Consider the following 288,358-nt stretch of genomic DNA (forward strand, 5'->3'; position numbering starts at 1 on the left):
CAAACCCAAAGTCGAAGTTAAATATGTGTAGACTTCAAGGAAACGGCAGGGCTGTGAGTACAGGCAGTACAGCAACACTGAGGAGGTAACAAATGCGTTAAGAACATTCAGTATTTTTATTGTATTTTTATTTTGAAAAGCAAGACCTTCGAGTCACACATTGTTCAGTATCCATTTACAGATCTCAAATACTGATTGCATGTGGTGGAATACAGTTTAATCCTCCATTAATCCTTAAGGCTATCAGGAAAACAAGCTCATTTTCGGTGTCACATTGCCCCTGGCAATTGTTTATCTTGGGGAAGAGGAGAGATGGGAGGAGCAGCGAGCAGCGCTTTCCGTACGCTGAGGAGCGGCACCCGAGCCGGCCACCTCTGTGGCTGCTCCTTCTGCCGCCCGGGAAGCGCGGAAAGTGGGAATTTCATGTCGAGTGCTTCCAAATACTCAAGCAGAAAACAAATTAAAACTGGTATTATGGAACAGAACTAGGGGAAGCAGGAAACCCGGGAATTTCACAAGCCCCTAGGCGCACTGCCTCAAAGCAGTCAGCCTCAGCGGGGTAGCATTGCGCAGAGCTGGTGGCAGCTCGGTCATCCCGAGTCGCTGCCGCTGTTTGAGGGAGCTCTCCCGGTTCCTCCTCGCTACTTTCACCCTCGGGGCCGCGTTCCGGCGCCGGGCCCTATTGGGGCGCGGCCCCCTCCCAGTCCCGGTCCCGGTCCCGCCCGCGCCGCCGCGCCGCGCCCCGCCCCGCTCGGAAGCGCCGCCGTGACCCCCGCTGACGCGGGCGGCGGGCCCGGAAGCGGCGGGCGCGGGGCCGGACGGGGGGCAGCGGCGTTGGGCGGCCGAGCGGCCCCGGGAGCGCCCGGCGCCGCGCAGGTGCGACGGACAGGGCCGTGCCGGGGCAGCGCGGGGAACGGGACGGGAACGGGACAGGGGGCGGGGCGCGGCCATTTTAAGCGCCGCGGGACCTCCGCGTCCTCCGTGCCCCTGCGCTCGGTGCCGCTGGTCCTGCTCGGGCCGGCCCTGCCCTGCCCTGCACTGCCCTGCCCTCGGCGGGGGACAAAGGCAGCGACCCCGGGTCCCCGGGGCAGGGGCAGCGCGGCCGCTCGGCGGGGACAGGCGCGGCAGGGCCGGGCCGGGCGGTCCGGGGGGGTCCGGCCCGGCCTGGGGAGCAGCTGGGCCGGCTTTGCCGTGTTGCGGTGAAACGGAAAGAGAAGGAGCTTCGGTGTAGTAATAATAACAACAGTGCACGCCCGGCCCGGCGTGGGGCGCAGGCTAAATGCGGCTGGAGCCGAGCGAAGCCAGCCCGGCCGCCGCCTTAGAGCTAATAATAGGCAGCGTCTGCTCGCTGGCTCGCAGCAGGTTGTGCCGCGGTCTGCAACGCAAAGAGATTTTAGTGATTTAATTAAAACCTCAGTTACACAGATACATAAAACTAACAGTGAAATATAAAAAGGGTTATTAAAAGTTGAAGTAATGTTTAAGTGCTAAGAATAATTTTAATCATAATTCTTTTGGCAGAGTGTGAAATTACTGTTGCATTTTTTCTTAAGGTCCGGAGCAGAACCAGGTCTCACGGGAACTCTTTGGTAATCACCTATGAAGTTCCTGATCCTGAAGTTGCATTTTTGCAATGAAGAAAAGGAGACGGCTCGCTGCAAATCTAAATGAAAAGGTTCATCTTGGCCATGAGAAAGATACTTCAGAACAGATTCTTGTAGTGGACTGTGCGCAAGAAATTGTCTCCAAGTCTGCAGAAATAGCTCCTGCAGATCAGCTCGAATCTTCCCGAGAACTTTCACCATCACCAGAACAAAGAAAGCTCCTAAGCTCATTGCAATATAACAAAAATCTACTTAAATACTTAAATGATGATAGGCAGAAACATCCATCGTTTTGTGATTTACTCATAATTGTAGAAGGAAAAGAATTTAGTGCTCACAAAGTTGTTGTGGCTGTTGGGAGTAGTTATTTTCATGCCTGTTTGAGCAAAAATCCGAGCACCGACGTTGTCACATTAGATCATGTAACTCATTCTGTCTTTCAACATTTGCTTGAGTTTCTTTACACTTCGGAGTTTTTTGTGTATAAAAATGAAATTCCATTAGTGCTGGAAGCTGCAAAATTTTTAGATATCATAGATGCAGTGAAGTTACTAAATAATGAAAATGTTTCCAGTGTACAGACTGATGTGGTTACTGATGCACCTACACCAGTAGAAACACTCAGTGAACTGACAGGTAAACTATTAAATAGTCATCAGTGCACTTTTTGTGGTCGAAGTTTCTGTTACAAGAAGTCCTTGGAGAATCATTTGGCTAAAGCCCACCGCCCCCTTTCCCTGGAACAGAAGCATGGGTTAAAAATGGTTGAGAAGGCCAGCTTTTCCACTAGACGCTCCACGAGAAGCCGTAAGTGTCCAGCTAAGTTCGGTATCAGTGACAATGAAAGTGGTGATGCCTCTGACAGCAACTTGGAAAAAGTCAGTTCTGACAAGGAGACATCTGAGAGGAGTGAATTTGAAGACAGTGAAAGTGAGTCCAACGTGGATGAAGATGGGCAGGAAGAGGAAATGTCAGGTGAAGATTCTGAAGACTCAGAAGAACAAAGCGAAAAGGAACAGAATGATGCTGAAGAGGGTTCTGAGGCAGTTGACTCAATGGGGAATATTCCTGAAGGCTTAGCTCCAGTCATCATTCAAAGCAGTAGCAAAAAACTACTTCAGTGTCCCAAGTGTGACAAAAAGTTTGATCGAATAGGTAAGAGCGAGTTAGGTTCATCTTCTTCATGGTGGTGCTGTTTGTGTGGGAAATAAACCAAGTTTTTCCTCTGTCCTGGAGAGTGAATATAGGAATTTCTGGATCATCTCACTGATCCAGTGTGCTGCTATTTTCTTGAAGTGTATTAAGTTGTTATGTCTGTGGTGCTAAATAGTTTAAATAAATTATCTGAGCACATTATTTTAAAAATCTGCAAATACTACATTTATTTTTCTTCCACTGCTCTGGATTCTGGTTGTTAGCACAGTGTGTAAAAGCACACCTAGTGTGCAGAAACAAATGGCCTGTGAGTATTTAGGGTTGGAATGGTACATTTTGGTTCTGCACACATTGGAAGCCCGTTTCTCTTTGCACTTTCATAACTTAGAATTCTAGTTCTGTGCTCAAAAAATCCATGACAAGCATGCATTTAAACAAGTGATACAATAAAGTATTTTTTTATAAGCTTGTATTACAATGCACAATTGACTTACATGTTAAATTTATGAACTGCAGAAGCTCGTAAATTTACAGTACTATACAGCAGCATGCATGTATGTTCTACAGAGAAAAAAGGAAAATCTAGTACAAAGCAGAGAGGTTGCTATTGACTCGGGGTAGATTTATCCACAGGACAGAATTTTGTCCTCAGAAAAAAACATTGGCAAACAGAAGAGGGAATACAAGCCATGTGAAAGAAATGAGAGAGTAGCATTTTTGTTTCTGGTAGTTTGTTGGGTCCCAAATACAGATAATGTGCAAAGGCTTTTGTCTTTCATTCAGTGTTCTGCTATTTGAAATTACCTTAAGATTACCAGTTCTCTGTGAGGCTGTTCCCCGTTCTGCAAAGGTACTCATGATCAGTGTAGTGAAAGAATAGGACTGTAATTCGCAGTATTTAAGATCAGACTATGCTGAAGGTTTGAACAAGAGTGACTTGTAACCCTTGCACAAACTTATAGGAAGATGGAAGTTTTTGGAGAGGCCTTGGATCAAACACATAGGTGAGCACTGGGCAATTTTCAGTGGTGTAAGCCAGTAGGAATCTTTGGAGGGATGTGGAGGGTACTTAGAGCTTGACTGCATGTGAGAGAGATTATAGAATCAATCCCAGACATGGCTGTTGCAGGTGATACCTGTTACAGGTCACGCTAACGGATTTGACTTTGTTGTGCAGGTAAATATGAGAGCCACACCCGTGTCCACACAGGTGAGAAGCCTTTTGAATGTGATATTTGTCACCAGCGCTACTCCACCAAATCCAACCTGACAGTGCACAGAAAGAAACACTCCAGTGACACCGACTTCCATAAGAAGGAGCACAAGTGCCCCTACTGCAATAAGCTCCATGCAAGCAAGAAGACCTTAGCAAAACACGTGAAGAGGCAAGTATGACTTAATATGTCTGACATTTCTGAAGAAGCATTTTTTTCATTTAAAAAGTGAAGATAAGCATACATATAAACACAGCATGCTCTGCATTATTTTTATAACTATTTCTTCAAATAACTCCCTTTTCAAAGGGCGTGGGGGTTAGCAGTATCACCTAACCTGCTGTAAGAAATAGCAGTGGTGCTTCTATGGGGGTTCTGCCAAAAGGTTTTATTACAAATTTTAGAATCTTTCAGATGAGCTAGCACAGTCAGAACATATCAGACTTAAAAATTACGTGACTGCTTTTAATTTGAAGGTAGAGTAAAATACCTTCTTTAGTTTTAGATGTCAGTGCTTTACCGTTGATGATAATACCTGTCTAAACCATTTCTGAGCAGATTCTTTTAGATAAATAATTTATGGCAGGTCTAATTATAAGGTGTTATTATTTACATACTGCCTTTTTTCTTTTTTCTTTGTAAATATCCATAAGTTGAAACTGCCTTTTGTCTTATCAGATGTTGTATAAGGTTCTACATGAGTCCATAGTCAACACTGCTTTCCAGTTATTTGTGTCATTAGAATTGTTTCAGCATCAGTATTCTGTTCTGCCGGTGTGGTGATCAACTTCCATGACATATAAAGCTTAGAAATAGATATTTAGTATTTAGATTATCTTCATCTTGGAAAGTTATGACTACTTTCAGCCTCTTTCTCCTAGGTTTCACCCAGAGAATGTACAAGAATTTCTTTCTATCAAGAAGACAAAGAGTGAAGGTTGGAAATGTGATGTAAGTAATCCTTCAATACTTTTTTTTGCTCTGTACAGGGTTTACCTTCTGTGAATTTTAATGAAAATCTGGTATGTGTTTCTGTGAAATCTCAGCAAGCTTTCTTAGGGGATGGTTTTCCTCTAAGTGATACATTTCCTCTGTCTGCTGATTTAAGGGCAGCACTTTGTCTATATGTACAGCCTCTGGTCAGATAAATAATCCCAATTTGAATTCTAAAATAGTTAGAGGCAGTATTTTTTCAAATACATCAGTTTACAGATTATTAGACTTGAGTGTTATGAGTGCTTTAAAACCAGTATTTGCTCTCCTGTTAATTACACATAACACTGACCATAAGGTATACTGTTACAGGAAGGATCTCTCAATTGTGAGGAAGATACATGTTAAACATGAAACATTTTCTCATTTAGCTGCATATGCATGTCAACAGAATTGTGAATTTGTGCTAAATTTATCTCTAGTTGTAAAATTACAGAATACTTTGCTTGATTTTCCTGTGAGAGGTATATGTGTGAAACTACATCTGCTCTAAAAAAGAATTGTAGGAATTGTAGAATTTCCATTCTCTTTGTGTATGCTGCCAAATAATGTTTTAAGGTTTCAGATGTGGGGTTTTGTTGTGGCTATTTTTTTAAGGGAATTGGTTTTCTTTTTGTTTTTTAGGGCACCTGTTTTGTTTGTGCAGGCTGCTGCATGCTGCAGTATGTCTGTAATATTAGGGGCTGTAACATAATCATAAACCTTGCTTTATTTGGACCTTTCACTTGTAAACACACGGTAGGAAGCTGGGAGATATCAGCCGTAGGAATTTGTATTATTCGTTGTGCAGCTGGTGGGATGGTGGTTCAAGGTTATTACCTGGTTCATCAAAGGGTGTTATCTTCCGGGTGAAGCTGTAATGTGTGAATGTGTTACAGATTCTGTTTGTTACTAGATAAGAAACATTTTAATAGTGAGAATCAATTGTGCAACATTGTTGACATTTATTCCTGGGAAAGTGTGTTACCAGATGAGTGATTTGACAAACTCCACTTCCTGGTTTGTGGGTTTATTTTTTTAAATTGAACGTTGTAAGTAGAAATTTTTAAAGTGAGCTCCTGCTCCTGTACAGCTCATGTGCATTGAAAATGGACTTGAATTAAAAGCAGGTAGAATTCCAACTTTTGCAGCAGTTGGACATTGAACAGGACCCTTGGGTGCTGTGCTATAACTTTGTTTGTTCATGTGGTGTGTTCTGAGGGCAAAGGTGCCACAGATGTAAGCTGCAGGATTCACTAAGGTTATTGGTTTATGCTGTAATCTGTCTGTGAACAACAGGATTTGCTGACCATATTTTAATCCTTGAGGAATATGAGCGAATTTACACAAACAATAGATACAATCATAGGGAAAAGCAAGAGGGCTATTATACTTCATACAAATATGGATTTTCTTACACCTGTATTTAACATTAATAAGTTTTTAAGCAAATAGTGCTGCTGGTTTTGATTTCCTTATTCATGTGTGCTCTGTGAAGCTGATTGCAGGAGTTAATGTGTGGGAGTTGTAGTGCTCAGCTGAGCTGTCATAAACAACAGCAGGAGTCTCACAGGGAAACTTGAGCACTCTTTGTGTTGAAGCATAGGACCCTGATGATAAATTGTAATACCTGGTGTAAATGCCTGAATTTGAGCTGTGGATTCAATTCTGTATTTGTACTGTGTGCTTATTTAAGTCACTACTGATAATACTCTAACATTTTGGTTAATCTGAAAGCAGTACTGAAAAGCACACATAATGTTAGGCTTATGATGGTCCTGTAGCTCTAAAATGTATTTTGAGTTACATTTCCTTGTTGGTATTGGCATTTTCTCTTTAATACCTGTTGTTAGGAAATTTCCCAGAGGAAATAAAGGAACAGGTATGACTTTGGTTCTACAGTAGTTTATACTACAACATCTTTTACCATAGTCCAACTAAACTGTTTCAGCATCCAAAACCAAGCCAAAGCTATTTGCTTTTTTCCACTGGGTTATTTTTGGCTGAGTTACTGTGTTGAAACACCTTAGGAAGGGAGTCTGGGAAGTGCTGGAGTCAGTAGAAAGAAGGGCTGGGGAGGAACATATAACTGCATGCAGGAGTTTCCAGTAGTTGATTTAGGCTGCCATGGATCTGCCTCCTAATCTATACATTACAGGCCACTATGGTTTATGTAGAGCACAGGTTGGTTTTGATGTTGACTGCAAGGCTTTCCATACTGACATACAGGTCTTTGAAAAGATATGTGTTTAATCTTACATTGGTGCAGAGAGCAGATGAAATAAACTGTTATAAGCTTATGAATAGGAAAAGAATCTGGTTATAATGGATGTATCCTTGACAAAGTGTGGTATCATTTCAGATTTGTAAGAAATCTTTCACTCGAAGACCTCACTTAGAAGAGCATATGATCCTTCACTCTCAGGACAAACCCTTCAAATGTACCTACTGTGAAGAGCATTTTAAATCCCGGTTTGCAAGACTGAAACATCAGGAAAAATTCCATCTCGGTATAGAAACCTCCTTCTGACATGTAAACATTAGATTAAAGTAAAACATTCCCCCACCATTTTATGGTCAGTCTGGTTTTCACCCCACCTCCTTTTACAATACTCTGTTCCACTTTTGGGGGAGAGTTGTTGGAAGGTTTTTGTTGATTGGGTTTTTACTGTTGTGTTCAGCTGTCTTTTTGAGGCATTCTCTTGTACCCAAAAAAGTCAGAATTCTGGGGAGGAAGAAGAATCAAGATGAGTTTGGTTTGAAACTTTTTTGCACAAAATTGATTCTCAGCTAGGGAGTCAGATTCTTCCTGAAGTTTTCAAAAGACCTTTGTCCTTTCCTCCTGAAGTATTCTGCAGACTTTTTTTGTACTACTGATTATTTCTGCTGGATAGGAGCTAGATGGGTGATAAGAATTTTTTATTTCAAGTGGTCTAAGTGGGCTTAATTGCTTTTGACTATGAATTATGAATTTTTGCTTTACTGTAGTGAAATTTGCCAAAATGCTAGATCATAGAAGTAACTTAGCAGAAAACTCACAAAATCTAATTAAAGTATGCTGACTGTACTAAAGATGAATAATTTGTTAGACAAAAGTTTTGCTTTGTAAATTGATGAGGGTTTTCAAAAGTAACCAGTCTGGGCTTGTTGTTTATTTTAGCTGTCAGTCAATCCTGCTCTGTGTGTCTGTCTCCCTGTAGGGCCTTTTCCTTGTGATATTTGTGGCCGCCAGTTTAATGACACAGGGAATCTGAAACGCCACATAGAATGTACTCATGGGGGAAAGAGGAAATGGACATGTTTCATCTGCGGGAAATCCGTCAGGGAACGGTAAGGACTTGGCTGACTACTTGAGCTACTTGAACTTCAGCAGAGCACAGCAATATTTAGCATACTTTGGTTGCTGTTGAATATGCTTGGAGTTTTTAACATAAACGAGACCATTTCAGAGCATTAGTGTGTTAAAAGGTAGTGTGAGAGCCACAGCTAGCATGGGATTTTCTGATCACCTCTAAAATTAAGGGTGACAGCTGTAGGTAATTAATTATGAAGTGCAAATATATTAAGAAAGTTGTACTTCTTATTCGCTTCAGTTTCTTACTGTTAAGGAACTTAAGTTTCTCTGCTATGCAAAAACATCTTGCAAATTTTTTGGAAATATGTTTTATTTAATATATGTTTTCCAAATTTACATTGGGACAGTGTTTTATTTCTTATTATTTCTTTCCTGATACTGTTTCTAGACCCAGTTGGTTCAGTAAATAGGTTGCCAGACTGTCTTTGAATGCATGTGTTGGTGTGTAAATCTGAATTTATACAGCCACTCAGATCTATTGTGATCCATCACAGTAAGAGAAATTGAGAAAATGATAGTATGCTTCACTTTAAAGCGGCAGGGACATTGCTTAAAATTGAATTTTACTGGCTTTGTTAAACAGGACGACTTTGAAAGAACATCTGAGAATTCACAGTGGAGAGAAGCCTCATCTTTGCAGTATTTGTGGGCAGAGTTTTCGTCATGGAAGCTCTTACAGGTATAGGTTTTTATTAAGCAAGCTGCTAAACTGTTTTGCTTATTTGGTGATATATATGCATATGTTATTGACATAATTCCTTATAATGTATGTGTTTGATGTACTCCACCTCTGAAAGCATTAGTAAATGTTCTAAACATTTTTCAATTTAAAAAATACATTGCTAATGTGTCAGAATTAATTTAATTTGTAATACATTAGTGGTTTAAACACCAAAAAATGCCCTACAACTCTTTTCTCAAAGTTGAGTTTTTTGCACATATGAAACTTCTGTGGTTTGGTTGTTGAAACAGAAAATAAGCAGAGGACTAAAATATCCCACTAAATTAATTTCACATAAGAGAGCACAGGTCTGGTCTCTCTTGCTTTCCAAGAACAAATGCAGTGCACCTCAGCTGCAAGCTACTTCCTGATACTTATGTGAAGCATTAAAGCCTGTATTTTCTGCTATTTTGCATTGAATTAGCAGTACAGATTATGTTAACAAAATTGCATTTTATGGTCTTGTTTGTGACTCAATATGCAGACTTCATCTAAGAGTGCATCATGATGACAAGAGATATGAGTGTGAAGAATGTGGGAAAACGTTTATTCGGCATGACCATCTGACAAAACACAAAAAAATACATTCAGGTAGGTATTTTCTTTGGAAATTGCCTTCAAAATTACTATTTTGAAATAAAACCAAGTAAAAAGTTAATGATGGAAATTTTTTTCAGTGCATGCAATGTTTTAGGCCTGATAAAAGTTCCTGCCACTCTTTTTAAGGTCTGCTAAAGCAGAGTTAGTCTTACCTGTTTTAAAGGTTTAAAAGCCAAATGTTTCCTCCCTGATACCATAGAAAGCTGAGGGACAGTCAAAAACATGTAACAATGAATTGCTTTAACAATCATAAATACAAAAAGCAAAAGTTAAAAAGGAGGATTTTTTAATGATTCCAGATTTCTTTTTTTAATAGCAACTATGTGAAACATTATTGCCACAACACAGAAGAAGCTGTCAGAGTCTCTGTCAAAGTTTGTACACTGATCACTTCAATGTAAAGAACATCAGAGAGGTGTTTCTGAAATCTCTCTTGTGGGAAAGAGGGAAGGAAGGCTGAGGAATCAGCCCTATGAACAGATGGAGATGATCAGGAAAAAGAAAAATAAAATCATTGCTCTGAGAGCAGAAGGGTTATCAAATATATAGGAAGAGCAAAGATTCACCAGTGACTTTTTCACAACAGGATCCAGAGGAAATATGACCCTCTTGGAGGCAAAATACTTTCTAGGCAGCATGGAAGTGTGAAAGTGATCAGAGTCTAAATTTCCTGAGTCTTTATGTGCAAGACAGCTTCTTTCCTGGTGTTTGAAATAATCATAATGTCTGCTATGAAATAAAGAAATCTTTGAAAAGTCCAAGTACAAAAACCCAAACAACCAAAAAAAAGAAAAAAAACCCCAAAAAATCCTCTTTTCTGCTCTATTTGCTTTTCCCCCTCTAGAAAGTTACATTCTTTGACTGTCCACACCCCTATTTACATGAGAAGAAATATTCTGCCACTTTGTGGAAGATCTCAAGATGACTGAAAAGCATCATGATACTCTTAAACAGCAGCATAAAAGAAAAAGGTAACTATGTCCATCAGGATGATTAAAATGATAAATACTGAGGTGCAATTTTCAATTATACAAATTAATAGCTGAAAATAATTGGTATGTTTCAATAAGCTTCTCTTTAAAACAGCTGAATTATCAAAGGTACCCTGTTTCAGGTCATAATGAAGAGAGTACATTCCCAGCCATTCACTTGTACTCCCATGCAGTGAGTGTTTGGGGAAGTGTCTCCTGACTTGGAGCACAAAGTTCTTTGTAGGAATCACATGGACTAGTCCTGTATAGAAGTGGTAAGGTCATTACTCTGATAGAAGCACCATGCTTCCTAAATTTTCTTCTTTAATAAGAGAGAATCCTTCTCCAAGTGAGGTGTGGAGGAGCTTGATTGGCTGAACTTTGGGAACATGATTATAGGTCATAGACATTTAAAAAGTTCCAAAAAGATTTAACCAAAATGTATTGAATGTTGCCCTTCTAGGTGAAAAAGCACATCAGTGTGAGGAATGTGGAAAATGTTTTGGCCGTCGAGATCACCTCACTGTTCATTATAAAAGTGTTCATCTAGGAGAAAAAGTTTGGCAGAAGTAAGTATGGGGTTTGTACAACTGCATAAATGCTTCTGTACTATAACTGATTTTGTTGGGACTTGCATGTGTGAGCAGAATTCTGCTTATCTGCGTTTGTCATGCCTGTACCTCAGGCTTCATAGAAATGTTATTACAGTTTGAAGGGAATATCAGAGAAATACCTGCACAATTTAAGATAGGTATTTAATTTGTAGCACAATTAAGTAAATAAAAGCATTAAAAAGGATCAGATTTTAATTTGTCACATAGCTGTCTCAGTGTTGTTCTTAATTGATGGTTTGCTGTAATATTCTCATTGCAGACTAGTTAAAACTGAATTATTAGTCATCATGTAAGCACAGGGAGAATTATCTCACATTTAAGGTATTTTAGGAGCTGGCAGCAGATTAGTGGCTCTGAAAGGAGGTAAAAACTTTGAAAGGGTGTTTCTACGTTGAAAATGCAATAGGGTTTTAAAACTCTTGAGCTCTAAAAATAAACCTCTCAGAGATGTGAAATAAACAGCTCTGGTTGTTTGTCAAATGATGTGTTTTAGCTGTTAGTACTCATTAGTGTTGTGTAGAAACCAATAAAGATGTGTCTGACTTAAAAGTATAGTACATTGCTAATTCTGATTTTTTCCTTTTGTAGGCAGTAGCCTACTTAGAAATTCTGCCATTCCTAGAACCATATTTATGGCCTGATTCTATCAAAGTAAAAGCTTCTTGTGAGTCTTGGGCAAAAAAAAAAAAGCTGCATAACGAGATTCGTGGGGTTAAAAAAGAAGTTTTAGTGGCTTTTGTTCTTTGACTACTTAAGTGCCATCCCGACAGATAATAAAATTGAATATTGAAAAGAATCTAATTGACCATATTGGTAGGTGGATGCCAGGAAATAGGAACATAAGTGAGGAAATTTGGAAAGTTTGGTATTTAGCTATTTTGCAGTTTAAGATTTCAGAAAGGAGTGTGGACATTACTTCACTGTTATTTGTTTACAAAAAAAAAGTAACATGAAATGTCTTTTTTCTTTAAAGATATAAAGCAACGTTTCACCAGTGTGAAGTCTGTAAGAAAGTTTTTAAAGGGAAATCCAGTTTGGAAATGCATTTTAGGACACATTCAGGTAAAAAGAAAATAAACCCCAACTAAACCACAAAACACATAGGAATGTATTTTTATGCATCAATATTGATTCAATGATCTAATTCATTATAGTTGTTGAGCATTCAGGATGAGAGTAGGAGAAAGCAGCAAGGTTTTATTCATTCTCATATACTGGCCATTCCTGAATGCTGTTTTTTGATTGTTTAGCTGGAATACTGATAATCTCAGCTCAGGTTTGTGGGGCACTTTTTGCACCTCCTCCTTTAGTTCACTGGTATGTGTGTTCTTGCCAAATTTACCCACACCTTCTAAATGTTTCTGTGCTCCAGAGATTACTGCATTTCAGGTGCTAATCTAAACAAGGAGTGAACTCCCTTTGGAAAGGGCTGTGTCCTTTCTCTTTGACTTTGTTCTTCCTGCCTTTTGTTTAGGAAAATCATTGTCTTTTGAAATGTATATAGCTCATTTAATCCCAGTATCATAACTGTTAAAAGACTGTTCTTTTATATTTAGTTTGTAATCTAACATAAGTCCAGAGTAATGAGAATTGTGTGTAAGGAGAAGAGTACGCCAATATAACTTCTAAACAAATTCCTGATGACTCTCTTGATTCTGAAATTGATGCTGAATTTAAAGTTTGTCTTCAGTAAAATTGTTTCATTGTACGTCTTCATGTCATAATTCATAGAAGGTATTTCCATATTTATGTGTGATTTGATGTTACTCTGAATAACTGATGGTTACTTCTCTGTCTTTACAGGTGAGAAGCCCTACAAATGTCAGATCTGTAATCAGTCTTTCAGAATTAAGAAGACATTAACAAAACACATGGTTATTCATTCAGATGCTCGACCCTTTAACTGCCAGCACTGCAATGCAACATTTAAACGAAAAGACAAGCTGAAGTATCACATTGATCACGTTCATGGGTCTAAGGCTGCAGAGGAGGCATTGGCATCTTCTCCAGAGGAAAAGCTAGTGTCCTTACCAGTGCAGTACACCTCTGATGACAAAGTTTACCAAACTGAGGCTAAACAGTACGTGGAACAGTCCAAAGCATATCAATCAGAAGCCAAAACTTTGCTGCAGAATGTATCCCCAGAAGTGTGTGTGCCTGTGACTCTGGTCCCCGTGCCCATGGCAGAGCCCCAGGCAGAGCTGGTGCAGCACAGCGCTCAGTCCCACGGCATCCTGCCCCCGCAGCCCGAGCAGCCGGATTATCAGCGAGCCACGGAGCTCTCCTTCCTGGAGAAATACACCCTGACTCCACAGCCTGCAAACATTGTTCATCCTGTGAGGCCTGAGCAGATGCTGGATCCTAGAGACCAGTCATATCTTGGAACTTTACTGGGGCTAGATACAACTCCCACTGTACAGAATATTTCAAACAACGCACATTCGTGATCAGACCATAACATTCCACCGAATTTACTAAGCTGTCGGCCACCAGAAGGCTGATATGGCAACTGAGATTTATATTTTATATTTTATTTGGACTCATTAAGTCTCCTGCATAGTTTTGGGAAAACAATTTGTTTACATAATATTTGAACGTTTAGGCACAATTTGATGCATACGGAAGAGTGTTTCTTGTGATTTTAAGAGTTTTTAAAAATCTTATAGACGGTCTTTTAAAAATAATGCTCTGAAATATCTTTTAAGGATAGTGGCTGAAAGTGTAATTACATATCTGGCTATTAATTTATAAAAATTGCCTTTCTGCATCTCACTTTGAGTTAATGTTTTAAGTGGAATAGAAAGCATTCTAAAAGAATAAGGAGTATTTAAAATTCATAAAAGTTTCTAAGGGCAGGCAGGGCTATGAAACACAAACTTTGAATTATGTTTCACACAGAAATTAATATATAATTTTCTTGAACCTGAGGCATTTTTGGAGGGTTTTAAAGGTGGCTGGACTGTGGAACCTAGCCAGTGAATACAGGCACTAGGTTCTTCTGAAAAGTGATTTGTGATACTTTATGAAGACATTAAACAAGGTGTTCAATGATCCCCTGAGTACAATTAGGCTGCCTAAATTTGGCCTCTTAGTTCTTCTTTGATCTCTAATATTGAATAAAGTGGGAAGAGCTAGACAATGGTATTGTCAATTTTCTACACTTAGTTCTATATAATTTTAAGATGCATTTTTTCTTGCTTTTTCAGTCCTCTTTGTCTTCTAAAGTGTACCCCGCACTCTAACTTTGAAAGAAATGGCAGTATTTGCAAGGTCATTTTAAAACATGAACAGTCACAAAGGGTTGGCATAGTTGATCCTTGCTAAAGCAGAAATAATATCAGGGTCCCACATTAATGTGCCCATTTTCAGGTTATCTGTGATAGAGGAGAAATTTAAAGACTGTTCCAGAACAGTATTTAATTTCTATTTAAAAAAAAAGAAAATCAGTAATGCTAAATCTCTTGTGAGTTGCTAATTAAATTGTTTGGTTTCTCACTTTCTTGTACTGTGTTTATAAACCAAAGTTAAACTCTTGAGAGTATTTTATGTCTAATTATTTTTAGCTCTTTCTTTACTAGACATAAGGGGTTTTTTCCAAAAAAACCCATTTGGAACTACAAGTCTGGTGTCACCATGAAATCTAGTATAGTTTAACCTCATCAAGCTTTCTCTTTTAAGTGTACTTTAAAAATAATTACTCTGTGTTTGTTTGGTGAATATGATGCCAAAGAAAGTATCTGAAGTAACTTTATAATCTTCATAATTCCTCACAAGTATTGTATAATAAGATTTCCATCTTACTAAGATGAGAATTAAGATTGAAATTTTCCTCCAGTTTTCTGTATTCTTAAATTATTATCTGAAAGAATCTTTAAAATGGGAAACTGGATTTATGTGTATTGTTATAACTGTCAAATTTATTCAATGAGCTGAGCACAAGGGAGTTGTGGTGATAAGAAGGTTCTCTTATCACAGTTCTACAAACTCTCAAGTGGCACAGATCATTTGTGATTGTATTCAGATACTTTGGTGTTAGATTCTATTAATCATCGACTTCAGTGTTGAGCAGTTTGCAGGAGAGGGGCCAGAACTGCCTGAATGTTCATATTTTGAAGCTTGTACCCTAATGGATTCTTAACCTAAACACACCAAAGATTTCTGTTAGCTGTTAAATAGTGGCAGAGTTATAGAATTGTGTTACCAATATTTAAATAGGACTTAGCCAAAGAAGCACAATAGAAGTCCTAAACTTTAAAAGTTCAGTTTCTAAAACAGGACTACATATGTTTAACTGTTCTATGTTTGTATCTCTAAAGTAAAATTTAGAGCTGTGCTCTGGGAATGTTCAGACTGACATGCTGTAAATAGATCTGGGAAGAAGCTGAAGACTAGCAAATCTACAGCAATAACAAGGCCATTGAATGCCGCCTTCTGAAAGGACACTATCAAGTACTACCCTTTCTGCTTTCTAACTCCGCCTTTCATCTCCTTTCAAAATAAAACTGTTTCTGTCATCTTCACACTCCATGGCTTGAAAATGGCTGGTTTTTGTGTACTTTTCAAGTCTACGTGTATGTATCATAATTATACTATTCATGTGCACATGAAACATGATTTCTACTGCATTTGTAATTGTACTGTTGAAAGTAACCCAACATCAGTGGTGTCAGTGCAGTGCTCAGACTAAAAGCCTAATTCTTTGTTATTTCTTGTCTTTTCTGTCCTACAGTAGAAATAAGTATTGTGGGCTTTTGACAAAACAGTAGCTTCAAAGTGGTTGGTTAATAATTGTTTCTTTTAAAGTCCAGTCTGCTTGGAAGGCACTCTAGGAAAACACTGAAATGGAATTTGGAGCATATTTACTTGATAATGTCCTTTTAAAAATTCTTTCATGATTGTGCCTTTTATATCTATTCTAAAGAACGGCTTTTTTCTCTAGTTGAGTTGTTACTCAGAAAACATTAAGGTCAATAACTTTCAAAGGGCTCCATGTTTGTGCATGCCCAACAAGAAATGGACTATAAAAGGACTCGTTTTTGAGAAAAACGAGTGTGCTTTTTGCTGTTTGGGTGACCAGAATTACTAGTCATTCCTGGAAAAAATTACCTGCTAGTTCTTTGGTGTTCTTTTGTTTGCAGATAACCCTACTAGTTAATGTTTGTTCCTGCTGGTCAGGCTGGATCATTGCCAGTTGACAGTGAAAGACAATAGGAAAGCTTATGTGCTAGATACATAGTTTTTATTTTTATTTAATATCATGAGCTATAATTTGTATGGCTTTACATCTACTTAAAATTCATATATGGGCAAAGTAAATTTTCATGGGCTGGTACTTTGTTTGGTAGGTGAAAGTGTCTGGTTTCTGCTTGATAGAAGGTAGTCCCTGGTAGGAGGACTGGGGTGGAAGGGCAGAGGTCTGCACCTCTCAGCTCATGGGCTGGAACTCCTCAGTGTCCCCCATTCAGTATGTGCTCATCAGAGTGTGGGTGCAGTTGATGTGGAGGGGGCATTTACAATAAATGTTTTATCAGGCAGTCCCTAGATTAGTTAAGGGTTCATTGCTGAAGAAGGAAGAAGCAGGTGTCTCTTAAAAAGATCTGTAGAGTGGTTAGTGGCACATTGCAAAAAGTTGACCTTTTCCACATGCTGACCTTTGGGAAGAAAGTGGAGTCTGTGCTGGTTCTCCAGACTGCTGTGTGATTCTGAGAACTTAGTGCACTTGTTCTGTTCAAACATTAAATTCTGTATTTTTTTGCTATACAAATTTCTGGTTGTAGACTGGGTTACTGCCTGTAATTCTTCCAGTGGGTCTTATGTTCAGTTTATTTATTTGTATTGGAATTTCCTCTTTGAGCACTGACACTTTTCTTAGAGAGACGTATCCCTCATGCGTTCTTTTCATGCTGAACATCAGTCATTGTAATGGTGAAGATATTTTTCTGTAAGGCAGTGGTTTCCTTAAAAATATAGCGCTACTATTGTCTGGATTATAATTCCAGTAGTTGTTCCTAAAGATGGGTCATGCCAGACCACAATGACAAAAGATATATTTGGCGTCATCAAAGAGCTGAGCTTATTTCCCTGTAACAAATGTGGAAGAGCCTTCAGAACTGAAGAATGCTTCCAAGGAGTCACCTCGCAATGTGCTTGATCAAACAGGAAACGTGTTATGGACTGCTAAGGAATAAATGACCCCAAATTTTAAAATTTAAAATAACTTCTCTGTAGGAGTTCATGAATGTAGCATTATGAATGAAGTCTGTTGTAGATGAGTAGGTTTTTTTTTTCCCTGATAACAATAAAAAAGGTGTGTATTTTCTCTGTGTGGAACGCACAAGCATACCTGGTGCAGTCTGTGTGTTCCCCATGTGCCTGAGGCTAAAGGGAAGCAGAGTGCATTTATCTGTAGGTCCTTGTTGTCCTGGGGGATCTTGCTCTACAGCACAGTCTCACAACAATTTGGTTATTTCATCCTGTGCATCCAGCAATGTCACTGGCAGAATGTAATGCAGGGCTGTCACCTTGCTTAAGGCCAAAAGGGTCTTTTTCATGGCTCATTAGAAATGTTTTTGTTTAAAAGGTTTTGATGGATTAAAGGTAAAAATGACAACATTTTTTGAATCCCCCATAACCATTTTGATCATGTTAAATGTCAGTCCTTTTATATGAAAGAATAGGGTGAAAAGAACTCAATATTTTGTCACTCATATATTGAGATAATGTGTTTTAAATGTGATCTGTACAGGTTGGTATTTTAGATGGAAGTCTTTAAAGTTATGTTTTTAGGGGAAATCCTTTGCTGTAAGGAAAAGTTAGGAAGTGTACTGTAAATGTGGAAGTACTCAGTCCTATGTGTAATTTTGTTTGCTATGGAAAAGTAAAGTTCTTTTGTCTTAACATTGTGTGCTTCACAGGATTTCTTGCAGGGGTGCTTGTGTTAGCTTTAATTTCTGCCCCTTTTTGTTTTCCAGCAGCATGAAAATACAGTATTTGGGTGTTTTTCAACGTTCATGAAGGAGAAACAGATGAGGCTGATGTTCTCATCAGTATTGCGTGTGTCTCATTCAACTTCTGACTTTAAAGTATTTTGTAAACTAAATCTCTCTACAGCCCCCGTGGGTTTAGCCCGGCTGTGGGTTTGTTCAGGGCGCTGTCCCCTCAGGGCCGTTACTCTCGCCCTTGTTTTGTTTCCATTTCGATCCCTCGGAGCCCTCACGCCCTGCGCTCGCGGCCCCGCGAGCTCGTGCTGTTTAAATGAAGCGCCGGGCGCTGATTGGCGGACGGGCGAAGGGGCGGGTTGGAGCGGGCGCGAGCCGCGCTGGGATTGGCTGAGAAGCAAAGAGGCGGGGCTTTCTTGCGCGGTCCGCGCCGGGATTGGCGGAGCCGTGGGTTTGAACGCGCGAGCGGCGGTTGGCGCGGCGCTGCCGTGCGGAGCCGCTGCTCCGCGCCTGCCCGGCCATGGCCGCGGGCTCTGTCGCCGCAGCGCGGGGGGACCGCAGCCCCGCTAACAAGCCCGGCCGGCGGCGCTGGGCCCCACGGGGCGGCGAGGAGGAGGACGCGGATGAGGAGCCCGCCGTGCTGATCCTGAGCTACTTTTCCCGGCCGCCCTTCCTCAGCTTCGGCCGGCTGCGTGTGGGCGCCTCCCGCACGCGCCTGCTGAGCATCGACAACCCCAACGAGGATGATGCCGAGGTGGTCATCGAGCGCTTTCCGGCCGCTGCCCGCGGCTTCAGCATCGAGAGCCGCCGCTTCTTTGTGGAGGTACGGGGAGACCCGCCAGGGGACGGGCGGGAGCTCTGGCGGCCGCTGGGCCAGGGGCTCGGGAAGAGCTGCCCCGGGGCAGCCCGCAGCCACCCGGGATGTGGGGCGGTCGCGGGCCGAGAGCTGCGGAGGGCGGTGCGGCCCGAGGGGCGGCGGCAGCCGGGCATGGCCGGGTCGGGCCCCTCAGGCTGGAGGCTGTCAGCTGTGCAAGGGCGCTGCAACCTGCTCCAACAGAGAGGTGTTTGCAGTGAGGATAAAAAAATGAAATGAAATTAACTGCTCTTCGGGAATGTTGTTCTAAAGACAGAGACCTGTCAAAAAGTTTCAGTGCGTATGTTCAGGAAGAAGGCTGAGGGAAGAGGATGCCGGTTCACTGTTCTGCACGTTCATTAGCTGACACAACAGAGTGCAAGGCGTGCTTAAAATAGGATTAAGCGTTTACGATACTTAAGGAAATGCAAACTGTGACTAGTCCAATCAATGCCAGTTTTCAAAAGAACCGTTTAGAGGAACATATCTGTGCAATTATCTAGACTGTCCAGAGCGTTTGTGAGAGAGGAAGAAACGCTCTGGACATCTCTTGCACCAATGGGCTTATAAAACCAGGGTGAAGTCTCACTGCACGGTGCTTGAATGATACGTTCCTCTAGGAATTAATGAACAGAAAGCTTCACGACTTCCTTGATAATTTGCAGTGTCTTACTTTTTGTTGAAAGATTTGTATGTCAAATTTGACTAAAAACATTTACACTTATATTAGGGTCAGAGAAGGTCCTAAGTTAATCAAACTCTGATTATTTGTCCCACCATAATTCTCTCAAAGTTAGTCTGGAGGACTTATTTGGTTAATACGTGCAAAAATTATGTATTTTCTTCTACTCACCATTACTTGAACCTTCTCCTTCTACTATGTGTTACATTTATATTTATTCTTTCTTGTTTTCTACTGTATTTTGATTCAGAGGTATACAACCTTTCAGTAAGACAACATTTTTGATAGGGGTTGCTTAAATTTACATGCCAAGGAGGGAAAACTGACATTTAAACATTTAACATTTAAATTTAATTTTTTATCATTTCATGTTGTCATAATATATGTTCTATGTACTGCTCATTGTTTGGTTGATTACTTGATTTTCAGTGTTACCAAAGTGCACCTAAATGCTAAACATTCAATATTTATTTTTTTCCAATAGTCAGGACAAAGAATATTTGTTTCTATCACGTGGACACCATTAGAAGAAGGAAAAATCAGAGAACTGGTGACTTTTGTTGTTAATGATGTTGTAAAACATCAAGCTGTGCTCCTTGGTGCTGCTGAACAGCCCCCGAAGAAAAAGGTGAGTGTGTGTTTATTGTATCTTCTGTTACTTTGGCATTTCTGATGTAAATATTGTTTCTATTACTAGAAAATTTAGTGAAGGAGGACTATAAAGTGATAATGATGCTGTGCATTGTCCTCAACTTTTTTTAGCTAGGTTAGAACCTAGGTACTGATAAACTACAGCTTAAAGAATAAAATTGAAACCAAATAAATGGTTTTCAAGTCTGCAAATAAGGTATTGTGGATTTTTTATCAAGAGTTCTTTTTATAGTTTTTTTAAAACTAAAACTATGGGTATGCTAGTAATGTTTGCTTTTACATATAGAAGAATTTAGAAAGCCAGCACACTAACTTTTATGTATGGTTCTTTTTCAGAAGAGTCTTTGGGAAACATTAAAAAAGAACTCTTCAGGAACATCTGCAATAAAAGCTAAGAAGAGTACTGTAGAAATTAAAAATGTTAATAAAACGTTTCAGGTTTCTCAGAAGGTGGCTAGACTTAGAAGTCCCCTTCAGTCATGTGAGAATCAGAGCACGGAGCAGAATGGTGCATCCCAAGGAAATGGCTCTCTTGCTGGCTCTGAGAATCAGCTGCCTCCATCTCCCATTGCCCCAGGGCCAGAGGAGCACGGCAATACTGTTCACACACCACTTGCCCTGAGAAGGTCTACTGCATTTGGGGATATTGCTGCCTCTGGAAATAAGGAGTTGTTGCCTGAGACAGACATCTGTAACATCAATAAATGTGTTACTGAGCACAATCAATTGCAACCTGAAAGTGTCTCCAGTTCTGCTGGATTAGCACAATTGCCAATTTCAGATGATGGAGGGGTTCTTAATTTCACACTCTCGCCAGTTTCCACTCCAGAACACTCAGCCTCCATGCCTGTTTTAAGTACAAGGAGAATTTTAAGTCCAGATGCTTTTGTAAATGACAATTATCAAGTGGATATTGATGTGATAGAACAGCCTATTCCAATTCTGTCACCTGATCAATTTGTGAGGGACAATTTGTCAAATAAACCATCAAAGACTCCTAAACCTGAGGCAGCATTAATATCGTCCACCACAGAGACTTATGTTGTTAAGAGATTTCTACCTGCAAAATGGAAAAAAGATGGAGGTGTAGAGACAGAAACACTTGTTCACATAGAACACAGCTTAAATGAAGCCTCTGTGCTGCATAATGTAAAATCACAGGCATTGGATTGTGATAAACCCAAGGAAGATCAGTGTAGTTTTCCTTCTGCAGAGGAACTTCAGACTGACAATCCCTCTCAGAGAGAGGGAACAAAAAAGCGTCCAATTCTTTCTGCCACTGTCATAAAAAGTAAGCGTGGTGCTGCTAAAGAAACAAGAACAGAAACCCACCAGCCAAAATCTAAAAAATGCCTTAATAAAGCAATAACAGGATGTGCTAATGTGGTGCCTGGACATATGGAGGCAGAAAGATCTAAACACCTGCCAGATAGAGCTCCCATTTCATCTGAAAATAAGTGTCACAATGACAAGGTAAATTCATCTTCTACTGGATCAACTTCTTTGTGTCGTAAGAGGAAAAGTGAAGTATTTGTAGGAAATAGTAAAGTTACAGCTCCAGTGCATGTGGAAGAAGTGGAGAGAAAAAGAGCTCTTACCTCTAGCATGGACAATCAAACATGCACGGCCAGAGGACCATCAGCCTTCAAACCCACCAGTGGAGAGAGAGTAGGGCAGAGGAAGAAAGCTGGTGAGCAGTGTTTCCTTCTTTTACCATTTTCTGAAAGATGCCTTTGATTAGGAAATGTGTATAGCAAACTGAACTGTCTAGCAACAGTCAGCAATATTTTGTATCTCTGAAATGTGGGCTTTTGCAATTTTTTAGGTATCTGTGTTTTAAAAAACTGAAAACTAGGTTGGAGTTTTGGTTATGTAATTGGCTTCAAATTTACTGTATTCCCATGTAAATTTGTTAATGACAATAATAGATAAAATATTTAAAAGCTCTTGAGCAGAGACCTTGTTACATAAATCAAATTTTCTGGAAACTTACTGGACAAGATTTGTCACTTGTACATTTACCATTGTGAATCTTTACCTCCATTGCTATTGTCACATATTTTTAAAGTAGTATCATGAAGGCTGGAAAAGACCCCTTGAAACATTGAGTCCAACCATTAACTTGGCACTACTATGTTCAACACTAAACTTTTCAGCACTTAAGGAATGGTGATTCCACCCCTTTCCTGGGCAGCCTGTGATAATTCCTAACCACCCTTCCAGTGAAGAAGTTCCTCTGTCTTTTTCATTCTGCCTGCTTTTTACTGTCTGTGATTAGTCAGCCTTGTGTAGCTCTCTCTGCCTTGTTGTTTGCCAATACTTTATTGCTTGAAGATCAAAAAATGCTGACACTTGCATTTCAGTTTATTTTTGGTTTTCCAACTGTTCCAACCCCAAATATGCTCTGGAGTGTGAAAGGAATATCTTTTGAATGGTTCATGGGAATTACTCTAGTTTTGTACTTTTGAAGTGATATAAACTTTCATACATTAACTTTCACTGACATATTTGCTATTGATAATTGTGCGTTAATGCTTGTAGGTTCTTCACTTCAGAAGGCGCCTAAATCTACCAGGAGAATTAGTAAACCTGTCCCTGGATTGGCCCAGTCCCACCTGACATTTGTGAAACCACTGAAAACAGGTAGGCAGACTCCTGGTGTTTGGTAAAACACTGAACAGAGTGTCGCAATTGTACTGCTGGTGTCAGGTAAGACCTAACTGCTTAGAACTGAAATAGAAGATGGTATCTGAAATGAATCAATACCTAAGTGGAACAATGTATGTAACCTTTTGTGATCTGTTTTGGCTACTTTTAAGAAAATTGGTTGCAGCACATGGTCAGCTAAAAGTAAATGTTACTTTTTCCAGATTGGCCCGTAAGTGTAAAATCTGTATTACAGTTCTGCTCCCAGCTTTAATAGATTTAACTGATGGCTATCAGTTAAATGCCTCTTCCATATCTGATAACATTTTAAGGCAACAACAGAATACCTCAGAAGAGAAATTTTCTTCCCAACAAGATAAAAATTTTGGAGAGTTAACAATACTAAGTTGATCTGACCAGAAAAATGCATCTATAAAATGGTTCTTCCTGGATGTAATCCAGTTCAGTTTGAGTTTACCCCATTGCAAATGGCCTGGGTTCTAGGTATCTTGTCTTAGCTCTAGGGCTGTAACAACTCAAGCCATGTTTTGTGGCTGAAGTTTATTAATAATCCCTGATCTGCAAGTCACTGAAGATTTTAACAATTTGCCTTTTTGGCTGTAGTGCTAAATGGAGTGTCAAGCTTTAATCCTTTCCAGAATTAAATGCATATTTGTTATCTAACATTTCAAGAACTGCAAAAACTAAAGTTTTTTGTTGTTTTCCTTTTTAGTCATCCCTAGGCACCCAATGCCTTTTGCTGCTAAAAACATGTTTTATGATGAACGTTGGAAGGAGAAGCAGCAGCGAGGTTTTACTTGGTGGTTAAATTTTGTACTTACCCCTGATGACTTCAATGTAAAAACAAATACCTCACAAGGTAAGAGTACAATAGTTTTGTCTTCTCATTTTCTTACGCTTTATGTAATATACTTATTAACAGTAACAAGTAGTAGTACTCATTTCACACTAAACCTTTTCAGAGTCATGTTGTCCTATTTTCCCCCTTCTGATCAGTGTGGATGGCTCACCAGCTCCTGGCAGGCACAGCACACCACACCCCTGCATGGGGAGGGTGCTCTGCACCAAGAATACACTGGAATGTGTGGCACTTCTCAGTGGGTGGTGAGTGGGGAATCCCCACCTGCTGGAAAATATTATAGCAGGCACTTTACTAAAAGGATAACCTACTTTTTGCTCTATCTTTAGCTTCATTTGGAAAAACCAAAGATGGAACCATTAATCTTAAAACTGAATTCCTAGCACTGCTCATTTATTTCATGAGTGTTCTTATATTTAATAGTAGGCTAGTATTCTCATACTTGACAACATATGTATAGTGCAACAGCTGACAAGCTTCCTGAAGGATAAATCATCAGTCAGAATAAAAATAACAAAACTTCAGCTTCAAGAGGAGAAAAAATCAATGAGGTGTGCAAAGCTACCTTTATTTGAAATGTAAATGCTTGCTTTTTGTGCATGTTTAAACAGTAAATGCAGCTGCACTTATCCTGGGGGAAGAGAACCATCACAAAAGGAGCCTTCCTAAGGCACCCACGAAGGATGAGGCGTCGCTAAAAGCGTACACAGCCCGGCGCAAGCTGAACCGGCTGCGGCGCGAGGCCTGCCGCCTGTTCACCTGCGAAACCATGGTCAGGGCCATCCAGAGGCTCGAGGGGGAGATCGAGAGCAGGCGCCTGCTGGTCCGCAGGGACAGGCACCTCTGGAAAGACATAGGTAAGAGACTGAAACCTGGAGTGGGAAAAGGGCTATTCACGCACTGAGTTTGTTCAGTCTGAAATTGGTTAATAGAAATCTGAAATGTTTGCTGGATCTAATATTAAAAAATGCTTTCTTGCAGGAGAAAGGCAGAAAGTCCTTAATTGGCTTTTATCTTACAACCCTTTATGGCTGCGTATAGGTCTGGAGGTAAGTTCACTGTGTATAGTATATAATCTAAGTTTAAAGGCCATTTAGCAATTTTTTTAGTGGAGATTGTTTTGGGTTTCTTTATATTGTCTATCATACTAATTCAGGTAGGTTCAATTCAGTTACAGCATGATGCATATGTTTTAAATTGTTACAACATTGCTTTAAAAAGTGATTACCTTATTAAGAAGTAAAATATTTCATCAAGGATAGTGGAAGTTAATTCCATGCCAATAACACAAAAGCATTTCCTGTCAGTTTCACTTTACTAAACTGGAGAAAAATGTGGTCATCTTAAAGAAATTCCTGATTTGTTTCTCAGACATGGTCATATGTTTTGAAATGAGATTAGATCTTCTGAAATTTCCTTTGGCTTTACCTTTCAGGAACTCACTTGAAAAGTGTTTGATATTTAGAGATCAATTTCCTTTCATTATTTTAGAGATTCAATAATGTATATTTTTCACAAAATCACATAGTATTTAAGGTAACTTTTAACACTTCTGCTTTTTTCCCTTTCTTTCATATTAGACTATTTATGGAGAACTGATAGCTTTGGAGAGTAACAGTGATGTTATGGGTTTAGCAATATTTATCCTTAACCGCTTGCTGTGGAACCCTGACATTGCAGCTGAATACAGACATCCCGTCGTGCCCCACCTTTACCGGGAAGGTAACAACTGCTTCCAAAACAATTTATTTGCAGCACTCCTTTTTTAAACTATCGCTTATTGAGTTCTATCATTTCAGGTCATGAAGAAGCTTTGTCAAAGTTCACACTGAAGAAATTGCTGCTGTTGGTTTGCTTTCTGGATTGTGCCAAACGGTCTAGAATGATTGACCATGACCCCTGCCTCTTTTGTAAGGATGCAGAGTTCAAGGTGAGAGCTGGGATTTGATGTCTTCCTCCATTGTTGTCCTAAGACTCGGTGTATAATTTTTTTACTGTTTTTAATATGACAAAAGTTAAAGTTATGTGACTTGCTAAACATAATTTTTAAATATCCACATAATTTTAAGAATTATACAAGGAAATATGAAATGTTATTTGGGAGGTACAAGGGATGAAAATTGCATTTGGATTGACAAATATTGTAGTGTTAAGATTTCTTTTTCTTTTTTGTTTGTTTTAACTTTAGGCTAGCAAAGACCTTTTGCTTGCATTTTCCCGGGACTTCCTGAGTGGTGAAGGCGACCTTTCCCGCCATCTGGGTTTCTTAGGACTGCCTGTCAGTCATGTTCAAACTCCTCTGGATGAATTTGATTTTGCTGTAACAAACCTGGCTGTGGACTTACAATGTGGCATTCGTCTTGTGTGCGTTGATATGGAATTCTGTTGAAATATTTGTTTTCTTTTATATCATATTTAATGTGAGCTCATCAGAGGCATTAAACCATGCAATTACCTTTGTTAGGAGAACAGTGGAGCTTCTGACCAAAAACTGGAGTCTTTCAAAACAACTGAGAGTTCCTGCAATCAGTCGGCTACAGAAGATGCATAATGTGGATATTGTTCTCAATGTCCTTAAAGAGCGAGGAGTGCACTTGAAAGATGAAACTGGTAAGGCCTAGAAATCAGGGTTATTCTAAGTTCATCAGATAACTACTGCATGCTTTAATCCCTTGTTTTACTTGATAGGTGCTTCAATTGACTCCAGGGATATTGTGGATAGACACAGGGAACGAACATTAGCACTGCTGTGGAAAATTGTCTTTGCCTTCCAGGTACTATTCAATTGTTTATTTTGTTTGTTTTTTCTAGTTACAAAGGAGTAATAATGAAAACACCACTCTTTCAGGCATATCTGATGTCTGTGAAAGCTTCTACTAATCAAATTTTAGACTGAAATGATTTGCTTTGTGCATTCAAAGCTCCATGTAAACTTTACTAAACTGTTAATTGTTCCCTAACAATACAGCTTGGATGTTTTAACTGTGCTTTTTCTTATACATTGGTTCAAGTTTTTGGAAAAAAGTGAATTTATGCCATACAGTAGCAGAATTGATACTCAAAAGTAAAATAATGTTGATTGCAAACTGCAGGTAGACTCTTAATAACTGAAAAGGACATTTTGAGGTTACATTGCTAGGCAATATAATCTCTGAAGGTACAGCTCTTCTACTTTTCTTACTTTATCTGAAACAGTTGATGAAACGTCCTTGAAATAACAATGAAGATTTCTTAGGCATTACTGCAATGACATTTCAAAAGTTAGTAGAGGAAGTAAAAATAGTTTTCTTAAGATTGTTTTAAGAGTTAACTTGAGTCAGAGGACATTTTAAAAATAAGTGTCCAACTGACAAATCCAGTTGGAAGGAACATGATGTATTGTATGAAAGACAAAATAAGATAAAAGTTGAGGTGGAATGTCACCACTAAGTAGTCAGGAATGTAAGTGCAATTAAGTATATGTAAAGAAAGAATATTAAAGACTTCAGCTACGGAAGAATCACACGATAGAAAATAATTATATTTGGTTTTTATTGTATTGTCTTTCTTGAATACTGTTACACTATTAACTACTTAACTTCCTTCAGTTCGTTCTTCTGATGCATGTGTCACAGTTGCATTGCTTTTGATCAGAGAAATAACTTGAGTGAGTAGTGGCTTTATCCAAGCCCTGTGGCTATGCTGCTTGTTCTCCAACCAGCTCAAGTCCTTTTGGAATCCCTTAAAGGAGGAGGATTGGTACCTGGGCTCAGGGGAACTGCAGGCAGGACTCTGAAATTTTTGTTTCCTCTGAGAAGCACACTGAAATTACAGAGGGAATGGCCCTGCTTCTACTATTAACTAATGCAGTAACTCTTTTACACAGAACAGTGGAAAGGGTAGATTTAGGGTTTTTTACCTGCCATCTATGCTGGCAAATCCAGATTATCCACTACTGATTGTGAGGCAGGTGCTGCTAAGGGGTGCCTCTTCTGTGTAGATTCTCTTCAAAATGCCATGTCTAAAGCTCTGTATCCAACAGCTCTAATGCAGGACATGTCAGACTGTTAACATGTCCATTTTTTGGTTTTTTTCCTAACAGGTGGATGTTTTTCTGAATGTGGAACATTTAAAAGAAGAAATTGAGTTTTTGAAGAACACACACAAGACAAAAGCACTATTGGGTGCTATGAAGACTTCTCAAAATTCTTTTAGAGTACAGAAAGACAGTAGTAACTTCTCATCACAGACTTACAGTGAAAATGTGAAGCTGCTGATGGCATGGGTTAATGCTGTTTGTAGATTTTATAATATCAAGGTAAATAGTTTTGTGTACACTTCCACAAGCACACCCTGTGCTGTTGTAATCCTTTACAGAGCAGAGTTCTTCAAACCATCAAATATGTAGTAGAAGTCAATGGCAATTATTTGTTAATATTCTTCTGGAGTTTGTTTAATCTGGTTTGAAGTAACCATTGTTCTGTGAGTTTAGCTGCACCTCTCTTTTTAAACAAATCTGAGCAAAAAATTTTCCCTTCCAATTAGTCTTGTGCATACACATGCTTTTTTTAAAAATTGAACATTTTTTGCTGGAATGGGAGTTGTTTGTGGACTTTTAATGAGTCTTCATTTTAAAAGTATTTGTGCATAGAATTTCCAGTGTTTTTAAAAGCTATGAAAACTAAACTAATTTTTGGGATAAGGTCAATTCATCTCCTCAGATGTTTGTTTAGAAGAGAAATGTTTGCTCATTCCAAGAAGGGAACTCTGGTCAGAGACCTGGCTGGTCAGAATACAGTAGCAGCTGCTAGTCTTTCTAAAGAGTAAAACAGAGCTTTTAGGACTGATTCAAATTCAGAACTTATTTCTACATTGAAAGTATAATCCAATTACTAGTGTAAAGGTACCTGTAGAAGTTTATTTGGGATCCTGCTGTAGAAAGATTTGTTTCATAGTTATTTCCCTTGTAGATTCAGTGTATAATGACTCACATCTCTTTTGCTTCTGGGGTCTCACAGCTGTATGTCACTGTACAGTAAATGTTCAAAGGAAGCACTAGCTACTTAAATTTTTTTTTGTTAGAAGTAATTTGCACTTTTTCACATTTAAAGGTACAAGAGAAGAATTCTATATCCAGTTTATACTAATTGACTAGTACAAAAATGCAAGGAATTTGTATTTTATTTGACAGGTGGAAAACTTCACAGTGTGTTTCTCAGATGGCAGAGTATTATGTTATTTGATTCATCACTATCACCCCTGTTACATGCCTTTGGAAGCTGTGTGCCAAAGAACAACTCAAACTGTAGAATGTTCAAGAACTGTTACAGTGGGACTAAACTCCTCCTCCTCATCTGAGTCTGACACTTCTCTAAATGCTGTGGAAGAAACATTTGATGAAAGTGAGTTATTTGATGTACAGAAGTTCATATTAAATCTATTTCTTTGCACAATTTGATTTGACTAATGTTTTATCTTTACAAAGCTATGACTCCTTCAGTCCTATACAAGGAACTCCTGGACAATGAAAAGCAGAACTTCCAGCTGATCAATGCTGCAGTTTCTGACCTAGGTGGGATACCAGCAATGATTCATCATGCAGACATGTCAAATACAATTCCTGATGAGAAGGTAAAAATGCCTTTAGAGTTGGTATAAACATGTTCTGCCCTCGTGTCCTGCTCTTTTGTACAGCCTTACCCTGCTGTGTTGTGTGTTTCTGCAGGTTGTTATCACCTACCTGTCATTTCTGTGTTCGCGGCTCCTCGATCTTCGCCAAGAAACCCGAGCTGCACGTTTAATTCAGGCTGCTTGGAGGAAGTACAGGCTGAAAAGGGAACTGAAACTCTTTCAGGTACTCTTTGCTTGTGCAGTATTCATAGTTTCTACATTAAGAAAAAAAGAGAATATAAATTCAATGGAAAATACGGGTCTGTTGGACTTATATTGGCATTTAAACTAATGAGTGCCATTTCTATTATAAAAATATGTGGCCTTCTTGGTGGTGTAATCTACTAAACTCCACATTTCTTTTAGACTTCTGAAGTACCTACAGGTGTTTAGAGGCTACTGTTATTTTTTGTGTGTCACCCCTTAAGCTCTTCTCCCAGTATTTCAAATATAAAATAGTTGCACTGCTTCCTTAAAACTAAAGAAATAGTTAATTCCTATTAATGTCTATAAGATGAGAGGAGTAAATTAAACTTCTGCATGGATTTACTATTTTTGTTAAGGAGCCACGCTTCACCAGTCTTTTGAATTGAATTTCATGTGTTCTTATATTCTGTATCTTGATTTTCTGATGGTTATACCAGATTTAGTGAAGGCTTTAAAACCATGATACCTTAAGGTTGATAAATGCCACCACTGTGTCTTGCTGAGTTACATATTGATGTTGGAACAGTATTCAAGTGAAATATTCTGAGAATCTGTGGTGTAGCAAGGGACAGATGTTCTATTTAGGCTTTTTCATCTCCAGTTTCTTTACTGTATAAAATCTACACAACCTTAATAATGATGACAAAACTCTCCCTTTACAAGTCTTTTGAAATAACTAATAGTAAAGATGCTGGTGGGGAGAAGGAATCAAAACCAAAACCCTTTAAACATTGCAGGCATTATTTTTATAATTAATCTTATGTGTGCATATGTAGTATAATTTTATGAAATTGATGTAGATAGTTATTCAAATCAAAAATTTGAGTGAAAATTCCATAGCTGATGTTCAGTGGAAATTTACTATTTGTAGGAAAGAGACAGAGCTGCTCGGATAATTCAAAAATCTGCAATGAACTTCTTGGCTCGCCGGCGCATCCTGAGGAGAGAGAATGCAGCCATTTTCATCCAGAAGCACTGGAGAGGATACTTGGCCAGGAGGACTCTCTTCAATCTGAAAAAGGCAAAACTGGAGGAAGCCAGAAATAAATCTGCCACAGTCATTCAGGTAATACAATCTAAAGCAAGATTACACAGCAAGGAAACCCCTTGAAACCTCTAAGAAAGAGCCTCGCTAAGGTCCATTTGTGCTGCCTGCAGCAATTAATGCTTTCATGAAATGTAATTTTTTAAAATTATTTTTCTCCTCTTTGCTTTTGCAAGGTTGAGTAAGTTTTTCTCTCTAGGGAGGGATGGTAATGTGCTATTAAATTAACAATTGTTCCTTCTTGGTGAATATTTTGGAGTACCATAAGCATTAAAACACAGGACATTAAACATTAGTGTAAGGACTGATGAGATTGTGTTGGTTTGTTTTCTTCTTTGCAGCTGCTGAACATTACTTAAAATTAAAATTATTCTCGTAGTGTTATGTCACCTGCAGTGGGCACATTCAAAGTGGCAGACATGGCAATGGTAGTTTGGGGAGATAATTCAGTTTCTCAAGATACTTTCAGCATCATTACCCAAAGATAAATATTTCAGTCCTAAGAATTTTCAGACTGGATTTTAAAGAATTGCTGATTTATCAGATTGTGTAAAAGGGAATCTGCTGTTGCTAGAATTGAAAATGCTTAAAAAACATCTAGCTTTTCCTGTTTTTCTCTTTTTAAAATAGATTTCTGGATTTGACTTCCTAGGGATTAAGAGCCAGAGATGAGCTCGGTTAGAGCATGGCACCAATAACACCAAAGTCATGGGTTTGATCCTGGTCTGGGCCATTCAGTCAAGTCTAGGACTCAATCCTTGTTGAGATGGATGTGACTTGACACACCAAATTTCCAACAGCAATAGCCAATTTTCTTGAGTACATTTCCCTTTTATATGGCTTTCAACACCCTTGTGGTTGGTCCTAATTGGCTAAATTTGGTTACACCCAGCTCACTGGCCAATGGCTGCCTGTGTCTGTGCTCATCAGGGATTGGCTGGCGTCTGTTGTTTGAATTTGAATCTCCTGGTTCCCAGTGCCTTTTTTTAGGGATGTATACTTCTTTTCCCTAAGGGCAGGGACTGGTCCAGTTCTAATTACTGTTATCTATGACTGTGAGGCCTCCAGGGCAGCTGTTAGCTGTCACACCTTCCAACTCAGAATAGTCTGTGGTTCTGATAAGTATAGGAATAAGAAATCTTATAAAGTCTGAAGATAACTGTCCTCATTCATGCTTAAGTCAACATACTGTGAAGAAAATACTAATTTTTTTCTTTTTTACCTGCAGGCTTATTGGAGGAGATACTCTGCAAGGAGAAGATACTTACAGCTAAGACACTGCGTTATTTTTGTACAAGCGAGGATAAGGATGGTGAAGTCTGTTGCTGCATATAAACAAATTGTTTGGGCTACTGTTACAATTCAGAGACATCTGCGTGCAGCTAAGTTGGCAAGAATAGATCGACAAAGATACCAAATCCTAAAGTCTTCAGCACTTACTATTCAGTCTGCATTCAGAAGATGGAGAAAATACAAAATTCAGCAGAAAATTAAAGCAGCTTTGGTGATTCAGAGTTATTTCCAAAAATGGCAATCTTCAAAACTGGCTAAGAGAAGGAGGGCTGCCCTTGTCATACAGTCTTGGTACAGGATGCACAGAGACCTGAAGCAGTATCTACACGTTAAGCGAAATGTTATCAAGATTCAAGCTTGGTACAGGTGTCAGCTGGCCAGACGTGTTTACCAGGAGCACAGAGCAAAAATAGTGACAATTCAGCAGTATTACAGAGCTTATAAACTGGGCAAAGGTGAGAGAGAGTCTTATTTGCAAAAGCGTGCAGCAGCGATAGTTCTTCAAGCTGCTTTTAGAGGCATGAAGGCACGAGAGCTGTACAGACAAGCAAAAGCAGCGTGTGTTATTCAATCACTGTGGAGAATGAAACGAGAGAAACAAAGATTCCTGCAGTTAAAAAAATCTGTTACTACATTGCAGTCACACGTGAGAAAATACCAACAAGTAAAAAGATACAAAGAGATTAAAAATGCTGCTTCTGTAATTCAAACCCGGTATAGGGCACATGTGGCCACTAAAAAATCAGCTGCTGCTTTCCGGAGGGTGCGCCTGGCTGCCATTGTTCTCCAGTCTGCCTACAGAGGGATGCAAGCCAGGAGACAGGCTTGTATCCTGAGATCTGTGATAAAAATTCAGTCCAGTTTCCGTGCTTATGTTGCCCGGAAGAGATTTAAAACCTTGAGAGATGCCACGGTGAAGATTCAAGCTCTGGCAAAGATGAGGCAGGTCCGTAAGCGTTACTGTGCACTGAGGGAAGCAGTGCTTTATGTCCAGCGAAGGTATCGTTCTCAGAGATGTGCTCTTCAGTTTAAAGAAGATTATAGGAAATTGAAGAGAGGTTGCATAAGAATTCAGGCTCTAGTTCGAGGCTATCTTGTCAGGAAACAAATGCAAAGATGGAGGAAGGCTGCAATATTACTTCAGGCCTGCTACAGAATGAAAAGAGACCGGCAGCGGTACTTAAGCATCTATGGCGCTGCCACTGTCATTCAACAACGTTATCATGCCTGCAGAAAGACCCAGTGTCACAGGCAGGAGTTCTTGCGAGTTAGAAGAGCAGCTGTGTGCTTACAGGCAGCCTACAGGGGCTATAAAACCCGCAAAAAGCTCAAACTTGAATGCAGAGCTGCTATTAAAATTCAGGCTGCTTTTAGAGCTCATGCTGCACGAGTGAAACATAAGGCAATGGTTCAGGCCTCCATTGTGATTCAGAGGTGGTACAGAAATTGTAAGGGTGGTAAGAGGCAAAGACTGAACTTCTTAATGACAAGAGCAGCAGTGCTTTCTTTACAAGCAGCTTTTCGTGGCTGGAGGGTGCGAAAGCAGATTCAAAGACAGCATGTTGCTGCTACTAAGATACAGTCTACCTTCAGAAAATTCATGGCTGTGAAGAAATTCAGGCTTGTGAAGCACGCTGTGCTAACCATCCAAAGGCATTACAGAGCCAAGGTTCTTGGCCACAGACAACGGCGAGAATACGTTCAGCTGCGAAATGCTGCAGTGCGTCTTCAGGCACTGTGGAGGGGGAAAGCTGTGAGAAAAAACATTCAGAAGCAACATCATCTTGCAACAATTATTCAATCCTATTACAGAATGCACATAAATCAAATAAAATACAAGAAACTAAGACAAGCCACTTTGGTGATTCAGAAATACTACAGAGCCTACTGTATGAAAAAAACCCAACGTGCAGTTTATCTAAAAACTAAGGCAGCTGTCTTAGTCTTGCAGTCTGCTTACCGTGGGATGACTGCGAGGAGACAACTGAACAAACTAAACAAAGCTGCTACAACTATACAAGCTGCCTTCAAATCTTACCTGGTCAAGAAGGAATATGAAAGACTTAGATCTGCAGCTGTAGCCATTCAAAGGCGTTACCGTGCAGTTACTCATGCTAAATGTCAAAGGCAGAGGTATTTGTCTTTAAAAAGAGTCACAGTCCAAGTGCAGGCAATTTACAGAGGTGTAAGAGTGAGGCGACAGGTTCAGTGTATGCACCAAGCAGCTGTTTGCATCCAAGCCACATTCAAGATGTATTGCATGAGCAGAAAGTATCAGTCAATGCGAATGGCAGCAATAAGAATCCAAAGGCAATACAGAGCATTTTGTTTAGGTAAAGTACAACGCAAAAAGTACTTGGAACTAAAGAAGTCTGTTATTATTCTCCAGGCTGCTTGCAGAGGCACAAAAGTCCGACAAGGCTTAAAAACTATGCACCAGTCAGCAGCAATAATCCAGTCCTACTATCGGATGCACAAACAACAGAGGGATTTCAGAAAACTGTTGCTTGCAACGAGGCAGATTCAGCAGTGGTTCCGTGCTTGTAAGAAGAGAGATACAGAAGTTCACAACTACATGATTATGAAAAATGCTGTAGTGCACATCCAGGCTGCATTCCGTGGTATGAAAACAAGAAGGCTTATCAGAACCATGAATGAAGCGGCTGTGATTATTCAAAGAAGGTTTAGAACTGTCCTTGAAAGAAAACGTTTTCTTTCTATTAAGTCAGCTGCCATTGTAATTCAGAGAAAATACAGAGCAAGTAAACTAGCAAATATTCAGCGTCAAAAATATCTCTCTCTCCTTAATGCCACTGTTATCATACAGTCTGCTTATAGAGGATTTGTGGTAAGGAAAAAAATGCAGCAAATGCATCAAGCTGCTACAGTTATTCAAGCAATGGTAAGAATGCATAAAATTTACAGTTCTTATCAAGCACTCAGGCTTGCTTCAGTAATCATACAGCAACATTATCGAGCTTACAGAGAAGGGAAGCATGAGAGACAAAAGTACTTAAAACTGTACAATTCTGTTTTAGTTCTTCAAGCTGCCTACAGAGGAATGAAAACAAGATGCTTCCTGAAGAGACAACATGAGGCAGCACTTACAATACAGAGAAACTACCGAATGTATAGGCAGTACTGTCATTACAGAAGAGTTCAGTGGGCAGCCCAGCTCATACAGAGGAGGTACAGAGCCCACAGGCTCAGGAAAATTGCTGTAGAGCATTATGCTTCATTAAAGAAAGCAGCAGCTTGTATCCAGAGGGCTTTTCGAGAGATGCGAGTGAGGAAACAACAGCGAGAAATGCACTGTGCTGCAACTGTGCTTCAGAAAAACTTTAAAGCCTTCAGAGAACGTCAGAGATATCTCTCTCTTAAAGCAGCCACTCTTGTCTTTCAGAGAAGGTACCGAGCTTTAGTTCTGGCAAGGCAGCATGCTTTGGAATATCACTCTCTCCGCAGAGCAGCTATTCGCATCCAGGCTGTGTACAGAGGTGTCAGGGTGAGGAGGAGTCTCAAGCACATGCATTCAGCTGCCAGTAAAATACAGGCAGCCTACAGAATGCTCAGGGACAGAAGGGCCTATCAGAATATGAGAGTTGCAGCTGTGCTTATACAGAACTACTACCGATCCTATTTGAAAGGAAAGAACCAACGCAAGAAGTATCTGACAATGAAGAATTCTGTTCTTGTTATTCAAGCAGCATACAGGGGCATGAGAGCACGGCAGGAACTGAAACTCCTGCACGTTTCAGCAGTTGTAATACAGTCCAGCTATCGCATGTATGTACAGCGTAGGTGTTACAAACAGCTGTGCTGGGCTGCCACAGTCACGCAGCAGAGGTTCAGGGCCAAAATGGCAAGAGAAGCTGCCATGAGAAATTATGCAGAAATAAGAAAGGCTGTCATTTGCCTCCAAGCTGCTTTTCGTGCTAGGAAAGCCAGGCAGTTGTATAAAGCCAGTGTGGCTGCACGGCGCATTCAGTCGTTCCTACGAATGTGTGTGGAGAGGAGGCGCTTTCTTGCCCAGCAATCAGCAGCAGTGACGATCCAGTCCGCGTTCCGATGCTGGAGAGCCCGGACCCGCTATGCACTGCTCCGGAGCTCAGCAGTGGCTGTTCAGAGGTGGTACAGATCATGTCTCAGGGCTCGTGCACAGAAGGCACAGTACTTGGCTCAAAGACAAGCCATAGTGGTTATTCAGTCTGCCTTCCGAGCTATGAAAGCAAGAAAAACAGCAAAGCAGCTACGAGCCGCAAGAAAGATTCAGTCTTTTCTTCAGATGGCTCTGCAGCGTAGAAAATACATCCAGCTCAGAGCAGCAGCTGTTACATTGCAATCCTATTACTTAATGCATAAATGTAAGTCACAGTACATGAGCTATAGAAGAGCAGCAGTTGTCCTGCAGCGGCACTACCGATCCCACCTGACTGTGAAGCACCAGAGAATGGCTTACCTACAAACCCGCAGGAACATTGTCCTTGTGCAGGCCACAGTCAGAGGATACATCCAAAAGACGAGGTTTCACAAAATGAAAGAAAGCACCATTAAAATTCAGGTACTTCTGAATGAATAGTACTGGGATTTAGGTGTTTGTTTTTCATTTGTAGGTGTTTTAAGGATTTAGTGTTCTTGAAAACCGCAGTAGAATCAGTTTCTGAAGTGTACTACAGGGCAGATGTATAAAGCTTACTACCACAGTACACAGAAATAAGGTTCTTTAAGACAACTGAATTTCACCTCTAAATATTAGTGGCCTAATGAATGTTTTCTTTGATGGGAATATGAGTGAAATCTCTCTTCATGAGAAGGGCACTGGTAGTGGGAATAAAGTGACATGAATGGCAAAAACCATGATTGCTGCATTCTTAAGGACTCATGTTTAGGAATGTGTGAGTAAATCAATCATGTTAGTCTTCCTAGGTTTACTAATTGACCCTAGACTAATCAAAGTGCCTAACTGACATTTTGAAGAGGAATGTAAGGAGGGAAATTCCCCCAAATCAAGGAAGAAGGGGAAATAAATAATCTCTCACAATAATTTGTGGCCCTGAGAACCCTGATCTAATGGGTATCCCTGCCCATGTTGAGTGGGTTGGAACTAGAGCATCTTTAAAGGTCCCTTCCAACCCAAACCATTCTAGGATTCTATGTGAATGTCTTAGGTTGGCTTTACTCCAACCATGGAGACCACATGCTCCACTTAACTGATAGAAATCAGATGTGCTTTCCTTACCTCCATGTTTTGGGGGGATTGGTAGCTGCTTGGTTTTTTTCTGAATGTTTAACTTCTACATCCTGAACAATATAAGGATGGTTACTTTCCTTAAAAGGTAGAAAAAAAGAATTACTTTTGACATTGCAAATATGTTTATTTCATTGTTGTTTTTATAACAAGCCAGTGAGTACAGCTGTACATACATATATGCAAACATTCCCAGCTGATATGATGCAAATGGTGAAATATTCCTACTTTGTCTTTTTCTTTGAAGGCCTCTTTCCGTGGATTTATTCAGAGACAGAAATATCTTCTGTGCAAATTTTCTGCTGTGTTAATACAGCAGCACTACAGAGCCCATCGGATGCGAAATATTGATCAACACAGATTCCATCAAATGAAAAAAGCTGCCATTACAATTCAGGTAATCATTAAAGTGATTTTTACTGAGTGTTTCTTTGGGTTTTTTAATCTTTTGTATTTGTTTTTTCACAATAGTTATTTTTGCAGACTAATATTAAGGAGTGGCATTTGTAGTATTTCCCTGAATATGTTTCACTTGCTTTTGAAAACATCTTCTAGTTGTGAGAACTTAAATATTCTTAGTATTTTAGAGATATAAATCCCAAAAATTGTTCCTATTGATATGATATTTTTCTTTTTAATTTTGTTAATTCCATTAACAGTTCTGATTTTTTAATTTTTATTTTTCTGATAGGCAGCATACAGAGGTTATAAAGCCAGGCAGTGGGTGAGCAAAATGAGAGCAGCACGAGTCATCCAAGCCTGGTTCCGAGGTCACAAGGCACGGAAGGAATACATATCTGTGCTGAGAGCTACCCTGGTTATCCAGAGGCACTTCAGAGCCAGACAGCTGCAGACTCGGTAATACCCCATCTGAGATGCATCATTCCACTTCTCAAAGCTTTTGTTATGTGATTATTTAGTGCTGCACTGCACTCTGTAGAACTCTTCAGCTTCTCAGGCTCTGCCCCTGCAGCATCCTTGTAACATGTGTGGGTGTAACCCTATTTGTGCAGGTGGGGTTTCTCTTTTGCACAAGATTTTCATTACATTTAATTGTTTTCCTGGAATGGATGCTCCTTCACAAATTTAAATTATGTGTATTGGGGCTCTAGAAAGAGTAGGCCTTGATCTCTTTTTCACTTCTCTCTTTTGCAAGAAAAATGTTCTGGATATTGTTGAAATTCTAGCATATTACTTGTAGGTTGAAAAACTATTTCATTTTAATCCACAATGGAATAGTTAAACTGGTTTATGTTTATTTTGCTATGAGATCAGCCTGGTAGCTCATCTCATTCTGAACTGTCCCATGCCAGTAGCAGTAGGGGATGCTGTTCAGTGATACAAGGTCCTCCCTCAGCATCCGTGCTTTTTAAACATCCCTGCCTATTCCTGTTAATATCCTTTTATGGACCTGTTGCATGTTAGTCTGTCCAATGCCTTTCAAACTGCTGTGTCCCTCCCCAGCCTCCTTTGGCAGTAAGTTAGGGAAATACCTCCTGTGGGAAACCAGAAAGTGTCTTCTGTTTACAATCAGTCTTTGTGCCAGTGCTGCTGGCGATTCCCGTTTTCTTGTGTTCCAAGATCTGGTTGAGAAAAGCTGTGCTTTCCCAATATCTGTCTCAATGATTTCATAAACCATCACTGTTTTCTTACTTAAAAATGCATTTCCATGTTAGGTTTTTGCAAATGAAGTCCTGTGCCCTTACCATCCAAAGATTCTGGAGAGCGACCTGTGCCGCGCGAAGGCTCCGGCAGCAGTTTCTGGCAACCAGGAGTGCTGCAGTTAAGATCCAGCTGGCATACAGGCAGTACAGGGCCAGGAGACTTCTAAGAGAGGTATGTTTTCACTTGCACCATGATGTGTCATGGTTACTTGAAAAGTTTTCAATGTATTTGAGTGATTTTCGTCATCAAGGGGCAGAAGTGTAGAAAAGGTGGAAGCTGAGCAAAGATTGAACACCTTTGATTTGAACAAATCTCCAAAATATTAAATATTTTTTTGCTTTAAGCAACAGGGTTGATTCTTGATTTTGAACAGTTCCAATTGTTGAATTATCCCTCTATATACAGATACCAAAATAAAGTGCCAAATTTTCTGCTGGCTTTATTGCATGCAAAAGATTAAGCCCATATTTTGACCCCATTTAGGTAAATGAAAAGACCTTCCAGACTGTGAAAAGTGCATTTTATATAAACTGCTACTGTATGAGTTTATTTGTACCTCTCATTCCATTTTTGTTCTTATGATGGAAAAAAATCTCTAGAACTAAAAATAAATGTATATTGATCCTGACATGAATGAACAAATTTTAATTATCAGTGCATTCTTTAGTATCTTTTTCAGAAGCACCAGGCTGCATGTCTGATCCAAAATGCATATAGAGGTTTCAAGGCAAGAAGGAAATTTGTTCAACAAAAGGCTGCTGCTGTAATTATCCAAAAACATCTGCGGGCTTGGCAGGAAGGCAGGCTTCAATTTATGAAATACAATAAGACTAGAAGAGCTGTCATTAAACTGCAAGCATTTATCCGGGGTTATTTAGTCAGGAAAAAGGTTGGTATAATTCAAATTAAAACTTTGCTTTGGATGTAAAGTATCTCTAGAGCTGTTTTACCATTAATTCTGACTGGCAAGGAGAGGAAAACTTGATTTCTTGGTGTTGAAATTAAGTTCTTGTTGGCTGCTCTGAGTATTGGTTGGGGTCAGAATATATCAAACACAGTTTAAGCCTTTTCTTACAATTCTTTAGAACTAAAGTAGATTTTCACTGTTAGGTGTTGTTTTAGCTTCTGAGATCTTTGTGGCTTACCTATAATTGATAATTCATACACCTAGGCTTGCAGTGGAATTGTTCTCTGCCATGTATTGATGATGTTTCTTACAATCACTTCTCTGTGACTCTGAGACCTAGTACTGCAGTGGTAGCTTACTTTAGTTCTGAGGTGATTTTCAGTGTATTGCTGTGGACTGTGTTCTTTCTGTGGACATCCAGCTACCTCAGAGTATGAAAATTAATGATGTTTCCCATTTTGTTTTCCTTCTACAGATTTCAGAACAAAAACAAAAGAAAAGACTTCTTTATTTTACAGCAGCTGCATATCATCATATCTCTGCAATTAAAATTCAAAGGGCCTACAGGCTTCACCTCACCATAAAACTTGCACAAACCCAGATCTCATCTGTTCTTATAATACAGGTTGGTCTGATTAAGGCTGAATGATTTGTGTAACAGTCTAACTTGCTTTCTATGAGCTAAGCTGTAGCATTAAGACAATGTAGTTCCTTCACATGTGAAAATAAAGTTAAATTATGGAGACTGTGATTTATTAAATAATGCTGCTTATACACAGCTGAGCAAGCTCTGGAGGCTTAAGCATTTTAAAGCGGAGAATTGATAAGAAAGTTTGTTTCCTTGAGACCATCAAGCTTGCTAAAGAAATCTGAGTGCTGTCTTGGCCTATTTCTTTATGTCGTACTGGAAGTAGAAAAGATCAGACACAACAACCTGTAAGGTTTGTGAAATGTAGAGCATCTCCTTACACAAACAATCCCTTGGGATACTGGGATTTATTTGGTTGGATGCTTCTGATCTGCCAGTGGTATCAGAGCCTGTGTAGGTTGCAGCATTTTAATAAAACCAGGTTTTACTTACTTAAAAAAATATCAAAATCAGGTCTGTATTGCAACACTACGAAAGTGTAAAAATTATTCGCAGGTCTCCAAATTGACCATTAGCTTAGTTCCAGTATGGGAAGCCATCGCTGGATAAATGGAAAGGCTGAAATGGGAGCTCTGAAATAGCTGTTCTCTGGTCAAGGATGCCATGGCAAACTTTGCCCTACTAATTCTCCATTTATAAAAATCTGTTATTTCTCCCCATAAGTTAGGTTTTCCCTTTAAGGCAAGAGAAAATCGATGGAAAAGGGTTTTTTTGCTCTGATTTAGCACACCCTGTCTCCCTTCTTTGTTTATAGAAGGGAAGAAACAGAGCTGGAAAATGAGAAAAGTGGAATGGTCGTTCTCCTTGAAAGCCAACCAAGAGAGAACTCCTAGGGCATAGTAATGCTGGACACAAGTGTAAATTGGGAGAGTTACATATTTTGTCTTTTGGTCAGACAGTTGATCTGGATGATCATTGTAGGTCCCTTCTAACTGAAAGCCATTCTATCTATCCACTCCTCTACCCTTCTCTCCTCAGAACGCTTCCCTAGTGCATCAAGGGAAATAGAGGTTGGATATTAGGAAAAGGTTTTTTACAGAAAGGGTGATAAAGTTCTGGAATGGTCTGCCCAGGGAGGTGATGGAGTCACCATCCCTAGATGTGTTTAAAAAAAGACTGGATGTGGCACTTGGTGTCATGGTCTAGTTGAGGTGTTGGGGCATGGGTTGGACTTGATGATCTTGAAGGTCTCTTCCAACCTGGTCAATCTGTGAATTAATTCTGTAGATTAGTGGCTCCCAGTTAAGATTTCATTCTGCAGTCTTGCATTTCCAGCTACCCAAGGCCAATCAGAGCCATGGAGGTCATTTATGACTGGTGATGTTTATAGTGCCTGTATCTATCAAAGCTCATGTTAAAATGCTCACTTTTTATCAGTGCTTATTTAGGGTGTGAAAAGGGAACCTAGGGGAAGTGTTCTAAGTAACCAGAAGGGTGCTTTCATTTCGCACAGAGCTGGTTCCGAGCGCAGGCGCAGCGCCGGCGGTTTGTGCGGGACCGCGGCAGAGTGGTGCGGCTGCAGCGCGCCGTGCGAGCCTGGCTGAGCCGCAGGCACCGCGCCGCCGCCGTCATCCAGAGAAACGCCCGCGCCTTCCTCGCCCGCCGGCGCAGGAGGAGGCTGGCCGTGGGAATTGTTAAATTTCAGGTAAATGCCTCTTGTGAGGAAATAACAGCTTTGGGTTTGGTTATTTTTATTAGCTGTTTTTTTTCCTCATGGGTTTTTGGGGAGGGGAACGATCCTTGCTTTGATCGATGACTGTATCAGTGAAATTGCAAGCCAAGTCAGCTTTGGTTTAGCCATGAAAGCTGAAGGCAAATAGATCATGAGGGAATACTAAGCAGATAATGGTTGAGATGACTTAGGTGGTGGGAGTGTGTGTGGACTGAATATGCATGGATTTTTTTGCCTTTTATCTTGAAAGTCCAGAATTTGAAGATAAAGAGTATAAAGGGGCTTGACATCTGGCTTGCAAGCAAAGCTGAGTTAATAGGAAAAATAACAATTGATGATTTTCGAGTGTATCGATAGCAAAAAAGAAGACAAAGCGTGGAAAGCATAGAAACTGATTAGAAAAGATAACATGAAAATTTTTGAAAGCTAGACTACATGCATAAGTAGATGTTTATACATGTCTTATTAAATTTCTGTAAAACTTTTACCAATTATATTGACATTAATTGCTTTGCACCAATGAATATAATAAGTTATTGTGATGTAGTTAATAACTGAAGATCATGCTTTGTTAAGACTATATAAGCTAAAGAACACGCAGAATAAAAAACTTTTTTCTTCTTAGACCCTGATCATGTGTGTATGTCACGTCCAACCTAACAGTAACAAAAGATAAACAAGTAAACACTGAGTGTTAATGACTTAAAATTGAATGGCCAAGGTAATTCAATACTTAGTCAGACTTGTGTAAAATTGATTTGGAATGGTGATGGAAGTTCAGTTGTCTTGTCTGCCCTTTACAACTTTTTCTCTTTGTGGAATTCCTTTTCTATAGGCATTATGGAGGGGGTATTCTTGGAGAAAGATGACTGACACAGCAAAAACCAGAGCTTTAAGGCACAGTTTAGTAAAGGCCAATGAAAAGAGCAGAGAAGAAAATAAACTGGGCAACAGAACTGCAATTGCAATTGATCACCTTCTAAAATACAAACATCTCTCCTACATTCTTGCAGCACTAAAGCATCTTGGTCAGTATTTTGTTTTATTATAACTGATGGATTTTCAGAAGGATAAAAACTGGATTTTTTTTCAGCTGAGGAGCGTTCATAATGATATTTAGGTTTTCTGCATGATTATAAAATGTGAGTGTTAGAGGGTATAATGGAGGGTTTTCCAGACTAAAATTGGATTATTGATTTAAGAACAATATTTAATGGTTATGTAGAGAAAGGAAATCCTGAATGATTGCTCTAATTTTCTGTTAATCCTAGTAGTGCTATACCTGACATAAGTTTATTATCATTATTACTATCAGTATATGTTCTCTGTGGATCATTTTGTCTTCTTAATGTTTAGTCTAGAATATTAGAACTGTTGCTTTAAAAACACTTTCTTAAATCAATAATTGCAGTTTTTACTTTGCACTTTTACTTAAAAATAGAGAAAATCCTGGTTTGTAATTATTTTGCTTGAACTTCAGAGTTTTATTTTCTCTATTTGTTTTTCTTTAATTGTTTTAGAGGTGGCTACCAGGCTGTCCCCACTGTGTTGTGAAAATATGGCCCAGAGCAGAGCAATCTTCAGTGTTTTCCTTCTGATTCGAAGCTGCAACCGGAGTGTTCCATGCATGGATGTGATCAGATACTCAGTTCAGGTTCTACTCAATGTTTCAAAGGTAACTCAAACATTTTCTTTTGCAGGTTTATAAGCAGTAGGCTACTTATTGTAGTACTTGTTTATCCACAAAATTTCTCAATAAATCCAGAGCAACAAAAGTAGTAGTTTTGAATAAAAATAGGTTCTGATTTTCACTGATGTTATGAAACCAGTTATTTATTTCCTTTGTAATAGTTATATGAAGTTTTTTGGTGAAAAAACAATTTCATGGCCTTAAGGCATTGCAAGGTATCACAATTTTTTAGATTTATCTGAAATTATTCTAATTTATTTATTTATTATAACTATAGAATCAGATTCTATGGGTTTCTAAACAAGGGAGGAAGCACAAAAGGCACCTTTTTATAATCTGCTGCAATTGTGTAAATACAGAAGTGATTTGTATTGCTTGGATACCAGTTCAGCCACAAATTTATTCTAGGGGAGAATATGGGCTTTGCTTTTTCCTCTAACCTCTAAATAGTAACCTGTGAACTAAGGATGCTTTAAAGATCTGTCTGTAGAAGCTCTCTTGTCTCTTTCTTATTTAACAGTATGAAAGAACTACTCGAGCAGTTTATGAAGCTGAAAATTCTATAGATACTTTACTAGACCTACTGCAAATGTACAGAGGCAAAGCTGGGGACAAAGTTTCAGAGAAAGGAGGAAGCATTTTCACAAAGACCTGTTGTTTGCTGGCCATCCTTTCAAAGGACTCTAAAAGAGCTTTGGTAAGACCTAAATGTTTTGGGTTTAGTGGTTTAATTTAACATACTTTTCTTGCATGTTTTGGTGGTGTTTGTAATTTTTTTTTTCTCTCCCATACCTGTTATGGCTGTAATATTAATTTCAACTAAAATCTGGTTTAAAAAATGCATTTCCAAGATGATGAACACACTCATTTTCTTGATTTAGGCTGCTTTTGAACTTGCAGTATTGACTGTGTGCTGTTTTCCCCTTTCTTTCCTCAGGAAATCCGAGGAATGCCAAGAACCGTTCCTTGCATCCAGAGCCTCTATAAGCTCACGGCTCGGAAACACAGGATGGATGCAGAGAGAACACTTGTGAAGCAGAAAACAAACACTGCCTTAGCTGGGAGCTCCTCTGTTCCAGTAACTCCTCTAAGAATAAAAACAGTTTCAAGGTAAGTGCTTAAAAGTTGGTCTTCTATTTCTGCTGTGACATTGCAATATTTTAATGCAAGCCACTCATCTTTTCACAGGATTAAACCAGAGTGGGTCTTGAGGAAAGATAACATGCAAGAAGTTGTGGATCCTCTGCAAGCAATTGTGATGGTGATGGACACACTTGGTATTGCCTACTACTGAAATGTAAATGATGTATAGGAAGATGTATTTGTACAATATGTATGTAGTAAATGGATAAATGATTTTTTAAAAAAAGCAAATAAGTGTTAAACTACCGTTGGAAATGTTTTTTAAGATTTACATTAACATTTTGGTAACTTCTTGTATTGCATACAGTTTTGAAACCCTATTTTGTACTACTATCAAAAGCAATTGTACAATAAAATCAATTAACTGGATTTTACTGGAAATTTCACTGTGCAGTAATATGTTGTTGTCCCACAACTGTGAATATTAAAATAGCATTGGGTTCTTCACTCTGATTAGATATTGTAGAATTCTATTAAAAGCAGTTGTTTGTGGGGGACAGTAATATCTGATCTAGAGAGGTGTAGAAAGGGAGGCTTGGGCTGTGGATTTCAAAACTCGCTCGTTTTGGGGAGCTTGAGTCCATTTTAGTAATGGCTTGAGGGATCACGTATGGCAGCAAGAAAAGGTAATTTCTCTGTTTGGTAAACATTGCAAGATAGTGATGGAACAACAGGATATGTTGTAAGGGTGAATTTACAAATTCTGACCTGACATTTTAAGGGAGGTGATCTGTGAGTTTTTTTATTCCTATCAAGTGAGCAATACATACAAGCATGCATCTCTTCTGGCTGAAGAGATTGTGTTCATCCTAGCATCCCTGTTCATTCTGTTCTCTTCTGCATTCTCAGAATTGCATTTTCTCAGAGAAAGGCCAAGATAATGCAAACTGTAAAGTTATACCTTCCTATTCCCAAATTTAAATATTATATCTCTAATGATGCTAAATCAACTGATAGCTATTAGTCAGTGAGGTGACTGTAAATTAGGTTCTTTTGTTTTGTTTTGTTTAAAAAAAAAACTTGGAAGAGGCTTTCTGTATTCAACACAGCTCAGACAGATAATAATAGTGGCTATGTTGTTCATGTAAGAAACTTCAAAATTACGAATATCTATAGCATGCAACTGCCTGGTTTACTCAGGGGCTAGGCTGGAGGATGGGGGAATTGTCTATTTCCTCTGATTTCAGCCAAGGTAAATAATCTGATAACAGAATGCCCTTTAAACTTGGGACTCTGGAGGTTGTAAGGGGAGCAGTAATCAGCAAGCTTAAATTGTTCCATAAGCTCTTTGCCTGATTTCACTGTAAAATGATAAATTACAGGTGGCAAAGTGTGTCAAATGGAAGTAGAATCCTGCCAGTCTGGTGCTAAGTTATTTGGAGAACTAATACAAATGAAAATAGTTTTTCCAGTGAATTAACTTGTTACAAAATACCATGGACATTAAGGCATTTGTTCAATACCTTTGGAAATTCAGTTAATTATTTACAAAAGTAATACTTAGGGAGTTTTCACAGGTAGTGGAAACTGTAGATGGAGCCAGTAAAGAAGATGAGATTTAAAAGCTATTTTATCTTCCTAGTTATGGTGTGTTCAAGGAAACTCTTTGCAGAAGGTAAATACACTGAATTCTACTGTACATTGAATCTAGAATATGCAGTCTTGGTACTTAAGTGCAATGTCTTTCATCTCTTTACTGAGTAAACACTGATTTTTAAATTTAAATACAATTCTGTTGTGACATGGCTGATTCCTGTCTAAGCCTCAAAGCTGTGATATTGAAATGTTCAGCCTCTAGTACAGAAGAAAATTATTTAGGAATGTTCTACTATTACAATATGTACTATTTGAAATTTTGTACTATTAAAACATTTCATGTCTTGAAGTGTCTTGGGGATTGAAGTATTTTTCACTTTGTTATAAAGCAAAATAGTGGAAGTTAAATGGAACCTGCAGAAGTTAATGTGGGGTGGTCCTGCATTTTTCTATCCCTATTTTCAGCACTGATTTCTTCTTTTGGTTGTTTTTTTTTTTATTATTTTTTTGCTTGTTTTTGTTTTGTTACTTTGGGGTTTCTTTAAATAACCTAATGTCATATTCAGCACTACTCTTTAAAAGTGTTTTCTCCTATTGCTGAGGATTTTTTTAAAATTACCATTCTGCTTGTTATTTCTTTAATCTCCATTTCTTGTTTCTTTTCTGTTGACTGTTCTTAAATTCCCTTTCTTAAGCAAGCCTAACTCCTGTATTGCCTCCTAGCAGCTTATCCTACTTTTCTGGTAGCATTTTCTGAATGGAGCTGAGGCACTGCTAATCCTGACACTCGTCACTGCATTTTACAGTAGGCATTGTTATGTTTGTGCAGCAAAGGGTTCTCGTGCTTCTGGGCAAAATAGGGCAAAATTACAGTGTCCTGCATCAGTTTTCCCCAGTTCACATTAGGAGGTTTTATTCTACAGCTGATATTCTTGTGAAACCCTAAGAGCAAAAGCTGATAAAATTGTAGAATGTCTTCATTTCAGCAGGTCTCAAAAGGCCCTTCATGTTTGCAAGTATTCAGAATTTTGCTCTTGTTTGAAAGCCTGAATCAGCCAAGTTGATATTAGATAAATTAATGCAAAACCATTCATATCTGGGCTGAAATTTTTAGTAGGAAATATTGATCTTTTTACAGATACACCTTGTGATTTGCCACAGATAGAAAATGGAAACCTTCCCCAGTACTATTACAGTTTCAGAAGATACTATTTCCCTATGGATAAAGGAAAAAAGCTCTCCTATTCTTGTGTGGTTGGTTACACAACTGAAAGTGGGACTCAAGATGGAAGAATAACTTGTACAGCAAAAGGATGGTCTCCAGTGCCTCGATGCTACAGTGAGTTAGCTTTATTCACCATTGCTTCCAGCAGGAGCATTCCCTGGCTGGTTTTTCTGGGACACAGAGGAAAAGAAGCTGCATAACAGAAGGGATAAAATGTACAGGGTGCAATCAATTATTTATGTCGAGACTACATAGGTTTATATATGGAATATTTTTACAATAATACATATTTTAAGGGCATTTACCCATTTATATTTTTATATAAGAACATAAAGTTTTCCAGTTTTCTTAGTCTGGGAAAACTATTACTTTTCCCTTAGATGTATAACTTCTTGAGTCTCCCTAGCTCTAGATTCCTTGGCTGTATTCCATGTGGTTACCAGTGGTTTGCTGTATAGTTTGATGATTGAAGCAGAGTTTCTTCAATAAGTCAAGAAAATCAGATTATCAGTGTAGCTACAAACCCCTTCTTTTGCTTGCAGGAAAACAAAAATATTCCATTCTTTCTTTCTAACCAAGCTGTCTTCTATCCTTCAGGAAAATGCACCAAGCCTCTTTTGGAAAATGGCTCTTTTTACAGCACAGAAATGGACTTCAAAATCCATGAGAAACTGCAATACAAATGTAATCCAGGCTACCTCACCCCAAGTGGTGCTGCTGAAGATACAGTGCAGTGTCAGCCACAAGGATGGTCCTTCCAGCCAAGCTGTACTAAAACACTTGGTAGTGTTGTGCATTTTTCTCCTTTCTAATCTCTTGCAGAAGTCTGGAATTCCACTGTCCTTGCTGTAGGGCCAAGCTGCCTATGACAGGCTGTCATTTGAGTGCTCCTAAAGCATGTTCTCAGCTGTACCTCTGGGGAAGAACTTGTCACATTTCACGTGCTCCTGGTTTTGTGCATTTGTAAAGAATTGTAAAATGATACATGTAAAATGATAGACGTAAAATGATAGATTGTGGTGGTGTTTGCAGGGATTGCAGGATGAGGGAAGAGACAAGAATGTTGACTCCATGTTTCAGAAGGCTTGATTTATTATTTTATGATATATATTATATTAAAACTATACTAAAAGAATAGAAGAAAGGATTTCATCAGAAGGCTAGCTAAGAGTAGAACAGGAATGGAATGATAACAAAAGTTTGTGTCTCGGACAGAGTGTCCCAGCCAGCTGACTGTGATTGCCCATTAATTAGAAACAACCGACAGGGACCAATCACAGACCCAGCTGTTGCATTCCACAGCAGCAGATAATAAATGTTTACATGTTGTTCTTGAGGCCTCTCGGCTTCTCAGGAGAAAAAAATCCTAAGGAAAGGATTTTTCATAAAACATGTCTGTGACAATGGATGTAAATTGATAGATGTAAAATGAATCGGTAGAGATTAAATCACGCTGTTTCAAATAAATCCATTCCCAGACAAACTTTCTGTCCCAAATGACAAACAGAAAACTTGTGCCAACAGCTGCATTTGTAGTTATTCATCATTTTGCCTGGGATCTGGCCACTTTTAAGGTGTATCTAAGGGAAGCTTTGGAATACTCCCGCAAGAAGAGCATGCTGTGCTGATGGCTGTGCTTTATTTCCCCGAGGGTGGTGCCAGGTGCCGCGGCTGGAGCACGGCAGCGCGGCGGGCGCGGCGCGGGAGGTGCGGCGGAACGGGACGCTGCGGTACCGCTGCCAGCCGGGATTCCGCACCGCCGCCGGGAGCGCCGCCGCCACGGCGCTGTGCCTCCCCCACGGCTGGGATCTGCCCCCACGCTGCACCAGTACGTCCTCAGCCCTGGAAACTCATCCACTGACATGCAAAAATCACCTGCTGGTTTCTTCTGCTGGGTTCACTGCTGTGTTGTCTTCCCAGGGATAACTTGCTCCGCTTTGAGTGAAGTAGCTCATGGAGGTTTCTATCCTGTGAAGAAAACCTATGAAGAAGGAGATGTAGTTCACTTTTTCTGTGACAAACATTATTCTGTCACTGGTTCTGACTTAATTCAATGCTATAATTTTGGGTGGTATCCAGACCCTCCAGTTTGTGAAGGTACCCTGCTTTTATAGTTTTACTGTGTCAAATTCTTAGAGAGAAGCTCACACCTTCTTTCAAGAAATACTTTATGAATACAAAATAAAAATACGGTTTGTAGCCTAAATGTAAATCAAGTGTTAGTCAAAGAGCAGGCAGCCAAAGCAGAAAGAAGGGGAGCAATGGTAATTAGAACTACATTTCAGTGAACTCTAACAGCAGGACAGATACTGTCTCTTAGTGTTGCCTGTCCAAGTTGAATCCCAGAGAAGCAGGAATCAACAGTTTAGACCCTGAAGCTCAATAAACTGTTCAGAATACATGAAGGGTTAACCAGGCCTGCTTAATCCTGCCTTGTGGGATGGGGATGTCCCTCTTGAGAGGCATTAAAAATAAAATTTGTAGCAAGGCTCTCCTTAGCTTGTGGTACTTTTCAGAGTTGTACAACTTGCCCAAATTTTAGTTGCTTTGAACAGATTAAATAAAAGGTTGTCCTGAGGACAGAAACATACCTTTAGCAATTGCTATAACTTCCCCAGTCACTGGGGGATAATGGAGAGTCTCAGCAAAGAAAGTTCCGAAAGAATGAAAGGTGAAGCAGTTGAGATATAGAACAGAGCAGGAAGCAGCACAAAACAACCTTTACTACATCTTAGACTCCAGCCCTGTGTTTATTCTCATGACACAGCAGGAACTTTCCTTGAGTGAGTGCAGAGAAGGTGGAGATGCTCAAGAGGATGAAAACAAGGCTTAAATCTACTTTTGAGGATACAGTAATCACAAACTTAATTTGGAGATAGGAAATGGGCTATGCTTATTGCTTCTTCTGTAGCACTAGAATTAATACATAATCCGCTTTAAATAGTGTATGAATGGAGGGTATGGGAGATCTCTATTTCCTGGAGTCCTACAAAGGACATTTTATTAAGTCTCTGTGGAGAAATTACAAATTTGTTTATAGCAGTACAATGACATAGTACTTTTATTTTATATTTGTGGAATGCAAAATCACTTGTTTGTTTGGGTCTCCCATTGTATTAAGAAAATTAAGAAAATTTTATTAAGAAATTACTCCGGCTTAGCCAAAAAAAGCCTTTTGAGTGATAGGCTTGCATTGTGTATGGTGAGCTCAATTGTGTACATGGTTTTGGTAAGCCAGAAAACAATATGCAATTTTTTATTTTCAGATGTAAAAAATAAATGTCCTCCACCACCCCTCCCTCATGGCCATGTCAGCACAGCCAGAAGAACATATCATAATGGAGACAAAGTTCATGTACAGTGTACCTTGGGAAGGAGAGGATCTGAGGAAATCCAGTGTGAAGGAGGAAAATGGACATCACCCTCTATCTGTATTGGTGAGTTAGTTCTGTGGAGGCTGACAACTGAACTGAAATGATTCTTCAACCCATGCCTTAATTTTCTGGAGAGTCTCAGTTTCTCTATCTGCAAAACTGTTATCCTTCCTCTCTTAAAAGGCTTGAGAGACAAAGTGCTGCATATTTTACAGGCAATCCGTGGTTCCCAGATTAAAAAGGATGAGCCAAGTGAATTCAGCTGCCACCTGTGACATCTTCCCTGGAAAAATGGGATTATTACATTTGGGAGTGCATCATGCCTGCCTGTTTTAGTACTTTAGAATGAGCTGTTTTTGTGAAAACTGGTTCTGAGTCTCTGCTATGGTTACAGGAGCTGTGGATAACCAGGAATCTGGGACAGCACCACCACCACTCGAGGCAGATGCAGAAACAGGGGCAAACCAATCACATCACAATGAAGATATGAGTAGGTGAACATTGCTCTTCTATTTAAAAGGGACTCTCCAATCCAATTATAGGCCTTTTATGACTACTTTTATTCTTTTGCTATCAGACAGCTCCTTATTCTTGAAAATGCTTGCATGGGATGCAGATGTCAATGTAGCTAATAAATAAAAGCCATTGCTGGTTATTTCTAAATTACACCAATAAGCCTGCTCTGTATTTGTAATTTTATTTCATACAGAGCACTTACTTTCAGTCATTTTGTACCCTTTAGTATTATTTGGACATGCAGCTTCATGAGTATTTTGTTGTTCCTTTGATTAATACTTACAATGAGGATTTTTTTGAACCACACATAGATGAAACATCTAAAGTAACAAATAAGATGGTCTACATCACATGAAAAAAATTAATCTGTATTGAGTGTAAACTAGCAAGAGTCAAAAATAGGCATAGATGTAACGTGTGGAGGGAAATAAAATGCATATCTAAAATTCAGAAAGGCAAGTGTAGAGTTTCCAAAAATGAAACTTGGAAAAGGAATTGTATTGGTTTGGATTCTGTTTGTTTGCAAAATTTTTTGCTCAGTCTAGTATTGGTCTAATACTTTCTCCAGTGTTAACAATGTTGTAATCTAATCAAGATTTAATGCCTTTCTCTCTATCCCATATCAGAAGTGCAGCAAGACTGTGCCTCTCCACCTGTGGTTAAAAATGGTGCTGTCCTGGGCCCAGTACTGGCAAGTTACAAAAGTGGTTCCTGGGTAGAATATGTTTGTCAGCATTACCACTTTTTGGATGGGCCCAGCACTGTTTATTGTCACCAAGGAAACTGGACAGAACAACCAACCTGCTTAGGTGAGTCTTGGAAGGAAAATTACAAATCACATTGTCATATGTAATATAAAAAGGGAAAATTGGAAGGAACCTCTAAATAATCGTTTCATTACCATCTTTTCTCCTTTGTTGGAGTTAATAAAGGTTCCAGAAATATGAGGATGAACCAAAATTAAATTTTTAGCAGGCCTCTCCTGCTGGGTATCCTCTGGCCTGTTCTTAAATAGATTAAATAGATTCCTCTGGCAGCTTGAGTGAGCTATTCTAGTATATGGCTATTCCTGTTTCCCGGGAGGATTCTCCAATTTCTTTCCTCCATATTGTCCATTCAGTTAATTTCTTCCTGTCTTTCAGTAGATGATTAGAAGGAATGGTGTAGCCATTCCCAAAATGGCTTTTAGATACAATTAACAAAGAATTAACAATGGCTTCTTGGACTTCTGTTTTTAAACTTTCAGGCTTTTTTTTCTTAAATTATGTGTCTTTATATCTGTTGTTTCATGCTGGCATGGACTTCCAAATTTTTCTGTGCTGCTTTTATGTATGCTGCTCAAAACAATGTATAGAACTCCCACTAGAAAATTACCAGTGCTAGCAGGAATACAAACAAGAGTTGTTTGTTTATCTTTCCTTCCTTCCTCTAATAAAATAATTAAATTTTACTAACATCCTGTGTTAAATTGGCTCACCTTTCAGTTTGTAATCTACTGTGAAAATAAAAATACACAATCAGTTCAGTTTTAATTGCATATTTCTAAATGAACAAAAGTTACCTCATCTAGACTGAAAGGTCCAGGTCAGCATTTTTGGATCTGAGTATTCAAATTCAAGAAATCCTGTGAAATAATGAAATCTCACTTTCTGTGAGCATTATTTGTCTTGTTAGCATCCCAATAAGCCCATCATCCTTTGCATGTTTTTGAGATTTCTTTTATACACTCACCTAAACAGACCAGAGAGAGCCCATGCTGATGTTAGCTTCAGGAAAATGCCATGGGAATTTGGTGTTGCACTGAGCTTCAGGAAAATTGTATGTGAATTTGGTGTTACACCCCTGTCACCAGACTGCCAATAACTGAGTTCTCCTTGCCTTTCCCTCAGCAAAGCATCAGTAAGAGCCTTTATCAGCCAGTGATGCTCATGGAACTTGTAGAAATTTATTTTTGTAGGCTTTATTGATGGTGAACAGTGGTTTCAGAAGTTAATGAGGTTAATCATCTAATGGAAAGCTACACTCCCTGACGTGATCCTGGCACTGGGTTTTAAGAACCTGTCAGAAAGCAGCCATTCCTTTTGCATGTGTTTGTTTGGTTTTTGTTGTCACTTCAGACAACTTCTTTCCGTTTGCATTTTTTTATACATCTGTAGTTCTTTGTCTTGCAAAATTCAGAAGCATTTTAGAATTATTGACATGGGGTTCTCTTTCTTCACTCCTACATAAGGGAGCTAAGAAACCAGTTAAGGTGGCTCCTTATTAAAATACACTTTTATTTCCCAGAACCATGTACTCTGAATGTAACTGATATGGACAGCAACAACTTAACATTGAAATGGAGACGGGAAGAATTAGTTTTCCTTCATGGAGATCTCATAGAGTTTGAATGTAAACAGGGATATAGTTTTCTCCAGACTGCCATTCCATCTCCTGGGAGAACACAGTGTGACCAAGGCAGACTGAATTATCCAAAATGTGTTATTCAAGGTAAAGCAATAATTTTTTATTGCATTTTTAATTACTCAATCTTAGACCTACTTAGAAATTATTTGTTTTGCTTTTAGTGTGGGCCTGAAGCCTGTTGTAAATAATCAGTGTTTAGGCTTCAACAATACAGATGCACAAGGCAACTCTATTGTTGAATATAGCCAAGCTTGGAAAAGTGATACACCTGCCTTGGCTGTGCAAGGCTGTAGAAGGGAGGGGGAAGCTTTGCTCTGAGCCCAGGAAATGTAAAGCTCTGTAGAAAGAGGGCTGTAAAAAGAAAACCTTCATGTTCATTTAATTTATGATAAAGCAGTCAATTTGTTCATTTCTTATTCTTAAATGTTTTTATTATTGTTGCAGCTGCTACAGAAAAATGTGGCTCACCACCCTCTATTGCAAATGGAGCTCTGACTGTCCCAGCACTGCCCCACTATGACAGTGGCTCTTCAGTTCAGTATATTTGCTCTGACTATCATTTTTTGCAAGGCTCTGAGAAAATCTACTGCTCTGAAGGACAATGGACCTCACCTCCAGTTTGTATAGGTAGGTGTGATAAACAAGATAAAGAAGCACTTATTTCTCTATAGAATTCATAGCCTCAAGGAACAGCCTGGGAGTGACCTGGAAGGGCCATCAGGTCCAATCCCCTGCAATGAGCAGGGCTGTCCAGCCTGACCTTGGCCTTTCCCAGGAAAGGGGCAACCACTGTCTGTGGGAAAAGGGAAAATAGGGAAAACTGTTCCAGTGTTTTACCCCTCTCACTGCTGGTAATAACTTCCTTTTTACCCTGAATTTACCCTCTTGTAGTTTAAAACCACAACCACTTGTCCTATTGCTCCAGGCCCTACTGAAAACTCTGTCTTCTTCTTTCTTATAAGCCCCTTTTAGGCTCTGGAAGGGTGCAATGAGGTCTCCCTGGATTCTTCTTTTTGCCAGGCTGAACAACCCCAATTGTCTCTAAAATCAGATCCTTATAATTTGTAAATTGAGTATTGTCAGCTAGAACTTTTAAGTCTCAATTTCAGTGTCTTCAAATGACATATGAAAGTTTAAATAGAAGCAAGTTAAGCTCATCTGGTGTTTTTTATTTCCTTAACTATGATATGCCTGTAGTGTAATAATACAATAGGAAATAATTAGCAGCTTTAGTGTAGCCTGGTCAAAGTAGTCTGTTCCAAAAAGAATTGATTTATTAGCAGTGATCAAGTCTCTCTTTTTTAGAGCCGTGTACTTTGTCAAAAACTGAAATGGAGAAAAATAATGTGCTGCTGCAAGCATTCTATGCAGACCAAGTTTACTTTTACCATGGGGATTATGTTGGATTTTACTGCAAACAGAACCATTTTGGAGCAGAATCTGGCACAACTTTATTTCAAGTACAGTGTGATAGAGGACAGCTGGCATATCCAAGGTGTGTTGAAAGAGAAAAGCAAGTATGGACTTGAGGAAAGGCCATAGGAAAGGTATGTATGTGCTCTTTATCTCTTATTAGCAGGTGAATTAGGGTGGCCTCGTGTTCTCCAGGTTGCTCCACTCAGCTTTGGGAAATGAGTGTTGAGTCTGAGCTGGAGGGGGATGGAAGGGAAAGGCCTTTGTGGGGTGAAGATGAGCAGTGCAGCACAGGGATGCAATATTAGCATACACATTGGAAAAGCTGGAGGAAGGACTTGTACATCTTAACAGCACTCATTCTCCCTTCACAGGTAAGGAGCCTCTAAAGGACTGAACTTGAGGAACAATATAAAAGAGCAAATATAAAAAAAGTTTTTAAGGGATCTGTAAAACTACTTAAAACCTAAAAGTATACAAATTGGCTGAGAAGTTTTTTTTTTTTTAAAACTATTTTAAGAATATTAAAATCCGAGTACTTGGTATGAGTTCCTGTGACACTTAAATATTGATACTCTTAAGGGTCTGCCTGAGAACAAGTATGACTTACAGCTATGAAGAAAATCCAGGAATATGGACAAAGTTTGCCTTGCATCCATTTTAGTCTGGTTTAATAAAAAAGCCACTCGAAGGGTGTCTTCTGTCTTTCATGTCTAAACTCATCTGTCTGTGAAATCATAGCATGTATGGTGCTCTGTGTGGGTTTCCAAAGCTTTTGCAAGAGTTACATGAATGAATAAGACAGAAAAAGGAACAAAAGCATTCAGGAATAGACAAATTCTGCTTATTTAGTCAAAACCCAGCCAACCAATAGGTGGAAAAAAAGGTTGATAAAAATACTTTACACAGTGCATATAACAGCAATACCCTTCCTCTTACAGAGCAAACTGGAGCAAAAGGGATTAAAAGGCCCTCGCTGGAAGAGCTGCTGGAAGTAGAATTCATTCACCCTCATCACTTGCTCTGGATGTGCACACAGCACTGGCTGTGTGGCTGTAACCACAGGACAGGATGAGGGGCATTGCTGACATGAAGGCAGCATCTTGTTGATGAACTTTGAGGCAAAGAACACATCAAATACTCAAGCTTCATGTGGGGCTGCTGCCCCATCTACCTGTTTTAGTGACATGCCACATTTTCTTATTGATTGCTTTAATACTAGTGTAGCAAGAGAATACCTTCTTGTGACCCTTAATGTCCCTTGTAAGTGCCACTCTGAACTTCAGCTTTTCTAACATTATCTATACATGCCACATCAATGCCACAGACAGCTCACCTTGGAGCCTGTTTTTGCCTTAATCCCCTGTACATTGATTTTTTTTCTGCTTCAGAGAGCTCTCTGCAGTCTCTGATGAGATAAGTCAGTCTAGGTAGATGTGGTTTTCCTCCTGAAGATGAGAACTGAGTAATCCTGTGCTTGCAGGATTCTGTGCTCTAAGACCTATAAGCTTTTCTGGACTCCTGTTTTCCTAAATAAGTAGAAGTCTGCTCCCCTAAGGAGTAGGATTTGTACTCTGGTACTTGCTTTTTTCTCTCTTCTGAATCAAGGAGTGCATTAGCACATGGCTGCCACAGCCAGGCTGCCACTGATTTCCACAAGCCCCTTTCTCCTTGTTTGTGAAGGGCAGATGGGCTGGGGGTGGCACAGACTGGCCTATCCAGGAACTAGTCCCCACCTTCCCCTAGAAATCCCAATTACTTGCACCCCAACATCTTGCCTTTGCAGGCAAGTCCCCCAGAAAAACTGGTTCTGGCTAGAGACTGCCTCAAGCTGTTCAAAGGAGACTCCATTACTTGCTCTTTCTGCGCAGGCACTCAGGACACTCACCCCAGACTCATTTCCAAGCAAGTGCATGGAGAAGAACGTAGGACTAGACAAGGCCAAATACACTTTGTGTGCTGATAATCAAATTAACTGTCAGCTTTAATTCTTGTCTCAGTATGCCTCCAAAGCCAGCCTGTTTTCAGGCCACGATTGTTAATAAAATAACAGTGAGATCAGGATAGAATGGATAAAATGTAAGCACAACCCTTTGTCTGCATAAAATGTAAATACATTTACAAAACTAGATCTAATGTGGATAATATGCAAAGACAACCATCCAGTAATAAAAACAAGAACAAATTCCAAGACAGAACGTTGGCTAAGCTGCGAACAAAGCACAGCAAAATGGGAAACACCAGGAAAAGTTGAGCTCAAGTCAGTGGGTTGGTTGAGGGCTCTGTCATTGCCACAGCTGGGCTCTCTCATGTCATTTCCTTTTACCCAAACAATGACAATTCTGTGTAAAGAGAAAAAAAGGGGAAAAAGCATAAATTCCAATCCTGACAGACCCCAGGGGCTCCTCAGAGCAGTGAACAGGAAATTTCACCAGAACTGCCTCCTACAGCCCGTGCCCCATGTCTTTGGCAGCAAGCACTTACACTGACACACAGGATATGGAATCACTCCATCCAGGCACTGGGCGCTGAATCTCTCCCTCTGGGACACTGGCCAGAAGCCAGGCTTGCATTCAAACACAACAGGGTCCCCTGAGCTATAGCGAGGGCTTGACTGCCTGGGTGACTGCAACTGAATGTTGTTCTCTTCCATAGTGCTCCTATCCAGAAAACAGTTGCCTGCAGAAAAATAATTCTGTTATTTGCCTGTAAATCTCACACTGGACAACTGATGCTCTGTTGGCACCCCCTGTGAGTGCCCTGAGTGCCCTTTCCCCAGCTCAGGTGTGCTGGGCAATGACTTCCTGAGGGCACTGCCCTCTATTCCTGCAGCTTCCAGGAGGCTCCCACAGACAGAAAAGCCAAGGGCTTTCTGCTTCCCTTCAGCACTAAAAATGCAGCAACAGAGCAGCAAAGGCAAGAGGGGATGACTTACTTCCCAGTGTGCACCATGGGTAGTTCAATGTCCCCTCCACACACTGGACTCTGAAGTTGGGACTATTTGGATGTTTCAAATATCCCTGTTTACAGCGGAACTCGATAAAGTCACCCGATGTGGAGTACAGCTTGGCTTGGCCAACCCATTTCAGCTCAATATTGTTTCTGGCCATATCTTCCTCTGATGCCGTACAGGCCACTTGAAAAAGTCAAGAGAAGAGTGTCAGTACTTCATACAGACACACCACATGCTTTGCCCCTAGAGCCTACAGAAGTCCTTCACATCAAAAACGCTTCCAAGTGTGCTCTGACCCTCTGTTACTTGCAACAGAAAAGACATTCACATCCAAGCTAAAGGGAAAAAAAAAGCCTTGGGAGAAGCCTTGTCACCCTGTCAGTCACACAGGGCAAGAATGAAGCACAGGTGGGGAAGACACCAAACACCAATGAACTTCCCCACATATATTTTTGAGAGATCCCTCCTTCCCTTCTGCTCTGTACTTCTCTAAAATTGTTCTCTCATCACGGAGGCACCCCTGGCTTTCTCCAGCACTGCCACTCACTCAGACCCATCCTCCTGGCTCACAGCCTGCTGGGTGGAGCCGTGATCCCAACCCACAAGCTGAATTTGAGCAGAAGCGCCTTTGAGACAAAAGGAGGACGCACTGCCATTCTGGCCTGCCAGCACTTTGGCCCCAGCACCAGTGCTGCCCTCAGGGTCTCAGAAGAAGACAAGAGGAGCAGTCACACAGCCTTTGGCCACCCAGCACATGCTTCAACCTACCCAGGCAAACTGGGGGGTCTGTCCACTGCCCATTGCGACAGGTGATTGTTGGAGATCCTTCCAGGATATAGAAATTTGGGCATTTGTACTCCACACTATCACCTTCTTGATATTCTTGCAAGGGGAAGAGAAGAAGCTCTCCACTTTGAATAGCTGGAGGTGTGCCACATCTCCCAGCTTGTCCTGAAAGAAATTTCCCAATCAGAGAGGAAGTTCAAATGCAGAGAAGGTCTGGTCAATAATACCACCCACACTATGTTGGGTGCAGAAGCGGAGTAAAGCAGAGAGAGAACCAAACAGCTGGCAGGAAGGAGCAAGAGTTTCTCATTTCTCCAAAGTTCAGGCTCACAACTGCCAGCTCACCCCCTCTGAGCACAGCTTAAGTGCTTGCAGCTGTCTGCAGGATTTCATCTTGTCCTGCATAAGGTGTGGCTCTTGGCCCTCTTGAGTGAAGCCACCCGAGTCCCTCGGCTTGGTAAATCCACCCCATCTGAACAGAGGCCTGGGAAATGGCCTGCCTTGTCCTGAGTGTGCCAGAGCCATGGCAGCTGTGCACCATGAGGGCACTGAGATGCTAAATGACAATGAGGCAGCTTTATGATGCTATCACTGACAGGAGGCTGGACGGAGAGAGAGAGACAGAGAGAAGTTACCTTTGCATGTTGGCAGCTCTGTCCAGGTCCCATTTTTGCACATTACAGTAGAAGGCCCAGTCATCTTAAAATTTTTCCAGCACTGATACTTTGCACTCTCTCCAGGCATATACTTGGACTTTCTAATACCTTCAATGGTACCACCAGCAATTTCTAGAGGAGGATCACATCTCACATCTGAAAAGAGACACTGCTGCAGTCACCTTTCCAGTTATTAAGATGTTCATCTATACAACCACAAGTGAAAGGAATTAGCCTTGTTACAATTTCTGTACAGATTTTCTGCCTCAGGTGGGTCAGAGGAGTTCACCATGGGGAAAGCAATGAGGTGTGGCAGTGGCAGCAGAGCACTGTTTGGGACTCTCAGGAGATGGCAGGGTCAATAAGAGTTTCTAGAGAAAGCCAGTGTTTCTGTACTTATGCACAAGAGCCACATCAGCCTTGTCTTTCCCTGGGGAGCCCTGGCCTTCCTGGAAACCACAGGGGTAGCAGCCAAACTGATTCCCTGCTGAAGTGCAGAGCTCTGGAGAGCTGGCTGTGCTGCAGGAGCTTGTCAGCCTGTGCTGCTCAGGGCTGGGTAAGCACAGCCAGCTCCATGGAGCTGTGCTCACCCTGCAGCCATAGATTGGACTGGCAGACTCTGGAGCATTCCTGAGTGTTCCTTGTCACAGGAATGATCTTTCTGCTCCCATGGCCCTAGCAGATCTTACATGGTTTAGATCTGGGCTCTGCTAGGCTCAGCATTGGCCAGAGTGGAGCACTGCAGAAGAAGAGCTGCTTTTCTGTCCTACTGCTGCTTCCACTCAGCTTCGAACACAAGAGAGAAGCCCTTAGGTGTCTGTCCACTGAAAGTCACTGAAGTGGTGGGCACTGGGGAAATACCAACAGCATACAGGAGAATGACAGAGCAACAGGTCTTGGGCCCTGCTGCTTCAGGAACATTTTTGCTATTGATGAAAATATTCTCAGTATCTCTAGAAGCATCAAGTTTAATTAAATTTCTGTGCAAGGAAGCAATAGCAAGTTCAAAGTTGGGGTAGCCAAAGAAAACAAGCAAAAAAGGCAAAGTCTTCAGAGTATTTCAATAGAGAACTGGTTGCCTCTATGCTAACAGGCAAGGTGAAAGTACAGATTCCTACCTCTGCAAACTGGGGCTTCTGACCATTGACCATTTGAACAAAGGATGTAATTTGCTCCCGTCATCTGGAAGTTCCTTTCACACTGATAGTGCACCCTGGCCCCGGGCAGGTACCTCTCCTCAGGAGCATCTGCCATGCGCGCGTCGGGGATCTCCGGCGCAGCTCCACAGCTGACATCTGCAGAGAGAGGATTTGTAGTGAGCGACACAAAGCTCACGCAGCACGGCATTCCAGAGCTCCTGATGGGCAACACAAAACTCACACAGCACGGCATTCCAGAGCTCCTGGTGAGCAAAAAGCACTTTGAGGAATGCACACCATTTTCTAAGGGTAGAAAAAGAAGGTTTATTCTGATACATTATAGGGTTTATTCTGCAATGCTTCAGCACCCAGTATTGTTTGCCTATAAAAACTAAAAAGAGAGGTCACAGAGGTCAGCCAGCTGTGCTGCACACACTTTCCAAACTAGTGGCATCGAGTGCTACTAGTTTGGGAAGTGACACAATTTGTTTACTATTTCAAGGTGCTTGTAAGCAACTGACATGCTAGTGATGTGAAAATAAGATCCATTGCCCCAGAGTTATCTGATCCTTTGAAGCCAGGATGCTGCAGGATTCCTCCATAATGTCTGCCTGCTTGATTTCAAGAGAGCCAGGATTCAGCTACCAGCTCCAGCCCACAGGGAGATGATTGCTTTGTTGATCTACCCTGCTTGTTGTTTTCCAGAAGCCAGAAAAATAGATGTGGTAGTAGCCCATTCAAAGCAAGTCACCTGTTGGCTGTATTGGCCTGACTCACCTGCATGCCCAAGTAAAAATTATCTTAATTCACAACATGAAATGCTAAGAAGGATCATGGATTACTTAGAAGTAGAACCTATACCTTTACAGAAGGGTGAAGTGGAAGGTGATGTCCAATTTCCCTTCCTGCAGAAAATTTCAGGGGAACCAACAATCTGGAACCCTGGATCACACTGGTAGCGAACTGTTTCACCAGGCTCATAAGATTCTTTCTTTCTGCCTTCAAACTGAGCATTGGCAACTTTTGGAACACTTCCACATGGCATTTCTGAAAAGATAACAGAAATCTGATGTGTGTGATACACATTAAGTGTACTTATTGCATTAAACAGTGCTTTAGAGAGCTATTTCTAACATCAGCACAGTCACGACCTAACAGTGGATTATATAATTATAATTAGTTAATAAATGTATAAAAGGTAGCATGCAGAAGATTAAAGAAGTCATTCCCCCAAATATACAGACTTCAGCTGCTGAAACATTCCAATTCTGTTTCTAAACATGCCAGAAAGTTTTACTGGAGGCTTTTGTCCCTTGCTAACCTGATGTGATCTCCAGCCCTGAGGCACCACAGCAACTTTTAGTCACCAGTGGACTCTGGAAAAGAGATCTTTGGATCAGGAGGATATGCCTAGGACTCATCTGGAAGAGATATGAACTGAGCAAAGACTACAAGAATATGAAGGAATATTTAAAAACTAAGCTGCATTAAGAAAGTCAGTTTTGCATCCAATCAGGATTGTTCTGAAGACATCCATGATGGAAGATTCCACAGCAAAATATGGAGTAGAAAAATACACTTTTACTGATCAACCTCCAGTTTAAAATTCTTTCAATTTAATTGCTAAATGCATGTCAAAAAAGTAATTTTTGATATTACCCAAACATGAAGGAGCTGCAGTCCAATTTCCCATAGAGCAACTTCTCTCTGTTGGTCCATTTAACATGTATCCAGAACGACAAACATACTTAAGTCTAGCACCAGCCAGATACATTGTTTTCCCTTCTCTTTCAATTCTTAAATTTGGATTTTCAAGCCTGGGAACATCAGTATTTTCTACAGATTCTGGTGGCAAACATGGTGTTTCTAAAAAACACAGACAACACAGATAAACAATAATGCAAGACGATCAATATTGCAACTGTAACTAAGTAATAAATAATTTACAGAATCGAGGACATTATTTAAGGCCCCCAGTCAAAACTGAGACTCTGTTAGGCAATATACTAAACAAAAAAATAAGCACACAGCTCTTGGGGGACTACCTGAAAATTGTATATGCCATCTCAGATAAGTCTGTGTAAATGAAAAAACTGCAGTTGTTTGCACTCTTTTTAGCAACTTATGTTCTACCGCTTTCCTGCAGTTCCCTGTCCCTGGTAATCTTAGGTAAGTAACAGCAGCCTCTTGCCCACGACGACTGCAGATGAGTAACACAGATATTCATAACAAAATGATGGAAAAGAAATGTGCCAGTACTGACCCAGACAGTGAGGTGGTGATTGCCATTTCCCATCTATACAGGTTATGTCCTTTGTACCAACGAGCTGGAAACCGACAGGGCATGAAAAAAATGCTTTACTCCCAATCCTGAAGTTTCTTCCTGCTGTTGTCTGCTGAGTACCAGGGACCTGAGGTGGAGGTGGGCACACATTCTTCTCAGCTGAGGACACATATTCATGTTACAATAGAACAAAAAGAAAGTGTAGCAGTTCAGCAGAGATTACAACACAAACAACTAAAACAACACTGGTGCTAGATAACTCCAATAGCTACCTCAAGCTTTAATTAATACTATGATCATTTTGTTCTGCTTCAGAAACAGCAGAGCTGCCTTCAGCTGCTCATATGCTTTCAGAGTCATAGAAAAGACAGTCACAGCTGGCTACACCAAGCTAAGATGGAGTTTCTTGTAGTCCCTCCTTTCCTTCTCACACAACTGCACGCTCTCGTGTGCTTCTCCTGTTCCTCTTTCTCTAATGAACTACTTTAGGAAAACTAAACCAATGTCTGGAGTTTTGTTTTTTCTTTAGACTAAGCTGATAGAGCTAAATGAGAAAGCTAAATGAAAAGAAAAAAAATAGGCTAAAATTTTTCCACTCCAAGAATGAGGTACTCTTTCTGCCAAAGGAAAGAAAAAGGGAGAGAATGAGGTAGATCTAGGACAGAGATCTGAGGAGTCTTCCAGAGCTTGGTTTCTTGCTTTTAGTGGTTCCAGAAAACTGAGGAAGGGACAGTGATTGCCATACTTTTCCCACTTTAAATCTGGTATAACCAAAGTGAGAAATGAGGCAATGGTTGTTTTACAATCACGCTTTCTACAAACAATATCCTGTTCTGCCATGCATAAAGGCAGCCAGGAAGACATTGACCTCTGGTGTGTGTTACATATGGGCAGCCTCCTCTGGGTCTGTGCTTTTTCACTGGCCAACTCAGCTTTTTTCTCATAGTTTCACTAGAAAGCATTTGGAAAAATTGAGGGGAAAAATAGACTACAAAAACTTTGAAGGTTTAGAGGAAATAAAGGAACTTTGATTGGAGCTTGAGCTATGTGCTCTCTGTTTTGCATTGGGGTAAAGCCTTTCGAAGAACTGAGCTTAAATTTATCATTGCATATTTTCTTACATCAGAAGTGCCAGCGACAACCATTCCAATTGCCAGAGTAGAGAGCATTAAGTCTGCCTTACTAAAGTGGTGCATCTCTAAACCTAGTTACCTGCTCCAATGATGGCCACAACTACCCTTCAGCATATGATCAAGTAAACCTTTCTATTTCAGCCTAAGGGTACAGCAGTGCTAAGAATCCTTAATAATGAGCATTTATCATGCCTGCATCAAAAGAAATGGTGCAAATGTAAGAACACACCTGTACATGCAATCTCTGGTGTCCATCTCCCAGACACACAAGTTGCCTGTTTAGCATTTTCATCATTTAATGTACATTTATAATGTATAACTTTTTGGAACCCAGTCCTCCTTCTTGACATGGAATACTGGCCAGAGTGCACCAGCAAAACATCTTCTGGAATTACACATTGAGGGAATGCATCTGAAAAAAAATAAAAAGACCTTTAAAAATAGATTTAGATCTGACAATATAAACTGATGAAGATCTCATCGTTTGTACAGAAGTTCCATGTGAACTTAAGGAAGAACTTCACTGGGTGGGTGTTTGAGCAGGGAGGTTGGACCAGAGGGCCCACTGTGGGCCCTTCCAACCTTACTCATTCTGACTCTGTGAGAAGGACTGATCCACATAAAAGTGGTTATGGTGGGACAAGCTTAACACCTTGTGGCTATTAACATTACTTTTAATTCCTTTTAATAATTGACTTTAACCACTGGGCAAATGTCTATTTCTTCCCCTTTACAAAGCTGTAGGTGCAGAGTCTTTCGGGAATGAAGGACTTGCTTCCATTTAAAAGGAGTAAATTGAAACCACTCAGTTTTGATGCATTAAACTCTAGCATGTCTGGCTACATACTGATGGCTGAAGTCCATTTTGTAGTAAAATTTTGTATACAACTATATTACACTCACATTGGAAATATTATGGAAACAGATTACCAGCACAAACAGGTAAAGGCTTCCATTCTCCATTAAGACATTTTATTTTCATTTCCTCAGTATTGTCAGAGCCTGGTTTACATCTACAAGTTACTTCATCCCCATGTGAATACTGGGCCTGGTCTGCCTGATGCAGGACAACATTCGGGATAGAGGAAGGTGAGTCACAGGGCATTTTGTCTTCTGTTGAAAAGAGAAAAAGTATCCCGCAATAATGCAGGAATCACATATCAATAGCTGAAAAAACTTAAAGTAACTATATTTGCATTTGGTGAACCAAACCTACACCCACTAATTGTAGCAACTAAATTTCAACACAAGCTGGGGTATGTATATCTTTTAGCCAGTTTGCTAAATTGCTTTTCTGCATTTTCCCTTCTTTTTCCAACACTGACATGATCCACAGGTAGTTCCAGTTCACAGTACAGAGTAAGGAAAACTTCAATTAATTCAAGTCACCTAAATCACTGACTCTGATCAGTCAAAATTAAAATTGATCATACACCTGCACATTCATAATGTCAGAATTATTACAGGAACTGAAAAACATTGTAACGTCTCTTACAGGACTGCAGAGCTGTCACCTCTCTATGATACCTGCAGTTCTGATACAGTAGTAGTGACAGCACAAGGTAATGGCTTGTCATGCAATTTTACCTTATTATTTTATTACTTTGAACAGAACATTACATCTGCTAATACATCTTTTTGAATTCTGAAAATATCTATGAGGTAATAGCCTGCAGAGAATTACAGACTCCTCAGAAGTAAGAGCTGTGTAGCTTACCAATGCAAGAGGGAGGAGATGACCACTGTCCATCAATACATTCTATTTCCTTTGATCCAACCAACTTAAATTCGCTGTTACATTCATATTGCTTTCTGGCCCCATGCTGGTACTGTTCTGCAGAGCCATCAACAATTCTTCCACTGCGAATTTCAGGGGGAGCTCCACAGCCTTTGACACTCACTGAAATCAAGAGACCAAGTCTATGCTCTGAACTCAGTACTTTCACCACAGTTATATGTTAAGTACAACATAAACCATATTGAATGTATCAATTAAAGTGAAGGAAAATCAGAGGAACAGGTTAAATAGGTGATTGATTTATGCCTTTGAATGTCTGGATTCGTGCTGGGCTGGAGATCCCAAACAGATACATGTGACCAGGCTCACTCTTGTCTCTCACTTCCATGCACTGTCAGTGCCTGCTCTGAGAAAAATGTTTGATAAAACCAACTCAGTTTTAAGGGAAAAGTAAAAAAGTGCTACAATAATGGTTGTTACAATAATGGTAACTTCAGTTTTCTTAAAAGAAAATAAGAGAATTGAGAATTCTGCAAGGAATAACCTATGTCCTAAAAATCACCCAGCAAAAAAAACCTTAAACACTACAACAGCAACAACAAACACACACACAAAACAAACAAACAAACAAACAAACCCAAACAAAACCCTCCCTACACACTGTATATTAAAGGATTCACTTTTGATGCAGTAAGTGGAACTCCTGTTAAGGGAGCTTAAAATGTTCCTGAGCTAAAGAGCCAAATATATGAAACAGACTTGCTTTTAAATGCAAAAGAGTGTGAGCAAAAAGAAGGATGACAGTAAAAGTCACCAAAAAAGTGATTGAGAGGGAAGAAAGGGAGGTCCCTTTTTTCTCTCAAGCTTTGTGAAAGCTGATACCCCTCATGAGAGGGCTCAGCACCAGCACAAGAAGCTCTACTCAGATGCCAGGAAGTTTTGTACTAAGAACACTAAGTACAGGGATATATATTTTTCCTTCTGTATGAATGTACTCATCCTACTATATGAAACTAAGAATTTAATGGGAAAATCCTTCACTGGGTTTCTTTTTTTTTTTTTGGGTCCAGCTCTGTGTCACCTCCAAAACCATTTTTTCCTTCAATTTTATGTGATCAGAAAAAAAAGAGCACAGGATGCATTATCTGATAAGTATCAATATTAGGCAACGGCAAAACTAGGACCTTTGGAATACAGTAAGAGAGGACACTACTGAAATTAATAATTGCCATACTGCACATTATTTATGAAGTTGTGAACAATTTTTCAACATTAAAGTCAATAACCTGATTAATATTTTGTGCAAGCCATTTACCAGCTCAGTTTCAGTACTGCAGAATTACCTTGACACACGGGTGGTGATGGAAACCATCCAAAGTGGTAGCACTGAGTAGAGGCAGGTCCCACCCTTATGTAGTTTTTTGCACAGGTAAATGTCACAACAGCTCCACTGTGGTATTTACCCTCTTTGGGAGAGAAATTCCCATTTCTCAATGGCAGCAGCACACATTCGATTTCTGTGGAGAAAAAGTATTTTAACATATAGTGGACAACCTACAGAAAGTACATGAAATGCTACTGGTTAGAACAAAACCAAAGGAAGGCTTAAAGAAAAAAGGTTCACAGAGTGTATACAGAGAGTGACACTGATTAGCAAACACAAAAATATTCACCATGACACTCGGGTTCTGGACTCCATTCTCCATTTTTGCCACATGTTGTGGTATCAGTTGGCATGTTATTTGTAGTCCTATATCCCTCCAAACATGAATACTCAATTGTGTCTTCAGGCATGAACACAGTTTTGTTTGTGTGGTGAATCAAAATGTCCTCTGGCGCTTTACATGATTCTGTAGAATAAAACAAAGTTAGTGTATTTAGTTATCCAGAAACACTGCTCTTTGGAAGCATCGTCCCTGTAGGTATATTTGAAACATCAAAAATTCTACATTGTCTGAATATTATTGTAGAATATGCAGCATATTCACATATTATCTATTGTATTAATCTCCAAAGTTTGTCTAGAAGTAATGTTTAGGGTAAATATTTCTTCCTTAGATTCAATTATTTCCTTTAGCTACATATTATTATCATTATCAGTATTATCATTAACATTAGTTTAGGTGTCACAGCGAATGGTTTGTACTGCTGTTTCCATGGTCAGTCGGGAGTCAGAAAAAAGCCACAAAATCCTAGGTAAAGGCAGTCTGAAATAAAAGGACAAGATAAAATAGTAGCTAAAGTTGGTTAATATTATGACCAACATATAACAATACAAGATTAAGTCTCCAACTGTACTACACCTGTGTTCAGGACAGGAAGGAACTTTGAAATAATGAATCCTATTTGTCTCTAGTTTTGTCACATTTAAATAAAGTTCTTGGTGGACTGCCTTGGTTCACAGATGTTGCTTCATAAATTGGGAGTAAATTTGGGCAAATGTACCTTGTATCAGGGAAGAACCACTGAAGAGGTCAGTGATTACCATTAACTCAGTGCTAAAGAGATCCAAAAAGATCCTTTACATTTTCTCTCTATTTCTTGGAGCCTGAGAGAGGTTAATCTCTGGAGGATCAGCCCTCTATCTGTGTCCCTCTGCCCATTAAGAAACCTCTACAAGTCAAAGTGACAAATCTCTGAGGCCAGAGAACATCACAGAATACCATGTCCACAGGACACACTGGTGACAATGACAGGGAGCTCTGAAACCCTTAGCTACTCACTGATGCACTTTGGAGGTGGAGTCCAGCCACTCTCTTTGCACTGTGTGTGTCCTGACTCTTGTCCTTCTGGAGTCACAAACCCAGTGTGACATACATACGGGATCTTCTCTTTTAAATTGAATGTTCTCCTATCCGAGTTCAAATAGCCATTCTCAAAAATTATATCCTGGCACTTTTCTGAAAGAGAGAGACAAGATTTCTTCCAAGTAAAGCACTGCTAAGCTACATGCATAAAAATCAGAGCAGAAGGATGACAGAGAAGCAGCAGTAGGATTTAAAAAATTGTTTAATACATGGTCAACTGAATACATTTTTAATTCCATATACTGTTAATACATAATGCTTAATATGTTATTTAAATGAATAGAAGTCTTGGTTGGATGCTTCAGACCTATATTCTGAGAGAAAACTTCTGTAGTGTGAAATCATTCTGTGAAGGAGAGTCTTCATTTTCAGAAATTACTGCTACAGCAAATAGTTTTAGCTAGAAACCTTACCAAAATGCAAGCACACTCACTTTTACGGGTACATCTTGGAGGAGGTGCCCAGCCATTCCTTGTGCAGGTGACCTCATTGTGCTGAGCCTGGAAGTCGGAGTGGCAGGTGTATCTGACTCTGTCTCCTTCCTTGAAATAATCGTTGTGGCGGTATGGGAAATAACCGCCCGCCAGCTGTTCGGTGAAACATATTTCTAAAGAAGGAAGGAAAGTACATTTAACCACAGAAATTTATACAGCAAGAACTGAGGTAAGAACTGTTACTAACAAACAGGCCTCCAAGCACCTTCCCATAGCCTTGTGTCACAAAAAGACACTTGTGTGCAAATCTGAATGAAAGTGTGTTTTGTTTCAGTGCCTTGTGATTAACGGACCACAAGATCAGAAATGGAAGTCACTACATGTGGGAACCCAGAATATCCCTCTGGCTGTCCAGGATGGCCAGGACCCCTGCCAGGGGGCTCTGAAGTCCTGGCACAGAGCCCAAAACACCTGTGGGTTTGATTATGACCCATGCAACAAATTACCAACCTTATATGAAGATCAGCAAGCCACAACAGTTTAGGTAGAATAATAGTGAAGTTATCTCAGGGTGGAAAAGTAGATTTTGGGGTTTTTGGTATGGGCGTTCAGGAGGCAAGGTGAAGGGAACTGGGCGTGTCCAGCCTTTCTCCTTCTTCTTCCTGGCCTCCATCTTCTGCTGTGATGTTGGCACTTACAGATTGATTTAGAGTAGAAGCTCACTGTCTAACATAGGTGATAGGTATTGGAAAGTAATTGTAAATATTGTACACATAGTTTTTAATATAAAGACATAACACCACCCTGGGGGCAGGCAGAGTGCCTGGAACTGTCCTGCAGGATGGATCTCGGCAGGGCAGGAGAAAAATTTTTATAGATAAGAGGCAATAAACAGCCTTGAGACCAAAAACTGAAGAACTCCAACTCATTCTTCAAGCGCTCGGGCTGGGAAAAGAGACTTTTAATAATCTCGGGGTCACAGCGACCAGCAAAAGATCCCAAGAACTACATAAAGTAATATGAGGTGGCCTAGTAACCAAAAATCTCTTACTCATTGTTCACAAGCAAGCTTGGCTCACTTCAGTGCTTCTCACATCAGTTTGGTCTGGTACGTCTCTAAAATGTTGGTGTATGCCCAGAGTGAACTCCAGCATTTGCCTCCAGGAGATTTTATCATTCTGTGGAAGTGTAGCAGCCTCTCAAACCAGCTCTAGAGATTTTAGCAACAGCTTAGCATGCTGCTCTAAGGCCTCCTGTCCCCAAGAGCCCAGACATAAGGCAGATGGCTGAAGAGATGTTATACTGTGTTTGTTAGCTGAGTGCCTGATCCTTTCCTCCAGGCAGGGCTCCACTCATCTTCTGCACTGAGCACCACTCCACTGAGGGCAACGAGGAAAGAGCAACCTTTTGTAATCCACTTTCTGCGCCCCACCAGTAGGTAGGTACTTTGCTGTGACTGAAGATGTGTGATCTCTCTGCTTTAGATTCATTTTAAGTCAAATTAATTTTAAATCTGAGTCAGTGTATCTGGTTCTCTTGCTGTTACCATGATCCATTTCAGCTTATTGCAAAAGTGTGACACCTTTTAGGCTCTAAAATTTAGTTTTCCAAAGGGACCAGTCAATGCTTCTCAGAGAAGATGAAGAGTAAGTGCCAAAGTGCCCAAGCCAAAGAAGGGAGAATATATTTACATAGAGTAGAAGCTGTGTTGTGCAGCTGTGGTGCAGATGAAAGTATATGCTTTCATATTACCAGAAACCAGAGAAGAGGAAGGTTTACTACATATTTCTTAGTCTTATGAATATTTTCAGGAGTAAATAATCTTCAAAATCCAAAAGCATAATTTCTGAGTGTCCCCAGGTGACATTTTTTGTGCTCTGCAGATGGGAAGACAGTCTGGGTGCAGTTCCAGGGGTCACCTAAAGCAGTTTGACTTTCAGCAACTGTTTTGTCTTGTGTTCCATCAGAACAAGTTCTGCTGCACAGATCTTTGATAATTAAACCAGACTTGAGTATATAGTGGAAATGTACTTACTCAGACATTTTGGCTCTGGAAACCAGCCCCTTTCAGTACAGGTAATTCGAACCCAGTATCGTCCAGTGGGGGTTGAATAGCCATCGAGGCAGTAGTAATCTACAGTCTGTCCAAATCTTTTTGGAAAATAATAGTTTCTATGGTACTCATGCGCATAACTTAATTTGCCATTTTCTATAGGTGGGTATTCACACGGTTTCCCTTGAAACAGAATGGAACAGCAACAATATCAACACATGCACAATAAAAAGCTCAGGACACAACTCAGGTTCAGCTTCATCATCTGAGTATTTTCAGAAATGGACAGAACCAGGACTGCACATCCTGGAAGATGGTAAGGAGTGCAGGAACAACCACACTCTGCTTCTGGGGTCTTTGCCTATAGCTGTGTTACTTCCCTCAATTCCATTGCAACCAGCAGAAATCCAGCCAGCACTCTCTGCAGACTGCTGAGGGTGATTTGTGAGACCAAAGGTTAGTATTCATTGTACAGTGAGATGGCACTGTAGAGGGTCTTGATTAAATTTACTATTCTGACCGTAAAGGGAGCCCAGTCATCTGGCTCAGATATAGAAACTGAACTGTGAACTCTTAGCATTGAGATGACTCCTGCCACCTCCATTTATAACTTTTGGGCTCCTGCACCAAAAGCTCTTCCTGACTCTTTTAATTTTAAAGCTGCAGCATTTTAATTTTCTTCTCTTGGTTCCACAAAAGAACTGACCATTTCCAGGGAAAAGTCCTGGATAGAAGGAGGAGGTTCTCAGAAACTTCCATTCAAGTTTACCCAGGCTCCTCCCAAAATGTTCTGACCCAGAGCCTACATGCCAGGGCAGAGCAGACCATTCAATAATGAGTGAAGTGGGCTCAGAATGACACCTGAATTTTAGAATCCAACTGATAAGAGAAAACATTAACTCAGATACTAAAATAACATGCTTCAGAAATAGCTCTAATAGTCTTATCCAAAGGTTCCTTTACAAGACTGATTTCATCAGGGCTTATCTCATATTCGAAGTTTTATTTTCAGTGACCAAAGATGAAAGAGTGTTAAATTTTGAAACTGCCTGCTAATTTATAGATATATTTTTTTTTATACTGTGCCTACTGGGCAAAACTATCATTGCAGTTATGGGAACTTTAACCCAAGAAAGGACTCATCAACCATCAAGAATACCTTGCTTTGTTACCTGACAGGCTATAAAATAGATAAAATCCTGTGACTGTCCATAACATCAAATTACAAGTAAAAATCTAGAACTGTGATACTAGAAGGAAAGGTATCTTCCAATCATTACCTGTAGTTTGGCTACTTTAAACTCTCCATGTCTTCTAATCCTGACTGGGATGCTATTCCTCAGGTGGAGCACAAACCTTCCTGACAGTGAGCTGACTATAGCCCATTTTAACAGATTTGCAAATACAGCAAGAGGTAATATGTGTGTTAATAAACACAATGTAAATCTGGATTACACCATTGTTTTTACAGGTGATTTTTCTAAACCATCCAATTAAGATTTACAGTACAAAGAAAAAAATAAGCAATTGCCATATTTAATGGTCCTCAAATTTTGCTCTTAACTTATTTTCTCTGAGATTCTTCTAGCAATTCCACATTGTAACTTTATTGATGAGAGCTACTTACGGACACAAGCTGGTTCAGGCACCCAGCCATTCTTGGTGCATTCAGCCGTGCTTCTGCCAGTTATTGCTTTAAAATGATACCCATCATCACACTCTACTGCGATTGTATTACCCACCATGTACTTGTCTTTTTGAGGTCGAAAGTTCCCAGAGGAAATTACTGGAGGAGAGCATACAATTTCTAAATAAAAACAGAAAAAACAAAAAAGAATATGTTTAAATTTATTGCATAAGTTCTTGTTTTCATAATATATTGGCCAAAAATGTATAAAATTGTTAAAAAAAGGGTGTTTCTTAGAAATGTGTGGTTCTGTAAGAGAAGAGTGACAGCTGTTACTGATGTCATGTTAATTAGAAGATTAAAACTTAATTGCAAAGAGAATGGTTAGAGAAATAACTGGAAGCCATCAAACCAAATCTAATTTTTTCCTTTAGATTTGCAGCTGGGTTTTCCTGGGCTTGTTTATGGACACTGTCCCAAAGGAGGGCAGTTTCACTGGCAGGTCCTAAATGCAGAAATAATTATACTTGACTAGGAACTGATCATTCAAAGGTTGTATGATTAAGATTAGTGTCCTTCACTGACACTGGAAGTATTTCAACAACTGAAAGAGGTCAAGAATCTTATTCTAAAAAACTCAAGATACCTTCATGCCCAGAGAAGTCGGGCTAACAGATTTATAATCCAGAGCCTGTCTTTTGGGGGTTTTGTGTCTTCTTCCAGTTCAGAAAATATCACCAGCATCCTGAGGGCTGGGAGGGGATGACTCTAAGGTAACCACAGGTTGGTGCTGCTGGGGTGTGAGAGTGGGTGAATCAGTTGTCATGCATGCCCTGTTGAATTCTCTATGTCCAGAGATAAACCCAATAGGGTCCAGAACCACTGAGTACACCCCCCGTACCAGAGCTCAGCATATGAGTGTCCAGAAGAATGTTTTGTTTGGCACTCCTCAAAAGCAGCATGTTGTTAAACTGTTGGCAATGCATATTAATTAATGACATTACTAATCTTGAATCAGAAAGGTCAAAAACTGAGTGGGCTCCAAGACTGACAAGTCTTTATTTCTAAAGGAGTCTTTCTGGAAGAGGTCCCAGGAAGGTGGGTGGTGCATAAAATCCTATCATGTTGCACTGTTGCCAACATTTTTTTTCCCAGTTTCAAGATTTTGGCAATTTCTTGAAGAAAATTCAAGGCACTGATAAATTCTCCAAAATTTCATCAAACCGTTTCAGTTGGGATATGACCTGCATATTCAGAGATTTAAGAACAGCCTTTAAGTGCTGTAAATGAAGTAATGTCAAACAGGACTAGCCTCAGGAATTATGGATTTGTCACATGAATGCTCAGAAGGCATTTGGAGTTAAAAAACAATAGGGACCTTTAGCATTGTAAATATATTAATTTGTAGAGATTCAGAACAAGATTCTGGTTTTGCTACTGCGCTTCATGGAAAACTCTTATCCAGTTCTTTGGTCCCCTCAGCACTTAATCCTTCCAGTCTTCATGGATATTGGATGTGGATGGATTATTTTGTCATGAATGAACTTATTAATCTCTAAAATTATTTACAAACTCAACTAAAGAGCAAAACTACTTCAGGGAAGACTGACCAGTGCAATAGGGAGGTGGATTCCATCCTGATGCAGTGCACAGTGCATCTGCTTTGTTCCCATATTTGTATCCTTCTTCACAGAAAAACTGCATTAGCTCATTTTCCTTGTAAGACTTCCTTGGAGAACGGACATATCCATGAGGGATTTCTGGCACATCACAGTTAATTTCTGAAATTGAAACAGACAAAAATTCACATATTTTAATTTTTATTTGCTAAGAATAAATTTCTATTACAATAACATTTAGGTTGGTTTTTTTTGTTTTCATTTGGTTTTTTGGAGTTTTTTTGGGGGGGTGTAGGGGGGTTAATTTGCATTCACAAAAACTTTTGCATTTGGAAGGTGTTTGGAACTTATTTGAGCATTTATTTGATTCTGGGTTCCAGGCGGAAAATGTGGTGTAGCACAGCTTCAATTGCAAATTGGTTCATGAGACAGGTTTCGGGGCTTTGCTTTGTACTTTAACGGATTTAGAATCAAGAGATAAGGCAGAAGACATTCCAAAATAAGACATTAGGCTAGCTGAAATTTAGGATTTTCTACTTTTCAGATAATTTCTTTGTAATTTCCAATAAACCTAATGTGCTCTCAGAGCCAGTAGGTTATTAGTTAAATCACGATATCAAAACTAAAAAAGAATTTAAAGTTCCTTGCCAAACCAAATAAAACCACCACGATCTTGCAGTTTCCTAAAAATGCATTCATAAAGCCAGAAGATATTCAATGTTTTGTTTCTGAGGTCACAGAACAGGACACCAAAGAGTTCTCTTGGATTCTTTTACTAAATTTACTTTGTATTTAAAATGAAATATTGCTCATGGGAACTGTCATTGTTTAATGAAATTCACTATATTCTGGAAATGTTACCAGCACAAATGTTTAATTCCACTTCAGGCTGTACAAAATACAGTAAATGGGGGTTTCTAAGTAGCAAAAAGCAGTACTGGAATTGTGAACAAACCATAAATGTATTTGCCACCTTGACATATGTATTCTGCTCTTCTAAACACATACTTCATGATCAAATAAGACAGAAATAATCTAAGAAACTTGATGTTCTGAATATTTAAGTGTTTGTTGCCATAATCTTCCTGGGATTCATTCTCATACCCTGACAATCCCATCCCATCCATTCTTTGTTCAGAAACTGGGAGGAATAGTCCCATCCACCAGTGCCAGCTGCAGGCAGGGCAGTGTGGGATTGACTGGCTGAAAAGCAGTTTTGCAGAAAAAAAAAAGTTGGTGGTCCTGATGGGCAGCAATGGGCCTTTGTAGCAGAGAAAACACTCTTGGCTCCACTGGGAAAAGTGCTGCCAGCGGGCCAAAGGAGGTGATGCTGCCCCTCTCCATCTCTGCAGGGCAGAACCCCCAGCAGAGGAAAGATCAGGACATAGCGGAGCAGATCCAGTGAGGGACAGGAGGATAACTAAGGAATTGGAAAAACTGACAGATAGAGAGAGGTTTAAGAGAGTCTGGAGTAAGGAAGGCTTGGGGGAGGAGGGACAATCTTTTTTACACAAGTAAATTCCTGGCTCCAGTGGGGCAGGCAGAAGCAAAGGTGATGGAACTGGACCTTTGTCACTGGCCACCAGCCATACAGTGAGAAGCAACGAGCACCAACTGAAATACAGGAAATGCCACTGCTAAGTTTTTACTAAAGAGAGTTCAACCACTGCAGTGGGTTACTGTGCATCTCCATCCTTGGAGATATCCAAAGCTGACTGAACATGTTTCTGAGCAAATTGCTCCAGCTAATTGATTTGAGGGACCTTCAGAAGTCCCACACCACCTCACTGACACTGGGGTTCTGTAAAAACTAAACACAAACCTTCCAACTTTTCCACACACAACAGTGTGAGGAAAGAAAAATCTAACTTTTTTTTGGTATTTTGTGTACCCTAAGAATTAAAATCCTACTTGTTAACTAAATTTGGTTTACACAGATTCAAAGTTGTTTCTGATTACTTTGGTTAAATCAACACTGAAGTGGTTGACTCTTATGCAGACATATCAAAGAATTTGACTGCAGCCTGGCAAAATAGACAGCTTGTAGGAAAAATATGGAAGAAACAGATGGCCTATTATCCTTATATTAGTATCCAATACTATTATATTTCTCTTTCTTATCCTACTTTTTCATATATGCACTGGAGATTGTTGACAGACAAACCAAGCTTAGTTGCTGTGAGATAAAGTGAAAACTTTGTGGCTTCCCATATGGTAACCATGATTTAGGAGTCTGTGAGAGCAAAGTATCTTAATGACACACAGTAAATAGTGTCCTTTTTACCTTTGCACTGAGGCACATCGCTACTCCATTCTCCATTAGCAGAGCAAACAATTTCTTTAGCTCCAACAAGCTTGTATTTTGCATTACATTCAAAATTTACAACCTGGCCAAAGGAATATTCTTGTCCTAGCTCAAATGCACCAGTCATAATTATCCTTCCATTTTCAGGTTCTTGTACAGGTAAACACTTTATCACTGAAAAAAAAAAAAAAACAAGGAAAGGAAAAAAAGTAATTTTGAGGTCTGTAAAATAAACTGACACACAAAAAAGTTAAAATACAGAAAAATCACTGTAATTTCCTTACACATATAACAAATGTACAATCTAGCTATGTATTCAGCTACCATTTGCAGCAAGTGTAATATGAAGTCCTAAGCAAAAAGAGTGACATAGGAAGAAGTTTTTAGACCCTCTCTCATCATCCTCTTCTCTGCCCTTGAAGGCTAAGACAGAGCATCCACTGAATTAGATGATCTCACCCAACCTAAATTATGGTTAGCTGAGCCTTGACAGACACCATTAAAATTTGCCAAAATCAGTTGACTTTGCTTAGAGTTGTGCCAAACTGAGTTTGCTATGGACAGTTTGCTATCTGGAACAGTGCTGAATTACACACTGCCTACAACAGTGTGTAGTTATTAACTAAAATTCTAATTCAGTTCAGTTATTACCAAAAATTCTCATTAAGGATATCAGAGCAATTATATTACTAAAGTAAACAAACACATTGGCAGGCATTAATTAGAGCTCCTGTATCTCCCAATTATGTACCTGCAGAAAAAAAAAAGAAATAACTTATCAGGTAAGTCTTATTAAGGGGGGAAATTACTATCAAAGCTCATTCTTAGATGCTTCCATGGATATCATTGAGCAGGTACAAAAGTGGATTCTGTTTTGTTTACCAAAGCCACTTCTCTCTGACATTTGCCATCTTAAAAGTCATCTGCCTTTTCCATGAGCTCATATTCTGTCTCATGGGTTCTTCACATTTAGGGCACTCTACAAATTCTTTCTTTCTTTAATTCAGTGAAAACTCAACCATGACAGAAATAACTTAGGAGGACTTTGAAACTGAAGTATCTTAGTGAAACATGACAAAAAAATATTGGAAACCCTTGCTCCATATGGTGCAGACAGACCTCAATACCTAAGTGTGAGTGCCCTCAAAATCCAGTAAACTAAATGCAAAGTATCTAAATCCACAGAAATATTAAACCACAGACAACAGGCTCTTGTTGAGATTTCTACTTTAATTTGTTCTTAGAGACCCTTTCCTGACATCAGATGCTTAACCCAAACAAAAATGTCACTGCTGCCCACATATGTTAAAATAAAGCAGTTAAAAATGATCCCTGTGAAGAGCAGGAACCTTATTTTCATGATCATACAGGCTTGAAAAGGTTTCCAAATCCATAATCTGAGCCATCCAGTCTATTAAGTCTTGATGTCTGTGTCCTCCTTGCTCTCACTCTTGCTTAATGAATGTCTTCCACATTAGTATGCTAATAGGGAGACCTTAACAAAATCTTAATGTTTAGGATGTTCACAAGGATGGAGGAGGAAAGTAGCTAAAAAACACACATGCCTTCACACTGGTTTGAAACTCATCATCCCAAATGCCATTTGCAGCCATGTTTTGCAGGCAGCTACTCTGTCAGGGCTTTTGGGGCAGAGCTTTAAGCCAGTCTGGAAGTGACAGGACTCCACTTTGGGAAGGGTTTTTAACAAAAGCTCATTGGACCAAAAGAGCTGAGAAGTCACTGTAAGGGCTTCTCTGCCGCCTAACTTGACTTTAAACATAGGTGAATTAATACTAGTAAAGCAATCACAGACTATTTTAGACAGTATCAGACAGATAAAAAGACAATTTAATAGAGAATTTAATGTCAAACTCCATTTACCTTCACAGTGAGGGATGTCATTGCTCCATCCGTCTGCCTGACATTCACGGTAATTCCTTTGGCTGAGCATCTGGTATCTTACCAAATAAAAAGCAAAAAATGCTAAAATACACTTTCATTATGTGACAGAAACAACAGTGCTGCTGTTTTTGAAGCAGAGGAAGATGGCTTCAGGTGTTCCAGCATAGAATAACCAAAATGTGACAGCACTGAGTAGTTTTTTACCTGCATTTTCCCTATGTGCTGTCTTTTAATTGCACATGGAAAAAATATCAAATCAAATCAGAGAGTAGGAAGGAATAAGGAAGAAGGCTTCTTCATTACAGAGATAGCAAGCTTTGGCTACATAACAAATGCACTCAGAGGAAGGACAGCTACTCTGAAAAGACAGTGAGGAATTGAAGGGATTAAGGAGAATACTGATTTTTGGAACCCTCTTTGTGCAACTCGGGCTAGATTCCAGTAACATAACAACTGCAAAAGCATGGCTAAAGCACTGTACCAAAGCTGATTTGTTTTTCAGGAGGAAAATACCCAGACACAATACCATGTATTTGACTGGCTGCAGTTTTCACTGGAGAAGATAGATGGAGAATTTCTTTCAAGCATTCAGTGAAGACACGCGACTCTGTCAGAAATATCTTCCTTCAAACATTTTTTACAACACGTAAGCAAGCGTTAAATATTAGCAAACCGTATTACAGAGAACAAATTAACACCTTATGTTAATTCCTATACATTGAATTAAATGAGTATTACCCATCATTACATCTGTACTCAACTCTGGCACCAAAAACAAATTCGGTTCCACTGGTAAGTTCAAAGAAACCAAAGTCAGTGTCTCCAGGATGTCCACAGGGTTTATCTAGTTGAAAAAAAAAAAGGGAAAAAGCCTTACTTACACCCAATATAGGAAGGTGAAAATGAGAAAGACATCATTTTTCCAGTGCTTAGTAGTGAGTAGGGTCTTTAGGGGTTTCAAAAATTCAGAAATGTTCAGCATAAGTTTGATTAACATCTCCTTTTCATAGTTTTCAATGATAACATACTAGAGTATGCTTATTAAAAAAAAAACAAAAACCAAAACCCCAATCTACCTACAACAAACCCCAAACCACAAATTAGCATGTTTTATTCCTTTAAAAAGCCTGAACTCATATTCAGTTTTACAACAAATTTATGGCAATTTTCACGCAATTTGTGACATAATCTGCACCAAAGCCTTCAGTAGAGAATCCATTCACGATCAGAAATGAAATTTCCTGAATTCTGTTGGGGACTGTGCTGAGTGAAGTGGGGTGACCAAAGGCACAGGATTTATTTTGGTCCTTAGCGCCTGCTGCTCAAAGCTCCCCACAGGACTTTCCTTATGGCCTGGCCCTAGCTCTTTGCTTTGGATTCCCAAAAGAGTGGCAAAGATGAACATTCTCACTCATCCTCTTCTGATCTCATAACATGGACTGCAAAATAAACTGCATAGCTGAAACCTATTACCCCTCCTCAGCAGAAATCTTTCCTGATTCTTGTCAAGCAAGGCAATTTAATTCTTGGGGCCCATCAACATCCTCCGTTTTTACCAACGAAGATGTGTTTGAGCAGGCCCTAAAGCTGCTGCAGGGGGATTCAGAGGAAATGGCAGCTCCTGATCAATGTTTCTGTCCCTGTCCTGCCGAGGCACCCCCAGGCTGAGCAGAGCATCTCCTCCTCTCTCCCCAGGCTCTCCTTGCCGGTGGCAGCCCTGCTCACTGGGTGGCAGCATTTGCTAAAACATGCTGCAAACCAAATTCTGGATGGGATCCTGTTCACTCACTAGTCACACAATGAAATCTGAACATTGAGACAGAGACTCAGTCAAAAATGGAAAAATAGTTACTAGTGACTTAACAGTTCTTACTCCCAGTGTGTATTAATCTCTGTCTGAACAACACCCAGGACTTATATTCTCAAATGAAATATTTATGTTGTACCTAGTAAAAATTTTGTATGTTAGATACACAATCATAACCCCTTGTTTCTAAAATTCCTTTGTGTTTAAAGCTCATTTATTACAGAAAAGAAGTATCTACTCACCAATGATAACGAACTTCAATTTCTTCAGCAATGAATTCTGAATGAGAGCGTGAGATACTTGAAAACTCTCAGCACAGTATGCTAGAGATAATAAATAGCAGCTCTCATCCTAATTGTGAATTACGGCTTAAAAGAAAAGGCAGGGCAAAATAATTTCCCACTTGCAAGAAATGATATCTTTTATAGAAATAGTTGAATAAGCTGTCTCTTGACTCACATTCAGAAGCCAGGTTTGTGCTTTATCCTGCTTAGACTAAAAAATTTTGAAAGCAAACTTCTAAGAAAAATTTATTTTAACAATGTAAATTGGGTTAATAAGGATGATCTAGAATAAGATCTTCTGTAAAGAAAAAAATAAATCCTTTGATCTGGAGAAAAGGAATTTAAAAGAAGTTCCCTTATGCACACGTCCCTTTCAAGGTGATATTTTAAAGAGTGCAGAAACAAGTAATTTACAAGTAAAGGTACAATTTCACATTGACATCACTGGCAAGGAATATGGTCTGCCAGATCAAATGTCTGCAGATATTTTTCACAAATACTTACTTCTGCATTCTGTTCCTGGACTCAGCTCCTTCCACACTCCATCAATGCACCGAAACCCAACTCGTCCAGCTTTTACATATCCAGGCCGACAATTGTATATTGCTAGGGTCCCATGGGGATAGGGAGGCTTGTCCCAGCTTTTAGTAGGCACTTCTTTTACCCTCCTAGGAGGAGGTCCTTCACAAGCTAAAAATTGTAAATAAAAACATTGGTGACTGAAGTACATGCTACAAACACCCAAAAAAATCTTGCAGCAGGAAATGTAGCAAGAAATTCTGGGGCCATTTGTGATCAGTGTTTGCTATTGAACCAGCACAAAAGTGACAAGGATCCACATTTTGTAGGAATGTGACTAGACATTTAGAAGGACACAGGAATAGCCAGGTGCCAAGGAACCACCCAGGACAGTGATGGCTCACGAAACAGATTTTACTTACACAGCCTGCAGGGAGATCAGTGCCCTGGCTCTGACTGCAGACACCTCCTGCCCTTCCATCTGCAGCAGCTGCTCCAGGCCTGTCCTTCCACTGCCCCAGAGAACAACTCTGGGCACGCTGCAGTCTCCTTTCAACCTATTTTCTTCTCCACCAAGCACCACCTTTACTCACATTATTTCACATGTCTTTTGATTAAGTTCTGCCAAACCTTCTCTCACCTTTACACTGCCTTAACTTTCTCTCCAGGCTCAGATCACCTGATATTCCAAAACTTATTTCCTCTTGTTCCTTACTTACAAGATCCTTGTTAAACAATATAATTAATTCTGGGTATTCACTCTGACCTTTAGCTTCCAAGCATAGTTTGGAGAGTGGATGGTGGTGTCTGGTATTTCTTATTAGCTCAATATTATACAGTCCTTGCCCAAAAGCTCCTTTCTGGGCCTCCTTCAGTGCACATGAAATGTACAGCCATGTCCAAATGAACCACAACAAATGAACCTGAATATATTTTATTAAGAAGCTTCTCAACAGCTTGAGAATGAGCAAAGTCAGACAAAAGAGGAAAGAAGCAAATGTTGGGAAACTGTTAATGAAATATTAAATGATTTTGTCAAGAAATAATTGCCCTAATTTCAGTGACTAACTTTCAGAGCTTGGGTGACTGAAATGTACACATTTTGGAAGCTGAAGCTTCACCCAGAGTAACAGTCTCTGAACAGCCTAGCTAATTAAATGCAATGAACTTTGTTTTCCATCTGAACATGAAAGGTGAGCATTCATCAGGAATAAATAAAACAAGCCCTGAGGAATAAAGCCTTGGAAAAGAAATGAAATCTCTGTATAGAAAGTAAATGGGAGAAGAAATGTCCACCAGGGAAGGAAATCCTTTGGTGAGTAGATGCATTACTCAGCAGAGAGCTGGCACAGGTGTCCTCTCCCCAGTTCAGCTGTAAGTTCATGGGTTTCAGAAAGCAGCAGTATCCTCACTGAAACCTTCCTATGGGTTACCCAGGTGCTGCCTGGAAATAGGACTGGGGGAAAAATCCTTTGGGATCCTTCCTTATGTGAGGGATGTGGAGTTAAAGCTCACTGCACTGCCCTGCAGAGATGACACCACACATTAAGTAGCTGATGTGGAAGAAGGTGTATTTTATCTGCTCACTTTGTGTTAGAAATCCCAAAGTGTGGAAAGTGAGTTTTACTTGAGTTTACAAAGACACACCCCTGAGAACTCACTTGTTGTATTTCAGTCAGGGGAGTACTGACCAAAGTAGAGGCATAGTTTTATAAAATGGTTTTACAAATGGAAAAAAAAAGAGATTTGTTGCAAAGAAAAAACCACATAATTTGAAACTGTATAATTTGAAAATAATGGTAATTTTGAGCTTCAATAACTTTAGTTTGGCTGGTTTAAGTAGCCAGAAGAATTAGATAAGCTTTGACAATACTGGTGATGGACTAAAGGAAGAGTGTGCCCACACCCATTTTTTCCAATTACTTTGATAAATATTCTCCCTCCTAGGAATGATTACATCTGAATAAAAATTATTGTTTCTGTGCACTAGAGGGTACTAGGCTACTCTAAAAAATGTAGGAAAGGCTTTTTTAGCAAGAAAAGACAGATTCAAATTCTAACAACATTTTTTGCAAAATGTAGGAATAAGCAAAATGAACAGGAATCCTCAGCTGGCTCTTTCAAATGTGTTAAAAATTGTTAATTTACCCAGAAAGTTCTTTTCAATGGCAAGAAAAAGAATGTTTCTAACTCCACATATTTCTAATTATACCTTGTTTGAATTAGCACTTTCAGTTTGCAAGCTGAGAGCGCACACTGAAATCCATAATTTAAAAAACAGGTTATTGAGTACAGTGAGAGCTTCTCTTTTTCTCCCACTGAATTGTATCATATTTTTATTGCCTGCTGTGCAGAATGCAGCCTCTTAACTCTTCCTTGCTTGCATTAAACTCCCCCACCACCAAATGAAAGATAATCTCCTTAGTCTCTTCACCATTACTAAGATTTGCTGCGTCTTGCTGGATTTTATCTCAACTCTTCCCTGCGCCTGCCCTGGTGTTAAACTATGTGTGACCATCAAGTGTCAGAGTATGTGTATGTGTGTATCTATCTATCTACCTACCTATCTATCTATCTATCTATCTATCTATCTATCTATCTATCTATCTATCTATCTATCTATCTACTATCTATCTATCTGTGTGTGTGTGTTTGCGTGTGTGTGTGTGTATGCAGTTTCTTAGTGGCTTGAGGTGAAGAAATCTGCTGGCAGGTTGTACTTCAAACCTATATTAAATCCATCATGCACTCAGCAATACAAGAGGGTTTTATTTCTATATTAAAAAGCATGTACAGAATGGATACCTTCAAATTCCTTACTGACAGACAGAAGAGCTGGAATTACCCATTCTGTATTTACATGTGACTTGACCTCAGTTAGAAATAGCTCAAGCTGCTTTTTTTTGCCAACAATATGCTGGTAGCAGCTTCTAAAAGTACAAGCACAATTACAAATCCAGGTGCAAGTGGCTTCCAGTCCTTGGGCAAAACCCAGCTCTCAGAAGACTTTCCACAACTCTCACAGACTTTCAGCATGAAGCTTAAACAAGAATCCTGCATGACCTATGGTAATAGTTGTCCTGGGTAAATCAAATTTTGCTGCATTCATATTTCTTTCCAATCTCCCTGACCTAAAGAAAGCATTGTGAAAACAAAGTGCAAATTCAGGCAAACTTTAGTTTCAAATTCCAGGACTTTTCTGCACTTCTTTGCAAACAAATTAGACTATTAGTTGCTTTGAGGCAATATTTCTTTATATTTAATTAAGATAGGACATTGCTTTAATTTTCTGATTTTTCAGTTTTTCAAAGTAAAATCCATTGGATCTTTTTGATTAATAAGGTCTTCATAACTTTCAACTGAAATGAAAACCAACCTGAACAAAGACATACCAGCTCAAAATCACACAGCACCCTCTGCACAACACTCTATGCCAAGAAACTCAGACATAAAGAAAACAAATTAAATAACTAAGCATAAAAAATATAAACACAAACCAAGAAAAATACACTGAAGAGAGAAACAAAACATCAGAGGTTTCTGAAAAGATACGTAGAATACTAGCTACCTCTTCAAACATGAAAAAAGCATACCTGTACATATTTATCTCCTTTCCTAGACTAAATCCAGTCAGTCAATAGATATATTAGAAGATTTTCAGTCAATGTAGTAATCATTCATCCTCCTCAGATCACTTTACAGGCTATTCCAGACAAAAACAAAATATTCCATAAATATGCATTTCTACTTTAATCTACCAGTTGCTTCCTGGTTTTAGATACTAGAATAATTAGCAAACATAATTAACAGAAAATCAGTTGTCTGGCTCCAGTTTATACTGACATAAAGCATTTGAAAAGTTGGGCAACAGATTAAAAACAGCAAAATAAATAGGTGAAAAAAATCATATGACAGGACACTAAATACTAAAGGTACTAAAAGCCAGAAGAAATGTCAATTATTGTCAGAAGTTCATGAAAAAAAAACCTACAAAGCCTTTGCATAGTGCTTTAGTTACCATCTTCACATACACTCTAAGAGAGCAGTTCACGCTTACCTCTTTGTGCAGCACAATGCATCCAACACAAGAGCAGAGCAGCATAGCCCAGGAACGACATTCTAGAGATTCAAAACCCCAGCAAACACATCCAGTATTGTAGTCTACTTTTCTTCATTACTTTGTGCTATTTCCACTGCTTTTTTACTTAACTGGTCCATGCACTGACCTTGCATAACATTTATACTCTGATTTCAGCAGTCACTTCCCCTAAACCTCTTGCAACACACAAGTGTTTCTTTTTTTTTACTCCCTCTCTGAACCTTGCTAAGTGAATAAATAAACAAATGCCTGGCAATTTAGGTTGACATTCCTTTCCCTGTGGTCTGCTTATTTTTACATCACACTTTTTTCCCCATATTTATCCCTTCCATGATCATATAAGGTTATGCCTTTTGATATCTAAAAGTTGTACAAATAAATTATTTTGCAATTCCTTGTGTGTTATATGCTTAGTTAGAAAACAAATTCGTGTGAATTGTGTGTAAAAATTAACTTCTCTATACATATGACTCAAAATATATGTTGCAAACAATCAAAATAAAAAGCAGGCAAAAGTACAGAGTGACTAAGGGATCACTCACTTGTTCTTATAGAAGATCACCAACTACCCACAGCAAAGGAAATGTATTTGGTCACATTCCTCATTAAATAAACCCAGGGGATGTTGAAGCACTTCAGCATCACATGAGAAATGATAAAAAGGAGATTTGAATGGATTGTAACACAGATAATGAACCTTCCAAAATAAAATATAAAACTATGCAGAAAGGAGCATATATATATATATATATATATATATATATATATATACCTAACAAAGGAACTTCCCATGGATTTAGGTAAGCAATGGTCTTATCAACAGTTTCATGAAATGTCTTGGCTTTACAAGGGCTCTCCAGTGGAAATGTAGATCATATGAAGAGAATTGTTTGAGACTGAGAATTAGGGAGAAAAAAATTTAATAGAACAAAGTGCTCACAGGAGATGAACATAAAACAGCCACAGGCCAGATGCCCCACGGTGGTGATGTCTGACTGGATGGAGTACCCACAGATCCATCTTGGGCATGTTCCCAAAAACCCACATAACATATCCTTAACAATCACTAGCTTAGTTAGTGTGCTGCTATAGGATAAAAACGAGTGTCTACAGATCAGATCTCAAATCAAATCCTGAATTCCACAGCATTTACAGCAGTTAAAACTTTTTCTCTTCTTAAAATGCAGGTGGAATATTTATTTTTTAACTTTGGGCTGTGTTTTCAGTCACCAGTTTTAAGAAATGGTCTCAGTAAAACTGGCACTCAGCTGCTTCTCCTACAGATAATTACTTCAGAGAGCAAAATGTCTCCTCCTTTCCCTTCCCCTTGACAAATGACTCCTGTGGAGAATGAACTCTCACCATGCCCCATGACCCTGTGATGATTGATCTGCATCCAGTTTGCAGTTACTGGTGCACACCTTATCAGTAAATGGATATTTCATGCACCTGTTGAAGTTGCAATTTCTCCAGTTTTAAGTATTAAATAGTCTGATGTTATGAAGCTCAAAATGGTTCAGGTTTTGTCAAACTGCTTTTGGGTTATCACTTGTCAAATAATTATGGGCTTGAAATACAGTCAAAGATACTTTCAGGTACAGCTGAACCAGAACTGGAAGAGGTATCACAAATTTCCTGACTGCTCTCTATAAATACAGGCATTGCTAAAACTATCTAAGCTAAAAGATAAGCACACAAAACCAGATATAAAATGTCTATGAACTGAAAATTAGAAGACTCAGTTGGTAAAGCTTTGAAGCAGTATTTGTACACACATAACATAGGCCTATACAAAAAAAACATCTTCAATCACAAAGTAAGGGACCAGACTCAGTCCTTTCCAGTCCTGGGTTTGTGATCTTCTTAGGTCATTTATTAAACTTACCCTAGGCAAATGGAAATAGAATTAGGAGCTTAAACTGTCTTTCCTTCCTCACCTCTTCCATGGGCTATCAGTTCAAGATCTATTGTCTCTAATTGGGTCTCACTTTGTTCAGCCACCTCCAGTCTCTACCAAAACAGGGCTCACAGACAAACCACGCCTCAGGACCTCTAAGGCAAGGAGAAAAAACCTCATTTTTAGAGTTTACCTCCTACTCAAGAGAAAAGCAGAAACATCAAAGTAGTTATGCAACCAACAGCAGCTGGATTTCATCTAAGGAAGCAGAGCTGCTGCTTTGAGAACTGGCATGACTGCACTCAAAATACTGCTGTGGACACAGCCAGACAGCCACAATGTCACCACATTTCCCTGTACTGCATGTCAGGGTGTGAGATCATAGGAAAGTACAGGCTGGAAGTTATCTTGCCCAAAACTCCTCCACAAAGCAGAGTCAGTGTGAGGTCAGAATAAGGTACTCAGGTTTTTATTAATTCCTTACTCAACACGGAGGCTTAACATCACAGTTCAGAGTGTTTATCCAAACCAGAATAATTTTGAGACCAGTGTTTGGAAGCCATTTTGTGCTAGGAACACAGATCTCAGGAAGTCAATGTATTCTGTAGGGAACTAATGATAACTGGTAATAGAAGCTTAATTAGCCACAGCTGAAATAGCATCTCTGGCCAGTATAATTTCAGCATGTTCTAACAGCATGCTTGCTGTCACACTTGAGTTTAATGACCTCATTAGAGCACACAGAAGCATCAGCCACTGCTCTGCCCAACAATTGCAATGAAGATGTCCTATCCCACTGTATTAATAGTGAGATTGTCTTTGCAACCTCAACATTTGTCTCTCCTCCCACTAGCACACGACTTCTGTGACTCATAATTATATTAACACATCACATAACTGCTACAATCACAACCTAAGGGTGTGACAGGGAAAAACTGCTCACTTTATTCCATTTAAAGTAAATCATAATCAAACTGATTTATTGATTTACTAATAGAACACAATTAACTGGCAATCAGTGGAATATACTTTCAGGTACAGTATGGGCAATACACTGTTAAACAAAATGTTAATAAACACCTAACAAATAAAGACCCTTTCTCCACTAATCCCCCAAAGTTCTAATCATGCACCCGAAGCTGTGCACCCACCCACCCACAGATATAGACACAGTTTCCCTCTCATAGGTACCCCTGCAGGAGATGTGGGGACTCAGTGTGCACTTGGCTGCTCCTCACCACTGCTGATGCACACAGCAGGGAGGAGGCACCACAGCCCAGCTGCCAGTCCCGACCTGTCCCAGCTGCCCGGTCACTGCCCGAGCGGGACAAAGGCTGCTGGCATGTCCACAAGGTGTGAGATCATAGAAAAGTACAGGTTGGGAGTTATCTTCCCCAAAACTCCTCCACAAAGCTGGCATGTCCACACAGTGTTTGTGATGGCAGGGGCTGAACGTACAGCAAACGGTGTCAAACCCACCTCCTCTGGTTTTGACCACTTGCTCCATTCCCACTGTTTTCCCTCCTGTTACAATTTTGTTTGTCCCACGCATTTCTTTCCAAATTGGCCCTTCCCTTATTTCAGAACTCACTTGATAACTCCCTAGCAGTTTATCACCCCCTTTAACAGGATCAGCTGTGGCACAGGCACTCTCAGACAGGTTTGGATGCTTGAACTTTCATTCCTGTCTTAACAGCTGTTGCCCTTCAGGCCATTTTACCAAGAATGGGCCGTGGAAGCACCCTTGCAAACAGAAACACAATATTAGGAATTCTTTAGGAATATTCCTTCAGCTTCCCCTAAGGTAAATTAGATAACAGCACGTGCTTAGACACTCCTGTCTAATATATATAGCATGTCCAATTCTAAAAGTAATATAAACCCACTTCTGATTACTTGTGTTTAACTACCACCTCATTCTCCTGCTTTGAGGCTCTATACTCAAAAGTGAAGTGAAAATTACTTGAAAGGGTGTTCTTTGCAAAAAAAGATGTTCTCCTCCTATATAAAAGCAGCTGTCAGTAACCCTACTTTGAAATGAAGTTAGTCCTCCTACTCGCAGCCAAGTGAGGATTTACTGGAAGGCAATTCCCAGGTTATCACCATTTCCCAGCAGCTTGCTCTGCTCTCCCGTGACGCAGTGCTGCTGCTCTCGTGGTCCTGCAGCTCCTTTCCAGGTCACACAGATGCCAGGGGGTTGGAGTGCACCAGGCCCCAGTTGGCCCTGAAGCGTGCACTGTCCCTTTCAGATCTCTGCTTCTGATGCCTTGGCACAGAACAATAAAAGCATCAGGTCATATTGGATGCCCTGTGTCTCAAACAGCTCTCTACAGATTGTGCTTGCAGTGCAGAGTCCTGCTCACTGGGCTGTGGAAAACTTGCCTTCTACCTACCAACGCTGCAGTTTAATTAGATACATGAAACCACCAAACTGCCTCCCTTTTTTTTTTTTTTTTTTGGTAATGCTTTCAGAGGAATTATCAAATTTGAAATCCCTCATTTCACTTTGTGCCCTAGCTTTGGAGCTTTACAGTGACCTTAAAACTCTGTTCTCACTTTGGGCTATTTCAGTCTGTTACTGTTTCTGAATCACTATCAAACCTTTCATGCCAGCAGAACAGTCTGCTACTGCACAGCCATTTAAAAAAAACAGGCATCAAGTGGAAAGATAGGAGGACTCCAAGAACATTTTTTCCCCTGAAGTTTAAACCATTCCAAACATTGCAGCATTGCACTCTGGAAGATATATCAGACAATAAAATAAAGAGATGTGCAAAATGGTCAATAAAAAGTAAATGGTATAAATAAAGATTTAAAGGTATATAAGAATAGCAAGACTTGCTTAGAAATAAATAGTCCTTAAAAAAAAAACAACAACAAAAAAACAACAAAAACCAGCATGGAGCAGTCTGGAGATTGTAAAAAAATTATGATTTTTTTTTCAAAGTTTTATTGCATATCAGTATTCCCCCAGTGGCTGCACTTTCCTAAAGGACAATTAAAGTTCCCATCAACTCTCCCTGTTACTAGTCCAGCATACGACCCAGCTACCCAGCAAGGAGGTGACACAAGCATTTCTTTCTGCAGAAGCTTACTGAGCTACACTGTCATTTTTATGCTATGGTAATACTCAGACCCCACCCCCAGACTGTACTGTAAAATTGAGAATAAACTAAAAATGGGCCTTATTCTCAAAAGCCAAGAATCCCATTTGTGTAAAAGCAAACAAAAAAGGACAAACCCAATAAGCTAACATTGCCCTAACTCCCTAGCAAGTCCTTTTTGAGAAAGGGATGTGAAAGAGAAGAGTGGGATTGCAGTGATAATTCCTTTGCAGCAAGGGAGAAGTAAGAAAATGATGATGCTTTCACATTATAATGTGTGTGAACAGAGGCTGTTAGGAAAAGATGCAAGACAAATAATCATCTGAATAGGAAATGACACAAAAGAATAAGGCAGAGCCCATGCAGTTTTTGGAGCTGAAATGGAAATAAACAGTCTGGTGTTATGGTCACAAAAATGGAGAAGATAAAACAGGCTGCCCTCACCCAGCAGTAACTGACACACAAAATGGGCCTAAGAGATTTTATTTTAGATTACATGAAGAAAATGTGCAAGAATGAGATACTGTGGAGGTAAGGATCTAAAAGTACAATCTCAAAGTGCTGTGAGCTCTACAAATGTTGCACTGCTCAGCAACATCCCTTTGCTTTCCATCAGCCTCAAGAGGCACAAATATTGAAGATAAACCAAACGCTATAGAACTTCCAGGTCATTGTGCCCTCCTCCAACTCAATGCCCCCTTTGGCATCCTGGCCAAGGTCCATTAATAAGGATTATCAGTGGGCAGTAGTTTTAAAAATTCAGAATTGCAGTCAATGAATTTAAACCCATTCAGACATTCACTGATGTAGTCTTTAGTCCTACACTCCACATCATTAAATAACAATCCTGTACCAAGGTAGGTAAACAGGGAGTGTCCTCAAAACACAGCTCTCACCAGTTTTTGCTCCTGATTTGATTTAACCTCTCAGATCCATTCAGATTCCAGGATGCTGAGATTCAGTCTAGAACAGCCAGTTTTAGTCCAACAAGGCACCTGTACTTCAGATTTGAGATTGCTTTTGCAGTTGATGGTCTGAAAGCCCCAGGAAAGGAAAAAGATGGTAACAAATTTATTTAAAAGGTAAACAATGTTGTTTTCTAACTGAGAAGTATGCCTTTCTTAATGCTGAAATTCAGTTTTCTGATGTAAGGAGTATTTATCAGCAAGGACCCTTCAGACTTCCATCTAGGTACATTTTAACAGATAAAGTCACGATGATTTTTCTACAGAGTATTTTGGAAACAAAACTGCAGCCTAAGTAAATAAAAGATTAATGAAGTACAGTTTACTAATCTAAATGCCAAATAATTTTTGAACTCTGAATGCTGAGTTCCCAAATATTCTATTCAGCTCCCAAAGGTGCAGAACTGTTCCATGGACTGCGAGCACTGTCAGTACACTAATTCCCTGTTCTAGCCTTAAACCCAAAGCCACACAGACATACTTGAGTGAGAACTGATCACCTGGCAGAAACGCGAGAGTTCCAAAGTTCCCAATAGCAAGACAAGCATCCAGATGCTTCTTAATTATGGGGAAGAAAAATAATTTTTTTTTTAAAAAGAGACTTGGGGAAAAACCCCAAAACGAGCTTCATTTTTTTTTTCAGCCAACCAATTTTCCAGCCTGCTTAACCCTTTAGTAACACCAACAGACAAATAAAAGATAAACACACAACCTCTGCAGAGAGGGAATTTCCACCAAGCATTTTCCACTTCTGCACAGACTACACCTTACAGTGCCTTGTGCATGAGTTACTTGAATGCCATCCAGACAATACCAGACTATCTTCCTTGAAAGGACGATAATACAAGCTGCTTGTGTTACAGAACTCTTTAAAAGCATTACTGTGCATTAATACCTCATCCTTCTTCACTCTTTTGTCCAAAAATATTTGTATTTACTGGTGTTCTTTCTTCCCCCAACCTCAGACTATTATTTAGGAGAATAAAACAATGGTTGGGATGATGAGCTTATCAGCTGCCGAGGACAAGTCTCTGAGCCACGGTAGACATTTGAGCAGCAATGGAGGGAACAGGGCAGAACTGTGTCCGGCAGGACAGGACTATTGCAGCACCACGGTGTTGAGGACCAGCAACACATTCACAAGTTGAAAAGGAGCAGTTTATCATGGCCAAGGTGCCATCTCTAACTCCCTTCAATAAAGTTTGGCTTTGTTTTACCTGAATAATTTTAGGTATCAATAATATCACTAAAGAATGTCCCAGTGAGTGTCAATAATCAAACTGATTAATTATAAAGAGAACCTTGCAAGCATTTTGAGCAAAATATCAAAACCTAACTTGATAATCTGATTTACTTTATTACAGAAGATTGCATAATTCAGATTTAGATAGAAGGGCAGAACATCTTGAATTAAGAACAGTATTAATAACCTATGTTTTCCTCCACATACACTGCAATTGTTCAAAAAGTCCAGAAGCCATTTGCATTGCTTCAATCTGTTTTACCTATATGCCATCAAAAATAGGGTAACCTAAAAAGAAAAACCTATTACTTTTTTTGTTCTTTCTGTACCTGAGTATGATCCAGGATTCAAATCCAGTCACTAGCAGTGAATTCAGATACACAGCTCTTAAATGCCCTCTCTTTCTCAGACTTAAGAGTCAACTACTGAGAGCTACACACCTGTACCCACTTCGACAAAAAAGAATGGATCAATTAAAGTCTATTTTCAGTCCCTAAGTCAAGGTCACAGATGCTTCTGACACTTCTCAGGGCCAGAACCATCACAAAAGCACAAACCTAAATTTGCTCCTGAGTGTGGCTCACAGCTTTTCTTCAACACAAACACCTAACAAGGAACACCTGGTTTGAGCACGGTGACCCAGTATAATGGCTCATAAGCAGCACCTGTCTCCAAGCAGATGACTCAGTGTCTCCTCTGCTCGAAGACAAAAGTTGCCCAAGTGTTTTGAGTTACTAATCAAAATATTGGATTTAGCTGACTAAAACCCCCTTTCTGCCCAATTTTATACATTTAGAGCTTTTCAGGCATCATACTGTCAGACATGTAAAAATGCATTTTACATTGCAAAGAGTTTCTATTACTTGGGAGCACAGAATTAAGCATCTGTATAAATTGCATGACTATAGCCTCAGTAATGAGTTTGTTTTCTATTAGCTCTGCTCAGCTGCTCACCAGGTTGCTCATTTCCCAGTCAGCTATTACCTGTCTGAAGTGCATTTCCATGGTAGAAAAAGAGCAAAAGCTTCTCCTGCTACTTAGCTCCTCAAGAATGAAAACACATGTTAAATTAATCAACTCAGGTGGAAAAATTAATGAGGCTGCTAGAAGATAGAGTAGAAACACCATTAATTTCCCAGCCAGTCTAGGATTCATAGACTTCAGAAAAGGACTGCAGTCAGCCCTAACTGCTTTGCTTTTATAACAAAACATTATAACATACAGGCTTCACCCCACCTCATGTTTTGGTAAGATGAAAGATAGGCAGAGAAAGGAAACAATGTTTTCTTACAAGAGAGGCCCTTTAACTGGAGAAGCAGCTGAGAAAAAATAAAGTGATAAAGTGGGCAGCACACAACAAATATTCTGAAGAAAGAGCCTAGACTTTTTAAAATTAGACTTTTAGAGAACTCACCTCAGAACACAGCATGGTAAAAATGGCAAGAACATGGATGCAGAATAATTCACTATTTTATTTATTTCCTATATCAGCCAAAGCAAAGAACAAGTTACCTTTGAACTCTTGCCACATAGATCTGTTTTGCTTCACCTAACAAGGCTTTCTGAGAAGCACATTGTAAACGCTGAGTGCAGCAAGCTGTGAAAAAGGGTAAGCATCATACTCCAGTGATCCCAGCGTTTTACAGGGCCGGGAACTCTACACTGCAGTTCTCCAAAGAAACAGCAATCACCGAAGCTGTGCTAAAGAAGCAAGGAAAGATGCAATGACTGTAACTACAGCACAGGCAATCTGAGTCTTGAACTGCGCTACCTGTTGGTTACCTGAGGAAATCTTTGTATCACAGCATGGAGCTCAGAGCTGGATTCTCAGCAGGGCACTTTGCTACGTGATACACTCCAGGCTGCCATACTTGGGCTGATCCTGCGTGTCTAAAATACTTTTAGTGTCTCACACTTACAGGCATTACCTGCAAATCTCAACTATGGGAATAGTTCAACTTCTCTGTGGTTTTTCTTTTTTACAGGGCCCGCACCACCTGCCAGTCCGAGAGCAATTAAGTAGGCTCAGAAATTGACGGAATGCGGAGCGGGCTGCACCTGGCGTTCAGAGGAGCTCTGGCTGTGCCCAGGTGTGCCCGGTTACCGCGGGCTGCACCTGGCGTTCAGAGGAGCTCTGGCTGTGCCCAGGTGTGCCCGGTTACCGCGGGCTGCACCTGGCGTTCAGAGGAGCTCTGGCTGTGCCCAGGTGTGCCCGGTTACCGCGGACAGCGCCCGAGGCTGCGCCAGCCCCAGCCGTGCCCAGACGGCCGCACCGTCACCAACACAGCGGGTTCTACCTGAGGTACGACACCCGTTTCTCACGTTCCGGGGCCTACAGAGAAGCACCCCTGAGGCAGCCCCGGGAGGAGGGGAGTAGGCAGGGAGCAGCTCGAGGGGCGAGGCGGCTGCGGAGCCCGGCGCGGTGCCGCCGGCCCGGCCGTGGCACAGCCCTTTGTTGTGGGCCGCGGCGGCGCGCCCGCCGCTCGCTCGCTGTGAGGGTGGGCGTGGGCGGGGGGCGGTCGCGCCGCCGCCGAGGCCGCCGCCCGCCGCCACCTGCCTCCCCCGGGGCGGGACTTGGCTCCCGGGGCCGAGAGGCTCCCGCCGAGCCGCCGGGGACCGCGGGGACAGCCCCGCCGCGCCTTTGTGCGGGGCCAGCCCGCTCCACGCCGCTGCCGCCGCGCCGCTCCTGCCCCCTGCACGCCCGGGCGGGTCCGGCCGCTCGTCGGGCGGCGCGGCGGGGCTTCCCCTCTCTCCCGGCCGGCCCCCTGCCTCCCGCTCCGGGCAGCATGGTGGACCTGGACAGTGAGGTGCCGCCGCTGCCGCCGCGGTACCGCTTTCGGGACTTGCTGCTGGGCGACCAGGGCTGGCAGAGCGACGACAGGTGAGCGCGGGCGCCGTGTCCCCGGCGGGGTGGCGGCGCCGGGCAGTGCTCCCCGAGGGCAGTTCCGCCCGCCGAGCGCGGCCCCGGGGGAAACTTCGCCGGGAAGGGGGTGCGAGGGCCGGCCGGGGCTGCGGTGCCGCGCCCGCCGCAGCCGGGGCGAGCCGGGCCGGCGCCCCCGGGCGAGCGCGGGGCATCCCGCGGCTCCGGAGCGCTCCCGCCGGCGGCCGAGCCGTGCCCTGCCCCGCGGCACGGCAGGAACAGCGCCGGTAAGGATCGTGTCCATGTGTAAGAAAGCGTCCCAAACAAAACATGCTTTTGCCGTTTGTCCAAAGGCTAACTGCGGTATGCTTTCGGTGTCCTATACCCAGGCTTCTTCATATGCAGTTTCTTTCCATGCTGGGATCCTAGGCATGGACGCAACTACCATGATTTTATTTATTCTTTTATGTATTCTTTCAAGTCTGTCAGTGTCTTTAATCACACCCGATAGAAAAAGACTTGTTTGTTTCAAGTCAAATGTTTTCCTTTAAATCATAAACAAAGAGCCCTTTACATTGAAAGAAACAAGCAAACCGTGTGCATGTGTGTTCAGTTTCCAAATGCTGAATGAACAGCGTTCATGAACAGCACCAGCATCATTCCACTCTGCTGGACCATACAACCTGTGTCTCAACAGACTATTACATGATCCCATCTTGCAAAATTGTGTGTCATATCCACTTTGTACTAACACTCTGTAGTCAAATGTCAGAAAGGCAAAATCGGCAACATATTGGATAGATTTTAATTCAATATATTTTAATTGTCAGAGTGTGTCTTTAACTTGGCAGTCAGGAACTTCTGATTTTAATGCTGTTCTACATTGGTCAGATTTTCGCTACTTTTCTAAGGAGACATGGATTCTTATTGATTGATAATCACAAGATCATGCAAATATGTAACTAAACATTACCTTTGTTTAGGAGAATATGCTCTACACTGAAGCAGTTAAACAAATGCTGTTTATTCATATAGTTATGAAATGGTTAATGACATCTTAATATAGTCACAAAAATGAATGCTGTTGGTTGGAAATGACAGCATTGTAACTACATAATGGAGAGTTAATTAGTATGCTCATCAAAGCATGTTTTTACTGTTTAAAAAATTATAAGTATATTGTAATGTTGTCATTACTTTTGATTCTTTGAGATTTTAGAAAATGTGATCTTAGCATCTTACACCTGCATCCTATTTCCTACTGGAATAGGAAAAACTCCACAACCTTTCTTATCTTAACAACTTCTTTTATTTGTTTTGGGTTTCGATGGCTAAAATTTACAAAACATGCTTTGTATACCTTTTTGGATCACTCTGGGGCTTAACACTTTTTCCAACTCTAAACTTCTGTCAAGCACTTCCCAGATGTCAATTGTTTGACTTGCACTTCATGAAGTTACTTTCTATGGAAGAAGCACAATCTGGTCTCAAATAGCAAATAGTGTAGCTGCACCACCCAGAGCATCCTCTTCGCTATTATCTATTTCAGGTCTATGTGCGCTTAACAAAATCAAAGTAAATAATCCTTAAAACAGTCTTGATAGCAGAATTATAGCACAAAAGTCTCCCAGAGCATGGTTACCATTTGAAAACTCCAGCAAAGAACTGGTGAAAAATTAATGGTCAATTTTAATTTTTTCATTAATATTCCAACAAACATTACAAAAGAGATCTCTGAAATACAAAAATGTAAATGGCTTTTTGGATCTTTATGCACTGTCTGTGCTGAGGCTGGGCACAGCAGCACAGTGGTAGGAAGGTGTGCAGGGAATTCCCCACAATGCAAGCAAGATTGTGTTTTACATGAGGCTGTGACAGCAGCACTCTCCCCTCCAGCTCTGCAAGTTACCATAGCAGTGTTTTTGGATACCAGCTGTAACTGAAGGAGAGCCATTCTTACCAAGATCTTGTGTATTATCTGTTGTTTGTCTGTCCAGATTCTTACTTTCCTGAACTGGAGGCTATCATGTGTAATGTGGAAGTATTCATTCCTTCCTATGTTGCTAGAATATTACTGTCCATTAGAGAAAAAGCATGTGTGCTCCGCATAGAAATAGTGCCAAGTGGAATATTTAGAATGTTAGACATACTTCCAGGAAATATTGAATGAGAAAGATTGCAGATCTATGGGGACCCTGAGATCAGCTTCTTATTAGTTTGCAAGATTGGTGTTACACAAATATATATTATGTTTGTTTGCTTTATTGTCTTTTCTTTGCACTCTAAGGTAAATGGTTCTTGGTTGGTTTTGGTGAAGCACATCCTTTGTATTCTGTTCTAAGCAGTGTGCAATATAGAGGGGTTTGTAACCCTTCAGTTGAATGGATGTTAACTATGAATGGAATATCTGAATACTGAAACACAGTAAAGTAGCCTTATAGCTACTAGAGGCTGCACATGATCAAGACAGTTCATTTTAGTTATTGGACTTCAGCTGAGATGCTGCAAAAATTTTTCTGCCTGTTTCCAGTTCACTGCAACTTTTTAATTCCACTTGCTCTCAACTCTGGCAGTGTGATGTTTGCTAAGGGTTTTCCATCTGTGTGATCTGTGAACTTCTGGTCTCTTACCAGCCAAACTCTGTCTTGTCTTAGTTCCATTCTCTTTTTGATCTTCCCAGTCTGTTTGTCCTTGGGGGATTCTCTTTTCTCCTTCCATTGTGCCCTTTCTGGAATAATGCTTTTGCTGATAGGGTCCATCTCCTGGTTTTCAGATGCTTGTTGGTTTTTTAGAGTGGAGAGGAGATGGAATTATTCCCACCCAGGATTCTGTGTCGCCAAATCAGTTTTAATAGCATAGTTTGCCATTATATGTCACATGGTAATATTTAATAATAAATATGCCTGAAATTATGTGACCTCTCCTCTTTTTGTTGAAAGATATATTTCTGACATAATCATAGTTCAGTTTTGAAACCTTAATGTTTGAAACCTTATGTTCCTTTAGGGCGAGAGTTTCATCACCTATTTCTTTTAATTGTTCTTGTTAATTTATAAAATGCACATGTCCTAAAATGCTTAGGTGATTGTAATAGAACTCTCATTCAGGAATTTTGTTCTTAGATCTCTACCTGTTTGAAGATAGCTTTCTATTTTTTTTTTTTCCTTCCTGGGGACTTCTATAGTGGAGCTTCACTCAGACTTTTTTTTTAGCTATCTAGTTCATGATCCATTTCTTACCTGATACCATTCCTGAATGATACCATTCCTGTATTTCTTCAATACAGTAGCATCCATCTCACTGCTTTTGCATTTCTGTTCCCTCCCCCCAGAAATTCTGCTTTCATAGCTTAGATTCATAGCCAGCCTTGCAGTTGGCTTCAGTAACAGATGGGTTCTGGGCTGTCATCTTCCACAAACCGCCAAATTGGATTGTATATTATTTTTCATAAAAGAAGTTGCTGTGTGCAGAAGAACATGCTGAATCTTTGACAAATGATTTTGTTCAGTAAGAAAGCTACTTCGAATAATTTATTGGCATTCTTGAATCTGCTGAGTGGTTTGGTTTTTTTTCCCAAAAAAAGGATGATAAAACCAGTTTTGGTTTTTGCAAAGCTAGATTTTCAAAGGAACCTGGTTCCCTTTGAAAACTGAAGATGATGTTTGATGCTACACTACACTCATTTTGTATGGAGAACACTTCTAGAAGGCAGCTAGAGCATATGTGTGTGTGTCAAGTGGGTGAATTCTGTGGCAATTAGGGCAATGGCTCAGGTTTCCTCTGGCCATGGAAATATCCCAGGCACTGGGCTAAGGGTAAAGAGAAGACTGGATCCTTGACTTTTTCACTTGTTCTGTAAATATTGCTAATATCCCTTTGTGAATCTTACATTTTGCTTCCGTTATTGAAAGTATCTGCAGATGAAACAGACTGTTTTGATTTGCTGGATATTCTGAGATGTTTATTGACCTTCATCGTGAAGCTTACCTTTCCGCTGGGCTGTTGGGAAATGAGCAGAAATAGAGGGGGAACTAAGTGATTAGCACAATTATTCACCTGTTAATTCAGCCAGATTTCACTAAATTGTGATTGTAATACTAAACTATGCAATGAAGTGTTTCATAACCCTACTGATCATCAGTCCTTATTCTTACCAGCTGTGTGGAAAAGCAACACAAATAAAATTAGAAAGCATCCTACCTGGTGAAGAGGTGACATGTTCCAAGTTGGTCAATTGCTGCAGAGGGCAGGGTAAAAGAGAATGTTTATTTTTAGGTTCCCATGTAAGTTTGGGAAGGCTACAATGAGGAGGTTTTTGTGTACATAAATAGTTACCACGTGCTTCGAAACAGCCAAACCACAGCATGCTAGAGGTGTAAAGAAAGAATTCTAAGTTAAAAATTAAAAGCATTTGCATTCTCTCCATATCAATGCCTTTTTATTAAGGCCTTTAATATCTTGCAGAGCACAGTTTACCTCACATTTCTTAAATCATTTATGCCCAGACATTTAATCCTTTCTTTAGAAGCTCTTGAAGATATAAAAACTGCATTTGGTTTAGTGAATTCTAGCAAGACGGGAATGTTTCCCACCACTGAAGCATGACTGCTTATTCTGATGAACTGTTCAAATTCTCCTCTGCCTGCTCTGACAAAAATGTCTTGAACTGTGCAGGAATGGTTTGGCAGCTGGAGTGTCCAAGGAAACAATATGAACAGATAACTTGTGGGTAGTTCAACCCCCCACCCTCAAAGCATCCGATTTCATAACTTTTCTATATGCTGCTGCAAGATATTTTTGCAGTTTCAGTCATGGAACAAAAATTTACATTTTCCAATTCTGTATTTTTTTCCTATTCTGTACAGATATAACAAGAACATTAACTGGTACTGGAAATTCATTTCAAATCCTGCTTCTGTATTGAGATTAAAATTTGAGTCATTTTGCTACAGTATATACTTTAATTTTAAAACTATAGAGCTAAATTTTACCTTTGTGAAAGAACTGTTCTTACACTGAGTACTTATAAGATTAAATTAAAATCAGCCCTCCATTCTGGTGTGCTTTCTGCATAAATGCACATTACCACCTAGCTGGAAAGGAAGGAGATTCACATAATGCAGAACACCTCCACACATCTCTTGGACAATTGTATCCTGCTGGCTGTCATGTTGACTGGTGACTTTCAAGGAACAGCTCCCCACTGTAAATCTCAGAAGGCACTTTAGCAGTCATTTGTCACCGTGTGAATTAGTGAGTGAAGCCTTCCCTTTGCCTTTCCTTTTGGAAATCACCTGAGATTGTTAAACTAAAAAGGGATAAAAAGCCCACACGTTTCTGATTCAAGTGATTTAAAACAACTGAGTCTAGATTCAACTTGACAAAAAATTCTATTATAATTTCCTCAAAAGAAAATTCTATTACAGTTTCTTCAAAATAATCCTCCTCTTTCCTTCAAGAAATACTTTAGTCAATTTGGCATCCACATTTTAGAAAACATGTTAGCTTACAGGAATTCTTTCATTTAACAGAGGCTACAAATAAAAGGATTTGAGCAGATGTTGTCAAATTTATCTTGATTTGCCCTTGTAACTAAGTTTTCAAAACCCATAAAGAGATTTAGAAGCCTAAATTCTAATGTAAATGCTTGATTTTGATTGAAATTGCTCTAGATCTTAACTGTCCAATTCTCTAAGAGAGCAAGTGCTATGCTTTTCTGTATAGTAGTAGTTGAAAAGTTTGAGTTTCCCTAAACCCTGAAAAAACTTGCTGTGTGTACAGGCCAAGCCGTTTCTCACTGCTTAAAAAAAATAATGAAAAATATTGATGCTGATGAAACTGCTGCATTTACCAAAGCAAAAGTCTTGAGTTTGTACTCTTGTGGGAGGTTTAGGAGCACAGGACCAGGAAAGTAAACTCTTAATATATTTCCATACTCACCATCCTTCTAAATTGATCTTGACTGGGTCCCTGTTACAGATCAAACACCTGCGTGTAGGGGAGAGGAAGTATTGCTTTGTGGCAGGCAGTGCCATTAGCCCCATTCTAATTTGTGTTTTACCATAGTGCTTGCAACAACAACAGAAGCCAAAACGCATTGTTTCTGTGTTCCTGTATTCCACTTAAACTAGCACACACTGTGGAACATGGGACATGGAAAGAAAAGAGTAATTTCAGTGCTGCTATGACTGGATCTGTCCAAAGAAGATGTTGGTAGCACATCCCAGCAGAAGTTTTATACTGCACAAACCATTTAAGTGTCTCATCTTGAAAACTCTCCCAGACCAAGTAGTTTTCCTCCTCTGGGATGACATGATGCGCAGTTTGTAAATGTACTTGGTACTTCAATCATTACTTAATTATAGATTTATTGCTAAAGCTCTTATTTTTCCATCTACAACTTGACACATACTACTTTACATCTGGCAGACTCTATAATACTCCATGGGGAGCTACAGCAGTTCTTTCCCTCCTAATTTTATGATTATTATTCTATCACACCCAACGATTAAGAGTATTTATTTTATAATAGTAAGTTCTGTGCTGCACTCTGCCTTTCTTTCATAGTGACTCTTCTATAACAAATGGTAGCATTGATTCATATTGTCTTCCCTTTATCCTGTAACAAAGAAATAGATCACTTGGAGCATCAGAAATGTCTGCACTTTATTTTATAGAAAGAGTAAAGTTGTAAAATCTGCTAACCATTTCTGTGCTATATGTTCAGTTTCTAGACTTCACAATCAAAGCTGATCTTGATCTTATCTGAATTCTGACACAGTATGCCCAAATACTTATACTAACCCACTAAACATTTTAAATGTGGTTTCTTCACCTTTTTTCCAAGTAAATGAACAAGTTAAATCCTCCCTGGAGGCCTCCACTCCATGGTCCCATAATCTGTGTCATTGGAGAGAATGCCATTCAAGAGCTGGAAGTGTTCTGCAGCACAGAAGATTTGGTGCAGAATGCTTTAAAACAGCTGTTAAAGATTTCAGCCTCCCCCGTGCAATCATCTGCTAATTATGTTAGCAGTCAACTTCCTGGTGGGAAGTAGCAATAAAACAGAAACAGTCATTAGGAGACAAAACCCAGTGTTTATCCTCACAGATAAAAACAGTGATATTATTATTTACTCAGAGGTATCTCGAGGGACAAATCCTGTCTCCACTTAGGGAGATACCTGTTAGGAAGTGCAATATTTTTGTGGTGGAAAGCAGGTTGCCAAGTCTGGCATTTCTGTGCCTGCCTTGCCAAGTACCAAGCTATGGAAGATGTGGAAGAAAGGCATTAGATTATGATCAGTGCAAGTTATCTACTGAGGTAGCAAAAAAGAGAAAGCTGCCTACCCCTGTGCCTGGGTGTGACAATTCTCCTGCCAGATTTAGCCATTAATAACTGCATCTCCAGCAGCCACCAGCACAAGGGTCATGTGCCTGGCAGGGGCAATGACACAGTTTGAGCAGCAGTCCTCACTGTGGGGTAGCTCTGCCAGGAAAGTCTGGATTCTGTACCCTGAGTCAAACCCCTTTGGCATTTTGTAAAGAAAAGTGTTTTGCCCTTTAGCTTTCTAGCTAAAGAGGTTAAAGTTAATGGCATTTGCTGTATTTATAACTTAAAGTTACAGAGCTCCTTCACGGCATAGATTGTTAAAATATGTGATGAGGAGTAAACATTGAAAAATGGCCTTGCTCATTTATTGTTCTGAATAACCAAAAACGTTCTAGAGGTTTTATGGTTTTCTCACTTTGTTTTCTCTTGCTCTTGTGGCCCAAGAAAACTGCAATACAGACAGAACCAGGGTTACCAAACCTAATCTGAACCAAATGCCAATGGGAAAAAACCCAACCAGCTGCACTGCAAATGGAAAACTGTGGCTATACTTGTCACTTATGAATAACAGCTGTTGATACACAACTTTCCCTGACCCTGGAATGGGATTTAGTTTCTCATCTTCACACCAAATTCAAAAGAAGCTGAGGGCACTGGTCACATATCACTGTTGCCCTGTAGTTCTCACCATGGAGCAGAGACAGCTCTAACAGAGGGACTGAAGGCTAAGCTCTATATTTAGCTGAATGTACCCTTTTGAGAAGTGAGCAAGCCATGTTTTCACTGTGTACAGCAATCTAGAATTTGATCATTGTTCAAAGGGGTTTCAGTTCAACAAATACCTTTCAAAAAGCAATTTTTGTGGATAATGTCCTATCCAAAACAGTTTAATTACTGTTTTGCTCTCTCAGTAGTAATTCAAAGAACATAATACAAACACAAAAAGTAGAGCAACCTACTCTGTAATGGGCAGATGTTGATTAGTCAACCTCATTTTATAAAGACTATCAAAATCTAAGTAGATTTTTTACCCACCTAAAATTCTCATCAGAGAGAGAGCTAATCTCACCAGAGCCATTGCAGATATCCTGTGTCTCATTGACACTGAGGGCTGCATTCAAACTGTGACCCACACGATCATTTATTTTTGTACCGGCACTGACCACAGATTGCATGAAAACTACAATTTAGCTAAAATGGTACAAACAACATTCAGAACGCACTGAGTTAATTTTAAAGTCTTGATTAGTTTTCCCTTCATTTTTTCCTATTTTTTGGCAGCTCACAAATCACAGTTTGAGTTCAGAAAAGAACAACAAAGTGAGTTAAATTCATGCGACATTATGAATCCATTTAAGACAATTAATTGTGGCAGTCACTGTGACCAGCTCAACTGGTGATTCAGAATGTTGGGATTTCAGTGTGATGTAGCCAGAGCATTTCATGTAGGAAGAGCAAGGCTGGCTGCTGGGAATGTTTCAGATTATGGAGGAAGTACCTCTGAGTGTGTAGGAGAGAGGAGAATTTCAGGAGCCTCTACAAGGCACTCTCCTGGGATATAGCAAGGGCTAGTCTGAGAGTGCTGTGGAATACATCAGGTTTTGCTCCTAATTTCAGATAAGAACAAGCTGTTAGAAGATCACTGGTATCAAGATTATAAGGTGGATGTCTTCTAAGACAGATGAGTGGGACACAGAGCTGTGTAGCACCCTGCTGCTACTTGACTTCAGGCTAAGCTGAACTGACCACTTAGAAATTCCTTCCCTTTCTGGGATGGCAGAGCCACTTTACAGTGACAGAAGGGCCAGATGGAGAGAGCTGGAAATACTGGGAATATTACTGTGCTTTCTTGTATCACCCTAGACATTGGAGAATTTGCTGTCAGACCTCCTGGCATCCTTACACCCTGTTCTCTCCTCATTGTATCCACATATCCCACCTAAATCTGGTCAGCACTGAGGCCTAGGTCAGACTTGCAAACAAGATGACAGAACAACACGTGTCGTGACCCACCTCACTGATACAGTCAGCTAAAGAGATTTTAAATAACCTGACTGTCAAAAAAGCCAGCAAAATCTGAAAATTATGCATTCATTTTGGAAGTTATATTTAAGGGGAAAAAATAGTGTTTACATTGACTATGCCAGTATTCTGAAGGCACTTGCTAAATGATTTTCTAAGCACACACAAGGCACATTTTGAAAGTTTGACGTCATTATTCTGAAAAATTAAATACTGGGCAAACTATTCTGCCAGCCATAAAACGGATGAACAGCATTTTACTTCAGAGAGTACTAAGTGTTTTTTAATATGAATAAAGATGACAGAATTAAACTTTTAAAATATTGTGAAATTTGATATTTTAAATTTTTCTAAAACTAATGAAGAGATAATTAAAACCATGCCTTATGATTAATCAGGAAGTGTAATAGCTCACTCTGAATAAGGAGACAGAGATTTATATGAAGTAAGTAATTATGTGTACCCTGTTAGCTGTGGAGAGAGCAGTATCAGACAGGTGACATTTTAGAGATAATAATGGCTTTTAAAGCACTTGTTCAATTAAGCGTTCAGAGTTCTTGAATCATTGCCACTCCTTAATGAGACATTTATAATTTATATGAAAATTTTATAATTTTTTTGCATGTAAAACAATAATCATATCTATGCATCAGGCTGCATTTGAAAGGAAGGAATCAATTCCAATCCACTGTTAGATATATTGCACTGTATACGTATGTGAAGCTGCAAGTATTACTTTAGAAATCCTACATATTTTATCCTCCATCTGGATGTCATCATTGGAGCCAAAGCAGCTTTAAATACTAGAGAATAAAGACAGATATGTATCAAGGTGCAATTCTTTTGGAAGGAGTCATCAGCAGGAAATGTCATCAGCCCTGTTTTCCTGATGATTTGGTAGAGGAAGTGGAGTCTCCACAACCTTTATCTGTGGAAGAGAGGAGACACTGTCTCTGTGGGAAGCATCAGGAGAGACACCTCCTGTCAAGTTCTGGGCTTTTGGTTTATGTCTTTTCCTGAGTCTGCTGAATGCTCCTTCTCTTTGGATTTATATGTTAAATACTCTCCTGTTGTGTACGTGTGCTTGTGCACAGCTCCCATCACTTCAGGAAAATTGCTATTATCCAATATTCAGCCCTGTATTACTTCTCAGAGTTGTTGGCATTCTAATGGCATATTTTGGGGTGTTGTCTAAGTGTTTCCAGATTGCATATGTGGACTGTCTCAATATGTAACTTTAAAAAGACACTCCTTTTTATAAAGTTACCCTGATCCTGGGCATGTGTAAAAAGCATATGTGGTATAATTTTTTTTTTCTTTTTCACTTTTTAACACTTCAGCTATAAATGGAATCTCAGAAAAGTTCTTTCTAGGCTTGTTAAGGTGTCTGTGGGAAGTTCCTGACAAATTTCATTTGACTTCTTATGACTTCTTCCCTTCCAGATCAGGCATGGCTCCCATAATTTCTTGCCCTGTAATAAACAAATATTTTTAATCTAAGTAAACCTGTGGACAGGTGGGGAATCGAGCAGGGTATAGAAAAAAAAGACTTAATGTTTTAAACTAACTTTATGTATTGCTTATGATTGTCTTGCATCCTATCTAATCCTTTCCAGCTAGAAGGCAAAATGTAGCTTGGAGAAGAAATAAACACACAAGGAAAAATTAGATGACCTTATGTAATGTTATTCCATGCTCCTGCGTGTCTTGTGACAATGGTCAGTACATAATTTTGGAATATGATCCAAAAGATAATGGTGTAATATTTATAGTTACTAAAAACTCTAAAAATAGTAGAAATATAATATTATTGCCTTTAAGAGTGCTGTTATTAACTAGTGATATTTCTCCTTTGGGAATACTACTGGCTATGACTGGAATCAAGAAAGAGCTCTAAAAATTAAACTTCATTGTGTATTGTTTTGGGTGTTTTTCCTTACAGATAAAAAAAAAAAACCCAAGTAGCAGCTCTGTTCCTTATTTGCCATGCTCTCCTCTTTTCCTAGTCACTCCACCTCCAACAGATCTATCATTGAAACTATGAAACTGTGAAAGCCAAACACCAGTGTTTTACCTGTGAGCTTGCCATGCCACCTGAAGTGCATTTGCACTAATTGTCCATCACTAGTGTACATTTTTGTTTTGGCCAGAGTTGTATTCCCTGTGTCTCATTGAAATACTGTACACCTACTAAATCTACGTGAAGAAAGTTAGCCAGAAAGTGCCCTGACAGTTATGGAGGACTGGGGCACATATAAACTGCCTTTTAAGTAATTTGCAGAGAGATTTTCATCTTTTCATGTTGAGTACCACCTTCTCCTTAAGAGAAGTTCATTTCATGGGCCTCAGTCTTAGTAGAAGAGGTTTTTTTTTCCCCATTGAAGTACCAGGCAATACAGTATCATGACTTCTGATCAACTTCATTTACTGCACCTTGATCCAGTGTAACTTAAGGCAGCAGCTTTAACTGCAGAGATTTCCCAATATATGGAAACCTCAAAGCTAGCTTTAATTGCCTTTATCACTAGAATAAATATAGGCATAACAGGTAAAATAGAAACACAATTGGAACAAAAGTCCAGTAAACTCTGTGCTGAATTTTTCACTATCAAATGTGAAATAATAGTTTATTATTCTAAGTCTCAGTTGGATAAATGAGTCATGATAAATGCATGAGTACATTTTCAGCCCCTACAGAGTTGGGATGTATGTATAAATAGTTGGAATTGGAATATATGTATTCCATGTATAATTGGAAACCAAGCTGTGCTATCATATATTGAGGTTCATGGGGCATTATGCCAGTGTGCCCCTCTTATTTTCTATATTTTAAATGGCAATGCACACTGTCAGTTCCTAAATAGAATATTTCAGGTGACAGCTTAGCCACCAGTGTTTGACAATCTAAAAATATTCTAGGAGATTGAGAGGTTCACAGATAAGACATGTATCAGTCAAAATGTTGAAAAGAATATGCTAATTTGTTGTTATTCAGTATTCTGAGGATGGAGGTGCTTTGGGTGCTTCTGTAAATACAACCTCTCTACAAGTCCAATGTTAAACATCAAGCAGATACAAAAATAATAACTGCATATTACAGCACTTGATTTTCTTGCAAACCTTAGCACCAGATCCCATTTCAAGTATTATTTAAAGAGAATGTAAACTGGCTAATAATTTGGAGGATCAGGAGTCTGGGAAACTAATAATATTAAGAACCAAACTATGACTAGTATTTATTTTCATTTCACTTATTTTAATTTGGAAAGTACCCCAGGCTGAAGTTTACAGTGCCAAATAATAAACCAAAATATTCTTTCTTTTGTGTGTAAAACTTAACTGTAAAATGTAATTTATCATCAGAGATAAGCTAGCATTAAAATAGGCCGCATTTAGGTAGGCAAGAGGAAGTTCTGCTCTCTTTAACCTTACAAAGAAGTCTCTCATAAATTACTACATAGCTCTTTAACCATAGACAGAAGATCTAAATCTTACTCTGAAGTCCTGCTGAGATTTTGATAGAATGTTACAAAGATAAACATTAAAAAAAAATTACGCGTCAAGTTGGTCTTCAGAATGAAAAAAATGTAGTCATATGTGTTTAAAGTTAATTCAGTAGCTTCACTGAAAATTTGGTGATTTTTAAAGGCATGATAGAGAAAAGCCCGAGTGGTATAGAAAATTTCTCATTGGTATTTGATCATCTCACCCATTATATGGCAGCATAAGTGGGATTGCTGGATAAATGCTGAAATACTGGCATAGATAGACTCCATAAATACAGTAGGAATGCTATTTAACAGTATATTTGAATATATCTGAGACACATTTTTCTGTTTCCAGAGAAAAAATAGTTCAATACAGTCAACTGGAATAAAATTAGTCTATTGATAAATTATACTAATTTCCTTTTCAACTGTGCAGAATTGGAAAAAAAAAGATTCAGAGAAAAACAAAACCAAAAATCCAGGTAGACTAATTTATTTAATCTCTGAGTCTAGACTGAATTGGCTGCAGCTTTCTCATCAAATTCCCCCAAGTCAGCCATTATTGCACAGCTTCATTAGTGATAAGAATCTGGGGCATTTTGAAGACAAGGCATTTTACACTCCATCATTTTAACTGAGACTGTTTCATTCATATTTCACTGATTGTGATGTACATTGCACAGCACTCTGAGGTATGAGAGCCTGATTTTATAACTTTTATCTATTTGTAGTTTTTGTGGAAACCTTTTAGAGCTGAAGAGTAGAGTGCTGAAATAAGCAAGTGACCACAGACAACATGAGAAGCCCAGGGATTAGAATCAAAGACATGCAAGAGAAGGGCATGTTTGCTCTTAGTGCCCATGATAAAATGAGTGGATTGGATGTGTAAAATGTAGGTAGCAACAGAACCATTGTCTTCCTGCTCTTCTAGTGAAGTTGGTAAATTACAAGTCCTAAGGTTTGCATTGCCTTTCAGATAATTTTTCAGATTTCCAGTTGTAACAATGCAATTCCAGACCCTTAGTTCATTTACAGAGGTACCAGGAGAGAAAGATGGATAGAGCTATTAGAAAGGGAAGAAAGATTATTAAAGGCCTTGGAACTGTTTGATTTTCCAAGTTGCACAATCCTGGAAATTGTTCATACTTCTTTTCCCTTGTTAAAAATATATACCCTCCACTTGCATTGCAAGATAAAATCCTAGGTAAGGGTGCATACAGTAGAATATCAGGAAACCTGAGCTTGAAAAGCTACTGAAGTAGACTAATTTCCTTCTAACAAAGGGATGAAAATTGAAAAGTGAGCAAAAAACCCAAAGTTCTTACCTCTGTTCCTGCTTTATGAGATATGAAGATGAATTCTTAGCCTGTGGTGAGACAAACAGCAAAAATCTCATTTAATGTAGCAGAATATATGTCTGCTTAGGGGGGAATTGTATATGGGTCTTTCTAGCATCTGTATGACCAGATGCGCAGAGGTCAGAGTCTGGTTAATAAATATTCATGAGCACATTTTTACCTAAACAATTAATATATCCACACCATAGAAAAAGAGTAAAGCATATTGATTTACAATTCCTTTGAGTTCAACTAAGTAGATGTATACAATTTGGAAAATATTTATTAAATGCTGTTGCTTTAGTGTTCTTATTGTCTGGTTTCAAGGCAAATAAAGATTAATTTTGCTTTGTTTTATTTGTGCTTTATAGATGCAGCCAGCCTCTGCTTTGCTTTGTCAATAAGAAGTTACCTGTTTTATTCTGCTAGAAGGCTCTCTGTTCTATGTGTACATTTCTTTATGAAACAGGGGTTTGTACTATGTTTTTTTCAAGTTGTTACCTTCTTACTCAGTAGGTTCTTTTCCTCTGTGACTTTTAAGCTGATTTATTATATTAAGAATACAAAAAAATGGCATATTTCTACAGTATTTTACTGAGCATAGGCACTCACTTGATGATATATCAGAACATGTTTATTTTAATTTGTGTTGTTTACTTCTTTTCCTTTGTATGAGCATGTGATTTTTACCTTCAGTATCAACCTCTAGAGAACCTTTTGAAATGCCTTATAAAAATTTTAGTACATGATGTTCACTTTAGACTTCCCCCTTATCTATCTCTTCCAATTATCTCATAATGGAGCAGAGTGCTACAGCTCATAGTCTATTTATATCTGTCATTTGCTTCATTCTTAGTTTGTTCCCAGGCTAATCCAACTTGTAGATCTTGGCATGGGTGCCATTTATTCTTTTTTCATCTCTTGTTGACATGCTAACCAGTACTTATATATTTATGTCATTTTCGATGCACATTATGAGAATATTTTGGTTTGCCTTTTGCCGTGGTTTTGTTTACCTGCTATTTTTAACTTTACTCTTATCTGTAATGCTGTGGTTACAAAATATGTCAACTCAGTGTCTGGCATTGGAGCCTAGACACTGTAGAGAAACAGAGCAGCCCAGGATTCCCCTCTCAAAAAGAGTGGGGCAGAAGTCAAGCCATGTGCAGCGAGTAGATGGGGCACAGGACCAGGATCTATGGATCAAATATGAATTGAACAATGAAAAATTCAGGGTACTGAACAACCCTTGATCTGGAAGATAAATGACACTTGAGAGACACTGTTAGAGGGTTTTGAGGTTGGCTTGGTTTTCTAAAGACACTTGAAGACAGCAGACATGAAAATGGAAGAATGAATGCAGGAAAAAGGGCCAAGATTACAGCAATAAATGGAACACAGCCTTCCCCTGGGCAGAGCAGTGGCTCGAGAGCCTTCAGGTGTAGATTTGTGTTTGTGTAGTAGTGTGGGACAGGGGATTTAGCTATTGATTCTGGCTATCTGCAGCTTCTCCAGAATCAGTTTAGCACAAAAATATGACCTGTAAAAGTCTCCTTTTGGGAACACTGTGTCTGTGCACCTTCTTACTTGTATGTCTGAATTGCACTTCTGACTATGCCTGTAAAAGGATCAATTTTGATTTTATAAACACTACAAATTGAAATAGAGAATTACAGAATGCTTTATTTTAGCAACCTAGCAGTGTAGAATGCTGTTTCAGTTGATGTTGTAAATTTACACAGCTGAAATTTAAGATTCTGTTTTCTAAATGCCATTGTTAAAAGGGGGAGTGCTCTTAAAATATGTTTTTTTTGCCAGCCATTTTTGTCTTTCCTCAATTAGGTTTCTTTTAAAAATGGAAGAGAGTCTGCACAAAGGCAGACTTAGTCTGTTACTTAGCAGAATGAACTGGTCTGTTTGGTCATTTATTTAGCAGATAGTGGTAAGTGATAAAAGGAAATAATGTAAGAGCAGAGCAAGTAACACACTGTTGCTGATTTTAATATAGCCTCATTCTGGTATACTCCCTTTCTGAACATATCCCCCCATCTACACATCTCATTTCCACAAATTTCCACATTATCTTAATTTTGTTCTTACCATCAATATAGTTATTATTGAAACAAGTCATCAGCATTGTCCCAGTGACACCCAAGTGGTCCACATGCTGTGTTCTGAAGTGCTAAAATGTGCTCTGGAGCTTTTCTGTTAGCTAACATTTACAGGCAGTGTCATTAAGAAAAGGTTGCAGAGAAGCATTTCTAGCATCTTAGACAGGAGTAACTTGTGTTTGTGAAAAGGACTTTGAATGGATGATTATTAGCATGGTCAAGTAACAATGTCATGTGTTCTGCAAAAACTACCTCTGTGATCACAGTTAGGAATGCAGTTCCATGAACATCACCCTGCACAATCCTAGAGCAGAGCTTGTGGTTGCGCATCCTTTCTTCCCATCATTTTGTTTACTTGGACATCTAAGAATTGCTCCATTAACTTGTGGCAGCAAATTTCTGCTGTCTTTTGCACCACTACAAAGAGGCTGCAATCACTGTAAGTCAAACACTGCAAGCGCACTAGGGGTGTGCCTTTTCCGCTGTCCCACAGCGCTTACTCCTGCTCTACCTTTGCATTAGGTGTTGGAATCACAATGATGAAAATAAGTCTGATCAACAAACTGATCTGATTGAAAATCTCCAAAGGAAAGAATATAGACAGTCTCCAGTTAGAGCAAAGTCCCAGTCAGACTAATCTAGAAACCACCCATTTGTAGGGGTGTGAGCAGACACTCTCCCTCACTTGTACAGATGGCAGCTTCTTCCACTGGTCATAAAACAACATCCTCACTTGACAATGTGCCTACTGCTGTCTGCCAACAGTCAGCACAGCCTGACTTGGGTGGTGTGGAGTTTGTATCTGGTTTGTACACGAATCTGTACTGGTGCTTTATCTGGTAATGAGCAAATCAAGTGTTGGTTGGTCACTACTGATAGATTTAATGATAGCTGGCAAGCAATTGCATTGTTGAGAGCAGTGAACTACGTGTTCATAAATAATCAACTGTCTAGTTCCAAATGTAAATCAAACAGCTACTGTCTCTGTAAACTAAAAACTGCCTAGATGACTCTCCTGAAAGCCTGATAAACATCCCACAGATGATTAAGTGAAAGCATACAGCTGACTATTCCATAATGATTTTGCTGCTTTTGCAGAGATCCTAAATATATACTTATAAAAGAGTCTATGCAGAACACACACACACAAACAGAGACATTTCCTAAGCTGTGTATGTCCTTGCCTACAAGTTTATCTGTCATGCCCCTCATGTCCTGAACCCCTCTGCATTGCCAGGCTCGGGCAGCAGCTCTCTCATAGCAAGCTCAAACCAAAGCCCACGGCTTGGCCCCGTCCTCCTGTCCGGGCTGCTCTTTGCTGCTCTGCAGGAGAAAGGGAACTTTGTGCCCTCTGTTCCAGCAGCCTGAGCCTGGTGACACTGTATGCTTGCTGCTACAGACACTGAAATCATGGGCAGCTGCTTTTATTTGCTACATCATAAGGCTTTGCTGCTGTTTCCACCAACCTGTGCCTAAGCCTTTTTGTGGTGGTTGCTCACTATGACTCCTTTGTAACATTTTTTTTCTCATACTTTTATGTTTCTGTTTGTTTATCTTCTAGTTGTGGGGGTTTTTTAAAGGCACAGCTGGAGAAATAATAACTGCTATCATTTTGGCCTTTGTGGATTTCTGCTGCAATAGTGATTTGGACTTCTATTTACACTCTGTTGCACTACAGGGCACCTGTCAAGCACAGTTTTCAGGCAATTTCTATGGAAGTACAATAATCTTAACTTGCCAGTCCTATATAGATAAACATGTTTACACTGCAACGTAGATATGTACAAGGATTTACCTTGCACATAGCACGTCTCAGCCAGCCTTGTTTGTGCTGTATGAGTTGCTCTGAGCCACTCTGCTGCAGAGGGCCCTGGAGAGCAGCTTTGGCACCTATTCCACACTCATCACATCCCTCTCCGGAGGGGATGAGGAGGTGACAAAGCAAACTGTGCTGACAGCCAGGGGGTGGCAAGAGGAAGTTGTGAGGATTAGGGATGGGAGGAAGGGAGTAAGTGGCAAAGGTGATAACAGGGAGTGAAATTGAGCACTTGTCTTTCCTGAGCTGAAGGAAACAGCCAAGAGGTCAAATAATGGGAATCAAAGATGTATCACAGGTGTGGAGACTGCACACACAGACTACAGATACGAGCACTGAAGACTAAAACTTCATTCTGGTTAAGTCAGATTTAAATATGTGAAGGTTATTGTGTCTTAGGAATTTCACTGCTTACTTTCCTGTGATGTGGCAGTGAGTCCACTGGTATCTGAAAACACAGCTCATACCTGGATTGCCTTTGCAGAAAAATAGGCATGGGTGGGTTGCAGACTGAGTATCAAACTTTCACTGGAGATGAATTTTACCTGCAAGATTTTTTCTGCAGCAGAGTGAATAGTTTTTGAGGGAATTATGTGAGTCAGGTTTTGAGGCATCATCTTATTATCACATCACAGGAAATAGAGAAGGCACATTCTATTTTAATTGGGTCAAAAATCCCAGGTAGTGTTAAAATTGAAATGAAAGCAAAACAATACTTTGGTTGATGAATGCATTTTCCTTGGAAAAACTGAGTCTACTTTCTACTTAAAGAACTGTAAAGAAAATATAAGATACAATTACCTCATTGAACAAAATTTTCAGAGGGAAAAAAAAGGACATGTTTTTGATATGACATGTTGACATTTCTGTCTTAGAACATTGCATTTCTGAAATTTCTCTTCTTATGAAATGTTAATCAGTGGGTAAGACTCCATATAAGATTGTCTAAATTCACACTGAATGCTGTAGTTTAAGACCATTTTTCATAAAGATCCGTTTCCTTTTGGGTAGGTACGGCTAATAGTCCCCTATAATTTCCCCTATAATCCCCCTATAAGGTGAAAGTGTAGATTAATTTACTAAATCCCAATATTTGAGTTTGGAAAAAACCCCAAAGCCTTTGAAATATATTTTTCTGACTTGATATAATTGTACTGTGCATTTGTTTCAGGAAACACTGAATAAATTGTTGGCTATAATTGAAGACTGCCAAGTATAACTAGCATAATACAGTAAAAATGAACAAAAGAACAAAAGCTAGCAAACAGAAGTAATAATAGAACAAGATGGTGACAATAAAAAGCTGTGGAATTATATTAGAGTAAATATATAGATATGCTCTATTGAATCTCACATTGATCTCCCAGTTAAATGTAAAATACACAATGTAAAATACATTGTACAGTTGACGTAGAAAGAAATTTACCTTTATTTTGGGTGAAAAATACTAATTAAATGCTTTAAGCAATAGGAAAATATCTAGTTTGAATATTTTTACTATTTGATTATTTTACTCAGCTTTAAGTGAATCTTAAAGTGATTGGATCAAATCTGCTAGGAAGAGGGTTCTGGTTTCAGGTAACATATCAACAAGTCTTATTTAATATAATATTTTACACTTGGTCATGTGATACTTAAAAATGACAGATTGGGATTCACCCACAAAGTTTTTTTGTTCCTTTAAAAAAAATTTTTCTATCCATCTGCATTTTTACTTCCTTCTGCTTTACTTCTGCTGTGATTTCAGAAAATTAAATCTCCTTATTTCAAAGTAAAAATAAAACTGGGATTAGCCATCTACTCTGTGGGGATACCAAGGCGCTCAGCCTTGTTCTACTTGCTGGTTTTGAAAAGATGAAATCCTGAAAAATGAGAAGTAAAAGATAACTTACTGAAGAGGAGTAACAGAACAGTCAGAGACTTAGAGATGGGAAGCAGAGTTTAAATAAATAGTGATTTGAATTTCTGTGGTAATCAGAAGCTAATTGGAGTCACTTGGAAGGGACCAAAGTGAGAAGAGTTTGCTCAGCATTTCCCTAATGTTAAGACATGGGTTTATCCTTTCTCTTGTTAACAGGAGACCAGTGTTCACACTGTGTCTCCTGCTGGTTTAAGCTCTGGACTATTACACCTACACCAAAAACCCCCAAACCAAAAAACAAGCAAAGATGGCACGTTTCATTCACAGGTGTTTCTTTCTGTGTAAGAAAGGTGTATGGACCTGTAAACTGCCATATCTAAAGTAAGCAATGAGTCTTTAAGATTTTTGTTCATGTAATTCTTTAGACATAACAAAATCAACCAGAACAGTTTGAGGCTGTTATTTCTCTGAACACCTGTTTCTATCTTTATCTGGATAATCTCCATGACAATGTCCCTCATAGTGTTTACTGCTTGTTTTCTAAGAGAAAAGTGTTAAATAGGGGGCAAATTGAATCAAAACTTATTCAAATAAAATCTACAGAGAAATAACATCACATGTTAAGTGTTTGGGTAGGAGTGACTCAACTCCATCACTACCATCCATCTATTTTGGACATAGAGTGGATATTTTTACAAGTGGTCACCTTTAAGTTTCTGTTGGGCTTGAGGAAGAAGTATTTTTAAGGGCCATAGCACCAAAAATGAGATGCCCATGTGACATTTAGGCAGTGCTGCAGAGTTTATTTATTAAAGCCTTGATATTTGTTGGGTATCCTAATGTGCAAGAGTGGAAGTAGACTTAAAGTTGAGGAAATAAATTCAAGAGGAGAGAAAAGGTAAACATCTCAAAAGACAGATTTCTCAAAGTCATGAAATGATAACTTTAAGAGTGGTGAAGTCCAGAGTCTGAGTTACAATTCCAGATGGTGAGAGTGTAAGGAAGAAAGATATGTTGAAAGCAAAGGTCCATGTAGGGAATTAGAGCAAAGAAAAAACCCCATGGGTGGGATAGTGCGCCATTTCCTCAGTGTTTTCAAGTCAAATAGTGAAACTGTCTAGTCCACAGAGGAAGAAAAAAAGAAAGGGTGAAACCTGCAAGGAACTAGAGAAAAGGACCTGTTGAAGAGGGGACTGGAAGTTTTCTTAAAATTTGGATGGAAGAACAGGAAGAAGGGGGAGGTGGAATGAGAGGACTGTGGAAGGTAAACTGTGGACTCTGAGCATGGATGAAGTAGCAGGGAGAAGGTTTCAGAAAACCAAGGAAAGAGACTGGGGGCAAGAAGGCAAATAGATGGAGGGCTACCAAACTCCTTAAACTACCCCTGATGCTGCAGACTTTCTTCAGGATAGACATGGGTGTGTCTACTTGGGAAAATAATTAAGGGTTTTTTTGAGAGAACAAGAGTCTTACTGAGGTAACAATTAATTAGCAGCGTTACACACACACAGAAGTTTGGTAAGCAAAAATAAATAGCTCCAAATGAAAGGTGTGCAGTGCTCAGCATTAAAATCCTGTAGTAGAAAGTACTGTTAAATTTTAAACGCACAACTTGAGACGTGTTGTTACTCTAAGAACAGTAATTTGTGTGTGTGAGATGTTTCTGCAAACTGCCTGACCCTGTGTGTGCCTCACCTATCACAGAGGGGACAGGGAGAGTGCTGGGGTTGCATGGGAAGGATCTTTGTTTTGGAAGATAACCACTGATAAGGGATGAGCAGCTGTGATACAGAAGAACAGAGTACAAAAAATAGCTTGCAATGGGTTACTTTGTATTTTGATCCTAATGCTCTAATGCAGTTAAACCCAGGCTGGCAGAAAGCAGTCACCACAGAATGCTTGATTTCAACAAGTTCCTTTCAAGTCTCTTTTTGACAAATAGTTGCCACTATTATAAAAAGAAAACAAAAAGCAACAAATTAACTATCCTGCTCTTCAGGTCTGGTTAATTGGCACAACTCCATAAAACTGAGCAGTGCCTGGAATCAAACTCATGGAGCACATCCTGTTACTCAGACTTAGCCAGTAAAAAAACCTTGCATAATGGATTTTCATTGCAGCAGCTCTGTGCTGTATGTATCCTACATGTGAAGTATTTTTGCCCAGAAGTTAAAAAGAGCCATTTTTACATGCAATAAAAATATTTTAAAATATCCATTTCCTCACCTTGTATGGGGAAAAAAAAGTCTTAAAAAAATCTACTAAGCATCTTCCTTCAGTGGTTTTCTTTGAAACTTTAGCTTCAAAGTGCACTATTTCTTAATGCATCATTCACTTGTTTTATTAACTTTCTCACCTTAGCTAATAGGCTTGCAACAGAAAAGTATATTTGGAGTAAAAAGTCAAGAGTGCGAGGGAAACTACTTGGAGATTTCTTTTCCCTTAGTAAAACATCATTGTATTTTCTCCTTTACGAAAATTTCTAATGACAATTATTACAGATTGCAAACTCATTCTTTTTATTACTACACCATTACTAGAATGGTGACTTCTTGATGGATTTTCATGCATACAGGAATGAGATGATTTCCTTTTTTGAGTGTGCAAGACTGTGAATAAGGGATTAACACAAAAGTATTATTAATTGATTGAAAAGCATGCCTACTACCTGCTGCTGAGTCTCATATCTTGCTGTTGGTCTTTCTCTTAAAAATCTTTCCCTCAAAGGAATGAAAAAATTGAGATCTTTTCCACAGAAATGTTTGATAATGTCATTTCCTCTCTCTGTTGCTGTAATATTAAATTGCTGCCATAGACTTGTATCGGTTTCACAAAGAGAGTTTTATGTAACTGCAAAAAGGAGCATGAAGCTGGCTACATTCAGATTTCAAGATACATTTCTATTTATATCCATAAAAATATAGACACATTCACTATTTAAATTGTAAGGAAGATAATTAAAATTAAGGGTTGAAATTTTTTAGCATTTTGATGTTTGAACAGTTAAGTAAAGGAAAATTTTGCCTTGACATAGAAAGTATTTTTTTGTGGTTGCAGATACAAATTTTTACTGTGTGCAACCTGAAAATTTTGGTTTGGCCAGTTTTTTGATGCTGTCTTAGTTTTGTTTCAATCAAAGCAGCACTTATGGAAGGGAGACACTAAAAAGAATTTGAGCATAAGATACAGTTCTGATCTCTAAGATTATTTATGCATCCTTAATCCTTTATTTTACAGCTTGTTATTAACTCAGCTTATGCTATTTCTGTTTCATTAAAACAGACAATAATTTACAGTGACACTGGTAACACCTGGTATCTATAAATCTGTTAGTTACGTTAACATCCAATTACATCATCAAGTAAATATAGATATGCCTGGAAAAACATCACTAAAGAGTTTAACTCAGATTCACTGATATGAAAGGGAGCTCCTAACTAAAAAATCCCTGTGGAACCTGTGTTCTATCATGTAGTTTCCCAGTGTGAGATATCATAAAGAATCTACAAGACAATACTGCACAAACACAGTTCTGCAGAGTTCTTGAAAATATTTATTGGTTTGTTGCTATTAAACTGATCAAAATCCCCATCAGAAAATGACCTTATATGTGTCAGTTTTAAGTACTCTGCACTTGTTAGAACCATATTTAAGAAAGTGCAGGACCATATTGCAAAAGTTAGATTTCACCAGCACAGTACATGGCAAACACCTTCAGTAAGTGTGCTTACTGTGCTTTTAAAAGAGTTCTGAGTGCTTCAGAACTTGCAAAACTTCAAATAGAAGTGTTACCCATGACAGTCATCCTTAAAACACACTAATCCTTTTCATAAAAGCTATAAGAAAAAAGTACCTGTTTCCTTTTTTTATTGCAGTAAAGTAAGATCTGATAATAGCAGTTCACTTAGCAGTTCAGGTGCTTCATTTTTAAGCACCCATCTATAGACTACATAATAAGTTTTCAGGTCTGAAATCTATCAGGATTTCACATATATTTAATTGCCAAATCCCAATAAAAAACCTCCATATTCCTTTCCTATTTTGAGGCTTTCTTTGTAGGAAAAATATGAGATGTCCTTTTCCAAAATGACAGATTTAAATAAATGTAAGTATTTTTCTTCACATTGGCTCTGTTTGTACACTTAATACCTTTTCTTGATTCCAACATCAATAAATAGTAAACATAAGCATTTACAGCTCTTGGCATGCATGTAGTGAGAAATCCAGCTCATACTTTCATTTGTGAAGCGATTATTTCTGCCAAATCTGTTTTTTAACATGAAAGAAAGACAATTTTAGCTTTGAGGGTGCAAGATAATACTGTTACTATAGTAAAGTGTGGCTATGGGGTTAGAATGACATTGTAAATAGTAGTGGGAAAATGCAGGAAAAATGCAGAGCACACAGAGATTGGTCCCAGTGTTTTACAGCCACCAGCAGTGCTCTGCATTAGTGTCATTGACAGGAATTAGGATTTTCCTGCTATACTTTGTATTACATTAAAGTGTACTTCTCAAATTGCATCTTAACTGAATTATAACAATGCAGTGAGGACTTGGGGTACTCAAGATGATTGTTACAGCTTGAAAGATTTGAAGTTATTTCAGCGACATCACTGTTCTTTGGGTTTAAACTAGTGAAGACCACTACCAATGGTATATTGAGTTTTAACACATCACTCTGTTTTCAGAACAATAATAGAACTTCAGTAATTTTTGCTACAGGTGCATCATGTATTTGTGTGTTTTCAACACAGCTGAAGTAAGAGTCAGTAAACATAAGACCTGTTCTTTTAACATCCAAAAGCAGCTTTTCATGGAATATTCAATACCAGCTACATGCACTAAAAAATTCTGAAACTATTAACTGACTGCAAAAACAAAATCTTTACATTCATCAACCATTCCTTTCCCTGTAACCACTATCAAGGAATAGCATTTTAATCCTTCAGTTTGACTTCCTTCTGGTTAGGGTGGACTGTCTTTTACAGGAAGATAAACATGAAGCACAAATTGTTGAAACTACGTTTTCAAGTTACACTCTAAGTACAGAATAAACCCAAATGTATTCTGTAGGCCAGATGATCTGCATGTATTCCTACTGTCACCCTCATCTGTGTGGTGGGCCATTTGCTTGCAATCACATTTCATATATCCTGCAACAGAGTGATCAAGTTTTATATAAGTGTATCACAAGAATTTCACTCCCTCACTTGAAATACCCTTAATAACCTGTACTAATTTAGTCCAGGAGAATCTTGTTCAAGCCCTTTACCACTGCTGCTACAAATGTTCTCAATATTTCAATGGGGGATCAGAATTTATTTTTTGTAGGTTCCCAAAACCTCCTTTGCTAGGCTACACTTCATAGTGGGAAAAATACAGAAAAGAACAAATACTTGAGGTAAAACATTAACCATTTAAAGATTGTAAGGAACATTCAAGTAGAATGAGGGTTCTCCTTAGAAATAAAAGTCTTGGGAAAGATCAGTATTTAGAGATTTCTGCCCTTGCCAGAGACTCCTTCAGCCAGTCATACTTAGCTTTGCTTAGTAAATAGCAACCTTCAGGAAACAAAGTGAAATATTCTCTGGTAGCCAGAGTATCAGGAGAGTGCATTGATTATAGATGTGGGATAATGTATTTCTGCAAGTGTAGAAGGCCACTACAGTTTTTACTAAAGTTTAAAGAAGTCAGGGGATAGAGAAGGAGCCACAAAAGTGGCATTAGCAGCATTTGTAATCCATTTTGCCATGGAAACTGCTGCACTGTGGAATCCCAGTTTCCTGTGAGCACAGGTTTCTAAGAAAAGCCAAGTGGACAGCTGTTAGAAGGCCATCAGAGCAATTCATAGTGCTGGTGATAGGAGGGTGATTAGCTCCCACAGCCTCTTCCCTCTTTATCATTAAATCATAGCCCACTGTCAAGATGTTGCTTTTTCATGGTAAGTGATTACTGAAATTTTCTTACCAGAATGCTGATAGATTAATTCAGAATGTGTTAAAAAAAAAACCCAAAAACCACCATGTATCTTTTCAATGACATCCCTTACTTCAATAGCTTGTGCCACTTTGTTTACCTTTTGAAATATATCCTTGAAGATTAAGTATGTACACTTAGCATGTGGCAGCTGCCAAATCATGGGAGATGTTTCCCACTAAAACTGTCACTGCATTAATGACAGTAAGTACCTTGGAAAATAGATTCTTAAAGTTGTGTTTGTGCTTCCTCTGAATAGGAAGCAGTGTAATTACCCATCCTGTAAGGAACACTACAATAAAACACACCAAAGGCAATGACTAGTTAAAATGAACTGACTTCACCAAGTGAATCACAGAACCTTCTTTTTATGATCCTGTCCTACAAAGTGATATGCCTAAACTTCTGGTAATAAGCAGGCATGAAAAGTCACATTGCCTGAGATGTCACCCATTCTAACCCACAAGTAATTAACCCACCAAATCCATAAATGTATGGAAGTATCTGGTATAGACAACTGTTTGAGAGACACTACAGGAAACAGTATATTGTACGAAAATTGTTTCTGCAAAAGGCTTCACATGCAAGAAGGGAAAAACTAAAGTTAGGATTCTGCTAGAAGAATATGACTACCTATAAACCAAGTAGTTATGTGATGAAAGACTGCTGAGAAGAAATGCTGAAATAAAGTTCAGGCATGCTTATGAACAGAAAAAGTACATGCAGCTGTGCAAAACATGATGAGCTACAGAGAAAGGGAGATGTAGGGAATGAACTCACTGGTGTGATGCTACTTTATTCTTCAGCAATAAAAGACCTTTCCCAGCTGAGCTCTGACTGCTCAGGAAGGCACAGATGTGCTGGGTAGAGATTCATTGCTGCGGGACAACTGGCTTGGGGAGGGAGAGTCAGTAATTTGGGTAGGGCAGGGACTTAGTGAGAATGAGAGTAACCCTGCTCTCATCTTGCAGCAAGCACTGCAGCTCCACAACTCTGAACAGCCCAAGGTTTTCTACAGAACTGGAACACACCTTCCTCCTGGCCAGTCCCTGCAACAGTTCTCTCTTCTAGTCTGTGTAACTATTGCATGAGTGGTACTCAGGCTGAACTGAGGGACAGAAAGATGAAATATATCCAGGCAGATCTGAGGGGATGGAGGAAAGATGCCCCTGTTGCTTTAATATAATCAGGAGGAGAATTATTTTCTGTACAATATTGTGTGAGTGCAACATAATTTTGCTTTCAGCTCTCACTGTTTCATGGTGACAAAAACAAGTTCAGAGAGGGTGGTTTTGTTTGGTACACGAGTGATGATAGGTGAGTACAAACAAATGGACTGAAACATGAACATCCAACAGAAATGTGAACAAGACAGAAAAAAGGACCATTAAAATGTCACTTTTACAGGAAAGGAGTTAAACTGAGATGGAAGGCTTAACCTGGACATCAAGGAAATCTTCCCTACTAACATGCAAACAGGAGAATGGTCATCCAATGAAAATCCCAAAAGCATAGAGCCTTCTTATTTTCCAGTGTACACTGTTTGAGTAATATGAAAATTATTCTGCATGTAAAGGGGATAAATGAAAGGTCTTCTGCTTGGTGGTGATTTTTTTTTGTCTGTTTTGTTTATTTGGTTTGATTTTTTTTTTTAACTTTCAACATTAGTCATTCAAAGCCAAGTGAGCTTTTGGCTGACCACTCACTATAAGTCCCTCCAGTTTTATATCAAGAATAGATGATTAGAGAAACAAATTATTATTAAATACTGATTTATTATCTTTCATAGCCAATCCTAATACTTTCTTTTTTTATTATTTCAGGGTGCAAGTTGAATTCTATATGAATGAAAATACATTTAAAGAGAGACTAAAGCTCTTCTTCATCAAAAACCAAAGATCAAGTAAGCAGTTGGATTAATTTCTGTTAAGCATATTTATGATACTTTTAAGTAAGATCAAATTCAGTTGAAGGCCACAGTGAAGTTATTAATTTTCTTATGAGTTGAAATATTTAAACTTGAAAATAATGTGCTCGTGCAGGATCAAACAATTAGTGATGTCATGAACTGTTAAATACAATCATGATTTTATTTCTGTGTCGTGATCAAGTTGACTAATTTGCAATGATCTGGCAGCAATGCTCATTGATAAGTCGTGACCTGGTGACTACGAAAGCAAAGACACTTAGGATGGTAAAGGAAAAGAAGCTGCAAAATACCCAGCTTTTTGAAGTGTTAAGTATTCCTAAAATTTCAAACTTGCTCTGCACTGAAAAAAAAAAAAATTGGAAAGGAGACTATTGGGGATGTGGTATTTCAGAAATGTAGGGACTGTCATTAGCCTATAGTCTAACTTAACTTTTAGTCTCAACAATAGAGTCTAACCTAAATCTATCTTCATTGATTTATGTGCTTAACATCAGCAGCCATCATGGAAGAAAATAATGGGGAGGAATTAAGATATTCATCTTTTTAAAAGCATCCATGCAGCTGGTCCAAGTGGGTGGAAACATGGACTATTATCCAATCTTGGTTAGAACAGTGGAGCTCATAGGTCAGAAGATCAGTAATTGACCTCAGTTTTCCTCTGTGCAGCAGGACTGAAGTTACCTCTCTTTGCCTTTCACACGTAAAGAACTAAAATTACAATAGCTTTATACATAAAGCTTTTAGACTACAAAGAATACATTTTTCCTGTGTACAGTTAAAATGGTTTCCTGTGTTTGTGTCTGGAAAAAGACAGAAAAAATAAGAAAAATTTTTTGATGCCCCAGTCTGAAAACATCCAGACAAGCAAAACTGTGGAGACTAGATCAAGCTTTCAAAATAAGACATAGCAAAAAATCTTCTATCTGTAAGAGCTAGCAATAAATAAATACTAGCTTTATATCAGAGAGCTTGATAATTTTATTGGCTAAGCTTCTTTTACTTTCCAAGTGTAGGAAGTAAAACATTCCTCTAAAAGGAAAGAAAAAAGAAAAAAAGGCACCATGAGTAACAAGAAAAATCCCCAAGCCAAAGTAGTCAGTATTAATAAAGTGCAAACACTCTTTCTACTTATGCAGATCTTGGTTCTTGTCCAAATACTCAGAACCAGAATCTCCCCAAGGAAAGCCTCCGAAGAGCTGCTGCTGACACTGTAACCTGCCTCTCAGTACAGTCAGTGTACTCATTCAGTCCTGCACTGAAACAGGAGGAGTCACTTGCCCAGAGGTACCAGGGAGCTGATAAACAAAGATAATAGATTTTAGACAGTGTTCAGTGAGAGCACTAAAAACTTTCCTTCGCATATTAAAGATGGATTTGCTCTCATTGAGAAAAAAATTGTCAGTAGGATCAGAAAATGTTTTGGATAGTGTAACTAAGTCAAACCTGTTCACCAAAGAGTTTTTGATAATATCACACAATTTTGCCAACCAGAGCAGTCAGGTCTAGAATTTATAAGCATTTTCTACAGAATACTGTCCTGATCTAAATCACATATGGGCCAGTAACTTGAAATATCTACTGTTTTATTAATAATTATCCTTGTGTAAACTGATAAAACAAGCCTTAATCTGTGTCTCATGTCAATCTAGTTTCCACTCAATCTTCTGCAAGCAAATGTCTAATCAAATTCAAACAACGTGTTAAAAAAATATCTTACAAAGGTGTCACTCAGCACTCTCACAAAAAAAAAAAAAAGCGAGAAAGAGGAAATGACACAGTCATACAAGCATGACTTGCTTGTAACCTGCCAAGACCACACACTGGATTATCACAGTCAACAATAAATCTCAAAGGGAAAAGATAAGTGAAGTTTCAAGTCAGTGAAGAGGGAATAAAGGATAACTATCACTAGGATATGAGCTATTAAGAGCATATTCTGGCCCAGCTGCTAAAGCCAGCGGCCACTGAAATAATTTTGCTGAAAATCAGCAATATATTAGTGACTTATGGGAAAGGAATAATGGGAGACAATTCTAAAATCCTCACCTGGTATCTTTCACTCTGTTTAGGCCAACTCTCTAAATCTGACATTTAATCCACAAAAATGCTTGCAAGGAGAGCATGAAGAATTTATAATAAAAGTGAAAGTCATAGTCAGAAGTGGTAAAACATAGTGTATCACTCTATACTTAAAAATGCGTGCAAAAATAGCAAATACTTGTCTAAACTGAGAAGGAAATGTTAAGATTTGACATAGTTATATTTAGTTCACAAAACAAGTAGATTTTGAAATGTTATTATCAATTGTTCTTTTAAATAAGACAAGAGTATGTAACAACTTTGTTAAATAGACACAGTGAAATTGCATTCCCATTAAACAATATATAACTGCATAACAGTGCACGAAGGGTGGAGCTGAACACAAGTTTCAGGCACCACTCGTATCCAAAACATAGAGATATTCTGTGCCAATGACCCTGCTACTTAAGCAATCTGGCTCTGAATGGAGGAAAAGAAATTAAGCAGACGATGTTGATCCATTGACAGCATGTGAAATACAGAACAAAAATAGACAGGAAGCAAACAAATATGAAATGCTTCCTTTATACCAGAATAATGATTGAAAACCTGTTTTAAATGCCTTCTGTAGTGTTTGTGCACCTCCTTCCCACATTTGAAATCCTACATCTCTATGATAGTGGATCACATGCATTGCTTCCAACTCACATGAGAATCCCCAGCTATAAGGCTGCAGAATCTTTCTACCAGAGAAAAATTGCATTTTTGAGGCCTGCATTAATTACCCAAACTTTAGCAAGAGTGGCTGCGTATGTCACTAATGGCTGAGGCACACAGAGCAAGGAGAGGTGACCCAGGACAGACTTGAAGCCTGTTTTTCCTATTTATATTTTAGTAACTGACCCAGTCATCTACGCTACAGAACCCATACCTTGCTTTAGAAACAACCCCAGCCACAAAATGCACTCTCTGCTGAAAGCCTTAGATGAAAACATGGGTGGTTTGAAAACCCTGCCTCCCATTCTGTGGGAAACAACCATTCCTATGGAGATACCCAGAGCCTGAGTTCCAGAGCTATCAGAACTTAGATTTGAGAGTTAAGGGCTTAAGGCAGCAGGCTGAACCATCAGTCTACTATAATGATGTTTAATCAAAAAAGAACCATTTTCTCTTGCCATTTAAACCAACATATAATTTCAAAGGATGATTAGAAACCAGGCCGTTATCAATGCAGAAAACAAATGTTTCACATCAAGAATAACATTTACAGAGCTAAAAAGCAGGAGAAAAACAACAGACTTCTCCACTTGCCCAAGAAAGACAATACAAAATTAGTAGTTTTTTGTTTGTTTGTTTGTTTAGGTTTAGGGGCTTTTTAAAACATTATCTGCTTTCCTTGTTGTAATAGCCTGGCAACCAATAGGGCAATCATTCATATTCCAGCAGGCTTCTACAAAAGGCTTAGGACAAACAAAAAATTCATGTTTTCTTCAGCAACAGTTCAAAAAAAGCTCCAAATCAGGATCATAGCAATAGCCAAGTCAAATAACAGGATAACACTTACTTCCATGCTTCCTTCTGTCCTTCCCCTCTTCAGGCATGTTGGGGAATAAATAAGCAGTGGCTAATTACTCTTGATAGAGGAGCAGGAATCCTTAGGTTAATGTTCTCAAGCCCAATTGCCAGTAACAGCTGTGGGACTTTTCACAGGATTTTAACCCTTAGTTCACAAAACAAGGTGCTGTAAAAGTCCAGTTCTTATGTGATAACTGCAACTTCACAGTTAAAAGTAATAAGCAGTTTTATGTAATAAACCTAAAGATTTTGCTCAGAAATTGCATGGTAAAATATTTAGGAATCCATTTCCTATTTTTCTGTGTTTGTAGTAGGTGGAATTTTAATGGGAAAGGAACCAGTAGACATAAAAACTGATTTATCAGTTTTATCTGATTTTGCTGATTTTGAACTTAGGACTGAGTAAAGTTAAAAAAAAAGTAACATTACCATAAAATGATTGTGATTCTCTCCTTAGAAGGGAATGTATGCACAAAGCTTTGGGTATGCATTATTTGGGTAGTTCTCAAACCACAGAAGTATTTACATTGAGTTCAACTGACCTGCTGAATTATTTGCAACACAACAATAAAGCACAATGTCCTTGCTGTGACTGGGGCAAGGGAAGTCACATCTGGGTAAGACTCAGAGAATTCTGCTTTGGATAGAAGGGCTCAGCCACACAGAACTGGACTCTCAGTTTGCAAGACTAAAAAAATGATATTGCTTAAGTGACCTCCAGTCACCTAACATTAGTCAACTAACAGTTTTAAACTGATTAGTACATTAATGCTTACCTCTAAGAGTCAGATGAAAATATTCACTCTAGCAAAAAAGTCTGCTGAATTCAATAGCAGTACTAAAAACTTAAACCTTAATTTCTTCTAAAGACTGCAAAATCACATAAAAATACAAAAAAGTCCAATTTCAGTAGGTAATGGCTCCAATTGGCAATGAAATAAATTGCCAATAAATTGTGATAAATTGTGATAAATTGAATAAATTGTGATAGCACTAAGTGTCCATGTGGATCCCTTTGAGCGAATCCTATCTTTGTGCATTCAACCTATGTTTGTGTAACATTTTGTGATAGTATTTGTGGCCTATCTATTCAGCTAGAACATTTACATGGTCTGTAGAACAAGTTGTTGATTCCGTTCAGTTGTCCATTCAGCATGACTTTTAGATGTCCTGAATCTTAAATGCATAGTTATTCAACTTCAGTATTAAATAACTCCAGTTTAATATTTTATAAGTTGGAATAGAGTTATATATTCTGTATGTGCAGCTATTGCATGAAGACCTTTTAGATATTAATATTTAAATGCTTGCCACGGCATATCCCCTGCCTGTTCCTGAAAGTATATCTTTTCATGTTGCTGTATCCTGTATCTCAAAAAGCATTACATAGTTCTGGTTCCCCTCCCAAGAAAGTGAACTTTTCAAACTACCAAAGACCCAAAGAATGACATCAGTGAAGGATTAACAGCCTAGAATAGCTTTCAAACAAGTGGCTGCATAGTTCTTTACATTTACATTGGTTCCTTTTATTTTTACCTTGAAGGTCGGTGAAATTTTAAAACCCCTGAACTTATTTTCTTCTTTTCTTCTTCATATTTTATCTCTTCTCTTCTCTCCTCTCCTCTCCTCTCCTCTCCTCTCCTCTCCTCTCCTCTCCTCTCCTCTCCTCTCCTCTCCTCTCCTCTCCTCTCCTCTCCTCTCCTCTCCTCTCCTCTCCTCTCCTCTCCTCTTCTCTCCTCTCTTCTCTCTAGGTCTGAGAATACGATTATTCAATTTCTCTCTCAAGCTCCTAAGCTGTTTCCTATACATAGTTCGTGTGCTCCTGGATGATCCTACACAAGGACTTGGATGGTAATGTTTGGAGTGTTTTTTCCTCATTTCTGCTCTCAAAGCATTATTTAAGCTATAAGAAATAAATTATTAAATACATGAAGGATTTGTTTTATGTCTTCCAGATATTTTTAAAGAATGACAAAGCTGCTCTTACATTGTGAATGGAAATAAGAACTAAAATAACAGCATTATTTTTTGCCTTTACCACTAAAATAATCTTGTCTCTCTCCTTAGATATTGTGCATTGGATGTAAGCTTGCAAACATATATTTGAGATGTATTATTACATGATATTTCTATGTAAAATTGCAAATGTCTGATTCCCAGTTTATGCAACAATTCTTTTTGGATTTTGCTTAAATTACTTAAAACCCCAGATCCCAGAAATGGACAGACAAATATGTGAAACTGAGCTTTCATGCAGATGATATTGATGATCATTTTCTAGCCTTCTGCTTTCTCGAAACACTTCAGAAAAGTGAGACTAAAGGTACATTCTATACTCACAATGATTAATGGATATAATGAATGATGTAGCACACCCTGAATTGCCAGTATGGTATTCTGTATCACCCTTTTTTTTTTTTTAATGTGTTACACAATTAATCCCCAAATGTAGAAGAAATTGAAATTTATTTAATCCTGTATTTCTGTTGTATTTATATCCTGGGAATATTGAATCTCCTCAATTTTTAATGCTAATAAGCATCACATTTTATTAACATACTTCCTTTCACTTGATTTAATTCTTTTGTCCTTAAATGCTGAAAGAAACAAAGCACATAAGAAAATACTGAGTTTAGGATGATAGAACCAGCAGCCTTCACACAATTTTACATAGACACACATACTTCACACAATTTTTACATAGAGTTTGATTTCTAATTTTATTATTTGGATATCAGTCATATCTAGTAAGGGTAACACCAAAAAAAAGCTAGTGCACAGGAGAAATACCCTACTTTACAGGAATGAAATCCAAAGGAAAGAGAGGTTAAGAATATTTGCTTTATTCAGAAGTGTATGAGAGAAGGATATGTGAATAGGAAGTACAGAAGATACATTTCAGAATTTTTTTGGTCAAAATTTATTGTGAGAAATTGTAAGTTCTGAAAAAGGGCCGTGAAGAAATTTCCCTGAAAAACAAGACCCATAAAAAACTACTTTTGACTCTACATACACCTTAGAATGTTTCTTTAATAAGAGGAAACAAGCAGTAAAGTTTCCACAAGAAGTTGTGGAGAAGAGGGAATCCATCCTTAGAAATTTAGGCATATTAGCAACTCAGGGATTTAACATTTTCCATCTAATCATGATTTCTGGCATACTGCAATTCTTTCATTATGAGACCTCTGGTGAGCCCAGATGAGTATATTGTACTGCATGGTTCTGTCTGGGTGTGCAGGACAGGTTGGAATATCAGACCTTGTGCCAAATATACTTTTGTATTTATGTGCCAAGATGCATATTCATATACATCTGCAGACTGCTGAATGCCTCACACTTCTCCTGGCATGTCCTTCAATCCAAGTGTTTTACAATTCACCAGAGAGTGTATTTATATTTTCTATACATGTTATTCCCTTACATGGTATTGTGGTCCATCTAAGAGAGTAGTTGGTGTGTTGTGTCTCTGTATGACATTTGTCTGCCTGAGAAGATTCAGGTAAGTCCTTCTGCCTGCTTGCTAAGGCCCTAATCTTAGAAGCTGTGCCAGACAAACAAATGAATGCCCTAGAGATCCTGAGGGTTTGATACCAAAACTCCTGCTTGAATGCATTCTTAAAGATGTGGTGATGTGAAAGGAAAAATAATTTCTAGGTACTGTGTCACAGCCCGATGAAAGAAACTACTCAGCATGCTGAGAGTGTGGCCACAGAAAATGTTTTCACCTGGTTGGTTTTAAAGTGACAAATCTGGGAGGAATTCTTGTCATCTGATGTATTTCCTGTTTTTCAGAAATGCCTGCACAAGTTGGTGTCTTTCATTTACTCCTTCAGGCACAGTGAGTGTACAGGAAAGAGCTCAGGACATAAAGCATCCTCATTAATGGGTACAGTTTAGCACTGTCCCACTCAGAGCTGGTCCATGTACAGTTGTTGCTAATCTGTGGGCTGCAGATCCCTTCCTTTTCTGCTGACCTTGCTTGCCAAGGATGAGCAAGGATATTTGTCATCATTTACAAATGATATATTCCCACATCCTTATATGACCATGTAAAAGGAAGATTTGTGCCAGCAATTAAAGGCAAGATAACATCATGTGTATAATGGCCAATATTTTTACTTGTGTGTCACCAGTTTTGTACTTGAAATACTGCTGCTTGCATCTCCAGCCCTCCTCACATCCTCAAAAGAGGTTAGCAAGTGTAGTTTGCTGCAGTCTTTCCTGTTGAGAATGTGCTCTTTGTATCACAGCCTGTCCATGGGACAGGATTTCTAGGGTCTCTTATCTTCAGTATATATTGTACTTAGTTCATCTTTACGAAGTATCATTTCAGTTGTCTTGCTCTTAAATTTGAAAAGAAATCTTCAAAAAATCTAACCTGGAATGCTTCACACTCCTTTATCTACAGATATGCAACACATAGAGCAGTACTTTCTAAAAGTTACTTTACTTTTAAAAATGTCTGTATTGATTGCCTTGGGTTTCAAACTATTGCATGCATTTCATAGACCAATTAATGATGTAATTAATATCCCTTTCCTCCCATATGTTTTTATGACTGTGTTCCCATACACATTTGCTAATGGAAATGGACTTTGCATGGATGTGTGGCAACTATCAGTAAGGAATTAAACCGGAGTTGTTCCAATCAAAACTACACACCTGGAACAATTGATTGGTGAGTTCCTAAGTTAAAACAGCAACCCAAAAGTCCACAGAATGGTGGGAAGGGAACACAGGAAGACAAATTAATTTCCATCTGGAATGGTGGAATTTTAGCATATAGTAGGGATTTTTCTATAAATCTCTAGCCATTACTTACATTTCTGAATGTTCAAACTGCATTTAATATTTAAATTATTTCTCTTGATTGCAAAGTGAACTGCTGGAGTGGATGCTGGTGCGAGATGTGGGTTCCATCAGTGCTGATACCTTGCAGAAATAAAAAAGAATGCCCTTAACTTAAAAAAACCAATTCTGAGTAGCAGTAAATGATTAACAGGAATTTATTGAGCCATTGAGAGTGTCCCATTCCAGTGGTGCTGTATGAAGTGCTTATTAGCATTGATAGGATTCTTCGAAGATATGACAGCCTAAAGAGTTAGATACCATTTATATCATTGTATAGATAGCAAAATGTTCACACAAAAGGATTGTCAGTTTCCCACAGGAACCTAATGATTTGCTGTGGATTAGAAATACAAGACATGTCAATACTCAATAGGAAACTACTGATTTGAAGTTTTTATTACTGAGAATTTTTTTTTCAATAAGTCAGCTCTAATTTCCATTCACATGTACAAGTTTTTTTTTTTGTTTGTTTGAAACACCAGATTATGATTAATTTCATATTTATTTCCTTACTGTAATGAACAGGTCTCCCATTATTTGGGTGAATCGAAGCTTACCTTTATGGGGATTACAGGTAATATGTAAATAACAAATTCAGTTATTTCCAGTAACAACTGCTGATGATACTGATTTACAGAATTGTAGCAATGTTAAAGGATACTTGGAAATGTTGATGTCAGCAAGGAAATCTTGAACACCAAGTACAGCAAAAACATAAAGATCAGCTGATCTGTACTTATTCTCTCTGTGAAATGTGGTTTTTAACTAAGAAAAAACTTACTACTTAAGCTTCCAGATAGGTTATACCATTATATTCTCTCACCATGACTGGTGCAATACCAATGCAATGATTGCACATTCTTTCTAATGGAAGAAGCCCTTGAAAATACTGTAGAATATGCACAGTTTGAATAATTTTTGGCCTAGTGTTCATATTATTAAATTTAATATAAAAATACTGAGATCTTTATCTGTCTATGCATGCAGTCCTTTTCTAATATGTCTATTTGGTAAGGGTAGGAATTTATTCAAAAATAAAGCCAAAGTTTATCTAAAACTAATAATATATGAACTTTGGAGAAGCTGATATATTTTGACTGCCTATTTTAATTCCTTCCCAAATCATAGCATCTTTTTTTACTTCTAGATAGAGACACTGTGCACCCTTCAGGGTTTTCAGCTGTAGGGAGCATTAATTTAAAATCTAAAATCCTGAGGCTTGACCTCAGGCTCCAGCCTGGTAGAATCCATGTTGATGGAATATCCCCATGATACACATTAAAATACAAATACTTTCTATGCAAAGAACATCAGTAAATTCTTAATATCTATAAAGTAAGATAAGTATTAGGTATTTTGTTTTACTATTTTGATATTTGACTATTTAAATATTTTAAACTATTTAATACACCCACTAACTACATAATCTAATTGGAGGCTGGTAAATTGAGCTCAGCTGCATTTTAAAATCAATAATTATTCATCTGTATCCTTTTTTTCCGCTTTCAACTTTCTGCATTATACACAGTAAGAAAAACAGTTGCTATTCCACACATTCACAACATCTTCGCAAGAAAGCAGAGAGCTGACTGAGTTTGCTTATTTACAGCTTCTTTCTCTCTCTCTCTCTGTCATGTGGGAAGATTTTGGTACTGTTTAGGAATAAATGAAACTCAGAAAAATAACAATATCTAAGCTTCAAGCAAAATGCTCTTAGCTGAGAGAGTTTCAGAGGATTCATGGAAGAGCTGTTTTACATAATCTTTTATTTTCATTGTAATGTTAATATCTATTCTCTAGAAGCTGGTATTAATACACATTTTTTTCACTTCACTTAAGGTGTCTGTGGCTGTAATAAGTCTCTTTGAAACTCTGTTGCTAAGTTATCTAAGTTACAAGGTAAGTACTCTTTGTTACTTTTAGGCAGAGTTAATTAAAAAATGAGTTAAATATTTCAATCTCAAGTTTATGTACCTGTGCCCATGCTGGTATACAAGCAGGGAGTTGAGAAAAACACACTTTTCGAGGATGGCACAGGCAGCCCTGTTTCCCAAATTTATGAGCAAACTCTAATATCTAAAAAGTGGAAGTCAGCAATTAAATGCTCATTGTTTTCCATTGTATTTTGAAAACACATTCTCAAAGGTGACCTTGATTTTTTGAAACTGATTTTAAGTTGTGCAGTTTTATTTGTCTGCCCATAATGTATTGGATACAATTGTCATGGATTTTAAAGTTGTAGCTACTCAATGCATATAATTCAAGGTTTAGCCATCTAAAACTGTGCCCAGAAAAACTAGGCCAAGACAGTACTAAAAAAAAAAAATATATATATCAGAGATCTACATACTTATGTTCATCTGTGTGATGCTATTGGAATATCATTTCAAAAAGTCTTGAAGTCATTTGATGTGAATACGATGTATTTTTGTATTTGCATTGTCGTTTAAAAGTTAATTTTTAAAATATAATTATTCAGTTTTCTTCATTCTATTTTGTTCTGCTCTATCTCTGCATTTTTAGTACCTTTAGGAGAAAAACACTAAAAGCATTTGAAATCATTTACCAAAGAAAATATGAAAATATTTGGTTTCTAAAGCTGAAAATATCTTGGGGGATAATTTTTTTTTGGTATTATACTTTGTATTAGTGACACTCAGTAGCTATCAGAGCCACTGCTGAATTTAGAGACTTGTATTTCAGTGTGCTTACCAAGTGATTATGGCATAAATGTTTTCCTTAGTGCCCAATAATGCTAAGAGCCTTGCAGTTATCTGCTGTCTAAAAACTATTCTTCTTAATCCTTGGAGCATATATTATTTAAATGTTGGGGTTATAAGTGCAAATCAATTATGAGCAGAAATAGTCCAAAATTTATATCCTGGTGTCTAAACAGTAAAGGGCAATCACATTTTGTGCTGTTCCTGAGTTTATTGGGCAGCATTTTATGCTCATCTATTCTGCTTCTGATTTGTATCAGTTTCAGTGGGTACAAAAGATGAATTCTTGGGAAATCAGCTTCCATGAGAAGTTACTCATCAGTGTGTGATGGATGGAAAGCTCCACTACCCTGATTTGCTGCATACACCTGTCACAGAAGTTGAGGCAATTTTGTGATTCCACTCCCCTTAAGAGAAAGAACTAAGGGATTAGTCTGAGGAACAACCAAATTTGTCAGTCACATCAATCCACTTGATGCAAACACCTCCTTTCCTCTGGTCCTGTTTTCCTAGTTTTATTTACACCATCTCTTGAAGCTAAGAATGGTGTTATTTCACCCACTGTAAGGCTTTTCTGCACAGCCAAGGTGACCAAAGGTGCCTTGGTTCATGTAAATCTGTGGCAGATTACTTGTTTTATGGAAACATTTTCAAAGCTTTCACCATTTAGGTAACTAACTTCTACAAGTCAGAGAATTAGCAAGCGAGAAAACAAGAAAAAGATGATTGTGTTTGCATTGGAGTGCCCATTACTAGGATTTCACAAATAACCTGTAAAATGAATAAAGCAGTCATTTGAGAGAATACTCTGAGACATTGACCTTTCTGATACCTGGTCCATGACATGAGAAATGATTCAACATGCAGAGTAGTGAGGGCAGAGTAGCATATCATGCTACTGTGATACAGCGAATTTGCATTTTTTATAGCTTTTAAGTGGAGAGGAATGCAAAGGATGTAGCACAGTATTGTGATGCTGATCACTTGGATCCAGCAATGGAAGGTTTACAATCTGCATTCTCACAGCCTGAAGTATTACAGCAGGGTTTGTCCTTGGCCAGAATTCTGAAAGATGTCTACGTCAAAAACCTCCATTGTCAAAAGTTACCACAGACATCTGGCAATGCTGCTGATGCCTGGTGCTCAGGTACTCTCAGGGCTTTCAGCAGCACCATACATTCTCCCTGCACAAGGCAGTTTTGCAGAACTCATGATGCATTTATGCATTTCCATGTGGAAGCCAGATTCCTACAGCTGCACACATCCCTAATTACCTGGAGCCCATCCATACTGGCACTTTGCCTGCACAGTTAAATTATGTGACATTTCTTCTCTGTAATGCAGAGGAGGAAACTCCTAATGTTAAAAATGAGGAAATTTGTGAAATCACAAAATGGTTCAGTTTGAAAAATCAGATTTGATTTTGATTTTACTCTTCATACAAAACCCTCTCAGTTTGCAGCCTCATGATTTCACTTGTATGTCGGACTCCAACCAATTGCAACTACATGGAAGACAACAATCCCTGTGGCTTCCAGATGTGGAGAGTTAAAAATGGAGAAAGAATAATGTATGATATGGAGGTTGTATTTAATTTTCAGTGGCTGTGTCAGGTGGTTATTTTTTTCAGGGAAGATGAACATGGTAGCGCAACTGAAAATATAATGCTCTACTGCAAATTTCTGTAATACTGCCATGGTATGTGCTACACTATTATTGCATTACCTATGATGGAGTCCTGCTACACAGCATTAGTAAAGCTGTGAGTCACTGAAGTTCAACTACCTTCCTTTTCTAATATGTGGATTTTCATCTCAACATTTAATCAGTCACAGCCACTGCACAGATTTGGAAAAAAAGTAGAAATATCCCCGTCCTGTTGCTAGCAGTAAGCAAATTAAAAGATCAAAGCCACTCCACTGAAATATGTGGGAAGACCTCTCATTTCATGGAAGCAGGATCAAGTTCCAAAAAGCCCTGAAGTGTTCTGAAGTGTTGGTGGCAGAAACAGAGAACTTGATATTGTAATCCTAATTCAAATGTTAAATACTTGATTTGTTCCTTATTTCCCTCACCAAAACAGTTGGGAAAGAAAAAATACAAAGTAAAGATAAATGACAAATGCAAAGGATGAAAGGAAGGAGATTTAAAAGTACGTATCTTTTACTTGGGAAGTACAATATGATAGAGTGTAGGAAAAAGGATCCAGAGTGACCTATATTCCATATTCACTTTTGTCACGTGTTTAAATCTGAGATGAATGATATTCCTGAATTTCAGGTGTGGGAGAGACTCCCTGTGTTTCATTGGGACATCACATGTATTTCTTGTCAGAAATTTGTTTGTAAGCTGACTGTGACATTATGGGGTTTTTTTCCTTTTCTTTGAAGGGAAATATCTGGGAACAAATTCTGAGAATACCCTTTCTCCTGGAAATAATTAATGCTGTCCCTTTCATCATCACGGTAAACATATTTGAATTAATACATTTGCACATTGCACTTCTATAGCTGCACAAATACTCTTACTTTTTAAAAATAAATTTTATTCTAATGTGGATGATGAGTTTGTGCCTATGGGAGCAGAAATTTGCCAACAATAAGAAGACAGTTTGCTGCTGGAGTAAAGTCATACAGATAACTTTCCACTTCTTCCATGGGCACAATCAAAACCAAACCCTCTAACTCCAACTACAGCACAATCAATAAAATAAACCAGATGGTTGTAGAAATGTAAGAATCACCCATGTCTGCAGTGAAAACTGACTGTGTTCCTATTTTATCTAATTATCTTGCATGTGGTTAATCACAAAGGAAGACAAAAATGTTATTTAAAGCCAAATCTCACGCTAGAAACACATTAATAGTAAGTATTTTTCCCAAGTGTTTCATTGCTACTTGAATAGTAAAGCTCTATTTCTCGTCAGAAAAGCTTCTAATGAATTCGTTAATTCTTCTTGCAGATTTTCTGGCCAGTCCTAAGAAACCTGTTTATTCCTGTATTTTTAAATTGCTGGCTGGCAAAGCATGCTTTAGAAAATATGATTGTAAGTATGCAAAGGAAATAAATATTCTAGAGTTGTGAGGTTTTTTGTATATTGTTTTTAGTGGGATTTTGGCAGTACAGTCTAACCCTAATAGGAAGCTAACCAGATCTGTATTTAGATTATCCAAATGGTCAAGCATTACTAAACTGCTTTCTGCATCAAAATGAGAAAAAAGTAAGACGTAAAATGAAATCTCAATTAGTATAAATTGTTACTGTGCCAATGCAGGAAATGGCAGTGGATGGTTCTTTTGCTACTCTGCCATTCATACACAATTGCAGGGAACTCAACTGTTAGGCCATAATTGGGCCTTGCAGCCTGTAATTTGTAAGCTAGACATGAGCAGACCTCGAGGCAGCTTGCAATAGGATCAGAATTGTGCTGGGATGAACAAAGAACTACTTAAATAATCACAGAATCACAGCTGGCCCTTCTGCACCTTCTGTATTATCAGCAAACTCGTAAGTGCATTTGGGTGACTGCATTGCTATCAGGGTACTGCATATTTCCTCTACAGAATCAGATCCTGACTTATTGGTTCAAACCCAAAAATAACACCTATTTTCTATTACTACAGAATGATCTTCACCGAGCCATCCAACGCACACAGTCTGCAATGTTTAACCAAGTCCTCATTTTAATATCTACCTTACTATGTCTCATCTTCACTTGGTAAGTGGCCAAATCCCCTCTGTTTTTCTTATACATGTTGGCTTGCCTGGTGGAAAGCATGCAGTGAAATAAGAAGGGTGAAACACTTCAGTGAAAGTGTTAACTAGTACCTGTACTGCTGGGGTGTGGATGCACTGGGTTTGGAAACAGAATATGCATGCATGGGAAAAGGAATCCTTCTCACTCTAAGGAAGGAAATACAGATGATGCAAAAACACAGGACAAAAAAGCAGGGAGAACTTTACATATATACCAACCTTAGCAGAGAAGTCGCTCACATATGAAGAGTACCAACAGAAGTGTATTGACCCACACCAAGGTCACCTTCCTCTGTCTGCTGGGACAGAGAACAATGTGCAATATCTCAGCCATAAGACTTTGACCAAGTCAGGTTCCCCTAAGGATTACAGGGCAGAGCTGTTAATGATCCAGATTACAGTGTAGAATGTATTAATCTAGACTACTGATGGTATTGGATGGTAGGTTCAAACAAACAAAATGTATTACTCTGAAGAATGTTTTGCTGCAAGACCTGAAAAACTTGAATTTACTTCCTCAGGAAACACCACTCCATTGCCCCATGTTTACAATGTGCCAGAAAGATATGGTGTTAGCCAGGGCTGGAGGCACATGAAGGAGGCTACATGATTAGTCTGACTATCCGGTAGCTCTGTAGCTTACTTAACATGCAGAACATTCTCATCAGTGGTGCCTGAGAATTGAGAATCATACTCAGGGGGAATACAGGGCTGTGTGATACAAGCTGGTATACTAGAGGACAGTGAAGAGAGAAGATGGTTCTGTGTGGAAAGGCTAAATCACCTGTATTTGTTTTGCCAGACAAGATGCCTTTAGGTCAGCACATGGATAAATTTTGGTGTGTCATTTTGGAGCCAGTAATTAGATTTTCTCTTATTTTATTTCTCTAGCTTGCTTTTCTGATAGTCACTGTTATGTGCTGCCTAACCTTTTTGGTAATAAGTCTAATATAGCACATGGCTTTTTAGAGGAGAAGTTTGCTCTAGCCAGGCCAAATGAATGGTCCAATTTTACCCTTTGTCTTAGGGCCACACACATGCTTAATAACAAATGCTGCCTGTTCCAGACAGTAATGAATTTTTGTGATATTTAATCTCCTGTTGAACCTGATGTAATTTTATATGCATAAGGACTTGGACATTTTTAATTTTGCTTTTTAGTTTTTTAAAGTACAAGGTGCTATTGAGTAAATATTCCTTCCCCTTTTTTACCTACCTACTTCGATATTTTACTGAAATGCTGCACAGCAGCAAAATGCTGCTCACCAGCAGGGTCTGTGGTAACTGACAGTAAAACATGCAGGAAGTGGCAAGCTCACCTGTAATTATGGCTGGGCTCAACAGCTGCAGATACTGCTTCATTATAGTTCATTATTTACTGACCTAGGACTGACCCTGCTAGACTTGAAAATAAGCTAAATGAGATGAAGACACCCAGTAAAGCAGTAACTAAGGAAACAAAGCACTTTTTGACTGAGAATAGTAGTTCAAACATCTGCAGCTTCTCTAAGACTGGAGTTATGTTCAAGTGATTGTTACTCTTGTCTATGTGAACACACATAATGGCATTTTTACACATTGTTTTCTTTATACTACTGATTATATATTTAAAATACCCAAAAGAACCTCTATAAACAGTCCAACTCAATTAACTTAGAGTCTTTGATTATGTTACATCTATGGCGAATTTGAGAGAGTGTTTAATTTTATAGACATCATTTAGAGCTGAGTTCCTTCCTGCTGAAGGAGGACCCAAGTCCACTGCTGGAATTTGTGCACTTAAGGGTGCCTTTCACCACACTGATCTTCCATGTTTTCTGCAAAGGCAGGCTCAGTACCCTCAAACACGTTTGGGAGCCAGCACTGGCACAACACACAAAACTTTTCAGTCCTCACCAGTCTGTTCTCATAAGCATGCTTTGGTTCCATTTAGAAACAGTGCCCTGCTCCATGTAGTGCCATGGCTTCAGTAAAGCAAAATGACTAAGCCTGAATTAGTACAGTGCCTTCAGTAACAGAGCACTTTCCCCTCAGAGGATGAGGGACATGTTCATGGTGTGCTTTAGGCACCACTGATACCTGCCCTCATCGAGCCGCCCTGCTGACACTCAAGCCCTGGGTGGATTCAACTGAAACCTCACAGCCTCCTTAGCTCCTGCTTGTCAGGCTTGTGCCATCTGCTGCAAGAGCAACATCAGCACTTGTGAAGCCAATATAGCTTTAAAACACAGGGTTTTCTGTTCAAAGCCACCTTTTTTTGGAAGACACATAGATGGAATGGAGCTTTTTATGGGAATAACATGATTTTATAAGATGGTATGAAGCCCAGAAAGATCCCTCATTGGCTTTGTTCCTGTCTGCATATAATAAGAATTTTCAAAATAACTTTACCATAACTAGCAGGAAACCCACAGAAAATGAATTTCACCTCGTGCATCATTTGTAAAGCCATCATTTACATCTCCACATCAGAATCTTATACGTGGTGGTTACAAAGATAGGCACATGCCAGCTTATGTCTTACAACTCAGGTGGAAGCTTTCCAATGAAAACTAAAAAAAATAAGTTATCTGAGGTTACAACTGATAGGCTAATCTCAGTTTTTAGATACCATTGTTCAGGCTGTCCTTTGCACTCAGAGTATAGTAGAAAAAGGCTTCTTCTGTGTTTTTGTATAGAGCTGACGATTTTCAATGTTATTACAGAACAAACAGTAATCACAACAAAATTTATGCTCTACTCCACTCTTTGCTCTTTGGTGATAATTGTTTATGGATGTGGGGGAGGAACTCATTTGCAGGTCAGTAAATCTATAAGACCAAATTCAGGTATCTGTAATTTATAGATTACATACAAGGAGTTTTTTTTCTCTAATTTCCTGACTTCAAAATAGATTAGGCTGTCCAATGATTTTCTTTCTTTAAACATCTCAGTGGCCTTGTAACCAGAGCAATTTTACATCTGCTTAAGTATGTGTGCTCCAATATGACAGACTGTTCAGCAGTTACTATTGAGAGTGTTCTAGTGAGAGTTACAGACCTAGTCATAATATGTGTTGTGTCATTAAGCTAATGGATGTTTGCACTTGTTTGTCAAATGGAATACTAATTATTTCTGTAAACTGTACAAGAAGACAAATAACAGTGAATGAATATTTCAGGCATCTTTCTGTGACACAGTGAATCATCTATTAAGAGTTATTTTGAATTTTAAAGCAGTGTTAGTCATGTATCACCAGTGCAGAGTGATTAGCTTGTGAAGGAAGTGGCTACAAATTCTTTGAGATGGACAGTTATTTTTTCATACTCAAACCTGCCCAAACTTTGCTTACACTTTCATGGAAAGCTCACTAAGGTCAGTCTCAATATGTTTTTACACATCAGTGCTTTCAGCATCAGAAAATAAGGATGTTTTCACACAATAACTTACACAATACCTGTAGAATGCCAGTGCTGTAGCCTCAATGGCTACACTCACACCCACTCACAGTTCTCATCCAGAGGAAGCAGTAGGAGTGAGTTGCTTGAAGGGACGAAGACAAATCCCAGCTATGATCTAGTCCAAACAAGACAAGTCAAGACCTTATGATTTGGAATAATGTGTCCAAATTCCAAATGTGTCCAGAGAAGAAAAGCCACCTAACCAAGAAAGAATTAATCACAGAAGATTTTAGGTATCTCAGTGGTCCAGTTCCCTTTATTATCAATCAGTAGATATAAACACCTCAGAAAGTGATCTGAAGGGAGCTAAATCACCCCATGGACGTCTTGACTTACCTTTCTGTGTTGATTGTGACTGGAGAATAATGGCAGTTATCCAAGAAAGATGCCTAGCCTTAAGTAGGATGAAAAGTGTTGGTGGATTATGTAATGTAAGGTAAAATGTGGATTTTTGGGTCTGCAGTTCTTTCTGTGATGTTATGTTTTGTTGTACATCAGTCTCAGTGTACGGGACCAGTCTCAGTTTGAGAGAGATTTTCTGTATATCACGACAGCACAAGATAAGACTGGGCTTCTGCCTTTTAGAATCTAGTTATCTTAAAGTATTAAAGCACGTGAAGTTTCAGGAGCTAACAGAATAAACAAGAGTTTCAGAATTTAAATCCCAGAATATTATAAAACACTAATTGAAAGTTCAAAGTAACTGTAAATAATACAAAATGAATTATTCAGCTATTACAAGAATCCCACAAAGCAATGAAGTAATAGCAGTGGTACTTTTCTTTCTCTGAAACCAAGCAGATCTGTCAGGAACGTGTTTGTTTCAAACACGGGGTCTCTGTTTTCTGTTTTGAAGTATTCCAGTGCAGCGCTCTCCAAACATCAGCAAGTAGATGTGGAAGTAGGGCAGTGGCACATGCAGTACCTTCCACATCCATTGGAGCAATCCCACCCTCCCCCTGTCCTGCTGCTCAGTTCCTGGAACCAGGGCAGCCTGGATGGATGCTTTCTCTGTGCATGTGTGCAAGGAAAATTGAGGTCGAGTTCAGACACTGCTTTAACACTTCCTTAAGTGAGGAGACGATGAAAAGGCTGTGCAGCTCCTGGGAGGTCAACAGCAAAGCATTTCCTAAAATATCCACTTGCTATTTGTGAGGAAATAATCTACAAATTCAGCTAGAGTTTATGTGAAATACTGCCTTCTGGGAAAAACCGTGTGCCTGAAATCAAGGCCAACATTCTTATGAGCTTTGGTAGGAGAAAGACATATTGAATACAGAGTTTATCTCTTTTAGGTACAGAAACTTCTAAGGTGGCTTTGCTGAAATCTGCTGTATGAGACACATGCAAAAACAGTGTTGCCAAAAATAGTTGCCAATTTTGATTATTTAAATGAAAGAAATTCAGATAAAACTCTTAGAGTTTCTTTTGGAATTTATGGGATAGCCACACTTCTTTCACCATTGCTAGCACTGGGATCCATCTGCTTACATGCCTATGATTAGTACTTAAATGGCCAAGGCTTTTCAAAAGGTGACCAAATGTAATAGAAAATTACCATGAAAGAATGAAATGAAACCCACAATTGTTTCTTTGATTAATGCCTTTTCATATTTTTATGCAACTATTGTATTGTGACAAAACAGAAATATTATCATATACAGTTTTCTTTTTTGCTAGCTCTGTATTTGTAATAATACACTTTAAAAATATTTTTGCATATTTAAGTTCAAGAGTTCAGATCTGAAAAAAGGATGTGGGTGATTAGTGCTTTTGAGGAGTGTTGCTGAAGATTGTAGAATAAGGATGGGTGCTGGTTGGCTGTTTGTGAAAGGCAGATCAGAAATCATGTATTACAGGGAGAGCAGAAGTATTGAGCTCAATCAGAAGTCTTTTTGGCTACCCATCAAAGACAGTTTCTATGGAAACCTAGATAATTATACAGTGATTTTCATGCTATTTTAGTTATTAATTTGGTAGTGACATAATATTTCCTTTGTTAATCTTTTTAGATGTTTCTACATAGTTATTTCTAAAATAATTAGGTCAGCATCTTTCCCATGGCTCATGCAGGGAATTCTCTGTGCCACTGATGTAATGGAATATTTAAAACTAGACACATACACCAGCAAAATTAATAACAATTTAAATAGTCTATTTACTGTGATTTGTGGAAAAAAGTCATAAAGGTTAGAAGGTTCAATCTCAATTATCTTCTTAGTGTGAGAGATACATTTGTAGTCATCTTGTTTGCTTAAAATAAAAAATAATCAGAGTAAATGATAGCTCAGAAAGCTGCCTTCACAAAGCCTCTCTAAAATGGAGTATCAACAACATTATTTATGAGAAAATTCTCCTATTTGGAATATATATATGTAGTAATATTAAATTAAGCAATTAAACAGTGTGATTTTATTTCACCCTGGAAAATGAGTCAGCTTCATGTACTTGTGATCTTTTCAAGATACAAACTTTGCTAATTTGACGAGGTTTCAGGTCATCTGTTAATCTGAAAATCAGTAGTTCCAAACTGAATGTAGATACAGGTGGGCAAATTAAATTTGTATAAATTTGAAAGGCAAAATTAACTTATCCACATTTTTGTTCTCTGTTGTAGCACACAGTATCTGAGTATTTCAGTACAATACAGTGTGTACCTTTACATTATAGGTCAGGTGAATCATCCTTTGACAATTAATGTAATTGCAGATTCACAGTCTGTTCTGTGTATAGTATATTCTGTAAATCAATATTGTAAATTGACACTGGGAAGAATTTTCAGCCTCTCTTGCAAGGCCTTTACTCTTGGTGGGAGTCAGACATCGAAGTCCTTACCTTTCTGAAAGTTCCAGCCTCTATCCTCTGAAGCATTTTTATGTTTCTCTTATAATAATTTTTAATGCCATGTGAAGTACTAAAACTTCAGTAATCAGAATATGCATATTTAAGGAGAGTGCAAATCTTATATGCAAAAACCCCTGCCCAAGAAGGAGATAAAATGTCACTCAGGCTCTTTCCCAATATTCCCCAATGACTTACATGGGATGTAAAAATCTCTCTCAAATAGAAAGTGCTGCTAATATTTACATCAATAATTTTGACTACATTGAATTAAAGATGCATTGAGAATATTAGGGAGTCACAATATTTTGGAAAACACTATGGACTCTGAATATGCAATTGGGAGAATTTCAGCTTTTATTATCATGACATCTTGCAATAGAGTAATAATATTAGCAGATACCATGACAAGCAGAACTTGTTCTGGCAGCAGAGACCAATTACCATTACAAATGGAGGAAAAAAAAGCAAATGATTTTGAGTCATATAACATTTGGACTGTTAGAAATACAGTTCTAAGACTGCATCTCTATGGTGTCCTTTCTCCAGCAATCGTATTTTGAATTCTGTGAGAGATGATAAAATAAGTTTATTGCGAAGATTAACTAATTATGGCTTGCCAACACATCTGAAGCAACATGTAAAATTCCTCAAAGTTGGTCTAAATGCATTCCTGTCCTTGTTCCTTTGCAGGAACAAAGCATAAAGTAGAGTGACTGTGAGGAATCTGTAATATCTCAGTAAAATTAAAAAAAATAAATGTAGCAAAATGTGCTTTCTCGTCAGAAAATGGGTTTTGAAGAAAATCCAGAAGTGATTGTCCAAAGAGCAAGGATAAATAAAGAATAAGAAAAATAGAATGCTATATTCAATTAAAAAAACCCAAACAATTACTATATTTTAATATGTGCAATATGCATTACAGATGTGCATGTCTTCAAAATTATCAACACTTGACAAAGATTCACAGGAAAAATGCAGTCAGGATTTGACATAGGGAGCCAGGGAGGTGAAATGAGCAGGCATGCAGATTATTAGGATGTAAGTTTTCTAGTTGCTTTCCATTGCTTTATAAACACACAAGCTTGTAAATAGGTCCCTCGTGTGAAAATGTAAATGTTACATATGCAAAAGGTGCTTGTAACTTTCAGAACAAGGGTGACAAGAATAACTTCTGGAAAATAAAATGCTGGAATGAAAGCTGATCTGGAGAGTAACAAGAGACTGCAGGATGTGAAATACTGTAGGATCATACTGGCAAAATAAATCTTAAGCTTTTGGTTTGGTTTTGGGAAGACAAATAAAAACAGGTAAAGTTCCCCTTAAAGCGTCAATTTGATATGCAAAATAAGTGTGAGAACCCTTAAGTTTTCCATCTCTTTCCTTACAAGAAGGCATTACATTTCATAAGCTTCATTTTTTCTTTGCACTAAAAAGAAAAACCTGATACTCACATGCTGTCTTTGAAAATATTCTATCATTTTAGAGAGTAACAAATAGAACACCAAGTGTAACAATGGTGAGTAATTATGGTGAGAATGTTCATGGTAAATACTTCACCATTCAGTAGCTGGCATCGAGCCATCATCACTCACAATTCCTGGCTCAAAAATGAGTTGTCATTAGCATGCAGACTTAAAAAAAATAAATATATCTTTCATTGACTGATTTATTAGGCTGATAAACCATTTTTTTACTTTACAAAGATTTGGTGTTTGTAGTGGTTTATGCTAACACTTGTAACATCAGTTATTCTGGTTCTCCAGTGGGCATTATAGTGATTTGGGATCAGCATAACTCTTCGGTGCTTTGTTCACTTTTGTTGTCTGTTTCACATTCCAAGTATGTTTTAAGGGTGTGAAATTTAACAAAGTTCATATTTCTCAAATCAGAAAGAGTTAAAAAAGTTGTTTGATACACCTTTGGCCATACAAACAGAACTTGACACCAGCCTCATTCCCTCACTCTGTGTCTGTATTAAGCATAATTTTTGGCATGTTGAAAGCACATCTCAAAGGCTTTGGCAGAGATCAGGTTGTGATACGAGATCATCTAAAAAGAAGGATTTTAATGCACTTACTACGTTTTTTAAAAGGAAAAAATCACATCTAGAATGCACAAAAAAAAAATCTATTCTGTATAGTTGATATTCCATTAGAAATTACTATAATGTTTAGACAGATGTTTTTCAAAGAAGTGAAGAGTAGAGGCACAGTCAGCCATAGAGTATCACGCTTGGGTGATAAATACACACAAAATAGTAGTTTGTAGGTATAGACTTCTTAGGGTCTAATCTAAATAAACAGCACTCTGATTAGTGAGTTCTGTACTTCCACTAGCAATTAAAACCTTCTAAAAAAAGCGTAAAAAGTTAGTAACTTATTTGTGGTGTGTTATCTCAACCTCACTTAAATAGCTAACTGTACTTATAAAGGAATTCAGATATATCCCTAAAGCTGAACATATGCCCCCATTCTGTGCACAAACACAGCTGTATTTTTTCACATTTCTGGAAGTTGGGCATTTCTGCTGTATAGAAGTGTATATTAGAGTGGAAGTGCCTGAGTCACAGTGATAAGGCATTAAAAATAATCAGTGTTCATTAGTAAAAACTGAAGACCAAGCCATGGGTTGACTTTGTGGACTGCAAACTTAACAGCAGGCATGAAATGTGATTGTCAGTTCCTCTGGGCACAGAGCACTGATGACCCTGCAGAGCAAGCAGGGCATTCCCTCCTGCTGAAGAGGTAGGGGATCACAGCAGAGACAGGGCTGTTTAAAGGTACCCAGTGCATTACAGTCTGCTGGAACTGCAGGCTTTGTTCAGAACTGAACTCTTTGTGGCATTCCATTGCAGTTACTTTTTTAAAATATTTTAGGTCATTATTACCATTGGCTTTCGTACATGACAAGCCTTAGTCAACTGCTGAGACTGAGCACTTAATCTGCTTTTTGGTTTAAATACAGTTTAAATATTTTGCAAGTTTCTTTTCATTAGAGATGAGCAGAGGAAAAACAAGTAAATGCAAATATCTTACGCAAAGGAGTTAAAAATAAAGTTACTGATGAGAGGGCATAGCTACATATGGGCATGTACTTGCATTTACTAAAATTGGATAAATCACTGAATATTTCAAGTTGGAAGGAACCCATCATCAAGTCTAACTCCCTGCTCCTACAGGTTTACCTAAAACTAAGTCATATGACTAAAAGCTTTGTCCAGATGGTTCTTGAACTCTGACAGGCTTGGTGCCAGGACCACTTCCCAGGGGAGCCTCTTGCAGTGCCCAAACACCCTCTCAGTAAAGAAATTTGCTTCTGTTGTACCTCTCCCTGTGGCAAAAAGAATGACTGTGGGTTATCTTTTAACTGTACTCCTTCACTTGATCTCTTTTTGTTCACTAGTCTTCTAAAACTATAAAAGAAAAAAAAAAAACACAAAATATTCAGCCAACTTTAAGACAAATATGAAATTTGTCTTAAATTTCATATTGAAATATTCCTCTTGAATATTCAGAGTGAAAATCTAATTTTACAAGTTGTAGTGTGTGTGTTTGTAGTAAGAATAAAATCTTACTGAATATTCTCCATGGGATAAGCAATCAAGGGGAAAACATGCCAGACAAAACACAGCAAAGATTATAGAACATGCTGTCAGTCCCAGTAGGGACAGTGATCTTCCTTCTTCTTCCTCCCTGCCTTCATCTCTCTGGTGTTGTGATCATTAATCCTATTTTCCTGGCTGCTGGATGAAGTTCCCCTTCTCACCCACGTGTCTCCTGTTTTATGGTTGCTCTGACACCACCTGTGCCCTTGTTTTAGATGTATTAATCATGTATTAGAGTATTTATCATGTACACTATTTTTTTTCCTAAACATGCTTGTGTTTGTTAAACAGTTAAACCTCACATTTCAAGAGTCTTGTGAGGTTTTGGATTTCAATGATTTTTAAAAAGAATAATATGTATAGATCTATTTGAATTTCAGCCAAAGGAATTATTAGACTTGGAAATTTTTGTTCAAGCAAGCACATTGTCAAAACAGGTGTCCCAAAGAAAATTTCTGACTTTCAGCAAACTCTTTAAGTATTATAAGTTCAGGATTTTTCACTCAACTAAAACATTTCATTGAAATCACCAGATTTCAATGGAAACCAGTGTTAACTGTAGTGAGGAGCAGGAGGAAAATGATGGTGGTGAAATCCCAGAGCTTGCTGATCAAACTGAACAATACACAGAGAGTTCAAGGTGTACAAGCTCTCTGGCTCATGGCTAAAAGAATTGCTGGGTTTCCAAGCAGGAACTCCAACCATAGAGGAGTCTACCCTGTAATGCATGACAGAATATATTGCTTTTATCTCCTCACAGATTACTTCCTGTAATTTTCACCCCATTACACAACATCTATTTAACACTTCCCCCCTTTCTGGTTTTTCAGCAAACCTAAGCATTAGGTCTGGTGCTTAATTATATATTTTTCACAGGCCAGTTGTTTCCTTGGTCACTGTCCAAAGAGTTGTCTCCAGCTAAGACTGTAGGTCAACAAGGAGGTGACTGAAGTAAAAATACCTTTCCAGAAAGAACACAAACAAGGAAAATTTATTTATGTGGCACACATTTTCATGTGTGCTCCTGGTTTTTTAATAACAATTGTTATGAATTAAAAGAGCCAAAGCATACCATATGAGTATTTAAAAAAACCCAGGCTATATTTTAGATTACACTGCAGTTTTCATACACCCCTTTATATCTTGCACTCTGCAGTGAACTTTCTGCTCATCAGGAGTCTGCAGACTGTTCTAAATGGACAGACTGGATGTATCACTGCACTTTTCTGGATCTGCCCATACAGCCACCCCTCTAAGCAGCTGTGTGGACACTCCTCTTGCAAAGCAGCAGCACAGCAAACGCTTCCATTTAGCTCACTGCCTGTTTGAGCTGTCTTTGCCTTAAGACTGTCATGGAATGTAGCAGCTACATTGAGTACAAACTAAACACACATGCAGAGGGTTTACTTTTGTAAACCCAGATCCAGCAAACATTGCTGGCTAGCTGCAGAGCTCTCTCTGTAATTACTGGTCAGATTTTCTATTTCTAATGTTGACAGGGAGGTTATAGATCTGACAGTAACTGGTGGCCTTTGTTCCTTACTGTACAGGTGACCTCACTGACAGAGGTACCAACACTTAGAACACCTAGGCATATGAAAGAAGCTTAAATGATGCCAAATTTGTGCATGTAACAGCCAAAATATTGAAGGCAAACACTCACCATGAGAACAAAGACCATTGATGAGTCAGTGTTTTCACAGGGCATCTTGAAATGCAAGAAATGTACACCACTGTCCTCATGTGATCTGGCTACAGCCTTTTATCTTAAACACTCTTCCTATATTTACAGTTTCCAGAAGGGTGGCCAATAGAAAGTATCCCATTACCCAAAGTCTCTAGAAATTTAAGCTGGAAAGGGAAATACCACTTGAGAGCTTTCCAAAGGGCTGCATGCCTCATGGCTGTGGTTAAAGGGGATAAGACAAGAGGCATTTGATTTGAGTCACTTGCAAGTTTTAGACCACTCCAGCCTGTATTTGTTTCTGGTTTGAGTTTCACAGCAGGATAAGCACTACAAGAAAGTCCATTCTTCCTGAATATTACTTATCTGTTATTTTCTAAGTTCTTTTTTGTTTATGGTGCTAGCAACCATAAAATGTTGCAGCTGGAGTAAGATAACTCAGCTTGCCTGAAGCAGTTGTTTCAATAGCAGCAATGAGAGCAGCAAAAAGAAGTTGCACTCGAAGAGCAGACAGATGAAAGGCTGTCAAGGAGATGTAAAAATGGATGTCACTGTAAGGATGATCCATGAATATCCCTAAAAATCAAATGAAAATGCAAAATCTGATAAGGAGAGAATTTTGACTTAACAATAAAATTAAATCCACTTGACATTAAAATATGCCATGACTTGAGTTAGGTTGAAAATTAACAAAAGGTTTCTGTCAGTAGCTAAAAGAATATTCTACATGCTGGGTTAGCTTTTTCTTATGCACATTTAACAAATACTCATAATGAATCTTTCAATTGTTAGTTCAGTTTGATTGAGGGAGTGTGGGTGGTTTGCATAACAACTGTTACACCATAAAAGTGTTTCAAAACTATTGCAAGAAACATTAAACATGATGTTCTAAAGCATAACATATCGGGTGTATTAAATTAGAGGTTTGAATTTGAATTTTCCAGCACAACACATATAATTTTTGAATATTATAAATAGATTACTTAATTATTCTTCCCAAGGAAGGATAGGTATAGAATGTCACCTAATTCTGTAGCACTCTGCAGGTGAGGAGTATCTGGTGGTTGAGGAGTGACTGCATGATTCTGTTTCCTGAGTAGTTCCTGACTCCTTGTGTGAGCAGACCAGAGCCTCAGGCTCCAGCAGGCTCTTGGGTGCCACAGTGTTGGCACACTGAAGCTGGGCTGCCAAATTTTACTTTGTTTACCATCAAAGCTCAGGGGCAGACTGAAAGCACACACAAATACAAGTGCTCCTTTGAGCTGAGAGGCTGAAGTGTGGCCAGACCTGCCTGTGCAAACACACTGAGCTGAAGGCTGCCCACAGAGGCACCCTGCTAGTGCAGCCTCAGTGACCAGAGCTCCTTAATTGCAGCTCCGCTTCTTATCCCACCAAAGGCACAGCAGGAGTAGAAAGGTTCTCACTCAGATTCAACAAATATTTATATACACTTGGTCATTTCATAATACCCTATTCTGCTTAACAAGATGTTCTGCAGTTGCTGGAAGTCACATGAGTTCCTAGGGGGAGAGTTTATTTTTATAAGTTGAGCTTTTGCAACCATTAGCTGCATATAATGTTCTGATCTTTGGGGAAGGAAAATGCTTATAAAGGACACCATGGGTAAGTAATAATCATATCATCAAACATCATCATTTGGGATAAAGATAAAATTGGAATACAAACAAAAATGACCTTTCCATCTGAAGAGAAAGTCTGAATTAATTTCTGACATAGTGGCATTGTTGTGTTGTGAAAGTAAATTCATTGCCCTTACCTCAGCTTGTGTTCCAAGTCCCACAGAACTGAAAAGTTTGATTCAAGGCCTGCTGAATTAATCCAAGTTTTCCCCTTCCCTACTGTGATTCTGGAAAGAAAAAAAAAAAGAGGGGACAGTGTTGTATGAAAATAAATGCTGGTCTCTGAAAAAACATATCTGGAAAAATAGAAAGATTTATGTTGAACTGTCAGAGGAAGTGACATTAGAGTTGCAAAAATGTCTGAGATTGTTACAACCTTTGTCCATTAATATTCAGAAACCACAATGTCCAGTCTCTGTTTGGTCCTGTCAGGGAATACCTTGCAGCTGATCTGCTGCATTTGTTAGATCAGTTGTTGCCAACTAAGAATAGCAAGGGAATTTCTCTACCTATTTACTTTAAAGGCAGCATGACAAACTTAATCTTTCCAGTCAGCAGTTTTCCCTCATTTCTTTTACTGTCTTGTATGCAATTAATATTTTCTTTGTCATGAAATTCAGTAATTCCTACAGCTTTAAAGCCTTTTATGTGGAATGAAAGGTGAAAATAGCAACTTCTTATTGTAATGCTTACATTTAATATATTTTACATGATGTATTGTATCAAATTCTATCATATTAATGTTATGAAAATTGTACATCTACTTAAACTGGTGGGGTTTTTTTCTATTTTAATATTATTTATGGAAAACTGTTGTTAGAAAATAAATTAGAAAAAACCCACTGATTTTAGAAAAGACCTGAGAAGAGGCACAAGGCTTGGAAAAAAATGGAAGTATTTGGTTTTTAGCAAGTTAAAACCTCATCTTCAGGGCTTTTGGATAGGATTAGCATTTTGTTATTGGTCAGAGTATTTTGATTGTTGCTTTATTCTTTTACTTGCTGCATGTTCTGCGTGTCCCTTGTTCTTTTTGTTTGCCTCTTCATTATTTACACAAGAGTCGGGGTTTCTGTCAGAAAGCATCAGGTTTTTAGGTCACAGGTAGGGTGATAACCAGCACCTTCACATTCTGCATGTATTGTCACTCAGAAGTCAACAGACAGTATTTCCATATGTATCTAATACAGGGAATGAAAAAAAATGCACTTTAATGTCACTCCAGTTATATTAGTATTCAACCCGGAGTTTGTGAAAATTGCGTGTCTAATGATCACATGAATACTAAATCTCCACACTGAGAATTGTTGTTCCATAATGTCTAATTTTAAAATATGGGACAAAACTGCATCTGGCTCTACATGATGTTCTAGAGAAGATTGAACACCCCACAGAGACAATTTCTAGTATGAAAAACTGTTTTCCTCTGTAAAAAGCAGGGCATTCTCCAAATACAGCATTAGTCCCAACACCAATTTCATTTCAAGGATTTAAGACTGGCACCAGCTTAATATTAACATCTTTGGCAAGTAGTGAGCACCTTTTGCCAATTTTAAGCAAGACCTCTATAAATTTATCAGACTTTTATGGGATATTACATCCTCTAGAGTAAGACAGAAGAATGAAATGTTCTATATGTACATTTTATTTTGGTGTAGAGATTGAGGAAGTTTCCTTAAGCAGTTACAGTCACTAACATGGTAAAATATGTCTCAAATGCTTGTCTGTATTTCCTGGAAAGTCAACACGGTCCTTTTCTTCAGTATTTCATTGTATTTGTACTTTACCCATGAATATTTGCTAGAGTTAGTGGTCTGTCAACAATTTTGTTGACTGATAGTTCATTCCAATTTTTCCCATGGAGAAAAAAGAAAAAATCTGTGATAGCAGGCTCATAAATTGTTAAAATAACATTAACAACTGGCAGTATAGGACAATCAAATAAAGAGTTTAATTTCTGATTTTTTCTAGCATCACAATTCTCTGGTAGGATATAAGGAAATTGTTCAGAGTTTTAGATGTGAGAAACTGCTGAGGACATTTACTTAAGCAGGATTGCTACTCTTGTGAGTAAGTTCAGGTGTAGCTTCTGTAGTACAGAAGCACTGAGCCTTTGCCCCTGAATCACACTGAATCTGCTAAAATGGATCCCTGTGGATTTCAACACATTCATTAGCCAGTCCCTTCAGCCAGCTGCTGCAAACATGGCAAAGTCATTACACAAGGTGGAGCTCAAAGGTACAGGTCCAAAGGCAATTGCTGCCTAATCTTCAGCACACAGAAGCAGCTCTGACTTTTGGCTCAGCCTCTGGTGCATTATTCTAGACCTCAAGAAGCTGTATGTGTAAACAATAATTTTCTCTAGAAGTGAAAATGTAGAAATCACATTAATTTGTCAACAAATGAAAATATAAATTGATATCAAATAGACTAAACAATTGGTTATAAACAAGGATAGCTAATGTACAGTGTTTGCAAAATACTATCCAAATGGTTCTTGTTACAGCCATTTCTGTGACATGCTTCTGCAGCATGATAAAAAACTGACTATCTCAGGGATTATTTTACTCTGCAGGATTTATTTCTGTAGTGCATGTAGAGACAGCTTATTTACAAACAGGAGTTGGTTTTGGCACATAAGATACTCAAGCAAACAAAGGTTCCTGGAACTAGAAAGAAAGCTTCCAGTAAAACAGAGACTGAACTCTCAAAAGTTCAAATAATACCCAAAATAAACATTACCAATCTTCAGAGATTTCATGTTATTCTCTTTACTTTTTGTTTTTCAAGTGCAGTGGTAGCAGAGTGTTTGAAAAGATACTTCTATCCCCTGGATGTTTGTAATACATTTTCTGATACTACTTTTGCTTCAGCAGACACTTAGTTTGGCTTTCTGTGGGGTTTTTTAAAAATACTAAATCTTTGCATTGAAGCAATTTTGTTTTGTTGTGAGCGTCTCCCTTAGATCCATTGTGAAAAGACAACCTTCCTGAATTCACAGGAGTCCTGAAATTGGCACAGAAGGTGCTGAATTGGCCTTATGTTTGACTAGGGACTCTCTGTGTACTGATTATTACAGTGGTTTATTTTCTCCACAAAAACAAGTAGGTGTTAGCATTGCCTTTACTGTACATTCCTTTCCTGCTTGAAATAATTTTGTTTATCCAAGGATGACTAAATAAATTACTTAGCTTCAGGAGATGAAAGAGGAAGAGGAAGCAAACAAGGAGGTAAAAATATCACCAAGAATATCAAGCCAGGCAAAATATGAAGCCTGAATTACCACACATTTCATTATGTCTGGAAACATAAGAAATAAGTGTACTTTTACATGCAGAATTTATGCTGAGAGTAATGATTAACACTTCATTTCTGAAAAAGAAAGCTGATACTGCTACTTACCTAGGAATTGGGGTGTATTAAAAGATGTCAATGAGCTGTGGGGAATGGAATAACTATCCATGTGGACTTGGCTTCTTGGGCATCCACTGATGTTCCACTGCACTCTTTCTGCAGTGTAATGAGGTAATTCCCAGACAGGTGGGAATGTGCTATCAATACTGAGTAGTATTTCTCTAAAGGCATAGCTGGTGAGCTGAAAGTGTAATGTTCTTGGGAGAGTAGTCACAGAGGTAATATTTTCATTTTTAATTAGACTCCCTTAAAGCTGACTCTTTGAAAATCAGTTTTTTTCTGCAGTTTGGTGCTCTCTGGCTCCAGTAAAGACAAACAGCAGAGCACCAAAACACCCAGACTTGGTGACCTGATTCTGGATTTATTATTCCCTTGTATACAGGGTGAGGGCTTCAAGTACGGTTTGGTACAACTGCAAATGAGGTGCAAATAATTTTGAGGAAGGAAATAAATTTGATCAACAAGTTGTTAAAAGAGCTGAATTTCTTCTTCAGCAAAGAAGCAGCTCCCTCATCTTGCTGACTTTAATTGTTAAGTAAACGTGGGAAGCTCTGGCTCATGCCCACTAAGTTCAATGAGAAACATCTTGAATCCACATTTTGGATCAGACACATTATTTTGATGACTTCAAGGAATAGGAATACATAGAACTGTAAGGGGATAGAGCTGATCAAATGAAATCTTGATCTCACTAAATTCAATGGGAATTCTGTTGTTCATTTAGAAAAAGCTGCAATGGTTCATGGTATATTACCTTATTTCAATTCAGCTGGGTGGGCTGGCTATGGAAATCTTAATTACAACAAAAACAACAACAACAATAATTCAAGACCTGAATTTTTCTATCATCAAGCTATTAAAAATGTTAAGGTTTTACAAAAAAAGCAAGAAATAAACATTACTGATTCCTTGAAAATTAGAAAAAACCAGCCTGATGGTACCAAATTTTTATATTTTAATCCATCCTGTCAGATACAGGTGGTAAAGCTGACCTTTTGCATTTACAAACACCAAGCAATTTCACAGGTATGAGCACCAGAAAAATTACATTTCCACCAATGATAGGCTCGTGCATTATGGTTCAATAGAACCCCATCTACAGATATTTAATCTGCTGAGGGCAGTGGTGTACTAGTCCTGTTGGAGGGGAACCATGTCCCTGGCTCAGTGTAACTGTTGCTTTCCTGGCCCTTATGAGCTTAAATCCTGAAGTGAAGGTTATGTATTTTGGGATATATCCACAAAAGGCAACTAGAGAGAAGAAAATGCACACAGGTGAATAGGAATAATAAAAATAAAGAATTAAAAACCCATTTCCATTCTGCTTTTAATACTACATGAAATGTATGTGAATATTGATATTAAAATAGCTCATTTTTCCATGCTTCAGTGCCTTCACAATATACTTCATTATTTCATATTAAAACTAGAAAAGGCTTTAGCTGAGAAACTTCCTTGTCTGAGACCAAAAGAAAGCTTCATTAGCATAATTACTTACAGTCCTTCTGTTAGTATTTTCAGGGACAAAAATATAATTATATCCTTTTACTAAAAAAAAACCAAAAAAAACCCCAGCAAAACTGTGAACATAGTGAAATAATGGAAGATCTGGATTACAACTCCAGTGAAAAATGTGGGATGAACTGGATAGGAATATAAATATCAGTTCTGACTGAAGTATGAAACTTAGGCAAACAACAGGGAAAAAAGCCCACCCTTTTTAGAACATTTTGAGATGTGTGAAAACTACAAATGCTAGAACTGTGAAAAGGAAACAGGGAATTTGATCCATATGTTCTGGAAATGCCACTGCCCACAGCTAAATTATATTTGGAGAACAGAACAGAGAAAAGAAGAACAACTGCTAACACTGTTATAAACACAGGGTCTCCCTGGTGATGCAAAGGTCTTCCCATGGCAGATATTAATGAGGGACTCTTACCATCTGGATACCATACATGAAGAAATAATATTTAGTATGTTCTAGAATAATTACTGAGGAATATGATATGATTTATTAATTATTTATCTAATTCTCTGAGGAGAAATCATCCTGCTAGCTCCAAAGGGAAAAAGTGCTGTGCAGGGTTGTTCACACATTGAGTTTTTGGGTTTTTTTTTACATAGATGAATATAATTTAAAAGCCTGAACTGAACTAAGTAATTCCACTGTATCAGAGAAGATCATATTTTAAGCTTAGGAAGCTCTTTGCCATAGTACATATTTACAAAGTGAAATATTTTTGAAATCTGCAATGTTTGAAATAGCAGGATGACCTCTGGAGAGATTCTGTTACAGCTTCTCAAAACCAAAAGCACATCATGCTTATTCCAAGAAAAGTAATTACCAGTTAACTTGGGCTGCTGTTTACTTCTTCTCAGGAATGTGTGACTGGAAGGGGTGAACTCCACTTGCTCTGCTATTACAGACCCAGCCCAGCCCCGTATTTCTACTCTGCACTTTCAGTGAGCAGAATCTCACCGCTTGCCACTTCCCACTTCCTACCTGAAGGCTGACCCTGGATGCTCTTTCCTCTGATAACTCAGTACTCTGCAGTTCTCACATTCACTTTGTTCCAGACAGTCAGTACCCATTTGTACCAAGAGAACCTCCCAGTATTCAACGTGTGCTCTCATAACTGGTTCACATCAGTAACTCTGCCACAGAAAGGGCCAGAGCCCAGCACAAAGAGAGACAGATTTACAGAAAGCTGTATGTGCAGTTTTCTTGGCCACGACAGCAAGCAAACCTCCCTGAAAAAGTTGAAACATATCTATAAAAAATGTTGAATGGTGGCAGCTCTATACCATCTGTTTTGTTCTGGTTTAGAAAGGAATTGCATCAATCCATGATGTTCTATATACCACCTCTCCTTCACAACAGCCACTAAGCAAAACCTAGCAACAGTTGTGCCTATCATATTAGAATAATCAAAAATGTGTTTCTTTTATTACAAATGACTCTTGAAAGTTGTAACAATATAGCACCTCTGGTTTGATATTAATTTTTACTTTTCTTTGAAAAAAATGTCTTTGCTAAGCAATTTATGAATTCTGAAAATAGTTCTCTGCACGTATAATCATCAAGCTTGAACAGTTTTTATTTTTCATGTCTCTATTCATTCTTTTCTACATAGTATTTGTGGAATTCAGCATCTGGAACGAGCAGGAAACAGGTTGACTCTCTTTGACTCCCTTTATTTCTGCATAGTGACATTTTCTACTGTGGGCTTTGGGGATGTTACACCCAAGATATGGCCTTCAAAGCTGCTTGTTGTCATTATGATCTGTGTTGCTCTTGTGGTGTTGCCCATACAGGTAAATCTGGATTTTTTTTTTCTCTTTAGAGTTGCTTTTGAAACAAAGGAACAATAACTGAAATAATTTATTGTTACTATTATTATTGCGCAGAAAATGTCAGAAAAAAGAACCACCTGTGTCTCCTATTGTGGGTTTTTCCCCTTTTTCCTGTATGTTCTCCTATACTCTAGATTTATACTAAAAAACAGGGCATTGATAACAGTTTTCAAGTGCTCATGAAAGTTTTCTGCATAAGTCATGTACCAGAGAGGCCTTCCTTTATCCTGAGATATGGATTTGTTATTAATGGAGCAATTACCAAAAAAACCCACAACAGTAGCCAGCACTTTCTTTATGAGTACAGCTTTTCCTCTGCAGGCTCTCCCTGTTTCTAATCTTGGTTCTCTCCACTTCCTCTCTTACTCTTACAGCTCAGTGCTAACTTGAAAAAAATCTCATTAAATCTGCAACTCAAGCAAATTGGGTTCACAGCTGTGTATGGAACACATGCACACAGAGCCAGCAGCACAGTTAGGAATTTTTCATGCCTGCCTAAGTTTAGGATTTCTAACAGTTTCACCAGGGAAAGAGCAATTTATGAAAATCCAAGAAATTCAAGGAGTCAGTCAGCTTTATCAAATTCGTACCAAGCATTTTCCAGCTCATTAGGTGAGGCTGGATGACAGAAACCCTGAGGTTACATGGGAAACCCTGCCAAGATGTTCATTGTTCCACACAGGGTGATCACCCAGCCCTTGTGCCAGCAAAAGAGGATGTGGGGAGACACTCTGCATTTTTATCAAAGCTTACAGTAGACCTGCTAGACCATGGAGCTCCGGAGTTTCTCACACAGCCATGGTTTCCAGTCTCTGCTTCTTTGGCAGAGAACTAAAGCTCAGTGTGGGCAGACAACACACAAGCCCTGGGAGGGTGGAAGCTCAAGCTTTCAGCATTAATTTTCTTGAAGTTATTTAACACTCTAATTAAATATTGAATATATGTATTCATAGCCATATGCACCAACACAATTATATTCTCACTCAGTGAAAAATTAGTAAAATATATATTCTATTGAAAACTAAAATGTGCTCTGTTTAAGAAATTTGACATTTTCTAGGACATAGAAATTTCATTCTTAAGGTGGTTCTGATACATACTTCAGGCTCCCACAGGAGCAGTAATAACCTAGAATCTACTGGAATTTCACATAAATTTACCTATTATTAGCTACTTTATTTTATACCTTTGTAGTGATAATGGGGCTTCATATAGTTTTCCATACACATAATGGAGTGGGAGGCATTCTCTCCTGAGCCCTGCAATGAAATGAAATCAGTTATTATTCATGATCCAGCCTCACCATCAGTGGAATGTGGAGGAGAAAAAGATGCTATCACACAGCCATGCAGTTAAATTGATCTCAGTAGTAAGCCTGTGTTACTTACAAGAAGCTTTGAACTGGTATTTGTACGTTTCTTTACAGACTGTTCTCTTACCTGCATATATTGTTCAGCTGACAAAGGCAAAATTTCTGTATCAGCAGCTGCTGTGTATTTAAGTTGTATCTAAAATTATAAGGCAGTTAAGAGAGTTTACAGAACATCACCTTCAGAACATTATAAAATTTCTGGGAACATTTACTGCCCAAACTAAGAGAAAATGGTGCCTCTTTCCAAGTCTATTAACAGTATGTGTTTGAAAACTTAACCTTTCATACAAGGGAAGCAATTATGCAACAATACAAGAGAGCTCAGAGGCATAAAATACTTAAAGGAATAAGGTACCAGCCTTCATTCTTTCCTAAACTCCTGTGATTTAGTGTATTCCCATGGTATTTTAATGAATTTTCCCTGCTGTTTGTGTGTGATAGATTCTGGTACTATTGCTGTGGTTTGTGATCGCCTTATTAGGGAACATTTTACAAAGAAAAAGATATTGGGGCTAAGGGCAGCTTTTCATTGGGGGGGGGTGAGATGAACAATGCAACATTGCCGAGTCATTCTAGATTTGTAGCCCTCACCTGCTGGTCTCTCTTTCACTGACAACAAGGATCTCTTGCAGTTTGAACAGCTGGCATATTTGTGGATGGAGAGGCAAAAGTCTGGAGGAAACTACAGCAGATACAGAGCTCAGACGGAAAAACACGTTGTGCTGTGTGTGAGCTCTCTGAAGATTGACTTACTCATGGATTTCTTAAATGAATTCTATGCCCACCCCAGACTGCAGGTACTGAGAATGAAAAAATAAACCCCCCCAAAAAAATCTCAAAACACTGTTTGGTTGTTGTTGTTTTGTTTGGGGTTTGTTTGTTTGTTTGTTTGAAGAAAAGTTTCTGAAATTATTCTTAAGTCGTAAAACTCATTTTGGGAATAGTTGAATTGGGAAGCTATACCTGCAGTAAGAAGCTGAGATACAGAGTTTGGAGGCATTTTAAATTGAGGTATTGAGGGGAAAAGACTACATAGGTAGAATTAGTGTCTTGTTGAATTGTGCCAATCTTTTTAGAAACAGGAATTTCCATGTAAATTCCTTAGATTCTACCCTAAAACAGAAAATGAAAGCTACTAGATTTATTTTTCCCCATTGTTTTGGGACTGGATCCAAAAATCCTCACAATTAAAAACATCTTTTGGTTTTCACATTTTGCTTTGTTTTTGGCCAGTGTTAGGAATCACAGAATAGGTCAGGTTGGAAGGCACCACTGGGGATCATCTGGTCCAACCTCCCTGCTCAGGCAGGGTCATCCTAGAGCACATTGTACAGCCTTGCAGAGATAAGACCCTCTTGGAATTGTGGGAATTAAGAAATAAATACATGTACTTTAAAGGACAAAGACGTTGACAGAATACACAGATTTTGTTAGTGCACACATATTCCCTAGGTAATGCAAACTTGTCAAATGGCTTATGGAACATCTAGAAGCTTATTTCTATGAGATATCAATTTGGATTTATTATCATTGTCTTTGCTACAGACTCTCCCTTTTAGTAAAACTTCTCTATGTCTTTTGCTAAGTTACCTGTGGTATCATGCTTCATTAACTACTGCAAGAATCACACAAATACAACCCTCAAACAGCTGAGCAGCAATTTGCCAAATCCCAAATCCAAAATATTCCCCAAAACAATTAGCTAGTAAGAGGCATAAGCAATTGCACAAAGAAATCCAGTTCTTTATAGATACAAACACAAATTGAAACACAACATTTCGTTAACTAAGCTGAAGAATGAGTCAGGCTCTGTGATACAATGGAAACAAAGAAGAAAAGCCCTAATACTACACAGGTAACCTAAAAGGGCTCATATACATTCCCTTCACAGCTGAAATTGAGTTGGACTCAATGATCTTGGAGATCTTTTCCAGCCTTAATGATTCGGTGCACTGAGAAGCTGAAGATGGTGCACAGCATCCAATGCCATTTTGCTTTCTGCAGAAATCTCTGTGTTGCAGAAAGGGAGATTTCTATGACCAGCCCAGCCTAAGCCCTCACTCTCCTCTCCCATGTTCCATTTATCCCTCCTTTTCATTTGTGCACTTATGGATTCTTGAAACCATCCTTGCTTTTCCAAGTAGCACAGGAAGCAGTTTGTATTGGCCCAATAATGTGAAGGAGAAATTTTGAGGAAATAAATTCTGCCTGTCAACGTCTTATCTGAGACATTTTTGACATCTCAAGTCACTGTTGACTCATTCTCCAGCAACATTAACCATTACTATTTCCCCTTTTTTTTTCTGTTCTGACAGGATTATTATGTGGTTATTTTGTGTCCTACGGAGATGGATGCTCAGGTCCGAAGGGTGTTACAAATCCCAATGTGGTCCCAAAGAGTTATCTACCTGCAAGGCTCAGCCCTAAAAGATCAAGACCTATTGAGAGCTAAGTAGGCAAATATTGACCATTCTTTTTTACTTTTTCATTAATACTGTTTAATAAACAAGTTTAACAAGCAAAGAAAGCTGTGCTAGAAGGAAAGCCATGTTTGTTTAGAAGGTGAAGCAAAGCTCTTTAATATAACTTGTTTTTCTTAATATCTGAAGTTTTGAACCCAATGTACAGTTTTGTATTTTTAAGTTCAGCCTGGTAACATTAAGCAGCTGTTCTGCTATACAGACCTGAACTCTTCAGGGCCCTCCTCTTACCACATACTTCCACCACTGCTAAGAGATGCTCTCTGCCAATTAGTAGTGAGTGACATTTATCAAAACACATCAGTCAAGCAGAGTTCCTCACACACACCTCCCCCCAGTGCTCAATCAGTTGAGCTGCAAAGGAATTCACAGTGAAATTCATGCAGAAGGGTCATCTCTTTAAACTCTCTAAAGAGAGGGAAAGGTGATTCTTAGCAAATAACTGATTTAACTCATTTGCATTGCTCTGTGCTGTAGATAACTAAAATTAAGCCATTACCTGTCTGGCTATTTGTGTCATTCTTTACCTGAGGGGAATTATTTCCAAGAATCTCATCTGTGAGAAGCTTCATGAGCAGCGTTACCTTCTCAGACTTCTGCCACTGGAAAAACAGTGTTTAAAATTTGACAAGACAAGAAAGCTTTGTTCAGGATTAGAAATTTTCTTTTGGAGAGATCCTTCTTTCTTTTTTTCCTTTTGCTTTCTTGCTAATTTCAAGAAGGAATTCATATGTGGATTTAGCTGACATTTGTTCTACATATTACAAGAATTAAAATTAGGCTGTTCCCTAAATATAATCTTGAATTTCACTTATAATAACCTGGAGGTAGTCAGCTGTGGAACTGTGCTTTTTCCTGCAGAACATGTAATTGAATGTACCTGTCACAGAATAATTTTCAACCTCTCCTGAGGGAAGAAGCATAGTGGGAATTTAATAGAACATTGGATATGAAATATAACCCAGTACCCAAGATGTTTGGTGCATTTCTTTTTAATGAGAACATAATGTACTGAGGAGCTAATAAGGCACATGATAAAATTCTTCTAATAAATAAAGTAATGTTTACTAACACCAAAATAATAATCAAGAAGGGTCTCATTATCAAAATGTATCCCTATATTCTATGTGAACCAATGTCAAAATAACATGATAAAGGTAACACCAAAAAGTGAAGGAATACCAACAGTTGGGTGGCTGCATCAGCAGTGAATAGCCAATTACAAAAGACTGCATTTTTGCAAAAGAATCTCATCTAATTTTACTGAATTTTCTTTCCTATAACTTTGGTAAAGACCCTGTCTTCCCAGTACTACTCCTATGCTTAGCTGAAATTACTCATAGAGCTCCCATGATTTCTTCTAATCAAAGACACTGTAAACTGGAAATAGTTCATTTAATGCATATATACACAGAAATGTCTGGTTTTTATCCCAAACACATTATTCTTGTACATCTACCCAACTTTCTGCTCTCACTAGGCAAGACAAGTCTGTTACCTGCCCCTCTTGTTCATTCTCACCAGTAATAACTTGTCCATGTTGCACTCTTACACATCAGGCAGGCTGGTGCTCTTTATTCACCTTCATACTCATGGCAGATAAAAACTTTGCAAATTGAGTTTGAGGCCACTCTGCTTTTACTACTTTGGCACAGCTTTTACTGTCACCAGGGTAAGGAATGAGAACAGACTCAGCTTTGCCGGTGTTCTGTTACTCTCTGCAACATCTGACTGTGTGACTTGAGTCCAGTGGGTACCTGCTTGGGCTGTGACAGGTTTGTCTCCTCTCTTCCAGGATGGACAATGCTGAAGCCTGTTTCATCCTGAGCAGCCGCTGTGAGGTGGACAGGACAGCAGCTGTAAGTGGGGAGGGAGAAATGACAGGATGGACAGGTTTTACTGCCCTTACTTCCCTCTTTTTATGCAACAAGGGCAGAATAGCATAAAAGTACTGTCATAGTAGATACATGGATACATTGATAACTGGTCAGTAATCACTTCCAATTCTGTCAATATTCAAAGTACCAGAACTGCTCTATATATTCAATTAAATCAGAAAGAGACAGGTGTCAACTGACTGGTATATTCAGAACTAATGAAGTAAAGCCAGAATTCAAGTTCATAAATAAATTTGTAACTCATACAAGTAACCAATATATATGACACTATTTGACCATTTTTCATATTGGTCATTTTTAAAAATGAAAAACTGCAAGATTCTTTAAATAAGATTCTGTGGATTTGCCCATGCTGGTTGTTACTTGCAGTCAGGTAAGTTACTGCCCACAAAGGAACACTGCTAATACAAACTTCTGTGCAGTGCATCTGTGATAAAAGAATAAAACTGTGTGAACTAGAACTCCTCCAGCTAATGAAATTATCTACTGATGACAGATATCCAGAAAACAAATTCCACTGAGGATGGATTTATGTTCATAACTTGAAATTTTTCACCATGTGCACTACAATAAACTATTGCAGCCTTGCCTCATTCTGTTCAATCTTGAACACCAAAGGGGTTGAGTATTAGTCTGAATATCTCTGAAGATGCTTATAAATTAGCTAACAAGACAGAACCAGTATTTATAATTCAGCAATTATATTTTAAGGAATCTTAACTAAAGATACTGTTTTGGTGCTGCATTGTAAGAAATAGCAATTATTTTTCTAAATAACTTTCTTTTCTAAATATTTTTCTTTGCATGATATCTGTATCATTACTTAATATTTCTATCACTTATTACTTCATCTGCCATCAGAATTTAGTTAAAAGATCTTAGCTAAAGATCCTGTTCTGGACCCATTCCTTGCAGAAGTTCACTGAGTTCCTTGAGACATTAACCTGTGCTCCTGCTATAACATTTAAACTTACTGACCTAAGGACACTGAATTTGATTCATCAGCAATAGACTCCTGAAAATACAGCAGTGAAAGCCATTGAACTGGCAGTAAGTAATCCCAGAGTAGTCAAGCAAGGCAGAACTACTGCTTGGAAGTGACAGAGGGTCTGGGGTATTTAAAGGTAAGAACAAGCAGGAGTTCTTGCAAATACCTGGAAAAATACCTGTAACTTCTAGGAGACTGAAAAAATCTAAAATAGCCCAGGTGTCTTATCTAAATCAGCCATGATTTTATAATTCAGAATAAATCAGCCACAACATCTCATTTCACATAATGTACTTGAGAGTTGCGCAGTGGTTACAAATGAGAAACCCTATAAAATCAGTGTGTGATTTATACTGCACTAGGAGAGTTTATGCAGCATTAAGGACAGCAATACCACCAGTCAGCTGCTCATCTCTGCTCATAACTGCTTCAGAATTTATGAAGAGAAAAGCCAATTTTCAGCTCTGCTGGACTCTGCTGTAGGGCAGAGCTCCCATCCATTGTGGCCAGCATGGTGCAGGTTTGGTTCTGGAGCCATGGCTCACTGCAGCTCTTCCTTTCTGCCCTCAGGAAACATCAGAATGGTACCAGGCACACTTCAGCTGTCACTACAGACTTCTATTAAATCTCATTTCTCTTTGTACCTGCAGCACACAAACAGGCACATCTCACCAAACACTCTCTCCTGGTCCCTTCCCCTGGGCCACAGTGATATCCCAGGGTCAGTGGGATCTGAAGCTTTGAAACAAGGTGTCACCTCTGCCTTGTTCTCTCTTTTGCTGTCAGATTACCTTTTCACAGGGAACACAATTACTTATACTGCAAGTAGAAAATTCTTAAATTTTTTTTAAAACTATTTTGTCTTACTGCCCCCTAGGGCTGTGAAATGAAATTTATTGTATTTCCTACGCTGCTCCAGCCTCATGTTAGCATACAGAAGGTTTGTTTGTCACAGGGCTGAAGGAAGTTCAGCTGTCATCCCAGTAACAATCTTTATGAGTACCACTGATTTTCCACCCTGCTGTTGTTGAGAAGCTGACAAACTGCTAAAAGAGCCTTGGATCCTCTCCTATGCATGACAGCTGTCAAAATAAAAGGAGGAGATTCCTGACCAGAAGAGCTGTTGTTACTCAAGTGATTTTTTGAGGGTTTTTATTCCCCCAGCTACAATGCTCAAGCAGAGGATTTACTCATTTGCCATGGATACCTCTGGCTGTTCATTGCTTGCTATTTTGTTAGTTAATAACTTCCAGTGACAACACTTCTGTTGCTGACAGCTTTGTTCTGAGGCTTTCTGAAAATTCAGAGATGGTCCAATTCAATTCAAGCTTGCACCTTTTTTTTTTTTTTTCCGTTTCATTAATGAAATTGTGTGACTCTGCTGTACTGGTAATCTAAATTACAATGCCTTAATGGCATCACAATATGGATGCAAACATAGCAGGGTATAACTAATTTATCCAGTTATGTGTGGCAAAAAAGAGATTCAATCAACAGAACTACTTTAAAATACACATTAAATGCATTTCCTTGAGTTCTTATGATTGAAATACACCACTTAAAACTTGCAGCTTTTCATACATGAACTTAAATATCACCTCTCTATTAATCACCATTTATATCTGTGGTAATTTTTGATCACTGACTGCAGTTCATTGTGTGGAGATCGCATAGAAGAGAATATATTTTTTCACTCACCTTCTGAAGACACAAATGTTTAATAATGGGAACAGAAGCATAATTTTGTTTCAGTTACCTCTGTTTGTTGTGTGTACATATATACCATGTATTGGGAGAAAGGTGTACATATTTTTAAAGTGACTTCAATATAGCATAGAAATTGCTACATTTTAAAACAGAGAGCCACAATACTGTATGAAGAGACTGAATCTAAGAAATCACTTAAGGTGCCTACCTGTATTTTTCTTTCTCTCCCCTGGAGTGCTTCTTCAGAGTGGAATTTGGGAGAATAACTGAGCAAAATCTTGGGAACCAAATAAGCAGCTTTTGTACACAAACGCATGGATATACCAACTGGAAAGAGAAAAAAGAAACAATAATGCAAGGTTATTAGATTAACAGTGCATACCCACTGAGTTGATCTATGGGTCTAGGTTTGTTTGAGTTTTTAACAAAATAGTGTAATTTGAATCATTTTATAATGAAATCTTTATTCTTATATTTAACAATCATTGCACATTCTGATAAAACCAGGCTTAAAAAAATATAACTAAAAAAATCCAAGAAAATATCTAATATATAGATAACTTCATTTCTAGGCATGTAGCATATTTGTGTGACAGCCATCTAGCACATTACCCAGCCATTTGCTGCTTCTAAGTGGTGTTGGTGTGTCATTACCTTAAGAAAAACAGAAAAAACCCCAACAGCCACACAAACACAAAATCTTGAGGAGGGTAACTTGCCATATGTTATAGAAAATTAAAAAAAAAAAGTGGCTGCATACAAGGAACACCTACAGCAGGTTACACCCATGCTCTTAAATCTCCTGACTGGCAGAGCAATCCTACATCTGTAAAATGACTAATAAGAAAAATGTGAAATAAGATATTTTGCCATCCTCTTATGACTCCATTTTAGTTTTTCTAGTAGAAAAACTTGCTAACATCTCAATTGATAATAAAATATTATGGTTTGAAAATGTCAATTACACTCTGTTCCAGGCAGAGATTTTCCCTTGTGTTCACAAGTCTGAAACCTTTTCTTACTGCTGATGCTGCAAACATAATGAATCATTCTTTATATTTTATCTTTAAATACCACCAATTTCATGACTAGGAAAGGCATTTCAATCCAGGAATGGATTCCTAGATACTGCTCTGAAATGTTTCTTTTTGTTTTGAAATAAATAAAAATGGATGGATGATACACTGGAATTAGTCTTACGTCACAAAATTCAAAATATGAATGCACTATCACATATAGATGACTTTTACGGATAGCAGTGTTCACCCTGCAGTTAACTCATTCTTGCCATGTGGTAACAAGAAGAAAAACTAAACAGCCTGAAAAATCTCTTGGAATCTTTGGTTAATAGATAGCTAAATCCTCACATCAGTTGTGCAAATGTTTTAGTTCCACAAAAATTCAGATCTGCTTTTAATTAAACTGATATTTTTAGAATTACCCACAATTTTAAACTCTCAGTTCCTGATGTCGTCATTTAATGCTATTTTAATTATGAGTCTCTTTGTAAGGACATCTATGCCACATAATTCTTGATTAATTAGACATGACTAATCACTGCCATCTTAAGTTTTCACACGATCATTTTATATCCAAATGCTACCCCTTTCCAAATAACACAGTCATTAGCATTTGCAGAAAAATAGGAGAGGTTCAAAATACCTTATTAGTGGAAGATTGCTGGAAATTAATAAGTAATAGTAATTATATAACTTGCACATAAACATCCATACCAGCTGGTGCCACATGGTCCTAAAATGAGTTTTCTTCAATGGAGCAAGTCTGGTAATAGATTCCTTTTCTAATCTGACATGGTTATTTTTATTTCATTGGCACCCCCTCGTACCCTTTCTTCTAGGATCACCAAACTATTTTAAGAGCTTGGGCGGTTAAAGACTTTGCTCCAAATTGTCCTTTGTATGTTCAGATACTGAAGCCTGAGAATAAATTCCACATCAAGTTTGCAGGTAAGTGGAAGATTGCTGGCATTTGAAGCACTTGTTTGACAGTTTGTTTCATGAACACAACAAAGGGAGAATCCCTGGGCATATTTACTACTTAGAAACTGATTAAATGTGCAGTTTTATCAAATAATACATATCCTAGCCATGGAAAAGACTTACTTACAAGCACTTCTAAGAATTAATAGTCTTATGCTACCTAATGTAGAGAGTATGATTATTTGATGTATAACTACTCCTTTATTCCAGATCCAGGTAAGTGTCCAGCTTACTGTACCTATGCCTGTAATTCATTTCTGTCTACTAAAACATAGTTACTAAGGGGTGTATAAGAAGATCTATTCAGATTTAGTCCAACAAATGACTGAGGAAAAAAGCTTCTCATTGGACTGTTTTTTACCAAGTGGTATGGAAATTATGATTTTAATTACTTGCAAATATTTTGGAAAGAGACATATAATTTAATTCTATATCTAGTAAAACTCATACCTTAGAAACCATGGCATAAAATGCAAAATGATTTTAAGAAATCTGAGAAAATCACTCTTGTAAGAGATTACCACTTTTTATTTGACAAACTATTTCTCTGCATTATATGTTTCTCTTTCTTTCTATCTATATCAAACAGTCACATATGCAAGTACGTAGATGTACAAATGCTCACGTGCAAAAACACACAAATACTTTTGGAGAAATAGCTCTGAAGTAGAAGAGAAGCTTTCCTTTTCAGCTGCAATTTTGAAAATTCAATTTTCTTGAATGATATTCCAAGGAAGAAAAGATTGCTGATTCATGCAAAAATAAAGAAAACTCTATGGAAAAATATTAGTCTCCTCCATCATCCCAGAATGTGATGAAAAAGTAAATTCCAGCAGAACGGCTCCAGAGCAGCAGTTAACGCTGTAATTTTAAAAGCTGTAGAATTTACCACTGGGTTAGAAAGAAGAAGAAACCACATCAGTAGAAGTTCTGAAGATACAAAAGTGTAATCTCAAGCTATGAAATGGCACAGAGGGGAATAAGGCTCATGCTGTGATGAGAATGATGGTACTTTTTCATCTCCCCCTTAAAATCAGCCAGCACAAACATAATCCCTGCTCCCTTAGCCATGGCTGCTTTCCTTTATCAGTAACTGTGTTAATTTGTTGTTCCAAATTGTGCTTTTAAGAGGGTTTCATTATGCCTAATGGCTTGTCTCTGTAGGAGCTTATATACAATTAGACTTTTAAAACAGAGGCAATTTTTCATGTCTGTTCAAAGTGTTATAGAATTTGGACCGTATTTAAAACAAAACAAAACAAAAAAAAACCCCAGAAAAACCTCTTTTGGTAAAATTTCCTTCAATTGAACTTCAGCTGCAAATGGTTAGGCACTGCTGGAGCCATGAGAATAATATTAGTTGGCATACATTTTCCTGAGAGGATCTCCCTTTGGTATTAATGTTGCCCAACACTTCATCATCCTGAAACATGTACCCAGTGGGGGCTGCAAACTACAGACCTGTCCAGAGTGTTTACAAGTGGAATTTGTCACAACCATCTGGAACATTTTTCTAAGTGCTTTTCCTGTTATGATTCAGGGCTGCTTTATTACTGCCTTAATGTAAAAGCTTCTTTTAAATCTGATATTCCTTGAAAAAATGGCTGTTTTCTTCCAGAGGTTTCCCAAAACAATACTGGGCATTTTTATAAACCTGAAGTACTCAGTAATAGGATTTCTTGTTCTTCTTCCTTTTTTTTTTCTTTACACACAGGTTTAGAGACACAACTGTCAAAAATGAAGTTTTTGAATTTAGAAGAAATACAACCAAATAGTCCTCCTAACTAAAGTTTAACTTTTAACTACATTAAAAATGTATAAAGCACTAGAAGCCCATTTTCTCAGCAGCTTATATTAGGTTGACCAGTCCTCCTAGATTGCATGAGGCAGTCCTGAAATTCAGACACTGACTGCATGTTCCTGTAGGAGTAGTAACAGTATATGGGAAAAGCAATTGTTATAATGTATTCCCATCCTGTAAACAAGACTTAAACATCCTCCCTGTCTTTAATGAGAGAATGAGAACTTATTTTTGTCCTCAAAGCAAGAGAATGGAGGCACCTTGGCCAGGCTTATATGACCTGTCAGAAAGTCAGGTTTCCTGACTTTCCATCTGGTGCCACACACACATCCTTGCATTCTGTGCCTTCTGATATTTTTTACAGTGGATTTTAACTACTTTGTTTAAAATATTAACCTGCTTACATTGCTACAGTGGCATAAATGTTTGTCCCAGCAAAACCCTTTGCAAGTTTAAGGTGTGAACACTTTAAATACACAGCCACTGTTAACATGACAGTCATCAGATGGGGAACTGTCTTATCTCTTGAGCTGAAATACTTTGATTTCTCCCTAGTAATTTGCAATATAAAAATGCCTTGACATGCCCAGTTTTTCTTTCAGTAATGCTGGCAGTTAGATTCTTAATCTTCCCACTATTCTTTCAAACACACAAGGCTACAAAAGGCCATGTACCCTTGGTGCAAGCTCCTGGCCTTGCATTTCAGCACAAGTGGGAAATAAAGTGAAGATTTTCCACAGCAGAGCAATATATTTATGCAATTCAGAGACTACTAAATTCAATATTTTCTGAGCTGAACTTAAAACTTTTATAATTTTTGTGTGTGGTGTGTGTATGTGTATGTATATCTTTTATATATCCTTTACTTTGAATATTTGGAAATTATATATAATTACAATTCCAGGAAATGGGGATACATTTTGACATTCTCTATTTATTCAAAATGCACCCATGAATTAGCAGATTGTTGAAGTCTGAAATCAAAGCTTCAGTAGTTTATTTCAAAGAAACATAGTCCAGATTCACCTAAATGGATATTAAATGCAGCAGATGATTAATCTGTCCAATTACAGATAAAAATAGTCTAGAGGTAATGGATGGGCATTTTTCTCTATCAGATCTGGTAGTGGTCATGTTAACTTATCAAATTGACAAAAGTAAGGTTTCTCAGAGTAATTGTGCCAGGTCTAGGTCATTCTTACCACAGGGCTGCTGCTGCAGGCATAAATCAGTATTTTGAGTCTGTTTTATCCTCAGTAACATCACAGAAACCATAACTCACCCCACTGCATTACTACATCCATTTGAGACAGACTTAGCAACAAAACTGCTGTCAAAAAATATTTTTAACAGAAACAGCAACTTACGGAAATTCTACACGTAATATTTCTTTAGTATAAACTCAATCAAAATCCTTCTTTTTCTGGCAAGCTGATATGACATATTTAATATTGACTCTAAGACAAACTGCAATTTCCTGGGCTGCCTCACTGTCACACTGCATGAGTAATTTGCTGATTCTGGTACCTGCTGTCAGAGGCCACGAGTGATGTCCCAGACCTGAGGAGGGGAGAGTTGTCATCCAGCTTCCTCCCTGCTCACCTCTGAAAGACGCAGCAGACAAAGTTCTGTGTGATCCTCCTCACTACATGTCCTGAGCATACAGAGAAAACACAGGAACGTTATAGGAAAGCTAGAAACTGTCAAATAATTGGAGAAATGAACAAGGCATTTTTGACCTGGTCTGTGTCGAATACAAGACTTACCTGCAGAAGGTCAGTGTCTCCAACAGGTGCAGAAATAGTCCACAAGTCCAGCGCCAAGGCTCCTGATGTAAAAACTTGACAACACCATGTGAATCTCTTACAGACATGATCAAGAGGCTGTTGGAGGACAGCAGTCTCTGTGTGCTGTTTTCTTTGGTAACGTTTTACATAAACATCTGCCAAGAAAGTTCACCACAGATGTTAGAGAGTAGAGTACAGCTGGAGGATTGAAGTTATAGTTTTCATCTTCATTGTGCCATCTGTGATTTATTAACTTCCACTTGTGTATATTTAGGCCAGCATGTACAGTTGGGTTCAAATACAAGATCTGAAATAACAGAGGATGAAATCGTTACCCTGTGTATTTTTTTCTTTCTTGTATTTTCAAAATGTTTAGCTATAATATGACAACATTCCAAACTAAAAATAAGGGGAGGTTATTTGGCAAAATCCTATACAAATTAAAAAATAGCAAGAATTCTTTCTTTCAGTGTCAGGAAGTTGGTATTCACTTCCATGTATCTTAGTCATCCCACTAATGGTAATGGACTGCAGGTATTCTGTTCAAGCCACCGACTATGCCTTACCCTCTCTAGTTTGAAATTCAAGTAGGTTTATTAATGGCATATGGTCAACTAAAAGAACATATTTCTATCTGAAACACTTTCTGCAGAAAATATTTAATTGCTACAGTTGAAATATATTTACAGGGAGAAAAATCTCATTTTGTCCTATATCTGACAGTGTCTTTATATAACTAAATTCATCCCTTCCCTGTGACATTTAAATAGGCCCTGATCTTCAGAAAATAGGAGAATTAATTACTCAATTCACTAGTAAATTATTCTGTTGCTGAAAAGCCTCTAGATATTTCAAAATAAAAGGAACAGAGAAGGCACAATATGCCTTCACTTTTATTTTCAGGAAGTGTCATGCTTATAGCTATACAATAAATTCTGCCAGGAAAGCAGCTTAGAGAGGCAAAGAGTTTCTAAGGATTTCAGTGTCATGTTGGTGAAACCACAAGCAGGTGTGCAGAGTTCAGGTCTAGCTGGAGAGGTTGTTTGCCTGCCTTTACTCAGCAATTTTCATGTGCCTATGTTATGATCATCAGCTGTACTACTTGCAATATTCTTTCTGATTAGAAGCAGATTCTGAAACCATCGAAAGAACCAGAGACCATATTTAGAGGGGAAAAACTGACTTGGTATTAAATGCCTTCATGGTTTTACAAAACCTCTCTGACTGTGTTTATACACTGACAAGCAGTTACAAGATTTGTGCTTGTCCCTTTTTATAGCCATTTCAATACCGTCACAGGTAAATGGGAATTACATTAAAGAATAATTTCTATTTCCTTTTCATGCGATCAGCAAGCCCTGGAGAGCATTTAACTGTGATCTGGATTTAAAACAGTAGCCATCCATGTTAGATAGCACAGACAGGGAAAATCATAGACAGCTGATTTCCAAGGTTCAAGCAGAAAATTAAGATCTTGGGCCAACTTTTGATTGATTCATCTTCACCATTTTCCTAGACAAGGAAGTGATAATTCTGTTCAGTTGAAAGTATTTTTTGTAAAACAAATTGCATCCTTCTTTTTTTCCCTACAGATCATGTTGTATGTGAAGAGGAATTCAAATATGCTATGCTAGCTCTAAATTGTATATGTCCAGCTACTTCTACATTAATCACTCTGCTGGTTCATACATCTAGGGGACAGTAAGTATATACTACCATAAAAAAAACCACCAAACAACTTGGAAAAGTCATAGCTGATATCTGGAAAACAGCTTACCCTGAATTCTCACACAGCTGCAGTTTTAAAAAAGAAAATGGAACTTTCTGCACACTAAAAGCATCAAAATGCCTTACTCAAGGCAGTATAGTTTTGAAGAGAACACCCCTCCCCCCAGGATTTAAGAGTTTGTTGCATGCTTTCGTGCCACTTCCACAATATAAAATATGAAAAAATTGAATTTCTGGTTTAGTAGATTGAAATGTCTCTATCATGAAGTTTTACTTATGAGCACTAACAAGTCCTCAGAATACATATTCTAATAGGTTAATTTCAAGGTCTGTTTCAATGAACTAAAAAAAAAATGTTTTCTTGGTGAGATATGGTATTTGCTCTTCTGTGCCTGTATGTTAAGAGGCAAACAAGCAGCCATGATCTCTATTTTTAACATGACCACACTGCTGGAAGAGGTGCAGAATTATGGTGTCTCTGCAGACTGCATAGTCACAGCAGAACTTCTCTGAATTCACTAAATTTTACCAGATCTGGTCTATCTCTTTTATGCTGTATTCTTAGAATAATAAGGTATTTTTGATTGAAATGTTATGGGCACACAGATGCAATAAAGAGTGAATCTCTAAATATATTGGTAGAAATGGAACAGCTGCATATACACTATATAAGTCTTGTAACATGCTAACTTCTTTTTCAAGTACTCATGAACCCAGTATATATATATTTATAAGCAGAGTTATTTAACCTTCTATATGACATTTCTAGTATTCCCCTTTGCCCAGAATGGGGAACAGAAATTTTTCCTGGAGCTGTTACTACTGAGAACAACAAATGTCAAGATTTTAACGGCAGTGTGCACTAAAATCTCCTAGTAGGAAGACAACGAAACATGGTTTGGATACCTCCTGAGCACTGTGGTGAAATACATTCTTTATACATTTTTTTATCTGCCTACCTTGTAATTCTGTGACATGCAGAGAATCCAGAGCCTGTTCCAGTTATTTCATATTACATGCACCTAAAAGAGGAGCAGTGTTCCTAACAGCTGTCAGGGAATTTTCCTTCAGCACAAAACCAAACACAGAAAAGGGAAATGTTTTCAGCTGTTCTTAGGAACTTCAGCATTTCATTGTTTAACACAGTCACATTGATCATTTACAGATTCCCAACTCTGATGCAAAGTAACTGTCACAGAGTTCAGAAGTGCTTAAGATTTCTTTTGCAATCAGAATTAATAGATTTAACCAGCATAATGAAAGTAACTGTTTTCTATTCTGGTCATTGTATACTAGGAGCAGAAAGAAGTAAGTTTTTGCACAAATAGTTGTAGCATTAATTTGAATCCAGAAGGATTAAAATAATGTGTGTTTCAGTAAGAATGTACACTATATGTTACTGTAAGAATACTCTTCTGTATTTATACAGAAAGACTGAAAAAGTAAAAATGTCTAGTTATTATTTATCTACTGTGGTCAGCACTCTTCAGAGCATTTATTCTCAGACAGACTCCAAAATAAGGGCATTTGTCATTGTACTGCAGACATAAAGCTGCTTTGGATTTGACCAGTTTATAGTTCAGAGAGGGTTGTTTTTTTGCTTTTTCAGATGTGTTCTGTTGCTGAACAAGAGGTAAATTAACTGCTAGTTGTTAAAGTAGGTGAAATTACCATTATTTATGCATATGAGAGATGAAGTCAGATGAGCAGTTGAGTTTGGCTAAGTAAAAATATCAGGTGAAAGCAGATTATTTAAACTAAAAATAAAAATTTTATATACATGTATTTATAAACCAAACAAAATACTAAATTAGATCTACATAATGAAAATAATTTGTTAAATAGACTTCCAATGTTAATAGTGAACTGCTTTCCTTTACATTAGTTTGTTTTTTTATTATCATGGTTGCTATTAACACCTGCATTAAACCTTATGTAGGACTCAAATTTTAAATACCTGTTAAGGAGATGCAAATAATCCTGTTGTCTTCTCAGCTGTTTGTGGAATTCAAAACTTTAGTCTGTGAGACACCAAAATTCTACCTTGAATCTTATTTATAATCTCATTATCAATCTTAATTAATAATCTTAACATTTATATTTAACTGTTATCTGATAATATAAACTAGTAATACAACTCTATTAGGGTTTGTTTGATGATACAAGATACTGGAAGAAAATAACTTTTCTGACTTGGAGTTAATGTGATCTTTACAGTACAGCCCCATGGGAAGCTTTCAGACAACTCACTGGAACCAAGCAGACATTAAACAGGTGAACATTTTATTTTAGGGGGAAAAGTGAAATAAGGGAAAATGTTCTGAAATTACATGGCTAGTTCTGCTGTTCTATGCCTTGTACACTATTTAGAGTGTTGCAACAAAAATGGTTTACTTATTTTCATCTTGAAACAAAATGTTTTCATGATGAGAGTGAAGAAACATGGTAAATGGGAGAAAAATACAAATTGTGTCAAGGTATTGAGAATGTATAAATGAGCATTAAAAGAGCATGTCCAGGGACCTTGAGATCTTCACTCCAAGTGGCAAAACACAGGACACACTTGGCAGATTCATGACCTATCTGCACATATCTGTGTGTATACACATCAGTTACCTCCAGTGAAAATCATGCAGGCAGAACCTGGTTTCCACGTGAAACTTAATCAAGAAGTTCCCAGGAGCTCCAGGGCTACAAGTGTTGGGGGTTGCTGAGGTGTGGAAATTTCCATTGAACTGTTTGCATTAAGGGCAGCAGCTGCATAGAGTAAAGGGTGATCTGCTTTGTAATTTATTTTCTTGCACTAGAGAAAGGAAGCTATGTACTTGTAATAGTCTACAAGACACAGGAACCAAAAATACACAGAGAGTATAAAGATCACTGATAAGCAAATGGAGAAAAATCTCTCTTACGGATCAAATGACCGAAGACAAATGACTCTCTCCTACATAAGTTGGTATTAATGATACTCAGACAGGAACCAAAGAGTCTGCCACAAAGCATGTGAAGAAACTGTCTTTATGAATGTCATGAGAATGCTGCTGGGTTTACCTATCATCTTCAAGCTCCCAGGGTGTGCCACTTATTATGGTGTGATTTTAAAGTAATTGAGCCACCTCTCTCCTGATAATAAAGTACATACTCTCATATGTCTATTACTTAGCAGAAAATGTTCTTTAATACATTAAAATAATCACTGTACTTACAGTATTACCAAGATTTGATCTCAAATACTTCTTTCAGATTAGCCTATGGGACCTTTTCAGCAGGCATTTGTAGTTTCTGTTTACAGTAAATACCATTCTGATTAATAAGAATTTTGCATTAAGTGTTAAATTATTCTCTTTATGTTTCAGGGAGAGTCAGCAATCACCAGAACAATGGCAGAAAATGTATGGCAGATGCTCTGGTAATGAAGTGTATCACATCAACCTGGAAGAAAGTACATTTTTTGCAGAGTATGAGGGGAAGAGCTTCACGTATGCTTCTTTCCATGCACATAAAAAGTATGTTTATTTTTCTTATCAACCATCAAAAGTTCAAAGAAATAATTACTTGTTTTGCCTGCGACGTAGCTCTGCACTAAAGGCACAGTACTGCACATTGATCTGTTCCCAGGTTTAAGTATCTGGCCACTGATATGGATTTATTTCTGTGAGTTGGAGCTGGTCAGGTAAAAGCTGATGTTCATCCTGAACAGCCCACCTCAGTCTAAGAGAACAGTGTTCTATAGATACAAAGGATAAGCCGGACAACCAGAAAAAAAAGGCACTTTTTGGAGGTTTTTCAAAAAAAAACAATCCTTTTCCAAGTCCAAAACAATCTAGAAATGAATGGGTGGGAGGGTGTGGGGTTTTTAAAATTTATTTAGGACTCAGCTGGAAATCTGGCTTCCTTTGTGGCTTGTTCATGTTACGGAAAATGTTCAATTTAAAGGTGTCACATGGGACATTCTGGTGATTGTTCAAACATAAAACTCTTTTTTTCTGTTAGATGATAACATACCTGCTTTAAGGTCCAGATGATGCATCACTATTCCAGTGCTGCTCTGTGAGATGAACATGCAAAATAAACACAAATCATGTATGTTTATATATTTGATAAAATAAGCATTTGTCAAACCCTAAATGCTGGATTTATTCTCATACTTAATCAAGGAGAGAAAGAGGGCTTTTTTTCTGTAATTCCTTCTTTTCTATCACTAATCAAATACATTTTAAAAAGTGAATTGCAAAAATGAATTATGAAAATGGTCTCCATTACTTATAAATAATGGAACAATTTAACATGATTAATAATTTTTCACATCGTGTATCCATTTTTCTACCAATATTTTCCCAAAAGGACTATTCATCTGACAGAAAAAATCAACTAGAACAACATTAGGAGAATATTATGGGCATTACGAAAAATACTCAACTGCCTAGGAATTCATGAGCTCATAAAATCTGCTTGATTTGATGTGGCCTATTTAGCAGAACACATTTTTTAAACATCCTTGTCATCCAGAAAGCAGCAAAGGTTCATAATGTGCAAAGAATAAAAATATACCTGAGGTTCATTTTTGACAATGGAAATTCTGGTGTTTGCAGGACTATGCAAAATGAACCATGCCTTTCCTTTTCTAATTAAGGTTTGGAGTCTGTCTGATTGGTGTTAGAAAGGAAGATAACAAAAACATTTTGCTGAATCCAGGTCCTCGATATATCATGAGTTCTACTGACATATGCTTTTATATAAATATCACCAAAGAAGAGAATTCCGCTTTTAAGAAGCAAGAAAAGCATAGAAAAAACCATGAATCAAAATTATCTTATCATGGAGCATCTAGGTTACCAGTACACAGTATAATAGCCAGCATGGGTAAGTAAAAAAAAAAAAGATTACATCACAACATACGCTTATTTAATGAATAGCACATTTTAAAGCATCTTTCTAAACTTTTAAGAAACTGTAATTATGAATAGAGAGAATGACTATAAAAACTTCAAACATTTACACCCTCATATTTAAAAAAAACCCACAGACAAACAACAAAACCCAAACCAAACCAAAGAAAAATCCAGACAAAAACAAACAAGCAGACAAACCAAAACCAAAACCCCCAAACAAACAAATGGATTTTGATTCTCTTTTACTTAACAAAGTGGAAGTAAACTACTTAAGACTGTGGTATAAAAAAAGTAATAATGAAGTGTATGCAAAGCAAAACCAGTGGGTAAATCAAATGAGTACTTTCTGTCTTTCATACCTGATTGTTTGTAAGAAGTTTTCATGAGCTTCTTTAATTTAAAAAACACCTTAAGTAAAACGTGCAGGTTGTTGATGCATATTAATATGGACTGATTATATAAGGCATGATGTAAAAGAGGCAGTTAACAAGAAGACCCAGACTAATTGTCAGGAAAAGCGTTGCTTTCCTTGAGTACAACTGAAATATTTGTTTTATTTTAATGGAATAAACACACCCAGTACAGTGCTGCTGCCAGTCCTTTGCCATGCAGCCAGGCAGTCCCCAGTAAATCCAGAATGCCGTTCCCATGTTCTGAGCAGCACTGAGGAGATGTTTTCCCTGTTTTCCGTGCCCTAGGGACCGTGGCCATCGATTTGCAGGACACGGGGTGCCGCGGGGCCAGCGGTGCCACCCTGGCACTGCCCGCCCAGGGGGGCAGGGAGGGCAGGAGGCCCAGTATCGCCCCCGTGCTGGAGGTGGCTGACTCCTCCTCCCTGCCCACCTGCGACCTGCTCAGCGACCAGTCCGAGGATGAAACCACCCCCTCCGACGAGGAGGTCTCTGCAGGCTTTGAGTACGTATGTTAAATGCAAAATAAAGTGAAAAGTTAACGCTATACATAAAAAGCATCAATAATATTTTTTGAAATGTGGATCAATCTGAGCACTTCCAGGAAGCAAGTCCCATGAAGTCCAATTCTGGAATTATTCCCATCGAGGAAATGCTAGCAGAATGCCATATGCCTACTCTCAAATATAACACCTAACAACAGATAAACTCTTCTATTTGCTGGAAATTTTCTCTTTGCAGTTCTAAAAGCTGTAGGCATGTATTACAATGCACTTAATTCTACAATTAACTACAATTCTACAATAACTGCAACTCATAGCATATTCTAGGGCCTTTTATTTTATTTCTATAATTATTAAGTGAGCACTCAACAAATTTGTAAACAGGTAAGTATTCCTGTCATGCGAATGCAGTGATAATCAGATCATCCAACAGGCTTTGGAATGCTGGGGCTGGGTGTGTAACTTCAAAATGCAGGAATGACAAAAAAGCAGTATGGGACAAAATTATCACATCTAATTCCAAATGCTGTTAGTGTGTTACTGAAAGTAATGATGCATTACTCAGATAAACCCAGAAGATTCAATCTTGCTGTGCCGATGAGCAATTATGTTTATTGGGATTGCTGACAGGGGTGTTAAAACTGAAATACACAATTAAGCCAATGCCTCAACCAGCAGTTTCCCATCCCCACCAATGGCAATCGTGAGAAGCCCCAGGGAAGATTATCAAGCTCCAGAGAAAAAATTAATAGGAAAAGTCATGTTAAATGTGCAGACTGAAACAGCCGGATTTAAAAGGTCTCGTAAAAAAACACTAAGGCCAATTAGAAATTTCACCTCATTGGGAAGAGGGTTTGCCATTTAGAATTTATTTCAGCCCTTTTGAAAGTACATTATTAAAGCTAAAAGGTAATGACTTCAATCATTCTTGGTAAATGTTTGAAAAAAAATTGGAGAAGGAAGAGCAGAAGTACAGTTACTTCTGTTTTCTTTCCTCCCTTTTTTAATTTAAAAGTTTCCAGTTCGAAACACTATGACAGCACACTATGACACAACAGACTATTTTCAAAAACCCAAGCAAAATTCCTTCAGTCCCCAAAAGCATGGCAGCTTTCACTAAGTTCTGTTGAACTGGCTGCAAAATACATTTTTTTGACCTCTGTTAAACATAATTCATTTGGTGTGCTTGGTCTGAAACTTGGACGTATGTATAAACATCCCATAAAACACTTGTGTAGGAAGCTGTGTTTTGGTAATTTGCTATACTGAAAAAGGTTTTTTTTCTATTTTAGGTATGCCAAAGGCTATCCTCCTTACTCTCCTTATATTGGAAGCTCTCCCACTTTTTGTCATCTTCTGCATGAAAAAGTACCCTTCTGTTGTCTAAGACTAGATAAGGTAAAGGGGGCTTCTGCTACTGGATAATCCTGCATTCTCATTTGTCTCTTGCACCTGAGCAGAGCTAAACTCTTGATTTCTCCTTAGAGATGAAGTTTGTGCAGTATTTTCTATAATACTATATTCTCTCCTCCTTTTCATCACCAAGTGTTTGTGTCTAACCAGGTCTCTGTTGGGTCATCTGATACAATGTTCACTGAACTTGTTTATTACTTTGATTTTAGGGATGCCAGCATAACTACTATGAAGATGCCAAAGCCTATGGATTCAAAAACAAATTGATTATAGTTGCAGCAGAAACTGCTGGAAATGGCTTATACAACTTCATAGTCCCACTGAGAGCTTATTACCGACCAAAGAAAGAACTAAACCCCATCGTATTACTGCTGGATAACCCGTAAGGAAAAAGTTGGTTTTTTTCCCCTTCTGATAAGTTTTAAACTCATTTTACCATTATTCAATAGATGACCCCTTTTCACATAGCCAGATGAAAATCAAAAACATTATGGCACACTTATCTTTGAGAAAAGTTAGCGACAAAAATCATACTGCATGTTCACTTTCATATACAAAATTGACCTTTTATTGACTGTTAATGGCCATAGTAAACTTAAATGTTCTTATTCTTCATGGCCAATGTTTCAGCTAAGTTTTTTTTTAAAATCACCCCCAAAAATGTGAATGTTACTGCTAAAATTAAATAGCTTAATAAACACTGTAAAAAGCAAGCTGTATAACAGTTTCACAGCTACATGACAGCACTAACCTACTTAACACAATGCACTTAGTGGCCTGGACCAGTTAGGTATATTTTTAATAACTCTACACTCAAAGATAAACAGTTCTTTAAGCCAAAAGGACACCCACAGACATATTTTATCTAAAATTATTTAAAGCCATGGATAAAAATTTAAACCTGCAGTATTATTGTTACTTTTATATCTCTTGGTGACTGCTGGAATTTTTCTCATTGCTTGATTTTAATATTTCAGAGAAATTTGCTTATGTCAAGACTGGTTCATTTATAATCTGATAATTAATTAGCTTTTTTGGGGGGCTTTTGTAACACTTTGGTACAGCTCAGCTACTTAAAATCACAATTTATAAGACACAGAAATGGAGGTTACCTGTACAAAGAATAGTAGAACAAGCTAAGAAAGCAAAAATGTCTTGTAAGTTGTGATTCCAGGGCTGACACTTCCATTTGTGTAGATCTGTTGCAGTTTAAGCGATTTTTTTCTACAAAGGCCTGCTGTGAAGTGTCCCACTTTCCCTCAGGCAGCTCCTTAGTCACCTGTGTTGGCACAACAGAAGGTTTTTATGTAGGTACTATGGCATACAGTGAATTACACAAATTGAGAAGCCTAAATGAGGCTAAATCACTTCCACTGACAGTGTGAAAGCAAAGCCATGGGCACAGGGGGCCCTCTAGTGCCAGCTCCTTTTGCCAGCACTGTGCCCAACTTCACACACTTCAATGCTGTTGTGACACTTGATAGCTAAACACACTCTTGATTAATGTGAAGTAAAAGCTCTGCTTGCTAATTAAACCAGCAGCCTCACTGTTGTCTCTCTCTATGCAGCGTTTGCAGCGACTCCTCTGAAAGGGAGTAGGCTTGAAAGCAGTAGGTGTCACAAAACCCAAATGATGATTTGATTTCCACTTTACATTTTAATTAAGAATTGTTGATACTTATTTTAAGTCCTCCTAAGACATCCATTGGAGCATAACTTGGTAGTGTGTCTTTGACGTTACTCATTTGTTCTTACATTTGGAATTGTCCTGTGCCATAACATTTCTGATTTTAGAGGTGCATTTACTAATATAAGCATGTTAATTCTGATCATTCTTTATGATCACAGCAAAGTGTTGATTCACAGCTTTCTCAAAACCTATTTCCTGCTTTAACTGACATCATAATGCCAAAGTTTAAGAAAGTTTTTTTTTTTTTTAAACCTCAAACTACCAGTTGATTAAAATATTTTGGAAGAGATGCTGCTGTTGTGATACTGTGTTTCATTTTGTAATTCCATCTGCTGCTTAGGCCAGATATGCATTTTCTGGATGCAATCTGTTGGTTTCCAATGGTTTACTACATGGTGGGCTCTATCGACAAGTAGGTGAAATAACTGTTAGCAAACTTACCTTTGTAGTCTCAGTGGTTTGGTGTGTGTATTGTCATTGCATGTTCAGCTGTGTGTGTTGTAGTTGGAGATGAGCTTTCTGCATGCATAGTCTGTGTCTGTCTGCTGTAATTTGGGATTTCACATTTCTGATTTATAAAGGAGCTCATTTGGGAAAAGCATGACAGGGAGCACAAGTTAACATGTTCAAAAACATAAGATTAACACTTATTTAGGTGAGTTCATATGTTTCTACAAATGAACAGATTATAGCCCTGATTCTAGTGTCAGTCTGTACTGAGTTAAAATTTGTTGGAATTCATTGACTCAGGTTTTGTAAAGACAACTACAGAATGTAAACAGTCTTGAATGTGTCCAAAAGTCTTCATCTTACACTACTTAAATTATCACTTACTCCTACATTTCTGTCTTCACCTCTGCTAATATATGTTTATGGATATAGGTTTAGCAACAGAACTTTAATGTGAAAATCAGGCAGAAACAAGAGAAGAGCAAGGACTCATGAGTATTTTAGTAAACTCCTCAGCGTAGACTGTAAATTTAAAGAAAACTGCTTCACTACAGAGTGCATACTGAATTGGGGCTACAAACCCATAATAATAATTGCCCCCTGTAGAAATCAAAAAGCTTATTTCCTGTTTATAATAGTGATGCAGTTACAGATTTACCTTGGTGGTACCAGGTCCTTGTGAGGTTTACAGAACTCCACAGAAGTGTTATTTACTTCACATTTTTTCCTATTAAGCAAGAAAGTGTCACAGGTTATTAATATCTCCTGCTTTATTAACTCTTAATTAATAATAATTATAAAAATAACTCGTAATGGCAGAATAATTAAATTGTTGGCTTTTTCCCAACCTGGAAATGAAACGTGAGATAGTTTGAGTAAGGAGGTGATATAAAAGGGAAAAGACAAAACCCAGTTGGCATCAAAATGTATACTCAAGAGGAATTATTCAAAGTATTCAAAGTAATTAATATTTCAGATGTTAACCTGTTTTACTAATGTAGAAAATTGAACTTTGTTTAAATTTCCTGAATTTATTTCAAAATGGAAATTGCCAAATCCCTCCCTAATGGTGTTTTGTTGTTCTTTTAGAATTAAATGCATTTTTAAAAAAATGAAGCATGTAGTCTTTGGAATAAGTGATTATTCAGAATTCAGAAGTTCACAGTAATACCAGCATGAACTTCTGCATCTTTTCTGATGCAAAAATCACTTTAATTCCTGGTGCAATAAGCATCTGTAGTTTGTAGAGGGTTTTTTGGACATCTGTTATCATTAATAAGAATACTTCTAAAAATATAGTTCGTACATATTTCTTGTGTTTTTCTCACCATGTTTTTAAATCTTGTACAACTAATAGATCTGACCATCTGTAGATAAGAAATACATTCTGAAATATGCATATTTTCCTTTCTTATTTAAGGAGTATAAAATACATTCTCCAAGTACCACTTACTATCTATAAGTATCTCAAATATTTATCATTTGTTCACCAGCAATTAAGTATCATCATCTCAGAGAGAAAACCACCAAAAGAATGACTTTCATTTATCATTCTTTTTTTGTTAGAAGTAGATGGCTCACAAAAAACCAGCTTTACCAAAATTCATAGCAGAGATCACTTCATTAAAATATGTCAAGCAGTAGGTACCTGTCCCCCAGTCCTTGGGTAGGATTTGAGATCTGTAACTGAACAGATTTCACAGTTGTGTAGAACTCTAGTCAATCTTGAGAAACCTTTAGCTAGAGGTACCTGAGAAGTAGAATTATAATGCTTCCACATTAGCATTTTTCAAATTTCCACAAGCCAGCCACATGTAACTGCTAAAATAAGAATAGCTGTTGAGCTTATGAGACATTGAAATGCAGAAAATCTGGGTATTTCAGAATATGCTGCTATTTTCAGGGATCAACTCAATGTCTGAAAGAGCAGAAATAAAATTACTCAGAAAAAAAGTCTGGACTTCTACTTATGCACTGCAGTTGTTCATAGATCACATAAAATCAGTTTTTCTTTTGTTGTAGTCAACCATCAGTGATACTGCACAGTTTCAAAAATAATGAATATAAATTCTTCCAAAATAAATTGTTAAAAACCCACCACACTTGTCAAAAGGTGCTTAGGATCTGTGGTTGTTAAAACAGCTGAAGCATGCTTCATTTTGGAGACAAAGCTACAAGGCATGATGAGAACTGTAACTCAGCTGTCTGTGCGTGTGTTCTGTGGTTGGGCTTCACACATTGTCCAGCTATGCACAAAATTCTGCTGCTCTGCAGCTGCTCCTAAAAGCATCCTGAGAACACTCCAGCTAATTAATTAACATTTTGAAGCCAAAATAAAACTGTGGGAACGGGCAACCAGGAGCATTTATTTGGGTTTTTCTATTGTCAGATGTAACTGCAATGGAGCAAGTTGTTGCAGCGGATAAGCCCAAAGTGTTCCCAAGTAATTGTTAAAGGCTTATTAAAAAAAAATAAATAAACTTATCATTAACAAAAGAGAGGGACTGTAACAACCTACTGAAGTAGATTCTATATTCTATTCTACCAATTAATTGAGATGTTGTCCTTGATTATATTAGAAGTTGTTATGTAGCTCATCTGCAGATGCCAGCCCATGGCTGATCTTTCAGGTGTTCCATATTTAAGTTGCTTGTTTCTTTCTCCCTCTTTCTCTTCACAAAAGCCTAGATGACTTATTAAGGTGTGGGGTCACCTTTGCAGCTAACATGGTGGTGGTGGACAAGGAAAGCACGATGAGTGCTGAGGAAGACTACATGGCAGATGCCAAGACTATTGTGAATGTTCAAACCCTCTTCAGGTAAAGCATTTTTGTAATCTAGCTACACATCCTCATTAATTGTGAAATACTTGATGCCTCTTGTGCCAAGAGCTTATTTTTTTTATTTTTCTACTTAAGTTTTCCTGTGTATGAATTTGTGTCTTACATGGGCAAACTTTTTCCCACCCTTCTTAGCAATTCACTTAGAATCCTGAAGTATTCTCCTGAAAGCTCAAATAAAATGCTTTGCATCCCAAAACCAGATAATAATTTTACAAGTTAGCTATCAGATTTACAGGAAGGAAAATAAAGTTACTCTTGAAGACTTAGAACAAAAGATAGTTGAGAAAAGAAAATTCACAATAATACTAAAGCCCATATGAAAAGCAGATCCTTCTAATGCTGAAAGGTAAGCACTGCATCACTGTGAAGTTAGTAGTAAGTGTTCACATTTTGAATATTTAGTTTTGCACAAAAGTTAGGTTTTTAGGCACATATATACAACATGACATATGACAGCAACATGGCAAGAGTCATGAGAGTATAATATGATCAGTCTAGTAAACAGGCTGAGGAGGCTGTGATGAAAATGAGATTTGCTGTTCCTTTTGACAACTCTCCTAATTAAAGCCTTTGTGTTCAATATCTTGGCTCAGTGAGTATGAAGAAAATATGTCACTTTGAGCTGAGAAAAATATTATTTTCTTAATAAAAACACCCAAAAAATGTCACACAAAACAAAACACAGTACACAGTCAGCTATGAAATGCCTCCCTGATTTGGGGCTTAAGCCTAGCACCTCCTGGTGCTCATTCTAATAAGACCTGGAAGGAAATTGAGTATGATTCAATGTTGCTTTTATTGCAATTACCTGTTTTCTGTGTCAAACCTTCCACAAAAGACTAGAGAGAGATGCAAGGTAAACTTGTAAAACTTTTTTTTCCCTAGCTGTGTTCTACTTTGTCAAAGAGAAATTTCATACAATAGGTATGCCATTAGATGTTACTGTACACTCCTTCAGTTGTCTTGCACGTTGTTTGCAACTAGATGGCAGCTTTAACTCATGTATAAACTCTATGTCCAGGTCAGTATTGTTTTAACACTGCTTATTTACAATCAAAGTAAATTAAAATAAACACTTTGGTTTAGGACTTCACAACACTTTTTCATAAAATTTTGTAAACTTTCACGAATAGTGTATTGTATAAATTAGTTTTCTTTTTTTTTGCCCTAGAACACATATAATAATTTTACTGTATTTTTATATTATGTAAAAGTTGTAGAAATAAGTAAGCTTTGGGAAGAGGCATAAAGTAGTAGGATTTACCTGTTCTATAGAATAAAATACATTCATTGCACTAAGGTAAATAATTTTCTAAATGACCTTTAAAAACACATTGAAAGCTTTTTCATTACTTATGAATGGCAAATAGTATCAGAAAGTAATGAAGAAATGACTGGACATGGTAGAGAGCAGGAGCACTTGACACCAACTGTAGCGTTAAAGGGGGATTTTAAACCCCTGGATTTAATATGCTGTTTCCAATGATATCACAGCATTGACAAAGGTTCCACTTTGGTCTCACCAGGTGAGACCATTCAGAGGGTTCAGGCTGATCTAAACACCCCTGGTGTGAGTTACTCAGCCCTGAAAAAGCCCTGTCAGAGAGCTGCAGTAACCCAGGCTCTTCAGCCCGGGCTGGCAGTTCTCACACACCAGTTGTGTCATTATTCCCCTATTTACATAAATTAGCAATCCTGCTTTGCCAGGAGAGTGTGCTCCCTACCCTGGAAGGCAGAGGCATTGTTTATAAGGACAGGGTTATTAGCACCTTTTGGGCTGCAAGCTATGCCTTCCCAATTAAAACTGTGACACAGCACTGACTTACCTGACATTGGAGCACAGAAGTGTGACTCAAATGGGCACACTGACTAAGAACGAGTTATCACAGCTTAAAAATAAGAGGAGATACTAATAGTCTTGGACTACACTTTAAGATGCTTTTCACTTTTGAAAATTAAACAGGAAGCCAAGCACTGAGTCCCTGTAGACAGGTGTGAGCCCTCCACAGAAAACCAGCATATTTCCCCAGGCAGTAGGTCTGTACCACTACAGAGTTTTATTAGTTAACCTCTTAAAGGCTGTTTCAAATCCTGCAGGAAGCCTATTGCCAGCAGTACATATAACAGGTCAGTGTTTTGGCTGGTATCTAGCTGTCATCACCAATTTAGAGATAAACCAAATGAGGTGCTATGATGGCATTGCATTATTTTCAGGGTTTATCATTGTGGTTTGGGAAAGAACTACATGTGTCTCTTGCTTGTTTGATTTCCAAACGTAAGTTCAACAGCAAGCCATGCCTCCCATCAGGCTGGTGGGGGCTTTCTCTTGCCCATCCAGTCCTTACTAGAATGGGGTAGAAGAGAGGGATCTTTGCCCAGAAGGAGCCTACTCCAGTGCTGAAAGCTGGCAGGCAGTGTGCCTTACATCCAGGGCAAGGTGCAATCTGTCCCTGACTTCCTGAAGAGCAATTTCCCCTAATTCAGCTAAAAGGCACTGATAAGTAAAATATTTTACCAATACCAATTTGGAAACTGTTTTCCTAATATAGATAATTTTTCGTATCTTGGTGAAAGATATGAAACCATCTTTAAGAGAAACACAGCAGCCTGCATTTTTTCCTGCTCTGTATATTTTATCATGAGATCAGCTTTTAATTTCCTATTACTCCTAACTCTGAATTCTGTAGTGTTAGTTTCCAAATACAATGTGGGATTAACACATATTGGCAGACAGTCTAGATATACATTTCCCCACATTTAGGCTCTGCTTGAATTGCCATTTCACTGATGTTTCTCCCTGCAAAAGTGAGGGAAAAGGACAAGACTTGCAAAAGGGTGCACTGAATTCCATTTGACACTAACTCACCAAATGCTGCTTCCATGGAAAGTGAGACAGAAGCCACATCGATGATGTAATTAGTACTACAATTACCTATTGCTAGGTGTAGATAAGTAGCCCCAGGGTCAGCAAAAGAGGCTACAAATGTACATCTCACTTTCTGACACAATCTGTAAAGATTTAAATAATAATGTGTTCTATTCCAACTTGTTTTGTATATAAATGGTGTGAACTATGATTTTCTTTCTGTTTCTTGGAGCCCTGAGTACTGGGGAGGGGCTCTTGAGTCTGCTGCTTGAAGGTCTGTGTAATTCAGCCAGTTCACAGTAGAGCTCTCTTCGCTGCTTTTAGTTACTGGAAGGCTGAATTGGTGTTAAGTTATAAATATTTTGTATATGTAAATATTTCAAAGTGAGAACATAAGTATACATAAACATACATTTTCTCAGCAACTCCCACAAGTGTCATTTTTCATCTATATTGCTCAGACTGTAGTCACAGCATACAAACAGATCTCAAGAAGGAAAAACCAACTGGAAAGGGTACATAAATCAGTCACAACTTACATGCAACCAGGTACTAAGTACAAGCTTTAAACTTTTGCATTTTTTGTTGTTTCCTTCAGATTTGTGATATTGTACCAATTATTAAATAAAAAATAACGAAATTAAGTTGGTTTTTTCCTAACATTTAAGTATTTGGTGAGCTCAGTGTGTGCTTCTTGGTGAATTCTACAGAGAATGTGTTGTAGTTTTCTCTGGGCCCAGACCCACCACAGGTTCAGGGACTCATTTAAAACACGGGCACGAGCACAAGCTGCAGCTTTGTGCAGAGCCTTACATTTGTGAATTGTTATAATTAGAATCATAACCATGGCATTCTTTTAAAATACAGGTTGTTCTCCAGCCTGAGCATTATCACAGAGCTAACTCACCCAGCCAACATGAGATTCATGCAGTTCAGAGCCAAAGACTGCTATTCTCTTGCTCTGTCCAAATTGGAAAAGGTAAGGAGATTTGCCTCCCCCCATCCTCAGTTTAAATGTTATATTTTTATTACTTTTTCTGATTCTGTAACAAAGATTTCAAAACAAGTGGAAACAGTGATTTATGGTTGTAGGACTATTGTAAAAGATAATTTTTTTCAAATTTCTCATTTAATAATGAAGTTTGATTTGATTTAATAATTTTACAATATAATGTAACTCAACCAACTCTCTGATGGAATTTGCTCAAGGAAAATGAAATATTTTTGGATAATTAAATATTTAGAGCTAATGTTGTTGTCCAAGAGGCTGACACAGGCAATTAACATGGAACATCTTTTAACTGACTAAATGCTTAAAACATACAGTTTCTATTATAATGTATTTTTTAATTCCTCTTCATTTTAAAGGCACTATAATTGTGTCTTCTGTACACATTTCTGTGTATCTGTGGGAGATATTGGCATTAATGGGACAGTTTCAGAACAGTATTTGTTCTCTGTCAGAATGATGAGAGGGACAGTGACACTACTTAAATGTTAGCTAAAACCTTCAGATTCTATATGTATATTTGGCATTTTCAAATTGTGGAACTGTGGCTGTATGGAGATAATTCTAATCTGCTTGTTCAAAATTCTGTTACTTAAAACAGGTGGAGCATAGGAAGTAATATTGTGCATCTGTTTAACTCTCTAAACTCAAGGACAGTACTCTTTCTCACAAATCTTCCCTGGTGATCTGACCTACCCATCATATTCTGAGTTTGTGAGAGACAAATAATATCACTTGACAGTCTCCAAGGCCAGAAATCCTTCACTGCATTCTTTTGTTTCTCCCTGTCAGTCTATCAATCACTATAATTGTTGAGTTCTCTTGTGGTGCACCTCAGATACCTTACGTGTCTTGGTGAATTTGAATTCGTGCCAAAATCATTACCATTATACAGATTTAACATATAATTTCCATTTCCTAGGTGTACCGTAAATTTCCTCAATTTTGGGGATTTAAAAGTTCACTATTTACTGTACAATATCCATGTAGGTAATTTTAATATATACTTCATGGAAAACAGCCTTTCCTCAGAAACTTACCTTCCCAGTCCAGTTTCTTACAGAGGAATTGAATGCTGCCAAAATTCAGCCTGTGTCGATGAGACAGGATAAGGATGAGAAGTAAATCTTTTACTTGGTTGAATATCACACTTACATGTACATATTTACACAAGATGTAAATATCTGGGTGGCCTTTAGTGAGTATCTTTACCTGTAGTAGCATGAAGGCTTGATCCTGTGTTTAGGTGGTGTTCTGACAGAGACATAGCCTGGAGAGCTGGGAGGAAATAGGACAAAAGTTAGAGAGGAGCTGTTTGAGGAAGGAGGCTCAGCTTTGCTGGGATAATGCCACCCCCACTACCCTTTAAGGTTTGCCTCTGTGCCTCCTCCATGTCCTCCCTCTGTGGTAAATCCATGAAGGATAGGCTACAGCTGGCTGGAATCTGCACTGCCAGTTCTCTCAGGGCAGCAAGGGCCAGCAGCTGGCTGGGGCCTTCAACCTTGGGTTTCAGCCAGGCTTAATGTCTCGGTGTACTATGACTGACAGGGGTTTTGAAATTGTTTGTTAACATATTCCCTTAATCCAATTCCAGTTGGATTCTGGAGTTCTCTGTGGGCTGTCTACTTCAATGCAGTGAAACCAGGATTTTTAATCTCAGTTCTTTCTTTCTTTCTTTACATAGGCTCCTTAATTTTTCAAGCAAATATTCTGGATATACCTAAAAATATTTTAACTTCTTGACTATCTTACTAATTTATTGTGCAAAAGTTGTGAGGATAGGTTGGAAGCTGAACATTTAATGAACTTCCTATCCAAACTATGCTCTGCTGAAACAGAGGTAGATAAATTATCTTAAAGAAAGAACATTTTCTTCATTGCTCTTGCAGTTGCCTGCTGTTAATATTTCCCAGTCACTTCATCTTAACATTTGCAGGGAGAACTTCACAGGTGGTGCTGTAGTTCATTTGATCTTTCAGAACTCCCTCATGCAAAATGAAAGGCAATTAAAAACTCCAGTAAAAATTACCTAAAGCAGTCAAACATACAGTTGCTTGTTATTTCTGCATTAAGCGCCTCATTTTCAGAAAGACTGAAAATATCAGGCAAGTTGCCTTGAGGTAGCAGTGAAACACACTTGCAAAATTGGCTTTTCAACCTAATGGGCTGCAGAAGACAGATACACAAATCAGATGTCCATCTGCTGTTGCAGCTGCAACTTTTCTCATTTTAGAGATAAATAAATCTGACAGTAAACTCAGCACTGACACAGGAGAAAGCAGTGGCCTTTATACCACAGAGAAAAGGAAAAACAAAACACCCACGCTCTAAACTTGACATCTGTGTTCTCCATTTGTCTTGCATAAGAAGAAAACTGAGGTAACCACTCCCTCTTTTTTGAAATAAAGGGTTTGTAGTGTTTTGGACAGGATTCAGACTTCAGTTTGCTATGGTTTTTTTCCAAGTAAATACTGCAGGTATTACTGATAAAAATTCTAAAGCTGTAAGTGATCATTTTGAAATAAGTACAAGTTCCTATATCTTTAAGCAAACCCAATCCTGTGATTTTGTATCTTCCACAGGGATAAGAACACAGATGTTAGGTAGGCAGAAATCTACCTGGGATGGCCCAGTGTATTTGCAGTGATTTACATATAGCCAGGCTGCTTTTTTAACCTTCTGGATGGGGCCTCCTATTTCCTGTCTCCATTTTTTTTCTTTACTATAATTAAGATATTAAGCAGATTTGAATTAACATAAAGTGATAAAAAACAATAATGACATATGAGTTACAGAGAGATTGGTACCTCTTATTATTGGTGTCTTATTTTACATAGAGCTCTAACAATTTACATAAATTCTAAAATTGTACAAGCAATTAGCACAGAAATTTTACTGTTCAACTGACAGGTTTTTAGGAAGTTGTTCCATATCAACACCAGAAAATTTATTTGTTCTTTCCTAGAATGTAGGATTATATTTCTCACAGATCTCTTTGAAGCAAGAATAAAGGAAAAGCAAGGCTGTAGAAGAGATGGAAGGAAACTAAACCAGCCTGGTCCAGTTGTATGAGGGTCAGCAAGGCCAAGGGCCAGGTCCTGCCCTTGGGTCACCATCACCTCCTGCAGCACTGTAGGATGGGGCAGTGGCTGGAAGGCTGCTCAAGGATGGGGGTGCTGGCTGACAGCCTGAGCCAGGCTGTGTCCAGGTGGCCACAAGGCAAATGGCATCCAGAAAGAGTGTGGCCAGCAGCACCAGGGCACTGATTGACCCCTGTGCCATTCCTGCCCTTCTGTACCAGATTCTGCTCCTGTTTCCTGTTCCTAGGAGACTTCCTGCACCACGATGACAGTCCGCCGTCAGCACCAAGGAATTGGAGCAGGTTAACAGGAGCTAAGCACAGCTGATATCCCTCCATCTTTTTCAAACTGATTGGGTGGAATATGCCCATGCAGTTTGAGATGTCATGACTGAAACAACATCTACATTGATCAATGTCTTTCAACCTGAAAAACTGAAAAACCTATTGAACAAAGATGCTTCATACTTGTAGGAAGAAACGATGTTGAGAGTAAAGGGATTTTACACTTTTGACTTCTTTCAAGATAACATCTATTTCATGTTTTTGTTACAGCCCTTCCAAAACCAGCATTAAAAATGTTTTCTGTGTTTTAATTCCTTAACAGAAAGAGCGGGAGAAGGGATCTAATCTGGCATTTATGTTTCGACTGCCCTTTGCTGCTGGCAGGGTTTTCAGCATCAGCATGTTGGACACATTGCTTTATCAGGTACTATGAACAGTAATGTGACTTAACACAAGTATTGCCATCCATTATATTGTGCTTAATTGCTAGATAACCCTATTTTCTGCCATAGGATCCATTAAAGTGTGTCTATACTGGGAGCAATCAATGGCAAAAGACAATGGAGCATGCTTGATGTGTTAGCTCAGTTTTCAATCCCAAAATCACCCTGTGACTGCACAAAATCTGATGTTAGATAATTTGATACTGTTAATGTATCTCTCCACAGTCAAATAGCTTTGATCAGGCCTACATAAATTACAGATTATGTAGAATAATAGGGCTTGTACTCTGCAATACAAAACGCAGTGCCCATTCCCACACAGTGTCCCTAACAGAAAGGAACAGAATTACTTAATATGTAATTTATTAGTCTCCTGCATTTGCTGATAAAGGCCTCAATTACTTCATAGCGTCCTCTCCTCTTACATGTTGACTAGAGCTGCAGAGGCCCTGTCATTACACTGTAAAGTAAGCCATGCTTGCCCTTGCCAGGAATGCATTCAGTGGTTACAAAGAGACAGTGGAGGAAGAAAAGGCAGCAATTCAACCTTGTGGCTCAGAATCCAGGAAGTATTGATGACAGTGAGAATCAGGGAAGAGCACAGCTTCAGAGAGTTGAAGAAAAAATATCAGAAAATACAGTCAGGGCAAATGGAGGCAGTAGTTGCTAGTTTCAGGGTGGAAAATAGGCCAATATTGCTCAGTCTTCAGCAGTGCCCATGCTTTTGCACACTCTGACACACCAGGATGCCCAAGTAGCAGCCCCCAGCACCACCCTGCAAGGATGAAGGCACACAGCATAAGCAGGAACACCACCGTGGCCCACATCATCTGCTCACCTGAGCAGCCTCCTGCCTTGCCTCTACCTGGGGATAGCCTGTGCAGCTTTAGTACTCAGGTGGAAAACATCCTTGCAGGGAAATGAATTTACTTGGTGATTTGGTGCATGAAAGGTGTTCTTTCATTGCAATTTACTTCCAAATCAATTTCCCGAAGGCAAATCCAACATAAATAGAAAAATTCCTGGAGCTAAACTTTTCTCAAGAAGCCATTAATATAAAAACCAGTCATGTATATGGGCATACATATTTTAAGGTTCTGGAAATAAATGTATTAGCATATAAAACATCTTCATAATCATGCCCCAGAATATCAGCATCACATACCACAATATTAAAAAAGAAATATAGTAAAATATAGTAAATGTAGTAAAAATACCAAAGACATATATATAGAAACAAATCTGTTAATCATCAACAGCTCCTGCCAGCACATAAGTGACTTCAATATTTTATATTTGCTCTTAGACTTGAGTGATCATGCAAGGACATGACAGAGTAACACCACTCACCAGAAAGTGTTTAAAACAAAAAGCCTCACATGCTCATTGTCACTTTAATTCCACCTGTCCTTCCTTTGAACTGCTACTGCTCATAGGTGAACTGTCATTTTTCTAGAATTACCTTTCTTACTCCAAGTTAGAAATTCTATATCAGCAGCTCTTTGTTCTTTCTCATAGCACCATTTTCTGTCTTTTTCTTCTGCAAGAAAGAGCAAATGACGTGGGGAACATCAGGGTTCTTCCCATTACAGGCTGAAAGAAAAGCCTTCGAATTATCTTTAGGACAGTGACTGAAAAAGGAAAACTTGGTCTTGCAAATCCTGGTGAATAAACTTGTTAAACTAATGAAAATTCTGTGGCAGAAATGATGCTGCCAAGATAATAAATATGTTTAATTTGCAAGCAAATTTTATTTGAGGTGCTCTTTGGCATTTAGCCCATCACAACTGGGAGACTACCAGTGCAAAAATTAAAATAGTTGAATCAGTATGTATCAAATGAAATCCATCTAGCTTCTGAGTTTGAGCAAATCCAGATTCTATAGCTCTAAAGGATTTCTGTAAAACCTTTGTGAGGTATTGCTTTGCGAAAACCTCTTGGTTAGCTCTGCATTTGCATGAGGCCAGCAGAGCTACGGTGTGTGCTGTGTTCCAAGGACTGCAATGCTGCCCTGCTGCACCTGAGCACAGGTGGCAAAGAACAGCTCAGCTACAGCTAGAAGAGCACCCCATGGCCCTCTCATTCCAGCAGCCCAACCCAGGAGGAGAAATATTTGCCATTTTAGCTGCTCTAATGTCCGTTCCTGGTCTTAGTCTACACTTCTTCACTAAACTTAATTTCTACCTTTTAACCAATAGCAACACACTGTTTAGCAGAGCAACAAGGCATATCAACCCTTAAAAATCCTTCAGATTATTCATTTGAACAAAATAATAGCAGTGTCACCTCAGAGGGACCCACTGAGGACTGCAGAGCCATCTAACATCTGCCAGAATTTCTTTTGCACAGAAGAGTTCATTATAATTTCACACCTCGTAGGACTAACACCTCAGTCCACTGACACATCCATCTTTGCTTTTCCTGTGCCTTGTTATGCCTTAGTCTGCTGAATCTTGTACATTCCTTGCATGCACATGCAGAGCCAGTTTAGGAAAACTTCCTTTATAGAAGTAAATTCAGCCAAAAGAAAGGGATAGGTATTTCTACAGTGATTAAGATACTTAAAGAGATGGACTGTAAACACAGATGTATAATTCCTTTGAAAGTCATACATAGTGCTAATGGTTGCCTACTCCTCTGTTCATTAAAGCTTTTTTTCTTTCTTTTCTGTCTCTCCTGTTAAAATATCTTGCAGTCATTTGTGAAAGATTATATGATTTCTATCACAAGACTTCTGCTGGGACTTGACACCACACCAGGATCTGGGTTTCTTTGTTCTGTAAGTTATTAAAAAAAACCAACAATCAGTACAGAGTACCAGAGAAGATACTGTACTGTCTGCAAAATACTTCAACCTTCTTTGTATGGCATTTCCTTTTGTGAAAGTTCAAGGAAGGCCAGCTGTTTCCTTTTTCATCAGGGAGAAGACAAGGAAATTAAACAGAAAACATACCCATTTTTAGTTCCAAAGCAAAAAACATCTTCCTGAGAAAACACAATGCATTTTATTCAGCAGAAAATTGGAAAGTCAGGAAAACACATGAATAGTGCATTTTATATGAAATAGCAATGGCAGTTCAGCAACCAGTGTAAAAATTGAGTAGATAAAAGCCAGAAAGCACTACCTGTATTGTGCAGCCTGACCAGGACATCTCCCAGTCTCCATTCCTATGGGCAATAAAGGCCATGAATAGTTTTTATATAAAGATCAGCTGTATTAAATGACTAGGAGTTGGAGTTCAAAAGTCATCTTGTGTCAATATTCCCAATGCAATTTAACTGTGCATTTACACAAATAAAAACACAACGGAAGTAATTTTTACTAAAATAAACCCCACTTCTCTGTTTCCTCCCACACCCACTATACTCTGGGTAGCAAACAGATTACTACAAGTTGAGTTATTTACAAGTTGCTTTGTGGCCATCTATAAAGAATGGCAGGAAGGTATCAATGATGGTTTAAAAAAGTTGTTTAAATATAAATTACGTATTTCTTGGCCAGTCACTAAGCTTCATTACAGTGAATGTAAGAACACTTGAAAGTACAGTTGAATCTCTAAAAAGGAACTCATACATCTCAAAATAAAGCTAATAATGAAGTAAGTGGGCTTCCTGCATGACTTCTTATGCCACTTATGCTTAGTGTATTACTTCCTCCCCACATATTCAGCCTGCAGTCTGGTGGGCAAAATTCACATTCGAAATACTCATGCATTCCAGTCCGTCCACACCAGTTTCTTACTGCTGGCAATATTTAGTTTATTCATTTATATTTTAGTCAAAAATAGACACTGGGTGAAGGCTGCCATGTAAATTTTCAGTAATCTTAAACCAAGACCAGAAGTTCATAATGCTAAACTGCTTCCACTACAATGTCTTCTAAACTGGGAGAAAGCAAAAGAACCTGTCTGACAAACTCCACAGAAGTCACAGATTTGTTGTAGAGCAAAGGTGCAACATTACAATGGGATAATTACCAGCTAGTGTTTAGTTTTGTTGGGTTTTTTTTTCATGAGTTGCATAGTGGACAAGTGATAAACCCTCAATAGTTAAAATTCCTCCCTCCTATTATTATTTGCTCAGATGAAAATCACAGAAGAGGATCTGTGGATTAGGACATATGCCAGACTGTACCAGAAGCTTTGTTCCTCTACAGGGGACATTCCAATTGGAGTCTACAGGACAGAATCCCAGAAGCTCACAACATCTGAGGTGGGTCACTTACCGTGCTTTCCTGTGCATTGACTGCAGAGTGCACGAGGCCTCTGCTGACACCTGGCTGGTCACACAGCCCAGGCTGAGCCCCAGGCTCCAGCAGTGCCCAGGGCCAGGGCACACCTGGCCTTTGGTTCCTGGGCTCCCCTCCTGGGGATGGATGGGTGGGTGGGTGGGTGGGTGGGTGGATGGATGGATGGATGGATGGATGGATGGATGGATGGATGGATGGATGGATGGATGGATGGATGGGAGCCAAGGGGCAGCTGGGCGTGGCTCAGGAGTGAGCTCTGCTCTGACCTCGCTGTGCTCACTAACAGCAGAGTTTGTACCAAACCCTTCACCAGGCCCTCTGGCCCTTGTGCCAACAATGCGTCTGTGTCTCAAAACAGGTGGCATTTCACTGTTCATGTGACCTTCTAATTCATTCTCTTGTTGCTCATTTCTAGTTAGTGTTATTCAAAGTATTGTGGGATCTTTCTAAATTTAGCTGCCGAACAGTTGTAATATTTTATATATGTATTTCTGTGTTTGCCACTAAATGTGTACATTTCTCCATCTCTCTGTTTATAAAAAATGGCAAAAATATTTTTCCTGACTATTTAACACACATTTTTGGTTGGGCAGCTTTGATTTCTGTCATGTATTATCCATTTGTTTACATGACCATTAGTACTGCCATCTCATTAAACCATGGCTTTCAAATGCAACAGTGAGGAACAAGTCTCTCTTCTGAAATACTCAGACATAGTTTAAACTAATTTCCAAGATAGGTAGTTTATATTTTCTTTTCCATATTTCAGAAAAGTATTAGAAAACATTCAGGCATATAATGCTTAATGGCAAGATTTGCTCCTGAGGAAGTAAATTCAGCTGAAGTTAGTTTTATAAAAGGATGATAAAAATGTTGTACAAGATCCCACTCAGCTCATGGGAATATCTCTTTGTGGACCATCACTTTCTCTGCAGGTGGCTCTTACAGCTTAGCCACTGGACTCTATCACTGCAATAATCTCTTTTGAACTATAGCTGCCTTAACATAATCCATCAAAATCATTCCTTGGAGAAGAATGTAGTCAGCCTCACGGCTAATATGAAAAAAAGGTCTGTGACAGCCTTCCACAAAACAGAAGACATACTAGATTTTAAGAATTCATTAAATAAGGATAAGATAAAATTCATGGCAGTGCTTTATTCTCACATTCAGGGCTGGCTCTTTGACTTCAGGTCCAAAAAAAGAGAATGAGGAGTTCTGCTATTACTTCCTATCAACTTTCACAAGTAATCTCACAAAGAATTTGAGTTAAATCAGGAGAGGATTGAGGAAGAGAGATTGGAGAAACCTCCCAGTTAAATTTTCATATTGTCAGGTGTTGGACAAATGTGGAAGAATGGCACTCCTCCTTTATTAAGTGAAGAAAATGCAATTGTTGGTCTTTCTAAGCTGAAGTCTTTGAATGCAGACCTTTACTGGTGTTTTCACACAAATACTTGTGCAATTTCTTGTTTAGTGACTCAGAATTTGTACAACCTTTCCCCTCTAGAGAAGGGCAGGGAAATCTCTCCTCACCTACCTATTCCCCAGAATACAAAAGAGCAACATCTTGCTCTGCATCTGTGGCCTTTATGGATAGAGACCTACAAACACAGAGATGCTGAAAGCCCTAATCTTTCTGCAAAGTGTTTATTTTGAAGTTAAAGGATTTTTTTACTTATTTTACTAATGAAATATTAGCATGGGTTATCATTTTAGCTTTTCAATACATTAATCCAGAAGAATGTCATTGGGTGAGATCTTTAAAATGGAAAAAAGAGAAAAGTAGTTCACTCTTTTTACTCGGGAACTATGAACTTATAGCCATAAAGTTGAAGGTTTATAACTCAGAGAATCTTCAACATGATTATCAATTTGAGTTTAAACAGAGATAAGAAACTAAATTTGTGCTGCACATCCCTGGATGCTGTCTCATAATAACATGGGTGACTCAAGTCACGAGGACAAAATATGCCAATATTAATATTTAATATGTACAGTTTATCCTTTGGCACTCCCTTTTTTCACTATGCAAATGAGAAGCTCTTACTTCACTGACAGATACTCATAACTTATTTAAAAATAAGGAAGTTATTAGTGACCCAGTAACTAAAGAAGAAGTGAATCTAGCCAGCCTCTCAATGACTATCATACCTATGACCCAAACCATTTCCACTACAAGCAAAAAATATAAAAAAGAGATATGAAATCTTTTTATCATTACCTGTATGGCTGCTTTTCTGTGGCTCCTGTTGAACAGTCCATATTTGTTTCTTTAGATTCACTTCTGTTTAAATTGTCTTTTGTTTTCTTTTTCCTCTTCCTTTGTCTTCTTTTCCCCTTTCTTTGTCAGTCACGAGAAACGGCTTCACAAGTAAGTATTTGCTTATTGTCTGCCTGTTTCTGGGTGTCCTGGTTGAGGCAAGCCTCACACAGCTGCTGGCTTGCTTGCTCCCCCCAAGGTGGGATGGGGAGAAAACTGGGAGGCTGAAAGGGAGAAATCTCTTGGGCTCAGGTAAAGGCAGTTTGATAACTTAAGTAAAAGCAAAACAAAGCAAAGAGTTTGCTCACACTTTCGATGTGCAGGGGGTGTTCGGCCATTTCCAGGACAGCAGAGCTCCATCAAGCATTTCATTCCTTCCATCTTCCTGCAGCTGTTCCTGCAGAGCAAAGCACCCTGGATAAGGGATATCACTTTGGTCAGTTGGGATCAGGTGTCCTGGCTGTGTCCCCAGCACTTCTTGTGCTCTCCCCAGCCCACTTGCTGCTGGGGTAGGTGAGAAGCAGAAAAAGCCATGCCTCAGTGTAAGCATCACTCAGCAGTAAGGAAAACATCCCCATTATTAACACATTATCATCACAAATCCAAAACACAGTCCCATACAGGCTGCTATGAAGAAATGTAACTCAATCCCAGCCAGAAACTGTACAATTGGTTCAATTGTGGGAGTGAAATCCTTAGAGAAAATGGAACTGTGCAATGGATCATCCTTGAGTAAATGGATCTTAAGGCAACATTGTTCTGGACACAAACAGCTTGCTAAAATCTGAAAGCTGACAGACTGGGAATTTCAAGGATGTCCTGTGGAATTCTGGTTCCTTTTGGGCCTGCTCCTGTTGAATTCTGAAGGTAACAAATAATCCTTACAGTGAAAAGATTATCTGGTGAAAGCCTTAAGCTTACACACATTAAATGCTAGTGGAGCAAAATCCCCTTTTATCACAGAAGGAAAATGTGGCTGTACTTAGCAATGGTTTAGACAGCTTTTGGAGCAGAAAAGCATTTCCAGAGCCCTGGATGCAATTAGCATTCTTGGTAGGCAGAGCAGTAAAATTTAGTTAGTATAGAACTTGCACTAAGGTAAAAAATAAGTCACTGCTTCAGACTAGAACAGATGAAAAATACACCTTCAAACTATTTCACCTCTTACACACAGCTCCCAGGGAGCAGCAAGGCAAGGGAGCAAAAATCTGAAGTGAATCAGTGTTTGGTGTTATCAGCACAGATATCTCAATCACCATCACCTCAAATATGTACACTGGTGTGTCTGTGACTACATTCCCATTCCTGCCATGTGTTGACCAGCCTAATGTTTAAATTTTAGGGCATGACACATTCTATTAGAGCATCATGCCTAAGTAGGTCACAGCTGTCTGGCAGCACAAGTGAGCAATCACACCCTTCAGGGCACACAGTGAGACAGGAACCTGCCCTTAAAAAACAAAAAGCAAACAAACCCAAGGGTTTAAAGGCAAGTGTTCCTTCTCTGTGTGGCACAGGAGTGACACCGCGGCATCAGTTATGCTTCTCATGCAACAGATTTACCTGCTATGGAACAAGAAAATGAAATTCAGTGAAAACAATCAAACCTCAAATTAATGACAATTACAAAAGTATTTTTAATTGAAGTTCAAGACTACTTAAAACAGAGAGGGACACACAGAAGTACTTTGCACTGGAATTTTATCTTCTGTGTGCTTACCAGCTGCCACTGGCAGACACTTTTGTGCTGCTTTTGAAAGAGAGTTTCAGCTTTGGTTTTGCTTTGTCTTTAAGTTGAATTTCTTCCTCTTGCATACAACAAAGAGCCATTCTGTACAGCTTTCCCAACAGGCAGGATAAAAACTTCATTGTTGTTGAAGTAAATATTTAGCTTTATCACCTTCCTTTGTGCTTTCAGCTCACCTATGCCAGTGTTTCAAAACTTCAAGCTAAGGATTTACAGATTTCACCCAAACAAAATACTTGTTCTTTCATTTGGCCTCACCCATTTAATCTCTGACTCAAGAAGTGACTTACCCTCCTGTAGTGATGATGATTGGTCTCTGCCTTTACACTGCTGCTGCCAGCAAGTCTGGTTATTTGTTTTGCCAAGAGCTTGACAAGGAAAGCTGCCAATGCAGGCAGGAAGAAAGGCAAAACAAGACCATCCTCTGCACTCAGTTCATACCAATACCATTTTGTTCATACCAAATAGCTCCTTCCTACCCATGAGTAGCACCTTTGCCTATGGAATGTACTCTGCCTACCTTAGTCCTTGCTGCAAAATGCCCACAAACCCAAAATGACAGTCTAACAAACACCAAAATCAAATTAAATTCCTGTTCAAAGGGATCCAGGTTCTCTCTTCTTCCCTAACCTCAGCGGAGTCAGGAACAAAACTTAAAAAAATCAGGTTGTTTAAAAAAAAAATCCAACCAGAAATCCCTTTTCTATTGCAGACTAAGCTGAAGAGCCTCAATAAATTAGCTGGTCTTTATTTGAGGCTTATTGCAAGATCCTAGTCTAGAATATTAAAAATGTGATTTTACTTGAAGTGCTACAACATAAACATCTGTAGTGTTCTTTTGAATTATGGGGTTTGGTTGTTTTGCTATTTGATTTGGTTTGCTTGTTGCTTTTTTCTTTTACACAGATAAAAGCTAGTTTGTTCAAAAGTGAAAAATACAAATATCTTTCACACTGAATCCAGCTTATTCATATCAAATACTATTTTATGGACCCAGAAACGTCACAGATCTGTGGTAAGCCTCTTACAGATAGGTTGTATTCAGCAATGATTAGGTCAACAGAATCTTGCTTTCACATTTCATGTTAGTGGACAAAGGACATTCAGTAGCTCCTCTGTTAAATTTCCTTTATTCACTGATTGCTACCAGCATATTCTGTCTGAGGGGATTCACACAAACTCAGCCTGTTCATTTATATCATCTTTGTTTTATACTTCATGTATTTATTTTAAACACTGGTCACATTGAATTCTGTGACCAGTAACTTGGCAATGTGCTTGTACTGACACCATCAAGGACTTTGCTATTCCAGCATCAATAAAAGACACTCAAATAGCACAAGAGGAACTCGGGATTGTTAAGGAAATGGTTTTGAAACTAGAAATTAAACTACTCATTAAATCTAAAATACACATTGAAACAATTTATCTTAACAAAAGTTATCTTTTGAAATGTTTCCTCTTATGTTCTTTAGGAACTTTTGTATGATAGAAATACACCTGTAGTCCATCCACCTGTGTTATTTCAGTACTTGTACATGCACATACCATTGGTCTTATTTGGTTGGCATAAGGAAAACACAGTAATAGAGCAACAGATTTTGGCTCTTAATTATGACGGGGATTTGTCACTACATGAGTAATACCACTATTCTTTATGGTTGGAATCAATTACTGCTTTCACAAGAGGTGCCCTGAATCACACTGAAGGTTACACATCCTAATTTCATGTGTGCTGGAAGGTCAGGAAGACCTGGGAATGTGAGACACAGTTAACAGGCATGTTCTACCTGAGATCATAAGAGAGTATTGAAAACAATGCAGCCAAAGTTGAACCATTACTTAATGAAGCCACAACACACACGTAAAAAGCAGTTACACAACTTGGATTTCTGAAAATATGCAGACTAGGAAGGAAGTCATTCAGGACTAATTCCTAGTTTCAGGAAGAGCAATATCAGAAGGCTAAATTTGCTCTTCTCAGAATCACATTGCAGTTGGGCAGAAAGTAACACTTATCTGCTTTGCACTTGATAAAAGTATTTATGTTATAAATGAGCTTTTTACATGAAAAGTCAAAGTATAGTAAAGGGTGCACAGTTCAGGAACATTTGCTAAGTACAAAGAGCTGAATCCCCTCAGCTCCTTTGCAGCCAAACCCCATGTCCAACTGCACTGTCGGAAAGAGGACATCTAATCTGCTTCCATCTAATACAGCCCTTCATCTCTCTTGCCTTTTCCTTTCAAGTCTCAAATCTCCATCAGCGTGGAGGATTGGGAGGACACCAAAGACACCAAAGAGCAGTTCAGCTGCCGCGGCAACCACCGGAACTCCACCTCCAGCGACCAGTCCGACCACCCGCTGCTGCGGAGGAAGAGCATGCAGTGGGCACGGCGCCTGAGCAGGAGGGCCCCCAGGCACTCTGCTAAAACTGCTGAGAAGATCAACCAGCAGAGAATGAACCTGTACAGGAGGTCAGAAAGGCAGGAGCTCGCTGAACTCGTGAAGAACAGAATGAAGCACCTGGGCCTTTCTCCAGCAGGATACGGTACCGCTATACAGTACTTCAACAGCAACATTAGCATGGTGCAAGCTGAACTATTTGTAAGAAATGATGGAGCCAAAACCAATATGATAAGTTTATGATAGTGCTTTTTGTTTTGTTGGTTTAGGTTTGGGTTGTTTGTTTTTTTTAATTTACCAAGAGTAACTTGGAGTCTTTTTAATTCTCATCCATTCCTATGCTGAGATGGAAGGCTCATAAGGTAGCACGTCAGTCACATTTATATTTAGCAGATAATATGTGCATGCTGAATTTATAAACATTCCCCAGTCATTGAACAGCTGCACCATATTTCCACAAAGCTCTTGAAATAAAGATGAAGGCAGGGCTGTTGTGAAGTTCACTCATATGTCAGGGTGGGGAGTTGTTTATATGTGAGGGACGTTGCCTTTTCCCCGCAATTTTCAAAAATAATGCCAAATTATCATATGAAAGTCATTTTTAGAAAGCATCACTTGGTCTTTACATGCCATTTTTATCCATCAAATCATTCTCAAGGCTGATGTCAGGTTGCTTTTTAGTTTGTAGGATTGTTTTGGGTTTTTTTAAGCTATGGACAAGAGGTCTGCAACACTTTTTAACACATGCACCACAGCTGCCTAGGTTGCCTTTTTCCGGCCTTGGCCCTGTTGCATGTTGGGTGGAAACCCCAGGACTATGGGTTCTGATTTCCTAGAAACACCAGGAATTTCTAGATATGTAAATACAGGCTCTTTATTGCACACCCCATCTGAATAATTTCTATGCCTTCTTTCTTAGAGGTTTCTATACAACTCTCTGCAGAAAGATTCAGGCCTAAATATTTTCCAGGGATTTCAGAGGCCACATAACATTTGATCAAACAGAAAAATGTTTTGTAAATTTAATTAATATTTATATTAATAACAAGAAAACTCTGTAGTATTCCTGCTTTTCTTTTCAAATTCTAGTTAAAAGCCTAAGGTAAATATTTGTTTCATTACTCAAATTTAGGACTATTAGATACCATCTACAAAGCAGTAAAATCTTGATAGTTAAATGCTTTACCTGTTTACATTTATCTGATTCTGAGTTACAAGTTTTCCTAAAAAGCTGCAGAGGATTTAACACAGAAGCACTGCCTCTCCTTTTGCCTCTCCTCTTTAGTCTGGAAAGATTAAAACCAGTCTCACTGCAGCAGCCCAAGGAATGTGCCAACAGAAAATGATACAAAAGATATTGTAATGGAACCTACGAAAGTGTAGCTTAAACCTTAAAAATAAAAATTATCAGCCTTCATTTCAGCCCATCATTAGGAGAACAGTTAAAAATGCAAGAGACATACCACTTTCCATTTATACAGCCTTCACATTTCAAGCCCTTTGCACAGGTGATAAAAGGGAAGTGCTTCCGAGATAAATAGAAAAAAGGGAAAAAAAGATTTATGTCAACCAAATCTGGATAGGGATGAGGATGCCATACACCTGCATTTAACCTTAGTCATCATTTGAACTTGATGCCAGCCAAGCACAGGAGTCCCTGCTCACCAGAAACTTACCTAAGCTGCAGGACAGATTGGTAAATCACACTGAAATTGGGTTACATTCAAATTGCTGTGACTAAAAAAAACCAGAAGATTTTTAAAACATTGGAAAACATGATGTTTTTACAGCTGATAACTCAAAAGATAACCTGATAATGTCAGGTAGTTTCAATATGAATACAATTGAAAAGAAATTGCTAAACTTATTTGAAATCACTCTGACACCAGACACTTTTCTGCAGTTCTACGAACTTTCATCAAATTAATATGTCAGAAGTAATGCTTCTCACAATACATCTGTAAATGTAATTTACTTGGTACTTTTTCCCCCTGTCCTCTAGATGAAATGAATGATCATCAGAACACCCTTTCCTACATCCTGATCAACCCTTCTCCAGATACAAGATTAGAGCTGAATGATATAGTGTAAGTTAAAGCCACACATAAAAAAATAGCCACAAGACCTGAAAAAAAGAGAGACATCTATTTAAAGTATCTAATTATACTACATCTGTATATACTTTAAATACACATGTAAATATATAATACATATATTTATAGTGTTGTTAACTTGTCATCCTCCTCTTACTATGTATTTTAAATCGAAAAAAAATCTAAACCAAGGAACTAAACCAAGCTCCTTCAAAGTCTAAGTCCTGCTCAGATCTTTTCAATATTACAACTGTATGCACTTACCCTGGCTTACAGCATGTTGTTTTAGTAACAGCTGTGATTTCTTTTTGTAGATACTTGATCCGACCTGACCCATTGACTTATGTTCCAAATGCTGGACCCAGCCGAAAGAACAGCTTCTGCAATACAGTGGGACAGGACACCAGGGAGGAGACACAACTTTGATATGGAACTCACCACAACATTCAGAGACAGTTTTATACACATGTTGTTTCCACTAACCATTTTGCAAACTGAGTGGTATATTTTATTCAGATTTTGGAAACAAAATGACAGTGGGTAAGTGACCAAATGCAGAAATGTGGTGCCTAGAAACTCTAATTTCAGGGATTGTCAGGTCTGTGGCCTGTTCAGTATGGAAGTTGAACTTTGTCAGCCTAACAGAATGATGACACCTGTTGCTATTTAACCCACATGAACAAATGTCAGACTCCACCATGTTTTGCTTAGATGCCCCTAAGCATATTTAGGTGGCAGCATGTCAGTGACTGAGCTTCTGACCAGTGTCAGATTATCTGATGCCCATAGAGAGACAATGCCTGATTTGTAGTAGCAAATATGTTAATACCTAAAGCTGCCAACAAGGCTTTGTATGTCAAGAATTCAGTCTTTGAAATAATTTTCAGTCTCAGCCTGTCACCTATTTTTATTAGCACAGATTAGTTTCAGTCCCATTTTTGCCTCCAGGACCTGGGTTTTTGTTCCTTGGGTTTACACAGACCAGGTTGAATGACACAACCTGGTCACACTGCAGAGGTTGAGATTGAGACACATCAAGGACAGAAGAGCCCAGCTGCAGGAAAGTCCCTCCCATCTCACACAGGCAGCTCTCCCAACACTGGCAAAAGACTGGGAAGTTACTGTGTGAAGCTGCATACAGTGGTGGCTCAGGTGAAACAATCCTTTGAACCTTGGTGGGTTTTTCTATAGAAACCTGAGTAGATTATAACACAGAAGTGAGAGCATCCCTCTAGGGAATGATTCCTACAACAAGCCCTTAACATTTCATGACTATGCCAGAACTACAGTTTGTCTATAGCATTTCATGTCCAGTCATGCAGATTACCCAAAAGTGATACATTTTTACATGAAATGATGTATCTCATTGAAGATTAAAGATTTATAACCCATTCCACAAAATGAATGTAATTCCACATAGTGTGAAAAAGCATTATGGATCTAAAACCTCTGCTTTGGCATGATGTACACAAGAAAGCATCTGCTTCTGTGAGAAGCAACTACAATTGGTCAAGCTTTCTACAGAATTAAGCATGTCTGTCCATGATCTTCTAAAATCACTGTCACAAATAGGGAAGAACATACTTGAGGTTTTTAACTCCCTTCTGTTACAAGTGTCCATGTAGAACCAAGTAATTTTGCAGGTAGTCTAATATGGAAAAAATGATTATTTTCTGAACTCTCTTGATGTCCTATTTGTAAAAAAAAATCAGTCAAAACTGTTTCTATTCTCTTCTATATTAATTGGTAGAAGTACATTCTATTTCTAAAACAGAAACCACAACCAGATTGCGCAGTAAGCAGCTCCTGGATGTGAGTCTGTTTATCAGCGTTGTAAGGATACTGAAATCAAGTCATGTTCATATTAGGAATGACAGCAAATCTGGTTTTACTTCCTGCCTTCCTCTTAATGATTCCAAGATTTAACAATCCAGTGGTTCTGCTTAGAGTCCATTATTGCTCGGTGCTTTTCCACACTTGAGTCATTCACTACTTTATTCACAGATAAAGTATTTCAAATGGGCACTGTGGGAAACAGAGAAACAATTGAAACAGCTGCACAGACTGAAGTCTACATTTTTTCAGAAAGAAAAAGGAACAGTGTATGGTACAGGATCCTATCCAAGACCTACCATAGAAGTTACCCAGAAGAGTTTGCATGTGCAGTGTGAATAACTTTTCTATTTTTAATACCTTCAGGGAGAAGACTCTATTCCAGTTGAATATTTTTTTAAAAAATACAAGTTTCTTAAAAATGTTCATTCCAAAATATTAGAAGGATCTGTTGTTGCATACTGAAGGCTTCTCTAATGGGGTCTCAAGGAGGCAGAGAGGCTTCCAGAACCATGGCTATCCTCCAGCAGGCAAGCTGGACACTTTGCTTTTAGCCTGAGTCACAGTTGACAGGAATTTCTGTGTGTGTGTACAGCACACACCACTGATTTAAGGACTCTCTGCCAAAAGGATCCATAGCGAGGGCTTGAGTCCTCCCATTTAACAGCCCATAAAGCAGCAGAAACAAGCAGTCAGCTGTGTCCATTTGCCCACTTAACTCAGCAGAATTGCTGCTTGGCTAGATTGGAATTGTGGCATCTAATGTGACCCGGTATTTCTCCAGGCTTAATGAATTTCTAATTGCTCATTAGCCCCAGAAGATTTGCTAAAGCAAACACAAAGACAGCTGGAGACACTTGGAGTCCCTAAAATGAATGCAAGGCAATCTTTGTGAACCAAACACTTAGTTCTCTTCAAAATCTGCTGGAAGACAAGCAAGGTAGTAAAAACTAACAGCTTCTGATGAAGCAGAAGTTCTAATAACCCATGAATAATGTACCACAAAGTTCAGCTGTTCAGAGTAATGCTGTCTTTCATGTTAAAAGCAGAACAGGTTTGCTTCCTCTGGAGTATCTTCACAGACAGACTGCATTCTGGTGGGATTTTGATCTTCCAAGACCAGCCTAAGCACCATTACATTATCCCTGAATGAGACAGTATGCACAGTCCCTCAGTGGCCAGGGAGGTGATTCTTAACGGTTATCCTACAGGCAATCTTATGTTCACACACTTTTTTCTCATCATGATTATCAGAAATGTAACACAAGCCTAACTGGACTGGAGACCAGACTGAGGAACAGGAGTCTGAAGGCTCAGTGCTGGAGAAGGGATGATGAAGTTCTAGAATGAGCAGGGTCAAATGACTGTTGAACAGAGGGGTTTGAGCAGGCAACAGTTCACTCAGTAGAGGGAGAAATGTGGAGCTGTGAAAAAAAGATTATTTCTATCTGTACTAACTGTATGTATTTTTCCTCCTGGCTCACTTCTGTCAACAACCCAAAGATGGCCCTCTTCCCCAGCACTGCCTTAGCACAGCTCAAGCAGTTTGGTACCCAGAGTCACAGACCCAGAGAGGGAAGTGCTAGCTGATAATAATTGCTTCATTCTCAAGGGAATTTCCAGCAAAGCCGGAACTTATGAAAATGTGTTACCTAGTCTGCAATAAAAAAAAGTCTCAAGAACTCTTTCAATGGCATGCAGTGTGTTTCCTTAACTGTTTCGTCCCAATTCCACAACACACATGAATTCATGTACAAAGTAAAAAGCATAAAGTTCTTGAGTTTTTAAAACCTGCAGTGGAAATTAATTAGTGAAGTTGTGACATTTTGTCTCAGAAATTAAGAGCGGTTATTTCCCAGCATAGATATTTTCTCTCTCACAAACAACTTTATATCACAACTACACTTCAACAACTTCCAAGTATACGAATGCATATTACTGAGTATTACACCGCTTTATTTACCCATGCACCAAAAAAAGCTAAAGAAAAATAAATGTTAGGCCTCAGCAGTGGAGGAAAACTGAAATGACATCAAGTGCAGCAGAGGTAACACACCATTCTCTAGTTTCTAGAGAGTTAGGGCTGAAAGCAATCATTCTGTAATTTTGGAACACTGACATGAGATTTGCAGCATTGAATTCTGCTTGATATCCAATTGAAACCAGCCACTAAAATCTGAAAATTAATTAATAACATGAAGCAGATCAATGCAGGTACATCAGTTTGTACATCATTAATTATAACCTCCACTGCCAATGCAAGGATGTCAGTAATGGTAATGCAACACAAATATAAACTCCTAAGAAGCTTTAAAAGGCAAATATTTCTATTTCATTAAGTAAAAAAACAAGCATTTGACATTCCTGTGAACTAAATTTTCTACAAAATCTAGACTTTAAACTGTTATGATTTGGAACTGGCCCATGCCAACCAGCAGAGAGGCTGGGAGGCAAACTATGGAAATGAAACAGTAAGCACTACTTCATGTGCAGGAGGTATCTCAAACTGGGGCATCCTGAATGGGGATGCAGAAGCACAGGGCTCTGGAACCTTTAAAGCACACAGGTATAACATTAATGATTTGACTAATCACTAATACCCACAACACCAATTACTGATCCCAGGAAAACTTCTCTAGATCACTTCTATTTCTTGGATCCTTTCACCAGTATGGGCTGGCTGATGAACTGGTTCATTTTGTTGGCAAGTCTATGGCTTTTAAAAGTTTTAGGTTTGGTATTTATTCCTGCTAGGATTTATAAACTCTCACTACTTCCATAAATGTACAGTGGTGTGGGAGACTCCACAGACTCCAAATAAACGCAAGGGATTAGTATCTTTACAGCCTTTTATTTGTACAGCTGGCAAGTATCTCTTAATGCATGTTAGTGATTATGCTGCTTGTGCACTCCGCTTCAGGGTGTGGCGAAGCCTCCATTACCTTATCTTACACAATCATGGAATCAGTAGGGTTGGAAAATGCCTCCAAGATCATTTAGTCCAGCCTTTCACCAAGCACCTTGATGCCAACTGAACTACAGCAGAGTGCCACATGCCATGTCCTGTCGCTTCTTGGGACACCTCCAGCAATGTTGACTCCACGACTTCCTTGGGCAGCCTGTTCAAATGTTTGACAGCTCCTTTCCATGAAGAAATTATTGCTGATGGCCAACCTGAACCTCCCCTGGTGCAGCTTGAGGCCATTTCCTCTCATCCTGACTCTGGCTGCCTGGCAGAAAAAACCAACCACCTTTCTATAACCTCCTTACAGGCAGTTGTAGAATGTGACAAGGTCTCCCCTGAGCCTCCTTTCCTCCAGGCTCCTCATCAGACCCATGCTCCAGGCCCTTCCAGGCTCAGTTGTCCTTTTCTGGACTCACTGCAGCATCTCAAAGTCTTCCTTGGACTGGGGGACTCAGAGCTGGACACAGGATTTGAGGTAAGGCCTCACCAGTGCTGGGTACAGAGGGACAATCCCTTCCCTGGTCCTGCTGGCCACACTGTCCCTGATAAAAGCCAGGATGCCCTTGGCCCTCTTGGCCACTTTGGCACAGCTGGCTCTTGGTCAGCTGCCCTCAGCCAGCACCTCCAAGTCCTTTTCTGCTGGGCCCCATCTTCAGGAATTACTGAATAACCTGGAGAACTTTATTGCTATCCAGGCAATAGAACACGGGAGGGTCGAGTTTGTTTGGTTTTGCTCAACTTCATGGGTTGTTACTGCACAACCATGCATGACACGGTGCTCCCCACCCAGGTAAAGGGAACAGATTTCAGAGTTGAGCTCACTGTATTAAACTGTATTGTTTAATGTAAGATAAATTGTCAGCTATACAAGTGATGCCTTAAGTTTTAGCTTTCATGTTTTTCAGATTCTGCGCTGCCTAGGGGTGTAGCTCTGAGCTTCACATGAAGCGTCAGTAAGTTCTCTTCACAAGGTAGGTAGACAAAACAATCCTATTCCAGCTTGAGACCAAGCACAACTGTTAGAATTTCCAGGCCCAAAAGTATAAACAACGGAGAACTGAAGAGAGCAACAAGCAGGATGGAACTTCATAACCTGAAGCTGTAATTGGACAATTAACCCCAATATGCAAATGAACCAAGACTTATAAAAGTGAGGGCCTCATTACCAGTCATCCATTTTTGTGACCATTTTAAATCCATTTTGGGTGTAGCCCTGGGCAGGCTCTTGTACTGCCCAAGGTAAATCCATTGTGGCCTGTTAATAAATGCCTACATTATTCCTTTAGTTCTGTCTAGTCTCTGTTCCAGGTTCAGCCTGTCTAGGCATCACAAAATATCATGGTTTCTATCAAGTAAGCAACATATTATGTCCAAAAAGACTAATTTTTTTAACACAACTTCCTGTAAAACTTTTAAAATTTTAGAAAATATGGGGAGACCTCAGGGCCAGGAAAGCCCTGAGGGAGTGTTGTCCTTGCTAGCTGTATCTTTTCCGAGGTAAACACAAAAAGGTCTTGAAAGTCCAGATGAACAGGTGCCCATTTGGGATAGAAAAATTGTCCTGTGTAGGTATTAGCTGAGTAATAATATTCCTTAATAAAAAGGTTTAAGTCCAACTTCCTGTAAGGGAGAAATGCATTGTGTTCAGTGGCTGCACCACAGGTTCCCACTGTCTGTCAGTCCTGGGTGGGATGGAGCTGCACAGAGCACACAAAGATTGCACTGCAGCATTCAAGGGTTTCTTCATGAAACACCATCATGTACATTTACAAAATGTCATCGGGGATGCATATAATGTATACTCACTTTCTCACTTCCAGCTGAAGTGTTTGATGTTCATGTGATTGACATTTTGATTTCCATGTGTGTCTGATAGGGATTTGGACTGAAACTTGTATCTTCTGAGGTTAGTAAGCACCATCTTATTTTTTACTTAACTATGATGATATTTTGTACACAGCCGAATGCCCTAAAATGTAATTTAATATATCACTAACAGGACAGTCTATCTGTATTTGATTTTTCTCTTTTTATTACATCTCCATGATAACAAATAAGTGGTACCTTGTGTGTGAGGTTTTCTATGTATATATAACCACAGACAGTAGCAGCCACTCTGGGCAATGAGATCTGGGAAGTGCTAATGTTAGATTTTCTGAAGAAGCAGTTTCTGCCCACATTTCTGGCACTAATTCACCAGCATAGGATATCCTGTATGCTTTCTTCTTTGGTCACACTGGAACGCCACATGAGCACATTCAATGGTACATAGGCAAATTACATCTGAGCAGTATGAAATGAACACATTAACTTACTCATTTTTAATGAAAGAACAAGTTTTATTGCATTGTCTTTGCTTTTTCTTCAGTAGGGTTGATATGGTCTTGCTGGCTTTAAAAATTAATTGATGCTTCATCCAAAACTAAATAAGGTAAATCAGAATTCACTCAACAGAGAAAGGCTTCTTTATGGAGGAAAAATCCTTTGAATTCAACCTAATACAAAACCTAGGCACCTGATTCAGGATGTCTGTGGACCTTGAAAGTTATCATTACACAGATGTTCTGTTCCTACTAAGAAAACATCTGCTGCTTTGCCCATTGTCAAAACAAGTTCCTAGGATTCTCCAGGATGGACCTTCCTTTCCTTACACATGTGTTTCTTCTCTTGCAGTGTTTCCCAATAGAGTATGTGCTCATGTGGCTCAATGTGATGAGATGTAATTAATTCATTGTATGCACAAGGAGAAAATGGGACCTTGCGTATGTTAAACAGTGAATAAGGAGGTGGTACTATTTCTACTCCCTTTGCATGAAGACAAAACCCTACGTAAACATCTTCCAAATGTATAAATTTAATCATTAAAGAAGCTTCTACAATTTTTGCAGCCAGGTCTCCAGAAAAGACGTAGCCAGTTCCTGAGCAGAAAGGGTGGTATCTGTTTCCTGGGAATTCTTCTTCTGATATGTACCATTTACTGGCTTTATTCCGAATAGGGCTGTTCCCTGCCATTAAATGGCCTGTAAAATAATTCTGTGTGGGAGGTGGGAGAGGCCTGAGGAGCTTTTCAATCAGGTGCATCGTGTTGACAAAAACGTCACTGTCTGTCTTCATAGCAAACCTCGTGTCACTGCAGTAGGAGGCCACCCAGCTCATGCCCATCAGAGTTTTAAGAGTTAAGTTGTTGTAAGTGTCCAGGAAGTCCTGCTGGATGATGTCGTGATGCTGCTCACTTTCTCTCAGCAGAACGTCCCCTGTCACCCTCGGTGTCGCTGCCCAGCATGAACAGCCGAATGACATCCGCGCCCAGCACCGCGCCTTCGCTCCCCCAGCTCCTCCGGATGGCGTTTCTGCGCTCCACCTCCGCTGCTGTTGTTGATATCAGCAATACCAAGAAAGGTGTTCTACCTTTACACTTCTCTTCTTCATTAATAATGAATGCAAATGGCCGTGTCGGAGTGGGCATGGCTTTATTCCCAGATTTCTCATTTTCAGGTGTGGGTGTGGCTTTATTCCCAGATTTCTCATTTTCAGGTGTGGGTGTGGCTTTATTCCCAGATTTCTCATTTTCAGGTGGTAGTTCTCCGTTTTGTTTCCCTGAGATTTGTTTGAAATTTGTAGATAATTTTCTAAGTAAACTCTTTTCACTTTCCATGTGAAGATCATTACTTTTAGGTTGAGCAGCAAGGTGAGAAGAATGACAAAAATAGGAAATCAAATATATTGTAAAAAGACGGTGAAAATCAGGAAAAGACTTCTCTTGGTGCATTCCGTGGGAGAGGAGATTCCACTACAATAGCTCATGGTGGTAGCTGTGACAGAATGCACAAGAAGTGCAGATATTTTGTCAGAATAGCAGCTAATTGTTTTCCTCTGTGACACAAAGATAAAGCCTGCCTTCAGGCTTCTAATTCTTCAGGATTCCTTTCAGTCTGTTATGATTAAAAGAATCCTATTATTTCACTTTAGAATAAATTGCAAAAATTTTTATCAAAGGCAAAAAAAATTTAAAATTTCTATATTAAATTTTCAGGCTTTTCTTCCTAAGAGAAATACAGTATGATAGAAACAGTAAGAAATAAATGAAACTAAATAAATACACTATTAAAAGTAATAATTTCATCAGATAGAACAGAAATTATTCAGGTGTATATTTAAATATTGAAATAAATGTAAAATATAAAGACACTTTAACTTCCTGTAGGCTTTACAAAAAGTTATCACATAATTGAATCATCCAGAGTTAATGAAATATTGTGATTGATTATGGATTCATAGCATTGAAGGTTATTATGATAAATCAAAAATTTAATGCATGGCTGAAAGTGATTGTCTGGGCTCTATAAAACATTAATGCAGACAGACTTGGAGATGAAGTGCCCCCTGCCAGCAACTATCTCTGTAAAGAATGCCTGAAACAACTGTCTTAATCTAGATCCATACATTTCAAATGGCTTCAGCTGAGGGATGCCATCCTCCCAGACTGCAGACAGGTAAAGTATAAATATTGCACCTGTGCACATACAGAACTTTGCGTAGTTCTTTGTGATTTCCATAATAGCCAGTTTCAAATTTTGGCTTCCTTCAAGGAAACAATACAAAAATTTATCTAAGCCTTGGAGATGCTCCACAGTTTACAGGAAGAAGAATATAATCACATGTATCCCTCACACCATGAACTGCTTACACCCAAGAATGCCACCTGGAGAGAAGGGCAAGTTAACTGCGTTCAAGTGCTTTTCTGGTCTCTACATGTATTTGAAAGGGACATGCAAAAGTATAGTAAATCAGGTTTTTTTCAGATTTTTTTGTACCAAAACTCTTTTTAAGAGATGCAATGTGTAGCTCACAAGCAAACAGCAAAATTAAACACTTCTTACCATCATCTTTAAAACTGTAGATTCATCCCAGTCATACAACCATGTGGTTTTTTGGTAGATTCTTTAGTAGTTTGTTGCTGGTCCACAAAGAAATGACAGATTTAGGAGGACTGAAATAATCAGAAATCATACCTCTGTTCCCATGGACAATCTGAGGACAAGCTCAAAGGTCCTTGACTTTCTGTTTGAAGTCTTTTCCAGAGGAATTGCATATCAACACAAAGGAAAATGCAGCAGGACATTGATCTTTCTATTTGATAAGTTAAAAACACTCTGTCACTTGTAGCAATGAAGAGACAGCCTATAAAAAGAGATTGGATTTAATAATTTTAGAATATGCAATAGAAATGCAAAGTAAATAGTCAATTTATGCTCAACTATAATTTAATCTGAGTAAAATAGATATTATATAATCGAAATGTAAATATTGTGTGGTGGATAACCTTTGGCCAGCATCCAAACACTCACCCACATGCTCACCCCACTTCCCCTCAGGAGGACAAGGGGAGAAAATAGGATGGAAGTGTTCATGGGCCAGGATAAAGGACAGTAAGATCACTTACTGGATACCATCTAGGACAGAACAAAGTTGGCCAAGATGAATTTACATTTATTGCTATTTAAAATACCTTTTATATTTTAAATTGTGACTGAGAAACAGAAACAAAAATAAAATCCAATGGCTCCTCCCCATCTTTTCCTGGACTCAACTTCTTTTCCTGCTCCTTCAGCAGCAGAATGGGGTTGGGGATTAAGGTCCCTCCCTGTTCCTCCTCCTGTTCAAACAAATCTGCTCCAGTGAGAGCTCTCCAAGGGCCACAGTACCTGAAAGGAATGTCCAGCTGCTGGAGGTTGAGAGGAAAAGGGCACAAATAAATGTGTGTGGTGAATAAACTGTGATAAACGGGTCAGTAGTTTAATGCAGCTCACATGTACCACACACCTGTAAAACATTAAGAGCACAGCAAGGAATAGTTTAGCTCTAGCAATCTTTCTTCTTATGTTTTTAGGTCTTTAGAAACGGTATGTTTTGGCATCATAACATATTAAACATCCAGGATGCAAAAAACAAAGTAATGTAAGAAAGAACATGGTCACTATGACATCAGAAGTCGAGAGGCATTTCTGTTCCAATTAACTGCTTTACTGTTATTTGAAATATAAGAATTTCAGCATGTAAAAATAAAAGAGCAGAAAGTAATGTTCAATGTTCCAAGTGTACTTCTGTACTGCAGTTTTCTTGAAGCTAAAAATATTTTGTCAAAGTGTTTGACTTTTGTTTATTTTGACAGTGCAATTCCATTAGATGAAATCCTAGTTCCACTGTAGAAAGAACAGAAACTTCAGAGAAGACTTTTCTAAGAGGCAGCTAGAATATTTATTGTTTCAATTTGATTGAGTTCTTACAAGATTAGTAGAAAATTCATGCTGCTAAAGAGAAAGAGTATCTATGTCTTCATAAATAGTTATAGTTTATCTTGGTTATGACTTTTTAAAATGCCAAGAAGCTCTCAAAATACAATACTCCTTTTCTACTAAATTTTTTACAGAAAAAAGAAAAATGCTTTAGAAATAAATGCTTACCCACAATAATTACCCATACCATTAAACCAAAACAATTGTAATTATGAAAATTATTTTTCTAAAACCAATTGTGTAGCAAAATGCAGTGCATAATAGGTTGCCTTGGGATACACTGATTATTCAGATGCACACACATTTAACTACATTCAGATTTTAAAATTACTTCATATGTGCTAAACTCCCTCCCTCCCCATAATTAGGCCTTATTAAAATAATAAAAAGAAGATGACTGAAAAGGAGGAGAGAAAACAGGAAAGGCATTAGGAAAAAAAAGGTAAAATTAATATGGTACTGTTTTATTGACACTCCTGTTTATGTTATCTTTACCTTATTTATTAGAAAAGACAGATTTGAGAGCTCGTGAGTGAAAATCTACCTCACAATGTTCTAATTCTACCCTATTCCATCACAGATTTTGGAAGGATACAAAGCTAAGAAAACCAACCCCTCACATCATAGCAATGCTTTGATATTTTCCCAAATTCTTGAAGTAATGAGTTTTGAAGCGCAGGCCATTGAAGGTGCTCCCACAAATGGCAAATTGCTAAGTAATCTCTTGAGGAAATGCTAGGTGTGTTTAAAGGCCGCCAGAAAGCACGAGGTAGGGCTGATTTAATCCCAAACTGCCAGTTGGCAAACCGATCACAGCATCTCTGCTACTTAGCCTTGGCTTAGTTAAGCCAGCTTTTAGGCAAAATGTCCATAAAAGGCTAAGCTGGGGAGTGGGGGAAGAGCAGGAGGTGGGGAGTAGTGGGGGAAGAGCAGGAGATGGGCCCACCTGGACTGAAGGCAGCGTCTTCTGGAGAGGAGCTCTGCCGTGTCCCACTGCCCTTTGGCTCAGCGCAGACTCACCGTTCCTCTGGGAAGAGCAGGCTGTGCAAAGTCCTGGCCCCACCTCCTGCAGGCTGTCTAGGGGCTCCCAGGGACAGCCCTGGAGTCTGTGAGATGAACCTGTAACTGTTCCACCCCTCTTGTTTGAATCCCCTGTTGAATTTCAATCCCACGTGCCTCAGTATTTGGAGGATGAAGTTGGGCATCAAGTGACACTCTATCTCGGTAGTTCCAAAGAGAAGCAGAGAAGTTGCAGTTTCTGTCTGTACTAGTTTGTTATTGGGTTATGGGTGAAAAAAAGCTGTCTTGAAACCACACAAGGGGCAGAGAGCTGCTTGTGCTCCCTCTTACCTGCACCATTTGTCTTCCCAGAGAACCCAGGCAACCCTTCCGTGGTTACACGCAGAGACTCATCTAAACACGGGCTGAGGTGTGACATGGATCCATGCTGGAGACAAGAGAGTGAGGAAATAAAATTATCTTGATATGTATTCTTAGAAACATCTACACTCAGTTTTTCAAAATTTAAAATAAGATTTTTATGAGTAAAAGACATGGTCTGTGATCCTTAAAACCACTGCCTGTTACAATGATTACAGCAATTTGAACAGCAGAGGGCTTAATTAACTGTGAAGAGAATCAAGCACTTTGCATAAAGCACTGAAGAAGTATATTAATAACAATTGCACATATTTAAGGAGCATATAGAATTAATTTAAGAAATGTATAAAGTATTTTTCTGCTAGTGTAGTGTAAAATCTTTGTATATGTCCTTTTCTGATTTCAATTATGCATAGACTGAGGCAATCTCATAAAAATGCTAATACTATAGAGGAATAGCACCTTTTTCCCCCCCATTGGAATATTAATACTTAAAAAAAAAATGTGAAAAATTGAAGAAGAATTCTAGGTTCTTTTTTTTCTTCGCATAAATGCACGTTGGATTTAAAAATAATCTGGAAAGAGAAGCGAACAGCAACAGCTATCCTAGAATTTGCTTGTCCCTAGTTATCTGCTATATCCTAGAATTTGCTTGTCCCTGGTTATTGACTATATAATTTTTTTTCTTAAAGTACATACAGAAATATGGCTGCCATATAATTAATCAGATATAAACAGCACAATTCCCTCTCTGCTTTTATGGAAGTAAAGTGCAATAAAGCTTGTCACAGGACAAAAGGGGAGCACAATGTCTGCAAGAAGCCAAGAATTCCTTGTTAGTCTAACAGAAGCGTCCTATCAGAAAACAACTAGTTTAATTTGTTATCAGCAAATGGGGGAGAGAAGAAAGGAAAATGGTTCTGCACGCAGTCCCTGGTACCTCCCTCTCTTCTCTCATGTCACATTCACCTTCTTTAATGCCCCTCCCGAGTCAGTGGCACCAGCTTTTCTCAAGGAGATGTGCAAGGAGAGGAGTCTGTGGCAAACTGCCAGCTGCCCACAGTCTCTACCAGAAAGAATATCCTGCTGTTGATGGCAGTGCCTTTGCTACCCAAGAGCCCAGGAGTGCTAATTTTCACGTGTTTGGCAAGACAACACTTTCCTCTTTCTTGGTTCTCAGTTGCATGTGAAGCCCGATTTTATTACACGTGCTGTGTTGACCTTGGGTATTTCCTCCTTGTGTTCTTTGACTAAATGACTATGACTGAATCCAGCTTTATGCACTGCCAACTGCGCAGCTATTCTCACTGCAGTGAGTAATTAGCTATTGGTCACACTTTTCCTTGGTTATCATCCCATATCTACAATTCTCTATACTTCTATTTCAGGGCCAAAAAAACACTCTCAAAACAGACTAGCTATTTATTGCAGAAATAAAGACAGGTAACTAGCAGGTGTTGGGCCACATAGCTGTGAAAAGTAAAAGAAATTGAGTAATTCACTACACAATTTGCCGTTGCAGCTTCAAAGAGCTAGAACAAAGTTCAACCCTTATCCTGTTAATTGACCTGATCATTCAGTATTCATGGGAAGTATAGCTATTAACAGTAGTTATTTAGTACATATATAACTATATACTTGGGAGCATAGTACAGAGAATAATCTACAACAATTTGCTATCATGTTTATCTTTACTGTAATTGTTATTAACATGTAGGGCAGTGTGAAAAAGTCAGTTCAAGGTCTGGAATCAGGAAGGAGAGAGTTTATATTTTAACACAAAGAAAAGGTAGCTTAGACAGAGGTTGGAAACATGAGATTCAATATTTGTTTGCTGCAGTTGTGTCTGGATTCTTAACTAAATTTATCATGGGCACAAGAACCAGAACTGCATCACTTTTCTTTATTAACTTTAGTACTTGGCTAGGTTTTTATTGGAATTGGAATAAATTAGAATAGCTATTTGTATTAGAGATGTTTAGCTAATTTATATTTTATAATTAAAAGTTCTGACAATAAGGAGTTACTTAGATCAGTTACAACAAAAATTAACATAAATTTAATTACGGATGTTTATGTGCGGCTAGTTCATAAACAACTCATCTGCAGGATTAGTGTCTCCTAATGCCTTATGTGGAGCCCTATAAAAGCTGCAGGATGCCAAAGTCTTTCTTGCCTCATCTCTTGGTTAATCATAAACCTCTGTAATTTAATTCAGCTAAAATGACATTTATAAAGCTTCAGTATTTGCTAGAACATGAGCTCCTAGCTTTGGCTGCACAGGGGGATGTGCGCATGGGAAGTCCTGAGTGTTTCTGTTCATCTGCCACTGGCAGGAATTCAAGGGGTTCCTTCCCTGCAGGGGCTGGGAACGTTCCCGCACCAGTGGGACCATGTGGGTCCCATCTTCTTCAGGGCATGGACTCACCACAGGATGCCAGAACACAGGACCAGGAAAAGCAGAACCCCCTTGGCTGGGAGAGGCACTGAAGCAGCTCTCTCCTCTCCTGGGTGGAGTGCTGCCTTCATCTCCCTGTGGCTGCTGCCACATATTTTAATGTCACTCTTACACATCAGGCATGAGCAAAGAATGCTCCTCAGATCTCCAGAAGATGAAATCAAAATGTCACCTCATTTGTTCTGACTCAGGTGAGTTTAGGGGAGATGGGGAGAAGCTGGCAGCCTTTCCCACACAGTTGCTGCTGTGAGCAGAGACACTACACAGAGACCCTGAGAAACACTGGCACCCGTGGATTTTTGGATGCTGTGAGGATAGATTGGAGATTAGCTGAGACTTTCAGTTGTAACTGTGTACATCTGAATTCCAGTCCATGTGCTGCTGTATTTGGTAAATAATTTCACTATCTAAAGCTACACTGTATTTCAAGGAGACACCAGGTGATGCTGACCACTGGAGCTCCCAGGGTTGCTGAGAGCTACCTGATCCAGGCACAGGTTTCACCATCTGTATTTTTAGGTTTGTGCTTTTTTTCTAAACCTTTAAAGATAAGCTGCCATAAATGAGGGGGGAAATCATCTTCATTCAGGGCTTGTAATGAAAAAATATGTAAAGAATTATATCTTACTGAGGAAAATATGCCATGAATTTCACACAGATTAAATCCTCATTTTTAGACAATTCCAAAGAAATACCAGCACAGTGATCTCCTTACCTCTCATTATCTAACTTGGCCAAAGACATCTGCAAATCCAGATGCAGAGGTGTCTGGTCCTCTGGCATAACTTTTTCAAAACCACATCATCACATTTCATTCCTAAAATAATGAGAAGAGGCAAAGAGGAGGGTTAAATAAAATTTAAAATCACCTTTACTTTCCTGAGTGAGAATATCTAAACTATACTCTTCCTGACAAATCCTTCACCTTTTTGGTAGACCCCCAGGGATTTACTCTCAGTCCTGACAGTCAAGAAGGATTAATTTAGCAGATATTTAGCAAGTTGTCATATATTTGCCACTGCCAGGCAGTTGCACTGTCTCATTTGGACAGCTTTCAGCAAAATGGGCCACAAAAGGGCAAAATTTCGGTACGCAAAAGGTACTTCAAAACAGGAACTTCTTACAAGTATTCTTAAACCCAAAATACCTTTGGTGCTGATTTTTTTAAAGAAATTCTGGGAAGGAAGATTTTTCTCGTCTTATGACTTTGCATTACAAGGGGAAATAAGGTTTTGTATAATGTCTTAAATCCCCCATTAGGCTAAAAATAAGCATGCACTGAAATGATCATATAAATCATACTGGACTGAAGGATGAGTATAAACAGGACTCACTTTTCTGGCATTCAAATGTTCAGTTTACACAGGAGACAGAAGAGTTTTCACTGGGATGAGATGCTCTACAGGCTGTACTTTGGTTGTACTATACATAGCTAGTTTAAAGTATTTTTATGTATTAGTTCGAAGAGGAACTAATAATTATTCTGTGGGTGTAACTGGTATTCCTCTATCGTGCCTCAGTCTTGGCTGGGCCTGTAGATGGTGCTGTAACATCACTGATAATAGTAGTGGACCATGAGGATATTCCCTTTTGTCACTGGCCAATACCCAGCTCACGTTACAGATTAGTCATAAAATCCATGTTATCAGTCTCCAGAAAACCTGCTGCAAGTACCAGTTCAGGTTTATTGGAAGAATGTTTGGTTTACAGTGTCTGAGTTTGCCTTCTTATTGTCCACGACAGCCAAATCATTATTTCCTACAACAGATTCCTCTGAAAATACTCCACTGTAATAAAATAAAAGATTTTTTATTTTCCTGTAGAAAAATTATATTTAAATTGTCATTTTAGTCTGGTACCTAAACAAACATTACTTTTATGTCAGCAGTCTTTAAAAAAGCAGTCTTTTAAAAAAGTGGCTACAAATTCTTAGAATGTGTCATGCAGTCTTTATAGTACATGCTTTTGAGTACTTAAAACATCAAAAGCAGAAACAAGAAAGTAAATTGGAGTATTTACCAATAAACTTCATCAGTTCAGAATGAATTTATGCATAAATTGTGCCAAGAGAAAACGCACGTGTCTTCTATATTAAACAATGGGTTGTGATGACTGAGCTGATTGCATTGAAATTATTTCGTATGTACTTTTGGTAAAAAGAAGTTTCACTTCCTGTGGACAGAGTTCCTGAATCTGAAAACTCAATTTTCATAATCTCTTCTACAAAGCTTGAAAAAATTGTACTTTTCTGGTCATTAAGGAGAGCACAGGAATAGAGTGAACCTTTATCAAGACACTGTACTCAGCCCATTATACTTAACATCAGGAGGTACTTTTCAGTTCCTTGATCACCTCTCAGGCTGGATTCTGAAATGAAGAATAAGATACCCTTTTACTTATGTCATGGTGTTTACAATGGTATTTACAGTGGAGTAGGTTCCTAGCACAGTTTCGTGGGATCCTCTTGACTGAGTTGGAATTCACATCACAGGAGTTGTGTGAACTTGTTTATACAAGCACAGTTAGTTCACATCATTTGTGAACAATGGAGAGGGTTTAATCTATAGTTTTCTCAAACACTGTAAAAAAAGATGAGATCAGCCACTAAAAATATTTAGCTTTCAAACATGGAGTTAAGCTGTTACTTCCTTGTCAAAGACTCAGAACATTTTCCTCACAGTTCTGGATTGTACTGCTATGTTTTAAAGACAAGATTATGGTGGCTACTAGGAAGTTATGTGAGCAACAGAATTGGAAGTTATGAAAAATTGATTACAGCATATTTGATGCATATGGCTGGCCTAGGCAAGCAATGATGTCTGCAATGTTCTAAAATTAGTATACAAAGTGGTAAAAACCTACGACTGTTTCGATGACTTGCATTATTCTTCAGTTATGCTCTCCCTATTTCTCTTAGTGGTTTCTGCTACACCAAATAATGTAGTAGCTGAAAATAAATGTAGTTAAAAGTTGCCTCAAGGCAAGTACAGAAAGAAGTATTTAGACATGCATATTTTTTTCCCTGAGTTCTAATATTCTTCCATTTTCTACCACACCCTGAGCTCCTATATTTTGTTTACATGGTCTATAAATCAGTTTTGTACTGCAGATCACTGTCATATATAACGAGAACCATAGTTTTGAAATGTAGGAGTTATTTGTCATAACATGGAAGTAGCAGAAAAAGAGAAGCCACACTCAGCAAAGAAAGCAGTGGAGAGCAAAATTAGGGATGCTGCACAGACCTTCCCAGTTCTCAGAATTAGCACTTGGTTGGGTATTTCTCTCATAATCAAAGATTCCAAAGGAAGAAAGAGCAACTGCTCCCTGCTATCCTCAGAGGATCAAGTAATCCAAAAAAGCAAAGGGTGCAACTCTAGAACTCTGTGACCACTTGCAAATTTCTTCCTTCCTGTGAAAGCAATGAGGTATTTTCAGCCTTTGCATGACTGCAATACAACAGTGTGGGACTAGGAAGGGGAACAGCGCGTTGAGAGCTGTAACAACACTAATGCGAGCTAAATTTAGAGGTTAGCAGGTCATTATAAACAAAGGAGCAAGACCTTTGGAAAATCTGATAATATTTTAATCTAAACTTGCCTATGTTTTATGGTTAGTATTGAAGTAAAGAAAATCTTATGGAAGTAATAAAATATTCTATTGTTTTACCTATGGCAAAAATAAGAATCAATTGGAAGCTTCTAACTAAATTTTGATGACAAATGCATGTCCCTTTTACAAGCTGGCTGTTCACCTTGCCTGTGCATGTAGCAGAGTCCCTTAATGCACCTGTTTTGGTGTTATCTCCATGGGCTTAGAAAAGAACTTTTCCCTCCAAACCCCACTGACCAGTGAAATGAACCTGGGTTTCACATGTCCCAGGATACTGCTTCACTTACTGAACCAATATACACATCCTCCTACTTTTTTTCTCTCCTTTATATTTTCTGTTTAAGGGCTGCAGACTGGAAAACCATCCATTTTCAAATAAATTTAAAAGGTTTTGATTGTTTATTGGTCCAGTTGAAACATTCTGAGTTAGGAAAAGTTTCCAGGAAACTCTCAGCATTAGTAAAAATACTTGAGGTGTGTTCATGAAAAACGAAATTTCCCTAAGCTGAATTTCCTTCCTTTAAGACCACGGTGTGTTGGAATGCAGCTTTTGTCCCTCCCTTCTTTCATATCTTGTTCCTGAAGTGTGGGAAATAATCAAATTCCCAACACCACCCCCCTAATTTCTTATGCACAACTATGCAAATACCACAATTTAAAACAGTGCTTATGATTTCCTTCCTTACAGAAGCTGCCACAGGCACTTTATTTCTTGTAGAAACAGTTTTGTAAGTAATAGTAAATGGTTCTTCTGCTAGACAATTCACATTATTGCTCACAAGGGCCATCAAGTTATGGATGCACTAAAGGGCAGTAGGAATAAAATACCCACCATCTTAGAGCTTATGATGTGTCCAAAAATCTTGGAAATTTTAATAGGCTGTGATATATTTTGCCACTGCAAGTGACTTTCACAACTTACTGTGCAACAAATGATTTAACCATTGCCAGTCTGTTCTTGGGAATCAAAGGCATGAATTAAAATGCACTTTCTTGATATTTACAATGCCATCCTCCCATATGCAGAAATGCATGGAGAAGAAATCCCTCTTCAGTGAGAACTTCAGCTAGCAGGGGGAGAACCAGTTTGAGAAGCTTTTGAAATAGCCCTAAAAAATGTCACAGAAGCATTCCTTCAGCTTTAGGGTGGTGCCTCTGTGTGTCTGAAGATGTAAGGTAGACTGTGGAACTATGTGAAGCTGTTATTTAAGTCAGCTACCATTTTATTTTCCTGATGCTTGTGTTTCCAGCTTTCCTTTTCTTCATCCGGTTTTAATTTAACCTTTATGACTCGTGTAAGAATATTTATGCGAAACTGAAACCCTACCCTCTCTTAAGAGGATACATCCTGATCCAAACCCAATGTTCTTAGCAGCTTTAAATTTGGTATGGAACAAAAACAACCCTAAAGGATCTCTTCTGTGCACATACAATAAAATGTGCAAACCGCTCTATGAAATAATACATAAACTTTATTTCCTACCTGTCTAACTGCACTGCAACATGATATACTTTACATTAGCTATTATTTCTGCAAATTCTCATTTTCTCTGTCAAATGATGCATGAAAGTGAGAATCACTGTAGCTTAATGGAATAAGCCTCTTATCAGTGCTATATATCAAAGACATCCCTCTCTGAACACCTAAGGACAGAGGGATCATATGTTCCAAAACAGTTTCACTTGGATTCACAGTAGGTGGCTGGGTTTGAGGTTTTGCTGCTGCTGTTTATTTTTCCCTTGCTGTGAGCACAGTGTTCAGTGTTAGGCTTAAGTGTGCTGGGGTCAGCAGGGGGTTACAGATAAGGAAAGATGTCAAGAGGGACTCCTTTGTCTTTAAAGAAGCACTGGATTTGTCTCTATTGTTCAAGTTTGGAAAAGAAAAAATACATGTTTGAAATACTTTATATAATAATATCAATGACTGGTGTAAGTGCATCAACATAATATGAATAACATAATAATTAATAATTGATGAAGCAGCCAAAAGGAGGCTGAAAACAATGTTTTATATCCAAGGCTGTTGTCACATAGGCAATGCCCAAAGAGCAACACAGGTTTGGGGTAAGCCACAAAGAGTGATGAGGCAGGAGAGGGGAGAGAAAGAGAATTCAAGTCCATGACTACCTTGGCTGGGCTGATCTCCTCTGCATCTCTTCTGAGCCTGTGCTAGCAGTATTTTGTAGCTGCAAGGCAGACAGCATGATTCAAGTACCATCCTGGAAGAGAGGCAAACAGGTATGAGGGGTTGTGTCTTTCATTAATGGAAATCATAAAAAAAATACTCCAAATTTACATTTGTAGAGGGCAGAGGGAAGTCGAGGGCGGTGTAAAAGGTTTCAAACAGCACAGTAGGAATTAATTCAGACAACTTCATACATGTCCTCTTTTTGCACATTGTTGAAAGCCAAACTTCAGCTGTCATTTTCTTTAATCATACCAAGCGTTTGATGTTGTGGGAGAAAGTGAGTCTGAGTGAAAGAGTTCAGCTGGCTGCCTACTATTGCTTCCCTTTCCAAAGTCCCACCTTGATTATAAAGCTGCATCTTAGCTAGATCTTCTAGCTCTATGGAGATTTATTTTATACAAACTCTGCTTCATCTTCTTAGCTGCACCCTCTTTTAGATTCAGTCAAATGGTATTTGATTCTTTTTTTCATGGGATTATGTTATTTTAATGACTTTCATATTATTCTTACTTTATAGGATATGTTTCTTGACTTGAGAAAAGGGCTGTGCCCACATCATAGTCTATGCTCCAGAAATTTGACTTCAATCTAATTTTTTTTTTGTCATTTCCTGGTCACTCTGACATTGCATTTATCTGGGCTGATTTTCTCTATCTTCGCAAATTCCAGCAGCATCCAGATGAATCAAAGAAAGAGTGAATTATTTCAGTGAAATTTGACACAGTTTGAAAAAAAGCTAATAAATATTTGAATATTTTTAAGAAGCTGGACAAACAGATTTGAAAAAGTTTCTGCCTTTGCAGCAGAGTAGTGCTGTACCACTGTGCTCATGAGTATTCAGCTCACGGGTGAAGCAGTGTGAGCAAGAATGGGACCCAGATGGAAAAGTGCTGACAGAGGCAGCTGTACAGCATCCCAGGTATGAAGGGACAGTACAGCTGGAGGCACAGAACTGATATTAATTCATTTTTTTCTTTGTGAGGCCATGAAGGTTTTATTTTTCTAACCTTTTATTCTCAGTTCAAAGAACATTTGACAAGGGCTGACTTGGTGAACCAATCTTTTTAGTGTGATTTATAGAATCAAGTCATGAATCTTCAAACCTGGTGATATAAATGGTCTCTTCAAAGTATCATGAATTGCTGAATATTATATTATTTTCCAGTTTTAAAAGTTCTGAAGCAGAGAGCAAAACCAGCACTGTATGATGAATGCTATCAATTACACAACACAGAATCAGCACTGATCCTATAGGTTACATGGGACTTTGGGCCCTAAGTAAAGAGGATCTGTAAACTCCAAATTCAAGAATAGAGCAACCAGATTAATAAAAAGGGCTGATTGTGATCATAGATATTAGCAATAAATACTGAAATATTTCCATCATGTTTAATGATCATACTTTGTCTATTTCAAACACTTTTGGACTTTGCTGTTGTATTGAAAATGATGAGCTATTTCCTCTCCCATACACATCTACTTATGTAAAGAAATGGCTGACAATCAACTCTCCTTTCAAAAGCCACATTACCTCTACAGGACCTGCTTCCTCTGCAGGTGAAGTTGCCTTGCCAGTTCAAGGACAACAAGTGAGAATGCTGGAACGAACAAAAGAACTAGTGCACTTAGCAGAAACCATGGGAGACTGGGCAAAAACACCAGTCAGCACACTGCATTAAACAAGAAAAAAACAAGATATATTTGGCAAAATGTCCAACACTACTCCATATTCATCAGTATCTTAGCAAAACCCATGTTTGTCTCAATACCTCATTACAATGACATCACAGCAGAGAGAGCATAACCCTATAATCAAGCCAGTTGTTCAAAGCCAATACTCACTGCTCACACCCCATTTCCTTACTTGTGCAACTCTAACTCCAAGGATTTTACACTGATAATGAGATCAGAATCTCACTTCCTAAAAAAAAGAACCAACAAACAACAAAGTAATGAACAAATGTATTTTAAAAAGACAAAGAGCATATTTGTTTAGATCCCTATTTCAGAAAAAAGAGAATCTCTACCATGTTTCTCACCACTGACAGTAAGAGGAGTCAAGAGAACAAGCCTGGATGTGAACAAATGTATTAATGATATTTTCTGAAATGGATCCCATCCCTTCCCAGCCCTATCTTCGCTGATTGCTTACTCATGCTCCTTCCTCTTGTTATGGTCAGCATTCCCTTCCATTGTGATCACATAATTAATGCTTACTATTTGTACTTCAACAGAAAGTCTGCAGTTAGGTATAAACATAAACGCTCTAAAATGTTAAAATATATTTTCACCATTTTATGTTATGTCAAATAACACTTTGATTCCATATAACACAGTGATACCCAGAAATAAATGAGAATGCCCACAGAGATGTTAATTTGCATTAATAAAACTGAAGTATCAGTTACATTGCTGGGTGTAAGGCACGGGTCTGATCTTAACTGAAAATAGGTCAGTTATAGAGGAGCTTTGTTTATCAATATGATAACTTGTAGGGGGAGGGGGAGAGCAGAAGAAAGCTGCACATATCTGTTGCACAATAAACATATGTGATCAGAAAAATTCTTTGGAATCCAAGTAACAAACCAGTCATCAAAACCTTACAGAAGGATAAGCCTAAGGTCGAATTTTCTTTCTAGTTACTGTTAGTTATTACTTGAAGTGTAGGTGACAAAAGAATCCCACGTATTAAACAAAATTTTGTTTGAAAATGCATCACAAGTCCTTGGGATTTTCAGCTAGATATTCAGCTAGATTTTCACCTGGCTAGGTATCCCCCAGTCCCCCAAAAGCCTCTCTGCCAACATGACTCCAGATGCTCCAGCCAGCCTAATCCTGGGGGTTGGTTTGACTTCCATCTCTGCCAGCAGAATCATTATCAGGCAGCTGCCACATTTCCCTGTGGGGTACCTGTAACCCCCTATTTTCACTTCTCTGCTTTGCAATTTACTTCCCCATCCCTACCTATCAGCTCCCTTTTTGCCCCCTTTCCACCTTTTTATCCACTCTGTCTCCTAATTTCCAATCAGCTTCTGCCTCTGGCAAAGGCCACTAGAAACTCTTGATTCTCCATCAGATTACAAATCCCTTTCCAAGATTCCAATCAGACACCCCAGGATTGTTTCTCCTCCTGCCTGACTGGAAGCTCACCTGAGGGAAGGTGTGTACCTGCTCTCACAGGGGAGCTGCCACATTTCCCTTGTAACTGCAACAGAAAAACACCAAAATCAATAGTTTCAAGGAGATGTAAATTTTCCTTTTAGGAGCTTCCCCTCAGCAGTGCTCAAGTTTCTGCCTGCTTCTAACCAAAGCCTTTTATCCTCCTGCCTTGCTCTGGGCATGCAGACAGTGCATCTATCTAAAATCCAGAATTGAGGAGTATGGATGTAAAGCCGCTGTTCCTTTCCCTGACTCACTGCAGGGACTAAACATGGATTATAAAAATTTTTAAAATACAGAGATTTTTTTTTCTATACCTCTCATTTCAGTAGGTGTTTATCAGGGTTTAGAGGGTGCTCAATCAAGCATTAGTGTAAATTAACCAGGCTGAAGTAGGAAAAGCAGTTACAAGCTGGTCACCTGAGCTGATCCCAATCTTGCTGTAAATCAAAACAATCAAACAATAAATAAATACAACTGAAGACAGAGGATTTCCATTGCTCTGCACTGGTGGATTTGGTCTCAAGCACTCAGTTCCTCACTGGTATCACAGAGTGTGATCATCTCATGCCTGTGCATAGGGATTAGCAAGCAGAGGGTTTTGTTTCACCTCACAGAAACACAAATTGGCATTTGGGATGGAGGGTCAATGGGCAATCAAGCTGCAGGGCAGCAGTGTGAGGAGAGCACCAGGCACTGATGCAGCAGGGAGGACAGAAAGCAGCTCCTTGCTGCAGCCAGGGCTGCTCTCACTGCCCCCTCTCTGTCCCTGCTTTATCATCTCACACACTGCCTCCTGCCAGCTCCAGTATCTGCATCTGTCACTGGGACTGTCACTTCTTACCCCAGAATAATCTCTGCATTACCTGAATAGAATATGAGGAAGATCTACTTTTCTCCTGATGAGTCACCTGGGTGTGGATCACCTCTGTCTGGATCAGAAAGTGGAATGTGCTGTTAGTTCTGGCAGGAAAGAGCTTTCTGTGGTCACTGCAAATGGCACAAGCTCTCTATTAAATAAAGTATGATATGACTTGATTTTTATTCCTAAGTGTACCAACATGAACGTCTGGCGAGGCAGGACAGTAATTAATAATATCTGTAAACAATATTATTTGTTTTGATTACATTCATCACTCTGAACCAGTACTGATGGAATTGCCAAAGTAAACAAGTTGGTTTTTTTTTACTCTTCCCCCATGTTCATACAGCACTGATTTCTTCAGCTGCTGACATTTTATAAATGTCATAGTTTATGAGGAAATATTAAAACCCCAGGTAACACCACACAACACCATGACCTTTAGCTGAGGGATTGCTCTAAGTTCTTTAGTAAGCTCACTAAAGAAATTTGGAGGGGAAAATTCAGGTTCTAGGAAGTAATTGAAGACTTCAAAGGTCACAGATTTTCTGTCTGTGAGTCAGACTCAGAAATACAAATTTTTTTCTAACCTGATGTTTGGGATTTGATTTTGCTAATGACCTACTTTAGCAACAAATGATAAACAGCTTTAACTGAAAATGTGACAATTTTCATTATTATTTGGAAGTGAATTTGTTTATAGTGACCAGTCAAACCTAAAGGCATTCCCACTATTAGGATTTTTGCCTAGGAAGTAGATTTTGTGAATATTCTCACAACAGCATTTCTGGTAGATCCTCTTAACAGGTACATGTTGGCATTTAATGAACAATTCCCAAAACCCTGTAAGAGAAAAACGGATTTTGCTGATATTTAAAAAATATTCAGAACAACTTTGAGGAAATTTGAACTCTATCATAACTTCAGTAGATGTTTTGACATTTGAAGGTGTTATCATAACTTATCTGTCATAAAATTTGAGGAAGAATCCTCCTCTAGAGAGAATATCTGTTCTTCCCATGAGCCTAGGCATGTGAATCCCAGTAGAATTACACAAATTCTTAATCCCTAGACTTCAAGAACTAAGGAGAGTGCACCAGTTTAGTTTATACTGCCTAGAAAATGGAATTGGACACAGAATGTCAAGCTCTTTAGATTTTCTAATAGGACAGACATTAAACCACTTCTCACCACTAGAACACTTCCATGCAAAGCTGCATTAACATAAAGCTACAATAACCAGAAGCAGTAGAACTAAAAACCAGCTAAACAATTAATACTTAGCCCACAAATCACTATGGGTAGAAAAAGGAGAAATAAAAATGAGCCTATTGTATGTAGGTACTTGATAAAGTAAGTCAGGGCAGTGCAGATTTAAAATAACTGCAGTGACAGTGCCACAAAGGCAAGAATAGTCACAGAAGAGCACACAGCTTTTCTGTGTGCTGCATTTGGAATAAAAGCAGGAGGAACCAGCCATCCTCTGGGAAGCTGCAGGGAGGAAACTTTACTTACAGGCAGCACAAGAGCCATTGGACAACTTCTTCCAAAATGAAGCATTACTAACCCCAGAACAGGCAGAGAGGAGATCCAATGTAAAGGAGACACGCTTGTTGCAATGACATAAAATTTGATAGAGGTTGGGTGATACTGGAAAAAATGAATGTCAGGTCACTGCTACAGGACAGTTTTCATTTTGTTCAAATGCTCTTAAGCCCACAACTTGCACTTTAATACTCCTGGGATGAGAAAACATAAATTATATCTTTGGGATAGAACAGGAAGTCTGAAACACACTCAGAACTTGTCCTGGACAAGTGCTGCATACACATATAAAAGAAATATTTTCTTGCATGGATGCAAAGATTCTTCCTACTCCAATCATGACTTCCAATAGATTAATTCCTCACTTTCAGAAAAAAGTGCCAATACAGAACATAGAACAAGAAAGTAATTTACACTTGCCTTAGCCTAAGGTTTAAATGACTTCACTCAGCTCCTAAAACATCTTGATCACGATTCAAAAAATCCCAACAATTGACAAGTGGTGAAATGAGTTGTTTGATCAAAGTCTGAAGTCAGCACTTTGTTGCAGAGTCTGCCATCTGTTCATTACTGTCATGCGAGGAACACACCAGCTTGCTGCTGGAATGGTGTGAATTGTCACTCTGCTGGCACACACACACCCTTAGGAGCACTGTTATAATACTGATAATTTTGTAAGAGGAAAGGAAGCATTAGAGCAGTTTGCCATTGGAAGCCACAATGAGGTATAAATGTCAATGGTGGTGCGAGCAATGGGGGTCTCTGAACTCTGCAAGTCATGTTGGTTTTAGGTAAGAACTGAGAAGTCAGTTCTAAAATAAATATTAAAAAAATTCAAAAGTATTTTCAGCACATGGAGAAACATCTCAGCAGTAGGTCACCTGGTAATTCCATAGAGAAATTCTAGTGTTTTGGTGAATTAATGCATCCTGTAAATAATGCAAAAAAGGTAACCACTGCCTCACTATAACCCTCTGAATTGTAGTGGTGCCATTTTATAACATTTATTAAAAATATCACAAAGCCATCAAATTACCAACTTCTTGCGTCACGCACTATAATCTCCTAATGCCTGAGTTGTAGATCAAAATTTCTGTAAAATCTCTAACTATGCTAAAAATTCCTCTTCTAAGTCCTTCTCCATTCACATTTTATGAATGTCACTTTTTTGCAGCTCACACTTTCAAATTTATTAAGTCTACTGGCCTTTTTTTTTTTTGTCCAAAGCCACAGTTTGTGCTTAGAAGGCTTTTGCATGTCATTGCTGCTTGGACCTCAGGAAAATGATCTATCATTACATCTCAGTCCTCCACTACCTACATATATAATGGATTTTAGAATAAAAGATTCATCAGAAAAAGAGTAGATGAAATCATAGATTTGCCTGTTAATAAGGGAACTCTTTCACTCACACAGAATAATTTTAGGGAAAAGCCTATTTTATACCCAGATATAACTATCTCTTCCTTAAATCCTGAAAAAGAAATTTACTATTCCAGTTGCCTACTTTTAGCTGTAAAATCCACACAAAATTATGATTATCATTGTACAATAAACAACATTACTACTGATAAATAAAAAAGGCTTTGCCAATATAAAAAATGCATTTCTTTAAACTCAACATGCAATGATTATGAAAGACAGCATGAGCTTCATCTCTACAGATTTTGCAGCGTGACTCATTCATAATAACCTTTAATACTCTCCAACAAAAATCAGCGAAAAATTATTCTGTCACAAAAACGAATATTTTAAATATACTTTGCACATCTAACACCAATTTATCAATTCATTTTTTCTAGAGTTGCATTTTGCACTTGTATTGCACATCTTAAGAAAAATAAATTTGGGGTGGCCCCACAGACACCACCAGTGTTGTGTCACAGTTGTGACTGAATGCAATAATTGCTGGGCATTGGAAAGGAATAAGAAGCAGATTTCCTATGTAGAGCAGCATGTGGAAAGTATTAATTAGAAGTTATTAGGAACCTAATCTGAAGGTCATTTAGGAAAGGTCAGGTGAAACCATTTCCAAAAGGAAATGGAATATGAATGCCTCTCTGCTTCCCCTTCCATCATTAAGCACTCATTAGGAGACATGATTAAGGGAGGTGTTGGAAATCCTGCAATGAGTTCCTCAGTCTGTGCAGCAGCTGGTTAAAGATCCTTCTGCACTAGATTGAGCCATCTAATGAGATGGTCTGATAAAGATTTCAAGCAGAAGGAATTGTGTTCTTCAAAAATCCTCAGAGACTGAATTTTCTTCTGTGTTGGAATTTTTTTTTTTTTTTTGTGAAGAGAGAAAATGATGAATTCCTATACAAACCCATTTGTCCCTGAAGGAAATTAGCTTTGTAAGGGCAGGGGTCAGGAAACTGGAATTCTCTATTCAAGATTAGTAAGAGAATCTGTTCAAGGTATTTCATTATAACTTTGGCAAGAATGAGGGGGAAAATATACCTTGTTCTCATTCTTGGGGAAATCTTGCAAAGATTTGCTGCAACAGCAGAGCAGTGCTCTGAAGCAGCATCAGGGAGACCTGATTTTTTCCTGTGAGCTGTTGAGAGGTCTTAAGGTGAGGAGATGGAGGTCTGATAACAGAGCTCCTATTAGGGCTCCTGTTTCAGGAGGCTGTGGATGGAAGTGGAAATCTCTGCTTATCTCCTCACTGATCCATTAAATCCTTCACTGGCTCACTGATCATCTTTGAGAGTAACTTCAAAAAGTTCCTGTGGTTTGTAGGAGTTAATGGCTTTGATTCCCCAGAGCATCAGAGGTTTGGGGTTTTATTGCAAGCGGGGCAGAAGCCAGCTGCTGTGGGATCCCTGGAAGTCACTTCAGTGACACTTCTGGCTCTGGCTGTAGGAAACACAACCAAGGAACAAAGGATACACTTTGGACTCCTTCCTCAAGAAATCCTCTAAAAAAGAATGTCCTCTGTAGCCTGGATTATAAAACAGACTTCAGCCTACTTGGCTGATCGGGACACCTGGTTCCCATTTGGCAAACCTGGGGAAGGGATCACTCCAGAAATGCCACATCATTGATGGCTCCAGTCACAAATCTGACACCTCCTCAGAGCTGGGGCTGCTTCTCCTCTCCAGACTGTCCCTGCACCAAATCACAGGCTTGAATCAGCTCCTCCAGACCCACGGTGGAGATGTAATGAGGTTACTTCTCCTGGGAGTGACTGATTTCTGCACAAGGTGTGTAAATGTTTAGAAGGAAGGAGTAAACCTAAGAAGGGAAATGTGTGCTGCTGTCCTGTCCAGGTGCAAGGGAATGTTTTTAACCAAGTTATTTTTGATTTTATAATTAATTTTTGATTTTCTAATTAATTTTTGATTTTTGCTACATTAAACAATTCAAAGCAGTTCAGATTGGCTTCTACTTGGTACCACGCACTTGTTCAGATACAAAATTGAAGGACACTAAAAAACAACTTAAACTGTCTGCTCAAAATAAGGTTTCTTTTTGTAAAATTGAAAGGTTTTCAAACCACCTTATTATAAAAATATCATAAGTGAATGACATCATTAAATTTAAATTAAATTTAAAGTTTTAGGAGATGAAAAAAGTTATTCTGCATTTCTTCCCAGTTTCCTCCAACAAGGACAAAAATACCTGTGCATTCAGCTCAATACACTCATCAATACAAACCTATGGAAAAAAGGTATTCAAGGAGCAGACATTCTCCTGGCACATAAGTTCATTCTCAGCTTAGTCATAATTTATGAAGAAAAGAGCTTTCACTGTCTCCCAAATGCAGCAGCCACTTCAGTGCACATCATTTTGTCTGAAACAGTGAAATTACTCAGTCTCAAATGCACCACTGAAACAGCCATTTCTGCTAAACATTTGCAACAATTATTTTTTGAATGGCATTTACAGATAAACCAAAAAAATATAAAAGTCCCAAATCGATATAAAGATTTTTAAAAAGCCTCAGCCTTTGGTTAAGAGTTTTCAACTGCTGGCAGCAGCAAACTTTTTTTTTTTTCTGGAGAAGAACCTTTGTCTGTCTCACGATTACCTTAAGAGCTGTATCCCATCTTCCTCTCCAAATGATATTCATATTTCCAGATTCTTCCTCAGAGCTGTTTGCAGAACAAGAATTCCACTTGACTAAGATTCTGAGAATTTAAAATGTGGGTTTGCTCTGATTCTTAAGGAAAACATTATAATTCATTAAGGCAATACATTTAGCTGAAGACAATTTGTTTTGCTCCAAGCAGATAATTTTCTAACTTTATATTCAGTCTTATAACATCAAATATATCCTATATAATATTATATATACATAATATATAAGAAATGCATAATATTGGTGTTATCAGCTAAAAATAAAAAAAATAAAACTTGTTCTAAAAAAAGTTATACTGTTTGTAACATGTGTTAACATAGAATAATGAAGGTTTCTAGGCCTTTTTCCTATTTTCAGATTTTTTTTTTGAAACACATTTCTAAGAATAAACCTCTGCTGTTAATTGAGGATTTTGATTTAATTTGAGCCTTGCAGAAATGGCTGTGGTGCATTCCCAACCTGGCTCAGTGAGGAGCTCTTGCCATGGTGGGGCTGCTGCAGTGAAGTGTCCAGTTTAGGGTGCCCTGTACAGACACTGCCAGATTGGGCTGATTTCCAGATTTCCTTTGGGAGACCTGGGTGTACCCTTAAAAAAATATCCCATTCTCTGGTGGCTAAACTCTGGCTAAATTCAGACATCCTGTAAGAATTCCCAGGTATGGGATCCCTGAGAGGATTTCACTTAGAGCAAGTCACAGAACCAGCCTGACAAGCTTCATGAGGACAAAGTCACTGTTAGTTCTTCCCAGTGATTCTTAAATATTCTGCACATATCATGGTGTGAATGTCAAAGCAAAGTGCAACAAGAAAAATGTTTGTCTATTCCACACAATGCTGTTATTACATTGATTTCTTTTCCCAATTTCCTCTGTTTTAGAAATCACTTAAAATCCTTCATGCTTCAAACATCACACTCCGTGCTCTTCGGAGTGACAAGTCCACCTCCCTCACAAAGTTCCATGTTTGATTAGTACAAAAGTATAACCAGCACCAAGATATTGAGAGTGGGAATGGCTTTTCAGTAAGATATCTTAATGCATTTAAAGCATTTTTAATGGTTTGTTTAGTGGAACTTACCAATATTTATGTATAAACTAGAAATTCTAAAAATATCTACACTTTTTCAAAACCCATTTGGATTCTTTGGCTATTATTGAGGGAGCATCAGGCACTGATGTACACACACTTATATTTACTGCGCCCCATCACCACTGCATTCAAGTATGCAACAGTTTTTATTTATTTGCAAACCTTGTGCAAACTAAGTGCAGAATAAAGGATCTGTGAAACAGAGCTTGGTTCTGAGCAAAAGCACCAGCTTGAGATCTTATCCAACAACACAGGGAAATAAAATGCATGTTCTGTGCCACAACACGCTCATCTGTTTGCCACAGAATTATACATGAGAAGGGAATTATGAAAAGTAACACATTTGCAATAAAACAACAACCACCCCTTATTTTTTTTTAAATGATGATTAAGCATCCTCCTTCTTCCTAGACTGCTCACTAGGTGTATGCAACTTGCCCGTGGGAATATTCCAAAGATCCCAGTTCTCTCAGTGCCTTACAGCAAATCTTACTGCAGCAGTAACCTGGGTGTCCTCCTTCAGGTCCATCCAAAGCTGGCCATGCAAGGAGTGCCAGCAGGAAATCCAGCTTAATTATTTTATTGCTTTGGCCTTTCTTAAGCCATTGGAACTTTGCTAGTATCACTTTTTCTGCCTCTCAGGACAAAATCTTTACACCAAGAGAAGATAAGGATAAGATCCATCCTTGAAACATTAAATACTTGTAGATTCTACCATAAATCAGGTACCCTTCACTACCCTTCACATAAAATACAGATTTATAATGGGCCCACTAAAGAGAGTGAACAGAGTCTGTAAAGGTACAGCTTCTCACAGCAGATTTCAAATGTTTACCTCGCTATCCACAACAACCTGGAGATAGAGGATGCCATGTCTCCATGAACATTTTAGTCCCACAGTCACATTCTTTACTTCCACTGCTCTTCTGAGACAAAGTTTTTGGGCTTTTTTTCCATTAAAATACCTATTTCTACCCAGTGCATTTCCATCTGTCCATATAACTTTCTTCACATGCCTGCCTACCCCCTCTCCAGAAATACAAGCTGCTTTTTCATTTGGCTGCTATGCTGCACTTTGGGAATGTTCTCCATTCTGCCTGAAATGCCCTGGATTTTTGCAAAGTGTTCTGTTATGCCACGAGGATGAGTTTTGATACCATAGCACTGTCCCAAAGTGAATGAAAGGAGCCTTTGGAACAGGTCTGTCTGTGTGGCCTCCTCGTGTCTGTCCCAGAACAGAAGCCATTTGCTGGGTACAAGATGTACCCAACTGAGCCAGGCATGATTTGTTCCACAAGACAAGTCCTGTCAGTGAAGATAATTTCCAGTTACCAGGCTACCACCTGCAATCTAAATAGTGATGATGCACTCCAAAGACAATGGCTCATCACTCACACCCTTGGAGTTAGAAGCAAATTAAGCAGGGTGGTTTTTAAAGGGTCCAGTTTTCCACTACTGGAATTTCCCTCTATTTCAGAAGGACAATGAGTGCACTCCATGACCACTCATCTTAATTATGAGAGGCACTCATTGCTTCAAAACACCAAGAATCTTATTTCTCCACAGGAAACAAGGCAAGTATTCTATTAGCTTCAGGAATTACAATCCTGTCATTAATGGTTTTTTTATCTACAGAGTTTAGGCTGCTTTACTTTATTACACATAAACCAACACATCACAGGCTTGACAGTGGTTGTATTGAGCAGACAGACACACATCTTCTTTTAGACAGATTAATGAGAGGTTTTATGACGGAGAGAGCTCATTTAGGAATTATGTCTGAGGCTGCATTGCAAAGTCTTGTCTGCACGAGTACATTAAAGGTGATAAAATATTTAGAACTACTTTAATGAATCTATTCTTATCTCTAAAAGAAAAAGAGAGGGGGGCAATTCATGCAGTTAGAGCTTAATGGAAGAGGTTTATGTGCTGATGTGTACTGTTTTGTTAACCTCCCTGTAGTTAATTCATTATCTATTGCTGAAAAGGCCTCTCACAAGACATGGTAAGAGAATTTCTCCTGTAAGCCAGGCCCAATAATTAAGAGAGTGGACTGCCCTGGGTTGATACTGCCACCAGTATCAGCCACGCTTCCCTGTGTCATCTACTACATACTCAAGATCTTACAGGGGCGGCCTTTTGTCTGCCCTTGTTTTACAGAAAAAAAAAAAAAAATTAAGTGGAAAAACCACAGATAAAGTAGTGCAAAAACACTGTGCAAAAACTGCAGATAATATAAGAGCATACTTACTTAAGTAAAAGGGTTTTTCATTAGCTCTGGTAAAAATGTGAGGGTTTTTTTCATTAGCTTCAGTGCCAGTGCTTTTATGCTAAAGCAGATTTTACTGGAAGAACTTCTGCCAAATTCACTTCTATTTTAACTGAGAAAGACTGGAAAAGCAGTTCCTTTTCCTCTCACTTGGCTCATTCTTGCCCAACAATGTGTTTTCTGGTGTTTAAAAGTCATAATTTTTAAAATTTACACTATATTCACTCCCTATTTCTATTAATTTTCACCAATGAAACATGGCACACTGAATTTTCTATCCAAATATTGCTGGATTCTCTTCTGTGAAGAGACCTGCTGGCTTCTTTTCTATGTGACAGAAATGTCTTAATGGCAATGAAAAATGTATTTTTTTCCCATTAGAGCAAAGCATGCAGTATCATTAAAGCAAGGACTGAGAGTTAAATGATCAGGGTCATTGAGCAGCTGTGGGCAAATCATTTAGAGCAGCCTTCCCCAAGCCATTGAATCAGACAGCCAATTTAGATTTCACATAAGCAACATCCATGAAAATCAGGTCAGTCATCTCAGTGCCCCAGTCCCAGTTTATCACACATGCCTTGTGAGATAATGGTAATCTCTGTGACAGCGTTTCTCCATATCTAAGATTTAAAATGTTTTGGGTCTTTCACAAAGGTATCTAATATGGGTTAACTAATTAATTTAATGCACAACTATTACTAAGTAATTAAACCTCTTAAAGATCCACAGATGAAAGCTGCTAATGACAGTCTGTCCTTAAGAAGCTGATGCTAAGGAATGTGCAGTTGTTGGAAGCAGTTCTAATGAGGCCCCAGCATACATCCCTCACTTCTCTCTGGCTATAATAACCCATTTGGATTGGAAAAAGAATGGTAACAGGTGTTTCTGCTTTCATGATTACAAGCAAAAAGGATGAAAATATACTTACTGCTCATCCTGTTGCTGCAAATTGTGACACTGAAGGGCTGACAACTGCATTTCTGTGTGAAAGAAGACATTAAAGGTTTAGAAAGATTAGAGAAGAAGCTGATTTAGAGTGTAACATTATCCTCTGACCTACTACATATAATGAGTAATGTGTTCTAAAATTGGAGAGCATGTCCAGACAGGATGTGGAAAGGTTATGTCTGAATGATGCAGCATTATTAATTGCTGACTATTCAAGGCGAGTTCCAACAGAAAGACACTTCCTGTATCTTTTAGGATTTTTGTCTCCCACTTCCTACAAATATGCAGTTATAGAGAAAAATATTTTCTACCGCTTTGTTGAAGAGTCATGGGACTTTACCTAACTAGTGACTTAAAAAAATAGCTAAAACCAGCTGCTATCATAAAAATTCTTTTTTTTGCAAGTTTAAAAATCAAAGTTGAATACTGTAGGTGCCCCTTTTACATGCAGTACTCCTCATTCAGCAAGCAGAGACCTTACCTGTGCCTTACAGAACAATTTGGCTTCAAGCAGGCTATGCTCATGAGTTATCATTGTAATCATTCTAATTATTTTACAAGTGCCTACAAAACTGAAGAATATCCAGGTTAAATCATATCAAAGATAATGGCCTTGACCAGAACTTTAGAAGTACACCTCACACTGGAAAGCCTTTGATTCTTACAGGCTGAAGGAGACTCCAGCTCCCTCTTTTCCCAGTTGAACTGTCTTTGCTGAGCCAAAACAGCAGAGAAGCCATTGCTCACTTCTATTATCAAACAAGAACTTGAAAAATGTCAGAAAGATTTGGAAAACAAATGCAAAAGTTGAAGCAGCCTCTTAGAAGTACTTTTTGAACACTAACCAGTGCCTAACATCACAGCACATTAAATACTCTCCCTATTTCCTCTTATACCAGATACTTGCAAGAGCAGCACTTTAGAAATTTTTTGCACTCTCTCTTTTCACTTTGAAATCAAGCCCCAAAACTTTCTGTCAAACCAGCTCATTAGTATAAAAAGACTCTCCACAGCTAAAAGCTGTGTGATATACTTAGCACATCATGAGGGCACAGTGTTAATTGTTTATAGCAGTGGAGATGATTTTGCTGCTTCCTTTCCTGATCACCACTTCCACAAAAAAATTCATGATGGCTATTGGATTATGTAAAACTGTGTTCTATAAAGTCTATTTTTTACATTTTTTTCTCCTAATGTACATTGGACATAGTTAATGTGAAACCTGCAAACTAGTCACATCCCTAGTTATGTTTCCCTGCAATTGATTCAAACATCATATATAATTAGAAACTATGGAAGGGAAAGAATTTTATTCTTCCTGACTGAGGTAGGTCAGCTCTGTCCCAGCTGTGCCATCTTAACTCTTCTGAGATGCAAATAATATTTGAGGATCCTTCCATGAGAAGTTTTATAACATAAGGATTTTTTCCCCATATTGGATCATGCAGTATTTAGTTATTATTTCTGTAATTATATCATGCAGTATTGGAAACCATCAATGAGACAGTCAAGGGGAAATATGCCATTGCTTTGTGATCCTTTAGCTGACATGGTGGACTGGGTGCTCTGGTAATTAACTGTGTGATTTTGTTTTAAAAGACAGATGCATGGAAACAGTACCCTGAAAAAATATCCACAGGAAAAAAAGCAGCTGAGAAGGAAACACCATAAAGTAGCAACTTACATCTACAGTCAAAGGCATCACTGAGACTGCAGCATCTAAACAGAGAAGAGCTTCAGAGCCTGTAATCCTTTTCAAATCCCAGCAAGCAAGAGACTGAAGTACTTCTGTGCATTAGAACAGAGAGAGCTTTTAAAAATGAACTTAGAAGTGTGTAATGCTGAGAAGGGCCTACCAGCCCTGGGAAACATGGAGGATAAATTACAGCAGCATGATGACTTTGTTATTTAGTAATACTTTGGTACACAGGAGTATCTGAGTTAGGCTTAGATTTTCTTTCTCTCTGCACTGAAGGTGGGGTGAACATGTAGCCATGTAGCATCATTCATGACCAGCAGCAGAGACAATGTGAACAGACATAAAACAAAGTGAAAGAATCCTGTCAACAGTTCATGGTCTGAGCTTCCAAGGCAAGAACCCCCTTTGTTTCCAGACAGGGACTTTGTTTGCATTATAAATATCCCAGAGTACAAAGCAGCAAGGGCACAGTACTGCTTGGAACATCAGAGCCAAGGGTTTGCACAAGATAAGTCACTGTCATAAAGCTCCCCATGCAAGTTTCAGAGGAAGCAGAGTGAGGAGAGGAGCTGAACTGAAAGCGCAGGGAGGCGAAGGCACAGGTGCAGCACTGGCACCCCTGGTGGGGATCCCAGCCGCCCCACCGAGCAGGGAGTGTTTCACAGGCAGTGCTGCCTCCAGGACAGGCACTTCATCCTCTCACCTGAGCAGCAAAGCTGCAGCAGAGGAGAGCACCCCACTCCCCCCAGCGTGAGCAGCTCTGCCAGGGAGGGACTGAAAAACCTGAGCACCACCATTCCAAAGGGAGAGAGCTGGAAACAGGGAATGGCTGAAAGCTGGAGAAAGGAGTCCCATCCACAACTGCCCTTGCCTCAGACCAAGCTCCAGCACTGCCACCAGTTGGTTTTACACAGGGCATTGCTGAAATTCATTTGTTATTAAGACATAGCACACTTAGAAGAAACTAAAATAAATACAGGACAAGGAGTGAAAATTTGCCTGTCCTGAAATATTAAACCAAAACCCAAAATCTTTGACCACAAAAGGAACTGTGAGGCCCATTTTTAAAATATGGGTATTAGTGTTGGATGTTTGTCAGTAATGACTCTGTCCATGATTCAAGGGACAGGTTCCTAACCCCCACTAACACCCACAGAACTACACCAGTGTGGGAAGGGATCTGCTGAGCGGAGACCAGAGTTTAAAGTGGTGGCATCAAACCTGCTGTGTGCTCCTGATGGGCCACCCCAAGCACTGACAGCCCCTTGCTGCAGGGAGGTGATCACTGACTGCCTTCAAATCATATTTAGGCAGCCTAACACCAAAATATAGTGTGGCAATTCCACAAGTGCTGTGTCCCTCAGCACCCAAACACTGATTAATTGTCACATCTGACAACCCTGAGATGAAAGTACCGGCTCCACACAATCACAACTGCATCTTTAGATTGCTTTAAAAACAAACAAACAAACAACAAAAAACCCACCCAAAACACAAAAAGCCCTGAGGGGGAAAAAAACAAACCAAAACCACCAACCCAACCAAACAAAAACCCAACCAACCAACCAAACCAACACCCCAAACAGCTCCAGAAAGAAACTGGTCAAATAGAAAAGAAATATTGATGGTGATACTAAAAATTTTTTGATAAGGGAGTAACATAAAGTAGAAATTGCTATTTTCATTCTGGAGTGCAAACATACTTTACATTGCCTGTTAATGAATATTGGGGTTTTAGACCCACATAAATGTCCAGTTGTGCACTTGCAGACTGTTACAGAAACCTTACATGAAATAAAACAAGTGCAGTTTCTTTGGATCCTTCACAATCCACTGAGAATTATTCATGCTGTGCCACAAAATTTAAGGTTGAAAAAACATGAGATCCATGTAAAAGGAAATTGATTCCTATTAAACAATGAGAACCTTAATTTTCATATCTTTATCTAAAGAATGTTTTAAAATGGTGATAGAAAACCCAAAGACCATAAATCTGGATGCAGAACAATAAATCTCCTAGCAATGATCTACAGATAATTGAAAAAAAATTCTCATCATTTTCAACAAACTGTAAATCAGGCCTGAGTATATCTGTGGATAATAAACTCCTTTATATGTATTTCCACAGATATGCATCTTTTTAATCTGTATTTTTATACATTCAGAAGATGAAAGAGGTGGGAAATGCTACTTTCTGGATTCATTTTCTCTCTCCTGCTAATCAGTTCTCAGTGATCTGACTGTGAAAATATCACCTTATTTTTCACCAATGAGGTTTTATTTCTGAATACAGCATCACAGATCTGGAATAGATTCAGTTAGGGAAAACTAACTAAATCACCAGTTCTGAATGCAAAAGAAATCTCAGACATGCCAGGTCCTAATAAAGACCCCCAGCCTTAACAGGAACGGAGGATTCTTTTGCCTTTCACAAATTCTTTCATTAATTAAACACCCAACCTTAATAGGTCACACAACTCTGGAGATGCTTTTTTCCAAGCCCGTTGCCTGTTTTACATTCAAAGAACATAGAAAATAGTATTTTTGCTTATGAGTTCACAAAGCTCCTGGCATAATGGGAATATAAAAGTAGAATGTATGCTCTTCCCCGGAGCACTGGGGTTTGCATGACGTGTTTTACATGCTAAGCAATACTGACAAAGTGATATTTTTAATCTCCCCACAAAACACGGGCTGGTGTTCCCAGCTGCCCCATGAGCAGCCTTTCTCTGAGCAGTTCCAGTAGCATTGTTGGAATTCCACATGCATAGGTGGCTGTAATTCAGATCAGCTGATTAGAGTCTGCTTTTCGAGGTATGAAATCCTCCCAATAAAAAAATAAAAAATCCTACATTAAAAGCCTGAAAGATTAGGTCCAGCTAGCCAATAAAACTCTAATTGAGCAAGAACTCAGAAAGAAAGATAAAGGATAGCATGAAAATCTGTTTGCATCTTGTTTTTAATGTAGAAATTCAGCTCTACTTTGATTAGGCATTCAGACAGGTCTGATGGCCTTCTGACATTTCTAAACTAAGAGCAAAAATAATAAAGATGGGAGCAATATGATTCTATCTTAAAGCATAGCTTCCTAAAATCCACCTCATGCAGTTATTTTTTGGTTTGTTGTTATAGCTTGGGGTTTTGTTTTGTTTTTTGCTGTAAGAAATATTTTATGAATAGAATTGATTTCTTTAGAAATATGCCACTAATGGCATTTTAATTACATTTATAATATAGAACAAGGCTAATTAAAGATGGCAAAAAATTGATTTTTACCAGTGCTATCTTTATACAGCAATTGATAACTGCAACTTCACTAATATGTAATTTTAATTTACTACTGTCCATTTTATCAAGCACAGTTGATTAACAGGAAAACTGCATGGATTTCTAAATTTAGGTCTCAGTCGGCAATAATTTTGTGAGATGTGATTTCCATTGCAGTTTCTGCTGTGTACAATAAAGCTGTTATCACTGAGAAGGTAAACTACATGCAGGCTCACAATTTGGAAGACACTTAAATCTTTGCATTTTGCCAAATTTATTTTGTAACTTTATTAGTAGCAGGCAGTGTAAATTCTGCCTGTGTCACTGCATCCAACACAACCAAACCCACAGTCTGAACACAGCATTTTCTAAGAATGCTTTCTCTTCAAATACTTGCTATGGACTTGATCTCATCTAGCTTGGAAAATGGGAGGACTTTGCTGCAGTCCACTCGAAATTGGAGAAGCGTGGAAATCAGGCATCAGCAGGAAAATCAAGTGGTTTCTGGATTTGCTCTGTGTACAATGAGATGAAGCAGCACATCTGTTCTGTTCAAAACAAAGCAAGGCAGAGCTCCAGCCCATCAGCACACACAGCAGCCTTGCTGTAAGAGGGGCTGCTATTGGCGAAGCAATTTATTTCTAAGGACACATGTGAGTTTGCATTGCACAGATAGCAGGATTTAATAGCAATTGTATCTCCCCACAGGTAATTGAACATAATTCTGTCACTTTTATCAACAGATAAAAGTGTAATGTTGTCATGTTCCAGTTCCGAGGAATATACCATTAAGTTATTATTACCAAATAGCCTACCTCAAGTTAATTAGACCTAATAGCTGAGTTAAGTGATAGCACTTAGTATTTATGGCATCATGCACTTACACTCAAATTCTGCAGGCTCCTAATTTGCCTGTAAATGCTTTGTTTGGGATACTCTGGGATTTTGTACTTTGCTGCTAAGAGGTGAAACACAATTTCCTCAGGCCTCAGTAACTTCAGTTTTAAAGAAGCTTTTTGCCCTCCCTCACAGGGCCTACAGTTGTTAAAGGATAGGGTCTGTAAAATGACAGCATTTGCCATTTCAGAGCTCTTTAACCACTCCCCAGTTAATCCATCACTTTCCAAGGGAATCATATGAGGCTCTCCAGCCAGACACTCCCAGCAGCACAGCTTAAATACCCCTGCAGGAAATCAGGTTTTTCTGCATAGCACAAAGGACACAGAACAAAAGCAGCAACTTTCCTTTAGCATTTGTCACCTCTAAGGACTTAAGCCAATGCTGGGGCTGGACACGGTTTGGGAAAGTCATCCTCAGAACCCAGGCAGAACTCAGAAGAAAAGTAATAAAGAAATGTAGCTAACCAAGGCTGGTACTGCCTGTTCTCTACACAGAATTATTATTTTTTTAAAAGGCAAGAAAAGAAAGCTCAAAACAATCAGAGGACACAGAATTGGAGAATGGTGGAGGCAGGAAGAACCCCCTGCTCACACAGGGTCACCTGGAGCAGGGTTCATGTTCAGTCTTTGTGCTCTGCAGATGATAAAGCATCAACCCTGCAAGCCTCTACACTTTTAAGCCTGCTGAAGGCTTTAGGATCTCTGCAGCAGATTTCACCTAAGCTCATCTCACCCAACTGTTTCCTGAATGAGATAATTTTATAACTCAGGCTAACACTAGAAGTAATTCTGAGAACAACATGCTAAAAGCAAACCCATACACTGCTTTACCAGGATGAGCAAGAAGCAGTTAATTACACAGCTCCCAAATGTCATCCTTCTGGTATTTTAGCTTGTTTTGTAAGAATATTGTTTTTTTCTAACTCACTAGAGGTGAAGGGTCAGGCTTTGCCATGCTTCATATACTCATCAAAGAATAAAATATTTAAGTATAAACACATTTCTGATCATCACTTGGGGGGGCTACAGAAGATGTGTCTAAAAAGCATTACTGGCTGCTATGAGAGGGGAGTAAATCCCCCTAAAATTGGAAGCTCTGGGGATCTGAAATTCAGCATTAAAACCTTTTGCCCCTAACAGCAACCACGGACTGACCTAAGGACAGTGTTATGCAGTTAGGCCTGAGAACTTCCACACTGTGGATGTCAAAACCTCAGAGAAGCAGCAGCCAAAGGCTCAGGTGTTGTAGGAAAACTCCTCTTAACATCTCACTTCCAAAATGTGAAATGGTTTCCCGCAAACTACAGAGAGGTAAACTGGATTTTTTGTTCTAAGGGGACAGCAACATTTTGCATTTATTATGTAGCCATAGGGTTATGGAAAAAAAATAGGTAATCATTTGTAAATGTAAATGTAATCATTAACATTTGCTAGAGTGCATATTCCCACAGGCCTGTGTAAGGAAAAATCCGAAGGATAATGAGACCACTCAAAAATTCCATTTCCTTGCAGATATCCTCTTTCCAAGGGTAAGTTCTTATCACATGCTGTCTCAGAAATCCTCATCTGCATATCCATGAAATACCCAAGTCAGAGCCATACACATACAACAATTAAGCAAGATAAAGACAAAATTAAATATTTAAGTCTCAATAAATAACCAGATGTGTTTAGAACACGGACTTAAACTTTCTTGTCATGTGGTCTCCAAAAACTGTAATGAACAGAACAGAACAAAGCCTGGAATGCCAGATTGATTTAATCTGGAAAAGTGAGGATTCCTGCCTTTGAACTTTGATGCAGTCTCCCAGTTATACCTAACTGACATCTACTTTCACAGAATAAAAAGTTACCTCAGAGTGATGTGTCTGTGGAAATTTCTGACATAAGGTACTCATTTAGGACAGCAAATGTTCCTAAAACCTGTAAAGTAACAGGAAACTCTGTTTAAAGGTTTATATTTAAACTCAGAAATAAAGCTCATTATACAAATGACTAGGAAATTTGTTTTTGAAATAAGTGAGGATTTAATGTTTGAAAAATACATTATGTTTATATCAAAATACTTTTGGCATGGCTCTCTGAATTTCAACAGTCATGTACATACATCAAAACAGAAATCCACATCCTTCTTAACAGCTTGCCACTCACCCACTTGGTGCTGCAGATGGTACCACAATGTTTTCCTAAATATCTAAGCTTCTCTAAGACAGAAGAGATGAAACAGCCTTTCTTCACCAGGAATCAACCTAAGTTTAGCTTTCAATTGTGACCTTTTGTATTTTCAACAACTGAGGAATAGGGAAAATTTGTGTTTCATCTCTGTGCTTTTTCATCTCCATTTTCCTTTTGAAGTATGAAGACAATTTCCAGTCAGTGTAGGATGCTAATGGCTCATTACATCTCCAGGCTAGGAAATGCTGCAGCTCCAGCTGCACAGCATTCTGTGGGTCTGCTGGTTCCCAAATTAATGGGAAGATTTTGATGTGGAATCCTGTAATGTTGACTCTGCAGTTCACTGAGTGAAAGCTGTGCTGCTGTCTCTAGTGTGGTACTCACTCAGACTATCACAGAAACACAGGAACAACTGAGTCAGAAAAGAACTTTAAGATCATTGAGGCCAATCATTGTCCCAGCACTGCCCTGTTCACCACCAAACCACGGCCCTCAGTGCCACAGCTGCACCTCTTCCATCCAAACCCCTCCAGGATGGGCACCCCAGCACTTCCCTGTCAGAAATCTGGGAGAAGGGACCAAGCCATGGGGCTGTAGTGGCTCAGGGGCAGGACCTGGCCCTGGGCCTTGCTGAACCTGGCACAGCTGACCTTGGCCCATCCTCCCAGCCCGTCCTTGTGCAAAGCAGCCCCTTGGTATAGAACAGCTGCTGTTTGACACCTGCTCCAACACACCTGGAGAACATTTATAACTCCAAAGCACTTCAGAAGCACTAGAAGAATTCACTACATGGGCCAATATCCTGGGTTTGCTGTCATTTCTGCCAATATCTGAACATAAATCCCTTCAACATCTCCTTTTCCATCTGAAGGAGTGAGAAAACTGACCAGCTTCAGAGGTTTGTCAGCTGACACTCAAACACAGGTAACAAATCACAGGATGACACTAAAACTTGTTTTGTATAAGGAAGCTGGGACTGGCAAAGGTATTTTGAATGTAAAATGTTCAGTTCACTCCTTAAAATTCACAGGGAAAAACATTACAGTCATGCAGGGGCTCTTTGATGGACTGTGTGAAATGAATAGCTGTTAGCTATTGATTTATGATGGAAAACAGACAGTTCTCCCTACTAAATATCACAACCTGGTTGCCACTTGTCCTGTTCTGAATTTTAATAGAATTGACACAGGTTAAAAGAGATTTAAACTTGAAATGAAAAAAAAAATGTATAACCATGTGCAATAGGTTCCATTTATAAGACTTGAAAATGCAGCAAAAATTGTAAAATAAGAACATGTGGCTTCTATTTGCAGTACTGGAACAAAATTTACTGCACAGCATTCACCAGAAAAAAAAATTCTAAAAATTGTGAGTATCACCCATTAGCCTTAAGCTGTAGCAAATGAATGATTCTGTAATGAAAGAAAAAAAAAGTGATTGACTTGGCTTCCTGCCTAGTCACAATGGTCCATCAAAAGTAGAAATGCTACGAAATAATGAATCTCTGACCTAATGGCTCTTAGATACCGTATCTTCCATCTCTCTAGAAGAAATGAAAAGCAAATGGTGTTATCACAGAAATGATATTACCAAGTACTACAGTGCCTATCAGGCATTAAAGACAAACAGCACCACAGGGAGTCAGACCTGATCCTAACCTGGTCCTAACTTTGGGCACAGTTTAACCACGTGGTCATCTTTGATGAGAATTGCTTCAGCATGGCCACTGTTGCATGGCAGGAGAGGAGGGCAAGTAACAACCAAGACAAAAAGCACAAATAGGACAAGCTATGCAATGAATGAAACCTGGATACTCAATGGAGAAAATTATAAAATGATACCAAGGCAGTATCAGTCCAGAAGGCTCAGACAGCCACATACAAGAAATGTATGAAAATGTTCTTCATACATGAAATGTATGAAAATGTCCCTCTGGCAGAACAGTCATTCACAGCTGAAGCTGCAGTCCTCAAAATAGCTAAACACCTTCTATTTAATACTAGAATCGAGGTGAATGTATCTAAAAATCCCTCAAATTACTTTCTCTCAACAAGCATCAAAAATTTTCCTTCTAGGCTTGAAAAGATATGCACTACGTTGACATAGATAAGCAGCTTCAAGGAAAATCAGCATTCAAAAGAAAACTTGGGCAAATTTAAGCCATTTGGGTTTTTTAAATAGTTAAATTAGTCCCTGATATTTTAAAGAAATTAGGAATCTTTCCAAATGAGAGGGGACAATAATGTTTTGACACAAATAGCCCTAAGATGTATGCTTCCTCAAAATGTTATAGAAGAAAGACAAATTGCTTATGTCTTTAATTGCATGAAGTGTGTGGGGAAATCATTAAAGAATATACAGGTAATTATCTGGAGTATGGATGAGAAGACATTTAAATGTCAGCAATTTCATTAATTTTGTAAAGAAGACTGAGAGCTGGCAGAGCAGAGGGTAACAAAGCATGAATGGCTGTCGTTAGGGGCTAATAGAGTGTTAGGGGGGTTCTGGTTCTGTAAAATTCTCTAAAACTGGTTGGTTTTGAGGTACATGCAGAAACACAGCAATGTGCTACCATTGCCTGTGTACAAACAGTTACCCACATCCTCAAATCATCCCAGTCAGGCCCACTGTAGAAAATGATTCACGATATTGTGATTATTGACTCTGCTGCCTGAACTCTGTGGTTTATGGACAGGACACAAAGATTTATCATGACAATGCAGGGGCCTCGTGCGCTTTTAGCAGGACTTCAATCCAAAATCTACTTGAGAGAATAAGAATGCTCAGTTTGTGCAAACCCTACAAGGAAAGCATGGGGGGCACTTCAAGGCATTAAAAGGATGGGTTAAAAATTCACAAAGGAACTATGGTTAAGCAGAAATATGCTTCAACAATGGAAACATCAGGGTCAACTTGGAAGACTATAAATGACAAACAAATTCATTAACTTTAGAGATGAACAATTCAGACACAAAATTCCTATCAGCCCAAACTTTCCATCTTTCCTGAGCCCCACTTTCTCCATGTGAGGAAGTCAGTCTGCCTATACAGAGTGGTGTCAGAAAAACAATGACATGCACTTGTTCAGAATTTTCTTCCTTAAGATGAACATTTTGGTCCTTGTTTTCAGAGGACATGGAATTCCAGCTGGAATCTCCTGTCTGTGGAGATCAGAATTAAAGGATACAGAAGTCACAGTCATCCTTCCCACAAGGAAAATATTCCCTCCCCAACAGAATGGGGCAGCTGCAAGTGATCAAGGGACATTGAACTGGTCCCTTTTGCCAGAGACAAAATAGCAAGACTGGCAACCATAATTTTGTGGCACAAATTACAGCACCACATTCTGTGACATCCAAAATTTAGTTTATGTTCTCTCCTAGTAGTGCTTATATACCAGTTGGTTACTGTAAATGTGATTAATACACTTTATACAGATTAGTAGTTCTAGTTGTTTTAAAAGCATTTAAATTTTTGTGTTTTGATTTAATAAAGTAATATATGGAAAGAACGTGTCTTGGATTTCTTGAAGGAAAGACACTGCAAACCCACCTAGACAAGAGACAAGAAGTGTTTTTGGGGAAACAAATTGCGTAAACACAAAATCAATTAGATTTTGATCAACATCCTGAACAGTCTGTCAAGAAGCATTGAGACAAATCAGTAATCTACCACAATGACAATACCCAAGTATTTTATCCACCCTATCTATAGGAATAAACAATGACAAGCAAAAAATGAAATTTTTTAATTTCAAGAGCGTGGTCCTTGAGACTAAAAATCAGACCCCAGAAAGGTGTTGCTTTTGTTTTGTTTCGTTTGCTTGTTTTTCCTGAAAAGAGAATAAAACATTTAATTCAATCTTATCTGTCCCTGATATTCAGTTCCTGGATAATTAGAACAGAGTTTTCATCCCTTGTCAGGCAAAATACTGTGTGGAAAGCTAATGATGCCACCCCCAAAATATCATTAGGTTACTTGATGGAGAACATGATTTATGTATGTTATTGAAGCACTTACTCCAGGGATCTTTCTCAAGTCAGCAAGAGCAAAATTTTGTTCTCTGATAAACAGGAATGTAATGACAGGCTATTACTTTTGGGTGGCTGATGTTTGATTTCCTGGAGTTACAAAGAGCCAGCTTTTGTTCTAATAGCATGATATATTTCTGTGGTGGAAATAATTAATGACTGTGCAAACTTTGGCCAGCACTGCACTGGCAAACACTGTTCAGTTGTACTCTTACACATAGGTAAGTCTTAGAGTAAGTGAAATTCAACCTACATTTTTACAAAGTAGGAAAGAAAACTTATCTCCAATTCCTGCATATTCACAGGCTTTATACCTGGGCAGAAAAAAAAAAAGTTTTACTTTTCAGATCTGTTTAAAAATTAGGTTCAGCTACTTCTTTAGTCATAAAGAAGTGCAGCCAGAGAAGTATTTAATTCCTGAGAAAAGATGAAGGTAGAGAAGTACCTTCACTCACGGCTACTACTGCAGAACTGTGCCATCACCTACTGAGCTGAACAGCACCCTGTGAAGGAGGTTAACTGGATGAAGCTGTTCTTAAGTCCCAAAAGGAAGAGAAAACACCATGATCAAAGGTTTGGAGGTTTTCTCCCCCTACTTCCCTCCTCCATTCTCCCCTCCCCATCAGCAGCAGCATAATTTGCTCCACTAAAGGCTTAAATCTAAGGGAAGTTTGAATGCAGGCATCTAACTTTGCAGCGACTTTACAAGTGAAATACTTCAATTGATAATCACAGGAAAAACCTAAACCACTTGCAGATAAAAAAAGCTTGGGACTTGCACATAAACTAATCTTGGGACACATGGGGTAAAAGGCAAGGCAGCTCTAAGGTGCAGCTAACAAATTCATACACCATGAGACAGCAGCCCCTTCATTTTGGCTCAGGGTAACCAAAGAGTTAAAAGTTTGCTTGTTAACAGAAAATAAATGAAAATTTCAGGCCCCAAAGATGCAGAGAACATACACAGAGTCCTTACCAATTATGAGCTGAACACAGGTTAAAGACACTTGCACCTTATCTCACTACTGTGCAAGGTCTGATATATGGAAGAGAACATACGTGAACTTTTCATGTGCTATTTTCTTCTGCTGGATCATGTGAGCAGTGCTAGAACTGCCTGCTCCACCACATCAGCTATGAGCCACCCTTCTCATTTTTTAAGACCCTGGAGGTTTTTCCCTTTCCCTTGTCAGGCTACCACACATTTGGCAGTCTGAGTGATGTGAGGAGTTTCTAGCACAGAAAGTGTCACTGTCAGCACTGCAGGCTATGTTGGTATGACAAGCAGAGGAATATCAACCACAGTAAAATATCCAAGATATGGAAAGCTCAGCAAAAAGGCTGAAGTGTTTAAAGCCATCTTGTAGATCCCTCCTATCCTCTTCATCTTCTGACCACAATGTATCAAAATTCTTTGGCTTGCTTAAAATTCTCAGTGAAATGTGACTTTACAGATGATTACAACTGAATGATTGCAGAAGGCATCTGCAGAATTGATTTTGAAAAATTAGAAGTATTTAAATAATACTGGGCATAAACATTTTCTTTACAAATGAGCACTGAATCTTTAGAACCAAATTCAGTTATATTTGCATTTGTTCATTTCACACCTTCATCAGACTGATGTTAATAGAAGCAACCTTAGGGTATGAAGGAAATTAAACTGCTGAAAGTATCCAAAAGCATTTTGCTAACCTCAAGCTACTTGGGAAATAAGGTGCAGCTCTGCAGACTTTCATTGTGAAGTAATTATTATAATTTACATCCTGGGTTCCTACAGGTACATGCAGCCAAATGTTTCTAATCCCTTGGGTCCAGTTACCTTGTGATAATCATGCCAGTTGGTGCCATATTTAGCTTTACTCAAAATACAATGCTCAAAGTTAAAATTGACACTTTCTGAATCTAGAGAAACCTGTCAACTTTTTTTTTTCCTTGTGGGTTACTATGCAGGATGAGAGGTCCTTCGTAAACAGACTGTGAGTTGTGAATTTTCTTTCCAGAGGTCAAAAACTCTGAGTAGTTTAAACTGCTTTTAAGGAAAACCCCAAACTTATTCCTTCAAAAGAAAAAGAGCTGGTCACAAGACAGGTGACAAGTAACTTGGTAGCATCAACCTTTATAAAAGATGAGGAATCACTCCTGACTGTTAGAATATTTTCTTATAACACGTGAAAAGATAAAGTTGGGTATGTTCAAACCTGAGTGCAAGGTGAAACCACTGAGAGATGCACAGGACTTTTCACAGCAGAACCTTCCTCTTCAAAATAAGTCTGGACTTCCCTCCTGGCACTCTGAATTTCCAGCTGACTTGCCATGCCTGCAATGGCAAAGGTAAAATTTTGTGAACCACAGGAAACTGGCATTGGACAACTGCTTTGGTCCACAGTGAGATGTGGCCATACATTAAGGAGAACCATTTCCACACAGCAAGTGAAATAAATTTACTGAGAAGTGAAATGAATTTACAGAACCAATTATACATAGTCCCAGGTGCCTAAAGAATGCTGATATGTAACCTGAATAAACAATATCATCACACACTCTACCAAAATTCACAGCTCCTGAGGGGATATCTGCCTGAAAGCTTCATGAACAATCACAAAAAACTGCTCACATGTGCATTTCCCAGCAAATAGCCGGTTACACTATACAGAGACTTTTCATTTTGAATTTCAAAGGCTTTTGTAGCGTGCCACATTGCTGAGTACAGGGCAGATGCACATCCCTGGAGGGCAGATGTTGAGATATCTGGATTACCAAAAGGGGAATGCAGAGATTTGAACAGATGAACCTGGAAATCTCACCTGTAACAAATACTTTGAAACTCCTCAAAACAAAAAAACACCCAACATCCTCAGTCTACATGAAATGGTGTTATAATGTTATCCTGTTTTAGCCACTGAAACTAAGAAAATTTTTGCTTTACAAGTGACTGTGTTTTCCATAACTCAATCTTTCCTTCCCCTTAATCCTGTAATCTCAGACCTTAACTAATACCTCACATCTCAATTCCTCATAAGGAAATTCCTTCTTGCCCCTTGTAAATGCTACATATAATAATGAATACCTCAGATCTGGATTGAACTGTTAAAATCCCTCTACTGAATTGATGAAGAATCTCAGAAAATGCATGAGAAACTTGTTACTGATGGTTTTTAGAATCTCATCAACCAAGGTGGTGGGATTTGGCCTAGAAACTGGCCTGAAGCCCATCCCTCAATTGCTGAGAGACAGAATAAGAACAATTTAACAGAGCACACAATTCTTACCAGCTCCAGCACTATTTATTGTGAACTAATTCACATGGTAGCAAGCAGAGGCTTTCTGTTATTTAGAAAAATGAGAGCTCTTGTGGAGCACAGTTCCAATACATAAAAATGTTAATTAGGAAATTAGCATTTTAATATATACACTTTTTAAAATCAGTATTTTAGGTAGCAGGACTTCATTGTAAATGCAAACCCTACTTCAAAATCAGTGGAGAAGTAATAAAACTAATATTTTTTCCAGTGTCCAAAGAATTTATGGTGGTTTAGCACTGCATCAAAATAGAATAATTATATTTCAAAAATATTTTAGAAATTCCTATTGAAGCTGAAATTTAAGCATTATTATTAGATACAGCCACGCCAGAATATTATAAAAACACATTGGTTGTTCAACTCCCATTACAAACTGAGAGACAATCCTGGAGCTAAAATATGCCAAATATTGAACCCAAGTTCAGCCACTTTGGGTAAAGCAAGAGTTTGCTGTCATGGAACAATGGAAAGAAAATTTAGGCTTTTGAGAAACTTTGCACTTTTCTGCTTTCTACTGATAAAGAAAAAAGAATAAAAATAAATTAAAAAAACTACCCACCACATTCTAGTCAGTTTTGGAGCAAACCCTGAGTCTTTCTAGTCAAACACCTCAGAAACTCTCCCATGTACCTAAAACATTTTATTTATTGAGACCTATGGCAATAGAGAAAACATGTCCAAGGTTCATAGTTTGGATCTTTGAAAAACAGAGCTGAGCAGCATTCAAAATAATTTTCATTTAAAAATTAGTTTAGACCACAATGCTGTGAAGAAAAGAAATCTTTTTTAACAGAAAACAATTATATTTGTGTTCATGACATGCAGTACAGTCGTGGTAGCTCTCTGGATAGGAGGACAAAAGGCTAACAGCCATTTACTCCCTTCCTCTGGTGTGATCTTAGTAGTTCCAACATCTTCTAAAATGGTTTCTCTATTGCTACTTTGGAATGTTACACTCACTGAAAGAAATTAGTAATAAATTATAAGAAATATTGAATCCTGTTAAAAACAAATAGCTTTTCCCCAAAGGGTAAAGTAAAAGATCTCAGGTTTACTTTGAACACTTTTTAAAAAATCTAAAAATACTGGGTAACAGAGAATGTAATGGAAGGGGAAGCAACCAAGTGAATGTGCAATTCCTTTTACTTATCCTTCTTCACAGTTCATCAGAACCAACTTTCAACAGTTCAATCAGAACCAAAAAAAAACATGTCAAAGCCAGCCAGTGGGGCTGTACCTGTATCAACCTAACTCTTTCAATTGCTCAAGCATTTCCCTTTCCCTTCTTTTCCTCATCCCACTCTTTAGAGAAGACTTCTCCCAAGTAGCAAAGTTCCCATGGACTTAAACAAAAACAGCAGCTTGGCCCATGAACAGAACAATTCCTTGTGACAGCACTGCTCCCTGACAACTTGGGATCAGAAAGGAACACCTTTACAGCACTGTGAAGAAGCTGCCAGAACCAAATATAAAAGACACAGGGCCTTTTTTACAGGTAGAAAGCCTCCAAGGTGAAATTTCCCTTTGGGGAGGTAGCTGCAGTGACAGGTATCTTAAAATTCTTGAACAGATGAAAATAAAGGTGATGAAATCTGACATCAGGAACCTTCCCTTCATAATTGCTTTTTTTTTAAAAATTTGTTTTGTTCAGCTCTCAACAGCTGAAAAATTCATTCTTCTAAGTCCCTGTAGTGCTCAGCAGTACAGAGGCATTTTTAACAGAAAAATATCGTGGTATGCACAGCAGAACAGCAAAGCTTCACCTGCTATAAATTTGTTTAGTTTACATCAGCTCTATCTAAATCTAAACAGCTGCACCTAAATCTAAACAAGTCTGGCTCCAGCAAGACATGCAAAAAACCCAGACAAAGTATCTATAATTAGAACAAATATTCTCATTTTTTTATACATCAACATTTGTGTAAGAAATTTAACTGTTTATTCATGTCAGTTTTCTATCCTTTGGACTACTCAACATGAACTATCAAACAAGAGCAAGCTAGAGTTTTTGGGGCATCTGAGAGATCTTTGTTCCCATAATTAATCTCTTTTGATAATTCATTGCTATTCACCATACAGTGATCAATCACCATTTGCACCACTGTGAATACTTTCATTACATGTCACTAACAGAAAGAGTTTTTTCCAGAATTTGAAAGACATCTTTACAAGGTTGTCTTTTGGTATGAATAGAAATTTTAAAACATAAACAGAAGAAAATAAGATGCATTTAAGAAAGAGCATAATATGCACACTAAGAGGAACAGACAACAAACCTTGGCCAACTTGCACACGAATGTAGTATTTATCTCAAATTTTAAAGGTAAAGTATAGAAGGCCCTGCCTGAAAAGAGTCAGATGGGCGATTTCCTCAGAGCATACAGAGAGAGAGATCACTTCTCTTTATATGTATTTTTGGTGACAAACACTTCTAACTGTGTGAAAATGTGATACTTTTTCCTCATTATCTCAATTCAAGCTGCCTTCCCTACCATCAGTGTGGTTTTGTGCCAGATACTTTTCAGTCATTACTTCACAAACAAACAAAAAGCAACATGAAGAAAGAGCTGAAGAGTGGAAGAAGGATTTGGGTAGCAATTTATCCAAGGTGTCTTTCCAGCAGTGAAATCAGTTATCTCAGCATGGTCAATTATCTTGATGATGTTCTCTCCCCCAGCTGGGCTTTAAGCTCACCACTGTGCTCAGGTGAGGTTGTGGTGAAGAGCAAGACAGAAATTCAGAGAGCTTTTAGGCAGCTAAAAAACCCCAAAACCACCTCCACAACAACAACACCACATTTTAGAAAATCTCTTTGTAGATAGTAAAAAAAATCCTTGTAGTTGAGGTGGAAAAAATGTAATTTTCATTGGATATATTTCTTATGTTTTCACCCAATCTATTAATTGCATTAACAGCGATCCACATCCATTAACAACTGCATACCCAGGTTCATAAAAAAAATTGTTTTACAAAAGTCAAACAGATAAAGAAAACATTTGTGTAGGGCAGAAAAGGACAGAATCTGTTCCTCAAACTATTAACAGTTTCCATACACTGTGAAATGGAGGAGGAGAAACAATTTTCATTACATAGATTTGAAGAGTTACTGGACTCCAGGGATATGTTTTTTAAAAAATATTCTTTAAAAATGAAAACATTTTTCATAATTACAATAATGTATTTTTCCAATTTGAGTTGCACAAATTGAAACCGTGTAAATGCAAAGGCTTTGAGATCAGGTAATGAGTTTTCATTCAATAGCATTTAGTTTGATGTAGTTCTAGTAATTTAGCCTGCAGCCTGCACTGAACTACAAAGTGAATTTGTCTAAACATGATTTAAATGTATTTTGCATAATTTTTATTCTGAATTTTTAAGGTGGGAAAAGGGATGGATTTTATTTTTTCTTACTTAGACCAGGAGATAATTTCAAAGTGGAGCACAAAGAGATTTGCAGACAAAATGCTTTTTCAGCCTTCAAATCCAATGCATTTCTACTGGTTATTTTAATTATTAACAACCACCTATAATTTTAATGGGGTTGAAATTTGACATGGCAGCTAACACACATTCCAATCAGTGCATGCAAATTGGTTTTAAGTAACATTTTAGCCCAAACAGGAATTTGAGGTAGTTTGTCATACTACATGAAAACACACATTTTGATAAAATCCTATAGGACATGCAACAAGATTTTCTAAGTTCCAGATAATAGTTTCATTTCTTTCTGAGAATAGTCATGCTATGAACAGAAAAGCAGAGATGACTGTCAAACACAGGTAATTATTGCAGAAATATACACCAAATTGAAGATTTCCTCTTGCTACTATCAACTTTGGGATAAACAAACTCAGTTCCTTGGCTTTTGCAAGCAAAGCAGAGAAAAAGATCCTGAGATTCAATTTAATTATTCCCATTTAATTACTTGTATTTTCATCAATGAGTACAAACACTATAAAGGAAAAAATACGGGCTTCTGAAAACTTTTCATAGAATTTTATTCAAGGAATATTTAAATAGTAATCCCCCTGTTCATCACACATAGAACAAAACCTTCACCACTAAAGATTGGGAGCCATTTCAAAGGTAGAGTCTTTTTTAGTATGAAACATTTATTTTGTCACCAATTTCTTCTGTTCTAAAAATGCTCCTGCAGATTGCCAAGGGCTGTTGGAGCACTGGGATGCCCCATGACTCTTCACAGGAGCCAGAACACTCAGAAGGTGTGGGGCTGTTCATGCTGCTGTCAAATAGCCTGGAAACAAACCTCACATGGAAGTTTGGGGTCACTAAGGAAGACCACAGCATGGCTGAGAGCTGCATAAAGCAAACCAGGACTACAAAGCTCCAAACCTTCGTGGACCTTAGCACATACCCAAAGTCTGAACAGATTCACAGATTCTCTTCAAACTTGGGAGTATTTCTGCACAGAAGGATTGATCCATTTGTTTCAAGTTCCTGCTCATATTGCACTACTGACTGAGGCACCAAAATACCCTCTTTGCTTCTCTTGAGCTGATCAGACACAAAGAAGACATCTCCCCTTTTGCCAAGATCAAGAGAAAGCATTTCCCCTTTTGCCAAGGTCAAGAGAAAACATTTCCCCTTTTGCCAAGGTCAGGAGGTGCTAATCACCATTACTAACCACTCAGGCCATTGCCTGCAACTATTTGCTCTCAAAGTCTCTTATGAACTGCAACTACACTTGTAGGTATGATTTTCCTCACAGACTCCTCAGACCTGAGCAGTTTGTAGAACCACAGCTTGGCAGGAGCAGGTCAGGAGGCGCAGGGAATAGTGACCCAGTGACTCCCCTCCCAGCAACAGCTCACGCTGTCACATCTACTCTGAGAAAGAGCAAAGCACCTAAAGACCTTTCTGTCTTGTCCTCGGTCCTAATCCCAAATTTAAGCAACCTTCTTCCTACAACTTGCCATCATTTTTGCATTCTTTGCCCCTTCCCTACAAACTTAAAAGTTGAGTTTTAAGGCAGTGGCACAGTGAGTCCCAGCACTGCTGCAGCAAACACCCAGAGGGGCAGCAATTCAGTTCTTCCACTGAAGTAAACCACGGCTTAGGTAGCAGCAGTCAGACAGGAATGTTTGTGTCAGAAATCTATTAGCAGAACCAAACTTTATTTTATGCAATGAACTACCATACAGATTTCTAGCATTGCTCTGGAAATACTGTTCGTTCTCAGCCAGAACCTAAATGTCTAAGTGTAAATATTAGAAAAAGCAGCTGGGCTGAGTCATTTTCCAGCACCTCCTTTTGAGGTAACAAATGTGATTTATCAGCAGGTGAACAAAGAGGGACATTATTCTTGAAGAAGAATAATGGTTATGATGATGCAAACCCATCATCAAAAGCTGAGTTTCTGGTTCTCACCTGTTAATGGTTGGTTTGAATGTGCCTCCAAAGAACTGAATTTCTCCTACAAGACATCAAGGCAGGTGCTAATTACAACCAGAAGGCCAGTCAGAGGAGAAGAGCTCAAGAAGCTTGAACAAAATGGGGTTAATTTGTACAGATAAAAGCAGTATCACCCACAATTCCTGTGAGTAGCTTGTATGTGGATGGTATTGCTTGTGTTTTCACTTTTTCATGGGGGCCCATAAAAACCAAAAATCACATCATGCTTTCACGTGCATTTACATTCTTTAACAGGACTTCTAAGAATAGAAATCTTACCATGAACTGAGCATTTCAACCCTAAAACCATAACAGTGCTGCCTCATGGCCCTCATGGGTTTGTCTTGCTGGGACACTGCAGCCTGGAATGGCAGAGCTTGGCCTGAAAGGGTGCCTGAACCAGGTGCAGATCACCAAATACAAATGCAGATTGCCCTCTGCTCTTTTATCCCCTGTAGCTCCCTAGAATAGGTGAGTGCTCTCCCTCTCCCTCTGTGTATATGGGCTCTTTTAATTCATAATTTCCAGTGCCTGAAAAGACACCTAATGAGGGCAATCATCCTTTTAATGACAGCAACTTCGACAGGCAGGACATGAAACCAGGGCCCTCAGTGCATCACAGAGAGAGGGGCAGGCAATCACTGCTGCCACCCTCCAGGCAGACACACACACCCATTAAAATCACAAGCAGCTGCACTTTAAGAGAGATTTGTGCATTACTAAGCAACATATTGTAATAAAGGAAAAATATATTGCGCTGCAGCAAGGATTATGAAATACCTAAGAGAGTGGTAAAACATAATTAATAGGATATTGCAGATTTATAAAGCTGTAATGACAAATTTGCTGTTCATAATTTAAATTGAACTGAACAGTTGTATGTGCTCTTCACAGGCACTGTAAAGACAAGTGAGCTCTTTCAACACCAACCTTTTTCTGAATATGGCTTTTGCCTACAATTAACACGAGGGTGACTCAGAAGCAATCTTTTATATTTGTGTTTTATGGAACCATCTTAACTGTATAGGGGTGAGCAACAAAAATTCATAAATCAGGTTAGTAAAGAACATTGTTTATCACAAAATGTTAGCAATATTAAATTAAATTTAATTTTAAATCCTGGCATCCTGAGCCAGGATTTTGAACCAAAGTTTCCTCCAGTGCTTGAAGTGCTCCACTGGTTTTCAGTAATGCCACCTACTCAGATACTCTCCATGGAAATTAAAGGAATACAGCAGTTCTTTTCATTAGAGGCTTTTCAGCAGTGTTAAAAAATCCTTATGTCTGTAACACTGTGCTCTTTCTGAGGAAAATCTATAATTTCTGGCAACAGGTCATTAAAAATAGAGTTCAGTAGTTTGACTTCTCTATTCAAACTGATGAAAATTCTTTAAAGAAAAAATAAAAAAGGACTTGTCCATAGCAAGACAGCATATGACCAGTCAGGTTGTGGATTAGGAGCACACTGACCAATTTCCCTCATGCAGTGAATTTAGTTCAGCACAGGAATCACTCCTGGTGAAAACTCAAAGCATTTGCTGGGGACCCCCGAGGAGCACACAGTGCTAAATTCACAGCTGGCTCTGTACAGCCAGTTGTACAGCTCATGACCAAGTCTCCACTGCATCTACAGTTCCAAAGTTACTCTAATTGCTCAGAAAGTTTCTCTCTGAATTTGTGCATCAGAACAGAAAACAAAGGCTTTACCTCATGATCTGCAGCACGTCCTAGCAAAAATGTGCCATAAAATGAAAAACATAAGGAAAAGAATATTCAAAATTAAGATGCTTTTTCATTGCAGCTGAGTATATCCACCTAGCATGGATGTATTTTCCTGCCTGACAGCAAATCACTCCAGGGCTTTCCAAATTTGGGTAATGAGACACCTACAGTCAGTTTGTGCTGACTCTAAACGGACCTGTGCCAATTCCCACAGGGGAACAATCTGCCTTGTCTCCTCTTTATTTGTTACTATCCTCTCTCAGCCATATGAGGACCATTTTAATGCTTTTGGTTTATTAAATACTTTACCTGTTTTAGGGCAGGGTTTCCCTTAAACGTGTTAAACACGTTTAAGATGAACTATTCAATGGAAATTAATCATTTGATTAGATTCAGTGTGAAAGGTTTTTAATTTTGTCAAAATTTGAGAACAGATTGCTCTCACCAAGAAAGGTTTTCATGCCTCTTAAATCACACATAATTTATAAATGACACAAAGGGAAACGAAGTGCTAAAACCTATCTTTAATCTTCCTTGTACTAATAGATTATTGGTCAATAATTTTTCAGGATTTTTATTTTACAAATTTTAGAAGGATAAGTATAGCTTATCCAAGTAGTTTAATTTTTCAGAACCCCTTTCTTTCTTGCCAAATATTCAGGGTCTTGTGGCACTTTCCATTGTGAGCTTCTCCAGAAGCTGAGCAAAGCCAGTGAATGCTCTTGACAGGTTCTCCATTATAATTTATAATTTTTAGTAGCTGAAGTGGTTTTGCCTCACTAAAACTGACTGTCAAATAATTCCAAATGATGGAAAAGGAAAAAGACAGGTGGCCAAATTCTGAAGCAACAAAAGACAAAAATCAAGGATCCCCAAGACGCAGCCCCAGTAATCCAGAACCAGACATGGATTCAGTTTGAAATGATGTTGTTTTTCAGAGACAGCACCAACAGAACCAACCAAAACAGTAATGTGGAGCTCTGGCTATGGAATAACTCCAAATCAGAATCAGCCGGGGTGGGAGAAGAACAAGGGGCACTACACCCACCAGGTTAAAAACAATAGCTTGGGAAGGAAACAAAGAGAACTCAAAACAAAGAAACAAACAAAACCCAACCAAATAACCTGCGCCCCCCTAAATCCCCTAATATCTGAGAAAAAGAGTCAATCACCTCAAATCTCTCATTCTGGAATTACCAGGAATGCCATACGATAGGCTAGAAATGAACTTCAGCTACTCTAAATTTACAGGGCATTATTAAAATTGTCTCACTGGAATTACGTCAGTTATGTACATATTGTAAGTGTTAAGGAGCAGATTAACTAAAATGAGGAAAATATTTTAAAAATAAATCCAGTAAAGTTTTAGTCAAGTAGTCTAAATTGAGGCATTTGGTCATAGAACAAATTTTTGGGGGTTTATTATTAACAGTATTAAAGTAAACAGATCCTTATTTGGGATCTGTCAGTTTTCAAAATGTTATTTTTTCTCAGCTCATCCTCAAAAACATTTTGGATCCTGTGATACAATCCAGAGAAACTTCTGTGGGGAGTGTTCAGATTTGGGTAAGATTAAATAAAATAATTTGTGTGCAGCTTTGGAACTACAAGGTTGGTTTTGAAACATGTCTCTTATCACTGCTTCTGCTGTGACCCAAATGAAAGAAAATTCCAGTTCTGGGCTCCCAGGGGATGAAAACTGAAGCACAGAAATGGTGGGATTACTAGTCCCTGTGGCTGAACAAATGGGAATACATCTCAGGGAAAAGAGTCATAAGTTTTATGGAAATATGAAACAATATCTGCATTTATAATTAAGGCATTTGCAATCTAAAATCTTGGGAAAATGCTGAAAATCAGCCAACTGTGAAGCAGAAGGTAACATATAAACAAACAGGTTGCAGAGCAATTTAGAAATTCAAGAAGTGATGTAATTCTCATTATCATTCATGTATCACAGGCAGCTAATAATGGTATCATGAGGCATGACTTTTTTATTAGCATAATTTCCTTCTTGATGCTACCATTATGGCTGTCTTCTGTTGACAAATGACTGCTGCCCATTCCAACACCTGCTCCCATCTCCCTTAGACAAATTATTTCATGTTTCTGTCCTACCTAAAACAAAAAACAACTCCCCCAAACAATCCTTTTTATTTTGTTACTGTCTAATTACTTAGTTTTCTATATTCATTTATGCCATGGTTTTTTATGGTTACAGCTAGTTGAATTACACTGTTGTATGTTGAGGATCATGGAAAATTTCATAAGTGTAACCTTTGAGAAATATTAATTCTGCTTCTTACTCATCATTATGGATATATATTCTACTGGAACTCTGTTTTGGTTGGAATGTACTCTGAGTGTATTCTGCATTATAACTTTTATATGGGGAAAACCACCTGGAAACAATCTTTAGATTAAGCAATTACAATAAAATGTTATTGTATTGTATTGCTCAAAGTTCCATGCAGTTGTTAAATTAATGCAATTTATCTGCTCTACAGCAGAGTTACAATATCCAGAAACTGTGAAGATGGTGTTTAAAGCACAAAGCTACCATTATAAGTCAGATTTGCTAGGACTATGGACCTACAAAATTAATTTTAATACAGATTAAGTTTAATTTTAAATCCTGAGCCAGGATTTTGAACTAGTGCTTCCTCCAGTCCTTGAAGTGCTCCACTGGTTTTCAGTAATGCCACCTACTGAGGTACTCTCCATGGAAATTAAAGGAATACCACAGTTCTGTTCATTAGGGGCTTTTCAGCAGTGCTAAAAAACCTTTAAGTCTGTAACACTGTGCTCTTTCTGAGGAAAATGTATAATTCCTGGCAACAGATCATTAAAAATATATGCTATAGAATAATGCTTGCATATTCCCAGTATTTATGAAAAACATTTCTACTGAATTCATTAGCTGGCTTTTTAAGGATTCACTAATTTGTTATTACCTAAAGATTTTTAGCTGGTGAGTAAAAAACTCCATGCAACTATTAATAGCAGTGGCAAAAAAATGATGTCGAAAATTTCTTCTACTTTTACTTGTAAGAAGAACACAAACTCACAGAAAAAAAAGGACAAGAAGATGAAAAATAGCTTACCCTTTGTCCTTCCAAATCAATAGGTTAATCAAAAGAATCTTAAATTACATGACATTGGAATGCCCTACAGAAACGAGCCACTCTAAGATCTATACTATCTTTACCAAGGACAAGATAACCTTAAATTGGGCATGTTGTGTACAAAATTGATTGGTTTTGTTTAAATGCAATGTTCTTCGGTTAAGTGAATACAAAACCTATCACAAAATAGAAAGTAAACTATGATTTTGCTCTATGAAAAGAAAGTTTAAGCATTGAAGTTAACACACACAAATTTGAGGTAACATTTTTAAAATATTAATCAATGTCAGCATGCTAAATTAAAAACCAAACAAAACAAAAAAAAAAAGAGAAAATATCTTAAATCTCAAAAAGAAGCTCACTCTCCAAAAAGGGTATTGGAAAGGCATCAACAGTTTTGCTATTCTGTGGTAGGAAATAAGGGATTAAAGACTGCTGGAGACTCCTCTGGAGCTGACATTGTGCACTTGCTGCTGCCAGTCAGTATCAGGGCACAACCAAGCAGACACATTTTCTGAAAGCATGTTTCTGTACTGTACAGCAAAAGAGCTACCTAAAGAATTTCAAACCATCTTGCACAGTTGAGAGGCACTGGTTATTGGCTCAGATGCAGTAGGTGTCTGTATATGTATTATTATGTTCATGGCAAAGCTCATGTCATGCCAATGCATTCTGTTCTGCCATGGATTTCCCAGGCTGTCCAGATAGCTGGGCAATGCAGAGCTGTTTTCAGCCATTTAGACACGAGTCAAAAGCCATCTGAAGCAGGCCCAGAGGTGTGCCAGCTAAGTTCTGCTGCAGGGGTCAGTCAGGGCTCAGCTGCTGCAGCCCAGCACTGAGCGCTGCCCTGGGGCTCAGAGAGCTCTGAGTGCTGCTCGCGGACAGGACAGGAGCTGGGCAGCCTGGCACTGCTGAAATGGCACTGGCTGCCTCTCACAGGCAGCTGCAGCGTGCCCAGAGCGCACCACAGGCTTTGCAGGTAAGAATTAGAGAGTTTCAAAACAGTTTGGGTCCTGCTGCCAATGCAGACACGCTTCAGAGCAGCAGGAGGAGGATGGGATTAGCTAAAATACACTTAACACACACCAGATGGGCTAAATCAGCAGCACACAAGAGCACTGAGTTGAAGGCCCATGCAAAGTCAGACCTTGCTATCCACTCACAAGTCCATTTGCTGCTGTTTCAGCAGCAAAAATAGAGATTTGCCATTGTACCAGCCTGCCCCTTGCAGGGCACAGCTCTCTCCAAGGCACCCATCAGAGGAACAGCAAAGAGAACCAAGCTTGGTGTATCCAGCTTCTCACACCTATCAGCACTTGCTACTTGGGACTGAGCAACACCCAGGTTCTAAAACAAAGAGGAATTTCTGGCAGAAATGTACACAGTTCAGTACTGGAGAGCAATGCACTTATCAGGAACCAGGAGACTGTCACAGCCAGGAAATGCTCCTTGCACACAACTTTTCCATAGAATGAAACATGACTGAAACATTTCATTCTGTGAAACATTGCACCACAGAACATACAACTGTTAGAAGGCATTTAAAATTGGTCAGCACAATCAGTGTTTATTCAGCTTTTTCATTTTGTCCCCTGCAGGTTCCTTCTGATGGTATACAAGCAAACACATTGCTGTACTAGTGATGTGAAAAAATGAGCTAACCACAAATATTAATTTAGTACTATAAACCAGCAACACAATTACTGTCATTACTTCATGTTCATTATAATAATAATATACAAATCCTAAAAAGAAATGTATAGATACTGATACTTGATTAATGGCAATTTTTTCTCAATGTTTAGTTTGAATACTTCAAATTACTTTCGAAGTTTTCTGGCATCAGGCGCTAAGATTAGAGCACAAAATTTTTCTGACGGGATTAAAACACTGAAAAACTTTCTTTGAAGTATTTGTGTGTGTGTATGTATTCAGGAAGACTGGCAGAGGTGGTGACTAATAGCAAAATCAGTATCTGACCATAATTATCTATATCCCCTCAGCAATGGCAAAACCAAACCTGAGATTCTAGGAGATGAACAATGTGGAAGCAATAGTCACTTGGCTAAAAACAGATTTAGGTTGAACTTTGAGGGTTTTGTGAGGTCTAAAGATGGTAAAATTTTTGTTTCAGCATGATCTACCCTCCTCAGTTTCTCAGAATTGCACATATTGTGTCTAACTTTAACTGCCTCAGAAAAAAAAAAATCGACTTTCAGCTTCCAAATCTCAGATCTAATATGGATTCTGGCACATCTGTCATTCTAACAATGATAAAATTGGCTGCTCTGAGATCACATCTCATTTTCCTAGGAACTCAGACAGCTGTTATCTTAAAAGAAACAAAAATTGAGATCTTAGCTGTCTTTTAGCCAAAGGACTCTTGTTACTCTGATGACTGCTCATCATTCCATCCTCTTCCATTTTTAAAACTAAATTATACATTTAACAAATTTAAAAAATCAAACAAACAAAAAACCTGTGTGAAGAGGCTGAGGGACCCAGGGCTTTCTTCCCTTGTCAGTAGCTTCATAAAGAGCTTAACAGACATTTCCTATGTTCCTGCAGGATTTTCAAGACTATGGAAACAAAGATCCACAGCATCCCACACTGTAGAAAGTGAAAGGGTTTAAAAACATGACTGCTTGAAAATGCTTTCTCATGTAAACACCATGTGAAGGTGTTTACAAACACCAAAGTTCAGAAGGAGAAAATGAAAAACTGAAAACATCAAGTAAAAAATAACTCAAAGATAAAATTTGCTTCCATAATTAGGTAAGTTCATGGGATCCAAAAGGCAACAGGCAAAAGTCAAAATGCACTGCTGTTCTCTACAAAACTGGACCTCAAAGGCTCAGCATTTGTACATGAGGGACTCATTGCTCACTTTTACCTCTATTGCCACCATTGCCAAAACCAGGAATTAGAAATAACGAATGATGTTATTCAATTTTCTGTTTAAAGCCCTGCAGACATAGAAATCACAACCAAATCACATTCTTATTCCAAAATTATCACCCCAATACCTTCCCAGCAGCTAGCAGCAGTATTTTAAATCACAAGCACCTGCCTCCTAACAGAAACTCTACAGCCAGTCAAAGCATGCCCCAAAAACTCTGTCACTGCATGGAAAACACCAGCACCCACAAGAAAAGGAGAGAGCTTCAGGGAGACTCTCCAACCAAATTCTTTGTACGAAGTTCAGAGACTGTGTACAGCTGCCCAGTGCTCCTGCTTCCTCCACTGGCACAGGTGAATCCCCTCCTGTGGAAGCATTGCCTGGCCAGACACATCAGGATGGGGCTGCCCGGAACTCCCTGTCTGTCAAACAGGGAGAGCTGGCACAAACAGGGCAGCTGAACATTAAAAATTGCCTTCTGTTTGTCCTATTGGACCTCTCAAATAAATTACATCTCTGGGAGCTGTGTCTCTGGGTAAGTGGTTTATTCCAGTGTTTCTACCTTTCCCACATCAGCCTCTGTCAACTGCAATCCAAGTGCCAGGTGAAGAACGTGACCAACAATGTTGCTGCAATAAATAAGAATTTAGTGAAGTGTTTACATCTGAAGAAATCAGTTCCTAATGATGCTTAATATCTACAGCTCAGTTTCTGGATTCCCAGCATCTCTTAAAAACCTGGAAACAGTTTGACTCCTGTGCATGTCACATGGAAAGCTCCAGGCATTTTTTTTTTCTCGTTGCAGTTTAAATTTCTCTCGATCCACTTATAAAGAAGATGGAATAGTGGAAAATGCATCTTGTCACACTTTCTTTATTGCATTCTTGTAAACAGGCCAAAATCCCACTTGCTTCTTACAGAGACTAAACATTTAGTTCCTTGGCAAAGATCAAAACATAAAGTGAAAGAAAAGCCTTAATGTATCCCTTGGAACAGCAGGCAGCATTACAGCACATCCCACTAAATGAGAGGGCAAGAGAGATTTTGCAAAAGGCTTCTCAAAACAAACAAGTTTTTAAAGTGGGAAAATTCCCCCCAGAATTTCACAATTTTCACACATTAAAAGAATGAAAGGCAAAAACAAAGTTTGCTTGGCAATCTGATATTGTTACAGATTGAGAACTTCCAGGTTTAGACAATCAGGACCATGACACCAGGTAACAAGCAGCTGTAGTCTCAATATTATATTTTTCTTTTTTAAAAGGCATGTGAAACAGAATTTTCTGTTTATGCTTCACTGCATTCACAACAAGGCCTGTCAAGATGTCTTCAAGATGCATCTTGAGGATTGTGCGAAGATTACAATTCTCTACTGGGCAGATGAGCTTCCACTGCACATCTTAAGGAGAAATTCACAATTATTTCAGGTGGTGAGAATTTTCTAAATTCTTTATAAAGCAAGTGGAGAATTGGGCTCTGTTTTCATATACAAGACATCTTTACAGGGTCTGCAGTTAAAATAAAATTTTCTGACTCATAACTGCACTGATTTGTTCTGGAACCATTCCAAACATCACGAAGAAAATCCTCACTGTTTACAAGTTACTTACTGGGTAAACCCACAAACATGTTAAAGATTACTTCCAAAGCCTACATTAAAACGACCATAAAATACTGTAACCTTCCAATAAAAATCAAATATTCTAGGCTATTATCTAAAGTAAAATAAAGCATTTTACAAGTGCAGTGCCAAATGAAATTGAGCATGATAATACTCTAAATTAAGTGGCAGTGTCTAAAATTATTGGTAATTCTCACCATTAAGAAGATGTACAAAACATTCATAGAGATCAAAGTTACATGGAAAGAAGGAAAAGTATCTAAAAATTATTTCACATGTGTGAAAGACTATGTATAAGGGGAATGGTTACACTTATAAAATGACCTCAGAAGCCAGAGCAGCTTCAAAATTCCAGCACTTTTGTAACACCTTTTATTCTGCCTCCTTTCTCTCTGTGACAGATTAATAAGAATTTTAATACCAGCTTTTAGGAGAAAATACTAGTTTTAGATATTGCTCCAACTTTTTGAAAACTCCAATAAATGGAGAGTGTTCAAAGACAGGCATATTAGATATACTTCCACTGTATCCTGAATATTGCATATCTCATGCAATATTGTTTATGAAGATAATGAATTGGGTGCTATGACTATTCGTGCTTATATGGCATTTTATAGCATGAATTAGTTAATTTTCTTCCTTAAATGAGTCTGAAAGATACAGGAGGATAAGAAGTTAAAGGAAACCTTAATACAGGTAGGTTCTTTATCCCTGTTCATATTGCTAAAGACAAATACTAGAAGAGCCAGTTATACCTGAAGATTATTCCATTTTGCCACTTTTATTACATTTTTCTGCTTTTAAAATGATAACATGAATTTCATTAGTTTAAGCTTTTCAAGCCCTGACTCCTACAGAACTGGACATGACTGAATGAGCACAAAAATTTTACTCCTTTTTCAAAAGGACACTTTTCATAAATTAGCAGCATAAGCCCTGCTGAGAATTGGTTCAGCCTGAAGAGAAGTTTTGCTGGTAGGCTGAGGTTAAATGAATGGCTTTTGTTGCATTTAATGGAATCCCAGGCTATAACTTTAATTGCAGTTATAGTGTAATGTGTTTGAACAATTTCTAAACCAAATTCCAATCCTGAGGTTCGAACTAACCTTTCCACCTCTTCAACAAATGCAAACAGAAAGTGTGAAAGGTCAAGGCTGTAAGTTGTTTATATGGAATGATATTGAAAATAACCTCAGGAAACAAAACACCAGCAAGATCTAGAACAGAAATTATCACCTGCTTCTACACAGCTGATGAAACAACTCTTGCTGCATTTGATCCAGTGAAGCATTAAACTTGAACTATACTGGGACAGGGAATGTTGTCCAACAGAGCCCTCAACAGTCAATTGATGTAAATGCTTCAGGTCATAAATTATGGTAAAAACAGCTTGTGGTCTTTATTACTGAGCATGTATGTGCACATACTGCATGCAATGAAGGCTAATTATTAGTTCAACATTGCCACTGATTTTAATGAGAACAAAGTTGCAGTTAATCACAAAAACACAGTTGTATGTACTTTCTGAAGAAAGCATATCGCAGTTTCTTGGAGCTTTATTGCCCGCATCTTTTGTATTTTGGCAGTAGTGATAATGCACAGTTATGCACAGTTTATGTACTCAGTGAATCCACACAGATGAACCAAGAAAAGCTTCTCTGACTGAAAAAATCCAAGCAGGAAGTTCAAAAGCCCATCACTGCCACAAACAAAGCATTTCTAGTTCCAAAGCTAGAGAGGGGTATGGACATCTAAACTCAGTGAGAGCGCATAATCACTTGGTTCAAGCTGGAATCTCTTGCACACCACCAGAGAGTCATGGTACACATAATAACCAGCAGAACAAAGAAATGCCTGCCAAGATAAGAAACTCTGACATTGAGCAGGGTGAGAAAGGTGAGAAAAAGCACTGTTTCAGTGCTCCAGAAGCTCCAGACTGAAACCCAGTAATTATAAAGAAAAATAAAACTCCCTACGTTTTGAATAACTATTTTTCTGTGTAACTGATAATGTGTGAGCATTTGTTACTTTTATCCTTTATTCTTGTTCTGTAGATGATGTTACTAAGCCTGGTACAAGTACTCATGGGAATAGCATTTAAACCACTGTCCCCTCACAATTCTCTGTGCTTGACTCTCATTGTAAGCCCTTAAAGCTTAAAAGCCCATAAGCTCTAAACAACTGCCTTTTCAAACAGGTATTTTAACACCTTATTGTTTATTCCTCCACATACTATTGGAATGGTTTTCTTTCAAAATTATAATTTTCTGGTATCTTCAATTTTACATTTTTACTCTTGGTCTCAACCTTGCTAATGGCTAAAATTTGGGTGCACTTTCACTCTCACCCTCAGCATCAGGACACAACAGAAACTGCAGCTGTGGCAGCCAGTGCTGCTTTCCACAGGGCTGTAAGGCTCAGCTGCAGAGCCCTGGTTTCACTGGTGTGGCTCAAGCTCGTGTTTGACTGATGGTAAAAGTGGGAATAATCCAAAGTGCATATGTGAGTTCCATTTGTTTTACACTCCTGCAACGCCACTGACTCGGGCGTCACAGCTACTCCTGATTTACACTGCTATAAATCAAACTGCAATCACAGCCTGGGACTGCCTCAGCCAGCCAAAAACTGGCATTTCCACATAATTAATGTTCCAAAGAGTTAATGTCCTACTTATTTTTCAGAATTCTTTACATTGTAGTTTTCATCTCTGCTGATTTAGCTGTGTAATTACTTTTCAGTGGTGGCAACAGAGAACATGCTTTCTCCTTGCTACCAAGGCAGCATTTGTTTTGTCACTGAGACTGAGAGTAACTAGCAGGGGCCAAAAAAACAGAGGGGGTAAGAAACAGGCCTAATGGTGTAAATAATTCAGTTCAAGAAATGCATTTTTTGTCCTCCCAAAACCAGCATCATAGGAGTAAAAAAAAAAATCATATATTAACTATCACATAAAAAGTGAAACAAAAAGTAAAAAGAATTAAAGGAGCTATTTCATAATTAGAATGACTTAAAGAAGTTTGCGTGTGGAGAGAGCAGAAGAGGAAGTCAGGGTATCCTAACCACAATTAATTGCCATAGCCAGTTATGTGCCAGCTACTGAAATGACACTGCTGAGCCTCAAAACTCCCAGAGATAGCCCAGAACTGAACACTGCACACTCAGAGCATTTTGGGGGAGAGTATTTTAAAATGTATTTTTCAAAAAAATCAAGTTAGTCTGTGCTAGATATTGTCAGTGGGACCGAGGCAAACCACAGAGAAGCTTTAACTGAAAGCACATTTTCAATTATTTACTTCAGGCACTGACAATAAACTGGTCAGGGCAACATGAAACTCATTATGAGCTAATTTATATTGCTGAGCTCTGTGCTGCTGCAGTTAGCCTGATACAGTCACCCTCAGCTGAGAATTTGTACATTGCACTGTATCTCCTAACAGGCAGTTTATGTTTTAGGATTACCAGTCTAATCCTATCAAATTCAATGCTGCCAATATGTAATCCTGATTAATGTTAGTGTTTTCTAAGAGTGGCACCAGATCAAAAGTCATCAGCAGAAGTCAAATGAAAACCCCCCTCCCTGGATTTTAAATCCTACCTACTGAATATAAATTTCTGTATTATCAAGATTTCTGCTTCCACAAATGGAACACAGTTTGGTGAAAAAAATAAAAGGGCCATAAAAATGAAGCAAATTATTTTTTCAACTAGAGCAAGAAACCAATAGTTTCCAGCTCAAGGACAAATCACCCAACCAGTAGAATGGGATGCAGTCATTACTGCCTTACTACTTTTACAGTTAATGCATAAATGGAAGAACTAGACATTATAGAAGCCCTTATCTAGATATTGTGCTAAAAGCAATAATGGAATTTTAGCACTTCAAAAGAGAATTTAAACTCTTAAATACAAAATTGCAAGTTCCTGTTTAAGCCATAAAGATACCTAAATTAGTTGGTTGAGAAATGTGCCTTAAATATCTTCTGGCACCTAAAATTCTTCTCAGCATTTTTTGCAAACCTTTGAATGTTGACAAGGGCAAATAACTCAGTGCTTAAGATCAGTCAAGATTCTATCAACCTGTCATAGTGAACTGCTCTAGAACTACTTAATTGCTGAAACATTTCCTTGTGCTCAAATCTTGCTCAGAATTACATGGTGTGGGGTTAGGAAGGTAAGGTAAAAAAAACACAGCAAGAGCTGTTTGTTTTACACATCTGCTCTACAAAACAAATAACACTCAGAGTATCTTTAATTCATGCATATACCCCAACGTAAAAGTGTAGAAAAACACACATCTCCAAGGATAAGAGTGTTTATCCTAAACATTCTCCATTTTCTGTCTGCTTCAACAGCAGCAGTCACACTGGGTGAGAAGTTTCATGTATGAACTCTCACGACTCTTTTGCACCAGAGCTCCCACCTTTGGAAGAGGACATTGTGATTTGGTTCCTCTGGTGGCAATTTTTCAAATGTATTTTCCATCAGACAATCACTAAATAAAACATGCCATGAGGTGGGGTAGGGACAGAGCCCTGCAATTCCTCAGTTTTAAACAAGAGGTTTAAATTTAAACCTGGGATTGTACATTTCCTTCCTCTCCATCTCAAAGAGGTTTTTTCCCCTTTTCAAAGGTGTGCAGCCGTAAGAGATGAAAAGTGCAGTTCAATCCATCTCCAATACTTCACAGAGAAGTTTCAAACACGTTGCTTAAGAGAGTAACTTTTCTACAGTCCCTTCAAAGAACAAACTTGCTTTTAGGTGTCAGCTTCAGGTGACACTGCATGTCTCTGAAAATTTGGCTGGGGACAGATGCCACCCTGCTGGGTTTAGAGTGCATTTCAGAATGAAAGAACAAAATTATGAAGACTTCCTCAGTGGTTTTCTGATCAGTATAACGACTGGGTTTTATTCCACTTTCACTCTAAGGGGACAAACTTTCAAAGCATTGCTTAAAAGCCAATACCTAACACCAAAACTCTACATGATTCTACACAATGGTTTTAGGGAAGAATTCTGCTTTTGGGGATGAAATAAAGGATTTAAAAATTACGTCTTTTATCTGGAAAACTCATACTTTCAGCCCCTTTCAAGACAAACTTTTTACATGGCAATATTCATCTTCCAAACACTTATTCATACACCTGATTACTCTATACATTAGAGATTAAAAGCTTGATCTTCAAAGCCCCGCTGATTTTAATAAGAAAATTTATGTAAAGGTATGATTAATCTCAGTTTTTGAAGTAGGAAAACTACAGAACAATTAAATTGAGAGTGCTAAACAGTAATAGCAATAATCAAAAATATTTCACAGATGAATTTGAGATGGTCTTTAAGATCAGAAAACTCTTTTTGTTTGTAGAGGACATCTGTCACAGCCTGAGATGCACTTCTGAACACAAACACACAAAATGATGAATAAAGCATTGTACACATCCAGTGAGTATTGCAGAGACTCTACTGAATCACATCACTGAAATGAGGAAAAGTATATGCACAAAACCTTTTTAAAATTATTGTGCCTGTGCTTTTTTCCTCCATCAATGTGTTAAAGGCATCGAGCAATGATTATATAAATAGTTTATGGTGCATTTTAGTGTTGGTGTACATAGGGGGAGAAGTATATTTACAATAAATTTCATTTCAAGGAAAGACATGCTTTTAGGAGACACCTTTCACACATGACATGAAAACAAGAATCTGAAAGTTTCATACACTACATAATCTCAAGTTCTTAAGCCCTGAAAATGCAAAGCAGCTGCCAATTAAAAGGTTAAACTGAAAATTATTGCAGCTGTATTAGAAAAACCCACATGGAAACTAGAAAACTTAGTTAAAGGACAAATCAAGTACAATCATATGATTGCATCTGAGTTTCTATGAACTGATCAACACATCATCTGTCTTAAATAAGGTCTTCTTGCTGAAGAAGAACACTTTATTTATTGTTATGGCTTAATAAGCCCTATCATTGCTATTTCCAGGCTGCAGACACCTCTCCCCTGAGAACTGCACTGAGACCAGACTGGAGAGTCATCCTGAACAATTAAAGCTCCATATGTTCAAAGGGCCACAGGAATGAACCCTGGCTGATAATTCCTGCCAGCACCATCCTCAACGTGGAGCTCCATCATTGTGGGGTCACTGTGGGGCAGAGAGCTGGGGCTGAGGTAAAATGACACTGCCAAGGATAAGGAATGGATAGCCTTGGAACTGCCCCTCTCAAGTGTGATGACCAAACAGTCTTTTGGTTAGTCAGGAAAGTGAATGTATTACTTATCTCCACAGAATTTGTTGTACATTCTAGAAATATTAACATTAGTTCACCATTCTGAAGAAACTTTCAGATTTCAGAAGCTACTAATACAGTTTTAAGTGGGTTTTTTCTACCCTGAAAACAAAAGCTTGTAGCTTTAGCTTTTTTTTTTATTTTCAATTTTATTAATAGAGATAAATTCAGAATCTCCTCAGCATAGAAATGATTGAAATTTTTCTTCATTTCTTTTCAAGACCTAAGCAAGTATTACAGCATCAGTTTTTCTAATCAGCCTAAATCCTCCCTCTCTCACAGGAACAGCCCACAGATACTGATAAGGGCCAGCAAAGCAAGAAGGTGATCAGCATGGAATATACACTTCTTCATCATGAAAAAATGCATCACAGTTTAAAATCTCAAGGTCTTAATTGGCATGAAAGAGCTTCTGAGGGAAAAGATAGCAAAAATTGATACAGATTTTTCCCTGCAGTGAAAAAATAAGATAAGGTTTATTGGCATAAGCAAAGAGAAAAATAAGACTGCTATTTGTGGGGTAAGAGTTTATAAGAATTCACTGGGGAGGACTGCATCTCAGTGGGCATACATAAATTTGTTATTAAAAAAAACCAAGATGAACTAAACTACCACGACAGACTGAGGAACATGGTGTTCAGGAGATAAGTACTGCACTACAACAGCACTAGCAATAACTACCACAAAAACAAACCAAACCAAACACACCCAATGAAAGAAAAAGCTTGGGAGTTTGCCCTGAAGAAGAGCTGATTCTACCCTGAGCTCCACATTGTCTCCACATGAACAGCAGCTCCACATAAGGCTGCTCCTGCTTGGTTTTAAATCAGCTTTGGAACATTTTGCTTTTGCTCTGTGCTGTTGTCCTGCAAGGATGGACAACTGGTGGATGAGACCTTCTGAACTGCAGGGCTCCAGCACAAATCCTGTCTCACTGGGGAGTGACAGTGACCCAGGGTGTGATAACAAACCAGAAAACCCCAACACATCCTGCCAACCAGGGGACTCCATCACTGGGGGCTGGAATAAAGCAGGGACCCAGAGCAGGCTCACAAGGCTGCTCTCTGCTCAGATTCCCCACAGCTCCTCTGGCCTCTGCCACAGATCTCAGGAATTTACACCCTGGACACTACAAACCCCTACAGACCCTTCAGTGCAAGGACTTGAGGCTCAAGGACAGATATGATCAGGATCAAAGCTTCTATTCATATATGCAACAGAAAAATCAACCTATGTCTATTTAGTTCTTCATGGTGACTTTTAATGCTACTGTAATGAGTTAAAAATGTATTTCAGCAGTCTTATTCAAACATGGCTGTCTGTGGAAAAAAAAATACAGAAAAATTGCAATAGGAAATATCTATAACCTTTAAACCTTAGCCCAAAGCATCCCAAATTTTAAATTATTTCCTGGACTATCATTCAAGAATCATTGCTTTCTTCCAGGGAATATCCTTAGGTTTTTGTAGGATACATTGTGTACTTTAGAGGACAAAATTATATTATTTAGCTTATGAATAGTCCTTAAACCATCTACTTTAATTATATTTGTCAGTTAAATCTTATCACTAGGACCATTCATTTATATTTCCTGTCCTGTTTGTTTTTACAGTAGAATTTAACTTTTTTGTCACAATAAGGTATTATAGCACATAATAAATTTCCCTTTTAGCACATAATAAATTTCCCTTTTATTCCTAAAGAAGGCACTGAGTGAAGCCATCAGAACACGACCTGTACTTCTTAAGCATATATCACAAACCAGAGCAAGGAAATCAAAGTTCATAACTACCAAAATGGAAAGACCCAGATTTTAAAGGCAGCATTAGTCCCTTCCAATGTGTGTTGATATTCTTCCATTTTCCCACCCCCATCCAGGTTAAAGAGAACAAGACCCCCAGCAGTTCATTTTTGCACCTCAGGGTGTCTGTCAGCAGCTTCCTTCCCACTGCCACGCTGCAAGAGTCTCACAGAGCAGCCAGAGTGCACAAAAAAAATTCCACTTTTCTACGGGAAAGCACAGAAATGGATAATTCTATAAATCCCATTTTTCCAAGCAGAATATTATTTCACAGGCCATTAAACCTCTTAGCATGGTGATGTTGGGAGATCACTGAGTCCATACTACAATGGAGCTTCTGATGATTGTTATTGCTTTATAGAAAACAGTAACACGCTAAACAGATATTTGTAGTGTTTTTAAATTGAAATACTACGTGGCTGAGGGCATGTAGAAGACATTTTCATGGCTGAATAGATGTCTCAAAAAAAAAAAAGGTTTTGTAATGAAAACATTAACACAAAATTTAGCTATCACACTGCTATGAAAACTGTTATCCTCCTTTTCATTGTGATAGATGCTATGGTGTTTTAGGCTTTTCTCACTAAAAGGAGGAGTCCAAAACCCTCACAGAACTATGTGGGTTGTTCTTCCCCACCCTGTGTCTGCGGAGGTGACAAATCTCATCCAAATGTGCTGCCCTTCATTTGTCACTACTGAATTTCTTATAAGTTTTCCATATAGATTTGGAATCTTGTTTGGTTTTTTATTGATGTTGGTTTGGGGTTTTTTTGTTTTGCTTTAAGATCATTCTTAAATGGTTCATCACAGGATAGAATATCTTCCAATAAAATGAAGAAGGCTTATGAGGCTCATTAGGACAATACGTGTTTTTAAGCCAGGTACTGTCAAAAAATCCATATTTATTTAGTCATAATGAACAATAGAAGCCACTCTAAGAAAGTATCACATCTGAAAGAAAAAACTATGAAGCTGATTTAAAAGGAAAAGAATAGTATATATCAAATATTCACTGGTCCCCTAATTCATATTAATTTCTGTTTTCTTTTAAGTGACAAAGGAACATAGCAAATGGGAAAAAGTTACAAAACCAGCAATATTTAAAATACAGATGTCACTTAGCTCACCAAACTCATTATTTTCTACTTTTTTCTCAGGCTATAAACAGCATGCCAAGGAAAACAGTTCTCTGTGTGGTCATTTCTATGCATTAATTTATTTTACAATTTTCTGAGGAACCATTTCAATTCATACCGAAAAATGCTGGAGGCAACTGTGGACTATTTGATTTTTTCCAACTGAATGGTTTTACTATGTGATTCCAATAACCGTCAGTTTTATCAAATAGCAGAACTTTTCCATTTACTAAATTCTGCTTATTTCATTAATTTAAGACCTGCTCTAGACCACTTGTTAGTGTTTCAGTTTGTCCTTACTCCACAGACCATTCCAAGACATCCAACAGGAAACAGCAAATCAAAGTTACTCCACTATTCACTAGGTGTGCAACCAACTGAACCCATTATTTACTTCATGGAGGCATTTCAAATGGTTCACATTTCACTGCAACCAGGCTACCGAGACCCTTGGAGTAATTTGACCAAGACTTAATCAGGAGTGAAGTCCTATCTCATGTTACCCTCTGTCCACAGGCCTTTGCACCCCAAGACGCCTTTCCAAATCCAGCCCATCTGCAACACACCAAGCTTGATTTCTTTTGCCTCTGTTTGGATTTCTGCGTCTGCAGAAATGTGAGCACAGAAGATATAAATTTAATCTGGTAAGAATAAAGGAGCTGTAGGTGTGTCCAGAGGTAGCAATGATCTGCTTCTCAGGAAAGCTACATAAAATGGTAGAAAAAAGAAAAGAAACCAAAATACTATACACATCCATTCATTTAAACGATTTAGCTACTAGTTAGGATTATTAGTTATTAAGTGCAAGGTGAAGTACAGATAATGACATCAGCACTGACAGAGATTTGATCTGTTAATCAAAAGGGTTGAGAAATAGACCTGTTAATAGTTAAGTACAGATTTGCCAAAGGAATTATCTGTGTAACTATGAATATAAAGGAAAAGCTGAAGGGTGAGGCCACCCCTGGGTACAGCTGCACAGTGGATGTGATGATCCTTGGCTGGGATAGTTTTCAATCCTGAACTTGTGTAAGGCCACCTAGCCAGGAGGAGAGATTCCTGGGAGGGAAGGGAAGAACACAAGAGCATGGAAGCAAAAAAATTGAGATCTTGTAGTCATTCACATATATATAAGGTATGTGTGTACACATCCACATCAAAGCACATCCCTTCTTATCTGCAACATAGCAAACACTATCCTGTCTGCTGACAGGCTCCCTCCCTGCTCCTGATTGCTGTTTTCAGCAATTCATGGCACTGTGCAATCTCCTCACTCACAAGCTTAAGCCTGTACAACACAGGCCATTGGGTGGAGAGAAATCTTTATCAGTGATTCTAAGAGCACTTACTCTTCTGAAAGACTTTGACAGGTCTTTTCACACTAAAGGCAAAGGGGAACTAGTATAAAAATCATTCAAAGCAGGGGGTGTCTCAGGCTGGCTGTCAAATGCTTTGGAGCAAGCATCAAGACAGCCAGTTTTAATTGGAAAAGCAAGATTATCCACACAGGTTTGGACAATGCCTCTCTCTTCAGAGGGGGGAAAACAGCTCGCCTGTAAAACTATTTGTTATACAAGTCTGGGATGGCAGAAATACAAGAATATTTCCAGAGACTTCATTCAGTCTGGCTTTGATTTGGCTAATCTCCTCAGAGACCTGCAAGGCCAACTACAGAAGTATAAAAAATGACTAAATAGTTTAAATCTCACATAGGGCTGACACTTTTAATCAGCATCTCTTTTGTTCAGTTAACCAACAATCTCAATTTTAGCTGTCAGAACTAAGGGGATCACATCTGATAATGTTTAATTCTATTTCAACCTCTAAAGTGCTACAGCATTTCTGGCTTTCATAAAGTAAACTTGAATTTTCACTGTGGTGTGGCATGCTTCAGAATATGTGCACACATATTTACAGCCCAGCACATAATGAGAGGCTCTCCTTCACCCTCAATGCTTCATGATCTTACGCATTTTTTAATGATGTTCACAGATACAGGAGATGAAATAAATATTTACCAATTTCAGACATTAGTTACTGCTGAAAAAAAGACTTGAAAACTATTGACTTGTAGATGATAACACCAGCTGAAAGTACCAGGTACCTTTGATGTTTCAAATCCAGGTTATTCACTTAGTAAAAGGATGGGTGGCTAAGGAATTACTTTTTTTACACTGTGATAATCCATCATTCTATGTGTGATTCCTTCCACACAACAAAAATGAGCTCAAATGTTTCACAAAGTTGGCTTAGTGGAGACCAAGCAGATCACAGCTGGTAGGCAGAGGGAGTCCTTTATTTTTTCACAGTCTTTCAGATCCAAACAACTATCTGAGTGTCTAAGGAGGGAGCATCTGAATTAATTAATGACAGAATCATCCAAAATGACAGAGCAAGCTGCTTTCCTACAAGCTAAAATTACAGACTGTCAGACCTTTCTCTCTATTAATTTCTCTTTAATCCTCAGGTGCATAAGTCCCTGAATTATGAGACTGATCCACCACACCAGTAAAAACACAGTATTGTAGAGATTGAAGAAAGGTTTCATTTGCAACATGCACAAACAAGAAACCAGCAAAGACCAACAGAATCCCACATGTGCAAATAATGTGCAATAATGGTCTGCATATGAGAAATTCTTCATGCCTGCATAGCAGCCCAAATGCCTCACAAACAGATCACAAATAGTCCTCAAAGAAACCTCAGGGAAAGTTAAAAGAGACTCCCCAAATAATTCTGTTGGTGGCTTACTCAGGTCAGCTCAGAGCAAAATTCTCCATGCAAAATAAATAAAATAAAACCCCTGCTTTCAGAAATCCATTTTTAGGAAGTCTTTAAATGTGATCTGACTCTGGGACAGTCCTTGAACCTAAGTCCTCACACTAATTTCTACCTGTGGTTCCAACTGACTCAATTTCTCTGCACACTCTGGTTGATTTTCTAGGGAACTTTGAACTGTGAATGACAAAACCAAGGATGCAGCATCCAGAAGCCATGGACCTCATCTTCCAGATCTATTTTAAGCTGTTACACATAAAGTGCAAAAAGACATTGCCACTGGTAAAGATGGCACTCTTTCCTCCTCCACCTGTGCTTTACACATTCCCCACCTGCTCAGGGTGGCACTCACCTGCTTGCATTGTTTCCATTGCTGAGAGACCAATTTTAACCTGCCACCAGCCAAGGAAAATCTGTCAGAGTTCATGATGCTCTGCAGGCAGTGCTCACTCGTTTACAAGCTCTCCCTTTCTCCTGGAGAATTAGAGAGACATCACTGCAACTGAGCTAAGTGAACATAGCACAGAGGATCATGAGCCAGCACCAGAATCCTCATGGCTCATCTCCACAGCTTTCAACAAGAGATTCAGACATTGCCCAGCTATTTTCTCAATTTTTCAATACTTTTTGGAATACCTTAGAAAAACCTAGAGTGTCATAAACTGAAATGTTAACAGTGCATGGAACAGACACTGCCTCACAAATTCGCTGCGAGCAAGCAGCATTATCCGCAATCTTCCTCACCAGAATGAAATCCTAAATAACCACATGACTGGTCAGCTTTAACACTGACTGACAAAGGTGCATAAATGAGAAAAATGCACTCTGGGAAGCACGTAAGAGAACTCAGAAAATATCATAATCATTAGCTGTCCAGATGGTGCACTTACTGTTGCTTAGCTTTGAATCATGAACTAAGCAGCACAGAAAATTCTTGGCAATCTGCATTTTCAACAAGAGCGAGTCTTTTCCAGATGATTCCCCCCCCCACAAAAAAAAAAGGGTGGATAAAAATACATTCTTTTGAGCTTGTTCTTTTTATTTTCTAGTGAACTTCTGCTTCTTTGAACTCAGACTTTAATCTATGTTTACAGGTTGTCCTGCTTGCAGAAATGATCTGTTTATACAGTGGCTGTGCTGGTGATTTCTAAAAACAGAAGTTGTTGAATTTCTCTCTCTAGCTCTTCTGAGCTCTTCAGAAGTGCTCCAGAACAACAGACATAGCATATCTGTGTAATAGCCACAGGTATCACAAGCAAGTAAGACAGCAGAACAAAAATGGCCCACCTGTGGTCAGGCTGCAGAGAGCTTGCACCAATGAAAGTGTCCACAGTTTAGACAAAACTGCAGGATTTTAAGTTTTTAAATAAAATATATTTTGAGAGAACTCACAGAAGGCAAGCGCTAGAATGGAACAGAAAGCTACTAGAAAATGGGGATAGATTCACCCTTTGACAAAATCAGTCTATCAGAAAAAAGAGATAAACCTATTTTGAGCTCCTAAAGTACTGACTATATCACTCACAATCCTCTAAAGGATTCCAGAGATAACAGTCCAAGAAAGAAGTTCAGTCCCATATAGAACACTCTACAGCCACATCTGTCCATTTGAGTCCTTTTCTCCAGAATCATGTACAACTAAATGTCACAATTATATTAATGTTCCACCTGTTCAGGCACACTCAGTAACTATTCTGCCTCATTATGCTGACACACAGAAAGTGCAGGCAGCAAAATCTTGAGACTCATCATAAAACACTACTAGGTTTCATGAATAAAATAGCAGCAAATTGAATGATGATGAACACAGGTTTGCTTTAGAGTGAAAAAGAATCCTGCACTGTGATGGAATCCAAGATATTTTTCCATTATTTCAGATGTCTTTGTACTACTGATTTCAATCCCAAATACATAAAAATTTGTTCAAATAGGACATCTACAAAATGCTCTTTTCTTTAAGAGAGGCCTACTGGAAACCTCTCCCATTCCCAGCTTCCTGCAAGTTACTCTGCTTTGAGGGTACTTGTTACACTGCAAAATATTCTATTTTCAGCAAGACATCCTGCAAGTCCAACCTTGCTCCTGCCTCTGCCTTGAAAACTTAGCAGAAAATTGGACAATCCACCATTATCCACTGTAGAGGGAACAGCACCTGAGTGATTGTGAAATAACACTCACAGATAATTGCATGAAAATCTTGGCAGCAAAATGCAATGGAAAACCTTTTAACCTTACTCAGCTGATAGCAGAGACTGGTTGCAGGATATTTTTAAACTTTTGACTTTGTTAGTGACAAGTAGCACAAAAATTTACCTGTATCTTCAGCAGACACATCTGCAAAACATTGTGGGAGCAAACATTTGCTCTAAAAATATTGGCTTCTTTAGTAGCTGAAAATATTTTCCTACCTTAAATATTTTCGGTTATCCAAATGAATGACATAATCTGGAAATTCCCTGCTAAATGTAATGCCTGGGGTTTTCCCCCCTCCAAAAATGTAATCAGCCCTTTACTTAGCTTATATGAAAAATATCCCCTGATTCAGCTGCCCAGTGTTGCATCACAGGTAATGGATGGCTGAGGAAAATGAAAACAGGTGTATTTTATACTCATGTTTGTCCAATTTGCCTCATGAATTAATGAATATTTTTACAGAAACCAGGAGTGATATACTGAATACTCACAGATTAAGAAAATATTAGTAAAATACTCACTGTACAATGAATACTTTAAAGAAAGATTATTTTAGAGATTCTTTGCTATCCTCATTTCTGGGTCACAGATGCTCTTTGTTTATTAAGACCTTGCCATTTGCTCCTCAGGAATATCCTGGAATTTTAAAATCACGAGGAACACAAAGAATTTACAATATAGGAAAATCAAATAAAAATCTTTCCATTACTGTACCAGATCTACAGAGAAACTATAGAAGAAATTAGTATTTTTCAGCATTAGTTATTTATTATTATTTTCTAAGGAGAAAAAAATCCAAACCCCTGATTCCACCTACTTTTTGTGTTCCTAATCATTTGAAGAATATTTCTCTATCACAGATTTATGAACCAAACCTAAGTACAGGACTTTTTTCTTTCAGGATGCTCTGAAGGTTGCCCTTCTGAAATCCTGAAACATTAAATAAGGCCAAAAGAATCCCAAGAATATTAAACGGGTAAATTACAAACTTGGTTTTCAGATATTAAAAGCAAATATACCCTTCTCATTTTTTCCTCACAATTAAACTGCCACTTTTCTCATCAATATCTCCTTTTATTTGCCTTGCTCTCTTCCTCCTGAGGCATTCAGTTGAAATAATCTGTGGCACATCAACTGATTTTAACTTAGCTACAAAACGGGTGTACCTGTCAGGAGGTATTTACTTTGAACATTACACAATTTGAGGCCATGAGAAAAATGAAATTTTGGCAGTCTATTTTTGGAATAGAACGACTGAACATATCTGAAGACAGTTTAGAAAAGGAATGACATTAAATTGTTGCCTAAGATACAAGGATCAACAACTGAGCAACACAGGAATTTTCTTCCAGCTTTAAATTTCAAAGCCAACCAACTAAAATCCCCACCACCTGCTGATTAGCCAAAGCCCCCAAATCATAATTTTCCTTCTGTCTTGACTGCAAAAAGTCTCTAGGCTCCAAAAATACTCCTGTTTTTCTGCTTTATCCTGACAAAGAATCTCTCTCATCCTACTTTCATCCCAATCTTCTATCCATCTCCTGTTCCTGTTCTATTTTTTACTGTAAGTTCAATTGTAAAGTATTCATTCTCTATTTTATCCTTTGCTCCTCACATCCCAGTTCTCTCTCATTGCTTTTTAGCCTTCAAATCAATTTTTCTCATTGCCCTCTTTCCTGGACCATACCTTTAGCAGGTTCCCAGTGTCAACAGACCCTCTGAAGTTTCCCTTCACACAGCTGCGGTGACCTTGATGTAAAGAAAATCTTTATGACTCCATGGCTCTTCTTTAAGAACTGCACTGAGAGTGCTTCAAAAATAACAATACTTTTGTGTTTTGCATTTCACATAAAATATTTCCCACCACAGCAAATGCTGTAGATCACAAATGCATTTCAACAACTGGCTCACAGGACTAAAATGCAAGAAAAGAAAGTACTTTTTCTCCTTTTGTATTTGTTAAGGTTTGCTTCTATTAAAAAAAAGAACTTATTCAAACCACATCTACAAACAAAATATAAAAGCTGATCAGACCTCCCTGAGCTTTAGCCTGTTAGATTTAAAGACACAGTATTTCAAGATACAGTATTATCACATATTTCCTCAAAATATATATATATATATTTGTTTTCATAATAAAAATATCCTCTATATACCAAAACTTGTTTTGAAGTTAATAATAATAATACTAATTTTGAAAAAAATCCAAATACTAAGTAGCCAGCTCCCTTTGAAAGACATCTTCCTCAGGCTGCTGCAAGTACATCTTTAGAAATGACATTTACTGTTATCAAATTAGTATATTCCATTTCAAAGCTATGTTTATTTCCCTTCTGCTTTTTTTCATTTACATCTCATTATACTCTAGCTCCATTCAGGGTCCATGAGTCACAACGAAAACTTCTTTAAATCTACTCCTGCAAGGTATGAACAAT

General features: G+C 38.5%; 6 protein-coding genes across 11 annotated transcripts; 4 read left to right on the top strand and 2 right to left on the bottom strand.

Moving 5' to 3' along the window:
• The first annotated feature begins 815 nt into the window (after positions 1-815).
• Positions 816-18,144, top strand: ZBTB41 (zinc finger and BTB domain containing 41). 2 transcript variants are annotated; one of them, XM_030953615.1, is made up of 11 exons: positions 816-876; positions 1,554-2,759; positions 3,937-4,144; positions 4,855-4,924; positions 7,308-7,455; positions 8,146-8,275; positions 8,884-8,979; positions 9,506-9,612; positions 11,056-11,161; positions 12,180-12,268; positions 13,010-18,144. In XM_030953615.1, the coding sequence occupies exons 2-11, from the start codon at positions 1,634-1,636 to the stop codon at positions 13,651-13,653; spliced, it is 2,724 nt and encodes a 907-aa protein (XP_030809475.1). In that variant the 5' UTR covers positions 816-876; positions 1,554-1,633; the 3' UTR covers positions 13,654-18,144. The 2 variants fall into 2 exon arrangements, with proteins under 2 accessions (XP_030809475.1, XP_030809476.1); XM_030953616.1 differs by lacking the exon at positions 816-876 and having other exon boundaries at positions 1,215-2,759.
• Positions 18,145-18,422: 278 nt separating this feature from the next.
• ASPM (abnormal spindle microtubule assembly) lies at positions 18,423-47,390 on the top strand. The gene is made up of 29 exons (XM_030953199.1): positions 18,423-18,967; positions 20,164-20,307; positions 20,667-22,020; positions 22,872-22,973; positions 23,710-23,856; positions 24,468-24,713; positions 24,838-24,905; positions 25,437-25,578; positions 25,656-25,786; positions 26,045-26,220; positions 26,321-26,466; positions 26,545-26,630; positions 27,938-28,153; positions 29,027-29,237; positions 29,321-29,466; positions 29,561-29,689; positions 30,584-30,778; positions 31,986-36,611; positions 37,546-37,695; positions 37,990-38,156; positions 38,975-39,134; positions 39,631-39,852; positions 40,346-40,495; positions 41,973-42,164; positions 43,027-43,219; positions 43,712-43,866; positions 44,402-44,578; positions 44,819-44,991; positions 45,070-47,390. Exons 1-29 carry the CDS (start codon positions 18,665-18,667, stop codon positions 45,173-45,175), a joined length of 10,413 nt encoding a protein of 3,470 aa, XP_030809059.1. The 5' UTR covers positions 18,423-18,664; the 3' UTR covers positions 45,176-47,390.
• LOC115906185 (coagulation factor XIII B chain-like) lies at positions 46,558-55,610 on the top strand. The gene is made up of 11 exons (XM_030953200.1): positions 46,558-46,639; positions 47,699-47,899; positions 48,383-48,568; positions 49,437-49,613; positions 49,706-49,882; positions 51,052-51,222; positions 51,554-51,649; positions 52,302-52,484; positions 53,962-54,165; positions 54,526-54,708; positions 55,387-55,610. The coding sequence occupies exons 1-11, from the start codon at positions 46,558-46,560 to the stop codon at positions 55,608-55,610; spliced, it is 1,884 nt and encodes a 627-aa protein (XP_030809060.1).
• A 1,866-nt stretch (positions 55,611-57,476) lies between these two features.
• CFH (complement factor H) lies at positions 57,477-85,754 on the bottom strand. Its single transcript, XM_030953522.1, has 24 exons — positions 85,598-85,754; positions 81,526-81,711; positions 79,669-79,774; positions 78,910-78,986; positions 77,008-77,202; positions 74,715-74,885; positions 73,105-73,284; positions 71,460-71,660; positions 69,424-69,597; positions 68,907-69,083; positions 67,857-68,033; positions 67,527-67,700; positions 66,163-66,345; positions 65,376-65,558; positions 64,675-64,857; positions 63,292-63,471; positions 62,688-62,894; positions 61,890-62,075; positions 61,008-61,184; positions 59,869-60,045; positions 59,216-59,398; positions 58,430-58,630; positions 57,979-58,173; positions 57,477-57,836 (listed from the first exon to the last, which is right to left on the bottom strand). Coding segments are annotated over exons 1-24 (3,936 nt in total). The 5' UTR covers positions 85,659-85,754; the 3' UTR covers positions 57,477-57,834.
• A 9,711-nt stretch (positions 85,755-95,465) lies between these two features.
• On the top strand, positions 95,466-210,917 carry KCNT2 (potassium sodium-activated channel subfamily T member 2). 5 transcript variants are annotated; one of them, XM_030953005.1, is made up of 30 exons: positions 95,466-95,729; positions 123,477-123,556; positions 128,929-129,028; positions 131,799-131,855; positions 132,554-132,602; positions 133,868-133,927; positions 137,139-137,213; positions 137,711-137,794; positions 138,372-138,466; positions 158,265-158,445; positions 160,489-160,653; positions 162,172-162,308; positions 164,132-164,195; positions 168,788-168,896; positions 174,110-174,218; positions 176,463-176,519; positions 177,602-177,751; positions 178,879-179,108; positions 179,836-180,052; positions 181,343-181,448; positions 181,673-181,845; positions 183,494-183,565; positions 186,287-186,421; positions 190,179-190,290; positions 194,007-194,108; positions 196,823-196,906; positions 198,211-198,339; positions 204,635-204,935; positions 206,793-206,877; positions 207,198-210,917. In XM_030953005.1, the coding sequence occupies exons 1-30, from the start codon at positions 95,635-95,637 to the stop codon at positions 207,307-207,309; spliced, it is 3,525 nt and encodes a 1,174-aa protein (XP_030808865.1). In that variant the 5' UTR covers positions 95,466-95,634; the 3' UTR covers positions 207,310-210,917. The 5 variants fall into 5 exon arrangements, with proteins under 5 accessions (XP_030808865.1, XP_030808867.1, XP_030808866.1 ...); XM_030953007.1 differs by lacking the exon at positions 196,823-196,906; XM_030953006.1 differs by lacking the exon at positions 183,494-183,565.
• A 3,380-nt stretch (positions 210,918-214,297) lies between these two features.
• Positions 214,298-215,450, bottom strand: LOC115906440 (beta-1,3-galactosyltransferase 2-like). Its single transcript, XM_030953600.1, is given in 2 exon segments — positions 214,298-214,936; positions 214,938-215,450. Coding segments are annotated over 2 exon segments (1,152 nt in total).
• Positions 215,451-288,358: the final 72,908 nt, after the last annotated feature.

This window comes from Camarhynchus parvulus, chromosome 8 (genome assembly GCF_901933205.1).
Source record: "Camarhynchus parvulus chromosome 8, STF_HiC, whole genome shotgun sequence".
NCBI lineage: Eukaryota > Metazoa > Chordata > Aves > Passeriformes > Thraupidae > Camarhynchus > Camarhynchus parvulus.

What these genes read in the sequence shown, in the direction of transcription:
- LOC115906185 (XM_030953200.1), top strand. Translation starts at nt 46,558, where the DNA reads ATGGAGCCAGTAAAGAAGATGAGATTTAAAAGCTATTTTATCTTCCTA. An exon ending in ATCACCCTCTATCTGTATTG is followed by an intron (nt 51,223 to 51,553) that starts GTGAGTTAGTTC and finishes CTATGGTTACAG; the next exon opens with GAGCTGTGGATAACCAGGAA. An exon ending in ACATCACAATGAAGATATGA is followed by an intron (nt 51,650 to 52,301) that starts GTAGGTGAACAT and finishes ATCCCATATCAG; the next exon opens with AAGTGCAGCAAGACTGTGCC.
- ASPM (XM_030953199.1), top strand. Translation starts at nt 18,665, where the DNA reads ATGGCCGCGGGCTCTGTCGCCGCAGCGCGGGGGGACCGCAGCCCCGCT. An exon ending in AATCTGCCACAGTCATTCAG is followed by an intron (nt 30,779 to 31,985) that starts GTAATACAATCT and finishes TTTTACCTGCAG; the next exon opens with GCTTATTGGAGGAGATACTC. An exon ending in TTCTACTCAATGTTTCAAAG is followed by an intron (nt 43,867 to 44,401) that starts GTAACTCAAACA and finishes CTTATTTAACAG; the next exon opens with TATGAAAGAACTACTCGAGC.
- CFH (XM_030953522.1), bottom strand. Translation starts at nt 85,658, where the DNA reads ATGTCGTTCCTGGGCTATGCTGCTCTGCTCTTGTGTTGGATGCATTGT. An exon ending in TCCACCTCCCTATTGCACTG is followed by an intron (nt 73,285 to 74,714) that starts GTCAGTCTTCCC and finishes GTTTTTATTTAG; the next exon opens with AAATTGTATGCTCTCCTCCA. An exon ending in AGAAGCCCCAGTTTGCAGAG is followed by an intron (nt 60,046 to 61,007) that starts GTAGGAATCTGT and finishes GTCTCTTTTCAG; the next exon opens with ATGTGAGATGTGATCCTCCT.
- ZBTB41 (XM_030953615.1), top strand. Translation starts at nt 1,634, where the DNA reads ATGAAGAAAAGGAGACGGCTCGCTGCAAATCTAAATGAAAAGGTTCAT. An exon ending in GTGAAGGTTGGAAATGTGAT is followed by an intron (nt 4,925 to 7,307) that starts GTAAGTAATCCT and finishes GTATCATTTCAG; the next exon opens with ATTTGTAAGAAATCTTTCAC. An exon ending in TCAGGAAAAATTCCATCTCG is followed by an intron (nt 7,456 to 8,145) that starts GTATAGAAACCT and finishes GTCTCCCTGTAG; the next exon opens with GGCCTTTTCCTTGTGATATT.
- KCNT2 (XM_030953005.1), top strand. Translation starts at nt 95,635, where the DNA reads ATGGTGGACCTGGACAGTGAGGTGCCGCCGCTGCCGCCGCGGTACCGC. An exon ending in ATTCCACATCAAGTTTGCAG is followed by an intron (nt 168,897 to 174,109) that starts GTAAGTGGAAGA and finishes TTTTCCCTACAG; the next exon opens with ATCATGTTGTATGTGAAGAG. An exon ending in ATGGTGGGCTCTATCGACAA is followed by an intron (nt 183,566 to 186,286) that starts GTAGGTGAAATA and finishes TCTTCACAAAAG; the next exon opens with CCTAGATGACTTATTAAGGT.